Below are 258,976 nucleotides of genomic sequence, written 5' to 3' on the forward strand. Positions count from 1 at the left end.
CATAACTTTTTTAAAATTACCAAATAAGTCCCTCAACTTTTGTAAAATTACACATTTGCCTAAAAAAATTCTAAGGCTTGTAGAACCTTCAAAATATCATTTCTAACCCATAGGAATTTTCTACAAAATTTTCGAACTTATTTCCTCAAGGACGAATGCTTTAGGGTGTAAATCTCATGATTTTCACTTGATTCAAGCATGAAACCAACATCTACTTAACATTTCAAGACCTCTACAATCAAACTCCTAAATTACTTTCATCAAAATACATATTTCCTTTAAAGATAGGATTGAGCTTATATAGTCATGTACAAGTGATTTTAATCATCAATCATGCTTTTATATGATTCTACAACATCAAAAACATTTATCAATTCTATAAACCCTAATGTGAATGCAAACCCTAAAATTTGAGAACTTTCAACACAAGCAAGATTAACATGCAAAATTAGTACAAAATGATAACGTTTTTCGCGTAAAACAACATTTTATTTCACAGCATGATCCAAAAACCAAAGGAAATTACTTAAAAAATTGAAAAGAAAATTTTTCTTACCTTTGGAGGAGAGTCATTGCTAAACTTAATTTCATGTTAATTTAGTCTTAATTAAGCTTAATGAATTTAATATTTATTTAATTATGAAAACACACTTCATAATTTCTATAAAAAACAAGTCACATCAAACTTATATCTTACAAAAGTCAAAGATAACAAATTATTTCATCCTTTATCATTTTGTCCATACAATTTTTAAAAAATTTCAATCTTGTCATTTTAATCAAACGGTCCAAATTTAATATAGAATTAAATCTTTAAATCCAATGGTTCATATTATTTTTCATCATTTTAAAATGAGGAAATAATATTTTTAAACACAATTTATCATCCTTCAATTTTTCTTAAAATTTCTATTTAATCTGATTTATCAATTTTTAACATAAATTTCAGATTAAGAATCATATTTCAATAAAAACCCACTCATAGTAACTAACTATTTATGTAATAAAAATTATTTTAAAAAAAATTACCAGTAACTTTCCACTTTTATATTTTGCCCATTAAACTTTCAAAACTAACATTTTGGCCACCAACCAAAATTTGAGATATTTCATTTCTGCTAAATTAGTATGAATATAGTTATGGACTGGGTCTCTCGCCACTTTAGGTTCATGCCTATGAAGCAAAAGGGATTTGGAGTGAAACAGTCCTAGTTTAATGCAAAAAATCTCATGAAGTAAATGGTGTTTTTCCCCCCAATATATATCTCAACATTGTAGGCTTGTACCCAATTCTTTTTGCAATTTTATGTGTTTATTTTATTTGATAAAAGACGATACAACTCAAACTGTTCGACTATTATGGAAATAAGGATGATGAAATCCCGATGACCATACCGTGTCACTCTTATTGGAATAAGCAAAGACAGTATTGGTTTTAAGATGGATCTTAGTTGCAGACACCGGGGTTAGCCACGAGGTAAGCTTCAACAGCCTTGTAAACTCCATCCATTCTTTGAATTTGTTCCTTAATTTCATCCTCAGTGAAAGCGGAATCACCGATGGTGAAAAACTTCATTGAGCTCTTCACAAGGGTCCCTTCACCTGCAGCTGCAACCAACTTGTTGTCGAAAGATATTTTCTCAAGCTTGGCTCCCAAAGGCCCACCTCCGATCACACTGTAACTGTAGGACAAATTGGCTTCATCAACTGCATCAACATGGTGCTTCACGTACTGATATGGAAGGCCTGTATATGCAGGTAAAGTTTAGTTTATTCACCTCCAACACATGATTCCAAAAATGAATGAAAGTGAGAATTAAACAAGTAACCTTCTGCAAAGTTGATCTTGACGAGGGTGCCAGGGCCACCGTTACCCTGGAGTTCAACGCTCTTGACTACATGAGGGGCTGCCTTGGGGAAAAGCTTGTCGGCTTCAAAAGTGACGGCTTTGAAAAGCCTGGCTGGGGAGATTGGAGAGGTAGTCTCAAACTCGTAATTCACAATACCCATTCTTCTAAATTAATTGGGAGTTTCGAGGGGACTTTTTTCGAGCTAATAAGAAGTGAAAAGATGGACGATTGAGCTGTGGGAAGATCTGACAACTTAAGATGCTATTTATAGGCTCATCTTCAAGTTTGGGAACTTTATTTATTTCAATTTTTAATTGCATTTATTTCCAATATTGTTGCTCTTATTTTTCATTGAATTTCTCTTGGTCAAAAATGGCACCCCAGTATTTCTTAGTAAATGGGCCCATTCATGACTTATTTTATTTTAATCTCTTCTTCTTCTTCTTTGTACAAAGACAAAGCAATTAAAAAAGAACTAGTGCCTCATGGCTCCTCCATGGGCATCCTCTTTTAGCAATTTTAATATTTAATTGGATCTATATCCAATATAGTTATTAGTTTTCTTTCTCGAATTTTTATATAATTGATTATAGTTATTTGATCAAATTAGATATTTTTCAATTTTCCGTTTTATCAAGAAAATAAATGCCTTAAAAGAATTTATGATGGTTATATCTTTTTCTTCTAATGCATCTCTTTAAAATTTAAATATTTGATCTATTATTAAATAGTACGTAATTCATCCACTAGTCAAAGAACTCAACTGAGAATGCTAAACTTGAATCTAGTCATGAAAAGTGGTGTTAAACTATGTAAAGTGATATATAAATTTTGATGAATTTATATTATATTTTTAATATTTTTAGAGAACAAAACGAATACTTTGTTCAACCGACCATATATATTTTCTGTAAAGAAACACACTTTAGTTGTCATAAGTGGGAAAAGGAAAATATATTATAATATAATTATAATTACAGTCAAATTCTTTGGGAGGAATTGGACTATATCTAGAACCAAATTCTTTTCAAATTATTAAATTTTCAAATTCGTTTAAAGTTTATTTGACTTCAAATATTTTGTTTCATATGAGCATTCTAGAAAACGATATATCACGGGATTAACTATCTAATACATATTATCAAGTGCTTTATTTATATTTTTTATTCAAACAAAAAAGCTTGATCTTATGGATCCGATATCGAAATATTATCTTCAAGTTTAAAATATGTTGTCTGTCCCATAAATAAAATTAAAATTTAATTTTTATAATGAAAAGAAATAATTTCAAAATAATTTTATAATTATCATTATTTTTAAAAATAAAACATTTAAATTAATGTTAATTTTGTTTTCTATATTTTTATATAAAATTTTATAAAAAATATTTTAAAAAAGTTTGAATATCAACTAATACCATAATTTATAAGATGATTCTTGTCCATAACATCGGTCCAGGACGGACGGACTCATCGTCGAAGATAAGGTTATTTCCACAACCCTAAAGAGAAGTCCCCATTTAAATTAACATATACATCCAATATACATTTTAAGCTCACATTTTTAACATAGATGTAGACACTCGTTTTTTCCCGAGTTTTAATTGTTTATTATTATTATTTTTATTTTTATCATTTTCAGGTTACAACAAAAGGCTCAAATACAATCCAAAGATCAGGCCCAACATTACAAGATTAAAAGCCCGAATTACAAACAGACCAGGACCCAGCTAATGGCCCAAAGACTAACGCTTACAAGTCTACCAGGAAACCAACCCACTACAATGGAAAACTCGGTTCAGATGACCCAAACCCGATTAGGGTTTTATCTCAGCTCCAACCCTCTCCAATCTCCAACTGTTGGATTTGGACCCATCCAACAATCTAAATTGCCCAAAAATTTAGGGGTTTAACCTTAAATATTAATAACCTCTTCCACCACCACCCAGAAGATCTGGACCGTTCGATCACGCGCGTGTGGTCTACGCGCCCACAGTTAAGCTCCCCACCTCTTGTCTCCTTGTTGCGTGAGCTGCCGTCGTCATCAACAATCGCCAAATCCAACCCAAATCAGTCAAAGATGTACCAAATCCAAAATCCATTTAAAAAATACCTAAATCCCACCAAATTTTGGATATTCACTAAGGAAATCATTCCACTATTACAAGACCTCATAATTTTCATTAGAAAATCATCTTAAATCAAGCATGCAACCAGAAAAGATTGACAGGTTTGAAGGGAGAGAGATCTGAAAACAGTGGAGAACTGAAATGAGAGGGGTTTTCGAAAAAGAAAAGAAAAAACATAAACCGAAGAAAAAAGAAAAAGGGAACAAAAATGCTTACCCTTTTGCAAGACACGACCATCTTACCTCACCGGGAGAAGGAAACCGAAGGTAAAACCCCTCTATATTAGATCTATATGTTTACCTTAGATTTTAGATTTTTAAAAGGGGGTTTCGTTTGGGTTAAGGTGTGGAGTGACTAGGTTTGTTTTCGACTGAGGGGACAATAGTTGAGGGTTGGGGCTCTGATTCGGTATGGTCATCGTATTCGGCGTCGATTGAGGGCGGTTGGAGTTCACTTTATCTCTTCTCTCGGCGATTTGGAGAGGGGAGAGTTTATACAGTTTTCACTCTCTTTAAAATGAAAAAGGAGAAATGAAATAATGAGGAGGATGACCGATTGTTTTTGCTTGGATTTTGGCCATATATGTCATGTGTGGAACGACGTCGTTCCAGGGAGAGGTAAACACGCGTTTTGGCGTTTGGGTTAACTCCGTTCGGGGCCCTTTGTACTTTGTAACCACTCATTTTAGTCATTAAATATAATTTATGCATGTTTGATTTTGATCTTTGAATTATATTATGCTTTCGTTTTAGTCACCATGTGCTTGTTAGTTACTTTTGGGATAAACACTTATTTCGATTGATAATTTTTTATTTAATGCATTTTAGTCCCTACTGATTTTTGTCATGTGCAATGGTTTAATCTCTGATTTTAGCTGACACTTTATGTTTCAGTTCGTTTTAACCCTTTGCTTCTACCTATGTAAATGTATGTTTTTTTAGTTTTATCCTTTATTTTTTTGTAATACTCATTCTAGTCCTTTTTTTTGTTTCGAATATGAAATCTCATGGTTCATCACATAATTTAATTTTATTATTTTGTCTTCTTTATGATTTAGTACTTTGTTTATTTATTTTATTTCTAATTTAATCTTTGTTATTATTTCTAGAATAATTTAATTAATTGTTTAATTTAATTTTGTACCTTTTTTTGTAATATGAATAATAATATATGTTTTAGTACTATTATAAATTTGAATAAATTTTACATATTTATTCAATACTTCTTAACCTTGTATGTTTACATAATGTTCACCTTTATGATTTTATTCTATCTTATTTATTTTAATTTGATTTATGAGATGTTCTTTTGGTAATATTATGTGTATCTCTTATATTTGATATATTTTTAGTGGTTTATTCGAACATTTTTTTAGAACATTGGTTATAGAATGGGCATGAAAAGCATTACTATATAGAAATGGCGTGATTCATAGTGACATTCGAACGAAATGTGAACTCGAAATAAATCGAGTTTATTTTGTAAAATTGCTAATTAATTTGTTTTTATTTTAATTCAGATAATACAATGCATGTTTCTTTAAATAGTAATTTATTTTATGCAAATGTTGATATTCAATTTATATTCGATTTGCATTTTTTATAAATTGAGGAGGGAATATTCTTTTTAGTCAAGAAATAGAAGAGACAATATTCCCGTCGTAGGATGTGCAAATCTCGATATTTCTTTTCGAATTAAAGGATTTCCCCTAATAAATAATTCGAATCAAATTAATAAAACTTGAATAAATGGATTATATTCTAACTTTCTATTCAATTTATAATTTTCACCACTGCGGCAATATATAACCCACTAGGCACCAATTTTGGGCGCTGTGAGGGTGCTTATCATTCCCCTGCGTAATCGACTCTAAAACCTAAAATGAATCTTTGATAAGTGTAGACCAATTTCTTGTCTTAAAAATGTTTTTTTCTTAAAATTGTTTTAAATGATGTTTTTAGGTATTCGACCTACCTAGACCAAAGGTCGATGACAAGCAACTCCGATTCAAAATAATTCAAAATCCTAATTTTTCAAATAAAATCATAATTGTTTTTAAAATAAAAAAATAAAAAATGGTTATGACAATAGATTTGAGTTGCTAAAAATGATCGTCCTAAAACTAAAACATGTCAAAATCAATTTGTAATCTAGAACTACAAAGTCGGCGATAAAAAATAATTTTGTATCAATGGATATACTAATGTCCTATGGCTAAATTTAAAGTCAGTTTCTTAAGGTAAAAATATCATTTGTCATATTAATTATGACTAGGTCCATTAATAATCTTATATTTAAACACACTAAAGTTAGAGGGACTAAACGACAATTAAACCAAAAAATACAAAGCACAAACATAAATAGGTAAATTATGAAAACGGTACCTACACATGACCATTATGCAGAAACACGCGTAATTTAGGGGACCTAAGCGCAATTTCCCCTTAACTTGTTATATATATACAATCTTTTGTTTTTTTTTTTCATTTACAACTGGTCTCTTAAAAGAAATTTCATTTTTCTGTCGTTTTCCCATCGATCAGCCCACTGTCGGCCGCCATAATTCGCCCCTGGCTGCCGTCCAGTCGCTGCAGACGATGGCCGGAGCTCCGAAACCTACCCAGAAATAACCTAAAACACTCTCCTAAACCTAGATCTATGATTTAAACTACCTAAAATGGCCCTAAACAACCCCAAAAATCCCCCCGACTGTTCTGCTTTTCTGACCGTCGCGAAGACAAACCGACCGTACGGTTCGACTTCCCACTTCAAGTATGGATCTACTTTATCTCTTTGTTTTGTTACATGCTAGGTTTTGGTTGTGCTTGGTTACTCTTTGTCTGTTTTTCAAAAATTGTAAAAACATAAAAGGGTAAATTTTATGCTTCGGCCCTTTTTTTTACTTTTATTGCTTTTTTCTGGAAAAAAATCGAGAGAGAGACATTTTTACATTTTCGTTCGGGATTTTATAAGCCCGTTTTTACAGATTTTCTCTGATTTTTCTGATATGAAATCATTATAAAAAATGATATTTCTTGTGTTAGGGTTGCTTGTGTGTTGATTTGTGTTTCTTACATGGCAGGGGCTCAGTTGGTGGCAGTAATGGTAGCAGACGACTGGTGGAGATGGGTGGCGGTAGAGGCTCGATCTAGACCGTTGGATGGGTCCAGATCCGACGGTTCTCATGAGAGGTGACGCTAAAGGGTTATGAAACATAATGATGACTAATCTAGGCTGTTGGATCTCTCCCAGATTCAACGGCTGGGATGATGCGTCACCAAGAGAAGGGAAGAGAGCTTAGGGTGAAAACCCTAACGGGTTTGGGTCTCATCTGGGCCGGGTTGTTGGGCTCCAGGTCTGATGGGTTGGGTCAGATGACCCTTTGTAATTGGGGCCAAATTGGGTTTTGTAAAGGCCTACAATAATAAAAACAAAATTAATTAATAATAATAATAATAATAGCGGGACGAAAATGAATGACGACATTTTGAAATTCTAATATACTAAAATGTTACTGATGCTTTATAGAATATCAATACTAATTTTAATGGTAGTATTGATACCTCTTACTATAGTACTAATATTACCCTTATCTTTTTGAAATCTTAAAATTCCAATGTACCAAAATGGTAACGACACTCTTCACAATACTGATACTTCTTTTAATAGTAGTGTCTTTACTACTCAGAAAAATATTGATACTCAAGATTTCCAACGATTATATTTTTTTATTTAATGCAAGTAATGCCGACACTTCACCCTACAATATTGATACTCTAGGCATCTAGACAACATTTATTGCGGGAAAACTTTATCCAAAGGCTCTATTAACTCCCAAAACTACTAAGCCTCATATGAAGACAAGAGAACAAAAAGAAAGTCATTGCATCAAATTTGAGCCAAACCAAGTCAATTTTTATTCATATTCTCTGCTTTAAAAGAATTCTTGTGTATTCATTAGTATTCATTTTCTTCAAGTGCTCAATTTTTTGTTGAATTGTGCAAACACGGTTACAATAAGGGACTTTCAAAGTTTTTTATTTTTAATTTCTTCTTGATAAGAGTTTTACACTTAAGACTTTAACGTATAAGTCTTAAGTGGATTGTAAGGTTACACGTTGTCTTGAAAGGTTATAATAAATTAGTGATTTGTTGAAATCCTTTGTGTGAAAGTTGAGGTAGTGGATGTAGACTTTTTTAAGGAAGTTGAATCACTCTAAAATTGTTGTGTCAATTTTTCTACCACTTGCAAAAAGCTTCCATCAATTTTTTAATTTTTAATTCACCTCTCTTACTGTTTGATTTGATCGATTGACTTAACAATTGGTATCAGAGCCTTACTTATTGGAAGATTTAACCACCTCTTGAGAAGATCCTAAAAGAGTTCAATCACCATTCAATTCACTCATGGCCTTCACATCAGGTTTTAATATTGTTAGTGATTCTCAACCCATCAACAAGTCTCCATATTTTAGTGGAGTCAATTATGTCTATTAGAAGAATATGATGAAACTCTTCATTCAAGCAAGTGATTTTGGAGCATGAAGTATTATGATGAGCGGGCATTCTACTCCAACTATAGAAATCTAGGAGTAAAGTGAAAAAGAAAATATGTCCTAGCTTAATGCTTTAATTCTTCATGCCATCATGATTATTGAGTTATTAGTCGCTTAAATATTAATTATCATCTTAATCAAGGTTGATTTATGGTTTCTATTGCTACTAGAATTAAAAAAAAAACTCAAAAAAAACTTTGAATCAGTCGATTTAAATCTTCGTATTTTAGATTACAGTTGACTTCATTACTTTGTGTTATAAATCAATGCAAACCAACACCAATCTTACTGTGCTATCATACTTTCCTCCTTGTTCAGAATCATTTGTATCATCCCTACTTGGAGTTGAAGCCTTAAATTTAATGATATATTTGCATGTCCTTAACATAAATTTATCAAAAATCACCATACATTAATAAAAAATATTACCAATCGTACAACAGATCATGATATTTTATTAGTCAACTTTTGTTTCACGAATTATAAGTAACAAGACCCTTTCTAATTACCCATTTAGATCTAAATCCAAATAAAGTTTTGTTAAGATGGAGTAACAATTATTGTTTGACATAAAATTTTGCATTCTTATGTTGATAATCATCAATATAGAATAAATATGGTACAATACTTATATGATAGATCTTTCTTTAAAAAGATAAGTAGCATAAATGGATATAGAAGAAGAATAATGTGAGTGGCATTATATTCATCTATTCCATCCACATAGAGCGTTTTCTTGTGTTTGTCTTTGACATGCATGTGAGGTTTAAGATAATATTAATAATAATTTTTTTACAGTTATGGGATTTGATGATAATACATATGAAATTCAAGTCGAACTAACAATGTTCTTGTACCGTAATTACAATGTTTTCGTAAGAGAAGAAGTAAGGTTTGGATATATTTTCCCAGTCCTTATTCGATAAAAAATAAGGATAGAAAAGAGAGGAAACTTTACAAATACTACAAAATTGCTTCATTTATAATTCACATTATTCAACATCTAATCTACAAAAATATCTTACCAAATGTAAAAAATTTGTATGCAAGGATAGCTTGAAAACATAGGGAGAAGGATCCGAAGATATTGTTTATGACCAAAAGAATTTTAGAGATTTAGTGGCTATAACAATTATAAAGCACGTATATAGTTTTTGGGTTAAACAGAAAAATTCATACATATTTAAGCAATTAAGATAAAAGTATATGTAAAAAACTGTAAAAATTAATTGTTTAGAATTACATAAAACTTTGAAAAATAACTTAAATAAGACTGTTCATAATGTCTTTGGTCATGTGATATATAGATATGCTGTTAAACTGTACTATTATTAAAAAAATAACATCAATTTAAATTATTAAAATTGAAAAATGATAATAATTATACAGTTATTTTAAAGTGAAATTTATTTTTTAATATAATCGTCAAATTTTAATTTTATTTATGGGACAGACGATAGATTCTGAATTTGATGATAAAATTACGATAAAATCCGAATTTTTTGTTTGGATATAAAATATAAATTAGCTAGTCAATCTGGTGCTGTATCGTTTTCGAGAATGGAATTCTAAGCCTCATATGAAACAGAATATTTAAAGTCAAATAAAGTTTATAGAATTTGAAAATGATGTAATAACTTGATAAATAATATAAGTATGTATTAAATATTATCCATTAAAATTACGCTTGCAGCAGCCTACTTGCTTTCTAGATATAGTCCAATCCTTCCCAAAGAATTTTTCTGTATTTATACTATTATAAATTAAGTCATGAACGGGCAGCCTTCTTGACTTTCTAGATATTAAATTAAACATTATCTATTCAAATTACGTTTGCAGCAGCCTACTTGGTTTCTAGATATAGTCCAATCCTTCCCAAATAATTTTTCTGTATTTATACTATTATGTTTTTACTTTATTTTTCTTTTCCCACTTATGAGTTATGACTACTACTTTGTAAACCAAATATGTCTATAATTAAAATTAATTAAAAATATATATAAACAGAATAAATCTAGATTTAGTCCAAAATAGATGTATGTTAGTAGAACCTCTCAAATAATTTATATGATTAAAGAGTATTCTTTTCTGTAGAGGTCATGTGTTCAAACAACGTCTGTAGGTGTGTACATATTATTTAGTGATAAAAAAATTCTCAACAAATTCTAACATGTAATCATCAAAATTTATATATCACTTTACATAGTTTAACAACACTTTTCAAACATTAGACATGGCTTAATATCAAGTCATAAATGGAGGTTCATGAACTAGATTATTTAATATCTAACAACACTTTTCAAACATTACATATGGAAACTGCTCTCAATCTAACGTTAGGGGCAACCTACTATGATACCTTCCATTTACCCCATTACATATGGGAATAAGTGTCAACTAATTACTTTTCAAACATTAGACATGACTTGATATCAAATCATAAATGGAGGTTCATGAACTAGATTATTTAATATCTAAAATGGGTAACTAGTTGGTGATTCAAGTTTAGCCATTTCAGTTGAGTTCTTTGACTAGTTGGTGAATTACTTAATATTTAATAGCAGATCAAATATTTAAATTCTAAAGAGATACATTAGAAGAAAAAGAAATTAATCATCTTAAATTCTTATAAAGCATTTATTTTCTTGATAAAAAGGAAAAAATGTCTAATTTGATAAAATAACTATAATCAATTATATAAATATTCGAAGAAAACTGATTGCAATATTGGATATAAATCCAATTAAAAAATTGAAATAAATGAAGTCACGAACGGGCCCATTTACTTAGAAATAATACTGGGATGCCATTTTTGACCAATAGAAATTCAATGAAAAATAATAGAAACAGTATTGCACATAAATCCAATTAAAAATTGAAATAGATAAAGTTCCCAAGCTTGAAGATGAGCCTATAAAGAGCATCTTAAGTTGTGATATATTCCCACAACTCAATCGTCCATCTTGTCTCTTCTTATTAGCTCGAAAAAAGTACCCTCGAAACTCCCAATTAATTTAGAAGAATGGGTGTTGTGAGTTATGAGTTTGAGACTACCTCTCCAATCTCCCCAGCCAGGCTTTTCAAAGCCGTCACTGTTGAAGCCGACAAGCTTTTCCCCAAGGCTGCCCCTCATGTAGTCAAGAGCGTTGAACTCCAGGGTAACGGTGGCGCTGGCACCCTCGTCAAGATCAACTTTGCTGAAGGTTACTTGTTTCATTCTCACTTTCTTTCTACTTTCATTTTTGGAATTATTTGGAGGTGAATAAACTTAACTTTATTTGCATATACAGGCTTTCCCTTCCAATATGTGAAGCAACATGTTGATGCAGTTGATGAAGCCAATTTGTCCTACAGTTACAGTGTGATCGAAGGTGGGCCTTTGGGAGCCAAGCTTGAGAAAATCTCTTTCGACAACAAGTTGGTGGCAGCTGCAGGTGAAGGGACCCTTGTCAAGAGCTCAATGAAGTTTTTCACCATTGGTGATTCCACTTTCACTGAGGATGAAATTAAGGAACAAATTCAAAGAATGGATGGAGTTTACAAGGCTGTTGAAGCTTACCTCTTGGCTAACCCCGCTGTCTGCAACTAAGACCCTCATGTTTCCTTTTTCGTCTTAAAACAAATACTGTCTTTTGCTTATTCCAATAAGAGTGACACGGTATGGTCACCGGGATTTCATCATCCTTATTTCCATTACAGTCAAACAGTTTTGAGTTGTATCGTCTTTCATCAAATAAAATAAACACATAAAATTGCAAAAAGAATTGGGTTCTACCTGCCTACAATGTTCAGATATAAATTGAAAAAAAAAACATTTTCTTCTTGAAATCTTTTGCATTAAAATAGGACTGTTTCACTCCAAATCCCTTTTGCTTCCTAGGCATGAACCTAAAGTGGCGACAGACCCAGTCCATAACTACATTCATACTATATTAGCAGAAATATGTACAGACTCAAGTGTATGAAAATAATAGTCCATAACTATGTTCATACTATATTAGCAGAAATATGTACAGACTCAAGTGCATGAAAATAATAAGTCCATAACTATATCGATAGTACGTGGAATACTCAACACATGTTACAAAATTATATCTTTATACATACATATTTCTCTATTTTTATGGTATGTTTTCCTCTACTTTTTGACACATTTTCGATAGTTTGATCATTTTTTTTATTTATCATTTTTATTAAGGTTGAGTTCTATATCACCACAACTGATCAAGATGACACTTATTTGTTATTATGATGATCTTCTTTACTTTGAATCTTCGGATTGAATTGGATACGCGATTTACTTCAGTGAATAGTTTTCTCACGTCGCGACTCTTTGAACATTTAAGAATTAAAACCCTTAGTTTTAAATTCAACAATTTAATCTATCTATTATTATGATTTAAATTTATGAATTTAGGAAAGTAATAGGATGTTGTAGGCATCAACCCACACTCATTTCTACACTAACATAGAGATGAAGATCAAATATGCACACATTTCATCCTCTATGTGGGGGATTCACCATCACTTTAGAAGATGTTTCACTCCAATTAAGACTCTCAAGTGATGGAAGCATTATCACCGATATGAGCTCTGATAATTGGGTTGCTTTGTGCTACAATTATCTTGAAAAAGTACTAAATGGGTTTAACAATAGTTCAATCTCATTAACGTGGCGACAACATAATTTTAAAGTTTTTGAAAAGTATTTTTTTCGAAGATGAGACACAAATATTCACATGTGCTTTTATTTTACAAACCATAAAATGGACTCTGATTCTCGACAAATCTCACAACTAAGAGCATACCATAAGATTAACTAATCCAATCCCTAATTAATCAAACCTGAAACTAACTCAAACTCAAATGTTTCAAACTTGAAATTATATTTTAAAAATTTGATCCTTAAACCAAAATTAATCAAGAAACCATAATCCTAATTACTACATCAACACTCACCACCAGCATTTGGGACCACTTCCACCTCATCCGTCATTGCTAAGTTAGCCACATCATCGGGGATCACCGATCCTCCGTCTAAAGATTTTCTATCTCGCGCGCGCGCACATGCACTTCCTCCACGCCACCTTGACCATTTGTGCCATTTTGAGAAGGTAGAAACTAAAGAATTTTTTGTGGCTTTTGTGAGAGAGGCTTATATTTTATGATAAGTCTAAATCTAGGATTTAGGTTAAAAGGGGGTTAGAAATTGGGGAAATTTACGGTTGCTCTGTCACTGATCAAAGGTGGCCGCTATTGTCACATGGTGGATGGCACGACGCAGCACCCAAAAGTTTCTGGCTTTTTGACTAAAAAGTCATTGTATAAATAAAATATTATATGTCAGTCACCATTTCTCTAATATGACTCCATTTAAATTCTGAGAGGAGGCGCATTATGTGAAATGTATTTTAGGAGGAAAGCGCGGTTGGTATGAAGCATCTTAGTCGAAAATTGATGACACCCGATAAAATCGTCGATACCCCTGGAAAGTACATCCTCATGGACACGCCTTACCAAGGTTTTTCTGACAACCCTGGAAAACGCATCCAATGTGGCGCGCCTTCCCATTCATGTCCCAATTTGCCTATATAAATCCCTTTTCCCAACTCACATAAATTACACATAAATATCTCTTCTTCCTATCTATTTTCAATCTAGTAAGATATTATTGTTTCTATAATTTATTTTTTATTTATTAAAATTTGTATTATTTAAGTAATTAATTATTTTATTTTAGTATTTATTATTTGATTATTTAATTATAAACTTATTTAGTTAATATTTATTAATTACAGTTAAAAAATGGAAGGTGTATTGTTACGATTGGATGCTGATCATATTCCGAGTCATTTTGTCGATACGGTAAGAATAAAAAACTATATTCTTTTTAAATTTATGAATATTATGAAATTGATAATATATTATTTAAATTATTATAATTCATTTATTTGGATTTATTTAAATAATTTTGAAATAATAGTTCAAATTGTAATGGTTAAATTTTATTTGTTAGGAAAATGATCATATATTAAATTTTTTATCTTGATTTGTTTTTCCTCTTAATTGGTTTTTTCCTCTTATTTTGTTTTGTTATTTATTATTTATATAAAGTAAGTTTTTGTATGATGTTTAATGTCTTTTTGCGAACAAGGACAAACAAGACATAATAATTTGGATAGACTCGTTTTATAGGACCGCTTCCTAATGCCTATATATATGTGTGCGAGGTGAAAGCTAATTTTAATATATTCAGGCAAGTTGTTTAGCTAGGATGACTACTATTCAGGAAAATTTTTTTTATTGCAAATATTTAAGCATGTCTTTCAACAACAAAAAATTCACTCGAGGAGTTGAAGCTTAAAATAGAAAGAAATGTTAAACTCAGGAGGAAAAGAAGAATCATTTTTCTATATTGCAGATTACCAATATCATTTAAGATGTTTCTTCTAAGCGATGATGTCAACCTTTGTGGTATGATTGAGACATACTACTCTCATTCTGTATCTCATGTGGATTTGTTTGTAGAGTTTGAGGATGTTGATGATGATGCTTCGAGTTCGACTACCTAACAAATTAAGTAGAACGAGTTTGGGAACACAGAGATAGATTATGAACACTCGGAAGCATGGTTCAAATGCAATTGGGCATCGTAATATCATTAAGAAAAGTCTGTTTTAGGTGTATGTGTATGCTTTTATTTACTTTTTTAGGTGTATGTGTATGCTTTTATTTATTGTTTAAGGTATGTGAAAGATGTGTGATATTTCTGGTTCGTTGGTTTGGTATGATTCATGTCATGTTTAATAGTTTGTTGTTTAATGTAATATTTATGGTTTGTTGTTTTTATAGTTCACGTCTATAACAAATCTCATATTGAATTTAATTAGTCCTACTAAGAACAAAATTCATTACAGTATTGCTTTCACGATTCCAGAAACAATAAAAGCAACCTCTAAACGTGTCATCACATGGGCAATAGTTGAGATACTCATGCTTCTACAGTGGAAAAGTTCTTTTTGCTTCATCATTATATGCATTGGGTTTAGGCTGGAGAACACTTGATATCCTTCTTGCAACCTCTCTTTTATGTGAAACAATCGTATGCCTAAAGCATAAGTTGCTTCGATGACACCCATGGTAGAGAATTGCTTCAAGATATGATAATCAACTTCAATATTGGCACAATATTTGGAAAAACACTGAACTATACCTTCCCTAAACAATGCATCTAGATTTTTTGAAACATAAATCTTTCGTATGAGCAGTCATTCAGAACGATCCAAAGGTTTCAAGACATACCGATGAAGTTGAACATTTGCAAATATGAATATGTAATTTGATGCCAAGCAAAACTCCCAGCAAGTTAAACGAAGGTAGAGAAAGTCCTCAATAGAATTAGAAGTAACGCAACATAAAATATCAGCTAATATATCATTTTAGAGATAAAATAATGAATATTTAGCTGCCATTGAAAATGATGGAAAAGTCCATGAAAATGATAGATAACATAATAAAAAAAATACACGGAAGGCAAAGTACTGAGGATCCGTTTCTTCATCTCTCATATATATAGTGACTGACGCTAGATAAGATAAAATCTGAAGAAAATGAAATACACATTTCAATGGAAGCACTTTCCTCATTTTTAGAGAATCTCTGCCATAGTGTTTTCATTATTATTCAGAGAATCTCTATCATGTCATAGTATTTCATCCTATCCAAAATAAAAGGTGTATTGCAGGGGAAACATTTTTCATTATTATTCAGAGAATCTCTGCCATGTCATAGTGTTCCATCCCATTTGAAATGAAAGGCGCATTCTAGGGGAAGCGTTTTCCATTATTATTCAGAGAATATTTTCCATGTCATAGTGTTCAATCCCATCCGAAATGAAAGGTGTGTTCCAGGGGAAAAATTTTCCATTATTATTCAGAGAATCTCTATCATTTCACATAACATGAATTGTTCCCCGACCCTCAATATCTTAAACTCTTCAATCCTAAAACTTTGTATCTTTGAAATCTCAACTCTCAAATGTGTAAACTTTCAAACTTTGAAACTCTCACTCTTAAACTAAGAAAATGACTTCTATTTCAGCTGTTGTTTACTATAATAGAGAAATTTAGAAAGATGAATACGGGGTTATTTTTTGATCAGATCATTATATCCTTCTATCATTAAGGAGAAACATTACTCTTCACGATTTAATCTCAAGGAAGACTCGTATTGAAAATAGTAGAAGACTTGCTACACTTCAATACAAATTTCTGAATGAAATTTTTCTGTTAACATATAAATCGTTCAATATCTTAAACGACGATGATGTTAGTATGATGGTTGATGTTTCCAGTCAAATTTCGAAATCTATTATAGATATGTATGTCACTTTTGTTGATGTGCATCCAATTCGGGGTATATCCTTATCCATTCATTATGGCTTGCATGAACGAGTTGATCAAGTTGACAATTTAACTCAAATAATCTGTAATGATTTCACGTCAATAATGGATAACCCACCTCCTGTTAGCATACCATCAAGTTCTAGAGGAAGAAATTCATCTGCCACTTTTTCCGACCGCAATATGGAGATGTGTTCCAATTCCAAGTGTAGATATTCATTTTCCAACACCTTCGACCTCAATATGGCAATGTCTTCCACACAACACTCGATTCATAACCCATATGGTGACATCTCTTCAAGTTCCAGAGAAAGACATTTATCTGGAAACTTGTTCGAACTAAACATCAGAGTCGCAAAATAACCCTCATCGCCTCCAAAAGAACCTCTTAGTGAGCCAGGAGCAGATGGTGCTAAAACTGGATTATTCCTTGAACCCGAGTCACCGCAATTCAACATGGACTCTGATGATGATGCGGATGAAGTTCCTACAAATATAGTACAATACGAGCCTCCAGGACACATATATGAATATGATTATGATGTGATGTACGGGCCAAAATTTCTTGATATGCCTTATATTGGAGACTATGAGATGCATTCATCAATTAATGATGGTGATTTACATCGTGAAATAGAGTTCAAATCTAAAGAATAAGCAATGATGAGACTTAAGAATTACAATATTCATAATTCAGTTCAGTCGACCGATTTACCCCTGAAAAGTATGTCTGTTATTGTGTCCAACCTGATAACGGCTACAATTGGATGGTTCGTGTTTCAAAGAGGAAAAAGACCGGCAGATAGGAACTAACAAATTACAGCAATCCCCATACATATTATGCACAGGGGATCAACCAATACCATCCAAACTTAGACTCCAACTTGAGTTGCCAAGCCATTATGCCCTTGGTCAGAGCAAGCTCCCATATACCTATTGCAGTGTTGATTTCTGCAATACAATCTCAATATGGGTACACCGTCTCCTACAAAAAAGCATGGAAGGCAAAACAGAATGCCATTATAAAACTACACAGTGAATGAGATTTATCTTACAACGAACTACCCAGTTGGTTTAATTTGGTTTAACGACTGAATATTGGGGCAACAATTGAGGTTGAAACTCGTTATACCTACCATAATAATCGAGTTCTTCGATATCGATTCCAATTCCATCGTTTTTTTTGGACTTACCCACAATGCATTAACGTAGTAAAATGTTGTAAAAATTAATGGTACATTCTTGTATGGAAAATACAAACACACTTTATTATTGGCAGTTGTCCAAGATGGTAATCGTAACATTTTTCCTGTTACCTTTGCCCTTGTTGAAGGAGAATATACAAAGTCTTGGGTTTTTTTCCTGAGAAATCTAGGGATACATGTTATCACGAGGGAACATATTTGTATCATTTCACACCGAGGAGTTGGGATCAAAACATCAATTAACTCTTTGGATCCAATATGGAAATGCCCACACATCCAACATCGACTCTGTATCTGACATATTATTGCAAACTAGCATGACATATATAAGAAGAATGATGAACAACAATTAATTATACGCACGGGTATGTTACATTTTTCCCAATTTCATTTCTCATTCATTTTCATTTTTGTATACTAACTACTTCATTTCACTTAGGTTATGAACTCTCACCTCAAACGTTTGAGGTTATGCTTCAAGAATTGTGAGAAAAAAATGAACATGGATACAATTACATCAGTGAAATCAACAAAGAAAAGTGGACAAACGCATACGATAGTGGATATCGATATGGACATATGACAACCAACTTAGCTGAGGCAATCAATTCAACCTTAAAGGGGCCCGTCATTTAACAGTAACTGCTTTGACTAAAATGACATATTTTTGTTTGGGTCAACTTTTTGCCAAGCTCGGGGGACAAGCTCTTACTAGGACACAAAATGATCATGTTTATCACCCACGATTAGTAGCATATATGCAGCAAAAGGTTGCATAATCAAACATCATGTTCGTAATAAGCTTTTCTCGCACCTAAGAATTATTTTGGGTCACAAAAATGCCACGAACTCTGCAAGGGATTGAATCTAACTCTTTCAAAATTAATCTACGAGATAGATGCTGTGACTATGGGTTTTTCAAGCTTTGAGGTATCTATGCTCTCATGTCATAGCAGCTTGCTCATTTTTTCGTCGAGACTATAAGAATTATGTGGATCTCATATACCAACTTTTAGAAGTATTCAAGGTATATGAATATGAGTTTCCCCCATATGTAATGACAAATAACTAAATGTGATTCAGACTTGGCTTCCAATTATACCATATTCAGACTTATTAAAGGATCCAGGTCATCCAAAATCCACTTGAATTCATTGTGATATGAATATTCGAGAGACATCAAGATAAAACTTAAGATGTGGCCATTGCAAAATCCTGACCACAATAGGAGAAACTGTACATCTATTTCATCACCACTTAACCGTTGACGACCACTCATGTAATCATATTTTCTAACATTTCAACCTATGTTATTTCATTTTCTTTTAGTTTCAATTAATGTGATTTCAGCTTGTTTGTTTTACAAGATGACCATTTCGTATATCTATATAATTTTCCAATTAAATTTTTAACGTTTATTTCTTACGATCTAACATACAATCAACTTTAACCCTACCCTACTTTAAAAACACAAACATTCTAACATACAATCAATTTTAACCCTAAACTTCTTTAAAACCCCTAAATCATACAAATATAACACCCTAAACCACAAAAAAACCTAAAACCAAATACAAACCCCTAAAATCACTTTAACATAAAATCCTAAACCTAAAAATGTCAGACATGGGAGGCGCATTTCCTACGAGGTGCATTCAAGAGAGGCACGTTCCATAGGACTTGCCATTCATAAAATCCATGGAAGGCGCGTTTCATGCGACACACCTTCCCTCCCCCGACTAAGGTGTATCTTCTACCGTGTGCCTTCTTCTCCCTCCTGAAAAAAGGTGTTAGATCGGGAAATAGTTAGGAAATGGTGTTTGATATGTAGTATTTTTTTAATAGGTTGATTATTTGGTCAAATATCCAAAGTTTCTGACCATGCAAGAAAAAAAATAAAGGTGATTTTGTTTTTTTAAAGGAGACAATGATAAAATTAAGTGAATAATTAAGGCAAAATAATTAATTAACAAATTAAGGTAGCTTCAAATTTCTTTTGGGATCTAGATCATTTACTATAGTGCTTGTGAAATTCGTCACGTTCACTTGATGAGTTTTATAAAATATATTAAAAAAATTATAATTCGTCATATAATATGGAATAAAATTGCATGGAACTCGTCACACTCTCATGATAAGTTTTAATTTTTTAATATATTTTATGGAACTAGTCACGTCTTCGTGACGAGTTTCACATACAATGTACAAATGACCTAGATCCCAAAATAATTCTCAACCACCCCTATTTTTTTAAAATTCTTACCAGTATTGTTTCCCTAATTTTGTCAGAGACAAGACATAAATGAAAGTTAAAGGGTTAATTACTCCATTCTTACATCAATTTCATTCATAATGCTTTAAAATTCTCGATTTTATACATGGTGGTTTTTACCCTTAACGGGTTCACCCACTTCTGTCACGAAAAGTGACGTGAAGCGCCATGACCACTAATAAAATGACACGTACACTTTTAAAAAATATTTTTTTTAATTTTTTTCATTCTACCAACCTCTAGTTCCTTCAACGTTTTTACAACGCTTCCTCCTCACTTTTTCTCCCATATTTTCCTCCTTTTTCTTCAGGAACCTGAAGAATAAGAGCTCAAACTTGAAATTGACAAAAAAGATGAAGAGGATATAACATACTCGATTATTAGATTCTTCAACTCATGTCCCTCAATTCTCGACCAACCTCGTTAAGGAAAATTCTCCCTCCAAAAGAACTGTAGTTCTTCTTGCAAAAAAGCATCGGATATTCGGTCCTTACTGGATCCGAAATCCTATTCTGAATCTGAGCCTGTTGAAAAAGATACTCTACGAGACAAAACAACAAGCAAGTTTTACGCGTGAAGACTCAACGAAACTATCGGTCTGACGACATTGTGATAGAAATTATATTCATTGTGAAAACTTGTCGAAGAATTTGACACTAGTGAGTTATTGGGAGTTTATCAAGGGAAACTAAGTGAAAAATACTAGACATAGAAGCGTACCTGAATTAATTGACATGTTAAAATCTGAGTATATCTTTGGTTGTGATATTTCAATAAGATAAAATTCTTTTGAGTATAAATTTTCTAACGGAGATAAAGAGAAAATATGAGATTATCTATTTTTTGGGACCATAATCCCATTATATAATTGATCTAAGAATTAATTATTATTTGTACTTATAACTCTACCTCTCATCAAATAATAAATATAACTTTAATGATATTTACACTTTTATTTCCGTGACACTTCTAATATCTTATTGACTTTATAACATAAGTCACTTAATTTATGTAATGTTTTATGATCAATTTATTATAAATATGTGCCCTTAATTATAGATTTTACCTTAATTATGAATTTTAATCCAACAATTTGATCATCTTCCCGATGTTGGGAGTCAGAAATGGGTGATAAATTGATGGTTTTGTTTAGAAATTTGCTGCAGAGTAACGGTTTCAGAGATGTTCATGTTTAAAACAGTGTCATTTCTGGGCTTTTAAAGCTAGAAAGGGTAAAAATTTTGGGAGCTTTATATGAATTTCAATTCCATGGTGATGACAGTTCTTTGCTATATGTTCTTATATATCGTTACAACTTGTACAGGTATTATGATGCTCGGGAAGTGTATGCCGCCATGGAAGCGAACAATGTCGAACCGGATCATGTTACTTGCTCAACAATGATAACAGTTATGCAAAAAATCGGGGGTACTGCGAAGGATTCATGGCAGTTCTTGGAGAGAGTGAATCGAAAAGGAGTTAAATGGAGTGTTGAAGTTCTGGGGGAAAATTTTAAAAATTTATTTTAAAAAATAAGGAGAATTTAAAAATATTTTTTAATGTGTCACATGTCATCTTGTCACAGAGTTTCACACCATTTTTCATGATAGAAATGAGTAAATCCGTTAACGACTGTTAATATCATGTATGGAATTAAAAAATTTAAAACATTATATTTCAAACTGAAAATTTGGTATAGTTTATGCATGAATGAAATAATTAACCCAAAATCAAAAATTATTTGGCTATTATTATACTTGTAAATCAGATAACCCTAGTACCGTTAGGGGGTGTTTGGTTCAAGGATTGTGGGATTCCCATGGGATGTGAATCCCACATTTCCATATTTGGTTGGCCGGGAATTTCATTCCCGGTAATGTTTTATTACCAATAGTAGATTTTTTGGGGTATATTACCGGGAATGTCATTACCTCCCCTTAGGTATTGTAATATTACCGGCGTTTTGGAGTAAAATGCCCTTAAATTTTTATTCTTTTTCAAAAATATCATTCTTCTGTCATTGAATAATAAAAATTCTACGAAGGTTAAATTACAAATTTATCCTTAAATTATTTTAGATTTACAAAAAAAAATCTATAATTAAAATTTTATATGAAGTTCAGGGGTTAAAAAAAATTTTACCCTTTCATTAAACTTTTTTTATATTTTTAATTTTGTAAAAAAAATTATATAAATATTATGAATTTAATTTTTTTAAAGAAAATATATAAATATTTTACAATTTGTAATATTATACAAATATATAATAAGGACAATTTGATCAAATATACATTCGAATAATCTTTTATTCCATTAACCAAACACGGTAATCTTACATTCCTGCTAAACCAACCAAACACAAAGTACAACATTTCCAGTAATTCTATTCTCTGGTAATATTTTATTTCTACTGATAATCTTACATTCCGTGAACCAAACGGACCCTTAGAGGAAACCCGCGCAGTGACCCGGATCCAAAGAGAGGATCCACGCTTTTAAAGTCCCTTTGGGTAAATTGTGATGGCAGTACCTCCGTCTTTTTCTAATATTATAATTTCCCATTTTATTTACATTTTATTCATTTTCTACACTTTAATTTATTTTGTTCAGAATTTAATCTCACATTTACTTTTCACATTGATTAATTTGAACTTTTATTTCTTCATTTATTTAATTATTTCCTTTAATTTTATCTTTATATTAATTTGACCCTTTATTTACTTTATGTTGTTTAATTTATTTCCTTTTAATTTTCGTTTTCTAATTTAATCCTTATATTTCATTGGCATCCATTTTATAATATATTATTCTATATACATTTCTTGTATATATTCCTTATATGATTCCACATTTTAAATATGGTATATGTTTTCTAATTCTTATTTAATATATATTAGCTTATTTAATATAGTATATACATATGATATATAGTTTTTATACTGAATAGTATTTAACCTTATACTTTTAAAATTATTATTCTATATTATTTGGTATATAAATATATTTTTGTAAATTTCATTATATATCTTTTATAGTTTTTATTTATAATATGTATTTAGTGAATAGATAAGTATTCCTTTAATATTGTACAAATCAAATTACTTTAGTGATTAAAGAAATTGTTGTTGTTTTTAAAAGTCACGGATTCGAGCATCAACAACTATTGAAGGGTAATTGAACGTTTATTATCAAATGATTGAGAGTACTTAGAACAAATACTAATTTGTAATAACCTTAGCTTAAACAAAAAAAAAGTATTCCTTTAGTATTTTATAATATATGTGGAAATTTTATAATTTTTTATTTTATTTTAAATATTTACATAGTTTTCTACATTCTAAATATTTTTATGTAGATTAAATAATTTTAAAGGTGATCCGTGAAATAGTGTCATAAATTGTTGAAGTGCAATTCCTTAAATCATTCCAACAAAAGGATATCTTTCTTATTTTTAAACAAGTTTTTAAATAAGATTTATATTAACTTTTTAATTTGTGATTATAATTAGTTGATTTTTTTAATTTTTTCATCATTAGCATTTTTATTTTAATTTATCGCCAATTTGTGATACAGTTACAGTGTGATGGAAGGTGGGCCTTCGGGGGTGAAGCTGGAGAAAATCAGCTACGATAATGAAGTTTTATACTATCGGTGATTTTGAAATGACCATCTAGTTCAGTTGGTAGAGCATAAGGTTCTTAATCTTGGGGTCGTGAGATCGAGTCCTACGGAGGGCATTTCATAATTTGGAGGTCTTCTACGGAAACTACTCTCAATATGGTGTTGGGGGTAGTCTACTATCTTACCTCCACCTTATCCCATTACATATGAGAATAAGGGTCAACTAATTATACTATCGGTGATACACCGAAGAACTTAAGTGTTTCATCCAGTGCACCGGGGTACTTTGCAAGGGTGTTGAAGCTTATCTCTTGGCTAGAAATTTAAATCGCAGTTGGAACCGTGCTTTTGGTTACATTACGTTTATCGCGATTATAGATATAACAAACATTATTTTGATGATTACAAGTATCGTGATCATACAATAATGGTTACGAATAACATCTCTACCACTATATAAAGAGCGCTATTACAATAGCAGACCGCTATTTTAAATATATGCTTTTTGCTAACCCTAATATCTGCAATTAAGATATATGATCCCTCATGCATCTAAGAGTGGTGTGATATGTTACTCTGATCATATTTATTTTCATTACAGTGGAAAAGTTTGAGTTGTAGCTTGTATCATCTTTATACCGTCGGATTCATAGCTTCTTAAGAGTGAGTACGTGTTCACTTAAAATTTGTATTTTTTTCTAATAGTTATTTATTTTATTGATGTAGTTCACCTTGAAATTTTATTTGGCTCATATTATTAAAAAAATGTTGTATTGTTACTAATAATCCACTGTTGCATCTATAATATTAAAATAAAACAAATGTAAGAAACTTGCCTTCAAATGATTACATCTGAATTCCATTTAACAACAATAAGAACTTGATATCTAAATTTTATTTAAAATAATTTGATCTAAATGAATCATTGATGCTTCCGGTTAATAAGCCTGTGGGCACGTATTTGATTATTTACTTGTATACCGAGATTTGAGTACAATTCATATATCAACTAGACCAAGAGGAGATAAACACATTGCAAGAATGTATACAAGATGAGCTTATTACAGAAATCAACAAACCAGACTATTTTATAATAATAGAAGTAGTAGTAATTAATACAAGCCCCAATTTCATCAACTTCTCACACCAGTTTAGGAGCCTGCAACATGCAAGGAAGAATTTGAAATCAGATGTTATAGTAGAGATTAGGGTTTAGGCAGAGACAGATATAAGATTTTATGTTAGGTGAAGAACTTGAACTTATAAAATTTCAGGAGCGTGGAACTCATAAAATTCAAGGGGACAAGAACAAATTTTCAATAGAAAATACATAGATAAAATTTAGAATATATCGTAATTTCAGATTTTTAGGGGGCGACCGCCCCGTTCCCACCTAGGTCCATTGCTGGATGTAGGGTTAAAATGTTTTAATGACTCACCGTGTTATTATCTCCACCGGATGTACAAGCAGGTCTCCTCGGAGGTAACTGTTGATGTGGTGTTCTCTGATATCATTGAAAGATTAGTAATTTTGGTTAACGCAGAATAATATACATGATACCATATACCTTGAGTTTCGGTCTTAGACTCTCGATTGCCACACTTGACTTCTCATTTACTGCTGCACCTTGCTGTTCCATATTCAAACAACAACAAAATTAGTTACTGGAAATTTCGAAAAAGTAATTTTAATATCAATTTTTATGTAAATAACAATCTTTTAGTTTTATTAAATTATAGCATACAATTTTGTTATTATAAAAACTATATTGTTTATACCAATTCTATTAAATAGCTTCAATATAAAAACTATTTTGATATGCACAATTCATTTTTTTAATAATTTAAAATGATATACCATTGACAATCCACACATATTGCAACTGCTCAAATATAAAATCTTTAGAGAAAACTATATCTTCTTCACTACTGAATTCATTTCATAATTAACTACTTTCAAAATAAAACTGATTTCAAGATTTAACGCTGTGTGTATAATTGAGCCACTGGTTTCCAGTTCAGCTTGGGACCCAACCTTTTCTAAGGCCCTAACCGACAAAATATAAGAGAAATGGACTCCAACTGTCAACTTTTGGGACATTAATCAAATTTTGTCTTTGCCTCTAAATCTAATACTCAAAAAATTGACAAATGTTACCTTACATAATGCCCAATCTGCTGAATCAAAGAAAGCACGTTCATGGTCCTACATATTCATGTTTTGTTAGCTCATTACATCAAAAATATAACTCAATTTGCTTTATTCTAAAATTATTTAAACAACTTCAAAATTAATATTTTTTTCTTTTAAATTTTGATTTTGATCCTTCTACTACTATGCATAAATTTGGCCACTCTTTTTATAACGGCACTACTTAAAGTATTACTAACATGGATTTCTTTAAGTTGAAAAGGGTGTTTTTAAGAAAATTCATTGAAATGGTTTAGGGTGCTAATCCTTTAAACTAACTGATGGCATTATAAAAGTAAAGGATAAAATTATATCAAATCAAGTCATAGGGACTAAATTCTAAATTTATGTAAATTAGAGTGACCAATATCACAAATTAACCTTCTTTTTAAATATTTACCTTTGAGATTAAGGGTTTCTTCTTTGGCACCAATCCTCCGTATTTGGCCTTTGATGTTTCCTGTATAAATTTAAATCAAGTTTCTAATAATCATTTTTACATAAATTTAAGATAATTAGATTGAAAATAGATAATTAAAATTAATAGAAAAAAATGATAACATATTTATTAAAAAAAATTAATTTCAACCATTTATATACATACTAGAAGTGAGAAACAAAATGTAGCAGTGTTGTACGTACACAAACGTACACAACTTGACGTGTCATCGTCACAGCCGTTGATATAGGGGACACAACGTAGCTATTATCTTAGAGATTTAGCACCATAAATCAAGCAAAAAGAGACAATAAAAAATCTTCCCTGGAATTAATTAAATTAAATTAAATAAATAAATAACTATGGTAGCTAAAAATAAGGGAGGGTGGGGGGGGAATCTCGAAAATTAAATAACAATTATAATTTCAACAAATAAAACGAGGGTAGAGTTGGAGAAATTATGTTAGACTACAACCATTCCGATGTGAGACTCAAACGTGGGACCTAATAGAAAAAGATCAGAACCGTTTACTCTTTAACCAATCATTATCTAAGATTGATATTAACACAAGTAAATGTTTAAAATTTTCAAGTAAAAAAAGTAAAATTTGCATTGTAATTCGTACCTCATTCTGCTGGGCGTTTTTGCAGTCTGCCATTTTTGGGGTTCTCTTCTCCCTGCTAGAATCATGCAAACATCAAACATCATTAAAAAAAACCCTACAAAATCCTGAACAAATTCATGTTTTTAATTTTACAAACATGTTCGTATTTTGTATATGTCGTCGTTCATAAAGAAAATATTTTTAAAAATGAGTATATAGCAGTCATATAGAAAAAACAATACAAGTAGAAATACAGGAAGAGACAGCGGCAGCAGTGGAGGAGGAGGAGGAGTCTTTTAGCATTACCTTGAAGAAGGAAAAAGAAAGGGAGAATGCAAAGAGTGAAAGATAAAAGATACAAGGAAAGTGAACAAAGGAGTTTGAGTGAGAATGTGAGATAAGAATAAGTATATATCTTAGCACACCTAAGAAAATTATCTCGTTTCTAAACTGGTCAAATTTTTAAGCAATCCTTGTATTTTTGGTGATGTTTGGAATTTAGTCCTTGTAATTAGAATGTTACAAATTAAATCCTCCAATATTTTTCATTTAAGGAACACAGTTCAAGTGTTTTAAGTGTTTTCTCAAAATTTGTCACCATGACTTGTTTGTTATGCTACTCTCATTATTATCGAATAAACAATGTCATGTTATATGAGGTAACTCTAATCAAAATATTAATAAAAGATACAAATTGAATCAATATTATGCTAACATTGTTACGAAAAAAAAACTAAAATTTTTAATTTTTAACTTTCTTAACGAAGTTTTTATAAATTCAAGAACTCACAAATTTCAACATTCTAAATTTTACGAGTAAGATTAGTGTGGGTAAATATATATTGTTAATGTATAAAAACTAATTGTTAGTATATATATATATATATATATATATATATGATTAATCTGAGATTAATACAAGATAATTTATGTTCAAAAATAACTCTCAACCTTTTGACAGTAAATGTTCATACCCCTAGCATTCATGATGCTCGAAACCGAGTCTTCAAGAAATAATAAATAATTTATTTATCACATAAATCATTTGGTTCGTGCAGTGCATATATATATATATATATATATATATTAAGTTAAAGCAAAAAAAGGGAAAATTTAACCCAATAAAATCACCAAATCAAACCAAAGAAGGGTATGGTTGGATTCTTCATTAATTGAAAAAATATGTATTAAAATTTTCCTTTTTCTAATTGGAAGTTGAAAAAGTGAAATTTGGGAGGCTATTCCGTTAATATATCAATATCAAATGACCCGTGTTTGGAACCCGAAAAGAATATGGTCCTTACGGAACTCTCACTTCTACCGACACCTCTTTCTTTAAACATGTGATATTCACCATTTTGAAAGGAAAAAAATTTGATAAAATTTTAAAAATATAGAAAAAACATTTATTGTAACGTTTGATTATATGAGTATTAATATAAGGAAAAGTTTAATCAACATATAAACATTAAATAAATTTGTCATGATATAAAATTCGAATCCAAATTAAAAAAAATGAGTATAAACTATTGACAGCATTCTATTAGACATTAACATGTTTAGATGATAATATATAGGGACGAAGTTATGTTTCATCCTGAGGTTACTGCCTCTCAAATATTTTATAAATTGAAAAAATATATGGTAAATAGCTACTTAAACCTTTAAATTTTAATTTATTTTTATTTTATCTCTTATTTCTATTGTTAATTACACTTTATTCCTTTAAGTTAATATCATGACTTCGTCCTGATAACATGATCCGTAGATGGGATAAAGTTAACAGGGATGAGACAAGAAAATTGTCGGATGGTCTAACTACTATGTCTCGAAATGGATAATGAGGAGGTATTGTTGTTGCTAGAATAAACAACTACTATGTCTCTTGGATCGTTCATTTTACCACATATCGTTGAGTCTGGGAACTACATTTTTCATGTTTATAGGGGAAGAAACAAGTTGATTGATGGTTTGACAAAACTTGCCTTTGACTCTTCCTTTTGATTATCATTTGTTTCAACATTTTTTCACGAGGAGAGTCATGGAGATTACAGCTTGAGATTAGGCTGATTTAGTTACTAGTTTCCTTGGTTTTTTAATAAGAATATTATAAAACAAATTAATTTATTGTTTGCGCATAATTCAATTTGTATTAATTAGTAATTGCAGCTGTTGATTTTAAAGGGAAATATGTTTTTTTTGTTGCCTTCCAGTTTCAAGGCTTCGTCCTGACTAATCTGGATCGACCCGGGTCGCACACCTGGCTTTGGTGGGTGAGTCTCCTAGTGGGTATTTTCTGCATATACAAGGACTCGAACCTGAGATCTTGCTAAAGCGATATCAAGCTGCTTATTACTTGAACCAACCCCGCTGGTGGAAAGATGTTATTTAGTATTTTTCATTTTATCTATTTTTGTTATCAATTTGTATTAATTAGTATGTTTATTCTGCTCATAGTTACCTTGTCAAGTTCGGGATATAATTGGTACTTCACAGAGTTCACAACGCTTATGAGTATTGTAAGACTACGGTCTTGTTAGTAACAAAGGCATGATAAAATTTATGTCTAGGAGGTGACGGAGGGATTGATCGTTATTATTGTTGACTAAAGCACCGAAAGGTGCATACAATTAATGAACCGAGAGGTGATTTGTTTTTTTGTTGAAAATGGATGGTATATTTACACACTTTAGTCACTAAACTTTAGGATATTTATAAATTAGTCCTTAAGCTTTAACTATAAATACCCTAGCTCATTTAGCTTCAAAACCATCCCAAATCATTCTAGCTTTCTCCCAATACTAGAGAATTTAGAGAGTTTCTTGAGAGTTGTTTTCTTTTTTTATCACGAGAGAATTATCATTGTTTTCTTCTTGTTAGATCGAGAGAAGTTGTAATTCATATTTTCTCATAGTGAAATTCTTCTACCGTTGCCCGTGGTTTTTACCCTATATTATTTAGGGGTTTTTCACGTAAATTTTGTGTCTCTTATATATTCATTTTTATTTTCTCAAATTATCAGTTGAGTTTTTGCTCTATCCGATAGCCGTCTTTCGCAACAATTAGTATCCGAGCCAGATTTGAGTGTGTAATATCTGCTTATTATCTTTGTGGTTGCCACCAAAAGGTGAATCCTCCAACATAAGAAAGTAAGAAGGTATTACCCATTCTTTGAAGGTTCTAGAGAACTATTCACGATAGTGAAATAGTGGGAGCTATCTGTAATAGAAACTATGGCAACAAAATTTGATATTGAAAAGTTCAATGGGAGAAATTTCTCACTGTGGAAATTGAAGACGAATGTCATCCTGAGGAAAGACGGTTGCCTAACAGCTATCAGTGAAAGGCCAATAGATTGACAACAAATGGATCGAAATAGATGGAAATGCTATAGCAAACTTTCATCTAGCATTAGCAGATGAAGTATTTTCAAGCATCGAGGAGAAGAAGACAGCTAAGGAGATGTGAGATCATCTCACCAAATTGTACGAGGCCACATCGCTGCACAATAAAATTTTCCTTAAGAGGAAATTGTACACTCTCCGTATGCCAGAATCTACTTCAGTGACAGAGCACTTAAACACACTGAACACTTTATTTTCTCAGCTTACATCCTTAAGATGTACAATAGGAGAACAAGAACGGACTGAACTTATACTTCAAAATCTACCTGATTCGTATGATCAACCCATCATCAACTTGACAAACAGTAATGTCACCAGTCTAGTCTTCGATGACATTGCAACTGATGTTCTACAAGAAGAAAATCGGCGCAAGAACAAGGAAGACAGACAAGTAAATCTACAACAAGCAGAAGCGTTGACTACGATGAGAGGGATATCAACAGAACGTGGCCAAAGTAGTAGTAAAAAATGGTAAATCGAAGTCGAGAAGAAAAAAGAATTTAAAGTGCTACAACTGTGGAAAGAAGGGTCACTTGAAGAAGGATTGTTGGAGTCTAAATAAAAACTCCAATCCACAAGGAAATACCGCAAACACTTCAGATGATGGAGATGCTCTATGTTGTGAAGCGTCAACCACTGTGGAAGGTAGAAAAAGATTTGCAGATATATGGCTCATTGATTCAGGAGTAACATATCACATGACCTCAAGAAGAGAATGATTCAATCATTATGAATCTGTCTCAGGATGATCTGTGTATAGTTGCAATGATCATGCCTTAGAGATCATTGGCGTGGGAACCATCAAATTGAAGATGTATGATGGAACAATTAAAGTTGTTCGAGATGTGTGACACGTGAATGGCCTAAAGAAAATTTTATTATCCTACGAATTGTTGGATAATAATGCAAGCAAGATTGAAATACGAAAAGGAATCATGAAGGTGTTTCGTGGAGCGCTTGCGGTGCTGAAAGGAGAAAAGATAGCAACAAACTTGTACATACTGAAGGGAGAGACTTTTCTAGAAGCATAAGCCTATGTTGCCTTATGTAGTTCAGATTCTGCAATGTTATGGCATCAGAAACATGGACACATGTCAGAACAAGAAATGAAAGTCATTGTGGAGCAAAAGCTACTTCTAGGCTTAACAAATGTATCACTTACTTTGTGTGAGCACTGCATAACAAGTAAGCAGCACCGGTTGAAATTCAACATGTCAAATTTTAAAGGCAAAAGTGTTCTAGAATTGGTTCATTCTGACGTATGGCAAGCACCAGTTACATCCCTAGACGGAGTAAAATATCTTGTCTCATTTATTGATGACTACTCCAGGAGATATTGGGTGTACTCTATTAAGAAGAAGTCAGATGTGTTTTCCACTTTCAAAAACTTCAAAGCGCAGGTGAAACTTTATTCTGGAAATATGATCAAGTGTTTCAGAACAGATAATGGAGGAGAATACACAAGCAAAGAATTTAATGACTTTTGCACGAAAGAATGCATCAAAAGACAGTTCACAGTGGCGAACACTCCTCAACAAAATGGAGTGGCATAGCGGATGAACAGAACCTTGTTAGATCATCAGCAGGGATGTTATCTTTGAAGAAGATAAGCTACAAAGAAAAGAAAAAGATGGTAGCACTGAAAACTCGGAGACTACACATATACATGTGGAAAAGGAGTTTGATCAAGGAGATTCTTCTGAAGCAGAACCAACACATGATAAACAAGAACTAGAGAGTTCTGAAGCTCCAACAACTCGTCAATCAGATCGTGTGAGAAGACGTACCAATTGGCACTCAGATTATGTTATAGAAGGTAATATTGCATACTGCCTTTTAACAGATGACGATAAGCCATCAACATACCAGGAGACAATAAACAACTCAGATGCTTCACTATGGATGATGGCGATGCAAGAGGAAATTGAAGTCATTCATAAAAATAATACATGAGACCTTGCGCCACTACCACAAGGAAGAAAGCCAATTGGTAACAAATGGGTCTTCAAAATCAAGCGAAATAGTGAAGATCAAGTTGAGAGGTATCGTGCAAGACTGGTGATCAAGGGATATGCTCAAAAAGAAGGTATTGATTTCAATGAAATCTTTTCTCCTGTGGTTCGACTAACAATAGTTCGAGTAGTTTTGGCAATGTGTGCTACATTGAAATTACATCTAGAGCAGCTAGATGTTAAAACAACTTTTCTTCATGGAAATCTTGAAGAAGAGATTTATATGCTCCAACATGAAGGTTTTGAAGAAAAATAAAAGAAGAACTTGGTTTGCAGGTTGAACAAATCTCTGTACAATCTAAAGCAGGCGCCGAGGTGTTGGTATACAAGATTTGATTCATTCATTATGTGCCTTGGATACAACAGACCTAATGTAGACCCTTGTCTTATTTCAAGAGGTCTGGTGATAACGATTTTGTTATATTGCTGTTGCATGTGGATGACATGTTGGTTGTAGGATCCAACAAAGATCATATTAAAGAATTGAAGGTACAATTGGCTAGGGAATTTGAAATGAAGGACTTGGGATCAGCAAACAAGATTCTAGGGATGCAAATACACTGAGACAGAAGTAATAAGAAGATTTAGCTTTCACAAAAGAATTACTTGAAGAAGATCTTGTCACGATTCAACATGCAAGATTGTAAGCTAATTTCTACCCCTCTTCCTATTAACTTCAAATTATCCTCAAGAATGTGTCCTAGCAGTGAAGATGAGAGGATGGAGATGTCTCGAGTATCGTATGCATCAACAGTGGGAAGTTTAATGTTCGCTATGATATGCACAAGACCAGACATTACACAAGTAGTGGGAGTGGTTATTTGGTATATGGCGAATCCAGGCAAAGAGCATTGAAATACAGTAAAGAGGATCTTAAGATATATCAAAGGGACCTCAAATGTTGCATTATATTACGGAGGATCAAACTTATTAATCAATGGGTATGTAGATTCTGACTATGTAGGGGATTTGGATAAAAGCAAATCTACTACAGGATATGTGTTCAAAATTGCTGGTGGAGCTGTAAACTGGGTTTCAAAATTGTAGTCAGTTGTGGCTACGTCAACAACAAAAGTAGAATATGTAGCAGCTACACAAGCCAGTAAAGAAGTAATTTGGTTGAAGATGATATTAGAGGAGATTGGTAAATGATGTTCTTTAAGCTCAATTATAACTTGTTTTGTTTGTTTAATGATGTCAGAACATCAATCATCGTAGTGGATCGAAATTACATCTAGAGATTATGGGTCATCATCGATTTTGTCAATGTAAAAATCTTTGTTAAAAACTCCTAGAAGGATGACTATGTAAATCTATTGATATTTGTTGTATTTTATGTTATATGTGATGTTATGTTGCTATTTGGTATAATGTTTGATGCTATGATACATGTGATGTATTTTTAGTGATATGTATAAAAGCATGAATATGTTGGTAAGTATAAGTAAATGGTATGCAGTGATGATAAGTAATATCTACATGTTGCAAGCATGATTAAGTATATGCAAATAGGTGAAACATCGATAAAATTGATATTATGTTGCACTATTGGTATGCTATTACATAACATATATGATACATATCTGGTAAGGTGCAAATTTCGTAGACCTTCGTGGTTCTAATTTTCTTGTAACAAGTGAATTCACGATATCAGTTAATTTGTCTATCTTATTTTCTAATGAAAAAGTACTTACCCCGTGAACCCATCGGCCGGGTTCACCCAAAGAACTGAATTGTTCTGAATTCGCGACCATGGTAGAAAATAGAGTCATTGCGGCTTATGGGGTCATGTTAACAAGGACGCCACCCGTGAACCCATCGGCCGGGTTCACCCAAAGAACTGAATTGTTCTGAATTCGCGACCATGGTAGAAAATAGAGTCATTGCGGGTTATGGGGTCATGTTAACAAGGACGCCACCACTAGCGGCATCCACAATTTTTCTAGGGCCATACTTTCATAAAGATATTGTAGGAGAGTTTGCTCGAAAAGGTTATGCTGCGGACAACTAGCACGTAACTTTTTAAATCTCTCCAGTAATCGTAGAGAGTTTCGTTATTTCCTTGTCGGATTCCCAGAATGCTTCGCCTAATCTCACTTGCCTTTGCCGCAATGTAACACCCCCAACCCGTATCCGACCCGGATACGAGTCCGAAGTGTCACATTGACTTTTCAAACATTTATTCGTATAAAATAGTGAGTAATTTAAAAACTTTGATAACACTTAACTTATTCAAAACGTTTACAAAATATATCAGAGTTCATACAATTTATATCTTTAGACTACATGCCAACTACACTCTATAAACAGTACCTATATTTTCTGATCTAACATTTGGTAAGGAAAACTGACTTGTCTTGCTCCGCATTCCTCTTTACTCTTCTCGAAACCTACGTGTGAAACAATCACACGCTAAGTCGAAGACTTAGTGAGGTATAAAAACTTATAAGGCACTTTATAACATATATCAATATATGCATGTTCTGTTCTATCATGCTATACCAAATTACATGACTTCCTCATATCATGTAAAATTATATCAGATTAATTAACAATAAATTCATACATACACATAAATCATCGTTAGCAGTTTATCATGTAATCACATACTTTTATGCTTAACCTTTTCAATCAAACACTATACACACACAACATCATATCATTTGTAATACATTTATAATATCACTAACATATATTTGTTTATATCTCTTGATTAGCCCATGTACACCTGTGAGAACTGTAGATATGTGAGTCTATTGAGGTTGTGCACCACTATGCTGTCATCACAGCTCATATAAATGTCCCGAAGGACATATCCAGAGGTCATAAAGATCCTCGGTAACTATCCAGAGGTCATAAAGATCCTCGGTAACTATCCAGAGGTCATAAAGATCCTCGGTAACTATCCAGAGGTCATAAAGATCCTCGGTAAACTGTCCATATGTTCCTTAGAACATAGGTATACTGTCCATATGTCTCGAAAGACATAGGTAAAACTGTCCATATGTTTCGTAGAACATAGGTAAACCCTCGACTCTTGGCATGCCAACTATACCCCTAGCTCTCATGACACATAACATGGGCATTATCATTTATTTCATTTCAAATATTCACATAAACATGTAATTCACTTTCACATATCACGTATCACATAGCTTCTTTTCATATTATCACATAGTCACGTAGTTCACTTACACGTAGATCATTTCCATATAATTTACATGTCACATATATCATGTTTTCATATAATTCTATCACTTCTCACCCAATCACATTTATTTATGTAAACATACTTATCATATCTTGTTCACATAAGATCATATACTTCATATAATATATAGAAACACCTAGAACACTTTCACGTAGCTTATAGTCATAGGTCTTATCTCATAACATATACTTGTTTTCACATATATATTTCATATCATTTCTTATACCTTCACATAATTCATTTAACATACATAACATATCATGTAACATTATAATAGAAATAACTATAAGTCATATCACTTAGAGCATATATACTTATAGTCACATTACTTATATCTTACTCTTATGCCTTCTCTTAGATATATATATATATATATTCACATGTTCGGGTAATCCACCATTTCATCACATAATTATGTATTCCTATAACTCATTTCATTTCATATCTATCTATATATATATATATATCCTCAAGATTTATGCTAATATAAATCATATAGCACTCTTATAATTCATATTCATATTCATCTATGGCAACTTATAAACACATCTCACTTCTATTATTTCTTTATATATATATAATCTAATCTGTTTACTTAATTCAATTTCATATAACTCCTATAATCTTCTCATATAACTTCATAAATTTCTATCATACAACCCATGTGTTATAGTTTTATTTAAACATATGAATCTTTCCCATCTAGCTTATCTTATATGTTCATCTTATCATTTATGTTCAAATCTCCTAGTTAGTGTACTATTCTCACTTCATCCTATAGATCAATATTTTCCAGCTTATTTCACTTATCATATAATAATAATTATATTTTACTATGATCACATAGTTTATATCTCATATAATTCATAACATTTCTTATGTAATTACTTATACTTTATCACCTAACACATAAAAGAACAGATCAATCCATATAATCAAGCATACATACATGCATATTCCACTCATGCCTTTAATCATGAATTCATGTGTAACACTTTAGGAAATAGACTCATCGCAAGTCTTATTCCCATCGCACATCGTATACTATTGAATATGCACTCACCTGGCCTCACTAGTCAATTCCAATCTCTTATCTTTCCCCTTGATCGATCTTACTTGCCAAACGTTCCGGAATTGCTTTATGCGTAGAATCTACATAAATGTACATTTTGAGGCAATCATTAGATACCTACACCTTGTAATTGGATACTAGCAACTTAAACGAACTTATTAAACCCATATTCACAATTTCCTTTAGGGGGAATCGGTTCCCTACTATGGGGGTATCGATTCCCTAATGACATTCTGGAAATGTTGTTCGTTTGAAGGGGTATCGGTTCCCCTTGAATGGGTACCGATTCCCCTTGCCCAGAAATCATATTTTCAACCCGAAAATTACTTCATTTCCACTCAAACACTTCATATATTATCCCCTTTTCATTCTTAACTCTAGTACACATACTTAAACCAATCTATATTCATTTATTTCATCTTAAACCTCAAAATCCTATCTTCCATATGAGATTCAAAAATCATACCAAATTTTCAATGTGTTCTAATTCCAATTCTAACACTTCATACTTCTTAATTGGATTGATGACAAGTCAAATTCATCCATAAAACTTCAACAACCATACCATATCAAAATTTCATCTTAAAACTCATATTGCAAATTCCTTCATAATTCCTTTATCTTATTGTTTAAATCCCATATAAGCTTTCCTTAAGCTTATTTAATACCCAAAGAATCAAAACTAAGCTTAAAACTTAATAATTAACCAACTGAAATTAAACTTACCTTTGCCTTGCTCTCCCACGTATGAAGAAGAAGAAAGGAGCAGAGAACTCTGGATGCTTCTCAATTTCCCCACGTTTATATTACCTTAAAAAATTATAAAAATCTTTCTGGTCAAATGACCATAATACCCTTAATTTCCTTTAATAATTACCAAATAACCTTCAATATATATTCAAATAATCATTGAATTCTTTCATTCTTCTACTTTAGTCACCAAATTCTGAAACTTTACAATTTGGTCACTAACCCGGTATTGCGGATGTTACACGCAAGGAAAAACCTATCAAGGGAAACACGAGATAATTTAGCCCAAGTAGTAATTGAATTAGGTGGAAGATAAAATAACTATTCCTTAGCCGTTTCAGCTAAGGAAAAGAGAAACACTCATAATTTGATTTGATCCTCGGATACTCCCTGAGGCATCATACTACTGTAAACCATGTGAAATTCGGCGAGATGCTTATGTGTGATCTCTATGGGATAACCGTTATAGGTAGGAAGGAGATGGATCAATCCTGTCTTTAGTTGAAAAGGGGTCTCGTTGTTAGGAAATGCGATACAGAGCGGCTGTTGCACAACGGGCATTGCGACTAATTCTCTAATCGTCTGATTCACCATTGATGTTAGCTCGGGTTTAGGATTTACGTTGGGAACAGTGACCTTGGTGTCTAGAATGGATTCTTCGTAGGATTGAGTACGTTATGGCGTTTCGGAAGTGGATTCTAGATTTTATCGTTGTTTACTTTGTTCTCGATGTTGCTTCTTTCGTCGAAGTGTTTGTCTGTGGTTCCAATGAGCACCTACTTCGTTTTTTGGTTGAATTCTACTAAATTTCTTGGGTTTCTCCTGGTCATAAAATCAAAACAAAAGTTCTATCAATAATTGTCGAAAAATTTCTCAGCAACAGCGCTAATTTTGACAATCGTTTTACTCGTCAAAAATAAAAAGTCCTCTTCAAATAAATAATTAAGGAGTATAGGAAATATGGTCGATCCACAAGGAAAATTTAGAATTATGCACGAATAAGATTTGAATTTACTTCCAGGAACAAGTAAAAATAAAATGAGGGAAGTAGGCGTTAATTGAGGGAAAATGAAGTAAATAAAAGAAAAGTAAATAAGTGAAATAAAAGCAGTAAATTAAAGGAAAATACAGTTAAAACTCTATAAATTAATAATTTCAGGACCGGAGAAATTTATTAATTTAGAGAGTTATTAATTTATTAATAAAAGCAGTAAGTATACTGTACATACCAAACAAAAAGGCAAATTAGTCTATGCCTCTTAGAATTATGTTGCAAGAGATGAGTTAAATTAATAATAAGCTCCAAATAGACTTGAACTTTAAAGGAAAACAGACAACTATTGAATCATATTTCAATAGAGTGTAATATATTTTTTTCAGTTTCTATGAATTATTAATTTATGATTTTCTTGGGACCGAAAATTATAAAGGGATCTCATGAAAAATTATTATCTTATTATTTTATCGAGTTTTTCAATTTTTTACATTGGCCCAAGTCGGGACCGGACAAATTTATTATTTTAGAGAGTTTATTAATTTACCGAGTATTAATTTAAAGAGTTTCTACTGTAATATGGAAATAAGTGTAGAAATCACAAATAAGAAAATCACCTCGAGCTAGCTTATCTCAATTCCACCAATCATTGAAATGGGTTTTTGCTCCGGGATACATGTCGGTTACATTCTACAATGCCCAACCCATTGTAACTTGTCTTCCCAAGTTTATCTTCGAAAGATGATTCTTAAATGAATTAACCATAACTATTTTAAAAGAACTGGAAAGGCTCAACTCGGATGTTATCTCGTCGAGAATCGATTCCGATCTCATTTTCCCTTAACGGACCGCCGCTAAGCATGTTCACAGGAAGTCGAATTGTCACAGGCCGATCCTTCCTCCCAACGATATATTTAAACAACGTTCAGACCAACGTCAACTTTTTGACTTGAAAGCGTTTAAAAATTGTAAGTAAGGCTGATTGCTAAACTTTTTATCCAGAAAAACGAGAATGTATCCCAGAGGGATTTAAGCGATGTTCAATTCTCACGCATGGAATTGATTTGTACTAGCTCTCGGCCTAAAAGAAATTAACTAATCATGATATGATAGATCATACTTAGCATATTTTGCAAAATGAAAATGATGTGAAGATAAAGAAAGTAAGTAAAGAAAAAGAAACTTCAAAAAAATGCAAAACTAAAGTAATTGATTCCCCTCCCAAGCCTTACCCATGCTAGGATATTTATAGGCTCGTGAATTCCAAAAAAATAACAAAGATAATTCAAAATAAAAAATCCTAAATAATCCTAAGTGATAATTTCAATTCAAATGTTTTAAATTCATTTCAAAGAAATTGAAAATCCTTAAATCTCTCTCCAGAGTCGTTCTTAATGAACTTGCTTCCGTAATCTTCCAGTGCCTTCCAGACACTACCATGTCAACTCTGAGTTGTGCCTAGCATTGTGCCCATGTCTCCAGCCATGACCAGAAAATAAAAAAAGGTGCAGAATACATCATTTTTCTGTCAATTCCAATAAGTTGATCACTGCACAAAAAATAAACAAAAACATCCTAATTCAGCAGTGATAAGTTCATAAAATGAAGGAATTAATATTTTAAAGGAATCAATTCCAAGCACTAATCAACTACCAAGATAAATGAAGCTCCATATTTTGCTTTACTAAATCTAAAATTGTAATACACAGTTTATACCTCTCTGGTTGAGGTAACATGTCAAATTATTATCGGAGGGTTATAGAGATTCCAATAATGTTACACCCTATGTCTGTAATGGGTTGGGTATTACATTTATTGGTATAAGAGTCTCAGGTTGAGTCGGTCCTAAGACCAGTGTCAGTGTTGTATGTAAATACATGGATACGAGCCCTAGAGTCGGATGTACTCTTCTATGTTTGAGATTTTAATGGCGTTTTCTCCTATTTTTATCCTTGTAGAAATATTTAAGGAATGGCTAGTAAACCTGAAAGAAGTCTTTCGAATGACTCAGAAGATGAGTTCGTTCTGGATTCTGAAAAAACGAGACTAGAGGGAGACGTCGGGTAGCTGAAGCGGCGTATTTCCAAAACTTATATACAGCCTTATGAAGGATCGTGGGGGTCATCCCTAGAGCCCAACCTGTTTCTGTTGTCCCTCAACTGGTTCCGACATTCGAAACGCCAGTGGAACGCCTTAAGAGATATAAAATTGTAGAGTTCTGCGAGTCTAGTTTGGACGATCCTATAATGGCGGATCAATGGTTGTGTGAGGTCCAGAGGACAATGAGGCAATTACATCTAACTCTGGAGGTCAATCTGGAGCACTGGAGCACCTAATCGGAGATGTTACAATTTTGCATTTTGAGGTGCATGTTGAGTGATTTTTTTATAGGAGATTTTATGTGTTCATCACACCATTTGTTGATAGGAACAAATGGATTGTGGCAGCTATATGCGATTCACCCTTTATAGTTTGGGTAGAGGGACATAACCGGTAAGAGACAATTCATTGGTCGGTGTCAATGTTCTTTGTTTCTATGATGAGGAAGCAGAGAAATAAGTGAGGATAAGGTGGTTCTATTCATTTCTCGATCTTGTTCGAGAAGTTTTATAGTGACCCTTAGTATAGGTGTTAGTCATAGAGTAATCATGATTGCTCACTAACGAGCATGCTATGAAGCCACGATCATGTGATGATGAATTTAACTCTAATAGGTCATGTAAGTCTATCAAAGATAATGTCATAACGATTTCTCGATAGATGATTGATATTCAAGAACTTTCGTAGTTCTCGTATTCTTTCTTCAAAAGAACTCTTCAGGGATCCTATTTACAGAGAAATCCCTTTTCCGGAAACTATGAGGTGGGAAGAATGTCTAGCAGAAGTACAACACACATATCCCGAATGTCGGAATGATAATGATCAATTATAAATTGAAAGAGTGATGTGATTGGTTCGCTTTCGTTTACAACCGTATGTATTAAAAAATCTCGTACTACAATTCCAGTTTCTCATAAAAAAAACACTTTAGATCTTTGGTGCTAATAAATAAATGTGCCAAAAGCTTATTAAGATCCGATTTCGCATAGAAGACTCATTTGGACGTAAGAAAGCAATGCAAAGTTTTGCATCCTTAATTGGAGTCCCAAAATTGCTCTTTGGCCACATGCAAAGTCAGCAATACCTCTACCTTTTCCCATGTGAATTAACATAATTCAGAAAGCCCCCAGTCTATAATGCACTTTCTAAAACCCTGGAACCATCCAACTACATTATCTGCTCCGCCTCACCCCCCCCCCCTTTTAATTGGAAGGCTACTTCAAATCAATAAAATAAGTACGACAAATTTTACAATACGAATGTTTTTATATATCCATCGAATTAGGATTGTTCATTCGGTTAAAACCGAATCGAATCGAACCGAATTAACCATAATCGAATTAATCGATTTTTTTCTTTAACCGTTAACCGAACCGAATTTTTTTCGGACATATTAACCGAACCGAATAAATTTTGGTTAATTTTCGAATTAACCGATTTTTTTTTTAATTTCTAATTTATATAAAAATTAAATGTTTTTAATTCAAAAAAATGTTTATAATTAATTTAAATAATATATAATTATAAAATAAAAATTTCAGATAAATTTTTTAATTAATTAATATTGATTTAGGTTTAAACGTTATTAGATCTTAAATTATTAATTGGATTTTAAATGGTTTGGGTTTAGCCCATATGTATACATAATATATTTAATATTTTTTAATTAAAAAAACAGTTTACAATTAATTTAAATAATATATAATTATAAAATAAAAAATTTATATAATTTTTTAATTAATTAATATTGATTTAGGTTTAAAAGTTATTGGGTCTTAAATTATTAATTGTGTTTTAAATGGTTTGGGTTGAGCCCATATGTTATATATAAGATATTTAATATTTAAAATTTAATTTCGGTTAATTAACAGAAATTGAACCGAATTAACCGTTAACCGAATTCTAAAATTTTTCTTAACCGTTAACCGACCGAACTAATTGGGTATCCGAACCGAATTAACCGAACTAATTCAGTTCGATCGATTAACCGAATTAGTGCGGTTATTTGAACACCCCTACATCGAATAAATGATAATATAACATTTTCATTTAACTACTTAAAGTACATTTTTGTTAAAATAAGTATATAAATTTATTTTTTTGTCAAAATAAGTATTTAAAGTATTTTTTTATCAAAATAGGTATCTAAAGCATTCAATTTTTACATATGGGTACCTAAAATATTCTTTAATTAACATCACATGTCGACTTTTTAGAACTTAGATGAAAATTTTGAATACTTTAAGTATCTATTTTGACCAAAAAGATAAGTTTAGGTATTTATTTTCAACAACAAAAATACTTTAGGTTCCTAAGATGAAAATATAGTATACTTTAGGTACTTATGTATAAATTATAAGCCTTATCGCATCACGTGTCCTCAAAGTATGACTTTTAAATTGACTTCTAAACTTTTAAATGTTTTAATTTCATCCATGAACTATGATTATCATTCTAAACTAGTCCTTAAACTTTTAAACATTTCAATTTCATCCCCAAACTATGGCATGCATTCTAAATTGGTCCCCAAACTTTTTGAACATTCCAAGTTATATTATTATATGTTTCAAAAAAATAAAATTTAAGTTAAACTATGGTCAAAACTAATTGCATATTTGGATGAACTTGGGGATGAAATTAGAATACTCAAAAGTTTGGGGAATGATTTAGAAAGAGGATTATAGTTTAGGGATGAAATTAGAATGCTCAAAAGTTCAAGGACTAATTTAGAATAAGAGACATAATTTGGGGATTAAATTAGAATATTCAAAAGTTTAAGGACCAACTTGAAATGAAGGTTATAGATTGGGAGCATATGATGCAATTAACTCTTTGTTTTTACTCGGAAAAAAATATAAAATTTCAAAATTAAAATACATCAACAAGCTCGACATTGGCAAATAATATAATATCATAAATTCATGTATTTCTTCAGATCATCAGAGTTTTGAATCCAAACCCTAATTTACAAGTTCCTATTATTCATCAACCAAATCTGTTTCAAATTTTCAATCAATTTTGTTTTTACAAACAAAATAGATTGGTAACTCAATATCCCTATTTTACAATTATTAAAATCCAAACGCTATTAAAGAAAGTATAACCACTTTCTTCCCTTTTGGAAGTGCAGTGGAAATTATCTCAAGTATGGGTTTCTATATAGTTTCCTTTACTCTTTTAGAGTTTAGGCCATAATGCCCTCCAAATTTGCTCGGACAGAAATAGAATGCTTGAGATCACCAATGTGTAAACTATGTGAGCCCATCGGAATTCTTCGAATTCCGGATTCATCCACAACGCTAAGGTGATTGCAGGGATGAACATTGATCTTAACTCGTTGCTTAGACCCGGCGACAACGTGAACTCTACGAAAACCTATCAATTGCTTGTCCGGAGACCATTTTTGTCCGGCAGGGGGTGTAGAGAAGACAAGCAAGGTATGAGTTCCGTCCATATTGCCAGTGTTCTCAACGTCGATGTGAAAAAGCGACGACGGTGAGTCGCATTTGGCATGTTTCACCTTTATGGCATTACTTGAGAATGAGTAGTTTTTGGTGGCAAACAGGTTGGTGTCAAGAAGTACAGAGAGATCAGTTGGAGCTAAGGCTAAAGAGTGTTTAAAAGTTGTATAACTCAAGCCATGACCAAAGGGGAACACAACTGGACCTTTGTAGAATCTGTAGGTTCTTCCAGGGTAGCCTCTTGATGGCCTCATCCCCATGTTTGTCATTGGGACTTTAGCTACATAATCTTGTGGATACCATGTCATTGGCAACTTTCCTCCTGTTGTTCGTATCAAAATTAGCTTCGCAAGTGGGAAATTCGACATTAAAATGTCCTGAAAGTGAAAGGTTACCTGGATTGGTTGTTCCGAATAAAACATCTGCAATTGCGGTTCCTCCAGCTTGGCCTGGGTACCCTGCCCATATAATAGCACTAATTCGAGGATCATTCTTAGCGAATGTGACATCAATAGGACCACCTGACATTAAGACCAGCACGGTTGGGCCTCTAGAGGCTCGAGCCACGCGGGAAACGAGCTCTTGCTGGAGTCCAGGCAAGAGCAACCCTACCCTATCCCTGAATTCTGCTTCTATAGATTGGTCAAGCCCCATTACAAGCACGGTTGCATCCGCATGGCGAGCTGCTACCTCTGCTCTTTCAAACAGATTGCTTGAAACGCAAGCTACACCTGAACACCCTTCTTGATGAACAGTCCTTGCATACCTTGCAATACCTTGCAATGGACTCGTGTAACGGCATGCCACCCCTGCATCAAAGAAACAAAGGAGTCATCATGATTCATGAACTTGGCTTGAGGAATGTAGAATTAACTACTAGAACAATGAATTGTTGTTACCTGCATAATTTCCTATCATCGTTACTGTGGCATCAGAGTTGGGTCCAATTACTGCAACAGTGCGATGACGTGTAGTGGACAATGGCAGAGACCTAGAATTCTTTAGCAAAACTATGCCTTGTCTGGCAGCCTCAAGAGCAAGTTGTTGATGAGCCGAGGTACACACATCTCTCGGGCCGAGGTTCCCATAAGGCTGGGCTGATGGCTCACCGTCGAACATGCCGAGCCTCATTTGGACCGTAATGGTGTTGGCCAGAGCTAAGTCGACATCATTCTCAGATATCAAGCCCCTCCTCACTGCCATGTCAGTGTGGATTGCCAAAAATGGTCCGCAATCCAAATCCAAACCTGTAGAATCAAATCGCCAAGCAACAATCATTGAATCAAAATCCATTCTGAAATTTCAACATTATGCATCACCCTCAAACAATGCAAGTTTGGAACCGACCTGCTTTAATGGCATCTGCAGCAGACTCTTCTGGGGTATCCGTGTAATGCTGAGTGTCATACATGACACCAACCGAATCACAATCCGATACAATATACCCAGCAAGGCCCCATTGACCTCGGATGGTGCCCTTAAGTAGATCAGGGTCAGCACAAGCGGGCTTCCCATTGACTTGATTATAAGAACACATCACACTTGCAACTTTGCCTTCCACCACACATGCCTTGAACGGCACGTCATATGTATCCGCCAGGTCTTGCTTGCTAACCTGAAATCCATTATTACCAATTAAAACCCTTTATTTGGACTCCAAGTAACCCATCAGCCTTAAACCGGATAAGGAAAGCCGAAAGTGAAATCCTATATGAAAGCAAATATAGAAATGGCTATTCCTGCAGCAATTAATTGCCTTGGAGGGTTTGCTTACCCTAGCATTGAAATGGAACCGGTCCACACCCTTCCAATTATCAAGGTCATATGCGGTGTAGTGTTTGCAGCAGGCGGCGACTTTGAGGCGGATCCCCATTGGACTTTGGAGGCCACGGACATATCTGGTGGCGTATTTGCCGGCTAAAACAGGGTCTTCGCCAGGAGTCTCTTGGCCTCGGCCCCACCGCGGGTCTCGGAATATGTTAACATTGGGGCTCCAGTACGTCAAACCGGCCATTCCTCCGTTGTACATTGCTCTAGCTTCATCCGATACCACCTGTGATCCATTGCATCCAAAACTTGTTGATAAATTAATTCCTATTGCAGATTGGTCCCAATAAGCTAATCACCAACTGTTAAGGTTAATTTCTTATGTTCCATAAGAAACAGTGATGAGGACGGAGTTTTCAGCATCATTAATAAAGACAAACCGAGACAAAAGAACATTGAAGATCGCCCTGTCTTATATGGAAATTCCAAGTGGCAAAAGTTAAAAAGATTCGATTTTTTTAGAAAAATACATGGTATGTTGAATGAATACTATATATATTTAAATACATAATTGGAATATATTTATATTATACTTATCTAACTAATAAAGCAATTAGGCAATAATCTAAGTAAACCTGTTATTGGGGAAAAAGAAAAGATGGGGGCAATTATTTCTTCTTAAGTAGAGTTTACACGTTTGAAATACTTTGTTTTTAGATGATAAAATGAAAGTGATGCGAGGTTTATTAATAGCCTATAGTTGAGCCTTTACCCAACTCTCCAAATTTATGTGCAAATAAATTAAGATTTTAACTAAGTGGCCCATTGTAATTAGGCAATGCCTATAACAGAGACATAGGCGGTAACTAATTATATACGAGTGTAGACCTAGAAAATCCCAAAAGTGGCTCCCATGCAAGGCTTGGGTTGATTTAGGAGCTATGAAACCAGCATACAAATAATAATCACATTAACAATATGTCACCATAATTTTTTCTTTTATTCTCTCTATTTCGATGCTTATATTTAGGGTGGAGTAAAACTCGATCTGAATAAAAAATTGATCCCTTTTACTCGACTTAAAAAATTGACTTGAATTGTTTCGACTCGAAAAAAATTTAAGTTCGAATCGAATTATAAAATAGAACTTAAATAACTCAAAATTTTTAGTAATTAAATGATTGATTTTCAAGTTTGAGTCTAGTTTCATAACTTTGTATAATATATGTATATCACATGTGAAGAAATATATATGTATTGTATATGTTTATAGAAAACCATTTAAATTGAAATCAAATAGTAGCATAATATTATAAATATTTATTAAATTTAAAAAGAAACTCGAATAACTTGAATTGACTCGACTCAACTAGACTCAAAAAAAATCCAAATAAAGTATGAATTTTAAAATAAGACTTGTCAAATTGAATAATTAAAAAATTACTCGCCTCAATCAAACACTCACCCCGAATTATATTAGAGCGAATTTTTTTAGCAATTATTTTAGAATGATGAAAATGACAAATAACCAATTCAATTATCAACCATTATGGATTTAGGGAATGGTATAAGCATTTGACTATTATCTTCAAATCATCAAGTATACATATATATATATATATATATCATAAAATTTTCGTATTGATTAGTAAATTAAATATAATCTGGAGTCTTACCCGTCCAATTTGTTCCCATAGAGATTCATTGAAGGAAGCAGCGGTTGTGATGACCTGAGGGAAGCTGGTGGCGCCAGGGAAAGCGCCACCGAACTTAGTTCCGGGACCGACATTGGAGACGCCGTGAAGAGCCTCGGACCACCACTCGTAGCCCTGAATCCCCAGCCTGGGCACGGCTATAGCATTGTTAACCAACAACCTAATCTTCTCAGGCAACGTCAACCTGCCAATCAAGTCCCTCACCCTCACATGAATCGGCAGATTCAGCCTACAGAATTTCAGACTCCTGGTCAACCCGTTCTGGGGATCGCATGCAAATGGCGGACGAGATTCCACCAATGAAACAGAAACCAAAAGAAGAAGAGATACGAATAATGATGGTTTAGCCATTTTGGAGAGGGGTTTTTGATGTGGGGTTGAAGGCAGTGGATTGAAGCTGTATATATAGGGGGTTCATGATTGGAATTCCACGTCCATGGATGGATGGAGCCTAAAGCTAAACATTGAAAAAGCAACTGTGTGCACTGGATGAGAAAGCAAGTTGAAATGAACACGTTGTTTTTGGAATATTGTAGTTAACACAGTAGACTACTAAATGAGTGAAAAAAAGTTAAGGATAAATTATACGTTTAATATCTAAATTAATACTTTTATTTCATTTTAATATCTAATCTTTGTTCTTTACAAAACTATATCTAAAGTTTACTTTAGGTTTCAATTTAGTATTTATCGTTAAAAACTTAACGGTGATGTTGAGATATCACTATAATATAATGTTACGTCATTTTTGAAAAAATAAAAAAAATTATCACTTCAGTAGTTCTGTTAAATTTTTAATTATGGTACTAAATCAAAACTTAAAATAAACGTCAGTATGATTTTGAATAAAAATAAAATTTAGATATCAAAAATAGAATAAAAATAATGTACTAAACGTATCGTTTACCCAAAAATAATAACTATATGCTATCCTTTGTTAGCCATTAAAATCATAAGGTAAAGCTTTGAAAAAGAAAACGAAAAAGAAGACAAAGGGGGAAACCTATAGATTGTTAGACGTGACGTTAAAACGAAGAGTAAGTGGTCACAGACTAGAGAATATTTCTGTACTTATCAGTCACGTTAACCGTTTTTCAAATGAATCCATTGCTAAGCAACGAAATCGAGAAAATCGAAAAATCGACATAAATCGAGTAAAATAGTTTGGTTTGGTTCGGTTTGACTTTAAACGGTTTGGTTTTCGGTTCAATTTAAAGGTTTCATTTTTTTGATTCGGTTCGATTCGGGTTTTCCATATGGAACCCATTTGTTCCATATTAAACCGAAGAGACAATTTTTGTAAAAAAAATTATAGTTTCAAGTGATTTTTTTTATTGAAAAACCGATAAACCGAACCGAACCGAATCGAAAAACCCAAACCGTTTAAAAAACCGAACCGAACCAAAAAAACCGGTTTCAGTTTTTTCGATTTTTTAACTATTTAATTTCGATTTCGGTTTAAATATTGAAAACCCGTTTATTTCGGTTCGGTTTAATTTTTGGTAAAAAACCGAATCGAACCGAACCGAATACACCCCTATTGTTTTGGTTTTCTTTTTTGTTTTTAACCACTCATATCTAATTTATTATTAAAATTATTCAGATTTGGTATTACATAAATCGATAATAAAACACTTCTTTATTTAATATATTCCACTCACAACATCAAAATTTAAATTTATAACGAAATAACTTAATATCTCATTCCACTAAATTCACTTCTTATTAAATCTATTCATTTAATTTAATTTATTCCCTTTATCACTTGATTAAATTATTTAAATTAATGATAATAAAAAATTTATTATTTATCCTATAATTAATTTAAATTTCCCCATTCAGATTGGAGTTTGAGGGTTTTAGATAATTTAAAAATATGACCAATAAATGATGAAGTCAAATTAACATGAATCAGGTCTTAGTGTAAGGTCCAAATAAAATTCATGCATTTGTCTTGGTGTTAGTCTATTATAATGTCAGATACTCAAATGTGCGTATTCTTTATCTTTATTATTTTTTTTATTAATATGAGGTAAATATAAGGAGGTATATGTTCAAAAATAACTCTCAAACATTTGACATTAAACACTCACACCCCTAACATTTTATGTCCTGAATCTGAGACCTTAAAAAATAACAATTCCTTTACCACTGAGATTTATCGAATCGTGCCTTCATCTTTACTTTAAAATTAAGTTTATATAATTAAATTATTTGTTTTTATGTATATTATTTATAATGAATTTTTTAAAGTTTAGGACCACATATCAATCACGTTCTAACACAATTAAAAATTAAGTTTAAAATATCTTTATTTTTATTTATAATTGTTTTCCCAGAATTTTATATAATTTTCAATAATAAAAAATTAAAAACTCATTTTTAATGATTAAAAACGAGACTAATACCAACAACTAGTTGGTATGGTGGGCCGAGACACTAGATCCTTTAAATAAGATCAAGGGTTCGAATTATGGCGTTTGTAAATAGAGCAAACTGGGTTTGAAGGGTTGCCATCGCTTCTGTAATACCTGATATGGATTAGTAGATCAATAGATCGGATACAGTGATTAAATAAATAAAAATGAGACTAATGAATTTATATAAAATTATGGGTAATCGCTTCATCAATACTTCTTGATAAATTAAATTTTCATAATTTTTAACATAAAATATTTGCCTCCTCCCACTTTCCTTTGATTTTATCAAACATATTTGATAAGAAACTATTATAATCTTAATTTATCACTATTATATGACAGGGTTGTTGAGAGAAGAGATAATAGTTGTAGTATGAATTAAGAAATTGGGTCGGGACCCATTAGTTTGAATAATAATTATATTCCATAATTACATTTAAGAAATCATTTTATTCCTTTATCGGATTAACTACCGCTCATGAAAAGACATAATACCAATCAGCAACCTGCCCACCGTTCTTCCAATTAGTTCTAAATCAGAGTTCAAATTGGGGTCTAGTCAGGAAAATAACTTTGTCATTACACAATTTTACTATCCCCCGGTCCAACTTTGTTCCCCGTAAAAACAAGTTTCGAAAGCTTAAGGTCCAGACAACGAAGGAGGTCCCAACACAACATATTTGACAGCTGTCAATGAGACAAGTAAATAATACTCCTACAAAACAAAAGGCTTATATATAAAACATGCTCATTTATTTGTACCTAAAAATGAAGTCTTTTTTTATGGATGAAATCACTTCGGTAATTAAAGAATGATTATTATCTTAAGATATTTTAGGTTCGAACATAGTATTTACAAAGTTGTTTGATTTTCAAACAGTTAAAAATCTTTTAAACAAATCTTATATTATAATCATCTTAGACTAATAAAAATGAAATTTTTATGTTAAACCATGAATCAAATGGGTTTTTCATATAAAATCATAATTAAGTGATTTTTTTTATAAAAATTATGGATCAAGTGATTCATTTTTAAGCAATGTTTAAAATAATTTTAAGGACTTATTTCATCGTTAATTTTTAAATAATGATCAGTTTAATCAATATTCAAATTAGAAGCTTGTACAATTAGAGGGTTGTTTTATATGTAAACCAAATAAAAACTCTTCACTATATAAAGGATGAAAAACAATAAAGATGGAAAAACTATTAGTCAAATGATTAAGCTATAAAGTTTGAAAGTGGTTATTAAATTTAACAATTTGATTAATAATTTTTTAAATTTTCTATATAATTTTTTATAGTACGAGAAGATTATAATGTAATATATATTCATAAAATTTCTTAATTATTGACAACACACATTATGCAGATACATTTGTTTGAATCTGAAACCTCAAGACAAAACAACACTCCATTTAACCATTGAGGCCACTCAATAGGTCCATCCTCCGGATAAAATCTTAATCTTATTTGTTTTCTTATTACATATAACTTTTATTTTTTAAAGTGATTCAAGAGAAATCCCCAAGTTTTCTAGTTTTGTAAAATTTATATATGTTGGGATCCAAAATCTATCCATTCTAACTAAATAAAGAAAATTGCATAAATGAGCTAAATTCAATTTCCTTGCAAGTTGCATTTGCAGACAACACAAAAGGTTGTTCCGTAGTGACATTCCTTAAATAACTTTTTTCCCAAGGAAAATGTAATAAAAGCAAAACAAACTAGTTATTGTTAGTTACCAACAAATTTTCTTTACATTAATTTATTATATATATTTATATGAGCGTGGCCATGGTATGGGGAATATGCAGATCTAACCCTTAACCTAAAAAATATTTTAATTAATTAATTTGATAATAAAAAAATCAACAAAAACTCACTCTCCTTGAATCAAAAAACGAAATCTGAACCTGAAATAATTTTAATTTAAAATTATAAAATCTGAAAATATGGCCTTCAAAACTAAAGCAAACAGAAGCAGAGACGTATCAATATGTTGGAGTGGCATTAATTTGGTATCTGAAAGGCTGGGCGTTGCCGTTCAAATGAGATATGATTGGATCAGGCTTTTGATTGTGGGACCATTATGTTAGAACTGCAACAATATTAATTTGGGGAAACTCTTTATTTGGCATTCAATCTATTTCTAACCTTTTGTTTTTGTCACTTAACTTTTCCTTTTCGCAAAAGTTACGTTTTATTTCTATCTTGATATCCATTTAAGTTTGACCATTAACTTAACGGAGATATTGATATAGTATGGTATAATAATAATTTTTATAATCATTGACACAAAAAATTAATCATTTGATATATTAGAAAGATCATGCAAGGAAAATATTAAAAACCCAACCAAAAACTTGAACAAAAGATAGATACAAATAAAGATGGTTGCATTGATAAATGAATCACAAAAGGGGGCCAAACTACTGAAGACCATTGACAAATTAAAAATCAGTGCCGAAAGACGTGATAAAAATATCCACAACCGCAAACCGTGTATCCAAATTCAAATCGAGGGTCCAAAGCATGAAATATCAACAAGATAACAAATAAGCACCTCTTTATTAGTCGAGGTAATTTCTAATCCAACCCTGTGAAAAATATAAATGAAAAGAAACTATCAAACAATCAATAAAAAAGACAGAAAATGTGTCAAAAGGTAGAGAAAAATGTTTCATAAATGTAAAGAAATAAAACTGATGTTGGCGGTCTATAAAACAAAGATGAAGAAAAGGATTAATTGTAGGCTTGGCAACTAGTCGGATTTGGACCGAATCCAGCTAGACCCACATCCATATCCATTTTCACATCTTTGATCCAGACCCGCCCTAGATCTGCGGGTTTAGAAAATCGAGACCTAGATCCAGATTCAACTAATCTCACGGATTCGAGTCCAAAACAGGTCTGTTAAAAAAATCATTCGACATTTTTTAACGTAATAAAATTGTCATTGACTAATTTCACATCACATCTCCAATAGAGGAAAGATTAATTTCAATACAACTAGTAACAAATAAAAACAATAAACTAAAGTCTCAAAAAAAACTTCACACAATTACACAAATGTCTTTTGAATAACACAAGCATTAAAAATGTAAATCATAAAACATTCGATTGTACCAAACTGAGTTTAAAACCTATAAGAGCTCAACCCTATAAAAACTCATGTGTCTCCCTCTATAAAATATCTATATATTTTTTAAAACCTATTATGTCACACACACACACATATATATATATATACATTAAAATTAAAGGTGAGCTTTTCTATATATGTTAAAATCAAAGGTGAGATTTTCTATAAACGAGTTCAGACCTAGTATTTAGTGTTAGATCCAAACATGGATCTGTACTTTAATCAGAAGATCCAGATTTGGTCCGGATCCGTTGGATTTAAAATTTTAGGATCCATACCTTATAAAATGGATATGGATCTACAGATTCGAGTCGGGTCCAAGATCTATTATCATCCCTAGGATTAAGTCGCCCTTGGAGAGGGAAAAAAATACCCAAGAGGTTTGGTAAATTTCCAAATGTTTTCAAACTTGTAGATAATTGATAACATGATTCATTGTATTAAGTAAATTTGAGGTAATTTAGTCAAATCCAATAAAAAGGAGATTAATACTTTTTTTAAGTATAAAAGATTAATAATTTTTTTGGTACCTGAAGAGAGGGATTGAATGCAATCATTTAAACTAAACTTAGAGATATGAGTCTGTCATTGAATTTTTGGTATACTGAAACGTATCATTTATATTGTTTGAAAAGGTCCAGTTGTTTAAGACATTAAGTGATGTGGAAAGTTTGGGTTGGCACTTGGTTGCAACCAATGAAACGGTTGCTTGCTGAAATGTATGGCAACCAAAACATGTGAGGATGGGCATATGGATGCTGTGGGGTTCAGTGGACAGCCAATCTCATCTTCAATAACTAACAATAATCCCGTCATTATATGTTTGAGTTGTCAACGATCTTATCATTTTTTTCACAAGATTTGGATTCTATCTTGTTATCAACCGCATCTTCTCAATCTGTAGATCTTTTGGAGAATGTCCAAACTCTATCTCCATAAATGTTTTGTTTTTATAAATCTAGGTGAATACTGGGTGATATTTCTTCAATAACTCTCGACCATTTGATAATAAATGTTCATTCTCTTATATACGTAATGTTAGAACTCGGAACCTCAAAGGATTACAATAAATTTTTTAACCACTGGAGTTACTTAATTCATGTATTTCCATAAGTGTTTAAGTTTGAATTCTAATATATATAAGTGAGTTTCAATTTAATTATTTTAATTTATGTTTCATTATATGTAAATCGTATTTAAATTCTTTTGATCTGTATTTGAATATTATCGTTTTCTTGTAAAAATATTATCGTTTTATTATTATCCATCTGTACATTATAATGATCGATTTTGATTGTAGTTATATGAATATATTACTGTAATTATGGTTTTATTTTTGTATTATATTAATTATTATTATAATCATATAGATAAAAGATGATAATTTAACCCAAAATCGACAATTCTGGTTCATCCGACCTAATAGGGTCAAACTTTTTTATTAAAAAAATCGGTTCGGGTCAGGTTTTATATAGGGTGAGGTCAGGTGGGGTCGAGTTCGGTTGGAGGTGAAAAACCTCTTATCCAATCCAAGGGGTAATTTTTTCATATAGAATTATGGATAATTACTATAATACCCCTTATCTCTATATATATTTTTAAATTAAATCCTTATTTCATGTCGGGTCGGATCAAGTTTATACTCCAAAATTTTAGGTTGGCCCGAGTTTGGGTAAAGGAAACGTGCTCTTTAGTCGAGTTAGGTCAGATTCATGAGGAGAATATATATTATGAGTTGGATCAGAATAGGCAAAAACATGATATGTTGCCATCTCTACATATAGATACATGATAGTAATTAAAATGCATAATTGGAAAATGAATGCTCAAAATCTACATTTTATCGTCTTTGAGGGACTAAAGTTTTTGGGTAAAAGTAGCATCCTAATGATTTACTGTATTTAGTTCTCATTTTGAAGTTGCCCATTAAAAAGGGTTTGTTTAATGAATACGAGACATGCGACCTCAATTCATCGTCTTCCTTCCATTCATTTTTCTAGGAAAACAAACAGAAAAAGAAAGGGAAAATTACAAAAATACTTTTTCTTAAGACATAAAAAATCTGAAGTCCCAAACAATTAAATTTTAAAAACACATATTTTCTAGTGTAGTCCATCACGGAACGGGATAGTCTCCAACCACTCTACATATTTTATACAGGAAAAAATATAAATCAGTGAAAATAAACAACAACTTGCATGGAAAGAAAGGGATAGCTGATTGGCTGAGAATTGGGCATAAGTGGATCAGATTCATATCCTATGATATATGAGTTGGAAATGAGCCCCACTTTGAATTTCACCTATTAGGCTTGAAAATTGAACCAAATTGGGATGAGATTGAACAAATTCATCACAAAAAATTCAACAATGGGATTGGCAGGAATTTATCTGGATGACAAGGCGTTGCTTTGAGGCTTTAAATACAGAGTATCGTCCCGTCAAAACAAATAGGTGGCGTACACTAATTGCTTTCTTATCCTTCCTTCAAATACTTACTTCTACCCTATGCTCAACGAATTTTAGGATTTTTTTATTAAAAAACATAAAAGAGGGATAACGGGACTCCAATAAGCTTGCCTTTCCAAGAAAATGAATCATGTTATAAACCAATCAAATATTCAATCAAACATTTGATTAAGAGATATATAATGTATTTAAATAATTTGGGATGATTATAAGGTAGTAATTATGTTAAAAAAAATTAGTTCATTAACAACACATATTATGCAGATGCAACTGTTTAAATCCAAATCCTATTGGAAAAACGAATTATTTTTTACTACTTTGATGGATTTAGAAAGTATAATATTTTTAATTTTCTATTGATTTAGAATCATTGTATGAATATAGATCCATGATTTAATTAAAAGTTAAAAAAATAAAGAGATTTTTACGGGTAAAAAATAAATAATGTGAGTTGTTTAATTTTCAATCTTATTCATTGATTTCATTAATTTAATAATTTTACTGTTAATCCCATCCATTCATTTTCGTTATCCAACAATCCCAAAAGTATGTAAAATTTACATTGTGCTAACGAATCCTACCTATTTATTTACTTTTTTTTTTGAAAAAAGGGTACTTTGTATTGAATCTTCGAATTGAAGAGCTTACAAAATAACCATCTCAAGCGCCTCAATAAAAAACCACCCTAAACCTATACGGAGGAAAAAGAGTTCGACTTAGGATGGGAATACACTGACATAGCAGGAGACAAATAACAACAACAATGAATCATACTATGGTACTGTCTACACCCCAGAGCTTAGCTCCAAATGAACCAATCCGAACCACCATGGACAATAAGTATCTGGACAAGGCAAACCCAGAGAAAAAACAAAGCACACTGTAACAGGGAACCACAAAAACTAATGCATAAACAGAATCAAAACAGGTGGGCAGAAACGAACAGCAATAGGTGCAGTATCAGAGTTCAGAATTAAGGACCATGAACGAAAGCTTCAGGGTTGCTCACAAAATCATTCACTACTGGAATGAAGTTTGGCCAAAGGCTATTAGCCCAGATCCCAATCTGCACCAAAACTTTGTGAAAAATATGATCGACCGAAAGAGATACTCCTAAAAATCTGATCTTATTTCTACAAATCCAAATCACCCACTGCAACCCAAAAAAAACCAAGTTTTCATAAATCTGAACCCTCTTCCCAATTTTTTGAGAAAACCATGCCTCCAATAAATCTTTTACATTATTTGGAAACACCAGATTAATTTTCCAAACGCTACACCAACGTTGCCAAACTTCCCAAATTACTGTACAATGACATAGGACATGATTAATTGCTTCCGGATCGCTATTACAAAATACACAAAATAGCTGGTCTGAACAAATTACTCCTCTTTTATCCAATTCAAGCATGACCGACAGTCTTTGAATTACTGCTTTCCACACAAAGGCCGAAACCTTACTAGGAACAAACTGTCATGGTGGGAGGAGAAACGAGAACACGAAGAGGGTAAGAGAGAATTGGGGGAAATAAGACGAGGGTTAGGGATTGAGAATGAGGGATTAGGGATTATGGCACATGAAGGAAATAAAGATAACTTACCTCTGGAGCAGATCAGCAGGAGTAGATTGGATATGAAGCAGTTGGAGCGGCCCAAGGGAATTAAAATAGCTGAGCCCAATAGTCCATATCTGCCAAACAAATGAAGAATGAATGAATTTGTTAGATTCAGTTACAAAGGATAGCCAACTGGCATCCTTAAGATTCTGATAGATTGTAACTAAATAAAACGAGCTGTGATGATGTATTTTCCTTATGATGTGAATGAACAAGCAATTCTTCTCTGAAATCTCTAAAATTTCTCTCTATTCCTATTACCTATTTCTCAAATTCCCGTCTATCTATCCCAAACCATAACAATTGGTATCGAGAGCTTCGGTTCTGGCAAGTAAATCACGAGCATGACAAAGAAAAATCAGAGTATGGAGGCAGATTTAGCTGGGTTACAGAAACAGATGGAAGAATTGACAACATTGGTGAAAAAGAGTAACGATGATGCTAATCCACCTAAATGGTGGGAGGCCCAAGAGAACATAATTACTGCAATGGAGACTAGAATGGCTACCAACCAAGGATGTGTGGAAAAACTCTTAAAGATTTTAACTGGCAGAGATGGAGAACAAGAGCAGTCTGAAGGTGATCAGATAAACACTCCTGATAACTCTAAAAATGGGGAGAAAAATCCTGTTTTGGTGACTGTAGTAAAGGATAAATCAAGATTCACTTATAAAACGGATGAACCGGGAATATTGAAAGACAAGCCTGATGCTTGTTTAGCCCTTAAGAATGGTTCTAGGCCTGAGAATCAAGTGGGTGAAAACAGTAATAATAGACCTATTATAGGAATGGAAGTTGAAAACAGGGGACCAGGGAGTTCTTTTAACGGTGTAGGGACTATGTGGCATAGACCCAAAATTGAGTTACCATTTTTTGAAGGGATAAATCCTAGGGGATGGTTGTAGAAGTGTTTGAAGTATTTTTCCTTATGCAATGTTCCTGTAGATCAGAGGGTGGAAGTTGCTACTATGTATCTTACAGGAAAAGCTGAAATATGGTTTGATGGCTATATTATACAGAAGCATCATGTAACATGGCATGAGTTTGAAGCTGATTTATGTCATAGATTTAGTGATAGGTCTTTTTCTGACATTGTGGAGGAATTCACTAAGCTTACTCAGAAAGGATCTGTTGAAGATTATCAAGAAAGGTTTGAGAAGTTGCAACCACACATGCTGTTACAGAATCATACTTTGGGCGAGGAGTTTTTTGTGTCACTTTTTATAAGTGGACTTAGAGAAGACATCAAACATAGAGTAAAAGCTTTAGATCCTAAACATTTATCTGAGGCATGTAAACAAGCTAAGCTCTATGAGTTATCTGTGGAGTTTTAAAACAGAAAGTTGAGATATTCCTTTAAAGTCCCACCCTACCCAAACCCTATTATTACTTCCAAGACAACTTCAGTACCACTGCCTACTAAATCCACACCAAATTCCAATACTAAACAGAGTCTCATTGATTATAGAAGACAGAATAATCTTTATTTTAAATGTGGAGAAAAATTTCAGCCAGGCCATCAATGTAAAACAAGAAACTTCAATATGATGATTGAAGAGGAAAATCTTATTCCTACAGAATCTGTCCCTACTGACTCAGACCAGCAAATCATGCAAGAGGAGGAAAGCTTGGAAATTTCTATGAATGCAATTACTGGGTGTATTAGTCATAACACATTGCAGATTCAAGGGACAATTCAAGGCAGACCTTTAAACATACTCATTGACAGTGGCAGTATGCACAGTTTTTTGACACCACAATGGGCTGATGCTGGCATTCAATTCCTAACTCCATACCCTTTGGCTATAACAGTAACTAATGGTCAACAACTATATAGTTCAGCAAGATGCAATAATGTGGAGTGGCAGATGCAATGACACTCTTTCATACATGACTTTAGACTCCTTAAATTAGGGGGAAGTGATATGGTGTTAGGGGTTGATTGGATGAAGGTCTTTAGTCCAATTTTGATGGACTTCAATCATATGACAATGAGCTTTCAACATCAGGGTGAGAATATTGTTATACAAGGGTAGCAACCTTCACTGTTTTTGCAGCAGATTTCAGGTGCTACCTTACTGAAAATGACAGCCTCAGATGAAGCTATATTAGGACATGTGGTCTTATTGAGTATTATGGAGACTCCTAAACTCATTCTTACAGCTCTTCAACCTCTTTTAAAGAGGTATAGCACTATTTTTACTGAACCTAAAGGGTTACCACCTAGAAGAGCTCATGATCATGCTATTCCTCTCAAACATGGGTCTAGTCCTATCAATTTGAGACCATACAGATTTCCTCATAACCAGAAAACAAAAGTGGAACAACAAATTGCTGCTATGTTGTCTTCCTCTATTATCCAGCCAACTAAGAGTCCCTTTGCTTCTCCATGTCTTTTAATTAAAAAGAAGGATGGTACTTGGCGGTTTTGTGTTGATTATAGGCAATTAAACAATCTCACAGTAAAGGATAAGTTTCCTATTCCTGTGGTGGAGGATCTATTGGATGAGCTCTATGGGGCAGTTTATTTTTCCAAGATTGACTTAAGGTCAGGCTATTGGCAAATCAGAATTAAGGAGGGGGGATATCTACAAAACAGCATTTACGACTCATCAAGGGCATTATGAATTCAAGGTAATGCCCTTTGGTCTTACTAATGCTCCTTCCACATTTCAAGCATTAATGAATGATTTATTTAAAGCATTTCTTAGAAAGTTTGTTTTGGTGTTCTTTGATGATATCCTAGTTTATAGTAATTCTATGGCAGAACATATTACTCACTTACAACTAGTTTTGGAGGTTTTGCAAGTTAACCAGTTATTTGCAAAGCTGTCCAAATGTTTCTTTGGACAGACTCAGGTGGAATACTTGGGGCACATTATTTCAGCAGATGGAGTAGCTACAGACCCTAGTAAGATAGAAGCTATGAAGAATTGGCCTCTTCCTAGATCTTTAAAGTCTCTGGGTGGATTTTTGGGATTGACTGGTTATTACAGGAGGTTTATTAAAGATTATGGTGCCATAAGTAAGCCTTTGACTCAACTACTTACTAAGGATAATTTTCAGTGGACCACTGCAGCATTCAATGCTTTTGAGTTGTTAAAACAGGCTATGTGTGTTGCTCATGTTTTAGCCTTACCTGATTTCAGTAAAAGTTTCTGTTTGGAAACAGATGCTAGTTCAGGAGGAATTGATGCTGTGTTATCTCAAGAGGGCATACCTATTGCTTATCTAAGTAAGGCCCTAAGTCCTAGACATGCTGCCCTCTCTATTTATGAAAGGGAATATCTTGCTATTTTATTAGCAGTTTCTAAGTGGAGGCATTACTTGGAAAGTAAGCCTTTTATTATTAAAACTCATCATGAGCCACTGAAGTATCTACTATAGCAGAAACTGACCACCATAATCCAAAAGAAAGGGTTGACTAAGTTGTTGGGATTGGACTACTTTATACAGTACAGAAAAGGTAAGTCCAATACTATAGCAGATGCCTTGTCCAGGCAATGGGAAGATGCTAGTTATTGTCTTGCTATGGGAACTATTTTGCTTATTCCTAGCTGGGTACAAGATGTTGAAAACAGCTATAAAGAGGATAAATTAGTTGATGATTGGATTAATATCTTGATTGTGTCACCTAATGTTGATCCTAATTGGAAATTATTAAAAGGGATACTTAGATTTAAAGACAGAGTTTACATTGGTTCTAATGGATCCCTTAGACTCCAAATTCTTCAAGTTTTACATGATTCCCCTCATGGAGGTCATTCTAAGGACTCAAGATACTTATCAGAGGATTAGGTCCTATTTTTATTGGCCTAAGCTTAAAGCTATGGTAGTCATTTATATCAGATGCTGCACAGTTTGTCAGCAAATTAAGGTGGAGCATATATCTAAACCAGGACTGCTACAGCCCCTTCCTATTCCTCATCAAGCTTGGGAGGTGATTACTATGGATTTTATTGAGGGCTTACCTACTTCCTTAAGAAAAAATTGTATATTGGTGATAGTTGACAAGTTTACCAAATATAGCCATTTATGGCATTGTCTCATCCCCACACTGCAGCTGAGGTTGCTAAGCTATATCTAGACAATGTCTACAAGCTCCATGGTCAATCTAAGATGGCTATTTCAGATATGGATAAAACATTTACTAGTCTATTTTGGAGAGAGTTAATGAAACAGTTGGGTACTACAACTCTATTCAGTACTGCTTACCATCCTGAAATAGATGGTCAGACAGATAGGGTTAATCAATGTCTTGAGCAATATCTAAGAGGACTCTGTTTTTTACAACCTAAATAGTGGGCTAAGTGGTTGGCTCATGCTGAGTGGTGGTATAATACTACCTACCACACAACCTTAAACCTAACACCTTTTCAGGCTCTATATGGTTATAAACCTCCTACCATGGTTTGGCAACCAGAGGCTACAGTGCATTCTGTTGGTGAATTTATGAAAAGCAGGGAAGAAATCAGGCAATTGGTGAAACATCAACTAGAAGGCTGTTAATAGAATGAAGCAACAGGCAGATAAAAAATGTACAAAGAGAAATTTTACAGTTGGGGATAAGGTTTACCTGAAGTTACAACCCTATCATCAAACATCCCTTGCCCTGAGAAAAAAATTGAAGTTAGCAGCTAAGTTTTATGGGCCATACAAAATTATTGAAAGAATCGGAGAAGTCGCGTATAAATTAGAATTACCAGAGAACTCTCGTTTACACCCAATCTTTCATGTCAGTATGTTGAAGAGGCATATTGGGCCAGCAACATCATCTTCGACAGAGCCTTCTGTGGTAGATGAAGAAGGTCAGTTTCGCATAGAACCAAGTCAAGTTTTGGGCAGAAGAATTATCAATCGAAACAACAGGCCAGTTACTCAGTTACTCGTTCGATGGACTAACCTAGATGCTTCGCATGACACCTGGGAAGATTATTCGGTGCTCCGTGGTCAGTTTCCATCTTTTGATCCTTGGGGACAAGGATCCTCTCGAGGGGTGGGTATTGTCATGGTGGGAGGAGAAAGGCGAGAACACGAATAGGGTAAGAGAGAATTGGGGGAAATGAGACGAGGGTTAGGGATTGAGAATGAGGGATTGGGGATTCTGGCACGTGAAGGAAATAAAGATAGCTTACCTCTGAAGCAGATCAGCAGGAGTAGATTGGATATGAAACAGCTGGAGCGGCCCAAGGGAATTAAAATAGCTGAGCCCAATAGTCCATATCTGCCAAACAAATGAAGAAGGAATGAATTTGTTAGATTCAGTTACAAAGGACAGCCAGCTGGCATCCTTAAGATTCTGATAGATTGTAATTAAATAAAACGAGTTGTGATGATGTATTTTCCTTATGATATGAATGAACAAGCAATTCTTCTCTGAAATCTCTAAAATTTCTCTCTATTCCTATTACCTATTTCTCAAATTCCCGTCTATCTATCCCAAACCATAACACAAACTTAAGCCAAACCATTTTCCACACAGGATCTTCTAGCCTACCATCACAAGCCATATTTAAACAGAAAGATTTAGGATGGTAGATATCGTTCTGCGTACTGGTCCAGAAAACTCTATCAAGACCTTGATTAGCAGATAAAACTTTGTTCAAAACAAGGATAAAATCACACTAGATTGGCTTCTCCCATTCAAATAATTCTCTTCTCAACTCAATCCTCCATTCCCATATACCATTCACCTAGCACCTGAAATCTTTTATCTTACCGCATTTTTTAACTACTAAACCAAAAATTCCCGAAAAAGAAATTTTTAGAGAAGGTTTTTTAGTCTAGAAATCTGTCCAGAAGTCAATCTTGCTCCCATCACCCATGACAAATCTCAGTTTGGAAAAAAAATCAGAACCCAAAACCCCTACCTGATTAACAATAAAACGCCAAACCCAGGAGGAATTTTTACTATTCACAACTTTGGGAACAAACGATTCCATGTCATAATTATACCTAGCCACCACAATCTTTCTTCATAGACTATCCGTTTCCAAACTAAACCTCCAAATCCATTTATTTAGCAGGGAACGATTTCTAAGTTTTACATCAAAAATTCCCAAACCCCCATACGATTTAGGCCTACATATGCTGTCCCATTTAACCCAATGAATGCACCTGTCAAACTTGGAATTCCAAACAAAGTTTGCTATGCATCTATTAATCCTCTCAGAGATAGATTTAGGCATAGGGAATATAGACATATAAAACACATGGAAGTTGACTAGAGCATAATTAATAAGAGTTAGCCTGCCACCCAAAGATAACATCTTACATTTCCAACTTCGAAGTCGAGTATTGACTTTATCTAAAATGGGCTGCCATAATGACTTCGAATTCTTTTGATGCCCCAACGGAAGACCCAAGTAAGACGAAGGCAGCTTCACCCAACCATAAAATAACAAATCTGCCCAACTCCTAACTGTACAATCATCCACATTGATTCCAAACAACTTGGTTTTTTTCCAAATTAAGCTTCAGACCCGTAGCCACTTCAAATAATTTAAGAACCCGGTTGAAATTTAAGATCGGCGCAACTTCTAAATTAGAAAAAATAAGAACATCATCCACAAATTGAATATGTGATAAAACCAAGCCAGCATCCCCTACTACCATTCCATAACAAAGGCCCAAGTCCAAAGCCTTCTTAATCATACCGCTGAGCGCCTCGCCAACAATGGTAAAGAGCAGTGGCAACAGCGGGCAGCCTTGCCGAATACCCCTCTTGATTGAGAAACTACTTGACGGACACCCATTTACTAGGACAACAATCGACAGGGTAGAAATACAGAAATTTATCCATTTTCTCCATCTACTGCCGAAACCCATTCTCTTTAAAATCAAGTTTAAAAATAGCCAATCTACCGTATCATATGCTTTGCTAAAGTCAACCTTAAAAAGCATTGCTTCTTTCTTACTTTTGATTAACCCGTTTATAACCTCGTTCACAATCAAACTACAATCAGCTATTTGTTTCCCATCAATAAAGGCGAATTGATTCTCTCCAATTACTTCGGCAATACAACAACTCAGCCTCTTAGCCAACAAACGGGAAACTATCTTATACATGTTTTCAACTAAAGAAATTGGTCTGAAGTCTTCAGGAAGTAAAGTCTCCGCTTTCTTCGGAATAAGCGCAATGAAGGATTTATTAAAGGATAAATCTACTACTCTGCCCTAATAGAAGTCCTCAATAAACTTCATTACTTCACCTTTAATATACTTCTAAAATCTCTTAAAAAAATCCAAGCTGAAACCATCCGGGCCTGGCGCTCTAGATCCATCAGACGACTTTATTACAAACCAGACCTCATCTTCCGAAAAAGGGCTCTCAATGAATCTTCTAGAAGCAGCATTTAATCTCTTTAACGAGATATCAAATCTCTTCAAATGAATTGTTTTTACCTCATTAAAACCATCACTAAAATATTTGAAAAAAGCTTTCTGAATACCCATCTAATTCTTATAGATCATGTTCTGAAATTTCAGCTTATTAATCTGATTTTTCCGACCCCTAGAAGTTGCTGTAAGATGGAAAAATTTCTTATTTTTATCGCCCTCCTTGAACAACCTAAGCCTAGATTTTGTAGCCATTCACGTTCCTCCTTTCTCTCTACAGCCCAAAGACTTGACTTCAATGAAATAATCTCCTACTGATAATGAAAATCACTCGGATCCGCCAACCATCTTTCTTCTAGCATATCAATCTTATTACGAATGTCTATTGCATTTTCGGGATAACTCTCTTTGACTTCTCTGTTTCTGACTTTGGTTGCATTCTTTGTAATCGACAAGATTTTTTCAAGGCCCACCCTTTTGTTACGCACAAAAATCTCTCTAATTCTATCGGCCAACACACAGTCATTTGCCCAGTAATTAAACCATTTGAAAGGTCTAAAAAGCTTCCTTAACCTCTTGTCTTTCAAAACAATTGGATTATGGTCGGATAATCCTCTCGGCAAAACAGATTGAACCAAATGGGGCCACATACTGAAAATTTCTGATGACAACAAGAATCTATCAAACCTACTTGCCACTACCTCAGCACCACCCCTGAACCATGTAAACAAAGCACCTTGATTCGGCACCTCAAACAGATCACAGGCATTAATAAAACCTTCGAAAATTCTCGATGCAGACAAATTAAATTGGCTACCTGTTCTTTCGGACACCTTCCTAACAGCGTTAAAATCCCCTCCCACAATTACCGGAGCGTTCAAATTAGAAATAAAGGAAACCAACTACTGAAAGAACTCTCTTCTTTCACCCTATTATCCCCAACTAGACTGCCTTTTAACGCTACAAATCTTCTATGAGCTGATATACTGTTAACGACCAACACGTCTCTGTCCCACAGAGTCACCAGCCCTCCCGACGCCCCTTCCGCATTTATTTACCTATATACAGAGAATATGGTTATTCTCAATAAAATATGTAAAATTTAAAAAAAAATTATACGGTATAAATAAACCTACCTCACATATATTACATCATTTGGCATACGACATTGGAGACATTTTTATTATCATTAGAATATCGGCAATTTTATTTATTTATTTATAGATAAAATAATAAATGAGGGTTTGATTGTAAAATGAAAATAGATATAACTAGAGTTCATCTAATGCGAGATTATCAATTTTCTTATTTAAGATAACGAAGGTTGGTGATAAGGAAGCGGTTAAGGAATTTCCATTTTGAGATAATAGTGGAGATCTGACTAGTTTTGTTTAGTCGCAGTCGCATATAAAAGGGTTTGAGATGGAGTTGAGAACAAAGCAGTTCATTTTCATTAGTAATTGAATGCATTTTGATTATTTTTACTCTCTTTTATGTATGAATTTAGCCTTTCGGAGTAAGAGCGTGGAGTACATACAAATTGTATAATATATGGTCCGTAATTTTTAAGGTAGATCGAGTTGTAATGAGGGGGTTATAGGGAAGATATAGTGGATTCGTTTTTCTGGACAAACTTAACTGTACCAACTGAACTGCATAAATAACTTCCCACCTCTGATTTTAGTTTTATCTGCTTGATTAAATTGTTATCACCACTATTACAACTCATATGCACACAGGTAACATGCTACGTTTATTAAAAAAATGAAATGGACATGCTTCATAAACATGAAAACACTTTACTTAGCAAGGGTTAGGGCTGAGAAAATTGAGCAACCGAGTTATGCAGTTTAATGTAATTCAGGATTTTCATTTTGTTGTTCTATTTAAAAATATAATTTTATAATTCGGTTTGGTTTCATTTTTTTCATATGAAAATTGTTTGTTCCAAATTAAACTGAATTAAAAAAATAATTATACAAAACAAATTCATTTTGAATTTATTATAAGACAAACTCAAAATAAATAAAATCTTAAAAGTAATAATATTTTTGTGAATTTAAAGATGTATGTTTGTACTCGATTTAACCTTTAAGCTTGAAAAATAGGGAACAATAAAAAATCAAAAACGCAAACTGATGAATTGAACCGAAAATCGTTGTTTTTATGTCATTCACTTTCGGTTTTATTTCATTTTTTAAAAACTGTAAAGTGCGGTTCGATTTATCTTTTATTGAAAAGCTAAACTAAATCAAATCGATCGAATAAGCCCTTGTAAGGGTATCGATACCAAAATGAGGCTCGAATTTTTAAAAATAAATTATAAGGTTTGGGTATCAATATTATTATGTAGGTATCAATACTAATTTTATCTTTGAAAATTTAGGATAATAAACAAAATTGCTAGGTACCATCGCTTGTAAGTGTAATTATTTAATTTTGTCTGGGCAACTTAATTTGAGTGACAAGAAAATCAGGGTTTAATGTTAATCAGAATATTCTCTTTTGATTTCTTTATATATCTCATGTAATCTCATATATGTGGAATGTATTGACATGATTGATTTAAATTCCTTAAATAAAAGGATTGTTCATATATAATTTGATTCAATCACACTCTAAACAAAGATTGGTGACAGACTCTTTGAACTTTGTCTTTCGATTTTAAAATCAAAACGGGCCTTAAAATTATTTTTTGTTTTTCAGAACATTGTGACAGTTAAGTATCAATACCTATATACAGGTTAGGCCAATTATGCATTTTTAATGAATTTATAATGCTCCAAATCTATACAAAAGAAATCTAAATCTATGTAGAAACTTGTTTAAACCATCATTTAGTCATTTAAATTAAAATTTAGCACCCTAGTTTCTAAAATACACATCTACACAGTTTCATGAACTGGTTTTTGGCCAAAAGGGCAATTGCGCTCCCAAAAGGCACTAAACCATTCTAATATGCATTAAGAGTATATGAGAATTAAGGATTTATATGAGAAAGTTTTAATGATTATGGATATTTATTTTATGTAATTATTTATATAATATTTCAAATTAATTCAATTTCTAACATATATATAAAATTTATATTTAAAAAACTATAAAATTAAATGCAAATCTAAATTTCTACATATATTTAAATCAAAATCAACTTTTAACGAATAATAACATGAGATCAAAATTCTAACATTTTATTTGAACCAAAGTTGATGGAAATTTTGAATCAAATACTAATGTTTTAATCCGATGGTTTGATCTACTCCCATTTATCTAACCTCGTTCATTTTAGAATTTCAAGAACATTGGTGAATCCATTTGATTGTTGAATGTATTTCATGTAGGCCTACTACTTGATGAGACCGTTTTATTCATAAAATACTGCAAAAAGCCTTCACTAGTCTTGCCTAGGCAGTGCAAAATACAACACTAATCAAAGCAAAGCCTGCTTTATATTATTATTATCATTACCATTTGATGCCTAATAATTTAGTTTTCAACTTACCAAATTACAACTTGCTCAACTTGACGGGTCCCAACTCTTTTGCCTTGGCTCTCAGCACATGCTTTTGGATCTTACCAGTGGCCGTCTTTGGCAATGGGCCAAATATCACTGATTTTGGAACCCAGTACGCTGGCATCTTGGACCTGCTGAACTTCATTATGTCCTCGGCTAACCGCTTTTCATTGGATTTGTCGACTCCGGGCTTCAACGTCACAAAGCACAAGGCGACTCTCCCCACCGCTCATCAGCCCTTGCCACCACTGATACCTCCAATACTGCAGGGTGTGAATACAGGCTGTTTTCCACCTCCACGCTGCTGATGTTTCACCTCCTGATATGATTATGTCCTTTGACCTATCTTTTACTTCAATGTACCCATCTGGATGCTTCACACCTAGATCCCCGGAGTGAAACCACCCATTTGCAAATGTTTCCTCATTCGCTTTTGGGTTCTTTAAGTAGCCTTTCATCACGACATTGCCCCGAAAAACTATTTCTCCAATGGTTTTCCCATCAGCCGGAACGGGCTCACCAGTTTGAGTACTGAGGACATCTAGGCCCTCTAAACCAACATATCGGACACCTTGACGTGCATTTAGTCGAGCTTGACTTTCGGGTGGCAGAGAATTCCATTCAGGCTTCCATGCACACACTGTAGAAGGACCATAGGTTCAGAGAGACCGTAGGTGTGTGTCACCCGAAAACCTTTCTGAGACATGGCAGCAAGAACGGAAGGGGGTGGGGCTGCACCAGCTGTCATTACATTAACAATATGTGGGAGAGGCAGAATTGTGTCCTCGGGTGGGGCATTAACTATGGAATTCAGAACCACTGGTGCAGCACAGAAGTGAGTCACTCTATACTTTGCAATAGCCGAGTAGACAGCCTTTGCAGTTACCTGCAATGCATATAATCACGGATAAAGTACACAACATTCACATCCACACTGTTTATGACGGATTAAAGACATCTCGTACTCTCAGTCAATAAGATCAGATCATGGAAAAAACAAAAGCAGAGGATCCCAATAAGTAATCATTTCGACTATAAATTACCTGCCGGAGGCATATGTTAGTTCCACAAAGAGCTGCAAGTGTCCACGGAAAACACCAACCGTTGCAATGGAACATCGGCAGAGTCCATAAGTATACAGCTCCTTCATTTATACCCCATATAAGAGGATTACTCAAAGCCATTAGATATGCCCCTCGATGATGTAATACCACCCCTTTTGGGCTGGCAGTCGTGCCGGAAGTATATCCCAAAGCAATGCTTTGCCACTCATCCTGAGGAGGCTTCCACCCAAAGTCCTGGTCACCACTTTCTAAGAACTTCTCGTACTCGATGGCTCCTTGTCCCAAAGCATACCTAAGCGTTTCCGGGTCACAACTTTCATCAGCAATGACTATAACAAGTGGGGGCTCGAAATCGCCTTGGCTTTTCTCCTCCATGATTTTCAAAGCATCCTCAGCCAAATTGAAACTCTCTTGGTCCACGATGACCATGGTGGACTGTGAATGACCCAAAAGGAAAGCAATGGTTGCCGCATTTAGGCGAGTGTTGACAGGGTTTATAACAGCCCCAGACATTGGGATCCCAAAATGAGCTTCATATAAAGCAGGAACATTTGGGGCAATTATGGCGACCTGCCAATTTTAATATATAAAATGAATACAAGCAATAAAACCATTAAAGTTTCATAAAGTCATAGATTAAACAATCTAGACACAAGTGGTTAAAAGAAATGGCAATTCCCATATCAAATTAGTACCATAAATCAAGCATTAAAGCTTCCTTCTCATAGGACAAATACTACCGTAATCAAAATAATAAACACAACAACATGGGTCAAGCAAGACCAACAATGTAAATCACTATTACATGACAACATCGACATGAACAAAATGTCTCAGATGTCTATAAAATACAAATTATTAATCTATCAAAATTTATATAAATATAAATATCTTGAATGAACCCATGAGTGACCTTAATGATTAAAGGAAGTGTTGTTCTCCTTACAAGTCATGTGTTACAACAGATGCGTCTATAGATGTGTTTACGTTATCAATGGTTAAGAAATATTATAACCAGATGCTAGAATAACTCTAGACTGATATTTATATATATAAATACATGAAAACAACATCAAACAATATAATAATTGCCGATCTAGACTGATTCAGTTCACTAAACAAATCCACTATTATACTTAAAAGTTCAGAAAACTAAAATAAATTTTTAATAAAAGATATATAATATATATATATATAATAATGTTAAATTTTTAAGGGTCGACTGTGCTCCTCACCCGTCAATCTATACATATGCTAGTGCTTATTGCTTTAAAACTCTAAAAATTTAAAAGGAGAGAAGCAAAAAAATTATAATTTCGTTCTCTCTATAGTACTAAGCAAGCAAAACAGAATTTAAAGCAAAAAGATTCCACTGTTTCAGATATTTTAAAATTGTAAATAGTGATGAAAGGAGACAGAAAGTGGTTTGATTACCGAGCTACCAGCGCCGATGGAGCGTTTAGAAAGAGCTGAAGCCAAGCGACGGCAGCGCTGGTAAGTCTGCAGCCACGTGTACGTTCGAGATCCATGGGCCACCGCTTTTCTGGACGGATGAACCGTAGCGGCTCGTTCCAAGAACCATAACGGCGTCAAAGCCGTATAGTTGGCGGCGTTCCTTGGAAGGTCGTCGATGTCTCGCATCTCCATCACCGTCGATACACCCCTCCGCTTCTCTGTTTCCTCTTGTAGGACTAAAAATGAAAAGACGATGAAATGCTGAGTGTTGGTGCTTTACTTATATTCAAGTTGAAATGGGTGAAATTAGAGCAAGGGCCACGTGATATAATATTTTTGTTTTTTTTAATAATAATATGAGTTAACTACAATATAGTATTTGTGTAAAAAAATTAATTAATTGATAACATTCATTTTATAAAATTAACTATTTAAATCTAGAATCTCTAGAAATAACATTATTCCTCTTTTTAACAAAAATATTTGATTTTATAAAATTTCTGAGCTGTCACTCGCTATCGACCTTTTAGAGTTATATTAGATCAAATACTTATAAATCACATTTTAAAAGAAAAAATTTTGACTTCCTCTTTTAAAGAAAATTTTATTTTATATGTTTAATCGGGATTCAATAAAATTGAGTTAGAGAATTATGTGTAAGAAATGATGAGTACCCCACAATATGCAGTACCTACTTGATAATGTGTTATTTAAGTATTAAAATTTACAAATTTAAATGTAAATTTAAGACATGATACTTTAATTATGTACATTAATTAATTTGTAATTGAATCAACATTTTATAATTGTTTTGATTAAAAAATAACACAATTTGCTCGAATTTATTTTTAAAAAAATATTATATCTTTAAATATTAAGGAAGATTACCATCTAACTATTTATGATACCATCTCATTAATTTTTAAATTAAAACAATATTAACTCAAAGTCTGACAAAATCTAAAAATCAATATTAATTTTTAAATTTTTAGCTTGGCTAAAAATCAATATTCAATTTAAAAAACGAATGCAACATATATAAATGCTATGATTCAACAAATGGTATTATACGTATAATAACTAATTAAAATAATAAATTAATACCTCAAAATTTTGTTTAAATATGTAAAAAGGGTACCTGCTCATTCTAACAATTCTCAAGACCGTATTCCAACAATTTAGAAAGTGATTTTATAGATTTTCCTAAAATAAATATTGTCTCAATTTAACAAATTAATTAATAATATATAATCCACAGAAAAATAAAAATAATATTAATTGGTATTATACATTAAAATATTGAAACATATATATATATATATATATATTTCCATATTTTAATGTATCATATAATTATTACTGTTACTATGGCAATTAGTTTTTACTATGTATATCTTTTATTGTTTACTATATTATGATATATATATATCATAATATAATAATCAATAAAAGATATACATGGTAAAATTAATTAGCATAGTAGTAAAATTAATAAGATGTGTGTGTATATATCATAATATGGTAATAAATAAAAGATATACACAATGAAATCTATTGATTAAAATGGTAAGATATTATAAATATTAAGTATATATACATATAAAATAATTATAAAAGTATATTAACAATGTAATGTATATGTATGAATTATGAGCCAAAATGAATAACATGTAAAATTATAAGTCATTAGTAAAAATAAAATAAATTAAAAAACAAAGATTAAAATGTAAATAAAAAATAAAAACCAAGGATTTATTCGAATTGAAATAAAATTTAGACTAAATATGAACATATGCCAGAAAGAACATTTTGACAAACCTCGAAAAATACAAGAGACTGACAAATAATTCTACTACCCGAACCAAAAGAAAAGTAAGAGAAAATGTACAATAAATAGTTGCTTTTTACTACTCATAAATGAATAATCAATCCACTTTTCTCTGTCCGGCGACGGAGAATGTAAATAGGGTCCATAATAAAAATTCATGGTCTCTTCGACATTCTCCGAGTATGAGGCTAAGTTGAATGATATTAGGGTCCATAAAATTTAAACAAATTTTGATATTTATAGAATTATTCCCGAATATATATACATTTGTATTTTAATTTAGTCATTGAGATCAATTTCCTGTGTCATATTTATCAGTTATGTAAAATTTATTTTTATATTAAATAAACATTAAGTAAGATTTTCATATGCAATAAATAAAATAAATATATAAATGTCTAAACTTATTATTATTTTTATATAATACTACTAATTCTCAATCATTATACAATACATTATATAAAATTAAGAATTATTTTGATAATAGATAAAATAAAACAATTTCAAGCTTAACATAGAAATAATATAAATATAAATTAAATAAGATAAAAAAACAACCCACAAAGTCTCTTTAAGCTTATAATTCTAAGTGAAGTAACAAACAGAAGAAAAAAAAAATTAGAATAGACGTCAAACATCACTAATTTTATAAGTAAAATTCAAAAATAGATATTAAATTATATTAAAATGATCTTTTTAGACGTTAAATTTTCAAAAGTTCTATAATATACATTAAACTTTATATTTTGTCGTAAAATGGGTATAGCGTCATTATCTATCATTAAAAATTATCTATCATTAAAAATGTGATGTGATATATTAAATTAATAAAAATATCTCATTTGACCCTTTAAATATAACTAAAATTTTATTTTATTCTTGATTTTAATAAAAAAAATTATTACGTTGGTTAAATTGAAAAAAAAAATAATATAAATAAATTATTTATATTATTTTTAGTGTCATGTTATAAATATTGAATTTATACCCTATAAATTACTTGATGCATTATTAAAATTTAATGATTATTTTTATTATTTTTATTTAAGTTTGAATGTATTTTTCTTATTAATGTGATGTTATAATTTTTTGGATGCATTTTTTTAAATTGCATTTTCAATTAATTCAAGAATTAATTATTATGTAACTTAATTTATTTTTAGATTTGATAATATAAATGTTTAATTTTTTATAATTATTGGATGTCTAATTTATTAGTCAATTAATTAATTTTAATTTAGATATGATTAAAGTTTATTACGAATATGGGATGACTCTCTCAATCCAATTAACTTTATGGGTTATGATCCACTTACATCTAATATAAGACTAAAAGTTTTATACACTTTTAGGATCGTTAGATGAGGAAATATCAAATGTTGAGATTAACATATTATTTTTTTAGTGAATATATTCACATTTTCTACTATTAATCTCTGTTTTTTATTTCCCCTCGTGCAAAGATCCTAAAAAAGTGTAGCACTTTTAGTTTTACTCTATATAATTAGATCATAATCCTAACTTTATTCCCAACACTAAAATTTAAAGGAAGTTATTCAAGGATCTAGCACCTCAACATGTTAAACCAATTAACAAATTGTTATAATCGTTTAAAGTTAATAAATTTATTTCATAATAATAAGATTTTATTTTAGATTCTTAACCACTAATAAATTTGTAATTAAAAAATGATTAATTAAAATTATCGATAAAATTTAAATTAATCAAATGTCTTTTTAATATCAATATTACAATATAATAAAAATAAATATTTTGGTTTTGTTAATAATATATATTATAACTTGGAGGATTACGGAATCTTGGGCTGTACACATGCAAACATTGAATTATTGATAAATAACTAGTTTCCGAAATTTGGGTACATAGGAAAAGTAACTTGCTATTTGAAGGAAGACAAAGAACAATTGGGATTGAAAAGGTATCTCATCATAATCTGATGCATTGAATTTGGGAGATTGAAGGAAGATAACATAACATCCTCACTCGCCAATTTTGACCAAAACTTCTATTTTCAGCTCACATCACTAATAAATTAGGTTTTCGCAACCTCTTTATTATAATATGGGCCTCCACCTTCAATAATTTATCAAAGATGTTCCCATTGATAAACTTCTCTATGGATGAATCCACGGTTTTTTTTAACCCCAATAGGGCATACGGGTAGTTTATTGAGAAAATAACTTCAGTAACCAAGTTCGTATTGTGATTTATTCTAAGTTCGTTGCGATAGTCCGAAATCATAACGACTGGTGGTATTGCATTTGTTTCTTAAGAATTTTCTCTAAAAAGATAGTATTCGCGCGGACGTGTCAAAGACATGTATTACCACGACCACGACCACGACCCGAGACGAGACGGCGCGCGAGAGTCCCCCTTGTTCTCTATCACTCAACAAGGAAGTGGGAAAGCCAAGCCTTAAATACCATTCCCAATAGTATTTCCAATACTATGTGTGATTGAGCATTACCAACACTTGTTCCCAATACTATGTTTGATTGAGCCTTAAATAGTGATATTATTTGTGAATTATAGTTAATGACTTTAGTATTTGTATGAAAAGTATTTGTGGTTCGTTTAGTTTTCATGCAATTCTAATTTATTTTCAATTGATTGTAATTGCACGATAACAATTTTTTTTATTCTCGCGAGTGATGCAATTGTTTTTGAATGTTTTGCTTAAAATTACAATAATCGCGATTGATTGTAAATTGACTTTTAATTATGACATATTTAATCGTATAATACTAATGCAATTGGTTGCTGATTCAGTTGTTTTAAGGTACATGATTGTTAATTGTTTCCTGAATAATCACATAGTATTGGAAACAAGTGTTGGTAATGCTCAAGCCCACATAGTATTGGAAACACTATTGGGAATAATATTTAAGTCTTGGCTCCCACTTCCTTGTTGAGTGATAGAGAACAAGGGGGACTCTCGCGCGCCGCCGCCGCCGTCCATCTCGTCTCGTGGTCGTGGTCGTGGTCGTGGTCGTGGTAATACGTGTCTTCGGCACGTCCGCGCGAATACTATCTTTTTAGAGAAAATTCTTAAGAAATAAATACAATACCACCAGTCATTGCGATTTTGGACTATCGCAACGAATTTGGAATAAATCGCAACGCGAACTTCGACTATCGCAACGTGAACTTGGACTATCGCAACAAATTTGGAATAAATCGCAACGCGAATTTGGAAAATCACAACGAAATTGGAAAATTGCAACGCGAACTTCGACTATCACAACGAATTTGTAATAAATCGCAACGTGAACTTGGAGTATCGCAACGTGAACTTGGACTATCGCAACAAATTTGGAATAAATCGCAACGCGAATTTGGAAAATCGCAACGAACTTGGAAAATCGCAACGCGAACTTCGACTATCGCAACGCGAACTTGGACTATCGCAATACGAATATGTAAATCGCAATGCGATAGTCGAAGTTCGCGTTGCGAATCTGGAAACTGATTTGCGATACCGGAGATCGCGTTGCGAATTATCGATCGCATTGCGATTTAGTTGGTCATTTTAACAAATCCAAAAAAAATTAGTTAAAATAGTATATTATAAGGCATTTTTTATCACTGAGGTTATTTTCTTTAGTTTATTTGGCCTAACAGGAAACAATGAGTTTTATTTTGCGGTAAATGTTACAGTATAAGGGGACACAACGAGGTGATAAATTTCATTAAATATATTATTTTATTGGTCCTAGTTGAGTGGGCCCTCTGTAATCCTAGTTGAATTTAAGATATAGAATAAAAATATGAATTTAAGATTAAAATATATATATATTTTTACTTAGTTAAGATTTGAACAAAACATGTTTTTAATATTAAGATGTTAATTTAAGTTTATATATATATATATATATTTCAAAAAAAAGTTAAGATATATATAATATTAAGAATCTAAGATTACACTAAGGTTAAGATATACATTATATGCAGTCAATTTATAATTAACCAATTAGCTTGGCCTAGTGGTGACAGGGAACCATCCAATTGGAAGATTAATTTTATTTTAATTTATTAAAATTGGGACCAACTTGAGAGAATATATAAATAACAATAACTAAATATGTAACTATACTAATTTTATTAACTATCACGTCAGCACTTCCGTTAAATGTTAATGGCAGGTGGCCTGTTTGAATGCATTTAAATAATTGGGTGGCATGATTGACAAGAATCAAAAAGTGTTGGTCAAAATGAAAAGGGGCTATAGTTAGGTGGTCACTGGTATAGTTTACACATTATTTTATTGGTCTCAATTGAGTGGACCTTACGTGGCCATTATTTTAATTTATTTAATGGGACTCATCACGTCGAGGTGAAGAGTCCGGAAATTATTTTAAAAAAATAATTTGTAAAATAATTTATAAAATTTTCAAAATAAAAAAGCAATAGAACTTGTCACCTCTTCAGAATTCAAAAAAATAGTCATTTATAGTTGTCGGACAATGAGAAACAATAACGATCAGTTGTCAATGGTCATTATGAGGTGACGAGTACAGTCTATTTTTTTGGAAAAAGTAGTCGTTTATAGCTGTTGGGAATGAGGTTATAAATATGGGTTTAGGGTTTAGGAATTTTACTATTTATTGTTACAAAAAAATTGAGAAAAATTCGTAGTTTTTGAAGAATTCCCCGAAATGTCTTCCCAACATGACATGTTACGCCTTGATAATGTTCATATTTCGTCGTTCGAACTCCCTACGGAAGAAGAACCGGGCACTCGTTAACGCGAAATGACATCGAGAGATCTGTATTAGCGGATGATTATATATCTTCAGCAATCTGGTTTATATCCAACCACATTTTTGTGTGGTTTTAAGGTGAACGAGGTGTTGATTTCGGCTCTGATTGAACATTGGAGGCTCGAGACGTACACTTTCCATTTCTCGAGTGGTGAAGCAACGATTAATTTAGAAGATGTCACTGACCAAATGAGTGTTCTCGTGAATTGTACCACTGTCGTGAGGCGAAATGATTATAATCGTATTAGTATTGTTTACAAAGTTTTGGGAATGATGCCACCACCCGAGGTCTTAGGTGGGTACCGAATACGGATGATATGGTTGGAGTCTGAATTTTAAGTGACATACAACTCTACCAAAGAGGAGGTTATTATTTCATCCTGATCGTATTTTCTCTAATTGATTGGAAGGATATTATTACGGTATAAATCCGGTAATTTGGCACACAATCAATATTTGCTTGTATTAAATAATTTTACTGAGTATCGTAATACTCGTTGGGGCTTGGTGATTTGGCCTTTTTTTACCGGGAGCTTTGCAATGATATAATCGTCGAAAGGGGCCAAAAAGCCGAAATGACGGGCTGTCGATTATTTCTATAGTCTTGGGTTTGGTACATACTCTCGAGTTAGAAACCGCCATTGATAAACAACTAGTTCTTTTGAATTCATAAGGAACTTGTCACATCGATATGACGAGTTCTATTATTTTTTATTTTATAATTTTAAAATAATTTAACAAATTATTTTTGAAAAAAAGTAATTTTGAGGTGACGAGTCGTACTAAATAAATTAAATAATGATCAATGTAGGATCCACTTAACTGGTCTAATAAAATAATATATCCAATAAAATTCATCATCTCAAAGTTATAAGTTTCACGTATGTAGTAGCATTTTCTGTATTTTCCAAAATAAAACAGGTGTACTCTATTGGGTGAAATAAATTCTTGTTTTGCCCTGTTGGGCAAAAAAAAAAAACCGAGGAAAATGACCTCTGGATCTTTTCCAGGTTTGGCCCAAAAATCAAAGCTATCATCATTCTCCTCCTCAATCTTACCCTTTCCCCGTGCCAAATCTTGTAGTTAACGATATGTCTTCTCATTCATTTGCTTCTGCTCTTCGGTATCCATTTCTAATCAACCCAACATCCAATTTTCATTACATTTTGGATGAACTATACAACTGATAACCCCTTTCATTTTGACCGTCAATAATTCGATTTTATTAATCAGATCATTTAATTATTTAAATGTTTAATTAAATCACTAACCGTTTAACTTTAGGAAGAAAGTACCTTGTCAGCTAAAAAACTTGGTATCATCTAAACTCTCAGAGTCTCCGTCATCAATGTTTCAACCATAGGAACTCAAATCAGGGGACCCAAACACGCTGCAAATGAAGCTTCTGTCGTTTGGGCTTGATCTTTCGATGCTCCAAGTAGCCATCCTACCTTTGGGCTTTGTGTTTAAATTGGGTTTTAGGCTTTTTATTTATTATAGTTATTTTTATTGTAAAATAATTTTTTTTAGTTTTCCCTTTTTATAATTTCTTAATAATTTTATTTAAAATTTTTGGAAATTATTATTGAATTTTCTGTATTTATTAATTAATTTTTATTTTTTATACTATTTTAATAGTAATTGTTTTAATTTTTATATAACAAAATTTTAAAAATTTATCCAATCACGATTGTATAAGTTTTCATATGCAGATGAAAATAAAGTTAATGCAGTGATAAATCATTTTTAATTTATTCAATTTTGGAAATATATTTTTGAATCTTTTAAAATTTAGATTTTTTTTTAAAGGATCGATTTGCTCCATTTATATTTTGATAATCTTAAATTGTATTTAAATCCAATATTTCAGACTTTCAGTTCAACTAATGGTACATTTAATAATTTGGGTTGAAACATTCACATTTTCAAATGTATACAAATTAAAAAAAAAAAACGTTCTTTTTTGTAATGCATTTAAACAAGACGTATTAAAAATAATTTGAGGCATTCATTAGCAAAAGATCCCAATTACATATGCAAAGTTTTGGCAATAGATACTACTCTTATATACCATTTGATAATAAAATACGAATCTCAAAATGTATACAATCATCACAAACTGAAGTAAAACTCCATAATCGTTGCGATCAACGCATAGTGGAAATCACACGAAGAACCAAATTTTCGACATGAACCCATCTGGGTTCCCTTTCTCACGAGGATGTGGCAGATGAAGGAGAAACACTGAAGGGCTCTTGTTCTTCACAGTTGAGCACGTCATGAGGACCAGCTTCCTCCCGGCCGACTCCCATGAGGTCAAGGTAATAGAGGTAATGGGAGATGATGTTGTTCATTGAGTCGCTATCACCTTGTCCACAAACCTGATCTCCATAAAGGACATTCATGGTGGTTCCAAAGCCCGGAACCCTTTTAGCCAATGTGTCGTTCTTGGTTGGTTTCCAGTTTCCGGCGAAAACGTCGTGTGCCGAAGGCTGGTGTTTCTTCACCGGCGTCATCCACCTCCAGATTGCTGTCTGGAAAGCCAATGTTGCGTTGTCCTCCAAGTATTCTGGGTGGTTCAGCAAGTCCACTTTCAAAGCATCTCCGGTTTCTCCGTAGTTGTAGTTCCTGTAGTCGATGAAAACCCAAGTTATACATATATTTCTGGGTTTCAATGTTCGAGATTTGATATATACATGATTGAAACCCAAATTAAGGACTCGAATTTGCATACCAGTAGATAGGCAAGGCACCACGGCCATGATATGAAACTCCTGGTGTGCAAGGATAGGTATATTTGTAGTAGTCGTCACAATACACTTTGCTGGGGCTCATTTCCTTGTTGTAGCAAAGACCCCAAGCCAATGGTCCCCCGGTTGCCACTCCATACCCACCTGAAACCATTATGAACCACATCTAGCTATAATCAGTGGTACATCAAAAATTATTTTTGAGGGTGAACATATACATGTTAATAACATTATTTTTTTTACTGGTGAACAAAACTAAAATTTTAGTGTGCACAAAATCAATAAAATATGTAATTATCAGAGAAAAAAAATTTCAAGATGAACAAGTATCCACTCTCCATCCTTAATGGACCCACCAATGTCCAAAATATAATATGAATACGATAACATATGCAAAAATACGCTATGTTAATATCTTTTTATTAATAATGTGTAGACATGTCACACAAAATTAAATACTTATTTTGACTAAAATACTAATATAAGAACTTAAAGTTTAAACCAAAATGATGGACATCGTTGAAGTAATTATTTTTACTCACATGAAGTTTTGCTTCCGACATGACCAAGAAAAGCAGCAACTTCCTTCATATTCTGAAGCTTCTCCCCGGTGGTACCAAAGCCAAGGGGCTGATAGTGAGCAGCAGCAGTGATGAAAGAATGGTAATCCCAGAAGCCAATGGCGTGAGCCACGGGCGTGTTACGCTTTGCGAAAAGGTTCTCAAATTGGTAAGTCTGGAAATAGTCAGAAATGGTGTGGTTGCAACAGTACTTAGACCACCCTTTACATTCCCAGCCTTTGTCACACAATTTCTTGCCCTTAACCATCTTCACCAATGGCTTCACAGACTCCTGGCACTTTCCCACTGCCAGCATCATCGCCATCGTATAGAAAAGCAACCATTTGGAGTACTCCATTGCAAGAGGGAATAGGTTTTGGTTTTGATGGAAGAATCAACCCAGTGTTTATATTAATCAAAATGGTGTGTTGGAGTTTATAACTCGTTAGGGGAAGGGAGATTTTCAGGGTTGATGAATGATGGGTACCACTAAATACTAATGTTCCATTTTGCTTGCTTTTTATGCTTCGTAGAGTCCAAGCAATGCAAAGCTTGAAGTAAATCTTTATGTTACTTTTTTACATTTCACTCACCTACTTGGGCGGGGATTCATAATTCATTGCAAATGATTCATGTGGTTAGAGAAGAAAATCGATTACCAAAATCAGTTGCAATGCCTCAATCAAGTATTATAAGTGATCCACCATGATTCTCAACGCATTACATTGTCTAGGCTCAGTGGCGGATTGACATGTAAGAAGCAGCATCAATTGATTCCATTTGGGTTTCCAAGATCCTTATAAAATGTAGAAAAAATTGGTAGAGAAAAAAAAATAAATCTACATGAACCCACTTGATCCACCATATAACTTATTTGATAATCAACATTCAAAACTCATAACATCGTATATGTTTAAATTCGGTACCTTTAAGAATAACAATCATCCTTTTAACCATTAAGGTTTTGATTTAGGCTTAAATATATAAAGGTGCCCAACGTATGACTTTAGTTCTAGTTTAATGCCTAACGTATATTTCGTTCTAGTTGGTATCTAACGTTTCATTCCGTAACTCAAGTTGGGTCAGGCCGTGATGAACCATTAATTTTGGCCGTTAAGTGACACATGTCACAATATGGTAATTTTAAAATTTTTATTTAACATTTAAAAAATTAAAATTTTATACATACATACATACATACATACATACATACATACATACATACATACATACATACATACATACATACATACATACATACATACATACATACATACATACATACATACATACATACATACATACATACATACATACATACATACATACATACATACATACATACATACATACATACATACATACATACATACATACATACATACATACATACATACATACATACATACATACATACATACATACATACATACACATACATACATACATACATACATACATACATACATACATACATACATACATACATACATACATACATACATACATACATACATACATACATACATACATACATACATACATACATACATACATACATACATACATACATACATACATACATACATACATACATACATACATACATACATACATACATACATACATACATACATACATACATACATACATACATACATACATACATACATACATACATACATACATACATACATACATACATACATACATACATACATACATACATACATACATACATACATACATACATACATACATACATACATACATACATACATACATACATACATACATACATACATACATACATACATACATACATACATACATATACATACATACATACATACATACATACATACATATACATACATACATACATACATACATACATACATACATACATACATACATACATACATATACATACATACATACATACATACATACATACATACATACATACATACATACATACATACATACATACATACATACATACATACATACATACATACATACATACATACATACATACATACATACATACATACATACATACATACATACATACATACATACATACATACATACATACATACATACATACATACATACATACATACATACATACATACATACATACATACATACATACATACATACATACATACATACATACATACATACATACATACATACATACATACATACATATTAAAAAGAAAACACAAATTTTGAAATAAATCTAAAACTTTGAAAACCTTTATTTCAATCCCTAAACCCACGCTAATTGTCTCCATTTGCCATCGACGAAGCTCCACCCGACCTCCACTCCCCTTCAACGACCAAAACCCCCATAAACTCATGACCGATCGACGGCCAAGCGATGATGAATCACGTTTTATACCCCGCAAACCCTAGGATGAAAATCGCAATCCCATGCGATTCTGACGATCGATTGACCATAGATCGCTCACGATTCATGGGGTTTTGGTCGTCGAGGGGAGGGGAGGTCGGGTGGAGCTTCGTCGATGGCAAAAGGCGATGGTCGTGTGGGTTTAGGGGTTGAAATGAAGGTTTTCAAAGTTTTGGATTTATTTCAAAGTTTGTGTTTTCTTTTTAATATATATATATATATATATATATATATATATATATATATATATATATATATATATATATATATATGTATAAAATTTTAATTTTTAATTTTTAAATGTTAAATAAAATTTTTAAAATTACCAGATTGTGACATATGTCACTTAACGGCCAAAATTATATATATACATATATTAATTTTAAACAAATATTATATATACATATATTAATTATCTTATATGTTCAAATTCGGGACCTTTATGAATAACAATCATCCTTTTAATAACTGAAGTAGTTTGATCTAAGCTTAAATATACAAAAGGTGTCTAACGTATGACTTTGGTTCCAATTTAGTGTCAAACGTTTATTTCGTTCTAGTTTGGTGTCTAACGTTTTATTCCGTAACTCAAGTTGGGTCAAACCGTGATAGACCATTAATTTTGGCCGTTAAGTGACACATGTCACAATCTAGTAATTTTAAAAAAAATTATTTAACATCTAAAAATTAAAAATTAAAATTATATATATTAAAAAGAAAACACAAATTTTGAAATAAATCCTAAACTTTGAAATAAAAATAATAAAAAATTAATATTTAATTGTGACATGGAAGTTTAAAAATATTAAAAAATTATCACATTATGCTACATCAGTTTTGTCGTTAAATTTTTAGCGGCAAGCACTAAAATGAAATAAAAAATAAACGTTAGATATGATTTTGTAAAAATTGAAAGTTCAAATACTAAAATATACTAAAAATGAAACTTTAGATACTAAATGTGTAATTTACCTTAAAATAAATATATTTTAAATCTTTATGTTGAGAAAAAATATTTTAAATATTGAAATAAAAAATAATATATTTTAAGAACTTACTTTTAAAATAAGTCTTTTCATTTTGTAATTATTTTAAGGTAAATAAGATATTTTGTCACTTAATTATAATTGCGATTTTACTTTAGTCATAAAATTATTATTCGGTAGTTTGGTTATTATCAGTATATTTATATTTTATTTTGATCATCTATAGTTACAAAAGTTATAAAGATAATAACTTAACTTGGTATAATGACAGTTTTGGTACCCTAAACTTATATATTTTGTTAGTTATTCTTAATTCAAATATAATTTGATAAATTTTACCTTTAATATTTAAAAATTATTTCAATATAGTCCTCATTTTAATTTTAAACAATCTAATCCGTTTAGTCTTCCAACAAAATTATTACACATATCATCATCTTATTGATGAAAAATAAGGAAAACAAAGATAGTTTTGGGGGATAATTGAACCTCAGACATAATCGTAAAAAACACTTGATCGTTACATCAAGTTAAATAATTATTATATAGTTAACAAAAATAATGGGTAAGTTAAACGATAGTTGATACAAGATTTTTAAGGAGAATATGAATTGAATTTGAAGGGGTCGAACCAAAAACCTAAAATTAAATTACTGATTTATTGTATACTCTTTTAATAAATTTTAATATTTCAAAAATATAATAATTTTTAAAAATTATTTATTACTTTTAATTATTTAAATATTTGACAACATTTTAATTTAATATTTTTAATTTTTAACAATTAAATAAATTTTAAACTTCTTTAAAAAATAATCAAATTCATATACCATGTTATTATTTTTTTTGGGTACAAAAGACAAAACGACTACGTTTTGTAGTCTACCATTTTAAGAATTCTGTATCGTGGATGTCTGCTTAAGAGCGCTTGAAGTTCGTGCGGTGGTTCCTCTAATCAATACGTCCCTTCATGTCTCCTGAACGCAATATTCTTCCTGTTGCGTTTGCCCTCGTTCAAGGAGAAGAAACTGAGTCTTGGGCTTTTTTCCTTAAAAATTTACGTTTACATGTTGTCACCAGGGAACAAGTATGCATTATTTCAGACCGAGGAGCCGTGATAAAAGCAGAAATGGACTCTTTGGGTACAATGTATAGACCTCCACATGTTCAACATCGTTATTGTGTCCGTCATATTGCTGCAAACTATTACGGAAAATACAAGAAGAACGATGAACGTCAGTTAGTCGTGCAGATGGGTATGTTACTTTTTCCCAATTTTTCTATCAATTTCTTATTACTTATTTATACTTCATATTAACTATTACATATTCCTAATGGCTTAGGTTACGAACTCTTACCTCAAAGGTTTGAGTCGATGCTACAAGAGCTATTTGGCAAAAATAAGAAGGGGTACGAGTACATTATGGACATCAGCAAAGAAATGTGGACAAATGCATATGACGGGGGGTATCGCTATGGTCATATGACAACAAACTTGGCTGAAGCAATAAATTCAACCTTAAAGGGGGCGCGTCATTTACCAGTCATGGCGTTGGTTAAAACGACTTATTTTCGTTTGAGTCAACTCTTTGCAAAGCTCGGTGGACAAATGAGATGTTAGTTACAAATATTTCTCGCACCCGTGAATTGTTTTGTGTAACCGAAATGCCACGTCCGCTGCAAGGGATTGAAGCTAACTCTTTCAGAGTTAATCTACAAGAGAGGTGGTGCGATTGTGGTTTCTTTCAAGCACTCAAATATCCATGCTCTCATGTCATTGCAGCTTGCTCACATTCGCATTTGGACTACAAAAATTATGTTGATCTCGTATACCAACTTTCACAAGTATTCAATGTATATGAATTTGAGTTTCCGCCCATAGGAAACGAAAGAGACCCAAATGAGATTCAAACTTGGCTTACAATTGTACCAGATCCATTGCTATTGAGGGACTCAGGTCGACCAAAATCTATTTGAATACATTGTAATATGGATATTCGGGAGAAGTCAAGAGAACAAAAACGATGTGGGCATTGTAGAAACATCGGGCACAATAGAAAAAAATGTCCAGCTCTGTTATCATCATATAACCGTTAACTCTTATGTAATTAATATTGTATTTAAATGAATGTTTTAGTTTCTAATAATTTAATGTTATTGCATTTTATATAATTTGTCAATGTATGTACACCTAAATAATTTTTTTTAACTTTTAAATACATAAATATTTTCAATATATTTATTTAATATAATAATTAATATTATTAGTTATAAAATTTTTAAAATATAATAATAATTCCACCTTCTAAGTAGAGAAAAATATTAAATTAAACAAATTAAAAGTTATTAAAAATTTTATGTATACGATGACACATTTCATGTTCTGATTGGAGGATTAAATTTATTAAATTAAATTTTCAATAAGACTAAATTCATAAAATATGTAAGTCTTGAAGATTAAATGTGTAATTATACTAATTTATTAACTTATGCATCAATATTTTCGTTAAATATTGATAAGAGATGACTAGATTGATAACATTTAAATAATTAACTGATAAAATTAATAGATCGATAATCAAAATAAAAAATAATAATATAACCATATGTGTAATATTATAATTTCATTCATTTTTCCTATAACTACAATAAAATCAAAACTGGTTTTCATATATTGTTCTATCATATTAATGTAGATAATTCACTCCACCTTTAACATACATTAACAAAATACATTTGATAATTCTTACATTATAATCGAAACACTTTACATAATATATTACTAATTTATAAAAATAATAAAAATAAAATATTTATTATTAAACAAAATACCAGCGTGGCAGCCGAGTCATCAGAATCCCGTGAAGGCGCGTCCCTGGGGATGCGCCTTTCGCCAGCTCAGCCGAAAGGGTGCCACTTCGGGAAATATATATCAAACGGTGCTAAAAAGGTAAATATTCGGTTAAACAATGTCAGTTTGGTCAAATCGCCATTTCTTTTCGCATGTCTTCCGATCCTTCTTTTTGTAGAGCTTCGATGGCCCATTTTGCATCCTCCTCAATAATCAAATTTCTCGCTCCCAGCGATTTCACAAGAATCATTTCTACCCTGATTCCCCAAATTTCTTCCATGGCACTCGTTGTTCTACCTATGTTAACCATGAAACCGTGAATCCATTTCCTATTTTCATCCCTTGTCAGCCCACTCGCTGCTGCCATGCCTATGTTTGTTTTACATGCCCCATCGGTATTTGGAATCCTCTCGGTGGTCTTCTCCACTTAACCCATTTGGGTATGCAAGTAATTTTTCAATTAATGCCAATTTATTGCTTGATTTATGTCTGTGGCGAGTTTGTTGCTATATTGAAGAGTTTGATTTGTATTGGGATTTGAATACTGATTCATTTATTTCTTTCCAAATTCCCCATATGATTGTAGTAAACTGTGTTCCCCAATTTATTCCCTCTATTTATTTTCTCAGATTGACAATTCTACTTTAACCGATCCTCGAACTCTCTGGATGTAAAACTATCATCGTGAATTTTCGCTTCATTCTCATTCCACAACTCCCTTGCAACTCTGCAATTTCTTAAAATGTGTTCGATCGTTTCAATTTCTCCCAGACAACTCTTGCACTTATCATCCTGGGTCATCTTCTTCTTTAGACGAACCCCTTGCGTATTTAGTTTGTTCAGTATACTGAGTCATATGAAAACTCTAATTCTTTTAAGTGTGTTTACTCTCCAAATCCAATCTAGATTCTGAACCTGTTGGTTTGAGAGATTTGATCTCGTGATTGCTTTGAAAGCAGATTTCACTGAGAACCTACCATCTTTATCAAATCTCCAAAAGATTATGTCCTCTTCATGTTCAGTTTTATTTCCTAGATAGGGGTATACTCCTAATTTGGTTGATTGTGTCTTCTGAAATCATACTTTTAAGCTCTTGTAACTTCCAGTTTTGATCCCCATTGATGAACTTAGCTACTTTACTTTCAATGTATCTATATCTCCCTGGACATTTAGCACTCAAAGGAGGGTCATCCACCCACCAATCAGACCAAAACTTTGTGTTTTCTCCTTATCTAATTTGGTGTTTGCAGCCTTTTCTTATAATTTCCTTTGTACTAATAATTCCTCTCCATGTTGAAGAACTGTGTTGACTTGCTTCCATAAGCATCGTGCATTTCAAGTATTTTTTTTTCTAAAAGTTTTGTACCAGAGGGCTTCTTTCCCCTCAAGCATTTTCTAACCGCTTTTTGCCATCAGTGAAAGATTCATATCCTTTATTTTTCTTAAACCAATTCCTCCTGCATTCTTCGTTCTATACACGATATCCCATTCACTAAGTGTTGTGCTCGTAATCTACGCTCCCACTCCATAAGAAATTTCGATTTAATTTGACCAGTTTGTTGCACGTTAACGTTGGGAGGATGTTGGTTTGCATTGTATGCACAGGGATAGCAGCAGTCACGGCTTGGATAAGAGTTTTACGGCCCACCATCAATAGAACTTTACCCTTCCACCCAGCCATTTTTCTCACAATTTTTTCTACAAGAGGCGCATAAGTGCTAGTGATTCTCCTCTTATGCAGAATCGGAACTCCAAGATTCACCCCCAATTTTCCATTTCTTGTAATTCCACTGAGTTGACTCAGCTAATCAGCATTCTCGTTGTTTACGTTTGTTGATATAAACATTTTTAACTTTTGAAGATTTATTTTAAGCTCCGAAGCTTTGCTGAAAGTCTTTAAGCAATTCTTTACTTCAATGATTTGATCCCTTGTAGCTTCGAAGAATAAAAGAAAGTCATCTGCAAAAAATGGATTGTTTTCTTTCTATTTTTACTAATATTATATGTGATAAACGTTCCATAATGAGAATGGATCTCCCTGTCTAAGTCTTTGTTCCGGTTTGAAGATCTTTGTTCTCTCTCCGTTCCACAATGGTTCAATGGTACTGTTTTTTGATGCAGAACATAATTAGACCATCATCTTCTTGGGCAAATTGAAATCTATTAAAGTCCCCTTTAGGAATTGCCAGTTTAGGCTTACTGTAGGTCAATCTTCATTATCACGGCGCCTTTCCTTTCTTGTAAGTTTGAAAATGTGTAGACTGCTTCCTGCACAACGAAAATATTATCAGAGGTATTTCTTTCTGGTAAGAAATTGTTTTGATAAGGCCCAAGTAGTCTTTAAAGAAGAAGTCTAAGCCTTTGAACCAAAACTTTAGCCAAAATTTTGTAAGAAGTATTAAAAAGACTAATGGGCTGAACATATGTAAGCTGTTCGCAGCTTCTCTTTTGGAATGATAACCATATAGATGTTCAGAATAACCCTCATAATGTAGTAAGGAAATGTTGATACTTTATCTTTGATAAGGAATAACCCTCATAATGTAAATATTTATTAATGGGCTGAACAGATGTAAGTTATTCGCATCCTCTTTTGGGAATGAGAACCATATAAAAGTTCAGAATAACCCTCATAGTGGATTGTAAGGAAATCTTGATACAAAATAACCCTCATAACGTAAATATTTATTAATTATATTTTTTTTATATTAAAATATTGGCATCATACGAATCATTTGTGATGAAGTTGTAGTAAAATGCTTCAAAAATCACAAAAGTATTCTCCTTAATTTTAATAGCCATGTTTCATAAACATGGTTATGAATCTATATCCAAAATAGGTAGTCAAGATATCTAGATAATTAAACTTTACCTCGAAAAAGAGTAAGCTTCATCATATAAATAGTTACTACTGTTATTTTTACCGATAAAATATACAAGTATCATACATTTTACATTTATCTTATTAAAGAGTAACTATCATATGTAAATTGTAATCTTTTTTTTGTAGGAAAAATATAGGTATCGTAGAAAACATATGAGCTGAAGTTATAAAAGTTATTCAATTTTAAACGTCTTGTCGAGTATTAATAATAGAAAAAAAAACTCATAATGTATATTGAATTTGCTGATAAAACATATTCGGACAGTTTTCGTTTACCTCAAAACAATAACAGAGTAACCCTCATCAAATAAAAGTTACTTATCATATAGGTTTCATGGAAGGCATGCAAACAAGTTGAAAAAACTTATTTGATTTATAAACAACTTGTCAAATATTGGTAAGAGGAAATACTCATGAAGCATGGAGACAAGCTGTAACAAAATGTTTCAAAAATCACAATAACATTCTACTCAATTTCAAGAGCCCATAATGCTAATATTGGTAAGAGGAAATACTCATGAAGCATGGAGACAAGCTGTAACAAAATGTTTCAAAAATCACTAACATTCTACTCAATTTCAAGAGCCCATAATGCTAAAAACCATGTTTCAAAGACATAACATGAATCTATGTCTAAAATGGATTGTAAGGAAATTTAAGATAATTTACCTTTACTTTGATATAAAGTAACCCTTATAATGTAAATTGTTAAGTTACAAATATTAATTTATTTTTAAGCAATTTGCAAGAAGTAATAAATATTAGTAATGAAAGCAAAACTAATGAATACAGCTGTAGCAAAATGCTTCAAAAAACACAAAAATATTAACCTTAATTTCAAGAGCCCTTAATACTGAAGACTGTGTTCTAGAGACTCAACATGAATCTATATTTAGGGTAACCCTAATCATGTAAATATTTACTCATATTGCTTTTGCCGATAAATGTATAGGTATCATACAATTACCTTTTCCTCGATAAACAATAACCATCATCATGTAAACAATTACTCATATTGTTTCGGGACAAAAATGTATAGGTATCATAGAAAGCATGAAAGATTAAGTTATAATTTTTTTAAGCAACTTACCTAGTATTAGTAATAGAAGAAAAGGCTCATGATGCATGGAGACAGGATGCAGAAAAATGTTTTAAAAATCAGAAGTATGTTTCACAGACTCCGCATCAATCTATATCTAAAATAGGTAGTCAAGTTGTCCAGATAATTTACCAGTATCATTGCAAAAGAACATGAAAAAAGATGGCCGTAAATAAGGAAATTAAGGATCCAAGAAACAACTCACTATATTTTGATATTGTCCAAATGTCGAATCACTATTGACGTGATAACATCAAAATGCAACTCGATGACTGATATCATTTTAACGAATCATTTCCTGGCTAAATAAAGAAATAAAGTTATGTATAATATTATAGAAATATAATTTAAAACCAGATATCAGCAAATGAAAGGAATCTAAATTGACTACTCTGAGGGAATGTTTGCTGCCACCATAAGAGGTCGCTCCATGGGGCTTTTGTTTCTGTTAGGTTGGTTCCTAAACTGAGTTGGTAGCAAAATTCTGTAGCTCTTTCACATAGATGATTAGAATACGAATGGTGATAAACATAATACACACAAAAAGTGAAAGAAAGAGATCTATATGAAGGAAAAGTTTTACCAGCAAGTTGAGCTGTTAGATAAGAAATGAAAGATTTACCACCGTCATATCGAGTAAGCAACATCAGAAGCTCCTATTTCTTCACTTCGGCAAAGTTTTTAAAAATCATAATGTTAAAAACCATGTTCTAAAAATTGAATCTATGTCTAAAATAGACTGTGAAATATAGACAATTTACCTTTACTTTGATAACGAGTAACTTTCATCATCTAAATAATTGCAAATCATATTATTTTGTAGAGGTTCTATATGTTTACTTTTAGTTGAAATTGTAATTTTTAAGCAACATGCAAGAAATAACGAATAATAGTAACATAAGCAAAAGATAATGAGCACATAGACAAGCTATAGCAAAATGCTTCAAAAATAGCACAAATATTCTCCTTAATTTCATGAGTCCCTAATAGTAGAAATTATATTTCTAGGGCTCAACATTATTCTATATCTAAAATGAGAGAAAAAAGATATCTAGATAATTTATCTTTACATCGAAAAAGAGTAACCCTCGTCATTTAAATAGTTACTACTTTTATTAATCAAATGTATAGGTATCGTATACCTTTTCAACGAAAAATAATAAAGTTATCATGTAAATAGTTACTCAATGTTTTAGGGGGAAATGCATAGGTATCGTAGAAAGTATGCAAGCAAAAGTTACAAAATTTATTTAGTTTTAAGCAACTTGTCGGGTATTAATAATAGAAGAAAAAAACTCACGATGAATAGAGACAAGATGTAGTAAAATTATTTAAAAATCATAATAATACTCTCCTCAATTTCCCCTAACGTTTAAAACAATATTTTACAGACTCAGTAAAAATCTATATTTAAAATAGAAAGTAATAGTATAGAGATAATTTACCTTTAGTTTGATAAAGAGTAATTCTCATCATGTAAATAGTTACATTAACATATTATTTTTGCAGATAAAACATATATTATATCATACAAGTTATGTCACTTGAATTTCTAAAAGTTTTCTAATTTTAAGCAACTTACAATAAGTAACAAATATTAGTAATAAAAGCAAAAGTCCTCAAGCACAAACACAAGTTGTAGAAAAGTATTTCAAAAATCAAAAAAAATATTCTTCTTAAATACAAGAATCCATAATATAGAAAACCATTTTCTAAAGACTCGACATTTTATTTCTAAAATGGGTAGCCAAGGTTTCAAGATAATTTTATTTTACCTCGATAGAGAGTAACCCTCATCATGTAAATAATTACTCATACTGCTTCTAGAGATAAAATGTATAGGTATTATACAGTGTACCTTTTCATCGATAAAAGTAATATCATCATGTAAATAGTTACTCATTGTTTTTAGAGAGAAAAAGTATAGGTATCATAGAAACATGCAAACTGAAGTTACAAAAGTTATTTGATTTTAAGCAACTCGTCAAGATTTAGTAATAGAATAAAAAAACTCATGATGAATGGAGATGAATGGGGACAAGATGTAACAAAATACTTCAAAAATCAAAATAATATACTTCTCAACTTTAAAAGCCCCTAAAGTTCAAAACCATATTCTAAAGAGTCATTATGTATCTATATCTAAAATAGAAAATAACATTATATAAATAATTTACCTTAACTTTGAAAAAGTGTAACCCTCGTCATGTAAATAATTACACATCATATTATGTTTGCAAATAAAACATAAATCATATCATACAAATCATGTGCCCAGAATTTATAAAAGTTTTTTATTTTTAACTTACAGTAACAAATATTAGTACTAGAAGCAAAAGTCCTCAAGCACAAAGACAAGCTATAGCAAAGTGCTTCAAAAATAAGAAAAATCTTCTTCTTAAATTCAGGAGACCCTAATATTGAAAATCATTTTCTAAGAACTCAACATTTTATATGTACAATAGGTAGTCAATATTAAAATAATTTTATTTTACCTAGTTAGAGAGTAAGCCTCAATCATATAAATAGTTACTTATATTGCTTCTATAGATAAAATATATGGATATCATATAATTTACCTTTATATCGATAGAGAGTAACGTCATCAAGTAAATAGTTACTCATTGTTTTTAGAGAGAAAATATATAGGTATCATAGAAAGCATGCAAGCTGAAGTTGCATAAATTATTTGATTTTAAGCAACTTGCCAGGATATAGTAATAGAAGAAAAAACTCATCATAAATGGGGACAAGATGTAGCAAATATTTCAAAAATCATAATAATCTACTCCTCAACTTTAGGAGCCCCTAATGTTCAAAACCATATTCCAAAGACTCAACAAGAATTTATATCTAAATTAAAAAAAAAAGAATATTATATAGATAATTTACCTTAACTTTGATAAGGAGCAACACTCATTATCTAAATAATTACACATCATATTATGTTTACAGATAAAACATAAATCATATCATACAAATCATGCGCATTGAATTTGTAAACGTTTTTTTTTGTTTTTAACTTACAATAAATAATAAATATTAATAATGGAAGCAAAAGTCCTCGAGCAAAAAGACAAGCTATAGCAAAGTTCATAAAAAATCAGAAAAATATTCTATTTAAATTCAGGAGGTCCTAATATTAAAAACCATTTTCTAAAGACTCAACATTCTATATTTAAAATGGATAGCCAATGTATCAAAATAATTTTATTTTACCTCGATAGAGAGTAACCCTCATCATGTAAATAGTTACTCATATTGCTTTTATGAATAAAATGTATATATATCATACAATTTACCTTTTCATCGATAAAGAGTGATGTCATCATGTAAATAATTACTCATTATTTTTAAAGAGAATGTATAGGTATCATAGAAAGTATGCAAGCTGAAGTTACAAATGTTATTTGAAATTAAGCAACTTATGGAGATTTAGTAATAGAAGAAAAAGCTTATGATGAATTGAGACAAGATGTAGCAAAATACTTCAAAAGTCATAATAATATACTTCTTGACTTCAGGAGCCCCTAATGATCAAAATCATATTCCAAAGGCTCAACATGAATCTATATATAAATAAAGTAACATTATATAGATAATTTACCAGTAACCCTCATCATGTAAATAATTACACATCATATGTTTGCATATAAAACATAAGTCATATCATGCAAATCATGTGCACTGAATTTGTAAAAGTTTTTTTTACTTTGAACTTACAGTAAGAAACAAATATTAATAATAGAAACAAAAGTCCTCGACCACAAAGACAAGACATAGCAAAATGTTTCAAAAATCAGAAAAATATTCTTCTTAAATTCAAGTGTCCCTAATATTGAAAATCATTTTCTAAAAACTAAACATTCAATATCTAAAATGTGTAGCCAAGGTATCAAGATAATTTTATTTTACCTCAATAGAGAGTAACACTCATCATGTAAATAGTTACTCATATTGTTTCTATAGATAAAATGCAGAGGTATCAAACAGTTGACCTTTTCATCGATAAAGAGTAACTTCATCATGTAAATAGTTATTCAATGTTTTTAGAGAGAAAGTGTATAAGTATCATAGAAACCATGCAAGCTGAAGTTACAAAAGTTATTTGATTCTTAGCTACTTGTCAGGATTTAGTAATAGAAATAACGCGCCATAGAAAAATGTTTCAAAACTCAGAAAAATATTCTTCTTAAATTCAGGAGTCCATAATACTGAAAACCATTTTCTAAAAACTAAACATTCAATATCTAAAATGTGTAGCAAAGGTATCAAGATAATTTTATTTTACCTCGATAAAGAGTAACCCTCATCATGTTAATAATTACTCATATTGTTTCTATGGATAAAATGCAGAGGTATCAACAGTTGACCTTTCATCGATAAAGAGTAACGCCATCATGTAAATAGTTACTCAATGTTTTTAGAGAGAAAGTGTATAAGTATCATAGAAACCATGCAAGTTGAAGTTACAAAAGTTATTTGATTCTTAGCAACTTGTCAGGATTTAGTAATAGAAATAACGCGCCATAGAAAAATGTTTCAAAACTCATAAAAATATTCTTCTTAAATTCAGGAGTCCATAATACTGAAAACCATTTTCTAAAAACTAAACATTCAATATCTAAAATGTGTAGCAAAGGTATCAAGATAATTTTATTTTACCTCGATAAAGAGTAACCCTCATCATGTTAATAATTACTCATATTGTTTTTATGGATAAAATGCAGAGGTATCAAACAGTTGACCTTTTCATCGATAAAGAGTAACGCCATCATGTAAATAGTTACTCAATGTTTTTAGAGAGAAAGTGTATAAGTATCATAGAAATCATGCAAGTTGAAGTTACAAAAGTTATTTGATTCTTAGCAACTTGTCAGGATTTAGTAATAGAAAAAAAATGCCATAGCAAAATGTTTCAAAACTCAGAAAAATATTCTTCTTCTTAAATTCAGGAGTCCCTAATACTGAAAACCATTTTCTAAAAACTAAACATTCAATGTCTAAAATGTGTAGCCAAGGTATCAAGATAATTTTATTTTACCTCGATACAGAGTAACCTTCATCTTGTAAATAGTTACTCATATTGTTTTTATGGATAAAATGCAGAGGTATCAAACAGTTGACCTTTTCATCGATAAAAATTAATGTCATCATGCAAATAGTTACTCAATGTTTTTAGAGAGAAAGTGTATAAGTATCATAGAAACCATGCAAGCTGAAGTTACAAAAGTTATTTGATTCTTAGCAACTTGTCAGGATTTAGTAATAGAAAAAAACGCTCATTATGAATGGAGACAAGATGTAGTAAAATACTTCAAAAATCATAATAGCATACTCCTCAACTTCGAGAGCCTTTGATGTTCAAAACCGTATTCCAAAGACTAGACACGAATCTATGTCTAAAATATAAAGTAAAATTATATATATAATTTACCTTAACTTTGAGTAACCCTCATCATGTAAATAAAACATACTCAACTTATGTTTGCAGATAAAACATAAGTCATTTCATGCAAAAAAAATGTGCACTAAATTTGTAAAAGCTTTTTATTTTTAAGTTACATTAAGTAATAAATATTAGTAATAAAAGCATAAATCCTCGAGCACAAAGACAAATTATAGCAAAGTACTTCAAAACTTAAAAAAATATTCTTCTTAAATTCAGGAGCCCTTAATACTGAAAACCATCTTCTAAAGACTCAACTTCCTACATCTAAAATGTGTAGCCAAGGAATCAAGATAATTTTATTTTACCTCGATAGAAAGTAACCCTCATCATGTAAATAGTTACTCATATTACTTCTATGGATAAAATATATAGGTATCACACAGTTTTTACTCATTGTAAATAGTTACTCATTGTTTTTACAGAGAAAATGTATAAATATCATAGAAATCATGCAAGCTGAAGTTACAAAAGTTATTTGATTCTAAGCAACTTGTTAGGATTTAGTAATAAAAGAAAAATCTTATTATGAATGGAGACAAGATATAGAAAAATACTTCAAAAATCATAATAACATACTCAACTTCAAGAGCCCTTAATGTTCAAAACCATATTCCAAAGACTCGACATGAATCTATAACTAAAATAGAATGTAACATTATATAGATAATTTACCTTAACTTTGAGTAACCCTCGTCACGTAAATAATTACACATCATATTATGTTTGTAGATAAAACATAAGTCATATCATACAAATCATGTGCACTAAATTTGTAAATGTTTTTTTTATTTTTAACTTACAATAAGTAACAAATATTAGTAATATAAGCAAAAGTCCTCAGGCGCAGAGACAAGCTATAGTAAAGTGCTTCAAAAATTGGATAAATATTCTTCTTAAATTAAGGAGCCTATAATACTGAAAAACCATCTTCTAAAAACTCAACATTCTATATCTAAAATGGGTAGATAATGTATCAAGATAATTTTATTTTACCTCGATATAGAGTAACCCTCATCATGTAAATAGTTACCCAAATTGTTTATATAAATAAAATGTATAGGTATCGTACAATTTACATTTTCATCGAGTAACGTCATCATATAAATTTTTACTCATTGTTTTTAGAGAGAATGTATAGGTATCATAGAAAGCATGCAAGCTGAAATTACAAATGTTATTTGAATTTAAGCAACTTGTCGAGATTTAGTAATAGGAGAAAAAAACTCATTATGAATAGAGATAAGATGTAGCAAAATACTTCAAAGTTATAATAATGCACTCCTCAACTTCAAGAGCCTCGAATATTCAAAATTATATTCCAAAGACTCGATATGAATTTATATCTAAAATAAAGTAACATTATATAGATAATTTACCTTAACTTTGAGTAACCCACATTATATTATCCTTGCAAAAAAAACATAACTCGTATCATCCAAATCATGGGCACTGAATTTGTAAAAGTTTTTTACTTTTAACTTACAGTAAGTAACAAATATTAATAATAGAAGAAAAAGTCATCGAGCACACAAGCCACAACAAAGTACTTCAAAACTAGAAAATATTATTTTTAAATTCAGGAGTCCCAAATACCGAAAACCATTTTCTAAAGACTAAACATTCATTATCTAAAATGTGTAGCCAAGTTATCAAGATAATTTTATTTTACCTCGACATAGAGTAACCCTCATCATGTAAATAGTTACTCGTACTGCTTCTATGGATAAAATGTATAGGTATCATATAATTTACTTTTTCATCGATAAAGAGTAAGGTCATCATGTAAATAGTTACTCGTTTTTAGAGAAAAATATATATAAGTATCATAGAAAGCATGTAAGTTGAAGTTACAAGAATTATTTGATTCAAAGCAACTTATCAGGATTTAGTAATAGAAGAAAAAGCTCATTATGAATGGAGACGAGATGTAGCAAAAAACTTCAAAAATCATAATAACATACCCCTCAACTTCAAAAGCCCCTAATATTCAAAATCATATTCCAAAGACTCGACATGAATCTATTTATAAAATAGAAAGTTACATTATATAAATAATTTACCTTAACTTTGAGTAACCCTCATCATGTAAATAATTACACATCATATTGTGTTTTCAGGTAAAACATAAGTCATATCATCCAAATAATGTGCATTGAATTTGTAAAAGTTTTTTATTTTTAACTTACATTAACTAACAAATATTAGTAATAGAAGCAAAAGTCCTCGGGCGCAAAGACAAGTTATAGTAAAGTGCTTCAATAATCGAAAATATTCTTCTTAAATTCAGGAGCCTTTAATACTAAAAACCTTCTTCTAAAGACTCACCTTCTATATCTAAAATGGGTAGCCAAGGAATCAAGATAATTTTATTTTGCCTCGATAGAGAGTAACCCTCATCATGTAAATAGTTACTTATATTGCTTCCATGGATAAAATGTGTATTTATCACACAATTTACCTTTCTATCGATAAGAGTAACGTCATCATGTAAATAGTTACTCATTATTTTTAGAGAGAAAATGTATAAGTATCATAGAAAACATGTCAGCTGAAGTTACAAAAATATTTGATTCTAAGCACTTGTCATCATGTAAATAGTTACTCATTGTTTTTAGGGAGAAAATGTATAAAAGAAAAAGCTCATTTTGAATGGAGACAAGATGTAGCAGAATACTTCAAAAATCATAATAACATACTCTTCAACTTCATGAGCCCCTAATGTTCAAAACCATATTCCAAAGAGTCGACATGAATCTATATCTAAAATAGAAAGTAACATTATATAGATAATTTACCTTAACTTTGAGTAACCTAATCATGTAAACAATTCACATCATATTATGTTTACATATAAAACATATGTCATATCATGCAAATCATGTGCACTGAATTTGTAAAAGTTTTTATTTTTAACTAACAGTAAGTAACAAATATTGGTAATAGAAGCAAAAGTTCACGAGCGCAAACACAAACTATTCTGAAGTGCTTCAAAAATCAGAAAAATATTCTTCTTAAATTAAGGAGCCTATAATATTGAAACCCATCTTCTAAGGACTCAACCTTCTATATTTAAAATGGGTAGTCAAGGAATTAAGATAATTTTATTTTACCTCGATAGAGAGTAACCCTCATCATGTAAATAGTTACTCATACTGCTTCTATGGATAAAATGTGTAGGTATCACACAGATTACCTTTCTATCGATAAAGAGTAACGTCATCATGTAAATAGTTACTCATTATTTTATAGAGAAAATGTATAAGTATCATAGAAAACATGTCAGCTGAAGTTACAAAAGTTATTTGATTCTAAGCAACTTGTCATCATGTAAATAATTACTCATTATTTTTAGAGAGAAATGTATAAAAAAAAGCTCATTTTGAATGAAGACAAGATATAGTAGAATACTTCAAAATTCATAATAACATACTCCTCACTTCAAGAGCCCCTAATGTTCAAAACTATATTCCAAAGAGTCGACATGAATCTATATCTAAAATAGAAAGTGCTTAAAATTTGAAAAATATTCTTCTTAATTAAGGAGCCTATAATACTGAAAACCATCTTCTAAGGATTCAACATTCTATATATAAAATGGGTAGCCAATGTATCAAGATAATTTTATTTTACCTTGATAAACAATAATCCTCATCATGTAAATAGTTACTCATATTGTTTCTATGGATAAATTCATTGATAAAGAGTAATGTCATCATGTAAATAGTTACTCGTTGTTTTTAGAGAGAAAACATATATGTATCATAGAAAGCATACAAGTTGAACTTACACAAGTTATTTGATTCTAAGCAACTTATCAGGATTTAGTAATTGAAGAAAAAACTCTTTATGAATAGAGACAAGATGTGGCAAAATAGTTAAAAAATCATAATAACATACTCCTCACTTCAGGAGCCCCTAATGTTCAAATCATATTCCAAAGACTCGACACAAATCTATACTTAAAATAAAAAACAACATTATATAGATAATTTACCTTAACTTTGATAAGGAGTAACCCTCATTATGTAAATAATTACACATCATATTATGTTTGCAAATAAAACATAACTCATATCATATAAATCATGTGCACTAAATTTGTAAAAAAATATTATTTTTAACTTACAGTAAGTAACAAATATTAGTAATAGAAGCAAAAGTCCTCAAGCACAAAGACAACTTCAAAAATCGAAAAAATATTCTTTTTAAATTCAGGAGATCATAATACTGAAAACCATCTTCTAAAGACTCAACATTCTATGTCAAGATAATTTTATTTTACTTCGATAGAGAGTAACCCTCATTATGTAAATTGTTACTCATATTGCTTCTATGGATAAAATATATAAGTATAATATAGTTTACTTTTTCATCGATAAAGAGTAACGTCATCATGTAAATAGTTACTCATTGTTTTTAGAGAGAAAATGTATAAGTATCATAGAAAGCAAGCAAGTTGAAGTTACAAAAGCTCTTTGATTTTAAGCAACTTGTCGAGTTTAGTAATAGAAGAAAAAACTTATGATGAATGGAGACAAGATGTAACAAAATACTTCAAAAATCATAATAATATACTCCTCAATTTTAGGGAGCCCTTAATATTCAAAATCACATTCCAATAACTCGACATAAATCTATATCTAAAACAGAAAGTAACATTATTTGAATAACCTTCATCTTGTAAATAATTACACATCATATTATGTTTGCAGATAAAAAAAAATCATATCATACAAATCATGTGCATTAAATTTGTAAAAGTTTTTCAAACTTACTCTAAGTAAAATATATTAGTAATAGAAACAAAAGTCCTCGAGTACAAAGACAAGCTATTGTTAAGTGCTTCAAAAATCAGAAAAAATATTCTTCTTAAATTCAATAGCTCCTAATGCTGAAAACCATTTTTTAAAACTCAACATTCTATATCTAAAATGTGTAGCCAAGGTACCAAGATAATTTTATTTTAGCTCGATTGAGTGTAACCCTCATCATGTAAATAGTTACTCATATTGCTTCTATAGATAAAATATATGGGTATCATATAATTTATCTTTTTATCGATAAAGAGTAATGTCATCATACAAATAGTTACTCATTGTTTTTAGAGAGAAAATATATAGGTATAATAGAAAACATGCAAGCTGAAGTTACAAAATTATTTGATTATAAGTAACTTGTCGAGATTTAGTAGTAGAAGAAAAAGTTAATGATGGATGGAGACAAAATGTAGCAAAATACTTCAAATCTCATGATAATATATCCCTCAACTTCAAGAGCCCCTAATGTTCAAAATCATATTCCAAAGACTCGTCATGAATCTATATCTAAAATAGTAAGTAATATTATAGATAATTTACCTTGAGTAACGCTGTATAGAAGGAAAACCCGTGAAGAAAATAGTAAACCTCATCACACAAATAGTTACACTCCATAAGAGGAAAAACCCGTGAAGAAAAGAGTCAAATTAGCAAACTACTTCAAAATAAAAAACAACACTCTCAATTTTAGGAGCCCATAATACTCTTTTTGCCGATAAACATATTGGTATTATTCAAAAATAACTATAAAGTTGTTAACTTTATTTGAATTTTAATCAATTTGCAAGAAGTAACATATATTAGTAATAGAAGGTAAAACTCATGAAGAAAAGAGACAAGTTATAGCAAACTGCTTCAAAAATAAATAAAAAAAAATTCTCAAATTTAGGAGCCCATAATATTGCTTTTGCAGATAAAATATATTGGTATCATACAAAATAATGAATTGCCCGTCCAGTTCAATTGGTAGAGCGCAAGGCTCTTAAACTTATGGTCGTGGGATTGAGTCCCACGGTGAGCAATTCATAATTCTGACTGCCAGAGGTCTCCCACGGAAGCTGCTCTCAACCTGGCGTTGGGGGCAGCCTACTATCTTACCTCCTCCTTATCCCGTTACACATGGGAATAGGGTCAGCTAATTTTTTTTTATACAAAATAATGTAACCTCAAATTGTAAAGATTATTTGAATTTTAATCAACTTACAAGATGTAATGTATAATAGTAAAAGAAGGAAAACCCATGAAAAAAAAAGAGACGAGTTATAGCAAACTGCATCAAAAATAAAAAAATATTCTCAATTTTAGGAGCCCATAATACTATTTTGCAAATAAAATATATTGGTATCATACAAAATAATGTAACCTCAAATTGTAAATATTATTTGAATTTTAATCAACTTGCAAGAAGTAAGATATATTCGTAATAGAAGGAAAAGCTCATGAAGAAGCTATAGCAAACTGTTTCAAAAATCACAAAAATATTCTCAATTTTAGAAGCCTTAATACTCAAAACTATGTTCCACAGACTCAAGATGAATCTATATAAAAAATAGACAGTCAAGTTGTCCATATAATTTATTTGTATCATAAATTATTATTTTATAGTGTCCAGACACCGAATCACCACTGACATGAATGATTGTTTTATAGAAAAGCTTCACTTGATATAGATTCAACTTTGTGGAAGTTATGATAACATCAAAATGCAACTCAATGACTGATATCATAATCATTTCCTAGTTATATAATGAAATCAAATTATGTATAGTATTATGGACACATGATTTAAAACCAAATGTCAGCAAATGAAAGGAATTTATATTGACTACTCTGAGGGAATATTTGCTGCCACAATAAGAGGCGGTATCATAAGGCTTCCGTTTTTGCTAGGTTGGTTCCTAAACAAAGATGGTAACAAAATTGTGTAGTTCTTTCACATAGATATTTAGAATACGAAGGGGGATAGACATATACACACAAAGAGAGAAAGATCGATAAAAAGGAAAAGATTTACCAGAAAGTTGAGTTGTTTGATTGGAACTGAAAGATTAACACCTTCATCTTGAGTAAGCAACATTGGAAGCTCATATTTCTTCATTTCCGCAAAATCTTCTTCTAGATAAACTCCTCGATTGTACAAAATGCTAATCAAAACCGATTTGTTAGTAATCCCTCTATTTATTCTAAAAGTAATAGATTTAGAAAATTCAATGAGAAAAGAGACCCAAAATAAACAAGAAAGAAACTGCTACTGAGATTTACCTATTTGCTACATATACTGAAACGGAAAAAGAATAAAGTTATCCCAAAAATACTCAGAAACCCCATTAAAATAAACAAGAAATGGTAAAAATTAAGAAAGCTATATTTGAAAAATCACATACCAAAAAAAATTGCTCACCGTTGTCGCTGTGAACTTCTTCAACAATTCTTCGGCAACAATTCTTAACGTCTATAAACTTCTTCTACGATTCAGATAAAAGAGGGGGAAATGTAAAATTTTAAATGAAAGGGCAAAAGGTAAAATCAAGACAAGAAGACAACTGGAATCAGGAATTCAAGAAGTAGAAATTATTGTTTGAGTTGGAAAACTAAAATCAGGATAAGAAGGCAACTGGAATTCATCGTCTTCCTAACTATTATTTTTTGGGTTCTTTTTATTTTGATTCTTCAAATGAGCATACCGACGTCCCCTTCTCTCTCTTCTGATCCATTTTCAAATTTCAAATTTCAAATTCCTAAGAAACCTTCTCTCACACGGTATGTATTTATTTTTTTTCTCTCTCCAAAACTGCTTCCACCCAACCTTTTATTGTAAATTATGATAACAGCGGGATGTAACGGCTAGTTTATAGCGCGCCTTTTTTCACCCTTTTCTTTAGATATGTTTTCTAGTTTAAGTTGATGAATGATGCCAAGTTCAGGGTCAAATTATTAGTCCGACTTCAAAATTCAACCAAGCTAGATAAAATTCGTTTGACTTTTTATGGATTTAGCGCACTTAGGCAGAATGCGTTGTAAGACACGCTTTTCCTATCGTGTTTTTATCTTACATGATAAAAATAGTATTAGATTAAAAAAATATGTAATGGGTGTAAATTTTTTTATTTTTAAATAAAATATATTTAGATAAAAGAAAAAAAATAAACTATACAGGTGGTCAATAAAGTTTGAGAAAATTTTTGTTTTTCTGCTTAAAGTTTCAAAAAAAATAACAAGTTAATTACTAACATTATCGATTTTATAATAAATTAATCGTTCTTTATTAATAGTTGTTAACATGGGATGCTGACGTTAGAACAAGCTTTATTGAGTTTAGAAATAAGAAAATTCAATGGCTTGTGCCTTTCAAATTGAAGTTAGTTAAGTACTTGTTTTCTTAAAATTGTTTTATCCAAAAAAAATTATCGGATAAAATGATTAGAAAAACTTCTCTTAAAATAAAATTTAAAATCATTAGTAACAAAGTGAGGAATTTAATTTGAGTATATTTCTTTTTATGCAAAGTTTATTTTGTAAATGAGAAATATATCTTTATAAATAAATATTACAGATTAAGATTTAGAAGTAAGTTGATTTAATCCTAAATCACATTTAAATATAAATAATTTTGTACTTTTTTGACTTAATGAATTTTTTTTCTTTTACATGTGATTTTTCGTAAAAAATGATTCTTCGAATTAAATTTTGATATATTCTATTTTATGATTATTTTGTATTCTTTATTATCGTGTTTATATTATTATAAAGTGTATTTTTATGATTAAAAGAAAGATGACAAGCAAGTTAAAGGCCATATCCTGAATAAATAAATTTACAAAGATAACACTGATTCTTCTCCAGAACTATGACCAACAAACATTAGTTCTGCAAAATGTACGCTTTATTTTGTTTCCTTTTTTCATACAAGGTGTTCGATTATACTATGTTCACTCCCCGGAGGAGCGATAAATTTCATCCGCGTGTACTTTCATCACGTAGAGCGCATTTAGTAGCAAACTGTGTCTACGACCGTAGAATACGTAAATCAGAACCCCTACCATTGTTCTAAAATGAACCCTGAAACCATGCTACAACCCTGAGTTTCAAACAACATAATAAGAGAAGAATGCCAATGTGAAAATAAGAGAAAAATAAGAGAAAAATAATAGTATGGGTTAATGCTTACCACAAATTAAAGAGCAGGTAGATATTGATTAGAATGTCGATAATTGGTAGGAGTGGAACAAAAGGGCATATGAAACCTGAAATACATTCATACATACTTATACATATACATATTATTGATATCAGGTCAAATTCAAGCATGCATAAATAGATGAAATCATAAAAGATAAGTCGAAATAGGATGGCGAGAAACAACAAACTGAAATATGAGTGCTGTAGCATACCTCCTGAATGCCCAAACGTATGCCTTTCATTGTCTTGATCAATACAGGTGAGAATAATCATGCCACCGAGAAGAAGAATGTCGCCGGCACCAAACATCGTGAACCGAAGAAGGCTAAAGGAAGATGCCAGCGACCTCGAATCAAATGAGAAAATAAATTATCATATTCATTTAAAAAAAAACAAGATAAAGATATTCAACCAAATGAAGTATCAAGAATTTTTCCCTCCCCTTTGCCTGATTTATGATGATGGTGAAAATCATAATGATTGGTAAGATTGATAAATTACTTGAGCCCCCCATTTATCATTGATTTTTTTGTTTATTTTTTTAATAAATGTAATTTAATAATGCTTTCTTGATCGGCCTACCTCGAAAGCCACAGTTTTTAAGCTACAAATGTAAGTATAAATGCCGCTCCAGCCAGCGATTTTCCTTCGGTTCTCTTCATTGAGGGTACCTGCAATAACAATTACAAGATGAGAACCAATATTCAGGAACTAACAATCTACATTGCTCCTACTCTTGGTTTTTCAGGTACTCCCATCCGACACATATTCAGGCACGAGCATAAAGATATGGCTCTCCACGACCTTCGAATTACACAGAAAAGACAGGGAACTTACTACAGGATAGAGCTTCTTGTTTTTCAACAATGGGAACATCAATTGCAACATTCTTGTCTCCGCGTAAAGGCCAACAAGTATCTCCGGGTCTTCTCGACTAATCACATGAGCATCCTTATCATGTTCTAGCATGTTCGAATCCTGAAGCGATGATGGAATTGTCACCTCGTAAGGTGGGATATATCTAAGTATCAGTAAAGAAACTGCTACATCATAAATGCAACAAGTGTACCCAAACTAACCTGCAAAAGAAAGGCAAGTCTTAGGTCATTCAAATGCATTCAAGGAACTTTTAATAAATGTGAAGCTCGAGCCAGAGGTGTCTGGTTCATTTATACAATATAGCATCAAATTTTGTGATGAACTTACCATCCCTGCCAATTGTGAAACATCCATGAAGAATGCCAAGATAGCAGCAACTATACCAGTTACCAGTATGCTATTGACAGGAATTTGGGTTTTTTTGTTAACATCCGAAAAAAAGGGTGACAGCAATCCATCTCTAGCCATTGCCATTAGAATTTAAGGATGAAAACACACAATTAAGTAAATCAACATATATAAATAAAATATCAATATCTATGGCCAATCATGTAGATTAAGTTGCTATTCTACAAGTTAAGATGACGAGTAGGTTGAAGTTCTAACAACATACTAGTGAATCCTCAAAAGAAATAATAAGAATATGATAAATGTCACTATGTTAACATATATACACAAGCGCATAATTAACGAGTTTATATCAGCACTAAGAAGTCATAATTGAATGAAAATGCTATCAGATCCCATGAGTTTGTACCTGAGGGAAAATTGAGTCCATCAACGTAGAGATGAGGGAAGTAACAGCTACAATGGTTATGATATAACTGAAATAGTAGGGTCCCTTTAGTATAAAAGTTTATAAAAAGTACAAACACTTCGGATGTACTGAGAAAACTCGCGTTGCCCATTGCAACCCATTGTTAGCAAATGCAGAAGAGATGGGGGTATCAGAATCCATTTCATATAGGGGACCAAATCGACAATCACCACAGAAACCAGCATGTTCAACCCACAACAAATGGCTAGGGATAATGAGATACCCAATGGCAAATCTCGTTTGGGATTCTTCGTCTGTCGTGCATGGTTTCAAGTTCCTTAGATCACCAGAAAATATTGATTTAAATAAAGGGCAGACAGGCAGAAGGAAAGAAACTATATACCTCGTCGGCAGTGCTAGCAAGTATGTCAAAGCCAATATAAGCAAAGAAGACTGTTGTAGACCCAGCAAGCATTCCATCCACCCCAAAGGGAAAATAACCATTAGGAAGTTTATATCCGACCCATCCAATCTAGAAATCCAAGTAACCACCAGCTATTATGACAAAAAGCATGGCAAATACATTTACAACCGTTGCAATGCCTTGTACCAATGCACTCTGCACAAGATATGTCGACACATTTTAGTTTGAAGGCGCAAAGCATGAGGAGTATCAGCCATAAGGAGTATCAGCCATACGGAGTATCAGCCATACACATGGAAAATGAACTGAAAATGGAAGGAGATAGAATACACCTCCTTGATTCCACAGCACAAGAGCAAAGTCACAATGAGAGTTAGAACTGCAGCACATGGATCCACCATAAAATCAAGTCCGAGAAAATATTGACGAGCTAGAAAAGATGGTAGACAATTTTCACCTCCAAAAAATAGCCTTGATGCAAAAAAGGGTAATGTAAATAGAAAAAAAAAGAAGACAGCTCCCTGCTCCTCTGATCCAAACAAATCCAACCAAAGAAAAGGAAAAGAATTATAAGGAAGATTGCTAAACCAGATTAGGCGCACGACCAACAGCAGATCCACCAATTGTATACTCCAGTATCAGAGCCCAACCAACCAACTAGACAACACTACAAAATGAATCAGTGGCTAAGCAACATAAAAATCTTAGATAAAGAGAAAGGGTTCTACATTCTAAGCCCATGATCATTCTATTACCAAATGAAACAATTTACTAATAATTATCAACTTCTTTTAATGAGGCCCTTAATAATGTGTATATCTTCATACACTAATAAAACTTTTACTTTTCAAGAAAAAAACTATTAACTTCTCGAGTTCCGAGAACAAAGAACATCAACTATAAGAAATGTACAAGATAAATCAAGAAAACATGAAAATTACCCTTCACCGACAAAAATGTATGGATAATGGTAGGCACATCCAGCAGAAGGGTAACGACTCGCAAGCTCGGTAAAAAAATGGAGAGTGCGGCAGCAATTCCATCAATTAGAAAGGAAAAGGTGAGAGTTGGCCCTGTATGCTCTCTAGCAACTGTTCCAATAAGAATGTCAACTCCAGCTCCAATTGTTGATCCAACACCTAATCACATTCCACCAAAATTCAGAATAAGTTATCAATTTAGCTACCCAAAAAACGACCATAAACACGAAACAACATATGTCACCCTCCATAAAATCAAACTAAATATAACTAAAAAAGAATAATAACGCAATGCATAAAAAATATCCATAAGGGGAAATAAGTAACAAAGATAAGTAATTTACAACCATTCAACTCCAATTCTCAAAAACAACGACAAAATCAATATATAACACTAAAATAGATAAAAAAAAATATTCCTCAAAAATTGCTAAAATTTATAGAAATAATCATATATATATTGGTATAATATCAAAAAAGAGGGAACACACAACGAAGATCAAAATTTCCCTCTAAGCAGCAAAACAAAATTTAAACCAAGCGTTAAAAACAGAAGAAAAAGAACACAAATCCAGGATCGAATCCCCAAAAAATGCTAAAACATGAAACCAAACAAAAATCCAATATTAAATTTCCCTCGAGGAGAAAAATACAAACCGAGGACTTTTTTAATTGATTTTTTAAATACTTGGAGGGCTTTTTTAACCCTAAACCCAGTTTAATTATATGTATATTTTAATTTTTTAATTATAAATCTATGAAAAAATTTTTTAAAAGTATATAATGTTCTAATAAATATATTAAATATAAAAAATTATCTTAGCGTGTATGAACTGAGTCGAGTCGAATTTATGTACATCTTAATATGGCAAAACTCACATAATAATGCATTGAAAATAAAAAAATTCAGCAAATATTGCTCTCGAAGAATTAATTGTTGAAATGGGATGATTGTTACAGTGATCTTGTAGGTCGCCAGGTGGTCCAAACGACCTATTCAGGTCGCCATCCGTGCGACCTTGTAGGTCGTCATGCAGGCCGTGCGAGCCCCTCCTCTTTCGGTTTTGCTAACACATTAATTTATTATATTATTATGGAGGAGTTAGAATTAGGTAATGCGTGAATAGGCCGCACGACCTATGTTAAAATCAAAACTGAAAACAACAGTATGTTAAAAAAAATACAAAACGTCATGCCCACTACATCACACATTACCTAATTCTAACCCCCACCATAATAATATAATAAATTAACATGTTAGCAAAACCAAAAGAGGAGGAGCTTGCACGACCTGCATTGCGACCTGAATAGGTCGTTTGGACCACCTGGCGACCTACAAGATCACTGTAGCAATCACCCCATTTCAACAATTAATTCTTCGAGAGCAATATTTGATGAATTTTTTATTTTAAATGCATTATTACATGAGTTTTGCCTCTTAATATACTTTTTATGGGTGCTCTATAGGGGACCATTCAATCAAGTTGTAGCATGATAATCGAATTCGTCTCAAATGCATATGAACTTTTTGTAGGCCTTTTAATGTTGGAGAAATTAGAGAAAAAATGTGAATTTTAAATATTTTACTATAATAAATAGCAAATATATTTGACAATTATATCAAATTAATCTTTATTTTTTTTCATATTCTATTAGATCATGATTCTAGATTTATTAGGAGTATTGTCTTTCTTTTCTTAAAATCTCGCTTTCGTCCTTTTAGTTCATATTAAGATCATAATTATGATTTTTCAAAAATAAAAAATACTGTTACATAATATTTGTTAAAAAATATTTTTACATAATACAAAATATACTTGGTTAATTAAGACAATAAGAAAACCCAAAATTTACTGAGACCACAGCTTTCTGCGCACCCAAAATCAAGCCCGATATGTGAGTTTAAGGCTTTAAGCCCGAAAAGTACATTTCAACAACCATCAAAGATAATTAGGGTTGCAAACTTTATACAAATAAAAAGGGCCAAACTCTTCTCTACCCGAAGACCCTACTCAGAGCCGCAGCTTCTTATTACCCTCAGGTTTTTGCTACTCACTTGGATCAACTTTCTGTATAGACATCGATAATTTATTTAGAAATCAAATTAACATTGTTTGTGTTCGTTGGTTTTTTGGATTTGGGTGAGCAGAAATGGCGAAGTCAAAAAATCACACAGCTCACAACCAATCTTACAAGGCTCACAAGAATGGCATCAAGAAACCCAAGAGGCACCGCCACACTTCCTCCAAAGGGGTATCCATCATCTAATCGGTTTTTTTTTGGTAAATTTGAATTTATGATTTATTGATTTTAAATAAAAAATTATGTTTTCCTCTTTGATGTGTAGATGGATCCAAAGTTAAGGAACCAGAGGTATGCGAGGAAGCACAACAAGAAGAGCGGAGAGTCTACCACTGAAGAATAGTAAAATTTTAATGGCAAATGGTGTAGCTTTGTCTTGTGTTTTCTAATTTTGGTTTTTGCTATGGAATTGGGTGTTTTTTTCCCTTTAATCATATTATCAGTTTTTAGTTGTATTGTTATTCTGGTATTACTGATTCTCTTTGTTAGAAGAGATTTGAAGCTGTGATCTTATCAATATCAAGAGCATGTTGAGTTTTGGCTGCTCTTCATCCCCCTCTCTCAATATGTAGTATTAGTCAATTAATTTGGTTTCTCTTTGTATAAGTTTCATGACTTTCATTTTTATGAAAATTGTTCTGGAATGGTTGATGATGCCCATAGGGCAAGTTTATTTCTATTCCCATTTTTAAATTAGAGAGATTCATGGTCGGGTGCTTTTTAAGCATTCTTATTTAGTAGAGTATTAAGGAATATAGCCTATAATTGTTGCTGGATATTGCCTTGTTTTTAGTGGTAGGCGACCGTGAATCACAGTATCTATTGAAGCTGGTTTTAGGTACTGTTGAATACTTCGTTGGTGTCGGAGAAGGAATTGTGTTGGCTTGTTTTATGCTTCTACTATATCAAATGATAACCTGTGCAGAATGTGGATTTAGGTACTTGTTCTACTGTAGAATGTGGATTTAGGTACTTGTTCTACTGTAGAATTTGGATTTAGGAACTTGTTCTACTTGGGGATGGCAAAAAAAAACTCGAAAGTGATGGATTCTTACGGATGACGGATCGATAAATATTTGCAAGTATTAGCACATTTACATAAATTTTTCTTACGGGTGGATACAAATAAAATTTCAAGTTGGACACTCTCAATAAAATGAATTACTAACATAAATAAATTTATATTTTAGGGTGGATGCATGTCCGTATTGTAAAAAGTTTAGATCCATTATTGATTTTGATCTAATCTGATTTGATAAGGTTGAATTTAAAAAAAAAATCTATGTTTGGATTGAGTTTAGATTAGATTTTATATAGTGTGAGGTCTTGTTCGAGTAGAAGGGAAATCTTTGACTCATATAATGTAATTTTTTCACATAAATTTATGGATAATTGTAATGATAAGTCTTTATTTATGTATGGTTGAGTTGGGTTGGATTGGGTTTATACTCTCAAAATTTATATTGGATTGGGGTTGGATAGAGGAAATATTTTCTTTAAGTTGAGTTAAAAATATATATTTTTTAAGTAAGTTCAAGTGAAGGGTATATATTTTTTAGGTTGGATTTGGTTAACTAAAATTAACTCAATCTCAGTATGACCCAGTGTCATCGTTTGTTCTTCTTATTTAACTAGGAGAGTGGTCGAATCAAATATTTACCACAAACCATTATGTTTCACAGCTTGCATTTGGGGGGTAAATTATTGATTTAGAGTATAAAATATTTAAGGAAGGATGAAAAGAAAAAATTTGCAGAAAGAAAAAAATATAATAAAAAATTAAATTAAATTAAATATAAAATAAGAGAATAAATTATAAGAAGGTAAATTTGTTGTTAAAAATGGGATTCACGTTTTATAGATATTCTATACTTATTGAAATTGTATAGACATTCTTGAAGTTACATAGATATTTTATAATGTTAGAGGAGCATGTGATTCAAATTTAATTAAAATTTGATTTAAAATGATGGAGGAATTAAAGGTAGCAAAAAACAAGGATGAATATTTAATTTAACTGAGTTATCAAGTTAAATTATTTTGAATTAATTGAGTTAATTAAGTTAAATAATTTTGAATTAGTTGAGTTGATGAGTCATTTTATTATTCAAATTTTGTTATACAAAATTACAATGAGTTACAATATAAGCATATTATGATATTTTCTTATAACATTGGCACAAAAATTAGCCTCTTAAGATCATAAAAAGATACAAGGAAAAAGTTAAAAATCTAACAAAAATTCGAATAAAAGATAGATGTAAACATATTTGACACCATCAAACAAATCACAAAAAGGAGTTCAAATTACTAAAAGATCATCAAAAAATCGTAAATTAGAATCGAGCGAAGTGATAAAACTGTCCACGAACGTATATCTGTATCTAAATCTAATCTAATGATTCAAAGCAAGAAATTCAACATAATAACAAATGAGCGATATCTTGATCAATCGTAACGATGACAAATCTAACAAGAGAAAAAAGATAAACGAAAACAACGATCAGACGATCAAAAATAAATTAAAAGGAAAATATAAACGTGTTATAAAGCAAAGTTATTAAAAAAAAAGAAAAAACAAAGATGTGATATAAAAAAATAAGAAAAATAAAATAAAAAATATCGATGATAACGATCGACATTAAGATTGATATCCCGTCTATCGACCAATAATAAAGAGAAAAAAAAAGACAATTGATTACAAATATTAAAAAAGGGCTTTCCTACACTTAAGGTATAATATCTTGAATTAAGAAAAATTGCACCACTCCATTAATTAATCAAAACAGGTGGTGTAAGACGACCATCAAATAATTAATTTAAAGAAGCATTGTTGAAATAAATTAAGGGAAAGTTTATGCTATAAAAAATTGTTGACAACTATGGTTGGATCAAGTCTACTTGCAAGATTCTCATGTCCGACAATAATATAGTATATTTTTTTTATAAAATAAGAGCATTTCAACGAAAAGAATAAACAATAATTTGGACCAAATATTTGTAGGAGGCTTTAGTTTTATTAATAACATAATTAGATATATGTTGCCGGAGCTTAAATTCAATTATTAATATAATAATTTAAACAGTAATATTGATATTTGAGATATACATATTTTAAATTTGATTAATTAATTAAAATTTTAATAATATGAAAAGTCTGACAATAAGAGTCACATCACTATAGTTAAAAATGATAAAAGATTATTTATTATTTTGTTGAATTATTCAACTATTAAAAATTATAAAATGATCTCTTAATTATAAGACATTAATTTATTGAGTCTACGATTATTAAATGTTACAAAATATTTACCGGACTATTTATATGTTTTAAATTTATAATTTTTTGTTTAAAAATTAGATGTTGTCTGAACTGGACGCAGTCTGTCCTGAAGATGTGGAGGCTAGGGGTGTTAAAATCCGGGTATCGGGTTTTTAGGTACCCGAAGTTTCGGGTACTCGGGTCCTCGGGTACTTGATTCGCCAACCTGTGTTCCGGATTTTGCAGGTACCTTAATCCGAGTAATCAAGTACCTAATTTTTTTTATCATTTTCAAATTATTAATTAAAAAAATATACACAAATTTAAATGTTCGAATTACATACTCCAACATCTAAACATATCATTTAAAAGTTCGAAATACAAAATCTAATAATCTATAATATAAATAGAACATGAAATTTCATAGCTAACTAGATAAGTAGATATAATCAACTTAATAAAACATAAATGTAATCGGGGTACTCGGGTAACCATGTAAACGAAAAATTTAATTTTGTGACCCATGCCCTATCTCAGAAATGTCGGGCCCGATACCCGACCCATAACTTGATTTTTATAAAAAAAAAATACCTGATTTTTTTTTATCGGGTCGACAAGTCGAGTATTTTTTAACACCTCTAGTGAAAGTCGTGTTTTCTTTTAAAATGAGGCCTTAAAATATTTTATGATAATGTAAAATTGTAAAATATCAAAATTTATCATATTATGATTGTTTCTTAAAAAAAAAAATTCAAACATATGAAATTAAGTTTTCTTCATGGTGTATAGTAGATTTTTTTTTAGTGTGGAGCCCTCAAAATTTGAGACACTATGACATATCATATACAATACTTATTAAGGGACAAACTTGACTAGACGTAAATATATTGATTAAGATATGATAAATGTTGATTCTAAAATCGTTCGAGCTGTATTTTATCAACTCTTCTTGTAAATTAAGTTGTTAAGTTAATGCTTTAAACATTATACCGTTGAGTCAGTGATCGAAAGCAACTACAATTTCAATAGATAATAAAGTAAGTTAATGTTTAGATCTTACTACCATCAAATTTTAACGAAAAATAATAAGATTAGAACATATAAATAATCAAACGATCATTTTATAGTTTTTAATAATAAAGAGACTCAATAAAATAACATCTTATAATTAAATTTTTTTTAATAATTTTTAATAATCAAATAACTTAATAAAATAATATTTTATAATCGATACTATTCTTATGCTTTGCCCTAATTAAAATCCTGTATAATTTAAAAAAGAAAACAAATCAGATGAGTAATAAATAAAACAAAAACAGCCTATAAAATAATCTCTTGTTATTCTTTCGACCTCTGAAAATTTGTGTATTTTCCTTTGTTTTCTGAAGTTTTTGTTTACTTCAAAGTCGCCCTTCTCTCAATCCAATAAGGCGGCAATAGAGGAAAGAAAATCCTTCTCCTCATCTCTTTTCTCTTCAAAATTACTTTATAATTTCAATGGCGGCCTTTCACTTTACCATCTCCCCTTCCTTTGTTCCCACTCTCCTTCACTTTTATCTGTTTTTGCTCCCTCATCCCTCAATTACCCTTTCTTTCTAAGTCCCTTCCCCCTCCTCGAATTTGGGTCATTTTTTCTTTCCAGTTTGATAGCCTAAACCTAGAGAGCAGGAGGATTTTTTTTTTTTGTTTTTAATTCTAAAATAAAAGTTTATCTGTTGCAATGGAAGATCCAAGGCAGTTGAGAAGGGCATTGCTTGATGCCACAGCAGGCGCTATTTCCGGTGGCATTTCCCGGACGGTTACTTCTCCTCTTGATGTTATTAAGATCAGATTTCAGGTAAAACGGTTTTTTTATTTCAATTCGAGAATATTATGAATTACTGTTATTAGTATTTGCATTTATGAAATTATTTATGTTTTTTTGTTTTTTTTTTTTTATCAATATGAATGGAAATGGTAGGTGAAAAGTGGAAGGATGGATACGGTGGGTAGAAAAGTTGTATGTGTAAAAATGATTTTTAAAATTGTGATTGATAAGAGGGAAGTAAGAGGTGAAAACGAAATAGGGAGAGAGAAGAGATGGTATTTCTGACCAATATGCTCAAATTATTAATTTTTATGCTGGAATGATAACAAAAGTGAGAAACAAAATGAAAGGAAAATAGAAAAAATTAGAGAAATTTGAGTCTATTGTGCATATTTGATTGTTCATTTTTTTTAAATTATGATATTGATCTTAATTTGTTAGATGTATAGTTATAAAGTAATATATAGTTATTTTTTTTGAACTTCACCAACCAGTGAGTAGAATGAAAATCTTCCTATCATGGCAGAAAGAAACATATGCTTTTCTATTTTCTCTTTCATTTTTCTCATTCTATTGTTATCCACTCAACGGAGCAAAACCTTGGTGAGAAAGTTGTTAGGCCTAGCACAATATTAATTTAACCAAATTTAGTGTATTTTGTAATGTTGCATCTCAAAAATATATACTTGCTGTCAAGTGATCATAATATTTAGTTAAATCATCCTTGAAATATTTGACTGTAATTTAAGCTGGAATACAAATTCATGCCATTAAGTGTCAAACAACAAAAATATAGTAATTGGAAACATATCCTCATTAAAATTTGTATGGTTCTTATAATTTCAAATCACATCCTATTCGGTTGTCCGTTTCATAATCCTTCATTCATTCACATGTTCTTACGAGAGCATGTACTTGTCTCCTTTCAATGTTTATATCGCTGTAAATGTGCTTTCATCAATTTATCCACACTGCATATTATCTGCATCTTGTCCCATATGCACTCATTTATCATTTTATTCTTGCACATTAGTGAAGAATTTCATCTCTGCCACACTCATTTTATTTTGGTATGTTAATGCCTTGTTCCCGACATGAAAGCTTTTATTTTCCCATGCGTATAGGTTCAGTTAGAGCCCACAACTTCATTGGCTTTGCTTCGCAGAGATCTTTCAGGATCAGCAAAGTATACTGGAATGTCTCAAGCAACAAAGGAGATACTGAGGGAAGAAGGTTTACCGGTATGAAGGCCATTTTCTTCTAGACTGTATGTTTATGTTCTTTTTCATTTTATTGATTATGATTAACCGTATTATATAAAGAGCTTATTCATTTATATAGTTTGCTGCATTGTTAGTTAACCTTCTCTTTTCTGTACTGTGTATGCAGACTTGCCTGAAACCCTGTAGATTTGCCTTCTTTTTTATTTTTATTTTATTCATTTTACTGGTGCTTATGACAGGGTTTTTGGCGTGGTAATGTCCCGGCTTTACTTATGGTTATGCCATATACGGCTATACAATTTGCTGTGTTACACAAATTGAAAACAATTGTTTCCGGTTCTTCCAAGACAGGTACTTTAGAGCAGATGGTGCCTTTTTCGTGAATTATCAAAAGTGAGAAGAAATAAATGATATATTGAGACTTCAGAATAATCCAGGACATACAGTTAATCAATATTGAATAATAAAAAAAAATTTATAGCTTTATGTTCTCTGTTGTATTTGTAGATTGGAGTATTTGGCTTTATTGTTTCATATGAGATTTTTGCATTGTTTCTTACGTTATGCTTTGTTATGGTCTTGTTTTATGATGCTGCAGTGGAACACCTTAATTTAAGTCCCTACCTATCTTATATCAGCGGGGGTTTAGCAGGTTGTGCAGCTACTGTTGGATCTTATCCTTTTGATCTCCTTCGTACTATATTAGCTTCGCAAGGTGAACCTAAGGTATTCAACTTGACCAATGCTATAATGTAATTTTCTGCTTTGACAGCAACACCTTGAATTGTGTGAAGGAAATTTACGAGATTGTAACCTCTTATGCACCCTAATGAGTGTCATCTGCAAAAGCTTTGATATTTTCAAGTTAGTTAATTATTTGATACCTCCTGATTACATATAGGTATATCCCAACATGAGATCAGCACTCTTTGATATAATTAGTACTCGTGGCTTTAGAGGATTGTATGCTGGGTTGTCGCCAACATTGGTTGAGATCATTCCCTATGCTGGCTTGCAGTTCGGCACATACGATACATTTAAGCGTTGGAATATGGTGAGATTTTGTTCATTATATGTTGAAAGGATCTTTTCCCTGTAAATGCTTGGTATCTGTCATATGTGCATCCTTTTCATCTTGTTTCTTGTTTGAGTGTTTTACTTTCAAGACAAGGAAACATGGGGAGTAGATGTTATTAAAATCCTTTATCCGATTGTCTGAACATTCTATTGTGAAATTTCAATAGAATAATACACAGAATAGATAATAAATTTCCAATATGTTATTGTTTTACAAAGTACAACCTGCATCAGAATTCATTATGTTCAGTTAAGCATTCACTTGGTACAAAATTTAGTGAATGTTAGATAAATCGAAATTTCGCGGATATTTTTACATTTTATTTGCTCTCCTTGTATGTTTAGTCTTGTTCTGGAAGTTTGAATATATATTTTGAAAATAAATAAATAAATCCTTTTTATTGTATGGTTTTGGTTTTTACCTTGTTATTGTCTTAGGCGTGGAATCAGTCGCTCGATACAAGCTCAACCACAGATCATAGCCTTTCAAGTTTTCAACTTTTCATTTGCGGGCTAGCAGCTGGTACTTGTGCAAAACTCGTCTGTCATCCTCTCGATGTAGTCAAGAAAAGGTTCCAGGTAAGATCTGCACGCTTCTTGAACCTATATTGCCGGAAGACAGCATCTCCTAATTTTTAGATAAACTTCTATTTGTTATATCTAGCACTCAAAGTATTACATATCATTTAATTAGGCCTCCAGACTGTTTTGCCGTGATTATCCAGTATTCACTTAACTTTGTTGCCATTGGCTGTTGCAGGTTGAAGGACTACAAAGACATCCGAAATACGGTGCTCGAGTAGACCAACATGCTTATAAGAATATGTGTGATGCCATACGACGAATCTTGCAGTCAGAGGGTTGGCATGGTCTCTATAAGGGAATTATTCCGTCAACAATCAAAGCCGCACCAGCAGGTGCCGTAACATTTGTGGCGTACGAGTTTACATCAGACTGGTTAGAGTCCATTTCAAGTTGAAATCTACGTAACTGGCCTTTTTCATTTTTGTTTTCTTGATCATCTATTAGATAATTCATTAATTTTCCTGGATTTTTCAAAAGCTCTCGTAGGATAGAAAGGGGGATATGAATATGAATATGAAATTATAACATAAAAGTGTCATTGTTTAGAGACAGTAAGTTCATGTATTTAGAATACAAAATCTGGGGGTGAAATCAAGACGTAGAGCAGAGTAACATTTTGTGACACTTGTTTGAAATCAATGAAGTGTTATTTCTTTTTGACAGTTTTACTGCAACCATTAAATTCCCAGGATATTACAGTTGTATTTGACAAGGACATATCATATTACTGTCACCTATCTGTTTTTTTCCGTTAAGAGTGTAAAGTAATAATGATGTAACAAGGACATCTAATTTGACTAAAACAAATAAATATGTAATGTGCTTACAAAATATGTATAAAGTAAGTTGTTAAAATATATAAAATGTATTATAGTTGTAGAAATAATATGTTTAGGTTTTAATTTTGTTTAATTTATGAAAAAGTGATTCTAAAGAGATCTCTAAAATTAGTTTTCAATTAGAAGTTCAGTTTTTTTTTAAATGGTCAATTTAATTTTATAAAATTTGGTCACAAAATCGATCCTTTCTCGCCTCCTTTTTATTAAAAAAAAAAGCTAAAGAAGAAAGAAACCGATTAGTCAAAAAAATGTACACGTAAATCATACCATGCAATAAGAAGTAACAAAATAAACAAAAAGTTCAAAAGAAAAAGAAAATATCATTAAGGTTCAAACAGTCATTACAACACATCAAAAGCATCTTAAAATCCAAATGACTTGAAAAATAAAGTAAATATCCAAAGCAAACACAAGGTGTAAGGCCAAAGTACCCAAAGCATAACGTACGAAAATGAGAAACGTGGAACATGATGCCTAATCCCCTTAAGGAGGGACATCAAACATGCCACATTCTCTCCATCTTCTATGGGTGGTTCGGGTTACTCGACCTTTGATATAACCCATTCACAATTCTTTTCATACTCGAAATGATAAAGAGGACCATAACCAAGTGCGCACTAAATGTCCATAGGTGGGTAGACTCAAGTATTGATCTTAAGACGACGAAAAATTTACGAAACGTAGGTATCAAAGAAAGTGTGCTTTCGCTATGAAGGTCATTTCCTATGGCATTGATTATCAAAGAAAGTGTGCTTTCGCTATTAAGGTCATTTCCTATGGCATTGATTATATTATCGACCATGATAAGAATAAGGTCGGGACGAGTTTTGAATCAGAAGCAACCTACTCTTCAATAGTCAACGGATCAAACTGTGACATATTACGAAATAAACATAAGGATATATAAGGTGGAGGAAGAAGGGTTCAAGTCTCATGCATTGCCACTGGAAATGCGCAATGTGAGATTAGAATTAGGAGCTTTTTCATTGCCAATCAACTCTTCGTTGGTCCAAAGGAACATCGTTTCCTTTACACGTTTTATTCCAGCTAATACAATGGATTCCGCTTCGTATAGTTTCCCCACTAGGATTAACTTATTAAGGAATTGATGTCATCACACAGGATGAAATAGCTGTTGCAACCCATTTGACGAGGACCTCTCTATCGGCTTGGGATAACATCTTACTCTTCCATCCATTTTGCTTCCCCCTAACTTGATCAAAAATAAAGCCAAGTGCTTCCTTTTTCACTTTACCCCTGATTGATGGAAGACCCAAATATTTACTATCTTCCACCTAACGCCAGGTATATTGATCGTGTTGTTTTAAGCTCAAACTAGTATTTAGAGAGAAGAAGATTGGAGATTTTTTAGGATTAGCAATTTCCAATAATAAAATTATGGAATTGTAATAAGGATAATCTATCATTTTCAATACAATTTGTAGTAGTAACGTAATAAAAATACATCGAAATAAAATTAGAAATGTAAATCTAGAACAAAATCTATAATTGGACATAATTAGATAAACTAAAGAATAAATTTTTTAGGTAGGTATAAATAGTTTTTTTAAGACAAATTTGTCATCTCCTTGATTCTTTGAGTAGCGTTGGACGTCAGTCTCTCAAGATACAACGACAAATGATCACAATAGTAAGCACAATAGCAATGACCAGTCAAACACAATTGTACCTTTCTCTATCACCAAAAAGAACAAATTTGGAAAGAATTTTTCTTAGTCTTTTTCTTTTCAAAGTTGTGTCTAAATTGTGTCTCAACTAGCTTTTATATAGTGGAGAGGAAATGAATTGAAATGTTAAGACCATTTGATGAAGAGAATTGTTAAAAAAAACTAATAGATATGATTGAATGAATACAACTTTAAACTAAAAATTAACAAGTCTATTCACCAAGTGACATGACTTATTATTAGCATCAATATCATTCAATTAATCTAATTTTTTTCCAACAATCTCTCACATGGATGAAATTATCGGTTTAAAAAAATTAACTCAATAGATGATAGATTTTTTGTTCTATAGTTATATAGGTTAGATAGACATCCCTTGAACATTCCCTTGTAAAAATATGTTTACTTTGATGGTTGTCAGTGGACGTGATGTCCTTTAAATGTCCTATCGTTTGTGTAAGTGATGACATACCCCACACAAATACCTATTTGACAAGAATTTGATTCTCATGGTTATGTCCATATAACAGCGGACATACCTTGGTTCCATAAGATCTTAGAGAATTATGTCCCAATAGTTTCCTTGAAGCGGGTCCACTTCACTTTCATATAGGCGACTCATGTTGTTTGATTCACTAAAATACATGATGGTCATTAAAAGAATTGTTTAACTTTTTTTTCTCATAATTTAATCATTGTTTTCATCATATAAATGACTTGGGATACCCCATAGTAACTCACAAGGTCTATGCAAGTTGGTTTTCCCATTGAACTTAGATCTTGAGATCTCCAGTCAATTAGGTTAGATTTTTCTTCACATAGTACCTCAACAATTCATAGGCTTTAGTCTCATTCCTCTTGATATTTTATCAACTTGATCTCGATTCAACGTTTTAGTTAGTTGATTCGCAATTCTATCTTTTAATCTTCCAATTGATATTAATAGAAATAACTCTAATTGATATCAACCATCCAATGATATTATGTTGATGATGCATGTGTATTGACTTACTATTATACATAACATTATGTGGTGTACCGATTATTGTTTGGTTATAAAAATATATGCATATTCTAAGCACATGCTTTGACCATTCAAGAATATCCTCTAAAAATTTTGTTGTCATTCTGTATATTCTCTAGATTTATCTAAAGCTACAAATTCAGATTAAATTGTGGATCTGATTATAATTGTTTGCCTTGAAAATTTTCATGACATAACTTCTCATTCCAATGTGAAAATATAATCATTTGTACCTTTGATTTATTGAATACAAGATATCCAAATGCATTAGAGAATCATTTTAACACAACAGGAACTCTAGAATAATATAATTCGTAGTTTCAAGTATATCTAGGATATTTCATTACCATTGCAATCGGGTTTCAGTGGTTCTCCTCTAGATTGTTTGTGAATATGCTTAAACTGCTTACAGTGAAAGCAATATCATGTCTAATGTAACTCATAAGGTACATTAGACAATTTATGAACCTTTTATAGTTAACACTTTCACCTTTATTTTTGGATAAACATTAACTTGTATCTATTAGAGTTCTGGCTATACCAAAATTATCTGTCAATTTTTTTTAAGAATTTTATCTACATAGTATGATTGTTTTAATATAAGACCTTCAGATGACCTTTTAATTTGGATACCTAAAATCATGTAAGCAAGTCTCATATATTTCATGTTAAATCTTAAAGTTAACATTTTTTTTGTACGTTTTATCATTTTATCGTTACTTCTAATAATGAGTATGTCATCAACATATAAATATATGATTAAATATTCATCAACAGTGGTTTTGAGATACACAAATTTATTACACTCATTAATTTTAAATTCATTTGATATCATGACATTGTTAAATTTTTATGCCATTACTTTGGTGCTTAGTTAAGTTCATACAATCACTTCACTGACCTACAAACATTATTTTCTTGTCCTGAAGCTATATGACCTTCAGGTTGTTTTATGTAAATCTCCTCATTAAGGTGTTTATCTAGGAAAATAGTCTTAACATCCATTTGATGCATTACTAAGTTTCATAAAGCTAAGATTGTAAGTATCATTCTTATAAAAGTTATTCTTGATACATACAAATACATATCAAAGTACTCAAGATTTTTCTTTTATCGGTAACCTCTTATAACCAATATAATCCTGAATTCATCAATTGTTTGATCTACTTTTATTTTTTATTTAAAAATTTCTTTATAATTTAATGTTTAATTCTATAAGAAAGATCCACTGATTCACACGTGTTTACATGATGGAATGAGTTTCACTCTTAATAGCATCTTTCCACGAAGTGCTCTTAGATGAGCATATAATTTCACTATAAGTTTATGGTTTAATCTTTAGCTTATAGGTTAGAAATCCAATCTAAATGACTTCTCCACCCTCGCCCCTTCATTTATTCTTAGCTTTGTGTAACACCCCAAATCCTGAGTTAGGAGTTTTGGGCTACACAGAGAGATCCTTGGATAAACTCATTAGCTTATAAGAAGCCTTAATCCAAGTTTGAGTGGATATGAGCTTGATTTGGGATCAATTTGGAGTTAAAAAGGGTAGTTTTGATTTAAGCCTACAAATTGAATGACCAATGGAGCAATTATACCAATTTTATTTTAAAATGATGAATATCATTAATTGGGATGATATCGCGTTTGAAGTCTCCATCTTTTTCCCCATTTTCCTTTGTCTTCTTCATCTTCTCCAAGAATTGATCAAAGGTTGAAACTTCATAGTCTTGCAAGCTTAATATGGGAACACCAAGGTAAGGGTTGTTGTTGGGATTTACGGAAGCTCGAATCGATAACTGAAACGGTTTGCAAAGAGGAATCGAAACGGTTTTTGTGTTTAGGGAGTAAGGAGATTGAAAAATAGAAAATTGCACAGCAATTTATAGTAGTTCGACTTCTCAACCAAGTATACATCCACTACCTTAGCTCTTCACCAAGGATTTTCCAACAAATTCACTAATTTGTTCTTTCGTTTTCAAGGACAAAGAGATAACCTTTACAACTCCCTAGTTTTCAATGGATAAACTAGAACCTTTCTGTGACTTTTACATGAGCTTAGCTAGAACCTTTCCCTTTACAAGAAGATAAGAAGTAAAAAAATAAACCTCTCTAAGATAGGTGTTTACAAGAATTAAGCTCACAAGAACAAAAATATTTACAAGAGAAAGATGAAATAAGAATGAAAAACTCTTGACTTGTGTTTGATTACTTGGATAGTTGTTCTCTTACTTCTTCAAGTGTCCTCAGCTTGTATTTATAGCTTGGAATGTGTTTGAAGTCGTATCTAGCCGTTGGGGATGTTTTGGAGCCGTTTGGGGATGATTTTTCTGCAAAAATAGGATGCCCATAACATGGGGTATCGGTACCCCTTCGTAGGGCATCAATACACCTTCATTAAATTCAAATTAAACTAGCTATTACAGCCAGGGTGTATGGATACACTGCAGAGTGTATCGGTACACCAGTGTATGGATATACTGCAGGGTGTATCCATACACTGCAGGGTGTATCGATACACTAATTACATTCGGTGTTTGAGCAGTCATAGGGGTATGGATACACTTTAGGGTGTATCGGTACACTAGTGTATGGATACACTGCAAGTGTATCAGTATACTTTAGCATTTTTACTCAAATATGAATTTAATGGACTTTGAAACCATTTTGAAACTTTGAATAAATTCAATTAAAGTCCAAAAACATTTTGTCTTAAATTTGTTATATCGAAACATAATTCAACAATCTCCCCCTTTTTGATATAACAAAACATTTGAAAATTGTTTTTTGCAAAACTCTCCCTTAATAAAATGTTTAATGAAAAAGATACCAATTGTTGGAAAATATATGAAAATGTTAAGCTCCCCCTTTTTCATTAAAAAATTGAATTTTTCAAACCAAACTTCTCCCCTTTTTTGTTATATAAAAAATAATTCAATCTTTGAAGTTGAAAATAACTTCGAAGAGTAAGTAGTAAATTTGATATTTAAAAATCATTTGAAAAAAAGCAAAAGCTCCCCCTTAATAAATGTATTCCAAACAAAATTTAGCTTTAAAAACTTGACACTTAAACAAAATTGAATTTCAACAAAGAATAACAAACATGTTAGTAGTACATGAAATTCAATGTATCCAATTCTAACATACTGTTTGCAATATCAATTATTGAAATTAAGTGCATATGCATAAAGTCTTCCAAAAATGTTATGCATTTGAAATTTTTGATATCAATTGTTATAGAGATATCATTTTCATTTAAACCATATGCATAAACATTCAAATTTAGGTCAAAAATTTAAATTTTGTAAAATCAAAGTATTTGAAAGATTGATATAAATTGTTAGAGAGATATCATTTGCATTAAAACCAATTTTGGCCAAAATTTTATTATGATGAACTAAAAATTTTGAAAAATCATTAAAATTTTAAAATGTTCATCATAAAACCCTTTTAACATACATGAGATTAAAACAATAATGCATAATCATTTAAATCCAAAAACTCATGCATGCTTAAAATCAAATGAGCAACCAAATAACCAAAATTAAAAGCATTAAGCTTAGAGGTTACCCATTCCTTTTTCATGTGTGGCTAGAGCATCTTGAATATCATCACTTTCATCACCGTTGCTCCCACACACCTACAAGAGACATTTATATTGATTTTGGCATCAAAATTGCTTTGGATCCTTGAACATTAGTTTCAATGCCCCTTGTTCCTTTCGGAACCCATACTTGCCTAATTTTAAAACGTTTTCCTTTCTTCAAAGGACAAGTGTGTTCCTTATGACCATGAAAATGACAATGTGAGCATTTTGGTGTTTCTAAACATAATAAGTTGTTTTTAGAAATTAATTTTTTTTCTTTTGTTAAGCTTTCAAGCTTAACTTTTCACTCAAAAATTTTCTTTTCTAAATCATTTATTTTGATTTTTGAAAGCTCTAAATCATTTTTTAAAATTTCATTTTGATTTTCAAAATCAACTCTAGCTTTAAAAATCGATTTATTTTCAATTTTGAGTTTTGAAATTAATTTCGTATATTTGGAATTCATGGTCTCAAATCCCAAATACAACTTATTATAAGCATCTTGTAACTCATTAAAAGTAAATAAATTAAATTCATTTTAGTTAGAAGATACCTCGAATTATTCTTGCGTGGCCATGAGGCATAGGTTGACTACTTCATCTTCATCATTGGAATCATCTTCATCACTCCAAGATGCAACAAATGCCTTCTTCTTACTTGACCCATTTTTCTTTAGAAGAGGACATTCATACTTGACATGCCCCTTTCTTTGACAATTGAAGCACACCGAGGGACTCTTCTTCTTGGTTGATTCATGTTTCACTTCCTTGGAAATCATGAATCTCTTGAGTTCCTTCAAGAGCTTGATCATCTCTTCTTCTTGTTCATCATCGTCTTCATTCACCTCATAACTTGAATCTTGATAGTTTTCATTGGTAGATTTGAAGGCAATGCCTACCTCCTTCTTCTCTTCATATTTCTCCTCTTCCTTCAACATCATCTCATGAGTGAGAAGGGAACCAATTAGCTCGTCGAGAGTGAGATACTTTAGATCTCTAGCTTCGATAATGGTGGTCTTTTTCGATTGCCACGAACTTGGAAGAGAGTAGATCATCTTCCTTACAAGCTTTTCATTAGGGATTACTTCTCTAAATCCCCTGACACCGTTGATAATCACGAAAAATCTATCCGTCATAGCTTTGATGTCTTCATCGGGCTTCATCTTGAAGTTCTCATAGCTATGGTTGAGAAGACTTTTCTTTGATTCCCTCACTTCGTCGGTTCCTTTATGAGTGACTTGGAGCTTATCCCAAATCTCTTTGGCACTAGAACAAGATAAGATTCTTCCATATTTATTTGGGCTTAAAGCACATAAGAGAATATGTATAGCCTTAGAATTAAGCTGGAACTTTTTCTTCTCTTCATTACTCCAATCGTCGTATTCACCGGGTTGAGTGAAGTAACCATTCATGATTGATTTCCAAGCTCCTAGATCGTAGGCTTGAATAAAGTACATCATCTTGTTCTTCCAATGTGCATAATTTTTTTCATTGAATAATGGTGGCTTGTTGACCGGTTGCGAATCCATAATAGGTGAATCTTCAATGTAATAGGCATCGAAGGTTGAAGCCATCTTTTTGTCGGTTGTGTCGAGAATTGGTAGACCGTCTTCTAGGATCGTCTCAAGGATTTTAAGTCTTCTAATGAGTTAAGCTCTGATACCAATTGTTGGGATTTGCGGAAGCTTGAATCGACAACCGAAACGGTTTACAAAAGGAGTCGAAACGATTTTTATGTTTATGGAGTAAGGAGATTGAAAGATAGAAAATTGCACAGTAATTTATAGTGGTTCGACTTCTCAACCAAGTCTACATCCACTACCTTATCTCCTCACCAAGGATTTTTCAACAAAATCACTAATTTGTTTTTTCTTTTTCAAGGACAAAGAGATAACCTTTACAACTCCCTAGTTTTTCAATTGATAAACTAGAACCTTTCCGTAGCTTTTACACGGGCTTAGCTAGAACCTTTCCCCTTTACAAGAGGATAAAAGAAGTAAAAAAATAAACCTCTCTAAGGTAGGTGTTTACAAGAATTAAGCTCACAAGAACAGAAATATTTACAATAGAAAGATGAAATAAGAATGAAAAACTCTTCTCTTGTGTTTGATTGCTTGGATAGTTGTTCTTTTACTTCTTCAAGTGTCCTCAGCTTGTATTTATGGCTTAGAATGTGTTTGAAGTTGTTTGGGGATGATGTTTCTGCAAAAATAGGATGCCCATAACATGGGGTATCGATACCTCATCATAGGGTATATGTACCCCATCATAGGGTATCAGTACACCTTCATTAAATTCAAATTAAACTAGCCGTTGCAGCCAGGGTGTATGGATACACTGCAGAGTGTATCGGTACACCAGTGTATGGATACATTGTAGGGTGTATCGGTATACTAATTACATTCGGTGTTTGAGCAGTCATAGGGGTATGGATACACTGCAGGGTGTATCGGTATGGACTTTGAATTATTTTTGAAACCTTTTTAAAACTTTGAATAAATTCAATTCAACTCCAAAAACATTTTGCCTTAAATTTGTTATATCGAAACATAATTCAACAGTTGTAATCTACTCATATAACACCTCGGATCCCGTGTTAGGAGTTTTGGGCTAGTTCAAGTTGGACCTTGAATTAATTTCTTAGTTTAAGAGAAGTTTTGACCCAAATTGAGATGGATTTGGGCTTGAGTCAAGCCCAATGAAGAGTAAAAAGGGTGTTTTAGTTGCAGCCTAAAAGAAGAGGGACCAAGAAGTTAATTAGACTAAATTTTGAAGAAAAAGCTCTAGAGCCCTTAATTGTGGTGATTTCACGTTGTCTCCCTCTCGTTTTTCTCAACTCTTCCTTGTCTTCTTGTCTCAAACTCTCTCCTTTATCTTTTTCATTTTCTTTTGAGCAACCATGCTAAAAGAAGAAACTTTAGTTTACTCCCAACACTTCTTAATAAGCCAAGGCAAGCAGCAAATTACCCTCATCTTAAGTTTCAATTCTAGCTCCCAAACACAAGGTTTGGCCATAGTTTTTGAAAATGAGTTTAAGGAGGGTTTAGGAAACCTTTGGGTTTCAATCCGAGTTTTAAGAAGATTAGACCTTTAGAAGTGTTTTTAAACCTTTTTAAATTCTTAAATTCAGTTTGTAACAATTGCATTTTCCTTGTTTAGAAAAAGAGGTTGTAGAAAGCTCCAAAGCTATGGGAAAGAGAAATTCACCTTGGGTTGAGCCCTTGACATCTTCAGCAGCTTAGGCACATATGTAACTCATCTCCAACTCACTTATACCATGCGTAGCTCATTTAGATGGGATTTGGTAGGTTACATAAACTTAAAGCATGTTAATCGCAGTTTGCATCACTTGTGTGTTTTCAGTATGTTAAGAATTTTAGAAGTATCATTTCAAAAAGTAACATACTTGTCTTGGGCTATATATTTAGCACATTTCGTCACTGATCTTTTTGTTAACTCTTTCGATAGTTTGTACCTTTCCTGACAAGTACAATTGTACCCCCTAAGAAATGATTTAGCAACAAATATCAAATTCCTATTTGCTCTTGTATAAATTTTTGTCCCTTTTGGGTGTTATATGATTTGTTTGGTAGAAAAATGAAAAGATGTTTGATTTATTGAAAAAGATTATTATTAAGGGAATAATTTTTTGAAATTATATTTTTATATTTGTTTCTTATTATTTCCCTTATATGATAATAATTTATAATAGTGGTGTTTTTTGGGTTAAAATTGAGATAATGTCATTTTTTTTTAAATTTTTAGGTATTTGATAATTCATAACATTTTGGATTAGATTGTCTTTAAAATAATGGGTTCTTTTCATTTGAATCATTCTTAATTCTTTTTATTTTTGCTTTACTTAAAATTATATATATATAATAATAGTATATAAAGAGTTTTATTTAGTAAATTATTAATAAATCTAGTTAATTAAAATTATTTATATTTTAATATTTAATATTAATCGTTTATAATTTTTTGAGGTGAAAAAATGATAATGTTGTATTTGAATAAAGTTAATAAATTTTAATTTTAATTTTTTAAAGATTATTGTTATCATAATATTTATTAATAGATTATATAATTATACATTACATACAATAAAGTTAATAATAGTTAAAAAAATATTATTATTATTATAATAAAATTTATTAATAGAGTATAAAATTTAATAATAGAATATAAAATATTTTAATGAATTTTAATGCAAATATTTGTAATTCAATATTAAAATTTTAACTTATTGAAAAGAACCTATATCACAAGGATAATTTAGTAAAATATGTATTCTAATTTTAAATAATCTTATATTCCTCTAATCAACTTTATAATCTTACAATCTTGTTAAATAAACTAAACAAGATAATACAACATTTTTAGAGTTATGTCACATTTCCATAATCTTATTCTCATAGGTAATTTTAAATTCCTCTCAACCAAACACCTTTTAGTATTACATGTTTTTTTAGGAATATAAAAATTTAGTTGGCTCATGAAAATTTTAAATAAGTCTATTTATTTTAATGACATGTATCTTTTAAATTTAAAAATTCATTATATTATATCAAAGAAGACAACTTTTCTTATTAATTTTTATTATTAATAGGTTTAATGGAATTTGAGTCCTTCAAGTTTTTCAGAAAAAAAATAAAATCAATGTGGTACTTAAACTATATTTGCACTCAATGTAGCTGTTGAATTAAAATAAAAATTCAATGTGACATTTTGATCAATAATTTTCGCTGTTGACCATTACAACAATGATGTAATGGTTAAAGATGCTAATGTGGTGGCGGTCTACGATGACTAATGACATGATACATATAGATTGAATTGATTTTTTTGATCAAGTTCGATGGTTGAATTGGATCTTTTTAAGGTTAGAGATTTATTTAATTTTTTGGAAAAATAAAAATTATTTTAAATTTAAAACATATAAATATTCAAATATTTAAAAAATTAAATATTAGAAATAAAAAATAATTACTAATATATATATATATATATATATGAGCTAGGATCCAATTACAGTGTAAAATTTAAAAGTTTAAAATTATTTTAGGATCGTTGTATGAGGAGAAATTAAATATTGATATTAACATTAGAAAATAAGAAGATATTCACTGAAAAAACAATGAGTTAATCTCAACTTTTAATCTCTCTCGATTCAATGATCAATGATCCTAAAAAGGTGTAAAACTAAAAAAGATTTATAGAGTGTAAATAGATATATAGCATGTGTGGTTGTCTACCAACTGAAATATGTACTAAAATTGTATATTATGCATACTCACGTAGCATGAATCTACTAGCCATGGAAAAGATAATAAACCATATAAATTGAATGGTTAGGGTGAGGAATTTGAAAATTACAAATGGTACAGAGATGATTATTAAATTTAGAGTAATTTAATTTAAATAGTTGATAGAACATATAACTTCATTTAAAAATATTATTATATATTTTCAATTAATATCATAGGAGTATTATTTTATTTTTAATATATATTTTTAATATTTAAATATTTTTTATTTTTATATTTCAAATTTAAAATAAATTTTATTTTTTATATATATATATATACCATAAAATTAAAAAAAAATCAATTTAACCCTCAAATTCAATAAAAAAATTAATTTCTTTCAATATACACCACATTATTAGCTATTATAGACTACCATGTCAACATCATTAATTGTAATGTTAATATTATAAACTATCATGTCAACATGATAACAATTAACGATAGAAACCATTAATCAAAAGGTTCATCAATTTTTTTTCAAAGTTTGAGGACACGTTAGTTTCACAGAAAAAGTTGAATAAAGCCTAGTAGTATGATGACAACAAAAGCACATGGTGCTTTAACGAGAAAACAAAGTTTCAGATTGACGTTGCACACATGAAAAAACAGATTGGTTGATTAAGCTGAAGTAACTTCCAAAAAGAATATATCATTTTACCATTCCAAAATTGTAAAGAGAACATTGATGCATCAACACAAAATCAGTATGCAACTTCCTCAAAATGGTTGCCTAATCATCTCCACCCCTAAATCAATGGAGCAAAAAGTACTACTCTATGGAATAGACATCTTACATATCCAACTCCCAATCTCATACCAAATAAAACTAGAATTTCTATCCTCTTTTGCCAACCCACTAAACTTAAGGGTGAGCGTGTTTGAAAATGTCAAGGTGGTAAAAAAAATTGAAATATACATTACCAAAATTTGCAGATTAGACTCACTTTGTACACATGTACAGAGAGGCAACATGCTACCAGTGACCAGGTCTTTGCTTGTTTCGAAATGCACATCTAAGCAAGGCACCTTTTTCCCCTTCCTCCTCCATCGAACATTGGGGGTTAGAAACCGAAAAGACGGTATATACATGGGTAACTTACTCTCTACCACCACCTAAACCGGAACGACTAATGGCCTCCATAGCCTGCTGAACCAAGCATACAAATCCATCCACATCCTGGAAGCTCAAATCGATTGCCTTTCTAACAGAAATAATACACTCAGTATTTTGTGTTTTTTCCAGGGATGCAGTTGCAGTTGTAAAAGCATTTTGGGATTTTCTTGTAGCCTCCATAGCAAAACCTACGTCCTGTGTCTGCAGAACAGGAATATATTAATGCATTTACCCACTTCTCAAACTACCTTATTAGGTTAACATGACATTCAGAGAAATACAATTTCCCTAGTAAGTCGGAACGTGACAATTAAGAAGGGAAACAGATAATAAGACTATGAGGACAAGTAGGTTCAGACTGCAGACATCAACCTACTGGACAGTCGAGACTCGAGAAAAACAAACTTATTAACTCCCTCCCTTTACCATCTAATACCCTTCAAGCAATCAAAAGTGTAGTTTCCAACAGCTGGTTTGGGAAGAACTTATATCTACCAAGAACCCAAGTAGGATAATGCAAATTGTACTGCTGGGGGGCAGTGATTAGACTTATACAAATTAGCCTTTTTTACACTTCTTCATTCAAATATCATCGTATTTCCACCACAATCACATATATCCAAGTCCAACTACCTCATAACAACTTAGGAGTTGTCCACAATAGCTGGTGTTCATCTACCTAGGAACATTCTTCAAGCAAAGAATAGCTTATAGGCAGTTTCTAGTAGTTACTGATGTAAAAACTCAGTGTAAATCACCGCCTACTAAACATATAAATCAAATGATTTAAATAGAAAAGCGAGAGAGAAGGAAAAAACTGAAGAGTCTGAATCAACTTACAAAATCAAGCAGCCGAACAAAACTTGGGCAGTTTCTAGCAAGAATTACATGGGTCCCACCAACATGTGAAACTAAACCCTTGGCTAATGGAGGCTTTTCCATTGTATGTTGATTATTTAAGCTATTATCAACATCTGATGCAGAAGATGATGGAGATTCACCTGAAAGAAGCCATCCGAAAAAACTAAGGTTGCATCTTAACCCAAAAAAGCATCTGTTACAGTGTAGTTTATGTTAGACCCATTAAAGCATGATATGAAAGACGAATTAGAGCTGTAGCCCCATCAGGAAATATCCACATGCTGCTACAGATTCAGTGGGACCTAAACAAGAAACAAGCACTGCTGACTGCACTTAAATATAAATCAAAGCCCTGGAGGTCCTCTACCCAGGGGGCGATAGAACCACCTTTGTGCTGTAGTATGCTGTGTCAAGTTATACAGTTAGGTGAATCTTCTAGCCAAGGAATAAGAAATGGTACTCTCTGGAACATGAGGCAAAAACAATTACTGCATATGATTCAAACTTTAAAAGTAGATAGTATCAAATAGAACCTATGTGCAATCAATCATGCAGAGGAAAACAAGCCTGCTTGCCTTGGGGAACCATCTGTAGAGTTGCTTGCAACTCATTACAGTCACGGAAGCTAGTAGAATGTTTGCAGTAAACAACCCTCATGTATGCTACCTCCATGCATTTATAGGCCAAAGCAGCAGCAGCCATTTCTCCACTTTTTTCAAATTCTTGGGCAGTGTCTGTGAACTTGAGAAGTCAGCATTGAGCAAAGATAATAGGTATCTGTAAACACTCCTAATGTAAATATAAACAAACAAATCTAATGAAGTTCACAAAACAACAGTTTACTATTACTTCTGAAGCATTTACATACTCGCAAAGTTTAGTGGCAGTACTATAAACTTGCATTTGGTTTGTGTTGCCATGTCTACCTATCTCACCATTGCTAGTCTCTAGCCAGGCAGCAAGGCCAAGAAGCTTAAGAGCAGCTTTGAAGTAAATCTCATTGCTTTCAAAAACAAAACCCGAACTCTGAAAGAAGACAATCAAATGGTAGTAAACAGTTAGAATAGTTAAAACATTTTAACTGACATTTAGAAAGTGGCATAACTATGTCAGAAAAAAATCTGAAAACAAACCTTAAGCTTCTCAGCATCATTCAGGGCATTATTTTCTGTCTGGTCGGAGGAATTTACTCTTACCAGACTGTGAGCCTTGCACAAATCAGGTATGTGCTTCCCCGAACTGTTGTCAGATCCATTCCTGCTGCCAGCTTTTCCAGGCAATTTTATAGCCTTAGACAAATCAATTGGAAGCCCGTCAGAAACAACTCTCTGTTCGGCTTCCGGTGTTTTTAGATGGCCCTTTATTTCTTGCTGGCTCTCGACCTCAGAATGCAAGGAGAATTTTGAGATTCCGCTTCTTGTCTCCACTGGCATTAATTTAGTGTGACCACCAATATCCTGGATCAGGTTTTTCTCAGGGGCAGTCTTCCCCTTTGTGCTGCATGCAGCAACAGATTTTGCATCAGCATCATGCTTTTTATTTGATCGGGCTTCCTTTCTACTGTCACTTGACCAATGTCCTGAAGGGTCCCTCCTTTCAACATTGTTCTTCTCACCCTTGCTAGGTTCTGGAAAATTTAGTTTGCAATCAGCAATTGTTTCTTGAAGACATCCATGACCCTTGTGGCTGATATCTGACTGATACTTCATGTTCTTTCTATAACACAAATCTTCCTGTTGATCTGCTGGATCATTAACCTTCATCTTATCTGCAACAGAACTTGTTTCACTGTTCTTTGTCTGTGACTGAGAAAACGCATTGACATGGAACTCCTTGTTCACTCTATCCTCACCATGGGACCGTTCTAGAGCATGATGCCCATTTTCTGCAGAACGAGTATCACCATTACACAAATGGCTATTCCCCATTCTAGAAGAAGGTTTAGTTTTAATGCTGATTTTGCAAATAGAACCTCTATCCAGGGTAGAAGATTTATGTGATTTAGGATTAAAATCACCTGAAACTTTATCTTTCTTTTCTAGAACAGACTGAATAAGCTCAACAGTACCTTCTCCATCCCAACATCTTCCAGAATGCCACTAGGGGGAATGGCAGTATTTGCAGTAGCATCCTTCCCTAAAGGCTCCCCTTTGCTTGATGCAAACTTTTCTGGATATGAGGTCCTCATGGGAGATGAAGAAACCGACTCGACTGGTGAACCCCTTGCTTCTTTGAAGTTTACTCTTGTTTTATGAGAACCAGAAACCTTTGGAAGAGCTAGACATTGCTTCCTTCAAAATTTGTCCAGTGTCAGAATCCCTTCTCAAATAATCAAGGCCATCCAAAAGTTTGTGAGAAGAGGACTTTTTCTTGTGTTTTCTAAGTTGCTGGTTCCTATTAATGCTTCTGACTTCTTCAGTGCTGCCAACCAAATGATCCATGCTTTTCTTGTTTGATGTGCCATCACCATCATTTCTAAGGGAATGTTTCTCCTCAATCTTTGAAACTCGTGGTTTCTTTTCATTCCTAAATCCACTCTCACTACTTTCTTCCTTCATATATAACTTGTGGCCGTTTTGACTGTCCTCTCGGTCCTCCCATTTCCTTTTCTTCACAAAAACCATTTTATCACTTCTTTTCATATCTAATGGCATACCATCTGATGATGAGGCCTCAATTTGACCCACAACTTTCTTAACAGAAACTACTGATCTTTCTTTCAAATCATGCTTTACATCCCCAGAATCAGAGCACTTGTTATAGTTCTGCAGACTTTTTCCATTTACTTGAGTTGGTAAGCCAGTGCTTGTATTAAGGCCCACCATTCTGTTATCCACATTACAGCTCTGATGTTTATCAGTGGTGCATACAACTTCTGTTTTGGGTTTCTTTGAACCCTCATTCACATACAGATCAGAGTATCTCTTGTTTTTCATCTTTGCTTGCTTGGTCCCTCCTACAATCAAACAGATTCCCAAAAAGTAAACAAATACTCTCTCAATATAAATGTTTGACTGATAGTATAATTTCGGCTCTCAAGTGGACTAAATACCTGCAACTGGATTCTTTTCATTTTGCTGACAGATGGGTTTCTTTGCAAGATTTGATTCAGCAGGAACCTGGGTCATGTTCTTTAAGCTCCTAATTTTCATAGATTCCTGCTTCTGGTTCTTTTTAGAGTTTGACATCAGACTCAGGCCACTGTTACCTGCTTTGCGCACTTCCTTCGGGTCATGTTTCTTCTTGCCTTGAATTGATGATACATGAGAAATGAAACTAGAGTTTTTCTGATCAAGATGTTGAAGATGGGCTGACATGGTTCCACTTGCATGATTCTGTGGGTTGTTTTGATTCTCAGCAATTGGAATCTGGTACAATGCATTGAGAGCTTTTGTCGTGTCATCCTCACTAATATCACACCGGTTCATTCCAGGCCTATACAACAGTTTCAATAACAAAAATCAGCAAAAGCAAAATTACAAGCATATGTTCACAGATACACAACACATCTATGAATGCACCCATCATTCACCAGGTGTTTCTACTTATTTGCATGTCAAGGAGCATCAGGTGTACTAGTTGATAAATGCACATAGGTTGTACTCAAACAAAGGGAAAAGCATATGCAACAAAAACAATATTTTATTCTCATCTAAAGAACTTACAGCCAGTTAAGCATGCTACACAACCACTTCTCAGGGAGTTGTTCAGGTCTACTATCAAAAGGCAAAAGTCGCCACTTGTGACAACGATCACACTGAACCCAGTTTTCTTCTATGACTACAGGAGCAGCTGCTGCCGATGCTGTCATCTGCGAGGCAACTGTCTTATCAGTGAGGTGAACCACACCTGGAGCATCCACTCCCAACAGCTGGTTGTCAACTGTTCTATCATTAAATATTTCTTTTGACTTGTCCAAAGAGCCATTCTTCTCCCTCTCAAAATCCATTGAACCAGAACCTTTTGGCCTATTGTGAACAAGACTCATTGACGAATCCATTTTCTCACGTTTTTCTTTGAAATTGGCGTCCAACGCATCTGTATGATTACCTCGGGCCCTATCCTTCTGCAACTTCAACTTATGCATCTTACTTTTACCTGAAGAAAAACTCTGACTAGAACTGGTAGTATCTTTAGGTGTTGTACCCGCAACAAGTCTCAAACTTTCCTTCATTGAATCAGCAATTGGTCCAGTATTTTTGCTACCTTTTGACTTCTTCTTGCCCACAAACAATGTGTTTTCCAATTCGGAGGGAATATTTATTTCATTCTGAACATGAAATGTAGCTTCCTGGCCAACCTTTGTTTTTGAATCTTCCTTACACTTTAAATGGGCAGTATCTTGGTAGCATTTACTGCCACCATAATCCCCAAGGTCAAGTGAAGTGTTCTTATCAGAACTTACTACACTCTGTTCCCAAACCTTTTCAACCAAACTGTGCTGACTAACCCTTTTTTTCTTTCTGCCACTAGATCTGCTCCCACCAGACATTGACTCCAAAGAATCCTTCTTTGATGAGTCAGAGGAAAATAATCCACCTCTTGATCCATCCTGATTAGCCTCCGCAGAAAGATTACATACCCTAGGTGTGGCCTCCACAGAGTCGGAAACATCCACTGAATTAGATAGAGCTGTGTGTTTCAAGTCATCGGCTAACAACTCCTCCCCTCCTGTAATCTTGCTTTCTGACATCTTTCTTGTGAGCAACTTCTTATCATTTCCAACCTTCACACGATTCCCATGCTTTGATTCCAGCACCTTCTTGCTTTTTCCAATTAAAAATTCTGTTTTCTTCTCACTGAGTTCTTTTCCATTACCCAAAATGGACTCATCTATTAACCCAGAAGAATTTTCTCGACATGCCTTAAGCAAGGGGATAGTTGTACTATCTCTACAAGACCGTCCCTTCTCGTTTCTTAATAAGCATAGCAGACTATCATTAAGAGGAGATATGAGTACACCACCAGGGACATGGTAGGAAGTCATAACCTGTATGAAGGCATAAAAACATTAACACGTCCTTCTTAGTTCACAAGCAGACATTGTAAACAACCAAGAGAACCTCTACCTGTAGAATTTTAGTAGGTGATTCATTTGTATTTCCTGGAGAAGCCGTCATTGTTCCTCCACTTTCGTCAGGACTGTTACCCCATGAAGAAGTTGGAGAATCATCAAGCCCAAGACCACTATAGATTGCAGAGTTCATTTGAATTTTGGTATCAGATCCCACCTTAATTCGGACCTTTAGTGTCCTTCGGTCAGTCAGGATATCTGCTCTTTTAAAACTCGCATCCTTTAAGGCGGGCTTCTCAGCAACATGATTAAAGGACAAAAGAGAATCATGTTTGGCTGCAATAATGCCACTTGGGCAAGAAGCATTCCCATGTCTCGCAGCTAGGGGTGCACTTGGAGGAGCTTTCAAATTCTGGAATGCACCCTGTATCATACCAGAATCCACAGCAACCAGGTAAACAAGAATTTCAGAAGCTGTCTAGGCAACGGCTAAGTACATCATTTTCCAAAGAAATGATCAAAATATCGAACAAATATTGATCATATACCTCCATGGATAAATTCTTTGTAGACCTTGGTGTGCTGGAGTTCCTCTGTGGTGTCTTTGGATGTGATAAACTTGATGGAAAGCATTCATAGGTAGGTAAAAAAGAGCCATACCCACCAAATTTTTCCCCTGTTAAGAAATTTTAGTCTTCATCATAAACTTCAAACATCAAGCTTGCAATAGTATTTAAGTTTATAACATCGTGATCAAACACTTACCCAAGTTTTCTGCTGAAACACCACCTTCAAAATCTTTTTGAAAATGGCCCAAAACGTTTTTGATCTTCTCATCCTTTAAGAAATGAAATCCCACATTACTAATGGAATAGCACAGAGAATGTTGAAAACTGTATGTTAAAGCTGATATATTGAATTACAACGGGTACAAGTATTAGTATCATCTCCAAGTCCAATCTTTTCAGGAAAGATTACATTAATATTGCAAATATGAATTAGATTGAAATGAAGAGAACTGACAAAGTTAACCATATTTTGCATTCAAATAAACACTATCATCAACAAGAAAAAAAAACTCTGAATGGGTCGGAAGTTTCAATGATCATCAGGGCAACAAATTTTTTATCATGCATCAAATTGTTGCTAAGAAGCAGGACGACATTCTAACACTATTTCTATTAAATTCCTAGTGATGAAAAAATATCTTGCTAAACCAAGCATTTATCTAAAAAAGCATGTAAAAAAACACTTGTCTACTAAGTTCGCAAAGAACATTATAATCCCCTCCTCAGAAGTTAACTTCAACACTTCGGTGAACCAACGGACACACACCATAAAACTTAAAGCCTAGTAGGACTCTAATTCATATAAAGCGGCACAGCTTATTCTAGTTAGTAGTTTTATTACCCTTTATGTCTAATAAACTCAAAATTAATCATAATTTCAAATTAACCATCCCTTCCAACAACGCTTAAGAGAACTGAGCTGTCTACAGAGAGACTTATTTAGTGACCAGCTTCAATTAAATGGGCACAAGAGCCAACTCTAAATAGCATCTGAAAGTTCATTCTTTAGAGGAGCTCAATAATAACATATGAAAGTGTCTACCAATAGGTAAGATACCAGTGGTTATACAAAAAGTAATATCATATGAAATTAATTATAGCTTTATGTTGCAAATATAAAGTAGATCAAATGAATTAAGAGAACTGACAAAGCTAATCGCATCACATATTCAAACAAACACTATCATCAACATAAAAAATTCCAAATGTTGAGGAAGTTTCAAAGATCATCCACATCCACGCAAAGGACTTTTATCATTTATCAAATTATTTCTGAGAAACAGGACAACATTTTAATACTATCACATAGCAAAACAAAATACAATACTGAACAAAGACACAGAATGGGGCTTTAAAGCTTATTCTTCTAGTTGTTCATTTACATTCCTAGTGGTGATTGGTGAAAAATGAACCTATCTTAACCAATTATTTATCTACATAAGCATGTCAAAGTAACATGTTTGTCCACTAAGTTTGCGAGCTGAATTATCTCATCCTCTAAAGTCCACTTCAACACTTGATGAATCCATGGTCAAACACCACAAACTTAAAGCCTCGTGGGATTCTAATTAATAACAAGAGTCCGAAGTTATTCTAGATAGTAATTAGTTCATTCTCCCTTTATGTCTAATAAACCCAAAATTAAGCATAATTTCAAATTAACCATTCCTGACAATAAAGCTTGATAGAACTGCATTACCTACAAAGTTGGATAAATGCTTAATCAAACTTAATATTCAGCATAATTCCGATCAAAAGGCCCAAATTGCATCAACTAAAGCATAATCCCAAGTTTTAAACATAAAACGGATGTAAAATCCATAGAATTTTCCTTAAGAAAACAAAAAATTGAACCCTTACAAGGTAAGAGAGAGCGGTATCGGGGTTAATAGTGTCATCGTCATCATCCCTGTAATAGCAAGCTTCTCCTTCTTCAGGCTCAGAATTTTCATTCATCTCCAAATCCACCCCCAAAAACCCTAATCCTAACCCACCAAAACCTTAGCCCCTCACCCTTCCTTCCCGAAAATCCAACATCAATAATTATTTAGAGAAAAAATATATAATTATAAAAACTAAAATAAAACACAACGACAATCTCCGAAAACCGCCTTGGATCCTATCAAATTAAGGGGAAAAAAGTAAATAAACAAAGACTTTTGGAATCAATCAAATTGATAAAATTTGTCAATTATTAGTTCATTTTTTCTTATTTTAACTCACTATCAGGGATATAGATGATCAGATGATGAAGATTGAAATCGATTGACGACTACTCGTTCCGCCGAATTGACACGTTCCGCGTCGCGGTGCCGAGTTCTCTTTTTTGGTACTCTCTTGTTGGGATTCCAGAAATTTGTTTGCACTTTCCTTCTGCACAAAACTGCAGAGACAAAGAGCTGTTGTGGTTCTTGTGGGTCTCCTTTTTGGGTTTTTATTTTTATACGTGTATTAATTAATTTTTTTTTCCACATTTTTATGGTTTCTTTTATTAAAAAATACACTATTAAAAAAATACTACCTATCAAACATCATTTCTCAATTATTTTTCGATCTAACACCTTTTTCTAAGAGAGAGAAGGAGACGCAAGATAGGAGACAGCCTTAGCTGAGGGGAAGAAGGTGCGTTTGGGTTTTTATGAATGGTGCGTCCTCGCACCACATAGAATACGCCTCCCTTGAATGACATGTTGTAGGGAACGCGCCTCCCATGGTCGGTGGTTTTAGGTTTAAGGTTTTACGTTAAAGTAGTTTTAAGGGTTTTTTAGTGGTTTAGGGTGTTATATTTGTATGGTTTAGGATTTTTAAAATACGTTAGGGTTAAAATTGATTGTATGTTAGAATGTTTGTGTTTTTAAAGTAGTGTAGGGTTAAAGTTGATTGTATGTTAGATTGTAAGAAATAAACGTTAAACATTTAATTAGAAAAAATATATAGATATGCAAAAGGGTCATCTTGTAAAATAAACAAGCTAAAATCATGTTAATTGAAAATAAAAGAAAATGAAATAACATAAGGTGAAACATTAGAAAATATTATTACATGAGTGGTGGTTAACAATTACGTGATGATGAAAGAGATGGACAATTTTTCCTATTGTGGTAGGGGTTTCTGCAATGGTCACATATTAAGTTTTGTCTTGACGTCTTTAGAATATCCATATAACAATGAATTCGAGTAAATTTTGGACGACCTGACTCCTTTACTAAGTCTGAATCTGGTATAATTGGAAACCAAGTCTGAACCTTATTTGGATCTTTGTCATTACCTATGAGAAGAAATTCATATTCATATACCTTGAATACTTGTGAAAGTTGGTATACGGGATCCACATAATGTTTATAGTCTTAACGAGAAAATGAGCAAGTTGTTATGACATGGGAGGATGGATACTTCAAAGCTTAAAAAACCCACAATCACAGAATCTGTCTCGTAGATTAACTATGAAAGAGTTAGATTCAATCCATTGAAGAGTTCATAGTATTTCTGTGACCCGAAATAATTCTTGAGTGTGAGAAAAGCTTATTACGGATATGTTGTTTGATACTGCAACATTTTTTGTTGATCTGCTACTAATCATATGTGATAAACATGATCGTTTTGCATCCAAGTAAGAGCTTGTCCCCGAGTTTGGCAAAAAGTTAACCCAAACGAAAATATGTCGTTTTAGCCAAAGCAATTACTAGTAAATGACGGGCCCTTTAAGGTTGAATTGATTGCTTCAACCAAGTTGGTTGTCATATGTCCATATCGATGTCCACCATCGTATGTGTTTGTCCACTTTTCTTTGTTGATTTTACTGATGTAATTGTATCTATGTTCATTTTTTCCTCACAATTCTTAAAGCATAACCTCAAATATTTGATATGGGAGTTCATAACCTAAGTGAAATGAAGTTAGTATAAAAAAATGAAAATGAGTGAGAAATGAAATTGGGAAAATGTAACATACTCATGCATATAATTAATTGTCGTTCATCATTCTTCTTATATATGTCATGATAGTTTGCAACAATATGTCAGATACAGAGACGATGTTGGACGTGTGGGGTTTTCCACATTGGACCCAAAGAGTCTATTGCTGCTTTGATCCCAGCTCCTCGGTCTGAAATGATACAAATATGTTCCCTTGTGATAACATGTAACCATCGATTTTTCAGTAAAAAAGCTCAAGACTTTGTATATTCTCCTTCAACAAGGGCAAAGGCAATATGAAGAATGTTACGATTACCATATTGGACAACTTTCAATAATAAAATTTGCTAGTATTTTTCATACAAGAATATACTATCAATTTGGACAATGAGTTTAGAGTATTTCACTACATTAATACATTGTGGGTAAGTAAAAAAAACACGGTGGAATTGACATCAATCTCGAAGAACTAGATCATTCTGGTAGGCATGGGGAGTTTCAAACTCAACTACTATCCCAGGATTTAGTCGTTGAACCAGGTTAAATCAAGTGGATAGTTCGTTGTAAGATGAATCTCATTCACTGTGTAGTTTTATAATGGCATTTTGTTTTGCCTTCCATGCTTTCTTGTAGGAGACGGTGTACCCATATTGAGATTGTATTACAGAAATCAACACTGCAATAGGTATGTGGGAGCTTGCTTTGACCAAGGGCAGGATGACTAGGCAAATCACGTTGGAGTCCAAGTTTGGATGGTCCTGGTTGATCCCCTGTGCACAACATGTATGAGGACCGTTGTATTTTGTTAATTCTCATCTACCGATCTTCTTCCTCTTTGAAACAAGAATCATCTAGTTGAAGTCGTTATCACGCTGGATATAATAACAACATACTTTTCAGTGGTAGATCGGTCGACTCTGGACTGAAATGAATTACGAATATTGTAATTCTTAATTGTCATCATTGCTTCTTCTTTAGATTTGAACTCCATTCCATAATATAAATCATCATCATTAATTGATGAATGCCTCTCATAGTCTTCAAGATGAGGCAAATCAGGAAATTTTGCCCGTACATTGCATCATAATCAGCTATGTTGGAGTTCGTATTGTACCATATTTGTAGGAACTTTATCCGTATCATCATCAGAGTCCATGTTGAATTGCGGTGACTTGAGTTCAAGGAATAATCTAGTTTCAGTATTATCTACCTTGGCTCACGAAGAGGTTCTTCTGGAGGACATGATGACTTTGATGTTTAGTTTGAACAAGTTAGCATATGAATGTCTTCCTCTGAAACTTGAAGATATATCACCATATTGGTTATGAATTGAGTGTTGTGTGGAAGGCATTACCATATCGAGGTCGAAGGTGCTGGCAGATGAATGTCTTTCCCTGGAACTAGAAGACATCTCTATATTGAGGTCGAAAAAATGAAAGATGAATGCCTTCCCATGGAACTTGATGGTGTGCTAACATGAGGTATGTTTGCCATTAATAACGTGAAATCATTGCAGATTATTTGAGTTGGACTGACAACTTGATCAACTAGTTCAGGCAAGCCATAGTGGAAGGATAAAGACATACCCTGAACTGCATATACGTCAACAAAAATGGCATACATTTTTGTAATAGAGTTTGAATTTTGATTGGAAGCATCAATCATCATAGTAACATCGTCATCGTTTAAGAGATTGAACGATGTATATGTTAATGAAAAAATTTCAGTAGGAAATCTGTACTGAAGTGTAGCCAATATTCTATTATTTCTAACACAAGACTTCATTGAGATTTTTTTGATTAAATCGTGAAGAATGATGTTTCTCATGAAGGATATAATGGTATAATGATCTAATCGGAAAACAACCTCGCATTCATCTTCCCCAATTTCTCCATCATAGTAAACAACAGCTGAAATATGAGCCATTTTCTTAGTTTGAGAGTTTTAAAGTTTGAACCTTTGAGAGTTTGAGATTTCAAAGATGTAGAGTTTTAGAATTGAAGAATTTAAGATATTGAGGGTAACAATTCATGTTAATTATGTGAAATGACAGAGATTCTCTGAATAATAATGGAAAACGCTTCCCTTAGAATGCGTCTTTCATTTCAGATGGGATGGAACACTATGACATGGCAGAAATTCTCTTAATAATAATGGAAAACACTTCCCCTAGAACGTGTCTTTCATTTCAGATTGGATGGAACACTGCGACATGGTAGATATTCTCTAAATAATAATGGAAAATATTTCCCCTGGAAAGCGCCTTTCATTTGGATGGGATGAAACACTATGACATGGCAGAGATTCTCTGAATAATAATGGAAACGCTTCTTCTAGAATGTGTCTTTCATTTCAGATGGGATGAAACACTATAACATGGCAGAGATTCTCTAAAAATGGGAAAAGCGCTTCCATTGAGACGCCTTTCTTTTTCTTTAGATTTTATCTTATCCAGCGTCAGACATTATATATATGAGAGATGAAGCAAGTGGTCCTCAGTACTTCGTCTTCTGTGTATCTTTTTAATTATATTATCTATCATTTTCATAGACTTTTCCATCGTTTTTATTGGCAGTTAAATATTCATTATCTTATCTTCAAAATGATATATTAGTTGAGATTTTACGTTGTGTTGTTTTCTAATTCTATTAAGGACTTTCTCCACCTTCATTTAACTTGTTGGGACTTTTGCTTGGCATCAAATTACAGATTCATATTTGTAAATGTTTGACTTCATCGATATGCCTTGAAACCTTTGGATCATTTTGAATGGATGCTAGTACGAAAGACTTGTGTTTCCAGAAATCTAGATGCATTGCTTAGAGAAGGTGTATTTGAGTGTTTTTCCAAATATTGTGTCAATGTTGAAGTTAGTTGTCATATCTTGAAGCAAGCCTCTACTATGGGTGTCATCGAAACAACTTACGATTTAGGTATATATTGCTTCACATAAAAGAGATACTACTAGAAGGATATCAAGTGTTATCCAGCCTAAACCCAATGCATATAAATATGAAGCAAAAAGAGCTTTTCCACTGTAGAAGCATGACTATCTCAACTATTGCCAAAATTTTCTCACTTTCGTACATCAAAAAGATTCCACAAATATATTGCTCATGTGATAACACGTTTAGAGGTTGTTTTTATTATTTCTGGAATTGTGAAAACAATATTGTAATGGATTTTGTTCTTAGTAGGACTAATTAAATTCCATATGAGATTTGTTATAGATGTGAAATATAAAAACAACAAAGCATAAACATTACATTAAACAACAAACTATTAAACATGACATGAAACATACAAAACCAACGAATTAGAAATACCACACATCTTTCACAGATCTTAAACATCATACAAAAACTTACTTTATATAAATACAGAATAACAAAACAAAATAAGAGGCAAAAACTAATTAAGAGTAAAAATCTTACTTTATATAAATACATAATAAAAAAAACAAAATAATAGGCAAATACATAATAAACAAGTAATAAAGAAAAAGATTATCGTGGTTGTCAGATTCATCGATGTCTCCTAGAATATATTCCACAGGGTGGTGATCATCTACTTCTATGAGGGTTCCTTCTTATATGATGCTCCTCCTCGTCCTTATCGTCATCCTCCTCCTTGTCATCATCCTCCCCATCCTCGCGTCCTCATCGCCATCATCATTCTCAACAATATTATCTCGATAAGGGTTGAATACTGATGTATGACCTTTGTAGAATAAGAACCCTAGAGGTGTATGACTGACGATCTCACCACTTGTTGAGAACTGCAAAATTGTGAAAAACCGAACATCGATGTCTATGACGCATACTGTGGTTGAGGTGTTTGTGGTGGAGACCACCCGCAAGATAATTCGCGTAGGAACTAAATGTTGGATCTGTAAGCTTAGTCGAAAAATATTCGCTAGTGGGTGTCACAAAATCCTGTAGGCTCTATGCGTAACCATATGGTGGTGGCATCTGAACTTACGGATATGGCATTTGAACCAACTACGGTGGCGTCTGAAAGTTAAGTGGTGTCGTGAATTGGAGGGTTTGGGATATAAATCGGTATCACTGGTTGCTGATGTGATGGTTCTGGTGGCATGGATGAGGATGACCCATAAGCACCTGTTCTTCGTCCAGTAGTGAGGGGACGATGATGTTGTGACGTCAGACGTTTTTGTCGGTGACGATAAATTGTCACCCCTTGTGCTTCCACTGAAAGTAATAATGGCTTTCCGTTTGCGGTGAAACATTCAATATAGCTATCTGAAACCATTGAACCAGATTCTTTTATATATTGTCGATGAGGCAAGAGTTGATGTCGGTTCTCCCACATCGCCAACCAATCTTTATACTTCATCAACTAATTCACATCTTTCTTTCCTTATCTATAGATGTTATGCATATTGTCGAGGTTTCTTGGTGCTTCTGGAATATATAGTGTAAACCCAAACTGATGAAGCACGCGATCAATCAGATGCCACTCAACAATAGCATAATAAATAAGGGGCACAACTGCCACCTATACATCCAATAGCCCACTCAAGTTAGGTCGGATGTAAACCCTCAATTCGTCGTCCAAATATGACAATCATTTGAACTAAAATAAAAATATATATTTCTTATCAAAATTAAAAAGAGATTCAAATTATATAAATACAATTAACAAAAAAATTAAAATTAAAAATGTACCTCTATACCAGCTTTCTAGTAAATGACTAATCGGATGTCTTGCAATTCTTTTGGAATATCACGATGATTTTTCTATAACTTAATCACATATTTAATATAAAATATATATATGTCATTCTATAATAATCAAACGCATTATTTAAAAATAAATTTAGTATTGATATCTTGATAGTAATGGAAAGGAAATTGACACATTCACGAGCGGCACAAAAAAGGCATGCAATATCATGCCCACGATTGGAGCAACATGAGACACCCGCCAATAGCAATCTTCTTATAATTCATAGCCCGAAACATTTCTCTAAACAAAAATGCCAACATTGCATACCCCCAACTCAATATATCAACTACTTCAAAATCGATCAGGTGCCTCAACCACATACAATGGATCTAGTTCAAAGATTTTTCAGGCATCAATATACCTCCAATGAGTTGTAATATATATGCTCGGGCAAATGCTTTTGCCTCGTCCTCCGAACAATTTTTGCGCAACTCTTTAAATTCACTTTTCAGCCACCCTAATGATATTCGGCCACCGTTGAAACTGGGCAGGCAACTTCCAAGAAACTCCCTGCATAAACCCCCCAATCATCATCTGTCACACCACAAATGGCAGTTCCATTAACTGGGAGCCCCAATTGCATTGAAACATCCTCTAGCGTAATGGTGCATTCCCTACATGGTGGATAGAATGTGTGCGTCTCTGGCCGCCATCTCTCAATTAGTACAGAAATAAGGGTGGGTTCAAGTTTACAACCTCCTTCAATTTTCGCTAAGTAACCAAATCCAACCATAGATAAATAATGTCAGATACGTCTCGGTGTTTTCATCTTCTTGTTGTGAATAAAAAATACTAATATCAGATCAATTTCCTAATAAATGAATTCTAACCATTAATATTTTAACTAATACTTTAAAACTATTTAATTAAACTCTAATAAATAAATTCTAACAATTTAATTAATATATACTCGATTTCATAATATTCATAAATTTAAAAAAAATATAGTTTTGTATTCTTACTGTATCGGCAAAATGAGTCGAAATATGATCAGCATCTAATCATAACATCGTGCCTTCCATTTTTTAACTACAATTAATAAATATTAACTACATAAATTTACAATTAAATAATTAAATTTTAAATAAAAATAATAAAAAATACAAAATTATTAAAAAAATAATTAATTACTAAAATAATAAAAAATTTAACAAATGAAAAAAGTATAAAAATACTTATACCTTAGTTTATATAAGAAATATATAGGAATAATGGAAATTTTGGTGTGATTTATGTGAGGTGGGGAAGAGGTTTATATAGGCATCTAGTTGGGGTTATGGGCAGGAAATACTAGTAGGAATTTGGGACATGAAGGGGGGAAGGCGCGCCCTAGGGGATGCGCCTTTCAGGGGTGTCAATAAACCCCAGTAAGACGCGCTCCAGGGAATAGACCTTCTAGGGGTGTCGGTATTCGTTAGTGCGTTTAATTGACCGCGTCTTAGCCCTAAGACGCGTTTTGTCAGGTGCATTTTATTCTCTTTCGTGTTAGATTGGGAATTATTTTTTAATCGGTGACTGACAAGTAATTTTTTTAGGGTGAGTTTTTGGTAAAAACCCATTTTTATAGGATAACTATTTATTTAATCACTTATTTATTCTAGTGTTTTTATTTTGGTCACTCAATTATTATTAGGGATGACATGGGACCCAAACCCGCGTTATCCAACCTGACCCAACCCGATCAGGTCTGATTTTATATGAAACAAATCGGGTTTGAGTCTGATTTTTTTGAGGTTATGTTTGGGTCAGGTCGGATTCGAGTTTAGGGTGAAAATATCCAACCTGACACGACCCGAAATTTTTTGTAATTTTACCTTATATATTCAGGAATAATTATAATAATATCCCTCTATATATATATATTTTCAATTAAATCCCTATTTTTATTGAATAAAAGTAATATTTTTAATAAATATATTATTTTCAATTGATTCGAGTTGGGTTCGAATTTCATCTCAAAAAGACGAGTCAGGTTCAGATCGGGTAGAAACTGTATATTTTTCGAGTCAGGTGGATAAAAAATTCGACCCGACCCGAACCATGTCTAACCCTACCCGACCCATGCACATCCCTAATTATTATTAATAAGATGTGTCTCTATTTTGTTCACTCATCTATTATTACTAATAAGATGGTGATATTTGTCACTACTCACTACATTTAGAAATAAAATCATGAAAACTCTTGTACGAACAAAGCGACCTCAGTGATTAAGGATTTGTTGTTATCCCTTGAGGTCATTGGTTTGAGCACCATGTATGTATAAATATAAGCGTACATTGTCAAATGGTTGAGAGCCTATAAATAAATACCACCTTGTATTCACCCCAAATTTACTTAAAAAAATCAAAAAAACTTTCAAAAGATATGTAAGGAAAGGTGTTTGGCCATTAAACTAGGCATGATATATAGTGTAATTTATCCAAAACAAATTTTTTAATTGTCTAAAGTGATTATAAAATAGTATATGTTCATAATTTTTTAACATATTGACAACAAATATTTAAAGGGTAAAATACACAAATGGTCACTAATATTTGAGTAAGTTTTTGATTTCTTCACGTCAAGTGGTCAATTATTATAAATCAATAACGTTAGTGACCAAATCATTAGTTTTAAAATTGTAGTAGATAAAACAAAAAGTTACTCAAATATTAGTGATTATTTGTGTAGTTTATCCATATTTAAAGTAAATTTTACTTAAAATAATTGAATTTGAATTTGAACCCATGACCTTGATAAAAATGATCAACTATTAAGTCACCAAGTAAAGCTAAGAATTTATAGTAATTCCACCAACATCCATATTTAATTAATACAATTGTTAAAATAATTTTTAACTTTATGTAAAATAGAAAATAATTAAATAATTAAAATGTATTTTTCAAAGCTTCCAAATAAATTTTTATTTTCCAATTCATCTCTCTAGACTATTATCATGATCGATTGACTTAACATTAACGATAACTATCTCAACTGAGAAATTTAAAAATTTTGATATTAAACTAATTGTTTAAGCAAACAGTTTCACAAAGTGAAAAATTACGGGGTGATAAAATATATGATAATCTTGAAGATGCATCTACCAAAACTATATAACATCAAAATATTTCACATGGTGGATAAATAAACCAATTTTCGTTCTAGATATTAAGAAATTCAATTTCAACTTATAAACATCACATGATAATTAAGGAGACTACTATGGCATAGTTCTCTAAAACTCTTAAAAAATCATGAGATGTTCATGGATATATGAGCTCACGAGAATAAAAAAAATAAAAGAGGTATTTGTGTCGTTCACACAAATGACAAAATAGTTCAAGGTCATCACATCTACTAGTCAACTAGTAAAGTAAATATACTTTCACAAGGAAATGTTCAAGAGTTAATGCATATCTATCGTATGCAAATATCAATTATAGATTCTATCATCATATTGAGTTATTGAATTTCATTGATCTATAAATTTTATTCATGCAGGGAAATATTGTTAAAAAGATTGTTATTTTAGAACTTTGAGACGTATTATCTACTGGTAAAATGAGAGATTTTAATAATAAATTTATGATTTCCTATTTTTCATGTTACCTTTAAAATAATGTATAATATGCTTAAAATGATTAAGTGGTGAATGAAAAATTGATGCTCAAAATAAGTCGTTGAGAAAAAATTGGTGCTTAAAATACTTCCATCCCACATGAGATAAGTATAGAGTTTGGAATGAGTGTATATATAAGCTAAAACCATTTTGTTGGTTAGTGAATATGCAAGCTAAAAAGGCTCTCTCTCTTTTTTCTTTGCACGGACAGGGGTACAAATCAATCTCATTTAGAGTTGGGGTCGTACTCACACGACGTGGACAACACGAAATGTTTGGACCGATTAGACCTAAATAAGATCTGTCAAAATTTTAGCCCATTTTATATATTTTTTTACAATATATTTTTTACTATTAACGTTCCAGATGTAGATTAAATATTTACTTATATGGCAAAAAGGAACCCAAGGTACATGTACTTAAAAAACAATTTGGCCCTTGCCCTTTTTTGATCAATGTGACCCTTCAACAACACAAAAAATCCCAATGTGGTCCTTTAACCAATAGAAACCGTCATTGGCCAATAGAACCATTATTTTCGGTTGACGTGGCATGTTAACTTTCCTAGCTCACTCGTTTAATGCTAACTGAGCACTGATTGTGTTCAAAGTGAGCTGAGTTGGAAAGAAAACCTTTAAAAAAATTACACATTTTGTTTGTTTAAAAACCCTAAATTTATATCTTCCTCTCTACTTTCCTAAAATTCTCCTTCCCCCATCGTGGTGTTGAAAAGCAACAACTGCTTTGGTCACCTCCATCCGTTAGGCATCATAATGTAAGTTGTCCATCTCAAATCTATTGGACCTTCAATGTTAAAACACTCTTTCATCTCAAAATCTCGAATCAGTTCTCTTCTCATCTTTTTCATTTTTTTCTTATTTTCTTGAATGAAACTTTTGTTTGAATGAAATATTTGAAAACCCTAAATATGTGTTTTTTATTTTCTCAAAATATTTAAAATATTTTTTAGTAGTGTTATAAACGATCTGGCTAAGTCACAAGCTCTTCAACTGAAAGCAGTCGTGGAAGCAATGTTCAATCGTCTTTCTCGTGGGAATATGATAGAAATATTGTGTATTGTAAATGTGGATTGAAGTGCCCTATTTGGACAACTTGGAAAAGAAACAATGCATGTAGAAGATTTTTTAGCAGCCCTAATTTCAAGAGTGTAGATTGTAGGTTCTTCAAATGGTATGATGAATAAATATCTGAAAGATTGAAATTCGTAATTTATGAGCTATGAAAAGAGAATGAGGAGTTAAAAAATGGTTGCAATCTAATGATCATTTCTCATTCAAGAACTAAATTTTCAGATGAATTTGATCCAAAAATAATTGTATGTTGAAGTATAACATGGTCATAAACTTAAGAGGAAGAGAAATTTGTATCGTAATGGGATGATATTTTCTTGGATAATTTGTGTAGTAGTTGTATGAGTGTTTATGGGTTAAATGTTTAAGAGTTTAGGTTTATGGGTTAATGTTTAACCATGAGGTTTATTACTTTTTGTTTAGTGGTTTTTAGTTTATTGATTGATGTTAGAATAGATTAAGAATTATGGTAACCTGTATTTGCAGTTTAGTATTATTCAAATATGTTGGATTAATCTAATATAAGTTGCATTTAATTTCAAAGTGAAAGGGGAAAATGCTACAATTACAATTACAAAAAATTGGCATTGTCAATATATATATCTGGACAAGTATTATTTTATACAACACAACTTAAAGTCAATTTCAACAAACATTGTTTGTTTGGACAAGCATATGAGTTTCATCAACCAGCTTGTTACATGCAAAATAAAAGACTAGCTTGTTTTATACAAAACAAAAGACAGACCAAAAGACAAAAATTGACATCAAGAATTCATTGTGTATTTCGAATTCCAAGATGCTTGTGAAAGGCATTCAAATGTTCTTGCTCAAGTTGCCTAGTAGTGACAGCCTTCTTCCCTTTATAATTCAATCTAGAACCCTTCTATGTATGTTAAAACTGGGAATTTAGAGCTCCAATCTTCTTTGGGGCACTAGTTGAGACAGGGGCAGTCAGAACCCTTTCACTCGATAAGCCAGACAACAAATAAATTTCACATATACATTGACAGATTTCAACAATTGAATTTACACTATTTCTCCCAAATAAGTTTGACAAGCTATTGTCACAATTCCAGGTAAGATATGTTCATAGATATATTTACAGATTTCAACAAACTTATTACTCCTATAACACTTATGTATTGGATGATATGTCTTCACAACACAACAATCAATTCGACTGTCATAACTAGCAAATATTTGCTAAGTACAATCACCCTTACAACACATCATTGTCTTTTGCTTTATTTTTCACGAACCTCAAATTAACACCTTTTCCATAGAATACTTCTTTACAACCTATTTAAATTGATGACAATCTTCAAATCTCATGCCAAGTTCTCATTTTAGGATGTCACAATTCGGATCATATCTAAGTCATGTTGTTCGAGTCCCAAATATGCCCTACATATATCTGAAGAGTCATCACTATCACTATATTCCCCTGGGTCAGAAGAGTACATACTCATCATCATTACCCTTAAGTTTCTAAGTTGTTTGGTTGACTACATCTTCATCAAAAAAATCATCTCCACTATCTTCATTAACTTCAACTTGTTTTTTCTCCTTTTTCTGTCCCCTTTTTAATTGATTTTAATGGTTATAACTTCATCATCCACATCAGATGTTAACTCCATGTTATGTACCAAACAATCTTCATCCTCTTAATTATTTTCAACCCCTAATTCAGCAGCCTCGATAGTACGCTCACCATCATAATCTTCAAAAATAGTAACAATAATAACCCTAATTTCAGCAGCCTGAACAACAACTTTAACTTCTTCAACAACTGCAGCCTCAATCTCGTCATCAACAACAGCCTCACATGCTGTTTTATCAACCACAAAAGGCCCAAACACTCTTTCTGTCTCTAATCCAAATATAGCAGTCTCGTTCTCAACAACCTTATTAACATCCTCAATAACCACATCGTCATAAATTTTGACGTATATATCAATACTACCATTCTTCAGCAATAAATCCATAATCTGCCTAAATGTATCATCATTATGAATCAACACCAAATTATCACAATCAAACTTAACATTAGGTACGCAATAGTACACAAATTTGTACGGTCCATAACCTAAAAGGTCCACATTCCCTAATATATCCCACAAGCATAACACATCTGGATCAACTTGAAAATTTTCAATGGCTTCATTTACATATTCAAACTTTGGACTTGTCTTAAATCTACCACCATGGAAATATTATAGTACATAAATAACACCAGCCATAGTACTACATCAACAGAAAACAAAAACAAATATTAAATCATAAACCAAAAACTTTAAAACAATAACACATGCTAGCAAACAAAACTATAAACAAAAATAAACCACATGCTAAATATACATACTAACAGACAAAACTATAAAGAATCCCAAAAGTGAACCGCATGCACCATAAATCATATTATATCCTCACGTGTTATCATATAGAATTGCAAAGCACAACACAAAAATAACTAAGTCAACTCAACTAACCCTAAATTACAAAAAAACAAAATTGTTACATAAAAATCAACTAAGTAAAATCAACGTAATCCATAATGTATATACACACACACACAAAATAGAAGAAAAACCAACCAAGTCAACCAATAAAACCAAATAAATATTACATAAAAATCAACTAAGTCAACCACAGAAAACAAAACTGTTGCAAGGAAACTATAATCAACCAAAACCCTTGCAACAACATGTTAGACCAAAAAAGGCCAAATAAAGATCTCAACCCTTCGTTGTTCTTTTCCTTCCAACAATGTTCTCCTGTGAGAACAAAAATAAAAGACGAAAGTTAAACAAAACAGTTCAAAAAGGTAAAAAAAAATGATTTTTCGACACAAACAAACAAAATAAATAAATATTCTTACCGATTTCTTCTTCAATGTGTATTTTTATTTTGCACAAGCGGTCCCCAAAATGTGTCTTGCTTTGGATTTTTCATCCAACCAAACATTCATGCATGGTTCGAATATGAGTTTTCTCGACTGAAGAATGAAGCAATGTTGGTTTTCACTATGGGTTTCAATCAGGGTTTTTTGGGTTTAAGATTCGATGCAAGGGATGTTAATTTTTTGGGCTTGAAAATCTTTTACAGATTGACTATTCGATTTTTCAAGAACAAAAACCAATAATCGGTTTTTGCAAAAGAAGATAATTTTCTTCTGTTTGATTCAAAAACAAATTGAAAGATTCAGTTTTGATTTGGAGACGAAGAGTTTTTTTTATTCTCAATTTCCTTCAATGTACGAGGAATAACGTGCCCGAGAAGCTTAATGTATTTAGTTTAGGTTTTCAATATTTTTTAATTGTTTTCCACCTTGACTTAAACACAATCAGCGCCCATTTGACATCAAACAGGTGAGCTGGGTAAGTTAACATGTCATGTCAGTCGAAAATAACGACTCTGTTGGTCAACAACGATTTTCGTTGGTTAGAGAACCACATTGAGATTTTTTTTGGAGTTGAAGGGTCACATTGATCGAAAAAATGAAAAGGTCAAATTGTTTTTTTTTAAGTACAGGGACCTTGGGTGCCTTTTTACCTACTTATATTTCAATTTTTGCACTTACTTCTTGTGATCGTTCACTTCATCTTCATGTCCAATAATATTCATTAATTTCATTTAATCTCTAAGATGACTATCTTTCATTTTCTCTCATCTCTTTAAATAAATAAATTGGTAGTAATTTTTTATAAGCTTAAAAAAATTCTTTCCAAAAATTTAGATTTTGTTTTGACGATATAAAAATATAAGGTTGAGTTTGATTTGTTCATTGAAGTAATGTTACTATTAGTGAATGGTTATTATTGTATCTTGAAAAATAGATGTTCAACACTCTCAATTATTAAAGAGAGAACGGATTTATTTTAAGAGGACTATTTATATGTGCTTTAACAAATTTGAAGTGAATTATTATATCTTTGAAATTAACACCTGCTTATCTTATTCTCCACATAAATTCCCTTGAAGCTTCTGAAAGATCCTCCTCATAAATAAACTCTCATCCCTCTGAAACACCTATCCTCTAGAAGATTTTTTATTTCAAATTAATATTTTATGTATGATAATATTATTTACACTTAATTGAATTATTATTGCATTTATAACAACAATTGTGAGTCAAATTGACCCTTGTGATGATGTTACTTATACGAAAACTAAATTAATTCATACATCCAAACATGGGCATGGCTTGAATATGGTTGGCACTAATTGTGGATCAATACCCTTAAAAAAGTTCTATGGAAGAAGTAGAGAATTTGTCCACTAATATAGAAAATATGTTCTCAAGATGATGTACTTATTAAAAAATGGTTGATTTTGAACTTTTTATTGAATTTAAAATTTTTGGTTTTAACTTTTTGCACTTTCAAATTGTTAGAGTTTTATCAAAGCTTGATGACCCGAATTTTGTTTAACCCGTATAAGATTATACTTTTTCAATCAAACGTTGATCAAATTGATTTAGTGAGATGAGATACTAGATTTCTTAAGCAAGATTAGAAGTTTGAATCTTAGTGTTTGTGAATGGAGTAAATTGAGTTGGGAGGGTGATTCTTGCCTATGCATTATCCGATCCGGATTACTCAATTAATAAATCGGATACCGATTGTTATACCAAAAAAGTTGATCAAAAGTAAAAAAAAAATATAATTTGGATATATTTATTTTTATGCTAATTTCTTTTATAATTAAATAATTATTTATATAAATATATATTAAGATTAGAGTTGAAATTTAAGTTAGATAAATTGCGGATAGCCGCAATCCTCTTGTATTTTTTTTACATCTATGAAATTTCTCATGTTTGTGAATTTTTTTATTAAAACTTTTTTACTTAAAATCCATATTTTATTATACGATCATTGTATTTATCATTATCGTATAACACGTATTATACTCAAACCATTTAATTCAATCTAAATCTAAAATAGGACACCAATGATACCATTAAGATCATATTACCAACGGATTGCTATAAAAATTATTTGTAATAACAATATTTTATTTAACAAGTGAAATTAAATTAATATAAAAAGATTGAATAACAAAAATCCAAACATAAAGGACGAAGTTGTTAGGAAGACTCGAAAAATCAAATCTTACCGTAATCAAATGAATCAGCTTAATTATTATCTCTTTCATAAATTATCGTTTTGGTTATAAAACAATTGATTAATTGTTACAATTAGATCAATTCAACCACTTAATTTAAAACAGAATAAATTTAAATTCAAAAGAAGTTAATTTGAATTACTATTTAACTGAGAGAGAAAACGTAGGCATGCAGTCAAATTGAACCTAGCCGACATTAGGGTGATAAGAAAGGTTACCCGATCAACCGCACCGAATCTTATAAAGTGTCTATATGTGGCTTAAACTTGTCCAAGTCAGACCCATTTTTTTACTTTCACCTGACCACCGCTTCCTCCGGTCACGTCCTCCTCCCCAATATGGTAATATTCCCCTCTTCCACCGCCTCCTCCCGGTCACTGTCCAACTCTAGTTTAAAGTAATTTGAATTCATTGACGAAGATATGACATAATTAAGCACTTTAATGTCATGCTAAATATCATTTTTGTTCTGTTTGAGTCACTCGATTATTATCTTTTTAAAATTATATTTAACATTACATTTTATTTTATTTTTGTCACCTTCCTTTAAAAGTTTAACATTTTTAAAAAAAATTCAACGATGATGTGAATTATCTTATAGAGACACGTTAGTATCACCATTAATTTTTTAATATTGAGTGATCAAAATGAAATAAAATATTACTTTAGATATGGTTTTAAGACAAAAAAATAGTGTGTGACCAAAAACGAAACAAACGTGATAATTGAGGTACTAAACGTGTAGTTTACCCTGACATTCAATATATTTTTATAAACCCTAATGTTTACAATATTAGTAAGCCATTAATTGGATTCATCGTCTATTAATTAAAGGTCGATTTAATTAAAAATTATTAAAATGTTTTCCATTTAAACAATTATTAATAATATTATTGTATTTTCATATTTATAATTAAAATATAACTACATTGAAATATTATGCTTATAACTTCAAAAACATATACATAATTAATATTATTTTAATTTTAAAATATATTTTTTATAACGTATTTAATATTGGTTGAATTCTTACCTACCACTTCATTCATTTCCCGGTTCGGTTCTCCCCGAGGATGACATGAAAGCGATTATAGCCGTGGATCTTTAGAGGGAAGGAAAGTTGAACCGTTGGTTTATAGATTTTTCAATTGAAATGATTCTTCAATGTAGTTTATTAGCTTCGATTCTTAACAGACTCGGAAATTATTTTCACGCACCGGTATTGGCGATTGGCAACACTCGACATAGCTATTTTCTCTTCTTTTTTTTTTTTTTTTGCATAAATAAATGAGGCCGAAGTCAATACATCAATTTTCATGTATGTTCATATTATCTGTTTGTACTATAATACTTTTAAAGTCATTGATTAGGAGAATTTCAAACCTCATATGTTCTCTAATATTCTGCACGATTAACTGAAGATATATTAAGATGTTTGTTAAAAGTCAAAATAAAGTTACTTATATAATATTTAAATATATCATTCTCAGTATCAATACGTGAGACTCGAAAAATGGCTCCATCATTGTTTAATCATATACAATCAGAAGAAAAGGGTTGCCATTGAATAAATTCATCATACACTGTCGTAGGAACATCCATAGTTACCCGTGGAGCATAGTATTGCTGGCCTAGGAGATACTCAATCGCAATTCTTTTTATGGTAGAGGGACTAAAATGCACTTTCAGGTATAGTACATGTATTTGTAGTAGAGTTTAACCTTCGATTTTATAATCATTATTATTATTATTTTAATTTTAGTTTTCCACATATTCACGCTCTGTGACATAGCGCGTATGTAAAGGAAGTGCGAAGTTAAACTGCTTATGCAAGAAAGGCCTTCCTTTTAAGAACACGTGCTGGATTATGGTTGGTGCATCCAGAAAGTGTTACCTTCGAAGGTGTCATTATCAAGCCCCCATTTTCCTAACCCTTCCAAGTTAAAGAGCTCACACTTTACTTGAAATACGTTCCACCTTTTCTTTTTTATTAATTAGCTTTATTAATTAAATTCCTAATAACAAATAGGGTACACTTTGCATTTAGTACCTAAACTATTATTTTTATCCGTTTTAATACTTAAACTTTCAATTTTATCAAAATCATACCCAATATTTAGTTTTCATTTCATTTTAGTACTTGTCGTTAAAAGCTTAATGCGTTTAGTACCTAAACTATTAGTTATGGTCAATTTTAATACCTAAACTTTTAATCTTTTCAAAACTTAACGTTAAATTTTGAACGGGATACTAAAATAAAATAAAAATTAATTTTTTAACGGCGTGATAATAAAATGAAACGAAAACTGAAATTTAAGTATAAAATGGTTGTCCCTTGTTTCCATATGTAATGGGGTAAGGGGATGTAAGATAGTAGGCTGCCCCCAACACTAGGTTGAGAGCAGCTTCCGTAGGAGACCTCCAAATTATGAAATGCCCTCCATGGGACTCGATCTCACGACCTCAAGGATAAAAATTTGAAATGACTAATAATTTAGGTACTATATGTGTAATCTACCCTAATAAATAAACTCAGTGCCAACGACAAAACTGCCAAAATCAAGTTGGTTTTTTTTTTTTACTTTAGTGAATTTTAAAAAGGAATTAGACGTCTTTTATTAATAAATAAAGTAAACTATAAATTTCATCATTTAACTTTCTTCTCATTTTTATTTTGGCCACTTAACAAATAAATATTTATTGAGGCCATGAATATATATTTTTCTTTTAAAAATCATGAAATGACTCTAAAACTTTTTTTTAAAATCCTTTGATTTCATGTTCTATTTGATTTTTCAATGACGAAACATCTTCTTTCAAATCTCAATATTAGAAAGATAGAGAAGGAGGAAGCGACCTATATTTTGATTTCACGCTAATGATGGTGGATATAGTATATCATAATGGATTAAGATTTTATGGGCTTTGGTTTTTTGGTTGAATTTCATGGATTTTAAAGTGATTTTGAAAAAAAAAATATAGATACAATTATATGACATAATGAGACGAGTTTGTCGGTAATTTAAATGGTCGAAGAAGATGTTGTAGAATGGCGATTTCAATTTCATATGGAAATATGAAAAAGATAAATTTGACATGGGGCATGTGAATTTTATATAAAAAAACCACTCTACATCAACACATGCAGTGTCATGTCATTCTACCATTTACGATTCAAAGTCCGAGTGATCAAAATATGAGCAAATTGAAAGTTTAGCGTGTAAATTAAAAAAACTTTAACAACCAAAATAGAATTGAAAAGAAAATTAAGTGATGAATTATATAATTTACCCTAGTAAATATTAATTTTCGTATTACTTACAAGAGAAACAAATAACATAAATTTAAGATGTATGCTTTCTAGATAACCAAAAAAATCCGGAAAGAAAAAATTCATTATAATATTAAGAAAGCTTTTATGGTAACATTTTTTTCGACAAAGATTTTCACTTAATAGTTAATACGAAAAATATTTCGTCATTTTAAGTTTAAATATGAACAACACCATAAATCTATAGTAATTTATTATGATATATTTTAATTTTAGTTTATCTGTTATGTTACAATTTGAGTTCTACTCCTGTTATTTCAATTGAACATAATTAAATATATTATTTTGATAATATTATTAAAAAAACAAATTTATAACCCTTATTTTCATTAAGGTGATTATATAGAATTTTTTTATCAATATTCACATCACACAATCAAAGACATGTAAAAATTAAATTGATCATATTCAATCAATGATAAATTTATTTATCAATAGGATGTTTAAAGTTGTTTATGAAAAAGAACAATTCTATCCCTTTAACAATAACAATTAGCTGTGTTATTAATTCGAATATACTTATAATATTACAAAAGTAAATTGATATACCTCAAATGCTAGCATTATGGAGGGACTAAAGCCATAGTTGGACCATGGATTTAATTAACAACAAAATTTAATAGGGTAAAGTATACAAATGGTCTCCCGATTATAGGTATTGATTTGTTGAATCCTCAGACTATCAAAAGTTATAAAATGGTCCCCGAATATAGGATGTTGCTTTGTTGAGTTCATCGACTATTAAAAGTTACAAAATGGTGTCCTGACTATTCATTATGTTTTAAATTTATCATTTTTCGTTAAAAATTGACGATAACCTAAACTGGATGTTAATATGCTTTCCGAGATATGATAAAATCTGATCTCATAATCTCAAACGATTATAATAGACAACAAATTAACATTAACCTCATACTATCGTTAATTTTTGACAGAAAATGGTGAGTTTGGAACATAAAGAATAGTCACGTGACCATTTTATAACTTTTAATAGTCAATGGACTTAATAAAACAACATCTTATAATTGAGAGATCATTTTATAACTTTTAATAATTAAAATACTTAATAAAATAATATCTTATAGTCGGGAGATCATTTGTGTATTTAACCCAATTTAATAATAGATTTATTATTTTGCCCTTTATTTGGCGCGTATATAAACAAACCCATAAAGAAGAAAGGGGAGAGAGAAGATCAACCAAACGGCAAATGACTTTGAGAAACTGAAGCAGAAAGAGAGAGAGAAAGTAAAGAAAAGAGACAGAGAGAGAAAAACCAAACAAAACCCAAAAAAACCAACAGACAGAACAGCGTGTTTTCTCGGTTGAGTGTAAGAAACAAGAGAGTTTTTTTTTTCTCACTGGTTATTTGTTGTGGTTTTTTTTTCTTCCTTTTCTCTCTGGAAGAAGAAGAAGACGTAAACACCCATTTGATCGGATTGCAACTTAGGCTATTTGGGGAGGTTGTTTGTACGACGTTGAATGGAGCGGGACCTAGAGTCCGATCCGCAACCGGAATGGACAGCTCCGGGACCCGAAACGGGGCTCGAAGGTAAATAGACAACTCTTTTTAACCTTTTTTTGTTTTCGTTTTGGGATTTCTTTTTTGTGTAATGTCGGATGTGATACGAGGTTTTTGTTTGAAATGCAGAACCGGCTTGGCGTCTGGGATTAGGGGATGAGCCGGAATCTTACCCGGAGAGACCCAATGAAGCTGATTGTATATACTATTTGAGGACTGGTTTTTGTGGATACGGCTCCAGGTGTCGGTTCAATCATCCACGTGACCGTACACCGGTAAATAATTCATAAATTTGATTGAATTGTTCATTTGTTTTGATCTGGTTCGAAGTTTTATTGAATGGTTTTTGGTTGTTTTTGTTTGACTATGGTCTGTGGAGTGATGGGGTATCGAATCAATGGGTGAAAATGGGAAGTTTTTGGTTAATGCATTAAGATCTAGTGTAAACTGGTAATGTTAGAAACATTTGATTCTCATTTGTTTTGATTGATGACGATGATTGGTTTAGGTTGTGGGAGCTGGAAGAGGTAATGCAGGGGAGTATCCGGAGAGAGTGGGCCAGCCGGTTTGTCAGGTACTTTTGATTTAGATTGTCTTAAATATTTGATAAATTCGAGGTATATATGCTGATGTGCTACAATTTCAATAATGTGCATTGGTAAATTCTCTGTAGGTAAGGATGACTTTATGTCATTTCATTTTAAGTTTAAAGAATAGAGTTACATCTTGCTTTTTAGTGAATAGATTGCATTTGGTTTGACAATTTAGCAAAATGCTAAATAGTATGTTACTTATTTACGATGATTACTGTTTCGCTTTTATTGATTTGCAGTATTATATGAGGAAGGGGACCTGCAAATTTGGTTCTTCCTGTAAATACCATCATCCTAAGCAGGGAGGTGGTTCTATTAGCCCTGTGCCACTAAATTATTTTGGATATCCATTACGCCCGGTTTGTACCACTTGACATAAGATCTTTTGCATACGTGTATTTTTAAATGCGCTTAATAACTGAACTGCACTTTGAAACAGGGTGAAAAGGAGTGTTCGTACTTTGTGAAAACGGGGCAGTGTAAATTCGGCACAACATGTAAATTCCATCATCCCGCACCACCTGCTGTAGAGGTTCCTGCAGCATCTCCAGCTCCTCAAGTTGCACCTTTGCCTACTCCAGTTCCTGCACCTACATTATATCCCCAGGTGCAGTCACCATCAGGTCCTTCCTCACAACAATATGGAGTTGTAATGGCGAGGCCTCCCCTGATGCCGGGCTCGTATGTGCAAGGCCCCTATGGTCCTTTGCTTCTTTCCCCGGGCATGTTTTCTGTTGCGAGTTGGAATCCCTATGCGGTAGGTAAATTAAAATTTTATTCAGTCTCCTCAGCTGTGAGTAATCTTCATTAGTTTTTATTCATGAGGTTGTTAATGCACCTGATGCAGCCACCTGTTAGTCCCAGTACTCAATCCATTGCTGGATCGAGCTCAGTTTTTGGAGTAACACCGTTATCTCCTTCAGCACCTGCCTATACTCGATCTTATCAACATGTACCTCCTGGTTCTGTGTCTTCGAGTAGCATTCATCAGGAGCAGTCATTTCCCGAGAGACCTGGCCAACCAGAATGTCAGTATTATATGAAAACAGGTGATTGTAAATACGGATCCTCCTGTAGATATCATCATCCAAAAGAAGTGCTTGCACCAAAAGCTGATGTCATCCTCAGCCCTCTTGGTCTTCCTCTTCGTCCAGTAAGAATTTGTAAAATGCCATATAAATTTGATGCTGTTTACAAGGTTGGGTTTTACAATTTTAATCATGTTTAATGCTTAGTAGTGGTTAGCATGAATAACTATTATCGTTGCTCTGTTTCTTGATGAAACTCAGCTTGCAATAAACCACAAAAGTTAAATGAAGGAAACCATCATGAAATTGTTATGATTGAGTTGTTTTATTTATTTATTCGTGCTCCATATCCCTGTATACTTTTTTTTTGTGGTCGGGTGTTCAGGTCGAGGTGTATCAGTATCACCTGTCTTTCTTGATGTCATTCTGCCTAAGTTTCTAACAACCAGTTAATTTCTAAGGTTTTGATGTATTTGATGAGAGTCTTTGAAGGATTATATCCTTGTGCCCATTTCCGGCATATCAGACATGAGTACCTAATTGGAGCAACATAGGTTTAATATTTAGGCTTGCTATCTCCTTTGTTACATGAATGACTGACATTGTTTTATTCTCTGGCTTTTGGTACATTAGCCATGCAACATATATTTATGATACGACCTATTGTGTAATATGCACTCTTTTATATTCTCCACAAACAATTTTCAAGAGCATGAAGGAGCAAGGTAAGTTGAGTAATCGTTGAGCAGTTGGACTTTAGTTTTATACCTGTGGAAACGCATAGTCTTTTAGGACAATTGGAGAATTTTCACCTGGACTCTTGTTTCTCTTTAAGCTGTTAATATATTTACTTGTGTTTTTGGTAATGTCATCAGGGTGCACCTCTTTGCATTCATTATTCACAACATGGAGCATGCAAGTTCGGAGCTGCTTGCAAATTTGATCATCCTATGGGAACGCTAAATTACAGTCCGTCTGCCTCTTCCCTTACCGATATGCCTGTTGCACCCTATCCTGTTGGATCTACTATTGGCACTCTAGCTCCATCATCCTCATCTTCGGACTTACGACGAGAACTTCAGTCCGGGTCCAGCAAGGACCCTGCTCCAGCCATAATGTCATCATCAGTGAGTTCATCGAGTGAATCAGTCGGTTCTGTTTTTTCTAAAGGTGGGCCAGCTCCTCAGTCAAGCACACATCAATCAAGTCAGAATTCTGCCCCTTCTACCAGCACCACCACCACCACCAAGGCACACACTTCCATCTAAGAAAATGGAAGCAACTGCCTTTATCCCCCTTTTTTTGATGAAGGTCATGAACGGAAACATAAATTTTTTGTGTGTGCAAGCCTTCAAAAGTAGGAGGCTTCATTTCTTGGTTATCATGGTTCCACGATTAAGGTCTAGTGCATAGCATCTGTATTCATATAATCATCATAGGGCCATCTCTTCCATCTCGAATAAAACCGATGGCCTAAACCTAAAACTTTTAGCATACCCCCATACACCTAGCTTTTGAATAACCACGAAAGAACCTGCAGTTGTGTTAGGGAGAACCGTGTCATCCCCGTCCAATTTTTGGAGTCCAAATCATGCATCTGATCTTTTTCTTGAAAACGAAAAGATCGACCTCGCAACATTCTTCCCTTTAAATCAACTGTGTTTTCATGTCCATGATTTTATTTTGAATTGGGGAACAAATTTCCAATTCAACCTAGAAGAGGAACTTGAAGGTGTTCTTGATCCCCCACATTTTTTTAATGAGGGGTTGTTGTGAAGGATATAAGTAATTTAAGGAAAACTCTGCTGGATGCATCAAAATGTGACATATATATATATGGGGATCAGATTATACATATAATTATGTTGTGACAATGGAAATGCTTGACTGTGTTGGATAAATTTATTGTGATATTGGAATGCATGAGAATTACTCTCCACTGTATTAAATGTTCATCATCGTGCCTGAAGCACCCCAAAGTTACAGGGTTATTTTATTAGACAGCGATGTCTAATGCTCCTAGGTATTCTCCATCTACCTATGTGGGTTGGGTTGAGTATTTTGTTGAAGATGGTTCGGGCTTTGATAGTGCCTTGTATTCGAGCCCTATTCTGGGCACTTTTCTATTTTTTTAATGAGGGGTCCAATCGAAAATATTATATTAGGATAGTTTTGGGATTCACAATTGAAAGAGCAATACAATTTACAATAATTTTGATTGCAACAAAAAAATATTATGGAGAAGACAACATTTTTTATTCAACCTAAAATATTATCCGTCTAACCTAAAAAGTTATGCCATTAATAACATTTTTGGTTGTAATAGATTTTTATCGTATTTTGACTTTATATTAACATGTATTTTAGACTATCTCTTGTTATGAAGAATAGAAATGCTGAAACATTTCAGACAAGACGCCTGATATTCAAACATTAAGGCACAGTACCTAATGTAACAAATTAAGGTAACATCTCCAAACATATTAATGGTGAATGAACCCCGTACATGCATTTTAGTGCAAGATCTGGGTTCAAAAAGTAGACAATATAATATCATGGCCATATAATACGACAAGACCCGTTATAAAAATGCAGCAGAGAGAACTCTTTATCATGTTTGTCTGAAAATGAAAGAAAGCTGCATTTTTCAAATCTAAACTTCCATTCAATTTGGCAAAGGCAAAGCAGGAGAAAGCATATTAATTCCCCGTACCTTAAAACGAGGAAACCTAAAAACCAAAACATAGATTAGCCATTTCCCTTGCTGATAATACTACATCAGACAAGTGAATACCCCGAGTCGAAAACATCACAGAAACTCGGCATCATGGTGTAGGTGCTTGGATCGTCATTGGGAGTATAAAAAGCTCCCGTGCACTCATCTTGAACCATCAATGGAGGATGATTGAAAATAGGCGGGAGTTGATTGGAACTCGTAAAACCAGGGAACTCAATCTCATTGGACTTGGGCAGGGGCAAGTCCTCAAAGCTACCACAATGAGATTGGTTGGAGTTTTGATCCATGGAGGGAGGATTCAAGCAGTTATAAGGAACAATGCAGGCCAAGTAACCCGAGTTATCATCAGCACTGCTGCTAGTGAGAAACAAGGCATTGTTTTCTGGTTCAGTGGGGGTTTCAGAAATGCGAGGCCGAGGTTGTTCAAAGTTATTATTTGTTGGTAGCAAAACGGATTGGAGATGGGAAGGGGACATGTACACAAAGTTGGTCGTGGCTTGAGTCCCTTTGATGGAGATGGCAGCTCGATCATAAGCAATAGCGGCTTCTTCAGCCGTGTCGAAAGTGCCGAGCCAATGCCTTTCCTTGGTGGTGGGGTCCCTGATTTCAGCAGCGTATCGACCCCATGGCCGGCGTCTGACGCCCAGAAACCTCCCCGGCTCATTTGATTTCCTCCGGCCTCGCCTTTCGTTACACTTTTTCCTTTGAAGCATCATGACAGGTTGATGATGAGTTTGAACACCATAAGCATTATCCATGGTTTACATATGGAAATTTGTGAGAGAAGAGATGGAATTTGTTGTGAGCAAGTGTTTGTTAAGAGGTGAGGGTAAGTGTATATATAGGAGAGTGATTGAACAAGATGGAAAGGGACACTGTGCCTGTGCCTCATTCCCTAGAAAAACCAACCTACCCTCTTCTATGTCATATCCCACCCCAAAATAATATAATTCAATTATGATAAAAAAAAGCACAATATAAATAAAAACTTGTTACAGTACAATATAGATGTAAATAATATATATTTATAAAATTATTTAGTAAATTTATTATAAAATGATTATTATATTATTTATTATTATATGAGATTATAAATTTTTTAATTTTTATTGAATTAAATTTTAATTAATTTCTATAATCAATTCATTTTTAAATTTAATTAATAATAAAAATATTAAAAAATCGTACTGATAAATATTGGGTTTAGTGACCAAATTTGTTGTGAAGTTTTAAATTTTCTTGTGAGACATATGTTCAATTTTTATTCGTATAAAATCCTCTCTCTCGTCCAATTGAATTGAAGTAATGATAATTTTTTTAAATATTTGATTAAATAATATTTTATTTTTGAATATTTTAACCATTAATATTTTTGTAAAGATCCTTCATAAAAAATATTATTCAACTAATGGTTAATGCTCTACAATAGAGGTTTTTGTCCTAAAATAAAATGTTGAGACTAAAATGCTCCATAAAAAAATAAAAGTTAAAATAATTTATTAGTCAGACAATAGAGACATTTTTGCCTTAAAATAAAATGTTAAGAGGCCAAAATACTCTACAAAAATCAACCAGAATGATCATTCAAATATTTATTTGAGACATTTCTTTGAAATTATACCAAAATTAAGAGTGTATTTAGTTAATATATATCATTCAATTATAAAATCAGTTAACAAGTAAAATAAAAAAAGAGTTTTATGAAAGGATATGCATAGTTATTAAGCTATTATTTAAGATAGATAGATATATATATATATGGTACCATTTTTTTTATTTAGTGGTTTTGTTTATACGTTTTGATGGTTTTAGAAAAAAAAATGTTTGATTGATGTGATTATTTTAGTTTAATCTTTATAGATTTTTCCTTTTATGATGGTGATTTTTCTATATTTTCAATTTATTAATAAAATTAGCATCTTTTATTAGTTCAAAAAATAGTTATATATTAATAGGTTGGTATAAGTGGTAAACTAATATTTATCAAAATTAGGTGTGCGACATGAATCTATCTCAATTAATTAATATGAAACCTTAAAACTGGGAGGATAAAAAATTGTTTTGTTTTTCAGCTCTAATTATTTTATGGTTTAACTACATCCAATGCCCTTATATTATTTTTTACAATTTAATATTTAATCCTTTATTTTATTTTTTACACAATTGAATTTCTATATATTATTGAGACTTTCAAATTCTTCATACTCAAATAAATAATTCACGACAATAAAAAAAAATTCTTTCAAAATCTTTTAATTATTGTCTTAAAGTCTCGTTTGAATCAAAATCATAGAAAATAGATCGTGTGTATCATTTATAATGATGCAAATATGATAAAGTCACGTGTAACCGCGTATTTAGCTGCCTAATCTTCCCCCATAAACAAATCTTAATATGCCACCACCGCCCTCCATTCATCATTAACTTGAATCCAAATAATCCTCGTCCCTTTATTTTGTATAAAAAATATTCGATACAAGTTGGGTTAAATTTAGTCTATATAATTTTATTTTAATATAATTTGTTTTAGTTAAAATTTAACATTAAAATAGACGGGGTTGTATAAATTAAATTTAGGAGGTAATGTCCTCTTTTGGCATTACATCAAGATAAACATAGTTGCTTATAAGACAATAGATTGTACCACGACATAATAACAATATCATTTTTTTATATTTTTATTATTATTAATTGTGATCGTTAATACTAACTATGTCGTTTTGCAATAATATCCTTTTTAACAATTTAAAAACAAGTTCTTTACCATTATAAAATAAAATTGGATGATCGAATTAATTTAAACCATGTTTTTTAAAAGAAAAAATCAAGATGACTTCGTATATGTAAATAACTGTCAACAACTGCAAGCTTGAAGAGGTTGCTAATGATTTAAAATTATTCTTTTGGGGGGGGGGGGGTGTTGCTTTTAACTTTCAAAGTATGATCCTAATATTTTCTTTTGAGTTTGAATAAACTAATGAGTGATACTAACTTAAATTTGTATGTGGGTCATGGGACATGGACCCATGATAATATATAATTGATGAAATTTGAATTAGTTGATGAGATTTATGATATGAAACTTTATTTTCTTTAATTATTACTTGTTTTTTTTAATTTAATTAATTAATTAATTTTATATATTTATAATTGTAAATTAATCATGTGAATAAAAGATATATCTAGAGATATATGTTACCATAAATAGAATGATATCACATATATATTTATATATATATATTTTTTGGTTGCCCTCCAGTTCCCAGGTTTTGTCCTGATTAATCTAGATTGATCTGGGTCACACATCTGAGAAATTTTCTGCATATACAAGGACTCGAACATGAGATATTGCTTAAACGATATTAAATTGCTTATCACTTAAACCAATTTCGTTGGTAATAATATCATGTATCTAAATGTTTAGAGATTAATTTCAAATATAATATAAGAATTTTATGTGAAATGCATATGTATTTTATACATTTTCTAATATTATACGTATGTGTATGCATATTAATATATTTTTTAAAATTCACTATAAAAAGTAAATGAAACTGAGATTTGAAAATATTATGCCACGTGACCCGGTGAGGCAAACCAAACCCTGAATCTGCAAGAGTGAGATGGGAGTTTACAGACGTCAGCACTGTTACCACACCATCCCGTTCACAACTCCTCAGAACACCGTGCGATGACGTGTCGATCGCAAAGTGGCGTCCTTTACATAAGATGAGGTGTCGAACGGGGACACGACCCGTTTCTGAAACAGTAGAGACGTAACGTGATGGATACGAGGTTAATGGAGGGTGGAGATTTGTTCAAAAGTGTCGTTGAGATTTTATGCAGAAACTGATTTTGACAACCTCGATTTAGGGCAAGTTTTGCTATATACAACTGTAACGACACAAAATCAACGTATAAAAAAAGGTGATAAAAAAACGTAATATTTTTAATTGGATGTAACATAAAATATTATTTTTTAATAATTTTAGTTATAAAAATATAATAATTTTTTTGTTAATTAAAAATGTTATGAAAAAAATATTAAGAAAATTAACATTTTAAGTTAATCTAAAAATTATGAATTTTCTCATATTTTGGGTTACATTTATTTGTCGTCATTTCTTTGATGTTATTCTTTCTTTCCTTTGACTTAGGCTCACACCTTATCTTCTTTCTTCCATATTCAGGGATGTTTAATTAACATTATCTATAGGGATGGTAAAAAAATCCGAATCCGACAGAGAAAATAAAAAATCGAATTAAACGGGGACGGAGAAAAATCATTTATATTAAATGGGGACGGGGACAGGGACGGGTTTAGTAATCCCCGCCCCGATAAATATTAAAAATAATTATATATATATATATATAATATTAAAAAATTTAATTTAAATAAAAAATATATATAATATTTATATATTTAATTTAAATATATATACCCGGCTCGATACCCGTTTATGCTAAACGGGGATACTCGTTTCCCCGCGATTTTTCCCGATTACCAGATGGGGATCCCCATTTAAATCCCATCATTTTTTTAAACAAGTATGAGTTTTTTAAACGGGGACGGAGAGGGGGGACCAATACCCGGCCCGAACCCGGCCCGTTGCCATCCCTAATTATCTCATAATAAAATCCTTTTTGTATGTTTATTTAATTCTAATATATCATTAAATGATAGTTTAACATCTTATAAAATCATTTACACAAAAATAAAATAGAAATAAAGGATAATTCAGACGAATGTAATAAAGGATAAATGGATAATGATAAAATTATTATAAAAGAAATATTTCGGAATGTTATCTGAATAATATATTAAAGAGTCGAAATGTATTGATTTCATTAGTTTTTATTTATTAGGTAAAATACACAAATGGTCTCTCGACTATAAAATATTATTTTATTAAGTCTCTTGACTGTTAAAAGTTACAAAATGATCATTCAATTATAGAATATTGCTTTGTTAAGTCCATCTACTATTAAAAGTTACAAAATAGTCACTCGACTATTCATTATGTTCCGAAATCATCCTTTTCCGTTAAAAAAATTGGTGGTTGTATAAGCTGAACATTAACATGATGACTGGATATGATAGTCATTTGAGATTTTGTGATCATGTTTTATCATATCACATTCAGTAGGTTAACATATAACTCAAAATATTATTAATTTTTTTAATGAAAAATGATGAGTTTGGAACGTAATAAATAGTTGGGTAACCATTTTGTAACTTTTAATAGTTGAGACTCAATAAAGCAACACTCTATACTCGAAGGACTATTTTGTAACTTTTAGTAGCCAAGGGACTTAATAAAATAATATCCTATAGTCGGGGGACTATTTGTGTATTTTACCCTTATTTATTATTATTTTGTTTTGATGTAAGCAAAATGAATCGAAGATTATTTACTACATAACGAGATCTTAACACTTTTGATTATCTCATATTACCAACTCAAGATAATATTCTTTAATTAAATATATAAATATGATTTCGAAATATAAGGTTATTACTAATCGTGATTAAATAATTTGATGCGGGGAAGATAGTCCAGTGTAGCTATACTATTATGCCTCGTGGCCACCTATACAATGGATCAAAACACTGATGCTGCATGAAGGAAGGAAGATGACTGTGCTCGATGTAGTGGATTAGCTCGGGATAGCTTTGGTACGTGGAATTCGGGTCCTTCAAGTTTATTGGAATTTGTCCGGTCATTGATGCAGTGTTTTGGGGTGCGTATGTTGCCCTTTAGTTACTGTGAGATGCAAGTTATCGTCAAGTTACTCTTGAACTTGATAGCTTAGATTTAAGGATCCTTAGCGCTGATTATAGTGGAACATATAATGCGATTTAAGAGGACGCAATTGACATCTAAACTTTAAGAGGACGTAATTGGAGTGTGAAAATCCCACATGTAATGCGGAGCGGAAATAAAGTAGATGATGCTTTGGCAAAAAAAAAAAAAATGCTTCCTTAGTTAATTTGGAACCTGTCGATGGCTAACACTTGATTGGTTGGCTTAGCTCTGTTTGTTTTGGCTTTTTCTAATATATTTTTATTAACACATGTAATATTTTTCTCCATTTAAAATTAGAGAGGTTTTTAACGAGGAATGTGTTAATAATTTTTTTTATGATTTTGACTTTTGACATTAATGAAATCATACCTTTCAAAAAAAAATTATGTGATGTTTTTTTTAGAATTGGTCATCGTTCTTTTATTTAGTTGTAGATAGCATCCTCAAGTACAAGATTAGATAAAGGATCTGGATGTTCATAATCAAAACACATTGGAGAATTGCAATTATACACTCATTGATCAAGGCTATGAGCAGCTGTATTTCCACTTCGATGTACATATTGACACCTCAAGTTATTAATTTGCTTCAGTAAGCTATGAGCCTCCTGAAGATAATGCCTTGCAATGGATAAATCTTGTTGTGGATTCGTTAAGGGATTTACTATGTTGATGGCATCGCCCTCTAAGATGCGGTCAGCGAGAGTTAACTGTCGTTATATCTTTAGCTGATTACGTACTGATGTAATACAAAGAATATAAAAATTTATAAAGAATAAAGTACATAAATGATCAATAGTGTTGGAATAATATTTTTATTTTAAACTAATATACAAGTTTTGATGAGAAAACAAGCACCATGGATAGTTGTCCCACTTGCCTCCGAAGTTCAAGCTTCGAGTTTCAAGGGCTCTGTGAAGCGTAAAAGTGCTGCTAGAGCATTTTCAAGTAGAGATTTGTCCTGGTTATTGGACGCTCGGATCCCACCGAATTCTTCATCTCAACTGAAAATCACTTCGTGAAGGGCTTTCAGAGTTTCCGACCTAAAGAGTATTTCATCGATATCAATATCATCTTTCGCAAGTTGGCTAATAATCTCCTCAGAAATGGATCTCTCTTTGAAATCCGGTGCGCAAGTGATGATCGATGCCAAGATGTCGATGGCAGTTTCTTTAGTGAGAGATGGTGGGAGTGGAACCCCATCGATATGACCTTCAGAGGCACAGTATATTAGCTTCATCGCCCATCTTCTAACGAAAGGTTGGTTGCCATTGAATCAAGAGAAAATGTGGTTGATTGCATCTGTGTTAGCTCGTATCAGACTTAGAGTCGTCCCCAACTTATTGCTAAGCTCAATTAGCAGGTGTAAGAATTGAATCATAAACTGAGGATCGGATTTTTCCACAAGCTGCAAAAAAAGAGACCAACGTTATGCTCGGACTGCAACTCCTGTAGCCCCTGATACATCTGAAATTCTAGTGGCTGACAAGCTTTTACCAGCAGAGCCACAATCTCAGCAGCTTCTTGTTTAAGAGTAGGATCCGACCTGAACGAGATGACGTTAAGCACAAGCGGTATAGTCGCTGGGTCCAATGCAGCAGCCATCAATGCTCGAGTCTCTTGGTGTCTGCATTGCTTGGTTAAATCGAGCAACAAATGACTAATAGTATCCATCTACAGCCATCTTCACAACAAAGTGTGTGTTGGATGAAAGATTCCGTAATACAATCCTTGGTATTCCCTATCTTCTCTACGAGAGCTTCGGTTATAGAAAGTTCCAACAAGATGCCATATTTGTTGCGGAAGACGGCTATCGGATAGAGCAAAATCGCAACTGATAATTTGAGAAAATAAAAATGAAGATAAAAGAGACACAAAATTTACGTGAAAAACCCTGAATAATATAGGGTAAAAACCACGGGCAACGGTAGAAGAATTTCACTATGAGAAAATAGGAATTACAACTTCTCTCGATCGATCAAGGAGAAAACAATGATAATTCTCTCTTGATAAAAAGGAGAAAACAACTCTCAAGAAACTCTCTAAATTCTCTCTAGTATTGGAAGAAAGCTAGAATGCTTTGGGATGGTTTTGAAGCTAAATGAGCTAGGGTATTTATAGTTGAAGCTTTAAGGACTAATTTGTAAATACCCTAAATTACAATGACTAATTGCATAGTTTTACCATCCAAAATTTTTAACAATTTGGTGGCCAAATTTGACCAATTTTGCCACCCCATTAATGCCACCAAATTGCCACCCATAATGTTGACAATTGGTGCAATTTGGTGTGCCAATTTTCAACAATCTCCCACTTGAAGATTTGATTGGAACAATCATATCTTCACACCATTCTTTCTACCTTGTTCATTTCATGTTGCTTACGTTTCTGACAGGCTACAGGAGGATCGACACCAGGTAAATTTATCAGCATTGATTGCCTTCGTCATGAAATCTGCTATGTTGTCTTTGGTATGGATCTTCTGCATATCTACCGTTATTTCTTCCACCTTTTCACGAATGAAATGGTACTGAACTCGTATGTGCTTAGTCCTTGAATGAAATGCTGGATTCCTTACTAGATGCAAGGCGCTTTGACTGTCATAAAACAGAGAGACATACTTTTGATTGTGCCCAAGCTCCTCCAATAGCATCTTCAACCAAATTGCTTCTTTACTGGCTTGTGTAGCTGCTACATATTCTGCCTCTGTTGTGGACGTAGCCATAACTGACTGCAATTTTGAAACCCAGCTTACAGCTCCACCAGCAACTTTGAACACATATCCTGTAGTAGATTTGCTTTTATCCAAATCCCCTGCATAGTCAGAATCTACATACCCATTGATTAGTAAGTTTGATCCTCCGTAACATAATGCAACATTTGAGGTCCCTTTGATGTATCTTAGGATCCTCTTTACAATATTCCAATGCTCTTTGCCTGGATTCGCCATGTACCGACTAACCACTCTCACTGCTTGTGCAATGTCTGGTCTTGTGCATATCATAGCGAACATTAAACTTCCCACTGCTGATGCATACGGTACTCGAGACATCTTCATCCTCTCTTCTTCACTGCTAGGACTCATACTGGAGGATAAATTGAAGTTAATAGGAAGAGGGGTAGAAATTGGCTTACAATCTTGCATGCTAAATCGTGACAAGATTTTCTTCAAGTAATTCTTTTGTGAAAGCCAAATCTTCCTATTACTTATGTCTCGGTGAATTTGCATCCCTAGAATCTTGTTTGCTGATCCCAAGTCCTTCATTTCAAATTCCCTAGCCAGTTGTGCCTTCAATTCTTCAATATGATCTTTGTTGGGTCCTGCAACCAACATGTCATCCACATACAACAGCAATATAACAAAATCGTTATCACCATACCTCTTGAAATAAGCACAAGGGTCTGCATTAAGTCTGTTGTATCCAAGGCACATAATGAAGGAATCAAATCTCTTATACCAACACCTCGGCGCCTGCTTTAGACCGTACAGATATTTGTTCAACATGCAAACCAAGTTCTTCTTTTCGTCTTCTTCAAAACCTTCAGGCTAGAGCATATAAATCTCTTCTTCAAGATTTCCATGAAGAAAAGTTGTTTTAACATCTAGTTGCTCTAGATGTAAGTTCAATGTAGCACACATTGCTAAAACTACTCGAACTGTTGTTAGTCGAACCACAGGAGAAAATATTTCATTGAAATCAATACCTTCCTTTTAAGCATATCCTTTGACCACCAGTCTTGCACGATACCTCTCAACTTGATGGTCACCATTTCGCTTGATTTTGAAGACCCATTTGTTACCAATTGGCTTCCTTCCTTGTGGTAGTGGCACAAGGTCTCATGTATTATTTTTATGAAGGGCTTCAATTTCTTCTTTCATCGCCATCATCCACAGTGAAGCATCTGAGCTGTTTATTGCCTCCTGGTATGTTGATGGCTCACCGTCCTCTGTTAAAAGGCAGTATGCAATATTACCTTCTATAACATAATCTGAGTGCCAATTGGGACGTCTTCTCACACGATCTGATTGACGAGTTGTTGGAGCTTCAGAACTCTCTGGTTCTTGTTCATCATATGCTGGTTCTGCTTCAGAAGAATCTCCTTCTTCAAACTCTTTTTCCACATGTATCTGAGTAGTCTCTGACTTTTCAGCGCTATCATCGTCTTCTTTTCTTTGTAGTTTATCTTCTACAAAGATAACATTCCTGCTAATGATCACTTTGCGGGCAGTGGGATCCCACAAGCGATACCTCTTTACTCCATCAACATACCCCAAGAATTTGCATTTCCTGGATTTTGGATCCAGCTTTGAAATTTCTTGGGAGTTGTACATCACATACACAATACTTCCAAATACATGGATGTTTGAATAATCAGCTGGTTTACCAGTCCACATCTCCATTGGTGTCTTCAGCTCTATTGCAGTTGATGGAGCTCGATTCACCAAATAACAGGCGGTATTGACTGCTTCTACCCAGAATGATTTTTCTAGGCCTGCATCCCTCAACATTGCTCTTGTTCTTTCTAACAAGGTTCTGTTCATCCGCTCTGCCACTCCATTTTGTTGAGGAGTGTTCGCCACTGTGAACTGTCTTTTGATGCCTTCTTTCCTGCAGAAGTCATCAAATTCTTCACTTGTGTATTCTCCTCCATTATCTATTCTGAAACACTTGATTTTATTTCCAGAATCAAGTTCCACCCGCGCTTTGAAGTTTTTGAAAGTTGAAAACACATCAGACTTCTTCTTAATAGGGTACACCCAACATCTCCTGGAGTAGTCATCAATAAATGAGACAAAATATTTTGCTCCTCCTAGGGATGTAACTGGTGCTTGCCATACGTCAGAGTGAACCAGTTCTAGAACACTTTTGCCTCTAGAATTTGATGTGTTTAATTTCAACCGGTGCTACTTACTTGTTATGCAATGCTCACATAAAGTAAGTGATACCTTTGTTAAGCCTGGAAGTAGCTTTTGCTCCACAAGGACTTTCATTCCTTGTTCTGACATGTGTCCAAGTTTCTTATGCCATAGCATTGCAGAATCTGAACTACATGAGGCAACAGAGGCTTCTGCTTCTAGCAATGTCTCTCCCTTCAGCATGTACAAGTTTGTAACTATCTTTTCACCTTTCAGCACCACAAGCGCTCCACGAAACACCTTCATGATTCCTTTCCGTGTTTCAATCTTGCTAGCATTATTATCCAACAATCCGTAGGATAATAAATTTTTCTTCAGACCTTTCACGTGCCGCACATCTCGAACAACTTTAATTGTTCCATCATACATCTTCAATTTGATGGTTCCCACACCAACGATCTCCAAGGCATGATCATTGCAACTATACACAGATCCTCCTGAGACAGGTTCATAATGATGGAACCATTCTCTTCTTGAGGTCATGTGATATGTCGCTCCCGAATCAATGAGCCATATATCTGCAAATCTTTTTCTGCCTTCCATGGTGGTTGACGCTTCACAGCATAGAACATCTCCATCATCTGAAGTGTTTGCGGTATTGCCTTGTGGATTGGAGTTTTTATTTAGACTCCAACAATCCTTCTTCAAGTGACCATTCTTTCCACAGTGGTAGCACTTTAAATTCTTCTTGCTCCTCGACTTCGATCTACCATGTTTATGACTGTTGCTTTGGCCACGTTCTGTTGATCTCCCTCTCATCGTTGTCAACGCTTCTGCTTGTTGCAGATTTACTTGTCTGTCTTCCTTGTTCTTGCGCCGATTTTCTTCTTGGAGAACAGCAGCTGCAACGTCATCGAAGACTAGACTGGTGATATTACTGTTTGTCAAGTTGATGATGAGTTGATCATACGAATCAGGTAGACTTTGAAGTAGAAGTTCAGCACGTTTTTGTTCTCCTATTGTACATCTTAAGGATGTAAACTGAGAAAATAACGTGTTCAGTGTGTTTAAGTGCTCCGTCACTGAAGTAGATTCTGGCATACGGAGAGTGTACAATTTCCTCTTAAGGAAAATTTTATTGTGCAACGATGTAGCCTCGTACAATTTGGTGAGATGATCTCATATCTCCTTAGCTGTCTTCTTTTCCTCGATGCTTGACAATACTTCATCTGCTAATGCTAGATGAAAGTTTTCCATAGCATTCCCGCCCATATCGATCCATTTGTTGTCATCTGTAAAATCTATCGACCTTTCACTGATAACTGCTAGACATCCGTCTTTCCTCAGGATGGCCTTCATCTTCAATTTTCACAATGAGAAATTTCTCCCATTAAATTTTTCAATATCAAATTTCGTTGCCATAGCTTCTATTACGGATAGCTCCCACTATTTCACTATCGTGAATAGTTCTCTGGAACCTTCAAAGAATGGGTAATACATTCTTACTTCTTATGTTGGAGGATCCACCTTTTGGTGGCAACCACAAAGACAATAAGCAGATATTACACACTCTAATCTAGCTCTGATACCAATTGTTGCGGAAGACGGCTATCGGATAGAGCAAAATCGCAACTGATAATTTGAGAAAATAAAAATGAAGATAAAAGAGACACAAAATTTACGTGGAAAACCCTGATTAATATAGGGTAAAAACCACGGACAACGGTAGAAGAATTTCACTATGAGAAAATAGGAATTACAACTTCTCTCGATCAACCAAGGAGAAAACAATGATAATTCTCTCTTGATAAAAAGGAGAAAATAACACTCAAGAAACTCTCTAAATTCTCTCTAGTATTGGAAGAAAGCTAGAATGTTTTGGGATGGTTTTGAAGCTAAATGAGCTAGGGTATTTATAGTTGAAGCTTTAAGGACTAATTTGTAAATACCCTAAATTACAATGACTAATTGCATAGTTTTACCATCCAATATTTTCAACAATTTGGTGGCCAAATTTGACCAATTTTCCACCCCATTAATGTCACCAAATTGCCACCCATAATGTTGACAATTGATGCAATTTGGTGTGCCAATTTTCAACAATATTTGGTTTTGTTTCATCGTTATAGATCCGCTTTACAGTTTGACATACAGCTCTTGCTGCAACAATTTCTTGTTGCAGTTCCAAATAGGAACTCTTCATACATTTGATGTGCAACATGTTCAAGTAAAAACACAAATCTGACTCTTACTTTCTGAATATTGCAGTATTTAGCTAAACAATAAAGGTATTTCACAGCTCCCACAGCATATTGATGGGTTTCCACGAGAACCTACATATCGTCCAAGGCTTCGTTTTCTCAGCTGATGGTCATCGGAAATGATTCGTGCTGCTTGAAAATCCATATCATTTTTCTTCCTTATCGTTTTTACGCCGAGATCGAACGCATTGAATTCTCCTCGAGGATAGAAGCTTGTTTCCTGGTCAGAACTTGTATAGTTACTCAAATATTAATAATCATTTGTATAATATATTCTTTTTTATTTTTTTTATGTTCAATGTGTCATGTCTGTTAAAGGTCTAACGATTGTTAACCCTTATGACTACATCTTAATTAAATAAAATCGAAAATGATTAAATATTATTATTTTTAATTCAATAAAAAAATATTATAAAATTTAAACAAAAATGATCAATCATATAGTTTACTTTTATTTGTTTTATAAGTTCATTGTATAAAGAGTCCGGCGTAACTTAGGTTTAATAGATAAATTAAATACATAATCAATAACTAGTTAAATTAATAGATAAATTAAATCAACGGGTGATAAGTCGTTTGATATCGCTTAAGTAAGACTCGAGTTTGATTTTTTGTGTATGCAGAAAATTTGATTACAAAAATTGTCTTTATGATAAAATTTTAAAATATTTAATTCAAAATAATTTACTTATTATTATATTAAAACAGTTAAACGTTCAACCTACCTTAGTGATTAAAAAAATCGTTATTGTTCTTAGAGGTCACGGGTTCGACCACCAGCGGCTGCAGCAGGGTGATTGAACGTTTATTGTCAAATGTTAAAAGTATTTAGAACATATACCACTTTGTAATCATCTTATCATAATAAGAAAAAGTTAAACTCTAGAAACTGAACGGATGGATATGCTTCGTGTGGAGAAGTTCTCAGAGATAACGGTGGAGAATGGATACTAGGATTCTCTAAAGCAATTGGGATATGCACCACAGTAGAAGCGGAGCTCTAGGGAATGTTTGTAGGTCTGAATCATGCATGGAACACAGCAGGAAGAAGGATCATCCTGGAAGTAGACAGTGGCGACACACTTCGACTGATACAGAGGAACAATAAAAAGGGACAACACCGACCATACTGCAACACATACAAGAACTAATGGGAAGGCCATGGACAGTAACAACTATGCTCTAGTAAACCGCAAATCAAACAGATTGGCCGACTCCATGGGCAAACTGGTCGACAAAAACGAATTTGAAGGAAGGACATGATCAATGCCTCCGACTGCTAGTAGCATGTTTTTTTGATGAATATAAATTAAGATTAGATAATTGATGCACGTTAACTTAGTTTAAGTTCTTCTTGTTACCAAATAAAAAAAAAATTAAGACTTCTATTTGGTATTCTCGTCATTTGAGCGGCATGGTGTTTCGTATCTTTCTAGATTTTTAATTTAACATTCTTTTGATATTTTCTACTTATTTTCATGATTTTAGGGTAAATTATACCATATCATCCAATTATTTAAACGTTGTCAGGTCACTTGTCATTAATATTTGAAGGAATAATTGAAGTATCACTTAATTTTATGTGGGTGAAAACATTACTTGATAGAAAATATCTAAAATATATAATAATTGAAAATTTTAAAGGGGAAGACTTTCCCCACCCGCTCTTCCTCAATCCATCCCTAAAACTAAGGTATGAATAATTTTTTTTGAGGTTTTGCTTATGTTTCACTTACTTTTAATTTTAATCGATTTCGGTATAGTATTAGATATCATGTTAAATTTAATTCAGTGCTCTTTTTTTTTCTTACGGTGATTGAAATTGTTACAAACATGAAAAGAGGGTTTTCCAAGAAATTAAGCTTTAATTCACAGTCTTGAATCCAAAATGTACCCAGTTATTTAAATAAATGGCAGGAAAACAAAATTAGCAAAATAGGGACTCAAACCCAAAACTTAGAAGAGGATCGAACATGCTTTGAGTAGGTTTGATTCCTTGTTTTTCAGCATTCATTACAATAGAATATATAAAAAAATGTCAATATGACCAAATGTGTAAATATATTAATATTTTTAATTATCACATCAATTACTCCTTCAAATCTTACTAAACGATTTGACGAAAACCTTAAAAATAATTAAATGATCTGACTGATAAAATTAAAAAATCATTGGTCAAAATAAAAAAAATAAAAATTAAATGACCATAGGTATAATTTAATTTTTTGAATCATAAAAGGACAAAATTTATGAGTTACGATAATATTTAAGATAATTTACTTATTTATATTTTGATCATTAAACTATTGTTTCAAAATAAAATCTAAAATCACTTTTTGTTTCTATTTTAGTCAATTATCATTAAATGTGATTATTGACTTAACGGAAATAACTATGTGAATTGATATAATAATAGTTTTAGTCCCAAAATTTTAAATAAATTTTATCATTTTAATTCATAATATTTCAATAGATTCTTAATATTCAAAAATTATATCAATTTGATCCAATGTAAGATTCCAAATACTTCTTCCAAATCCCTATCTCGCCGACACTCATTCCCCAAAATCATCGCCGTTGCAGCCACCTCTCCATGCCGGACATATTTTTAAAATAATATTGGTTCCCTTAAACATAAATTGACTTCCGTTAACCATTTTCCTCCACTTAGAAAATTTCTTTATATAACTTCTAAATTTGATACCGTAAAATAATTTTTCTAGCTCCGCCCTGACGTGGCTGGGTAAAGTTGCTTGGAAAGATTTTTTAGAGTTTTAGATTCTTTAGAATTAAAAAAATTTGAGTTTATTATAAATAAATTATAATTTTTATTTTAAAATAAAAATTTAAATTTTTATAACCTTGATATGTGTTTGATAACAACAGTAACAGATCAAATACCTAAAAGTATAATATTACAAATATTAAAGATATATTTTGATTTTTTTTAAAATTCTAAAATTAGTTTAAGATGTAATTGAGCACTTATTTTCATATTAAGACCAAAAAGAATATAAAGAGACGTGCAAGTTGAGGCTTGGACATGCATATATCAAAACTGATTCCAAGATCCAATTCACCTTCCCCGGCTTCCTAATCCTATGCACCTAACTCTACACCTTACCCCTTTTTCCCCCCTAAATAGTCTTATTTTAATTTAATTTAAAAAAATTATAAAGTTGAGAACAAAGTAAATGAATAGTTTCATAACTCCAGATCCGATCTACTGACATCACCATTCTTTATTTTTTTTCTCTCTTATATTCTATTATATTAATTTTAATTAAACTTAAACACAAATAATATTTTATTAATATATACCATTCCAAATTAAATCAATCGAAATTTAGAAAAAACAATTATTCGAAATCTAATGTGTGCAAGCCAAATCTAAGTAGCGTAATACATGAAGTTTTTCAAAGTAAAAAACAGATCAACTTGGAAAACAAAACAAGCTATCCAAAGCCTTTGTCCACTTTATCTTTTCTAAACGAACACATTTGCCTTTAATTATTGGGTACAGGCACACTACCCCACCTACACAAATGATCTCCAATTATAAGGTAATGTTTTATTAAGTCATCAGACTATTAAAAGTTATAAAATGATCCTTAAGTACAAGGTGATACTTTGTTGAGTCGCATACTATTAAAAGTTATAAAATGATATCTCGACTATAATACAATGTTTTATTGATTATCTCAACTAGTAAAAAATACAAAATTGTCGATCAACTATTAATATATTCAAAACACATCTTTTCCATTAAAAATGAAAATAATTTGAGTTGAACGTTAAATTGCTGATTATGATATGATAAAATATAGTCTTATAATCTCAAATGACTATCATATCTCAATCATAATGTTAACATCTAACCCATACGATCGCCAATTTTTTTAACGAAAATGACAAATTTTCAATATATGATAGTCAGATAATCATTTTGTAACTTTTAATAGTTGAGTGACTCAACAAAATAACACTCCATAATCAAATAACCATTTTGAAACTTTTAATTATCGATGGACTTAATAAAACAATACCCTATAATATATGGACTATTTGTATACTTTACCCATTAATAATTTAAATTCTAAAGAATTGATTCTAAATCATTTTCAAATTTAAAATTTTATAGCTTAATTTAATATAATTCAATCTTCAACGAAATGAAAGGTTTAAGAAGATGAAAAAAATGTATACAAAATTTAAAATATGTGGCAAATTAAAATTTTCAGAGATCGTCTCTAGATTAATATTGTTTAAGACCTCTCCCTGCCATATTGATCATCTTAGTATTGATCCAAACTATTAAATCATTTTCAAAATTTTATAAGTTGATTTAGTCTTTTAAAATGAAGTACTTTGAAATGAATTTTGTAAAAAAATAATAATAAATTTATTTATTTATTTATATTTTTAAATAATTCAATCTCATAATTTAGATTTAGTTTTTTAAAATGGAAAATAACATTAAATGATCAAATTAATTTGCATTAAAATAGAGAGTGTACTTCAATAAAATATAAACGAATACCATAACTGAACATGTAAAGTGAATTATTATGGAAGAACAAGTTTTTAGATTCAGGCTCAAGTTACAGTCAGAGGTGAGGCTAAATGAGAAATAATGCGTCTTGCACATGTTTGATAAAATGCCCCACCGAAAGTCATCACTGCCACTCCACCCCACCCCACCCCACCTTATCCCCTCCCCTCCCACCAGAATCTCATTTATTTCTATTTATAAACTATAAATGGACACATTGCCTTTAATGTAAGATAGCGTCTTGTCACGCAAATACTAAAATATTTTATAAAACGAGTGGCCTTTGAAGGCGGCGGGTTCCGGTTCCTTTATCTTCCCTCTGATCTCCATTTAAAGAATCACGACAATTCAATTCAATTAAATCTCTACGACAATTCAATTCAATTAAATCCCGTCTTCCCAAATCAACGAACCCCCTCCCCTTTCTGGGTTTCATCCGGAAATTTTGTTTTCCAATACTCATGGAGACGGGATCCTCTTCGACCAATGAACGCCTTCATTTTGGGAAGATGGGATATGGGTATCTCTTGTTTTTTCATTTCCTTGTCATTTTTGGCGTCTTTTCCCTCTACGATTCATTCGTTTGTTTTTTTTTTCTTTTGGGTTTATTTAGATGCCAACATTATAGGAGGAGATGCAAGATTCGAGCTTCATGTTGCAACGAGGTTTTCTGGTGTCGTCATTGCCATAACGAGGCATCGGTATTTGTTTTTGAACATTTCTTTTGCATTCCCCTGTTTTCCCCCCTCTGTTTTAAGATAAAACTTTCCGGTTTTGTGACTGTTCATGCAACTCTTGATCTGGGTATTTATTGTATTGGATTCACTTGTTGGTTTTATTCAGAGCACGTTAAAGTACCCTTCAGACAGGCACGAGATCATTCGTCAAGACGTTAAACAAGTACGTAATTTTTATGTTTTAAGTTAATCATGTTAATGGTGTCGCCTTTCCACCCTAATTTGTTTCTTTTTAGGTTATTTGTTCGGTTTGTGACACAGAGCAGCAGGTTTGTGTTTCAGATTTGCATCTTTTAAGGCAAAAATGAACAGTTTTTTAAATAAAAAAAAATATTATTGATGTTTTTTCTTATGCTCTTAGTTTTGGTGTTGCTTTTTCATGTTTGTCTAGGTTGCTCAACTTTGTTCAAATTGTGGCGTCAATATGGGAGAATATTTTTGTGATATTTGCAAGTTCTTTGATGATGATGTAAGTATATAGTTTTCCCAATATTTTATCAATGAAATGGTTTATAAACTTGCTTCATTTCCGCTGTTGATTCCTCGGTTTAGCTTAAGATACAAGGAATCAATAGGTTTTTGATCCTTGAATTCTTTCTTCTATGCCTTTTCTTGCTTTCCTTTGAAGATTACCTCTCGTTTTCATCCGATGCAGACCGAGAAAGAGCACTTTCATTGCCATGAGTGTGGGATCTGCAGGTTAGTTGACAAATTTTAAGCATGTATGACTGTTATTTTCCTCTTGGTTACTCGGACTCAAGGCATGGGAGACTCAATCGAATGGTTTTTGATACAGAGTTGGCGGTCAGGCTAACTTTTTTCATTGCAAAAAATGTGGTATGTACTTGATCTGTTTTCTTACCTTATCAACCTTCGTTCCAAGTTCTTAGATTCGATTTCATTTCTTACTTTATAATTGTATGATAACTGATTGCCCAATTTAAATTTATTCATATTCAATAATCCGTGTTTCTCATTTCCCGATATGGGTTGTTATCGAACCATTCCCAGTTTCCCTGTTTTGTGCTTTCACCGTTCTTGTATTTGATATGCTATGCTTATGGGCTCCATTTCATGTTTAGATTCTTCTACTGTGATTTAAAACTATGCTGTTTTGATGCAAATTGCCGAAAACATCAATCGAGTTAGGAGAAGTCATTTAAACATTCAAATTTCATCCCTATAGTCAGGGACGGACGCAGTGTTTTATTTCACGGGGCGAACTTGAACCTATAAAATTTCAGAGGGCAAAAACATAATTTCAATAGAAAATACATAGAAAAATATCTAAAATATATGGTCATTTTAAATTTTCAGGGGTGCCCCCCGCCCCCGCCCTTCCCCGCCTATACTTACAGAATCTGTTTAGTTCTATGCTGCATCTATTTGTACAGCATAACAGTACGTACTTTAACTACTGTGCAGGGTCTTGCTATTCCATTGCTTTGCAAGGTAATCATTTCTGTGTGGAGAACTCGATGCGGCATCACTGCCCCATATGTTACGAGGTTAATCTTTTCTACCTTCTGCAATTGTATTTATATGTATTTGCGTATTGCTGATAGTCCATCCTTTTGTTTCCACAGTACCTATTCGATTCATTGAAAGATACCACTGTGATGAAATGTGGTCACACGATGCACTGCGAATGTTACTATGAGATGATAAAGCGCGACAGGTGAGTGACTACGAGTTCTTTCTTGTATAAGCTTAATTGTTCTTGTTATTCCAAACTTAATTTCTCATGTTGTTTGCTCAGATATTGTTGTCCGATATGCTCAAAGTCAGTAATGGATATGTCTAGAACCTGGAAGAGGATAGACGAAGAGGTAGTGCATCTTCAATTTTAAGTTCTGATTTAGTTGATTGATTTGGGTTTTGTCCAAGCTTGATTCACAAGAAAATTATCTTGTTTGTTGTCTGATCGAAGCAACTGTAATGCAGGACTACAGGTACAAGAAGGTGCATACCGCGGTTCTTGTTCACGTCGAACAACCTGTTGCCTATATATTCAGATCAGGTTTATTGCAACTGATTTAACAATCAAATGCAGGTTTGGATCCTATGCAACGATTGCAACGACACTACGGAAGTTCTCTTCCACATAATAGGGCAGAAATGCAGTCATTGTAAATCATACAATACCCGCATGATCACCCCACCGGTACTCCCTCGTTGAAAAGATCACGACCGAGGAACCAACGAATCGAGCTCGAGGCATCTAAGGTGTGTGCGTGTATCATAAAATCCGAGGAAGAATTATTGATGACATGTTTGATCATTTACTTGTATTTCATCATTGGATTGATAATGTATGAGTATAGTATATGATTCAAATTACTCTGGCACTTTTTATCTAATGGAATTTCTCAGGCTATTTCTTCTCCGTTTCGGAGTAAAGGAAAAAATGCAATGGTTCTACTCGAGTAGAATAGAGTACTCGATTTTGCCGGAAGAAGGGATTGTTTTTAATCTCATTGTTGGTTCCAAATGCACCATTGAAAAAGATTATCAAAGTAGGGTAATGCTTTATTTGATAAAAATGGAAATGGAGAACAAATATGGAAGGGATACTACAACATTTTTATTGGGGCTAAACCTGAAACCGACTTTAATTTCTAATAATAATCGTTCAGGTGCAAGTTTCAAATTTTTTCTGGGCCACCCAAACCCATTTATCCCTTAATTAGACCCCAATTAGCCACCTCAACTAAGGCTCAAATCCAACAAAACCCCAGCAACCCCCATCGATCCAAATCCAGTCGCCGCTCACCCTATGCCTAACCATCCGTCGGTTAAACCTCCCCCCAGGTATCTCGGCTCGGCCTCACCGAACACCCCTTCAATCCCGTAAAAATCGATCGGCCAAAATCCCGTAAAATTCAATCGGTCATCCTTGATAACGGTCAAATATGACCCTCCATAAAGACTACAATCATCAACAACAAGGTGGGGGAAGGCTTTTTCCCCCTATCACGAACTACATATCAAAAAGCTAGATACAGCTGCTTTCGTGGTGAGAACACTTTATAGATATAATTGTTTAAACTCAAAACTTTTAAGAATAACCTACTTTTTTTTTACTACCATAATCACTTGATGAATTCATCTAAATTCAATTATTCACATTTTAAAGAAGAATAAAACTAAAATCCAATTTGATGGTCCAAAGCAGAAAATATCAACAAGATATTAAATAAGTGTCACATTGATCAGTTGTGACGATGTCAAATCAACCCTTAAAAAAAATAAATGAAAAAATAGCCAAATAACTGAAAACATATTAAAAAACATATGAAAACGTGACATAAAAGCAGGTGAAATTGTGTAACACAAGTAAACTTATTGAAAATAAAAAAAGAAAAAAAATAAATATATAATATGATATAGAAAAGAAAAAGAAAATAAAGAATACCGACGGTCAGCAACCAACAATAAAGTTGGTGCCGTTGTAGATTAAAAAAAAGACGAAAATGAAAAGAGATAAACGGTACACCAACGAAAGAAAACTAGGGTTTTTTTTTCATGATCCGGTATGAAAGTTTAAAATCTTTATATCAAACCTAATTATTGATATTTATTCATGTTCGTGATTGGTAATTTTAGTTTTGCTAAGTGTAAACCATCTATCATTTGTCACTACGAGGCCCCGTTTAGTTCAAGGAATGTTATATTATCGGGGAATGAAATCTTCATTCTCCCGTTTGGTTGGTTGGTAATCTCATTCCCGGTAATCTTTTATTACCAATAGTGAATTTTTTGAGGTATATTACCGGGAATGTCATTACATCCCTTCCCTTAGGTATTGTTGGATTACCGGCGTTTTGGACTAAAATGCCCTTAAAAAAATTTCTTCAAAAATATCCTTCTTCTGTCGTTGAATAATAAAAATTCTACAAAAGGTTAAATTATAAATTTATCCTTAAACTATTTTAGATTTACAAAAAAAAGTCTATAATTAAAATTTTATATGAAGTTCAGGGGTTAAAATAAAATTTTAGCATTTCATTAAACTTATTTATCTTTTCAATTTTATAAAAAAAATTATATAAATTTCATGAATTAATTTTTTTAAAGAAAATATATAAATTAATTATAGTAATATTATAGTAGAATTCAATTTGTTAAAAAATAAATATATAATAAGGACAATTTGATCAAATATACATTTCAATAATCTTTTATTCTTTTAACCAAACACGATAATTTTACATTCCTGCTAAACCAACCAAACACAAAATACAATATTCTCAGTAATCTTATTCCTTGGTAATATTTTATTCCATTGATAATCTTACATTCCGTGAACCAAACGCACCCTAAAATTGAATGAAGCTCCTAGAAAGCCTACAACTCATCAATAAATCATGTGTCGTCCCACTAATTTCGATTTCTTTAAAAAGATCATATTATGTATATATAAGGTAAAAGATGTTTAAAAAAAAGAATATAAACGAGATATCTCACTCGTATGTAAAACTTATGACCCATGTAACAAATTTGGCATTACAATACGATTTAACATTAAATTTATAACTTATGACCCACAAAATACGATTTAACATTAATGGTTTAGATATTTATTGTTATCTTTCGAGGTTTTGAGTTTGAGTAATGCAAATGTCTGGAGTATAAGTGTTCATTGTCAAATGAGTAAGAGTATTCGAACATCTAATATCTTATATTTACCCTACTTTTCACTTATAATTTGACATTACAATATGATTCATGAGCGAAATGATTTTAATGGTTAAAACATTTATTGTTATATCTCAAGGTCTCAGGGTTGAGCACTGTAAATGCAAATGTAAGGAGTATGAGCGTTAATTGGCGAATGATTAAGAATATTTGAACAAATATTATCTTGTATTTACCCTAAATTTGTAAAAAAATATTAAATTTATAATTATATATATTTTGATTTTGATTTATTTAATAAATTTATTTATGCCAAATTAGATAATAATCAAGTAAATTTACATGTGAAATATTATCTCATTTGAATCATTCTATAAAAATTATGAACAAATAAGTCTTCAAAACTTGAAACACATCAACTGAACTATTATATATAAATCTTTCAACATAGATTATCTTATATTTACTCTAGATTTATAAAAAAAAAATTAAATTTTAAATTATATATTTTACTTTTGATTTATTTAATAAATTAATTCATGCAAAATTAGATAATAATCAAATAAATTCACAACTGAAATATCATGTCACTTGAATTATTCAATAAAAATCAGGAATAAATAACCCTTCAAAACTTAAAAGACATCAACTGAATTATTATATAAAATTTTATTTGGTCACAATTTTTTTAAATAAAAATTTCATCAAAATAATATTTCACTAAAAAAAATTACTTAATTATCACATATAATTAATTTATGTAAACCTTTAATGTTTTCATTGTACCCCTTTTTTTATGATTGAATTGGAGTTAACAATGCAATCTTTCTTTAGTGTAAAGAAAAAGTATAGTCATGTAAATGAACTGAACGTTCAGCGAACCGTTCATGAACCGTGCGGCGGGAAGTTTGTTTATGTTCGTTTATTTATTAAATGAACGAACATGAACAAGATTTTGTGTTCGATTAATTAAATGAATGAACATGAACAAAGGGATCGTTCATTCATTTACGTTCGATTATATTTTCGTTTATTTATGTCTATTTATGTTCATTTATGTTCTTTCATTTATGTTCGAACAGAAGGCAAGTTGAATATGTTACGAAGATTATTGAAGTTGTTTGGATTTCAAGAAGATTGTTTTGTTGAACAAATTAACTTTAAGACTTTATTATGTTCATATAGCTTATTCATGATTTATGTATGTTTTCGTTGTATTCGAACAAATTAACTTTAAAGTTGCTGGTTATATTAATGAATTTTAAGTTGTTATTCTTGTTGTTCACTTTTTTTTACATTCATTTGTTGTGTTTGAATAAGTTTGTTTTTTGTGTTTGTGTTGTTCGTTTACATTCATTTAATAATGTGGTATGATTATAAAATAATATATGTTTAAAATCTTTTGTAATCATTGACAATACACACATTCTGTAAACATAATTGTTTGAACTTTTAATCTTTAAGAAAAATAATATTTCTTTTTAAATATTGAGTTCAATCAATAAATTTAAATATTTTTTTTTTTTTTGTAAAACACAATAAAATTAAAATATAATGATAAAATTTACTATAAACTTATCGGATGAATTTGAGAGTCATTCCAAAATAATTCAAATAAATATCATGAACTAAAGATCATATCAAGGCTTTCAATATTTTTGTTGGCATTATTATTTTCTTTGACAAATGTAAAAATGTAAAAGGTCGAAACACAGACAGTTAGTGGATGTCCACAAAGTGATTGGCACACTTAAATTACAAGTAAACCCCCTCATGTTAAAGCAAAGTGGCAAAATCGCAAATAAATCCAAACCCCAATGGCTTTCTCCTAACGACAATCACTAATAATCCTAAACCGTCCCCGCTTTCCACTCCCTGCCCCAACAGAAGCCGAAAATGGGAAGCTCTAGGTTGCCCTTCTGTTTCCTCGCGATTTGTGCAATCCTTTCCGTCCACGCGGCGCATTCAGCTTCGTCTCCCACCCTCTATTTCGGCGGCGACAATTTCCTACCGATCAAATCAGAGTGCAGCGGATCCATCGCGGAGTGCCTGATGGTGGGCAGCGAGGAATCATCGGACTTCGACGCCGAGTTTGCCATGGGATCCGAGATCAGCAGGCGCATTTTAGCTAGGACCCGTTACATTAGCTACGGTGCGCTAAGGAGGAACACGGTTCCATGCTCACGACGTGGAGCGTCGTATTATAACTGCCGGCCCGGAGCTCAGGCGAATCCTTACTCACGCGGGTGTAGTAGAATTACGCGTTGTCGGCGTTAGATTTATTTATTTAATTTTATGTCCTTTTTTACTAAAATAAATAAATTTGTTGCCTGTCTAATTTTAAAGATGTAATATTTTCTTCTATTTCTTCCTACAATTGATCTATAAATAATTTTGTATTGCTGATGGATTGTTGGATTCTTTATATATATATATATATCAACCATAGGTATATCTTTTCGAGTGAAACAATAAAGATAATAGGATGAATGTAATAGGGATTATATTTATGTTGCTAATATAATAATGTAATTAAATATACTCTCTTTAATTATATTGTATATTTATATTGCTTTTGAATTTTAGCCTATTTTTGTGGCACCAAAATTTTCTTTTTTTTCTCATGAATATTTAGCTATCATATTTGAAAGGGTAGGATTCGGTTTATATGGACATACATATTTAATTTTATAAAATTTTATGATATATTTAACGAGTTAATATATTTCAATAGAAAAAAAAAGATGTGACAATAGAAGAAACGGGTCGCTGCAAGAGTGTTGATGTTTCAGATTGAAGTTATTAAGCTTATGATTAGTCGTTTTTTAATTAAGTAGAAAATTAGGAATAAAAGGAATATGGAATTGGGTGTATAATACTCCATACTGACCCAGCAATTGCGGCTTGTGATGAGGGCGGTTCATGTGCGAAATGCAAAGCGACGCTTTTAAATGGAATCTAATTCTTTTTCCCAAGTGATAGGCCGACCGAAAGAAGATACACAAATGCAATCCAACTGTAATTGGCATCTCACACCTGTATTTTGCTATACATTAGATTCACACCTCAAACTCCAAACTAATCTTTAAAACATGAAATATATCCCTATTAAATATATACTCTCCTATTTTTAGGTTTAACTATCGGTATCCGATCTATATAGATCGACCTAGTATCTCATCCCACTCAACTAACTTGTTGATAACATATACTCGTATTTAACACTTGTCTAAATAAGTTTAACATCTCAGATGTCTATGAGAAAAACAAATAACTATCTACAGAAGTTAACATCAAGACCTTTGCACTATTTTTCTCTTTTTTATGCTTAGATATTATAACAAAAATTGGATACTTTATTAATCTAATTACTTAGTGGATGACCTGAAACATAATGAGATTCCTCAAGCATGAACTCATCCACCAAACTAGTATTTTCTATATATAAACCAATTCCACTTTTCAGGTATTTGTTAATAAAACAGCTCATCACAATCTTAAAATATACATTGAAAACAAGTACAACCATAGACTTAAAACCAATGTTAAGAATGTTTAGATAGGCTTAGCGATTTTATATTGAAATAGAAATTAGAGGAGACTTTAGGCAGAAATATAACGTATATGTGTATGTTTGTAACTGATTTGCCATGTGAGAAAGATAGTGACCGAAAGAAACACAGGGTCTAGAAATACCGTGCTGCAAAGTCGGATTTACACCACTAGGGATCTTTGGGAGACTTGGAATCCTCCTTTGGCCCAGAAGGAGACTTATCTGCATCCATCTCTGTTCAGAAATCATTGATGCTATGCTCTAGATCATCTATCTTGCTGCCCATCTCATCAAGTGCGTTAAAATCAAGGAAATCAAGAAATGCTTGCAATTTAGAGCATGAATATATGCACCCCATTAAGATTTATTGCTTCATTTTGGCTTTAGAAGCACCTAAAGAACAAGGGTAACTGAAATGGAATGAAATGAAATTTGGCAACTACCCATGGCTACTTTCCCCAACATAAACAGGTTTCCATTTTGCTTGTTGCAAAGCGAAATCCTTAACAAATTCCTCCAAGCGACCACCATTCTTTTTGATGAAGAAACTCATCCCCTCAGGTTGAAGCAAAATTTTTTTTTGAATAACAGGTTGAAGTGTAAGAAAAAGGATATTCTTGGTAATGATGGAGTCGGACATTGTTTGGAACCTTGATTGCTGTAATATGTAATAACAGAGCCAACTTAGCCACATCTGCTTAAAGTTCATTAATTCCATATATAATCTCAAACCAGTTCAAAAAATACCTCACCATCTGTTCAAGTAGATTCTGGACCTGAAAAATGATATTTCAGTATAATCTGGATGACAATAAATTAAACCATAGAACCGTAACGTTGAAAAACTTATGAAACATAACATAATGAAATCCCCATGAAGCAACACATTCTATTTGAGTGCAATGTTCGGAATACACCATAATTTGTGTGCTCTAAATAACCATGAAGAGAAGCAAACAATCATAAGTCTATCTGCAATATATGAACTTGAAAAGTAACTTACAAAAGCAGCCATATCCGCATTGTCTAGTTTCTTATCTCCAGAATCACTCCCATCCTGCAAACTAAAAGATAAAATGAAAACTAAACAACACAAAATGCTATCAAGAGTGTCAATATCTGACACCATATAAAATCAAAACACATGATATTTGCTGAAGAAAGCAAAATTTTCTTCCATGAATAAGTTCAATCCTACACTTGATGATGGGATGTCAACCTATGTTACTTGGACTCGAGTCTAAAGAGTGAAGACAAATATGGTTATGTTCAATCTTTTTTCAAGTTTCTTCATGCATTTGGGGAGTAACATAGAATCATCAACTTGATTAGACCCCAAAAGTAATCACACTAGTTAAACTTAAAATTGAATGCCGCAGCAACACAAAAATAATTAAAACCAGGACTATATTTAACAATTTTTTCGATCTTTAAAATCAATAACAAGCCGAAGAACGAGACATTATGTTATGAACTGGTCAGTTTCCACATAGTTTTAGCATTTGAATCTAATACCCGGATTCACTATCCCAAGAATTCGGCAGCATTCATTGATCATAAACACTTAACACTCCTCCATTTCACATTTCTTGTTTTGAGAAATAGATTACAATAGAACAGATCAGATTCAATGACGGGAAACTCAAAACCCTAATCTAATAGTGTACGTTGGATGAATAGAAAATTAATGAAAACAAGGATTAGATTAATTTTGAGTAAAAAATAGAGAAAGTAATTCAATTGTGGAAAATGAAATATACCATTCTCAGAAATTTTAATGGCCGAGAGATCGCTTGTTGGAAGAAAGGCAACGGGTAAACTGTTTTGGGGAGAGTGACAGAGTCAGTGAAGCGCCACGATGCTATAAGATTTGTGGAACTGGAATTACGATTTTCTCCATCTTTTGGCGCCGATTACATCAATGAGATATGATGGTCCAAGGATTTTTTTTTTGTACACCTGAATAAATTAAATGTATTTTCTTTTACTTAATTATAGTTTAAAGATTTAATTGAAAAATAATATTTTTTCGTTTTTATCTTGGGAATGCTTATGGCAATGAAAATTTGATTTTTAGTCTAATCTCAAAATTTTAAATTTTAGATTTTTATTGTGAAAAATCATTTTTGAGATGAAATTATATTTTTATTTTCAATTATTTAATTTTAATTAATTTTTAAATTAATAAACATACATGTATAATTATTTATTTATTTTTATTAATTTTGAAATTGATTGTTTGATATAGAGAGATCTAATTTAGAGATCTTTTTTACTTTAAGTTCATGTTATTTTTTTTAAAATAAATATTTAAATTATTATTTTGTAATAATTTTAAGCTATGTTAAAAAATATTGATAGCATGTTTTTCTTAATAAAAATATTTCATATATATAAAGTATTATCAATGTGTTATCAAAAAATATTTTTTATGACAATTTAAGTTGATATATTTTAAGTATTATAATATTAATAAGTATAAATATAATTTAAATATTATATTTTTTAATTTACAATATAATGTCTAAAATATATATTTTATCTTTTTAAAATAATTTTAGTAGTAATCTCAAATAGTTAAATTTTAAATTGTATTTTTCAAACATACTTTTTAAAGTGTTTTTTATACCACATTTTAAATCATTTTTCAAAAGTAATATCAAACAATGTTTGAATTGCAAGTATGTGAACCCATCAAGTGACTTTATTAAATTATAAAAGGAAATGTTATTCTTCCTAAATATTTTGGATTCGAGCAGTTGAGTTTATAGGGTATGTATGTTTTCGATCAATTAAGAAAGCTTTGAATAAATATTATTTTACATTCATCCTAAATTATTAAAAAATATATATGATGCTTTGGTCTTGAATGTAAATATCTCGATTATAAGACAATCGGTGTTAGACCTATGATGACGATAACTATCTATAGGATGATTTACACAAGATAGATACAAGTGTTGCATGCTTATTTCTAGTAAATTATGTGAGATTGTTAGAGGTCTCATCGTGGGGTTATTGTCATCTAGGGAGTAGAGGGATTTAGATGGATCTTGAGTAAAGATGATATTTTCAGAGGATGTTTATGGAGAATGTCCATGAAAGTGTAACATTTGTCCCCTTGATCGAGGAAGTGTATAAAGTGATATGATTCAAGACTTGTAGAAAATATATCGTCTCTCTATTGATTTTATCCAATAACAGAGTTATTTCCATGCTCTTGTTTTCAAGACGGAAGCAGTTCATTTCTATTTTTAGAAGAGGTCGTTAATAAACGGGATAATCTTTGCATTGGCAAAGACATCTCAATGCTTATGCTCGAAGAGAGGATAATAATCCCGAGTAGGTCGATAAAAGATATGGTGTGAGGCAGCTTAATGCTATTTATTGGTGATTAATATTTTTTTACTGCGGAAGAATGGCATCTCAACTCTCTTGTTCAGATAATAGGCAATTCATCAAATCCAAGAGAAGTCCAAGTGGGCGGCCTTACGCTAATAAAGTAGGAAAGAGTATCTCTACACTATTTTTTTTAAATCATATTTAATGTTATATTTTGTTTCGTTTTAGTCACATATCATTAAAAAATAAATAAAACTACTGGTGTGATGGTTTTTTTTAATGATTACATGACATTACCTTATGGTGATAATCATCATTACTATTAATTTCTTAACGGCAGTTGACCGAAACATAACGTTGGAAATGATTTTGAAAACAATTAATGATTAAAATAAAATTTAAAAATATGTGAGTGACTAAATATGTAATTTACGCTTTTTAATTTTTTTTATATATCTGCTAAGGCATAGGTTTCCAAAACATGAACCTCGAAAAGCGGCGTTCTAAAGTTGATTCCTTTTTTTGTCCCGCGAAAGCAATTGCGAAATTTCAAAAAATCCTTCTTCAAATTCAAATCTGTAATTTTTTTTCTGGTATCTGGATCCGAATTACAGCGCCGCCACCAGTAACGGTTATTGCCTTTGCAAATTCCTCAAAATTTCCATATATTTTCTTCCGCATTCTCCCCTTTATTTTCTGAAAATATATCGGCTTGTTTTAGTTTTAAGAAGAAAAATCTGATCATTTATTGTGTTTTGAAGTATTTCGGCTTTTAAATTCTGGGTTTCAATGTTTTCACTTTAATAGCACTTGTCCTGAGTTACAACATCTCTCAAATATAGTTTCATGGTTTTGCTAAACGGGTATTCTGATTTTAGGGTTTAAATTTTGTGAATTTCGTCAATGGGTGCTTTAGCAACCAATCGTAAACGCGGTGGAGATGAATGCTTCAATTCCAATTTCAACCACAAAAAGAAACCCCCGTATTCAAATTCCCTGGGTTACCAGTTTTTCAAAAAACCTAGATTGTCTTTGATAAATCAAAGCCTGGAAGAAGAAAATTTCCCTTCCAACAACACTGTCTCGAGAATCTCTCGTTACCCAGAACCTGAGGCACCTTTCCCTAGAGCAGCAGTCCACGCCCCTGTCAGACATCTAAAATTTGGGGCACCCGCTTCACAACACAAACTGGATTTGACTAAATGCGATTTGGGGAATTTCTTTAGTAGTAGATTCTGTAATGTGAAAAGGCAAGCTTGGGATACTTCGAGCCATTTTAAGAAGGAAAAAGAAGTGGTTTTTGTGGAGGATAATAAGAAGGAAGAAAAGGGGGCGGTTGCAGATGATCTTATTGTTGAAGAAGTGGAGGGTATTGAGAAAGGGAAGTATAACGTGGAAGAAGTTGAGCATTTTCAGCCTTCGTCTTCATCGGCTGTTACTGAGTTGAATAATGGGAATTTGAGAGTGGAGAGTCCGTTGGATATGTCTTCATTACGGGAGATTTCCAATGTCCAGGATTTAGAAGCTTATAAGAAGTTATTGGAGATTGCAGAGAGGAGAAACTCCAAGTTGAAATTATTGGATTTTCAAATTGAGTTGAACGAGAAGCGTAAAGCTGGACTTCAGGCATTGCGACCCGTAAAGAAACCAGAGGAGGAGCTAGTAGAGGTGGGATTCTTCTGCTTGCATTGTTTTAATTGCGCTGCATTGTCTTGGTAGTGTATTTTGAACAATCGTGTTGCTTCTAGAATATGATATTATGTCATTCTTTTAAAGAATGTTTGGCATTAATGGGTTGTTGTTATTGCTCAATCATTTATCGAATTCCAGTTGGTACCTTCCGAGCCTTTTATTCCTCTTACTGAGGAGGAGACAACTTTGGTGTCTAATGCTCTTTCTGCAAAAAACTGGTATGTAGTGATGCTTGTGTTAGCAGTTGATTATTTGATAGGATGTTTATTGTACCTTAACATCATTGTTTATGCTTGCTTTTGTAGGAGAAAGATATTAGTCTCTCACCAACTCTCAAACATTGTTATTAGAGGAGAAGTTTTGCAATGTCTGAAACCAAGCGCATGGTTGAATGATGAGGTTGTTTTTGTTTTGTTCATGTTTATATCTTGTGTTGTATATCTGCATACTGTAGCCTCTGGAAGGATTTCTTAATTTGTCCACATTCAATTAGGTCATGGACCTCATGGTGGAATTAAGTGCAACGGACACCTGGTTTTAACACTTGTGTTTCACTTTTATAGGTCATTAATCTATATCTTGAATTACTGAAAGAACGGGAAATGAGAGAGCCGGAGAAGTTTCTAAAATGCCATTTCTTCAACACCTTCTTCTATAAAAAGGTATTTTCTTGGTTTTAAGTTTGTTCAGTGTTCCCATACATTACTTTTCAATGTAAGTCCTTGTAACTACCATTTTCTTAACTACTTTTGTCCTTCTGATTTATGATGCTTAGTTAGTGAATCCGGAGAGTGGATATAACTATAAAGCTGTCAAAAGATGGACTTCACAAAGGAAGTTAGGGTACTGCTTGTTGGACTGTGACAAAGTAAGTATTGATATTTTCACACTCAATCTTCTTTTTCATGATTCATTGTATTTATCCTTAGGTATTCATTTTGCTTAGATGTTTGTCCCCATACACAAAGACATACATTGGTGCTTGGCAGTTATCAATAAGAAAGATCAGAAATTCCAATATCTGGATTCCCTAAGAGGAAAAGATCCGTACGTGCTGAGAGCACTGGTATGATCTTGCAGGTTTTCTCTTTAGATGTCATATTATTCGGATGCATTCAAGTAATTGATCCAAAGTGCATTATATAGTTTAAGTGTTTGGAGGATTCGGAGTATACATTCCTGTTAGCTGCTAGACTCATTTTCCCTCTTCTTTATGCTGTAAATCTTACCTCCTATAAAAAAGTCATCTTAAACAAAGTTCTTCCAGCACTTCTTTCGAACTTGTTTAATATCTAGTTTATAATGTGCCAGGCAAAATACTTTGTTGAAGAAGTGAAGGACAAAAGTGGGAAGAACATTGATATAAGTTCTTGGGAACTAGAATATGTTGAAGACCTTCCTGCACAGGAGAATGGGTGTGTATTCGAATATCTATTACTTTCGTATTAGTGCTTGGGATACTTATTCTTCATAAACTTATTGGATAAACAAATACCTTATACTCTCAAGTTTTTGATTATACGGTAGCTTTTACTAACACCATGGATGGCAATTGGTTCTAAATATTTGGCGAACTGTATTTATTACTTTTTTACTGCTAGTTTTGTGGTGTCAGACGCCTTTTTCTGTCAGAATTTGAATTGGTTCCCCTAACTAACTTTCTTTATGCACAGGTTTGATTGTGGCATGTTTATGTTGAAATATATCGACTTTTATAGCAGAGGTTTAAGTCTTTGTTTTGACCAGGTATGGCCATGGAAAATGATTTACTATCCTTGAAATCCACGTTTTATATCGGTAAACTCTAGTATTTGGTGCAATAATTATTTGGATGTATTCTATTGTTTACCTGCCACAATATACGAAAAAGGGCGGTAGATATTGATGTTCTTACATATACATATATTCTTTTGAAAGACAATGTCTTGTTATTTGCTTTTGAGCCGAGTTGTGGTTTTCCTTGCTTGTGTAGGAACACATGCCATATTTTCGTACGAGGACTGCCAAAGAAATTCTAAACTTGAGAGCTGATTGATCGAAAGTGTGAACGTAAGTACACTGTACAACGTTATGCTTGCTTTTCTAAACTACTTTGGAAGGCATTTACTAGGAACTTGAAAGGCGTACAAAAAGTTTGGTTCTGATCTGTTTTTTCAATATAATTACTAGACAAGGCATGGATGTTCTCGTACAAAAGGCGAAAAACAGATAAATACAGATTAAAGCCATGAGATTGTAGAGCTGCATAACTTTCCCAAAAAGGGCTGTCTGTGACCGGAAGTAATAGGTGTTTTTTGTTTATATATTTTCCAAAGTATTATCCGTAAGAACGTCTCTTCTTTCTTCTAACATCATTTGTTTTTTGTATATCATTACTGCCTTGTTTTGCTGTGGATTTTAATATTTTCTCAATCAGCCCCCCTTTTTGTCTGTTAGAGTTATGTCTGTCCCTGTTATGGATAAATTTCAGTTTCTCAAAATTTAGACTTTTGAGTCAAAATTTCAGTTGCATGATTTTGTCATTAATAAGCTTCATGACTTGTAAATTGCAGAATAGCTGTATGAATCGATTACAAAGATCGAAATATTTCAAGTATATTCATGTACTTAAAACTAGAACATTACATGCGGTGGTGTTCATCGTTCGGCTGTAACCAAATTAACTTATTGAACCGAAATTTAACTTGGTTAATTGATCGGGTGGTTAGAATACAAAAGATTTTGGTTAATCTGAAAACTGATAGAATTAATCAAATATTGTTCAGTTAATAATTTTAAAAAAATGGTTTGATTAATGGTTAAAGAAAAAGGAAGTTTGATTAATTTAGTTGGAAGGAGCCAAATTGGTTTTGGTAAGAGTTTAGTGCTGATAAGATTATCCTCCATCGGAGATTAGTTGGAATGATTCCAGTTACGTTACATTACATGCTGGTTTGAGAGTGAGTGCACAACCAGTCAACCGGTTGGGTGAAACTTAGCACGGATGGTGGGCGCAAACCGACAACAGGTCCATCAACATGTGGTGGCGTCATTCGAAATCACAAAGAAGAGGAGCTCGGGTTATGGGATGGTGGATGCTGAACTGTTGGGTGTTTTTGAGGGCCTGAATAATAATATGATGGATTTTCGGAAATTATTGTAGAATCTGATTCCAGAGAAGCCTCGTCTTTGATTGCAAAAAAAAAAAAAAACTGGTTAACTGATTGAACACTTTTAATTGCATGAAGAAAGCAAAGATATACTTTCAATAGGACAAATACGCCAGTGTAAAAGAAAATATTATTTCCATGGGACAAATAAACCGCTTATTTTAAAAAAAAACACTATTTTCAGTTTTCTCCCTTCCTAGAAATGACTACCGAGACATTCCGTCAGCATTGAACAGACGGCATGTCGGTCCCAACATCATTATTAGGATGGCATTGGTTGCCATTGTAAACATGCATGTAAAGAGCAGCATGAACGACCCAGTTTTCTGCAATGCTCAACTTTCCTCTCAGACATCGACTGTCAGTTTATAGCTGTATTTAAAGTGCATAACAGGGCGAAACAATTTCGGAATGAAAACTGCTGCCTTAACGAGGAACTCTCTTCCGACTCAGTACCTCCTGCTCTTTTAGTCGATGCTGGAACCTGGCAAGCCGAGCTTGAAGGCTCACCAGGCCTGCAGCTTTGTGTGAAAGCACAACTAAACTGGCTCACGCAATTGTCTATCAGGCTGCCCGGTCGCTCCCCCTCTGCCAAGATCTTCATTTCCTATGATGTAGTTTTAAAACAGTTGGTCAATGAATATTTGAAGAAAGAATAAGTGCAAGTTCACTTACTTCACGGACAATCTCCATTGTGTCCTCAATTTCTTTTCGGCGTGGCGCAATTAGAGCCTCTTCTTCCCGCAACAAACAAAAAGAATGAAGAAACTCCTTTGAGCCCTTAATGCAATCAAACAAAATGAACCTTACTGATTACCTACCTCAAGAATTGCATTCATATTTACATCAGTGGGAGGCTCGGGATCATATTGTCGATTTCCAACATTATTTGTGTTGTTTTGATTGTCAGAATTCACCTGCCTTGTGTTTTGAATTAACAAATCAGATCCTCCTCCATCTTTCTCGGTCCAGTTCCCCATCTCTGATTTTTCTTCTCTAATCACTTTTCGACGAGGCGGTGACACCTTCTGCACTTTCTCTTCCGTACCAGCCAAGTTTTGAGAATTTGATGAGTAAACTCTTTGGCTTGTAGAACCACCATAAGAATTATTCACTTCTACTCCATCCCTGTCTGTTGGGCCAGAAGCTATTCCACTTTCCTCCCTCCCATTGAAAGGGTAACTTGACGGAAATGTATGTCGAAGTCAACAGTATAAACATCTTTTTCTACAACCCTCCGACCTGTATCAACGAATTTTACTTCCGCTTGTCGATCATGGACGTCTTCTATATCTGCAGTAACTGACAGAGACTAAGCTTGCTTCATGAGATAAATTATATTTTAAAAATACAACAGTGATAAATAACCAAAACATGGTTTTACCATATTCTAGTCAAATAAATGATGACGAAGAAGAAGAAAATAATAATACACCGATAAGTATGAAAACAGTTCATATTCATATCTTCCCAACCGAACCAAATATAAGTTTTAGAAATACTAGAATGGAAGAAATAAATACATCAGCTATAATACAACAAAAGAAACTTGGAAAAGAAATAATTACTTTTTTAATATTTCAATCTAAAAAATATTATACATTTATTGAAATAACATTTCAGTTTAGAGAATATAATACATATTCTTTACATGTCTTATTAGACACAGGAGCTACAACCAGTAGTTACCGGAAAAATACAATTCCTGTTGAAAAATGGAAACAAATGAAAAATTCAATTAGAGATGTAAGAATAGATGGTAATGAAACCATTATTCAATATAAAGCTAGGAATATTCCAATCTACATAAACAATGTAAGATTTGTAATTCCTAAAATATTATGCTTTCCAGAAATGCATTGAGACATATTATTAGGAAATAATTTTATATATCAACACTTATCATTTTCTTTTGATAAAAATATGGTAATTTTATATGCAGAAAAAACTTCTGTAAAAATACTATTAATAGAAAATCATAAATTTATGTGTGAGAAAAATTTTAATCCACACAGAAAAGAAAATATTAAGCAACTAGAAACAAATCATTGGATGTTTAAAATATTATAAAACAATTTTAGTGAAGAACCACTAAAATTATAGAAAAATAGTCCTAGATATTGTAATATAAAATTGGAAAATCTCAATAAAATTATACGAGTAAAACCAATGATCTATACTAAACAAGATATAGATGAATTTGATATTCAAATGAAAGAATTATTAGAAAAAGGATTAATAGAAGAAACTAATAGTCCACATTCTATTCCATCATTTATGGTAAGAAACCATGCTGAGATTAAAAGAGAAAAAACTAGAATGATCATTAATTATATAAGATAAAATCAAAATTTTATATTTGACGACTATTTTATTCCAAGAAAAGATGTGTTAACTAATCAAACTAAACAAGTTAGATATTTTAGTAAATTTGATTGTAAGTTAAGATTTTGGCAAATAATGCTAAATGACGAGTCAAAACCATTGACAACCTTTAGTTCACCCAATTGACATCATCAATGGAAGGTAATGCCTTTTGGATTATATAATGCACCACAAGTATTTCAAAGATGGATGGATTCAATTTTTAATAAGTATAAATTTTTTTGTGTAATTTATATAGATGATATTTTAGTATTTTTAAAAAAAATCATTTTTTTGAGTTGGGAGGCCACATTGAGTGAAAAATAATTTGAGGACCACATTGATTTTTTTTTTCAAAGTATAAAATTCTCAAATGTATTTTGGTCTTAATTTTTAAAAATATTAATAAAATTATAAGTACAATATCTAATTTTTAAAACTTATAATTAAATAACTCAATTAAGAGAGAGAGATCCGTTTCTTATTTAAGTTGAATTTGTAATAGGTGAAATTAGGTGAATTGTAAGAAATTTTTTTAGTTTAATCATATTATTTGATTTATTGTTTAAAAGATGTAATGACTCATCTTATTAGACAAATTAATTGTTAATAAATTGTAAAAATATTATTAGTTAATGGAAGCATTAATATGATTAATGTGATGAAGGTTGTAAAGGAAAAGTTTAAATTTTGTAATGAATATGAAAAAGTCTGGGATGCATTTTGTGCTAAGTAATAATTCTGGTGTTAATTATTTATGCAATTGGCTTAAGGGGAAAAGAAATGAACAACATATACAAAAAAGTGACCTCCATTCAATATAAACTTGAATTACACACACACCTATATGAACCTTGGAATAAATATCGGCATCCCTAGTGGCTGCGTTTCTCTTTCTCTGCGTTTTCTTTCTGCAAACTCAGCTTTTACTTAAGCTAACTCTTTCCATCAATCCATCAGGTTTGTGAAAGCAATATCTGGCGTGCATGTGACCTGGCTTATTTTTAATGTACCCAAATAAGATATGATATTGTTAAGTCACCTTCGGAGAGTCTGTTTTGTAATTTTGTGCCTTTTGTATGGTGGGTACTGGGTAGTGCTAGTGCTGCTGTTGAATTTTGGAATCTAATAAATGTAACATGTTATGCATTGTGCACTTTATGCACCTCTGTGCACTGTTCGTTCTAAGAATGAGTTGGCGCGTAATATTACTATCAAGCTTGGATATGCAAATGCAAAGATATATAGATGTGAAGATGAACGATGTCCTCGTCCTCAGTGCTACAAGTTGGTTGATATCTAGTAACTTTTTTTTTCTAATGAATTTCCTGAGTATTAATAACAGCTGCAGCTGTGATCGACATTTTGTTGTTGTAGGGCTTATGGAAGTGGAAAGGAAGATGGTCCTCTTTGCGATGTGTCTGGCTTTGAAAATTCCAGGATGAAGTTGCTGAGGCATGTGTCCTTCGTAGATTGCCCGGTAAGGTCCTAAGTGGTACCCTATGGAAATGAGGTGATTATGTTTTAACTTTGCTGATTCATGCTTGCTCAGCCACTAACACAATTGTCATCCGATCATTTGATGCCAATAAGCAAGGGTACGAGGTTTTAGTCTTTATTGGAGATGAATAGTGAATGTTGGGTGCTTATTTACGGTATGCAGAACAAAATGCGCAACAATTCGTTGTTCCAGGAGGTTTAATTGGTGTTGGAACATTGGGTCGATGTCAATTGGGGCACGAGTCGTACCTGTAAAGAATGATTCTGTTTGCACCAGCAAGGGAGAGAAGATTGCTCTGAGCAGGCGTGTCGAGAAGCATTGGCGTCTGATACGATGGGGTCAAATTCAAGCTGGAACAGCCCTTGAGGTTCCACCTTGCCCTCTCTGAGCACCGGTTTAGGAGATATACACATATAACAAGGCAGGGAAATATGATTATTTTAGTTGAAACGTGGGAGTCAAGCAATACCTTGGTTACTATTTTTTGTAATGTAGAGAGAAACATAGTTTGGTTCAATACCATTTGACAATAAACGTTCATATATCTATATATACGGTGTTCGAATCTGAAACCTCGAGAGAGAACAACAAATCTTTTGATTACTGAGGTTGCTTAATTTGTGCAATTAGTTTTATTTTTAGCTCATCTTACGCAAATGGTTTGAATTTAAAGTTAGCTTGAAAATTTCATGAGAATTAATTCATTCCAAAATCAATTATCAATGGACCTATAAGAAGATGAATTATAATAAAAGTTCAAGGAAACATAAATAAAATAAGTTTTTTAAACAAGAAAGCAGGGATATTTTGATAGAATATTAGGTTTTTTTAAGGAAAATATTAGTTGAATGGAGGAAACTATAGGGATGGGGGAAGAACCTAACCTTAACTTACTTGAGCTGCCCATGGGTGTTTGGGGATTGGTTATTTTTTTTTGTCATTTCTTGGCAAACAATGGAAGGGATAGTGTGCACGCTTGGCAGGGTATCTGTTATAAATGTTTGGGTAAGGTATAGTAATGTCCCCCGATTATAGAGTGTTACTTTGTTAAGTATCTCGATTATTAAAAGTTACAAAATGGTCCTTTAACTATAAGACATTATTTTATTGAGTATTCCGACTATTAAAATTTACAAAATCGTCCACCTGATTATTCATATGTTCCAAACGTTTAATTTTACATTAAAAAATGATGATGTCTAAGCTTAACGTTAATATGCTGACTGAGATGTTATAAAATATGATCCTAGAATCTCAAACAACTGTGAACTCAAACGATTCAGAAACAAGATTTTATTATATCTCAGTTAGCATGTTAACATTCAACTCATACGATCGTTAATTTTTTAACGAAAAACGATGAGCTTGGAACATATGAATAGTAGGAGGATCATTTCGTAAATTTTAATACTCGGGGACTCAACAAAGCAACGCCCTGTAATCGGGATGATTTTGTAACTTTTAATAATCGAGGGACTCAACAAAGTAATGCTCTATAAATAGGGTCCATTTTATACTTTACCCTAAATGTTTTTGGTTGAAACTTTCAAACTCTGCTAAGCCTGCACGCTATATTGGTGACTGCTAATTATCTCTTGCTTTTAACTTTCAACTTGAAAATTATATAACTTTTTTTTTTGGATAATTCAAATATTATTACCCAATGAATCAGAGTTCAACAAACCAATCACCAACAAAAGCCTATATACATCTATACAAAAAGAAATGATCGGTTAGATAATACCCCAAGAATTACATAGGGTGAAGTTAACACTTTCAATTCTATTAATATTTTTTCCTCTTAATTGTATTCCTACGACTTCCTTTATGACTTTAAGAAGATCTTCTGGTGATCGAGTACGACCTTGGAACATTCTTCGATTCCTTTCCTCCCAAAAAGTGTAGATAAGAGCACACCTTGCTAGCTTCAATATTGTGGCGAGAAGAGATTTTCCTTTCCATACCTCGCAAGCCCACGTTTCCATGTCACCCCATGATGCTACAGAATTACTCAACCCATTCAGGTTCAATATCGCGTCCCATAAGAAAGCATAAGTCGAACACTGGAAGAACAAATGGTCCCTTGTTTCTAAAGCATTGTTGCATATAACACAATTTCCTTCAGTGGTGATGCCCATTCGTTAAAGTCTTACTCTTGTTGGAAGTCTATCCAAGTGAGCCATCCACGCTATCAAGCTGTGTTTCAGAATGTGTTGTGGAAACCAGGCTAGTTTCTGCCAAGAAACCTTTTCCCTATTTTCTTCAAGAAAGCATGGCCTTTACTTGGTGATGAAGTAGTGGCTGCTGTCCAGTATTTCTTTTTGCATTCTCAACTTCTGCCTGTTTTTAATTCTACAATCTTAGCTTTAGTTCCTGAAGTTCCTAACCCTAAATCTATTAAGGACTTTCGCCCCATCTCTTGTTGCTCAGTGATTTACAAAGCTATCACCAAGATTCTGGTTAAGAGACTGACAAACCATCTTCCAGACATGATAACTTTGAACCAGACATCGTTTATCAAAGGAAGAAGCATAGTTGAAAATACACTTCTCGCCCAAGAAATAGTTAAAGGCTATGGAAGGAAAACCATTTCCCCAAGATGCTCATTGAAAATTGATATCCATAAAACCTTTGATTCGCTTCATTGGGGGGTCATTTCTAACATTCTCCGAGCTCTCGATCTTCCGAGGATGTTTATTGCATGGATTGAAGCTTGCTTTATCCAAGCTAGTTTCTCCATTTCGTTCAACGGGAGCTTAATTGGTTATTTCAAGGGAGCTAGAGGAATAAGATAGGGTGACCCTCTTTCACCCTTATTATTTGTTCTCTCTATGAACGTGCTTTCCAGATTGCTTAATTTGGCAGCAACACAAGGTATTTTTGGCTTCCATCCTAAATGCAAGAAGATCGGTCTTACTCACTTATCCTTTGCTGATGATTTGTTGATTTTTTGCAAAGGAAATGTTGAATCTATTGTTGGTATCATTAGTGTCCTTGATACATTTCATGAAATGTCTGGGCTAAAGCTTAATGCTTCTAAAACGAAATTTTTTGCTGCTGGAATTTCTACTCGAACTTTAGATACTATCAAGCAGATTTCTGGATTCAACCTAGGTACCTTGCCTGTGAGATACTTGGGAGTTCCACTTGTTACTCGAAAGCTAACCGAAAAAGACTGTTATTCTTATTGAGAAAATCAAAGCTAGACTTCATCATTGGGCAGGAAAGAAATTAAGCTATGCTGGCAGACTGGAACTCATCCGACCAGTTCTGTTTTTAGTGTTACGAATTACTAGTGAAGACAACTTGTACTACCCCAATCCATATTAAACAAAATTGATCAGCTTTGTTCCCGTTTCTTCTGGAAAGGTGACGATAAAGCCGCTTCGGGAGCAAGGATAAGCTGGGATAAAATATGTCTTTCAAAATCAGAAGGAGGTCTTGGATTGAAGAATATAAAATCATGGAACAAAGCTTGTCTCATCCAACTCATTAGAAAAATTCTCTTGGGCGAAGGTTCTCTTTGGGTTGCATGGCTTAAAGAATATGTTACGAAGGGAACTAATTTTTGGCATCTACAGACACGCTCAAATGCAAGTTGGTGCTTCAATAGACTGCTGAAATTATATAACTTTGGTGACTGCTAATTATCACTAATTAATTTCTTTAGACCTCATGGGCAGCGTGATTCTTGGGTTTTAACCTATTACGAGTTGGTACAACAATCTTAGTCCATTCAATTAATAGCTCTGGTTGAACCTTGTCTAATTATGAAATTACACTAACCGACTGAATCAACTAACGTTGATATGCTTATTGATTTCTCACTACTAGAAATCTATTAGTAGCGTTGCAAGTAAGGGGTTGACCGTCTAAGACGAAGAGTCGTTTGATAATGAATCTTTGCAAAATTTAATTTAAAATAATCGATCAATAGATAGGTGGTTAAATTAAAAAGAATTATAACCCACTTAGCATGGATAAGCCACTCACCACCATCGAGAATAGGGAGAAACAGTAGAATTTTGCCTAATGAATCCAAATTGATGATGAGTGCTGTAATGGACCACTGGACTGGAGGCAAGGAAACGGTGTTGGATGGTCTTTAGTCTAATGGTTGAAAATTGAAACCAAATTAAGCAACTCATTCCAAGCTTGTTCCCATCTCAATATTCTGCCCTAACCCACAAGGAAAACGCTTGTGGTAAGAAAAGATGAACTCATTCCAAATCAAAGAAAGAATGATATAAAGGGACCAAGCTATAAACTTTTGTGAATCCAGTAGGTACTGCAGCTTCAACTTATATATAGAGAGTAGAGATCCCCCACACTGATTTTGAGTCAAACGAAGAATAGTCCTATCTCTGATTTTGCGACAAACGAAGAATAATCCTATCACGAGGGAGGGAAGGAGAGACTCTAAGGGAAGAAAGAGGTGTACTTCTAGTGGATTTAGAATTCATGACTTAAGAGAGAATAAAGATGACTAACTTGACCAACCGGCCAAATATACTTGCCCCAAATTTATATTATATTATATTATATTATATTATATTATATTATATTATATTATATATTATATTATATTATATTATATTATATTATATTTTAACTTAGTTAATACTATTATTAGAATATGAAGATGTATTTGGATTTATGCATTTTGATGGGTATGTGTGTATTGTCAATAATTAATAAAGAATTTAAAAATATATTATATTATATGCTATTAAAAAAACAAAATAAAATTCTCAAGACACTTTCACGTTGCTTTGTAAATTCAGTTTTGTAAATTCAGTTTTCCAAAACTAAACTTTTTCCAGAATGTATAACCTAAACCCTAAACAAAGGCCGGAGTGTAGGGGGCAAGCTTTGGCCCCAACTTAGGTGAAGCCTACAGTGGTGGCGTGCGTGGCGCTGATAGTGAAGCCCTCAACTTGTGTGAAAATTGTTTGCACCAACTTGGCCTCTAAGTTTCCTATAAATACCACTAGGGTTTCCAACAAAATAACAGCAAGTGAATCATCATCTTCATTGATTTAAGAGAGTCAATTAACCCAAAGCAATGGCAATGAAAACCCTCATGTTTGTTTGTGTCTTGGTTGCTGCAATGGCATTGGCAGCTCCAATGGCTGAAGCTCAACTCGGTGGACTCGTTAGCGGCCTCCTTGGCTTGATTAAGATCCAAGGGACTCTCTTTTGCTCTCTCGATGGCAACATGGGTGCAAACGGCACCGCAACCCCAGTTTTCCCTAGTAACTTTCTACTTTTCTATGGTCATATTTTGAATTAATTGCATCATATGCTCTTAACATATGACACTTATTTTAAATTGGTCTCTAACATTTTAAATGTTTCAATTTAATCCTTAAACTATGATTATCATTCTAAATTAGTCCTTTAACTTTTGAATATTTCAATTTCATCCTCAAACTATGACCTTCCTTCTAAATTAGTCCCTAAACTTTTTGAATATTCCAATTTCATCCCAAACTATACGCATATCACACTCATTGTTAATAAAATCATTAGACCAAGTTATATTATTATATGCTTGAAAAAATAACAAATTTTAGATTAAGCTATGGTTGAAACTAATTACATAGTTGGATGAATTTGGGGATGAAATTAGAATATTCAAAAGTTTGGGACAAATTTAGAAAAAGGGACATAGTTAAAGGATGAAATTAGAATATTCAAAAGTTTAAAGACTAATTTAGAATGAAAGTCGTCGTTAGGGATGAAATTGGAATATTCAAAAGTGAAAAGACCAATTTAAAATAAGGATTATATGATGCAATTAACTCTCGTATTTTCCCATTGGTCCGTCTACTATGTTCAAATCTGAGAATAAATCCCTCTACTTTGATTTGAAATAACTTTATTCCTTGACTTCCATTACTAACGTTATTTGTTACTCAGGATAGATAACGATATTAACTATGTGAACTAAGTGATGAAATCATAAAGTAAATTATAACTACTAAATTCCAAATGTGAGCATAATGAAAAGTCTAAAGTCATAATTTTGACCTGTTTCCCTGGAAAATGATTACAAATGATAAGATTCAAAAGCTGAAGTTAGTATCATCTAATGTATTTGTTTCAGGTGCATTGGTGCAACTTCAGTGCGGTGGAATCGTGGTGTCGAGTTCAACAACAAATGGAAATGGCATATTTTCCATCTTATTGGATCCATTGCAGTTTCTTGTCCCTTCACTGCTCAACAATTGCAACTTAGCCGTCAAGACTCCACTCTCCAACTGCAATGCCTCGCTCCCATCGGTCGGGGGATTGTTTTCGAACTTACAACTCGTCGGAAACACCCTTATAGGACTCTTGAACATCACCAACATCGTTCCAGTCGGATTTGGGCTTTTACGACCATAACCGAACTTGAAAACAAGAAGGAGAACATCAATTGAACTAGTGATAAATAAGATGATGGTTTCTCAAATGTTAATGCCCCCCGTAAGGTCGCTCTTTATCATATGATTATTGTTGGCATATAATTGGTTTATGATATAGTATTGTAGTTGTAAAATGTATGGTTGTAACGATATTTGTGATTCCTAATAAAATTTACCTGTGTCACGTATATAAAGTTCCAGTGTAATTCTATTATGTTTCAAGTAATAAATATTTGTTTTAATTGCGTTGTAATACATAAACTTCTCATATAGTGGATGACTAGGTATATTAGTATGTTTATTGAGATTCATGTACTCATTTCTACTCTTATTCATGTCATTCATGTATGCATAATCAAACATTGAATTGCGAAATGTACGTAGAGTCCTACATAAGGACATGCTTTATCCGATAAACGAAATGAGAAAAATTATGAGAAAAACATATATTCTTGGAAAGGCGTTCGTTAAAGTACTATCGCCAATCCAATGATAATAAAGAGGAATGCTGTTGATAAATCGGGCAAAGTAAACGAAAGAACACAAGAATTTTAACGAGGTTCGGTAATGTGCTTACGTCCTCGGTGCCTAGGCGGCGCTAGAAAATTTTTATTCAATAATAATAGGTTTAGGTTACATCTCTATTTATAATAGAAAACCCTGGTACATAATTACAAAATTAACCCTGTAACGTACCGCGGGGGCGCAGCCCCCGCACCCCCAACCCGCATAATCGTAACCCCCTCTACAAGACTTTCTTTGTAAGGACAGTTGATGTTCGCTTCGCTCACTCCGCTCCATCCCCTATCCTCTTTACCGGTATATTTATGAGCCATACCTTACAAATCTCCACCTTGGCGAATATCCTACCCCTTAGAAAACATTCAATGTGGGTTGGGTTACCTTACTTCTTTAACAACTTGAAACATTCAACAAGTCCAAGCAATGCTTGAACTTGTCTGTTGTAACTAGCTTGGTGAACATATCAGCGGCATTCTCATCACTGTGTACCTTCTGAAACAAAATCTCTCCAGATGCAACCAACTCTCTGATCTTGTGAAAACGTACATCAATGTGCTTAGTTCTAACACGATATACTTGATTCTTAGCTAAGTGAATAGCACTTTGATGTCGCACCTTGCTGAACACCCAACTCTTTCACTAAACCAGTGAGCCATAAAGCTTCTTTTGCAGCTTCAGCCGCTGCCATGTACTCAGCTTCAATTGTAGATAGTGCCACAACAGATTGAACAGTAGACTTCCAACAAATATGTCCTCTACCAAGAGTAAAAACATACCCTGTCGTATATCTTCTATTATCCAAGTCACCTGCATAATCTGAATCCACATATCCTACAACCAAAGGATTATCTCGTTGACTACCAAAAACAATTCCATGTCCCACAGTACCCTTTAAGTACCGAAAGATCCACTTGACTGCTTCCCAATGTTGCTTACCAGGTTTAGACATGTACTTACAAACTTGACTAACAACATGAGCTAAATCAAGACGAGTACATACCATTGCATACATCAAGCAGCCAACAACATTAGAATACGGAACCTTTGCCATATCTTTAGCTTCCTTATCTGTCTTAGGGCACTGTTCTGATGAGAGCTTAAAGTGGTTCGCCAATGGAGTGCTAACTGGTTTTGCGCTACTCATCGCAAACCTTTCTAGCATTTTTTTAACATAACCCCGTTGAGATAGCCACAGTTTCCTTGAGTCTCTGTCCCTGCAAATTTCCATTTCAAGAATTTTCTTTGCAGCACCTAAATCTTTCATATCAAATTCCTGACTCAATAAAGTTTTCAAACCGATAACATCATCCATGTTCTTCGTAGCAATCAACATATCATCAACATACAGTAATAGAAAAATAAAAGAACCATCATCAAGGCTCTTAACATAGACACAACAATCATACTCACATCGGTTGTAGCCAATCTTGATCATATAGGAGTCAAACCGTTTATACCACTGTCTCGGAGACTGTTTCAACCCGTACAAAGATTTCTTCAATCTGCAAACTAAATGCTCGTTTCCAGGTTGAGTGAAACCTTCAGGTTGCCGCATGTAGATCTGCTCCTCTAAATCACCATGCAAAAAAGCAATTTTAACATCCATCTACTCTAAATGCAAATCCCAACTGGCCACCAATGCAAGTACTGCTCGGATTGAAGTGTGTCTGACCACAGGAGAAAAGATTTCATCATAATCAACTCCTTTCTGCTGTGAAAAACCCTTTGCTACCAAACGAGCCTTGAACTTCTCCCCCTCTTTTTCTGTTAGTGCTGGTTTCTTCTTATACACCCATTTGCAACCAATCGGCTTTTTATCCTCAGGAAGGGGAACCAACTCCCATGTACGATTGTGATTCAAAGACTCCATCTCCTCAACCATGGCTGCCATCCACTTGTCGTTTTCCTGACTAGTAACAGCATCATGAAAAGTAACTGGATCATCACTGCTAACAATAAGTGCAAAAGAGACCAAGTCTTCAAAACCCAATCTACTCGGAGGCTTTATATTCGTCCGTCTCACCCTGTCTATGGCGAGACTATAATCCTGCAAATCATCCGTAGTGGAACCACCAGAAGTCGGTTGATACGTTTCTGGTTTCTCAACTGGAAAGTGCTCGAAATCCACCACTGTCGTGTCTTTCTTCTGTTGCAACATGGATTGTTCATCAAAAACAACATCTCTACTGATCACAATTTTCTTTGTAACTGGATCCCAAAACTTGAATCCTTTGACACCTTTCTTGTAACCCAGAAAAATGCACTCCTTCGATTTTGCATCAAGTTTGGATCTCTCATCAGCAGGTACATGCACATAAGCATGACAACCAAAAATCCGTAAGTTATCAAAAATAACATCATGACCAGTCCATACCTCTTCTGTAACTTTCCCAGCCAATGATGCCCTTGGCGATTTGTTGATAAGATAATACGCCATGTTAACAGCCTCGGCCCAGAAGTGTTTGGAAGCCCCGCATTCAATCGCAAACATCTGGCTCTTTCATTCAACGACCTGTTCATCCGTTCTGCAACACCATTCTGTTGTGGTGTCTTGCGCACTGTAAAATGTCTCTTAATCCCGTGCTCCTTACATAAGTGTAAGAACTGTGAATCTGTGTACTCCGTACCATTGTCAGACCACAAACACTTGATTTTTCATCATGTTTGGTTTTCCACCTCTCCTCTCCACAGCTTGAACTTCTCAAAAACTTCAGATTTCTGTTTCAAAAAATACACCCAAAATTTCCATGAAAAATCATCAATAAAAGTAACATAATACCTAGATCCACCCAAAGACGATGTCGTGGAAGGCCCCCATACATCAGAATGCACATAATCAAGAATCCCTTGAGTTGTGTGCTTCGCAGTCTTGAAACGGACTTTAGTCTGTTTACCAAGAACACAATACTTGCAAAAATCGAGCTTACAACTTTTGACACCATGCAACAGATTTCTTTTGTGTATTTCTTTCATACCACGTTCACTAAGATGAGCAAGACGCATATGCCACAGTTTTGTAGTATCATCACAGGATTCAGCAGAATGAACTCTACCTGCAACGGTAATCCCTAACAATCTATAAATATTTCCTGCAGTCATCTTTCCTTTCATAACAGTCAAAGCACCTTTAACAATCCGAATAGTTTCCCTATCCTCATCAGCCTTAGGGATAAAACCATTCTTGTGCAAAGTGCCCAAAGAAATCAAATTCTTCTTCAAATCTAGGATATATCGAACACCACTCAACGTCCGAACAGAGCCATCATACATCTTAATTCTGACATCACCAATACCAACAATATTGAAACATCGTTCATCACCCAAATAAACAGAACCAGAATTAACCGACCTGTATGTCGAAAACCATTCCCTATTTGGCGTGATGTGATAAGAACATCCAGAATCAAGAATCCACGTATCCGTCAATTGAGTCGTTGAAATAGAAAGCATATCACCCTCACTGCAATCAGAATTGTCATCCTCGACCACGTTCACAGACTTGGATGAAACATCACGCTTCTCATCAGTCTGCTTTTTCAACTTTGGACAGTCTCGCTTCATATGTCCCGCCTCCTTTCACTTGTAACAGTGAATTGTCTTCTTATCCCTAGATTTGGATCTGGAATTCCGCTTGCCTGACCCTGCCTTCTCTGGCTTCCGTCTACGGTCTCGATTACCCTTGACATATAAGTTATCAGCTTGAGAGTTTTCCCCTGCATTCTGCTTCTGCTGGTTGTGAGCCAACAAGGCTGTAGTAATCTCCTCAACGTTGATAGTCTCTTTCCCATAAGTAAGAGTAGTCACCATGTGTTCGTAAGAGGGAGGCAACGAACACAACAAAATCATCGCTCTGTCTTCATCCTCAATTTTTACATCAAGCCGAGCCAAATCAGAAACGATTTGATTGAAGACATTCACGTATTGCGCCAAATCATGATCTTCCTGCATCTTCAGCCCATACAGCCGCTGCTTTAGATACAATTTTGTCATTAAGGATTTGGACATAAACTGACTTTCCAACTTCCTCCAAATTTTGTCTGGAGACGATAGATGCATGACGTGATACATAACCTCGTCCGCCAAGCATAATCGTATGGTTCCTGCCGCTCGTTGTTGCAATTCTTCCCAATCTTCCTCCTCCATCGACGCCGGCTTTGTAGGTCGCAAAGCCTTCAGGATCCCCTGCTACGCCAACAGATCCTTCACCCTCGTTTGCTATAATCCGAAGTTACCCAAACCATCGAATTTCGCAACTTCGAATTTTGCTCCTGACATCTGATACCAATTGTTGATAAATCGGGCAAAGTGAACGAAAGAACACAAGAATTTTAACGAGGTTCGGTAATATGCTTACGTCCTCGGTGCCTAGGTGGTGCTAGAAAATTTTTATTCAATGATAATAGATTTAGTTTACATCTCTATTTATAATAGAAAACCCTGGTACATAATTACAAAATTAACCATGTACCGTACCGCGCCCCTTTACCGATATATTTATGAGTCATACCTTACAAATGCCCTAAGATTTAGCGATATTTTTCCACGCCCAAGATTTATTGGAAGAGCCAATATTCACTAATAATAACGAGGAATACAAGTTCTCGTACTTTGCACTAAGAATCTTGACCCAAAGACTACTCTTTTCCATACTAGATCTCCATATCCGTCTATGAAGGAATGCCCTGTTCTTTAATCTTATATCTACCAGCCCAAGGCCACCCGAGGATTTCAGCTAAAACACGTTCTCGCAGCTGACCCAATGAATGCGTCGGTTGGAGCATTGAAGAATACGTTAGATATTCATTAAAATTTTAATTAATAATTAGATTTTATTGTTAGTTTAATAGTTGAAGAATACTTGGTAATTAAGTTTATTTAATAAGTAAATACTCATTTCAGACAAAAAAAAATCATATGACCTCTAGACCCAACTCATATGTTACTTTAAATAAATTACATAGTAGGTAAAATCCACTCAATAAAGTCCATAATGATATACACGTAAGTATATTGATAGTAGAAACTATATAAAAAGTACTAAATATAAGATTTCAGTAATACAAATATGCATAATTGTGAAATACTAGATCCTATGTATGAAAGATCATACTTTCAGATAATAATATATTGTTGGATCCTATTGTGAACTTATGTAAGATCATACTTTCAGAATAATAATATATTGATGGATCTACCTATCACAGTCCACAATAGTACTTAAACCTATGTATGAAAGAAAACTAGATTATTATCTTGATAAAATTAAATATAAGTCTTACTCTATTAATTTACAGAAAGATACGAGTAACCCTTTTAGTGTGAGAATCGTGTGAATATATTGGGCAAGAAGCACCACATCTAGTGGACAACCGATTAGGAGAAATACAAGTACTTTCACAAAACTATGATTTGACATCAATTCTATATTAAAAATATATTAATCATATTGAAATATTGAAATTACAAATGTATGCTCAAGTTGATGGGCTTATTTCAGGGCTTCTCAAGTTTCTTTTTTTAAAAAAAAAAGTTTGAGAGTCTCGTATAATGGTGAACAAAAAATCCGAATATCTGATTTTGCGTAAAAAAATATCCGAAACTGAATTTGGGAAAAACTGGTTTTTTAAACCGGATCAGATATTTAAAAACCGTATAGTATAACCGATTTGGGAAAAAATTGGACGACCGGTCCCCCTCCCCTTATAAAATACCCCTTCATACAACCCTCAAACCACTCAAAAATACTCTCATTCTTCGTTTTATCAATCATTCTATCAAGCTTTAAGTAGGTTTTGTTATCGTTTTTAGAAGATATTTTTTTTATTATATTATAATCATTTAAGTTTGTTATTTTATTATAATTTACTATACTAATTTTTTATTACTTTTTACAGTTATAAAATGGAAGGTAGATTGTTGAGTTTATATGGGAATCATATCTAGTCATTTTATCGATACGATACTAATTTTAAATTATGTTATTTTAACTATTGTGAATATTTAATTTATTTATATATTTAGCATTAGTTTATATTTTAATTTTTATACTATTTATTTAATTAGGGTATTGATTGTATATTATATATATATTTATTCGTAACACTAAGTTAGATATACTGAGTCTTGTTTGACTGTATTTAGCCGAGGTTGTATTCGGTTACATAGTGAAATATGAAAGGCACTGTAACCTTGAAACCAATCTTATTTCTGCACTGATTGAGAGATGGAGACTAGTCCCACACATATTTCATCTTCCATGTAGGGAGTGCACTATTATGCTGGAGGATGTTTCCATACATTTTGGGGCATCCGGTAGACGGGGATGTTTTTTCTGGTGTGGCGGATGGTGATTGGCATTCCTTGTGCAATGTGTATCTTGGAGATATCCCACATAAATTCAACGGTAGTAGAATACCATTAACATGGTTGGTTACAAATTTTTAACATTTGAGTGAAGATTGTTATGAGGAAGAGGCTAAAATATTTGTCTGGGCTTGCATATTACAACTCATAGGAGGGATCTTGATGCCCGACAAATCTCGCAACCAAGTTCATTGTATATGGTTGTGTCACCTCGATGATTTTCACATTGCCGACTCACTCAGTTAGGGCTCCGTAGTTTTGACATTTCTTCTCCAGTCATGGGTGTGGTATCACATAATCTATCGGTCTTCCCGTTATTGTTGAGGAAATATCAATACTGAGTTTGTATATAAATAATTTTTTTGAGTATATAATGAAATATTTTTTTACATTGAATAGGTGGTCATGTACTAGGAAAAATCATTGTGATATACCAGACGAATTGGAAGAAATTCGGCTACTCATTGATCAGAAGGCTAGTACAGAGGTATGTATTTAAATTTTATTATTTACCTTTAATTGTCATTATATAATTAAAATATTATTTTGATAAGAATTATATATATATTTAGTTTTAATTGTCATTATATAATTAGAATATTATTTTGATAAGAATTATATATATATTTTTAGTTTCAATGGACTTCTTATTGTACTCAAGAAATGAGGCTTTGCATCCCACCTCACTTGAGTGACTCATTAGATGTATGGATGGTGGTGGTCCTTCTGATATGTTATGCTATTATCAAATGGCATCCTACTGATAGCGTGCTCCGCCAATTTGGTTCCGTACAATATATTCCTGAAGCACTTAGGAATCTCGACAATATGCATAACGTCGATATATGGGGAAAAAAGGATGTCAATGAGCTGGTGAAGCATTCCCCCTAGGGAGCCGATTTATGTGGATCATTATTCGGTTGTGGCTGACTACTATCAGTGGTTCAACACGAACGAGAAATCATTCTTACTTTTCGAGGAAGCACGATGAGGGAGCATTCATTGGCGCCGAGGAAAGCGTCAATCGTCACAGCATCATCGTCCCCTCGACTTGTGGATGGAGAGCAGATGCTTCCGCTCATCCTCATTTGTAGCACCAAAACCATCATAGCAGCCATCATCTACACTGGTTTACATTCTCAACCCGCCACTATACATGGGTACACCGACGGTTCAGATGGCACCGCAACCATTTCAGATGGCACCACAATCGTTTCTAATGCCATCACATCCAGTTCAGATGCCACCGCAAGGTTTTATGACATCTCATGGTGGATATTATACTATCATGCCTATGGATCCAACGTGGAGAGTATGAATGTTGTATAAGTTAACGAAATTAGTGCGGTTGGAAATTTGTACTGAAGTGAGGACAATATTCTAGTACTCTCAACATGAACCTTCCTTGAAACTTTAGTAATCAACTCCTCAAGAGTGATGTTTCTCTTGAAGGATAAGGTGACATAATGATTTGATGCGAAGACAACGTCAATTTCATCTTCTCGAATTTCTCCATTATAGTAAACAATAGTTGAAATACGCTTCATTTTGAGAGTTTGATAGTTTGAAAGATTGAGAGTCTTATATCTGTAAAAACAAATAATTGTTTCTAATAAATGATCATTCTCAATTAAATAAATAATATACGAATTAAAATATAAACTAATACTAAAAAATTAAAAAATATATTCTTAATAATTTAAATAACACAATTTAATATTGTTAACTTATCGACAATATCTTGAGATATGATCCCGTCTTCCATTTTATAATTATAAAAATTAATAAAAAATAAGTAGTACAATAAAATTTGATCAAATAATTAAATATGAAATAAATATAATATAATAAAAATAATAATTTTACCTTCTAAAAACTGTAACAAAATCTACTTAGCTTGATAGAAGGAATTGATAGAAGGAATAATGTGAAGTAATTTTGGTGTGATTTGATATTTGAATTCATAGAGGTATTTATATGGGGGAGGGGGAGGAGTATTGGTCAGGATAGTTAGGGTAATAATGGTGGAGGCAATAATTGAAGGGGAATAATGGAAAGTGCACCTCATGACTCTCGCCTTCCCCTCGTGTCAGAAAACCTAGTGAAGACGCGCTTCATCATTCGCGCTTCATCATTCGCGCTTTTCTATTGTGGCGTCAGCTCGAACAGAACCCTAAGAATGCTCACTTTCTGTAACACGTCTTTTGTCCACTTCTGCATGGTTCGTCTCCTGAAACGTGCTTTATTATCACATTGTCAGAAAGGGTGCTAGATCGGTAATATTTAGAAAAATGATGTCTAACAAGTAATTATTTATTGTTAGCATAATTTTTGAGTGAAAACGTCGTTGAAATAAAGAAATTATATTTTAAAATTTAATAATAATAAAGAATTAAATAAAGGGTAAAGTATAGTAATGGTCACTGAACTTTTCTAAAGCTTTCATTTAGGTCCCTCAACTTTTAAAACTTGCAATATAATCCCCCCAACATTTAGTTCGTTTGCAATAGGGTCCCTCAACATTTAGTCCATTTGTAATATGGTCCCCGACGTAACTGTTGTGGACCATATCGCAAACGGAATAAATGTTGGGGGACTGTATTGCAAGTTTTAAAAGTTGGGAGACCTAAATGAAAGCTTTAGAAAAGTTCAGTAATCATTACTATACTTTACCCTATTTTTAAATTAATGCGTTGAAAATTAAATTGGAATAGCGGAGTTGACCCAGCCAGACCGTTTAAAATGTATTATTCAAATATAAAAAGTATTATATTAATAAAAAAATATAAAAAGTACGGAGTAATGCATTCAATGCGTACCAATAGTGGAGTTGGTTGACGCAGTTTGTGTATTGTTCTTTACATGCTGATTATGAAGGTATATATATTACTAAATTGTTATTGTGGTGATAGTTGTGGTTGTCATTATAGTTAATGGTTGTTATAGTATGATTTAATTGTTAAAAACAATTATGTTTTTAGATTGGTCGATAAGTTCGGCCTATACTCGTTTGAAACAAGACTTTCCAGAGTCACCCGTGGCTTTCACTTACTCCCTGAGGCACCGAGCGAATTGCATGAAATTTTGGAGCTGGATGGTCCACGCAATGTGCGTGGAAGCCAACGTGTGGCTTAGTGACTGTTGTCATTAATTTCGCATTCGATTGTAACCAAAAAAGATGGAGAACACACACCAGTAAACTCTTAAAAATATTCGGATGCACAACATTCTAATCCTTAATTCATTTGTGGACACTGTATACATCATATATTCACTACAACTCTCATCTTCTTTCAGCTTTTCAAGAAGACCGAAGAAGGGATTTGTCATTGCAGAATTTAACAAAAGAACCAGCATAGTTAAGCAGCCGTATATCAACTTTATCACGAGGGGAAACCAAGAACTTGTTCCCTTCACTTCTCTCGAATCCGCAAAGCTCGAGGAACTCAATCCCTCCTTTCAAGTTCCCAACCCTTTCCTGAATTGAATTAAAGTTCATCGTCACGAAATAAATAAGAAAAGCACAGAGAAGGTCTCGATGTGGTTCCATCGGATTAAGTCACCTTACCTGGAACTTCGGGTTACCAAGTCGGATCTTCCTGAACTTTTCCTCATCGGGACTCTTTGCGACGTTTCTGATATAAATCAACAGGGTTTGGAATGCCCTTTTAACTCTGTCATTGCCATCCTGGACTCAAAATAATCAGGGAGTCATGTTGCTTAAAGTAACATACACTCGATCCAGTACATGAAAGGGAAATGCACTTTAGGCCTGCAAATTTAGTGTCGTAATCTGGTTTCTGGAGTTACATTTCAATTCACATGGTCACTCATGGAGCAAATTACAACACATATAGCCAATCGTTCTTTAGTTCGATTAGGTACGAAAACAACGAGTTAAGAAATTGGTTACCTTTTAAGCTAGCTTCAGAGATCTTAGACATTCTCTCAAGCGGTCATCCTTTTTAAAAGATTAACAGGCAAGGAGTTCTGCAATTTTTAACAGGATCAAGCTCAATATGATTTCTTAGTCTTCCTTGGGTGTAGAGATAACTTTTGAAAGAAATATAAACCTTTTCTTCTTCTCGTGCAACAAGTCTAGTTAGTTTCACTGCTTGGTTTTCAAGTGGCAATCTGAGTGCTCGCTTTTGTTCTAACTTTGAAGTTGCAAGAGAATCAATCAGATGGTCTAAAATAAATTTAGGTTAACGAGATAACTAAATAAACGTTAATTGAAGAGATAATATCAAATACAATCTAAAAATTATATATGTTATAAGAGAATAAAATAATAATCTAATTTGAAAAATATGAAAAAATTTGGACTATTATTTCTCTCCCTAAGTGGAATCATTCCAAACCAAACTTCAAAACAAGAGGTGTTATATTCCTCTAAAATAATCATCCTTTTGTAAATATAGAGATTAAGACACACTGCGTGTTTATAGAGAAAATAAATTTGGTCGTCAATATTAAATTCTTATCTCACAATAATTTTTTTATAGATAAATTTAATCATCAATTAATCTTCTACCATTATAATCAAAATAAAATTTAAATTATCAATTATAAATTGAATTAATGTGTAACAATTTACCTATAATTTTTTATTTCTAAAAAATAAAATAAAATATTTTTAAAATTACCACACGTTTAACAACAATAAATCACTAAAATAATATTTTTTTCAACAATTATCAAACATGGCATAAATATTAAATTTCATCCGGCCGAATTATTTTTAGGGTAAAGTATAGTAATGGTCATTGAACTTTTCTAAAGCTTTCATTTAGGTCCCCAATTTTTAAAACTTGTAATATAATCCCCCCAACATTTGGTTCGTTTGCAATATGATCCCTCAACATTTAGTCCGTTTGCAATATGGTCCATGATGTAACTGTTGGGGGACCATATTGTAAACAGATTAAATGTTGAGGGACTGTATTGCAAGTTTTAAAAGTTAGGAGAACCTAAATAAAAGCTTTAGAAAAGTTCAGTGACCATTACTATACCTTACCCTTAAATAAATGATTATGTTGAATCTAATCAATTATGAAAATCATGAGATGTATATTCCACCTTAGCGACAAGGGAGCCAACCCTGTTAAAATTTATATATTCAATATAATTTTAGTTTAATAGTATTTTGGTTTATATAAATTTAAATTTAAAAGGTATAAAATTTTATTAAATATTTAATCAATAAGGGTCGAACTAAATAATAATAAGTTTGTGTTCTCAAATTTTTGGTATAATTACAATTTAAGTCATTGTAAGTTTAAATATTAGACAAATTAGAAGTTGTCTTTTGAGGTTTTTTTTTTAATTTAGGGTGAATACAATGTAATATATATACAAAGATTTTTAGCTATTTGACAATGAACGCTCATACCCCTACATACGTGCTTGAACTCGGGACCTCAAGGATAACAACAATACCTTAATCATTAAGGTCGCTTGGTTCATGCTGAATTTCGAGTTTAAATACCTAATAACTCTTTATATTTTTCTTAAATAGTCTAATATTTCGGCCCTTGCCAATATTTAATTATGGCTCAGTCCCTGCATAGTAGGGTGTTGGTTGGGGATGGTCGGTTATGATTTACTCAATAAAAACAATTTTTTAGGTAAACAACGCAGTTAGTACCTAAAGTTTTACTTTTTGTACATTTTAGTACCTAAACTTTAAATTTTTACAAAATCATACCTAAAGTTTAATTTTTATTTCATTTTAGTATCATGTTGTTAAAAACTTAACAGAGCTGACGTAGTATTTTTTTTAAAATTATTTTCTTAAATTTTAAATTATTATTTATATTATTTTTTAATTAATTTTATTCAACTAATAAGGCGGTAACATTAGAAATAGAAGAAAGGGAAAATCTCCTAAAAGAAGGCTAGCAGCAATTGAACTTGGGTTCCCTTGGGGGTAAAATGGGCACCCAACCATCTAGGCTAGGCATGTCATTGCTAATTTGGTGAAGTTTGTATGTAACTTATATAAACTGTAACTATAAAATAAAAGAAATTTATTATATCTATTATTTGAACTTAAAACATCTCACAAAAATATTCAAACATTTAACTAATATAAGAATTGATATAATACATACTAAAATTATTGTTTAACTTTTATAAATATTAAATTAAAATTAAATAATTTATCATTTTCAATTTAAAATAAAATAATAAAATAAATATTTATATATTTTATAATATTAATATTAATTTATTTTAAAAATTAAATTTATGATATTTATTATAATAGAATATATGTTTTAAATTATTTTGAAAATAAATAAATATTAAAAATTATATTCTAACATAAGTAGTTTAAAATTATATGTATGTATTTATTTAATATTTAAATTAATTTTTTAAAAAAATTAAAAATTAGTAAATAAATATTAATTAAGTTAAATAATAATTTGGTGTGTATTATATCAATTTTTATATTGGTTAAATGTTTGAATATTTTTGTGAGACGTTTTAAGTTCGAATAATAGATCTAATAAATTTCTTTTATTTTATAGTTACAATTTATATAAGTTAAATACAAACTTTAGCAAATTAATGGCAATGGCATTCTTAGCCTAGATGGTTGGGCACCCGTTTTACCCCAGGGTAACCTAGGTTTGATTCTTGGTAGGCCTCTTTTTAGGAGATTTTCCCTTTGTTCTATTTCACTTCCTTATTAATGGAATAAAATTAATTATAAATAATTTAAATAATAATTTAAATTTTAAGAAAATAATTGAAAAAATGCCACATCAGCTTTACTGTTAAGGTACTAAAATGAAACAAAAATTAAATTTTATGTATAATTTTATAAAAATTGAAAGTTCCTGTACTAAAACATACCAAAAGTAAAATTTTAAGTACTAAATACGTAATTTATTCTTTTTTGGAAGATATATTTTCAAGAAAAAACTTAGGCTTAATATAAAAATAAGTGTCCAAATTATATCTCGAAAAATATTTTAGTGCTTAAGAATTTTTTTCGGTAAAAAAATATATATAACATTTTCTCAATTATACTTTTTAAGCATCCACGGTTTTTTTTAATTTTTTAATAATAATAAATAATTCATTTTTAATAAAAAAGAAAAGAAAAAATTATTTATAAAAAACCCAATTTTTTTAATGAATTTAATCCTAAATTTCTTTAAAACCCCTAAACCATATAAATATATCACCATAAACTACTACAAAACTCAAAAATCAATTACAAAACCCTAAAATCACTTTAACATAAAATCTTAAACCTAAAACCGCCATGCATGGGAGGCGAGGCGTATTCCTTACTATGTGCCACTCAATATAGAAGCGTTCCCTAAGACCACCATTCATAAAACCTATGGAAGGTACCTTTCATTGGACGCGCCTTCCCTCCCCTCCCCTCGGTTAAGACGCTACTCATGCTACGCACCTCATTATCTCTACTGAAAAAATATGTTAGATCGAAAAATAATTAGGAAATGATGTTTGATAGGTAGTAATTTTTTAATAGGATGATTTGTTTTTTTGTCAAAAAGCCTTATATAAGGGGCATGCATATGTCTTAAGACCAAATAACCATGTAGATCCATGTGATGAAGGGAAAAAAACAAATCATCAAGTATATCTTCTGCATTTAAACCACTTGAACAATTCTTCTTCTATAGTATTTCCAGTCCCACTGTGTTTGTAGTAATTAAGAATATAACAAATATCATCAGGGAAAAACGAAATCACGGATTAACAGTTCAAAATAAAATTATTTGCAGATGTATGTGAAAACCAGTAGGAACAATTAAGCAAGAACAAGGGTGTAAAGGAATAGTCTCTCTAAGAAAAGATCATAAACAGGGAAAATAAAACCGGAACCAATGGCCGGCAAGTTTCACTTTTTAGCTTCTAACGGCTAACAAATAACAATGATGGAATGCCGGAGAGATTTGGGGTTGTGTTTTTGTTGTCGGATTCTCTAATGACGGTGCTGTTATCTTTCTTACCGGAGGAAGGCTTGGCTAAAGCTCTCATGGGACTAGCAAACGCCCATCCACGGCTCTTAGTACTCCTCCCATTGATGTTGCGATCATCCGCTGAAGAAGATACCCAATACGATGACGACGACGAGGACGATGAAGTGATGATGAAACCGCTGAAAATGCCACCGCATTTGACCCTTACTTTCATTGCGGACGGTGCGCCGACGACGGTGGGAGCTTTTGGTTTGCCTTCTCTTTGGGACTCGACTCTTCTCAGAGTGCAGTCTCCGAGCCCGGTCGAGATCCTCTCAAGGAAATCGCCTGAGAAGCTCCGGCTTCCGCAGCCGACGGACCTGGATCTCGAAACCTTCCGCTCGAACGACAAATCAGCTGAGGGAGTTGCTTCGTTATGGGGGATATCGCCGTCTTCTATTACAACAATGCCTCCTTTCCTAGATGAACTTATGCTTTTCTCCTTCGGCTTCACGATAGAACCAGATGAAGAAGCTCCTCCAGTTGCGGCTGCCGCCAGCGTTGAGACGGCGGCAGGTGGTGGTGCTACGGAGGCAACTTTATCTAGCTTTTTCGTAACATGCGTCTTGGAAGAAAGGTAGAGAAATGACCAAAAACCGGTTCTTTTTCTAGGGCTGAAGTCCCCACCATGGTCACCATCCAAGAACCGGCCTCTAATGGAAGCTGAATTTGACTTGCTTCTCTTGAAAGCAATATTATCACCGTGATGATAAGGATGATCTGATGACGCAACCACCGTCTTCTTCTTCTTCTTCGGCAACAGGAAAGGAATCACTGCCTTCCTTGTATAACATTCTTCATAATGACTACTATTATTGTTACCATTATCATTCCTGGTTGACGTGGGACGAACAATAGACAGAGAAGAAGTAGAAGTAATAACACCGACGCCGCCAACGGTGGAAATGGGAGCAGTGCCAGATCTAAAAGGAGGATGGGAAGAATAAGAAGGTGGGGCACGAATGGGTAGAGAGGATGAGACCAACTTGCCAAGCTTTTCTTGAAGGCAAAAAGCACAGATACCACCTGGGTTATTTCTATAAGGATGATTGCTGCATTGCATTCCATCTCCCATATCGTCATCCCAAACACCAACTCCTCCTTTGATTCCTTCCATCATATCTTCAACTTCAAAACCAAAAAGAAGAAGAATATCTCTAAAAATCTTCGCTCCTCACTGGTATTGCTCTCTTTTCATATCAAAGATATGAACTTTTTTTCTTCTGCAAAAGAAAGAGATAGGGAGAAAGTGGAAGAAGAATACAAACAAAAGAGGGGAAAAAGAGAGCCAGAGAGTGTAATTGAAAAAATGGCATTGAAAAGGGAAAGGACTGAAAGGGAGACAGTACCCAGGGGCACGTGGAAGACTGACCTGCCTACACACTAAACAAAGTGAAATCATATAGTAATTCACAAACGCAAGCTTAACCCATTTTTCATCAAAGCACCTGCCACTTATCCCACCGCCAATATGCTAACAGAGAGGCTCTTCTGACTTGCTGAGCTGGCGCTCTTGTCAGGGTCTTTCATTAAATCTATTTGCTTTGACTAGGGTCTGTTGATGTTTTCAACATATTTCTTGGATTTAGAATTACAACAACAACAAAACTCTGATTTTCATATGCAATAAGGTAAGGAAAGGTAGAGTAGTAGGCTGATCCTAACGCCAAGTTGAGAGTAGCTTCCGTGGAAGACTTCCAGCAGTCAGAAAATTAAAAATAAAGATAAGATACAAATGCATGTATAAATAAATAAATAAATACATAGATGAACAGTCTTCATATGCATTCTTGATATGTGCGTCTGTAATGGGGAGTAATCCATGTAAATAATTCCCTGCAAATAATTTCCTACATAGAAATCTCTGCATATAGACTGAAAATGTAAGACCCAGCTAAATTTAAAAAGAGGAAACATGAATAGAAATGATATACAGAAGTCAATAATAGCAAGCTACGAGGATGAATAAATTCAAATGAGTTAATTTTTAAACTAAGACAACACTACTCTGATACCCTAGTTCTAAGCCTTCATACATTTCAATGACAGAAACATGTATAAAGTAGAAGTCATGGAAAGTACTACAAAGACATTAAAAAGAAGACAGAGATGTTACACCCTATGACTGTGAACCGCACTACTTAACTACCCTGGTCTTAAGTCTCCATACTTTCCTATCGGAGGTCATGTCCTCGGTAAGGGTTAATTCCTTCAAATCAGATCTCAAGCAGTCTTCCCACTTCCGTCTTGGTCGTCCTCTCCTTCTGACACCGTCGACTGTAATCGACTCTACCCTCCTGACCGCATCCGACGGTTGTCGCCTAAGGACATGCCCAAACCACCGTAGTCTTCCCTCCCTCAATTTTTCGGATACATGAACCACCCCCAAGTACATCCTAGTAGCAGAGTTAGGTGTCATGTCCCATAGAGTCCTACCACATGTCCATCGAAGCATTCTCATTTATGCGGCCTCCATCCTCCTTACGTGATCCTTCTTGATTGCCCAACATTCTGATCCATACAGCAGCGCTGGTCTTATTGCCATTCTATAAAATTTTTCCTTTAGTTTTAGAGGCACCTTCTTGTCACACAAAACTCCAGTAGCAGCCCTCCACTTTAGCCATCCCGCCTTTATACGGTGTGTAACGTCTTCATCTACACCCCCATCTTTATGTATCATAGACCCTATGTACTTGAAACAATCATTTGAGGGGATAATGTGTCCTTCTATGCATACTTCTACATCTTCATCGTTTTGGTTTCCATTGAAGTTTGAACATACATAATTTGTCTTTTCAATATTGATCCTTAAACATTTTTCTTCCAAAGCAGTCTTCCAGGTAGCAAGTCTACTATTCAACTCAGTTTTTATTTCAGCAATTAGGACAATGTCGTCAGCGAAAAACATACACCATGGAACACCGTCTGGTGTCGCACAATAGATGTAAGGGCTAAGAGCCGACCCCTGGTGGAGTCCGATTTCCACCGGGAATACCTTGGTGTCGCCAACTGTAGTCCTGACGGTAGTAGTAGATCTACAGTACATATCACGAATCACCCGGATATAAGCAGTTGGGATCCGTCTCGTTTCCAAGGTCTTCCAGATCGTATCGCGGGGAACGATGTCATACGTCTTCTCAAGGTCAATGAACGCCATGTGAAGATCACTATTTTTTTCCCTATATTTCTCCATAAGTCGTCGAAGTAGATGAATCGCCTCCGTAGTAGACCTGTCTGGCATAAAGCCAAATTGGTTTTCTGAAACCCTAGTAACCTGTCTCAACCTAGCCTCTATTACCCTTTCCATAGCTTCATGGTATGGCTGAGTAGTTTAATACCTCTGTAGTTGCCACAACGTTGGGGATCTCCTTTATTCTTATAGATTGGTATCACCGTAGACTCTCTCCACTCCTCTGGCATCTTGGCAATCTCTAAAATAATATTAAAGATGTTGGTCAACCACTTAATTCCCTCTTCTCCTAGGGTCAACCACACAGTGATAGGAATTTGATCTTGACCGATAACTTTGTCCCTCCCCATCTTTCTAAGAGCCATTTTGACTTCCTCAAACTCAATCCTACTTGTAGGGCAGTCATTGGCCGTAGTATGATGGTCGGCTGACCCATCAACGATATTATCTCTACAGGGAGAGACACCATTATTAAACAAGCCAAAGAAGTAACTACCCCAAACCCTCTTAATATCATGATCTTTAACTAAAAGAACATCATTGTTGTCCTTAATAAACCTAATGCTACCTAGATCCTTTTTCCTATTTTCCCTGGATTTTGCAAGCCTGAATATGTCGTTTTGTCCTTCATTGGTGTCTAATCTCTTGTACATTTCCTCGTATGCTTTATTCTTTGCTTTAGCCACTGTTTTCTTGGCTTCCCGATTTGGGTCCTTGTATCTTTGTTTAGCTCTCGATCTTTCTTCGTCGTCATTGCATTGTAGAAACTCCTTGAAGCAAGTTTGTTTTCTCTTCACCTTAGTTTGGACTTCTTCGTTCCACCACCACGATTCTTTATGTTCCTTGACCTTCCCTGTCGACAACCCAAGAGTGTTTTTGCCCACATCTCTAATAGAATTTTCCATATTTTTCCATAACATATCTGCATTATTTAATTTTGTAGTTCCAAAACTTGTATTAGACAAAACCTTACTCCTAAAGTCATCAGCTGTCGCTCTATGTAAGTGCTTCCAAAGGATCATAGGTTTATCAAGTTTATCCCTCCTATGAGTGCTCCGCCCGCGGCGTACGTGGAATACCAAAACCAACAATTTGTGTTGTGATGCACATGCCTATTCAGGGAACACCTTACAGTCAATGCAAGACCATCGATCCCGATTTCGAACCAGAATGTAGTCGATTTGTGTACAATATCCCCTGCTATGGAACGTAATCAAGTTCACATCTCTCTTTTTAAAGAAGGATTAGTGACCACCATATCATGTGCAGTAGCAAATTCAAGCAACGTACGCCCCTCCTCATTCCTACTACCAAAACCGAAACCCCCATGAACACCGTCGTACCCGTCAGTTGCACTACCTATATGGCCATTGAAGTCTCCCCCTATGAAAACTCTTTGGTCCTCTGGAATGCTCCTAAGTACATCATCTAACTGATTCCAGAAACAACGTTTTTCCCTATCCCCTAGGCCAACGTGTGGGGCGTACACTGAAAGGACATTCACCACTTCTGCTTCTATAATAACCTTAATCATCATGATCCTATCCCGATATCTACAAACTTCAACTACATTTTCCTTGAGTCTAGAGGATACCAAGATACCCACCTCATTTCTAGCGTTATCTACGCTGAATACCACAACTTGTACCCATTACACTCTCTGGCGCGAGCCCCTTTCCACCTAGTCTCCTGAATACATGCAAAATCAATTTTCCTATTACTAAGTACGTCGGTCAACTCCAGCAGCCTAGCATTTAATGTGCCTACATTCAACGAACAAACTCTAAGTCTAGTCTTCTTGGCACCACTCTGTCGAGCCCTCCCCCTATACGCCCTATGGGATCTAAAAGAAGGACATGACCTCAAGTAATCATCTATAGCCGAAGCTATGAGGAACTATGAAAACGCTAGAGAATTGAGGGGTACTAAGAAGCATAGTTAGTTACTTAATAGGATTTTAAGACAAATTAACACTATCTTACTTAAATATGTAAAAGTCAAGAAAACCCCCAAATTTTTTTCAACGATCGAATTACAGTTTTCAATCCAATGTTGAAACAATTACCACGAAGATTCAGAAAAATAATTTTATAATAGCACTAATAACAAACATTTAATCAATAAAACGTTGAAACCCCAAAAAATCCTTGTTAGAAAAGAAAAGTATGAAGCAGATTAAAGTACCAAAATGAAGTGGAAGTTGGGAACCTAAGGTAGATAGACATCTCAAGCATATATAAACAATCAAACAGAGATCAAATGCAATTAAAAGCAATGGAAAAAGTAAGATCAGAAACACCAGATTCGTAGGGTGATATGAGAAATCAAAGCGGTCGAACCAAGAAAAAGACAGATAGATTTGATCCTCCCTTCAGTTATTTTTCCTTTCGCTTGAAATGGGGGAAAGCTCAGCTAAAACGCAGAAAAATGAGAGGCCAAAAAAGGTTGGGTTTAGAATTAGAAGTAGAAAATATGCTTAGCTGCGTAAGGCTGTAAGCTAAGAATAGTGTAGTTTCCTTCTTTTCTATCATTAATTAGGGATGGTAACAGGCGAGAATACGTCTGGTAGTCTTAATATACAGATGAAAAATATTATTGATTTTGTTATTATTTAAATAATAAAATTATTAAAAAATTATTACTTCTATCGATTTTATTATTATTAGGCATTTTATCGGGTTTGGTAATATATTCGGTAGAAAATTAATATTTTAAATAGTATTTTACTGGATATAATATCAAATTAGGTAAAACGTTCAATAATAACAAAATCGGTAAAAAAATAATAATATTTTAGTTAAATTTTTTACAGATTTTATTATTTAAATAATAATAAAATCACTAACATATTTTTTAACTATATATTAAAGATGTTGTACTATAAAACTTCCTGCATAATAGAAGAGTGGTCGGTTTTTACTTGATATTTTTACTTCTAAATTTGGTCACGAATTGATTAGGGTTATTTAAGATGGTTTATATCACAAATAAATATTTAAAGTATATTTTTATTTAAATATTTAATGTCTTTTTTAATTGAAATAAATATCTAAAGCTATTTTATAGTTAAAACAATATCTAAAATATTTTATGTTAGAATATGTACTTAAACTATTCAATTTTTTTATCTAAATTTTAAAAAGTTTGATATATGACATTAATTAATTAATAATTTAAATAATAAGATGAAAAAATTAATACTTTATGTACTTATTTTGATAATTTTTTTTTAAATAGTTGATAAGAAGAAGATAACTTTAGTATTTATTTTGACCAAAATGCTTTAAATACTTACCTAAAAAAATAATATACTTTAGATATTTATTATATAAACCTTTTAATAGTTTTGAATGCTTATAATGTAGTAATTGTTGAATTTATTAAGTGAATTTGATTATAAAAAAAATATTCATCTCCTTAAAATCTTAGGTTCGATAGCAACATTTATATAATGTGTATGTATTATTAACAAATTACGAAAATTTTCAGTATAAATATTATACTATAATTACCTCAAAATATTAAAAATAATGTAATAATTATTCATTTTCTTAACATTTTGATAACATCATGCAACAGATATAGGCCATTCTGTCTTTGACTGTCCGTCTATATATATAGCTTACCAACTCAAATAGTGAATAGTCACCATCTCTGGATTTTACTTCACCTTCCATCTATGTTGAAATTAATTATATATCATTAGTTGCCCCCACTTCATCGGATGGATAGTGATATTCAATGAAATATATCATTGGTGATTGGTATATTTATCGATTTAATACTGATTAGATTATATTTTTTGATTTAACACCTGTAGCAGTAAAGCGTGCTCTTTGTCCCGCGTTATAAGTTGATTTGGCGTCACGTGGGGTATAGCGCGCCCCCTGTATCGCGCTACACACTGACATGGCTTACACGTGGGTATAACGTTGCCTCTGATCCGCACTATATCTATTTATCTAACATGTGGGGTATAGCGCGGTGCAGGGGGCGCGCTATACCTTTAATTACCCCAATCATCCCTATAAATACATCGATCCTCTATTACTCTCATCACACCATATTATCTCAAATTCTCTCAAATATTATCTCTATTTAAGATATATTTTATAATATTTTTAATATTATGTATTTAATTTATTTAAGCATTTTACTTTATTTAATATTTTACTAATATAATTTTTTTACAGATATATAATAGAAGGCAGTCTACTTCGCTTAGATGGAAATCATATATCTCAACACTTTGCTGATACGGTAACATTTTAACATTTTAATTTAATTTAAATTATTTGTAATAATTTGTTGATTTATTTAATGCATGATTATTAGATTAAGAATTAATTTGTGTAATTATTTAATTTTAGGAGAAGGACCGTGTATTAGATCCTTTTATTAGGAATCTTAAGTTAGTGAGATCTAGTTGTGTCTTGTCGTATTTAGTAAATGTTGGATTTGGTTACATAGGTAGATATCAGGGTCACTGTAAGATATAACCAGACCTTATTTCTACCTTAGTAGAGTAGTGGAGGCCGGAGACCCACACATTTCATCTTCCTTGCGGAGAGTGCACGATTACACTTGAGGATTTTGTTATGCACCTAGGGCTTCCGGTGAATGGAGATGTGGTATCAGGGATCTCGCAGGGTTCCTGGACTACTTTGTGTCGGGATAATCTAGGACGTGTCCCGGAAAGTTTTAACGGAGGTAGGATATCGTTAAATTGGTTATATGTCAATTTTCGGGAGTTGAGCGCAGACGCCTCTGAGGATGAAGTTAAGATGTATGCACGAGCATGCATACTTTAGTTGATAGGAGGGTTGCTGATGCCAGACAAAACGCGCAACCTAGTTCACTGCATGTGGTTGCGACTTTCGTCTAGCCGGATCATTTAGTTGGGGCTCGACAGTTTTGGCTTTGTTGTATAGGGAGATGTGTGGAGCCACTAACTACAGACGTAATGCTACCGGCGGATGTCTCAGCTACTGCAGTCTTGGGCATAGTATCGATTGCCCCTTTTATGTCCCGTTGTGAAGAACCCATTCATATTTCCACTACTTCTAAGGTAATTATAAAATTGATTTTGTATATTAATAATTTTATACAGCGTATAATGATTTTTTTTCCTTGAATAGGTGGTCTACTGATAGGAAAAATCATCAGGAGCTACATGATGATTTAGAAAAAATTAGGGTGTTAATCGATCAGAAGGCTGGCACACAGGTATGAATTTTAATGTTTAAAAATCGATTTTAGATTATAGTTATATAATTAGATTATTATTTTGATAAAAAATTATATAATATTTGTTTTAGTTTGAATGGGTGTCATATTGTACTGATGATGTGAGGGCGGTGATCCCACCTGAGTTGAGGGGCCCATCAGATGTTTGGATGGCGATGGTTCATCTGATCTGTTATGCGACCGTCGAGTGGCACTCTACTGATCATGTGCTCCGGCAGTTTGGTTGTTTTCAACCAATTCCAGAAGCACCTCGCAATATGGACGAGTTGCATAGCTTAGATAGATGCGGCAAGACATATACAGATTGACTGGTGAGACATCATGAGTGGGTCGTATTGTGGGAGGATCGACATCGGCGCCTTCCCCGTAGAGAGCCCATTTTACTTGACATCTTGAGTGTTGCTGACGGTTATTATGAGTGGTTCAACAGTAACGAGAAATCGTTTCTGCTTCCCGAGGATGCACGAGGGCAGACCTTTCCGCAACGTCGACAGAGACGTTCACCGACACAGCACCATCGTCCCCCGACTCGTGGACGGAGCAGGTGCTTCCGGTTTATCCTCAGCTGCACCAGCATGACCTTTACAGCAGCCACCGCAACCATTTGTGATGTCGCCGCCTTTTCATTACCAGATGTCGCCGCCGCCGCCTTCACCTGGTTTTATGACCCCGTCGCCATCACAGATGACCCCTCTTGGAGGCTATTATGAGTCTATGTTTGCATATCTGACTTGGGGTTCATATGCTAGATATCTGGCGGGTTCAACCACATCACCCATGGCAGCAACACAGACACCTCCTATATAGTTTTCACACACAGCGATGCCTGGGTTTTATGAGTTTTCCTAGTTTTTGCAGGCCGGTGGGATAGTCAGTCATACACCTCCAGGGTCCTTATTCTATGAAGGTGCTTCATCGTCATCAGCTCCTCATCAACCTAATGTACATGCTCAGGACGACGTCGACGACGACGATGGTGATGATGATGACAGCGAGTAGTCAGAACCAGTGATACAAAGAAATCCTCCTCGAGACCGACAGCCACCGCCCTGCGAAACACATTTGCGTCGCAGGCATCGATAGATTTTTTATTATATTTGTATTTACTTTATTTTGTTAAATTTGTTGGACTTTTTTTAATGTATTTCAGTTAATTTTGTTTATTACCATTTAATATCAGTTATTGTCATTTGGTTATCATTTACCATTTAATTCTTATTGTAAGTTTGTTGTATTTAAAATTATATTCAAATACCAAATTGTTATTAGTTTGATAAAATTTAATGATTGTGTTCGTTTTTTTAATCTTCATCAGCGATTATCGAATGATATTAACTTGAAGTAAATGCAAATCAAAGTACAAGAATTATTATTTGATAAACAAATACATCATTTCCTCATCAATTGGTACTTGATGGCAACAGAAGTGGACATGTTTTTCTAGTGTGTCCTGTGTTTCTACAATGCCCACATCTTCTGTCTTGTCTAGATCTTTCTTGAATATCCATATCGCAATGAATTCGATTGAATTTTGGACGACCACGCTCCCTCAATAAACTCGGATTTGGTACAATCGGAAGCCAATCTTGAACCTCATCAGGGTCTTTGTCATTACCTATGGGGGAACTCAAATTCGTATACCTTAAAAACTTCAGATAGTAGGTATATGGGATCCACAAAATGGTTATAGTCTTGATGTGTATGCGAGCAAGCTGCTATCACATGAGAGCATGGATACTTCAGAGCTTGAAAAAACCCGCAGTCGCACGTTCTGTCCCTTAGATTTACTCTTAACGACACAGCTTCAATCCCTTGAAGAGGTCGCGGTAACTCTGTGACACGAAACATTTCATGCCTTCCAGAAAAGCTTGTTACAGACATTCCATTTGATGCAGCAATTTTTTTCTGTAGATCTACAACTAATCTATGGTGATAGACATGACCGCCTTGCATCCAGGTTTGAGCTTATCCCCCAAGCTTCGCAAAAAGCGCCCCCAAACAAAAATATGTAGTTTTTACCAAAGCAGCTACTGGTAAGTGACGTGCACCCTTTAAAGTTGAATTGGTTGCCTTTGCCAAGTTGGTCGTCATGTATCCATATCGATATCCACCATCATATGCGTTCGTCCACATTTCTTTATCGATGAGGCTGATGTAATCGTATCATTCCTCGTTCTTCGCCCGTAAATCTTGAAGCATTGATTCAAATATTCGAGGAAGTAGTTCGTAACCTGATCAAAAAATGTATAACTTACTAACTTGCTTTCTTTGTAAAATTAAAATGATTGAAAGAAAACAAACTACATCAGTTTCACTTACCCATGCGCACAATTAATTGAAGCTCATCATTCTTCTTGTACCTTCCATGATAGTTCGCAACAATTTGTCGGAGACAATACCTATGTTGGACAAAGGGTGGTTGCCACATTGGACCCAAAGACTCCATTGCTGCTTTGATCCCAGCTCCGCGATCTGAAATGACACATATATTTTCCCTCGTGATAACATGTGCACGTAAATTTCGGAGGAAAAAAGCCCAAGAATTTGTATCTTCTCCTTCGACAAGAGCAAAAGCAACTGGAAAAATGTTGCGATTGCCATCTTGGAGAACTTCCAATAATAAAACTTGCTTGTATTTTCCATACAAGAAAGTCCTGTCGATCTGGACCACAGGCTTGCAGTATTTGGCAGCATTAACGCACTGTGGGTAACTCCAAAAAACCCGGTAGAATTGGCTTCGATCGTGAAGAACTCGATCATTATGGTATGCATAGGAGGTTTCGAAGTCCACAATTATCCCAGGATTCAACATCCGCACCAGCTTAAACCAACATGGAAGTTCGTTGTAAGATGCATCACATTCGCCATGAAGTTTGACAATGGCATTTTGTTTTGCCAACCAAGCTTTTTTATAGGAGACAATATATCCATACTGCGATTGTATAGCTGAAATCAACACTGCAACAGCTATATGAGAGCTTGTTTTTACCATGGGCATGATGGCTTGGCATATCATTTCAGAGTCCAAGTTGGGATGATCTTGGTTGACCCCTACAGCACAACATGTGTGATGACCGTTGTATACTGTTAGTTCCCATATATTGTTTTTTCTCTTCATTTTCGATACGCGAACCATCCAATTGCATCCGTTTTCGCGTCGGGCACAATAGTATACATATTTTTTGGTCGTCGATCGATTGACTCTGGACTGAACAGAATTACGGATATTGTAATTTTTTATAGCCATCACCGCTTCTTCTTTGCTTGAAAACTCCATGCTCAAATATAACTCACCATTATTTATTGATGAGTAATATCCATAGTCACCGAGATGAGGCATATCCGTAAATTCTGGCCCGTACATTGCACCATAATCAGCTTCATACATGTGTGCAGGAGGGTTAGTTTGTGCCACATTTCCTGGAACTTCATCATCATCAGAGTTGAATTGCGGTGATTTTAGGTGAACGAATAGTCCAGTCTCAGCACCATCCGCACCAGGCTCACGAAGCGATTTTTCTGGTAGAGATGATAGTTCCTCCATGCTCTCCACATTTAGGTCAAAGAACCTACTACTTACACGCCTTCCCCTTTTACTAGAAGGCATATCGACATTGAGATCGAAAAAGCTCACAGTCGAATGTCTCCCCTGGAGCTTGAAATCATCGTGTCAAATGGAAACTGCAGAGATGGTTGCGTCGATGGCATCTCCATATGGTCAAAGAAATTTGCAGATGAATGCCTTCCCCTTGAATTGGACGCAGTGTTGCCATATGGATTGTTCGTGGACCCACCTCAGTATATATCGTAAGGAGTTGCGGATGAATGTCTCCCCATTATGGCATTAAAAACATTATACATTACTGTAGTCGGGCTGTCAACTTGATCAACTTGTTCAGCCAGCCCATAGTGGGAGCTTAAAGATTGGCCCCGAATAGCACGCACTTAAACAAAATGTGCATACATTTCAATAGCGGCGTCTGAATAATTACTTTGAGCTTCAACCATCATTTGAACATCATCATTGTTCGAAAGTTCAAACGTTGTATAAGTTAATGACAACAATGATGTTGGAAATCTATACTGCAACGACAACATTCTTCTACTACTTCCAACATGAATCTTCATCGAAATATTCGTTATCCGCTCCTCAAGAGTTATGTTTCTCTTGAATGATATTTTAACACGCTCATTTGATACGAAAACAACGCCGATTTCATATTCTCGAATTTCACCATCATAATAAACAATAGCTGAAAGTCGCGCCATTCTTTAAGTTTAAAAGTGCGACAATATTATATCTGCAAAAAAAAAATTAAAACAAACCTGATTAAATAAATTATATATGAACAAAAATATAACACAATAAATTTTTACACATCAACGTAAATAATTTAAATAATATAATTTTATATTATTACATGTACCGTAAAACTATTTTAACGTATGCTCATGCTTTTCAATTTTACAAACACAAAAATTAATTGAAAATAATTAGTATAATATTTTTTCAAATAATAATAATAAACAATAAGTATAATAAAAAAAATTTATAACAAAATTTATAACGAAAAATCGCACGAACTTCTAAATCAAATATGAGAAAATTACCAGAATTATTATTCGTTTACGGAATTGTTGTATTAATTTATAAGTTAGAGGAGAGAGATGTGAGGAGATGTGAGAAACTTAACGGGGAGCGAAGGGTATTTATAACCATATAAGGCGCGGTACCTGCACCGCGCTATATGTAACTATTCAGATAAAGGTATAGCGCGGAATTCATACCCATGTATGACGCTGAGCAGGGGAGGTACTATACCCCTACATGGCATATAGCGCGGATCAGGGGCCACGCTATATCCACGTGTAAGCTATGTCAGCGTATAGCGCGGTACATGGGGCGCTATACCCCACGTGGTGCCAAATCATCATATAGCGCGGGGCAGGGAGCGCGCTTTACTGCTACGGGTGTTAGATCAAGAAATATAATATGACCGGTGTTAGATCGGTAAATATACTGATCACTGGTGATATTTCGGAAAAAACACCTTAATACACAACTAATATAAAATGATGTAAAAATCATAAATAGTTACAAAAGTTTTTAAATTGATTTTATTTATCATTAAATTTTTAAAAATTACAAAATATATATTAAACTTTGAACTTAGTTAAAAAAGTTAAATATTATTGATGTAAATTAATGAAAAATATCTTATTTAGCCCCTTAATTATAACTAAAATTTTACTTTGATATTTTTTTAACATTTTTAAGTAGTAATTCTAAAAAATAGGATTTTTAAAATATATTAAAATAATTTTTTAAATTAAAAAATATTTTCATAAAATTCATTTATCAAACAATGAAATTAATTTCTTTATTAAGCAAAAATATTTTATAACTAAGTATTTATTTAATTGTTGTTGTATTTTAAAATAAAAAATTTATAATTTATGACGTCCAACAATTTATATTATCAAATAATAAAATTATTTTTTTTATTAATGATGTGATTTAAGCATTTAACTTTTATTTTACAATTTAAATGTAATTTAAAAATCATACATCCATAATTTTATAATATCATATAAAATAAATTTTAATTTATGTGGTACAAATTTAATATTAATAATATAAAATTAAAAGATTATATTTATTTTATTTATATCTATTTTATTTTCAATTCAACGAATCTAATAAGAATTATTTCAATTAAAATGAAATTTTAGTAATAATTTAAGGGTCAAATGAGATCTTTCTTAATGGTTTTGTGCCCATTTTGTAACAAAATTAAAACTTAATATTCGTTATGTAACTTTTGAAAGTTAAATGTTCAAAAGGATAATTTTCACATAATTTAATAACCATTTGTAAATTTTACTTTATAAAATTAATGGTGAATTACAATGAATCACATGCATTCTAGAATTTTCCCCGCTTTCTCACCAGCCTAACACTTTCATCCCTTTTTCTTATCTCCTTTGAGTTCATGTATCTCTCCTCCCTTCGCTACTTGTATTTATCATTTCATGAATAACAACTCGACTTACACAGTACCACTCTCCGCTTAAATCACACGAAGCCTTAAAGAATAAACCAACCAAAAAGCATCAAACGCCAGCAATTTGGATTGAGTTCATTTAAAATTTTTAAACAATTAAGCTGTTATAAATTTAATTGTTTTGAGTTTAGTATTTAAGTTTAAAGTTTAATTTTATTGAATTAAATCATTTTAAGCATGAATCTTTTTCAAATTAGGAATCACTTTAATATTAAATTATTTCAAATATTTGTTTGGATCACATCGATCTCACGCCATATGTATTTAGGCCGATTTCAATATAGGCAGGGATGAAGCCACTAAGGGGGTGGAGATAAACTATGCCCAAATTTTTTAATATAATAACCTTTTAAGTTTAGTTTAATTTAAATATTAGCCAAATAAATTTTTTGTTTTTTTCCTAACTTTTACATTTAACTTCTTAATTTTTTTTATTTTTCTGGTATAATTAATTTAATTTCTTATAATATTTGATTATAATTTGATTATTTTTAATTTATTGTGTGTACTCTATAAAAAAATTATATTAAAATTAAGGATGATCAAGAGCTACACAAATGTAGTTTACCTCTTTTTACTGTAATTGCGTTCAATCTGATCATATAAGAATAATGTGGGTTCTAAATTGTTAAAAGATGGTGTTATTTTTCTTTGAGGTATTGAGTTCGACCGTTGTGTTTGTGGGATGTGTATTGTCAATAATTAAGAAATATTCTGAGTAAATACTAGATACTTTTATGATTACTTCAAATTATTTAAAAAATAAAAAAATTAAAACATATATATGGGGTTGTGAGAAAGGAATAGAAACTATTTCATATATCTGTTTGATTTAGAATATTAGATTTGTGCTTTTGTGCCAGGTTTGCTTAGGGTTTAAGACAGGTGCCCTACTAATTAATATTATCATACCATCTCATATTCATATAAGGACAACAATTAATTTAGTTTTCATATATAAGAAGTGAAAAGAGGGGGGACCATTCATTCTTTTAGGCCACAAATTTAAGGCACGTCCTTGTTAAATGCAAACTCAATTTTCTTTTCCTTTAAAAAACTATATTGAAATTGTTTCTTTATTTGCATGGACAGGCGAGCAACGACTTTACCATCAAATTGTCCATTTTTATTGAAAAATATTATAGATATTTAATGAAAATATTGTTACCTAACTAATTTGTAGGTTTGAACCGACACTACTCATTGTAGATAAGTCGGTGACCCGTTTCATAGGCCTACTTTGCATAAGCCCAACGAAATGTTATTGGATTTGACCCGTAAACTTTTCGAGTCCCATGGAGGGCATTTCATAATTCGGAGGTCTCCTACGGAAGCTGCTCTTAACCTAGAGTTGGGGGTAGCCTACTATCTTACCTCCCCCTTACCCCATTACATATGGGAACAAGGGGCAACCTTTATAGGATGAGGTACATAAATGGTCTCCCGACTATAGGACTATACGACATTTCTTTGTTGAGTTTCTTAACTATTAAAAGTTACAAAATGATCACTCGACTATTCATATGTTAACATGTTGGTTGAGATATGATAACCGTTTGAGATTATGATATCATATTTTATCATATCTTAATTAGCATGTTAACCATCTTAGACTGTCATCAGTTTTTTTTAATGGAAAATGATGATTTTGGAACATATGAATAATCGTCTGACAATTTTATAACTTTTAATAGTCGTTGACTCAATAAAGCAATATCATATACTCAGGAGACTATTTTACAACTTTTAATAATCGAGAGATTATTTTATAATTTTTAATAATCGAAAGACTCAACAAAGTAATATCCTGTAGTCGAAGTTCATTTGTATACTTTACCCTTATATATATATATATATATATATATGCTACCTTGTTAATTCGTTTGGTTAAAGTCTACTAGAAACTTTTCTATATATCATACTAAAAAAATATTTTAGTCGTTTTATTATTAAAAGAGATATTTATAATTATTCTCAATTTGTTATTTTTATTCAAGTTGTTATTTTTATTGGTATATGTTACTTTTATTATTTATGTGATACATTTATAATTATTCTCAAATTGTTATTTTTAATTGGTATATGTGCTGTTCCTAGTGGAAAACATATTCCATTTGGTACCTATAACCAACCAAACACCCAAAGTAAATAACAATTAAATTAATTTTAGGCATTCTATGTTCTTTACCTAAATAAAAATAAAATTGAGAATAATGGTGTTTTAAAAAAACTATGAATTGGGATAAATATTTAAGGGTAAAGTACACAAATGGCTATAAGACATTGCTTTATTTAATCCATTAAAAGTTATAAAACGGTCCTCCAACTGTAGGTTGTTGCTTTGTTAAATCCTTTGACTATTACAAGTTATAAAATGATCATCTGATTATTTATATATTTCAAACTCATCATTTTTCATTACAAAATTGATGGTCATCTGACATTGCTCCAGGAATGCATAGAAAGCCCAAACTCCTCCATTCAAGAACAAAAAAAAAAACGACAGGAAAAATGGCATGTACTCTACACTCTTGCTTGTGACCACTGTTTTCTGGAACGATATATATTAGATTTTGTAACATTTTATAATATTGATTAAAAAATTATATGAACAAAAATTTTATATGATTATAAATAAAATTTATAAAGATAATATTCATTCAATAAAATAATACTTCTTGCATAAGGAACTTCTCAAATTTAAAAATTCAAGAGAAAATAATATTCTCTGCACTTCTCAAATTCAAGACTTCAAGGGAAGATAACACTCTCTACCGACGTAACTATTCAAACCTAAGACATTATCTTATCTTATTGTGAGGGCTAAAATACAATTTAAAAAACTTTTAAGGGGGTCGGGGCCATTACCAAATCCCTTATCCTCTCTCTTTGAGGGTTATCTTTTCCTTTGTTTTGAAATATTTTTTTTCATAATTTAAGGTAAAATAAGAGAAATTGAATATTAATTTATTTCCCTCAAATATTCAATTTTGCATTTGCCCTATATTGGGGGGAGTTAGGGAAAAGAAACAAAACAAAATTTAGTACGTAAAATATGTTTTTATTATTCACACTTTCTTTTATAAGTAGTTTTTATTTAATTATTATAATTATAAAAATTAATTGAAATTATTTTTTACTAATTTTAAATTTTATTTATCCGAATCAGATAACATGTACGAACTAAACGATCTTAATGCTTATGAGATTGTTGTTATCCGTAAAGATTCCGCGTTCAAACACCGCATATCCTGGAGAATGATCATTCATTGTTAAATGATTGAGAATATTTAAACATATACTATCTTATATACACTTCATATTAAAAAAAAGTGATAACATATAGTCATTTATTTTTCTTAATTTTTTTCCTTTAGTATTTATAGCGTCGCTCCTATTTATGTTACGCCCATAGATAAAAATCCATTAAATAATATATTTTAAGAAAGTATTTTTTTAAAAATATATATATAATTTTTAAGAGATAGTAATTTTCGAAGTGGGGTAGGTTTTCAAAAGAATGGAACTTTTCCCCCACCAAGAAAGTGGGTTTTTTTTTTTATAAAATAAAAGTTTAGGTCATTACATTCTTAAGATCAAATTAAAATTTACATAAGAGTTTATAGATTATTTATCAAGAGTGATGATGGTAGGATTTGAACTTAGCCTTATAAGCTCAAGTTCTTAAATCCTAACCACTTGTACCAACACTAGTTAGCCCCAAGAATATGGTTTTATTTATTATAAAAGTACAATATACATATATTCAAATGATATAATAATTTTATTTTTTATAAATTTATAAAATAATATTTTTAAAATTTATTTGATGTTTTATAAATATTTTTTTCAATATCCAATTTTAAGATAAAAAATGAAATCATAAGCATGATCAGATCTTTTACCATTTTTAATTAAAAGTTAAAACTAAATTTATTTTAAAAATATTCATATATTTTTCTAATCATTAATTTTTTAATCATCAATATAACTTTTTACTTCTTATATTTTTATGATACTTTTTAATTATTTTTCGTTATTTTCATATTCTTAAAAAGTTCACCCACAAAGTAAGAGATTACTAGAAATTATTTTATGGTCCTGATTTATCATGTTATTCATAATTTAAGTGAATCACATTCATCAATTTAAAATAAATTCTAAGTAAATATTTTCATTTTATTTATACGTAATAAAGATGTGAATATTCACCTTAAAAAAATAAAATAAAAAAATATTATTATTTGATATTACGAATGACTTGATGAACCAAGTTGATCTAATAATTTTTGAGAAAGTACCTATAAACCGACACTATAATTGCAAATGGTCCCCGTGACCCAAAGCATGAGGAGCAAATGCAAGCAACGTCGCACATACTTATTCATCAATTCATTTAATTTTGTACTGCTATTTATTTATTATAAAAGGATACAACAATTTAATATTTTAAAAAACCGGTATATAAGATTGTTAAAAGTTTAACCCGATAGCTTGAATTTATTTACCAAAAGAGAAAAAACAAACAAATAATTAATATTTCTGGATGCCATATTTTATTTTTGGTTAAATAGATAGATTCAAAGATGAGAAATAAGAAATGGGATGAACAAAAGAAAATGGATAGAATAAATAAGAAATAAAAGGTGTTACCATGGCAGCTAAAGGGGAGCCATACATGATGATGTTAAGGGCATCGCACATGAGCCCTATTGCATCGATTCGAGTTTTTCCTTCCAATGCTAAACGAGTAACCAAAACAGCTGCTGCAAGAAATCCCACATCTAATATCCCTACCGAAATCCCTGTCTTCACCTACAAATTCATTCATAATAAAACCTTTTATTCATCTGATTTTCAGTTTATATATTCTCCATGAAATATACGTACCCTCATCTTTCTTGGTGGATATACGAGGAACAAAACGACATAGACAGTTTCAGCCAGGATGCCAAAGCCATTAACAGAGGCCGAATCTTTTTAACAACTTTAAGTTATATATATACTTTTACCTTTGTTATTTGTTTAGTTCAAAAAATATAAATGATAACATCAAAGATGCTTAGTTCTATATTTATATGAAATAACAAAGAAAAAATTAAAAATTAAATTATAGTAAATAATAAAAAATACGATTTTAAAAAATTGCAAAAATCATAACTATCGCATAATCGCAGTAAAACGTGTCGTTCCTTCAAATCTCGAAATACATCCACGAGCGATGTTGTACTAAAGCTCTTTGCAATATCTCTTTCAATGTTGATAAGCATGCAACTCTCAAAAAATTCATCCTCCATTTTGTTGTCAATTGTTGTCTTGATGATATTCATTGTAGAAAAAGCTCTTTCAACACTTCATGTAGAAACTGGAAGAGTCAATAGAAGTTTTATCGTTCAGAATATATATGGATAAGTGTTCACTTTCCTAGGATCCACTAATTTAGGTAAGAGATTGTCAACAATTTTCTTAGACATGAATTCCAAGATAACTCCACCTCATAATGACGCAATTATATTCGTAAGTCATTCTTTTCAACTTCCGTGAAATCCTCCGGATAAAATGTATTCACAATATTGAAAACATCTTCAACCTTGAAAAATTTGTCACCATCTCTTGTCTCTAAAGCACAACCAAGAGTTAATAACTCTATCGACTTCGCATTAAATCTACTGTTTAACTCTTGTAGTTGAACATCAACTTTAGCATAAAATTTTTTTACTCGATAATGATGTTCAACTGTAAAATGATATTGAATATCAATCATCACTAAAGATGTCATACGCTTTTATCGTACATGTACACATGCTAAACGCATGATTTGATTACCATATAGTCATATTATCAACACTTATACAAAATATTCGTACTAGATTAATCAAGACTAATGGATTTTGCATATGAATATACTTAGGAAATATCATAAGATTTTAACATCAATAAACACATCTAATCATATTTCAGACAATTTTTAAGGGTCACATTATTTACTATCTTGTTATATAATGTGCAAGGGCTTGTTAATAGTCTTTAAAGTTGTTTGAAATATGATTATATGTACGTAGTGATATGAATAAGTTACTATGTTTCTTAATTATATTTACATACAAAATTCATAAGCATTGACTAATCCAATAATAATATTTGAGCAAAATGGTATCTCAGGCCCTTGTAATTTTCCAAAAAAAACAATGTGGCCCTCGACTTTTTTTGCACTCAATGTGCCATCGAACTTATAAAAAGAACCCAATGTGACACTTTGACCAACATTTTCTGTCATTGATCGTTACAATACTGATGTGGTGCTTCATGATGCTGATGTGGTGATCCATAATGCTAACATGGTTGGTGACGTGGCTGATGGGTTAAATTGGTTTCTTTAAAGTTCAAGGGCCAAATTGATTTTTTTTAAAAGTTTAAGGGATTATTTGATTTTCTAAAAAGATAAAAATATTTTAAATTCAAAATTCAAAATAATAATACAAAAATTAAATTAAATTATTCAAAAATTAAAAATATATATTATTATTATTTTACCTCAAATTTAACTTGACTTATATATATATAAATATAAATTCATTCATCATGCACAAATTTTATATTATATATTTATATCCAATATCTTAAATTTTAAATGTCTTTTAAATTCTATTTCACTATTTTTTTTGTAAAAATGAATTAAATAAGTATTATAAAGTTTTATAAAAAAAGAAATTTTAAAAATTATGAAATTAAAATTTATTTATAAATTATCATGAAACTATATAATTAAAATTTTTTAAAAACACTTATTCAATTAAGAGAAGTATTTTTAGTGAATATAACATGATAAAGAGAAGTAAACCTCACCTAAATTTGATCTTATGAAAAAGTAGAAATATCGACTTACCCCGTCAATTTCTATTAGACATAACTGTATAAAGTAAAGGTAGATATGAACTCCACGTGTTCGAGATTTTTTATATCACCCCAATATTTAAAAAAAAAATCAAGGAATAGCAAATACGTCTTATAAAATAAAAATATAATAAAATTCACATTAGAATTTAGAGGTGAATTCTAATATGAGTTTTATTTTATTTTTATTGTTAAAACAAAATAATATATATTGATTTGTTAGTAATTTAGATTTTATTTTTGGTATTTTTATATTTAATATTTTAATATTTTAAATTTAAAATACTTTTTATTTTTAAAAAATTAAATAAGCCATTAAACTTTAAAAAATAAATTTGGCCCTCGAACATGAATTTTTTTAGCCTATTTGTCATTTCACTAGCCACTGTGGATTATCATGTCAGCACTGTGGATCGCCACATCAGCACCGTGAAGTATCATGTCAGTATCATAACGGTCAACGACAAAAATTATTGGTCAAAATGCCACATTGGGTTCTTTTTATAAGTTTGAGGGTCATATTGAGTACAAAAAAAATATAGAGGGTCACTTTATTTTTTTTTTTGGAAATGTTCATGAGCGTCAAGTACCCTTTTACTTAATATTTTTTATAACTGTTGAAGATATGATTATATGGTAATGAACTCATGTTTAATATATATATATATATATAATTATTGAATAAAAGTATATGACATCTATAGTAATAGTTGATAAGTATATGAAATTAAAAACATACATGATTTGTTAATTCAATTATATGAATATTATTAATTTATCTTGGTGTCCATATTATTACATGTATATATTATGTATACTACTATATGTTTTTGGAATAATTTTGAACTTTTAGTTTTTAAGTAATTTATAATCTATCATTTTATAACTTGTAATATATATTTTAATTATGTTTTTAATTCTTTTTTAATAATTTAATTTTTTATTTTTAATAATTTTGTATTTATATTTTTTTGAATTTTTAAATATTTTTCTATTTTAAATTTAAAATAATTTTATTTTTTAAAATAATCTCTGAAACTTTTTAAAAATTCAATTTAACCTTCAAACTCGAATAAAAAAAATAATTTTAGCTCTTCTACCACGTCATCATTCACTGAGGATCATAATGTCAGCACCATGAACTAGTAGTGTTCATGGTCGGTTAATCGTACCGTTTAACCTAGATGATCAGTTAACCGTTATACCGCTTACTAAATTTTGCTAATCATAACTTAACTATTAAGAAACAATTAACAATTAGTAGTTAACCGTTATTAACGGTTCAATTATAGGTTAACCTATGATTACTCTGTTACAATTTTTTCAAAGACACCAAAACATTAATATTTCATAAAATTTTCGATGATAGAAACATATACATTTTTAGTTGCATTTTATTTTTATAAATCATTTATATTAAGATGTATATTATTTTTTAGTTTAAAATCTTAATCTCATAAAATTTATATTTCTATTTTAATTCTATCCATAAAAAAACTATAATTTATTATTATAATTCATTAACGATTAACCAATGGTCATTTAATAAAATGCATAATCGTAATTGTAATCCTACCGTGACAATTAATTAATAACTTTTGTGATTCGATCAATAGAAACCGTTTAACCTCAACAATTCAATTAATTAACATATAAAATATAACGATTAACAGTTACAATTAATGGTTAATTTAAACACGCTTATTGTGAATAGTTACGTTAGCATCGTAATGATTAATGTTCGCTTTTGTTAATAAAAGCCAAATTATTTTTTATTAAATTTTAATGTCACATTAAATTTAAATACTGCTTTCAGAAATTACATATTTTAAAAAAATTGAGTTCCTTAAATACCATTAAATTTTTTATGTATAGTTTCTTTAATGTTTACAATTATGGGGTATGGGTCGTTTTCACTATTCAAATCTTAAGAAAGACGTTAGCAGCATCCCCATAATGGATCCAAGATTCAATACTGGTCCACACGTAGAATCTAAAATGAATCAGAGCCACCGATAGCCGATCAAGCCTGACATTCAATTCATTTACTACCGTTGACATTTTCTGAATAACCCAATTTAAAGAACAGAAGGTGGCATTAATAGACCTTCTAACTACCCCTCAAAAACTGCCACCTGTCCCCCTTGCCTTCCGCTTTCGTGGACGTCAAAGTAGCCTTACAAAACAAAATCTTCTTATCTTTTTTTTTTGATACACCAAAATCTCCTTATCTTATGTCTTAAGCCTAAAGGATAGGACACGTGAATGTTCATTTTTTAGGCACGTTCACCTTATCATTCGCTACCCTCTTTTTAATTTATACCGTCCATTCTCACATGAGTCCAGCAATCGTAGCCGTTGCCTTCTAGATCGACTTTGCTTTCGCCACGTATCATAATAGACACGTGTCGCGAAAATTTTAGGATTAGTCAAAATTTTAATTTCGCCTTCTATAAATACTCCATCTCACCTCTCTTACCGATCTCCGCTCTCATCTTTATTTCAAAGAGTAAAATTCAAATCTTTATTTATTCTCACTTCTATCTGTTAATTTGGGGAAAATATGGCGCTGAATTTGGCACACCAGATTGGGACTCTTGCCGGGACCCAAATTGTGGCGGAAGTCCCCACCGGAGCACAGCCGTCAACGGCGCCAGCGAATGTGTCCGGAGTTCGGAAAGTTCCATTGGCGAGCCTCCGGTGCAACGCTCCCGCAGAAACTGTATCCCCTCCCATGTTAACTCCGCCGCTGACACCGCGGAGCGCGGCAAACAGGTCGGGTATGACGAGTCCGAAGCTGCGTGGAGATCTCTCCGCCGCTTGTCAGGCGTATGGGACGTTAGCGCCGGTGGAGTCGACGGAGGAGGTGGCGTGGAAGGAGGGAGGGAAGAAGGAGGAGAAGGGAGGGGTTCCGGTGTACGTTATGATGCCGTTAGATAGCGTGAGGTACGGGAACACGGTGAATAGGAAGAAGGCGATGAACGCGAGTCTGCAAGCGCTGAAGAGCGCAGGGGTGGAGGGGATAATGATCGACGTTTGGTGGGGGCTGGTGGAGAGAGAAGCGCCGGGTGCTTACAATTGGGGCGGCTACGCCGAGCTTCTCGAGATGGCCAAGAAACACGGGCTTAAAGTCCAGGCTGTCATGTCCTTTCATCAGTGTGGCGGCAACGTCGGTGACTCTTGCACGTAAGCTATCATTTGCATTCATATCCTTCATTTATTCATTTTTAGTAAGATGATCACATAAGGTCCTCAAATCAAGATTTGAAGAATGATATAATTTTAGGATCCATCGATCGAATATAGTGTGTTGATCTTTTAAGTCCATATATTTTAAATTTTATCTTTTTTTATTAAAAAATTAATTATCGTTTAAGTTAGACATTAATTTATTTATTGGGATTCAATAAAATTTGATTATAAAATTATTAAAATTGTATAGTTATTTGAGATTTAGGATATGGATCTGGAAAGTCAAGGGAGAAATGGTTGTTTTTGTACAGGATTCCACTGCCCAAATGGGTTACAGAGGAGATGGACAAGAACCCAGACCTAGCATATACTGATCAATGGGGAAGAAGGAATTATGAATACGTTTCACTTGGCTGCGATACCCTTCCTGTATTAAAAGGCCGCACCCCTGTTCAATGTTATGCTGATTTCATGCGTGCTTTTAGGGACAATTTCAAACATCTCCTTGGCGACACCATTGTGGTAAATCATGTTCCTTCTGTTGCCTTTTTCACTTTTGTTTAATTCAACTGCTAAGGAAATTCCATTGTTTTTCGTTGCAGGAAATCCAAGTCGGAATGGGTCCGGCCGGTGAGCTTCGCTATCCTTCGTATCCGGAGGCAAATGGGACATGGAAATTCCCTGGAATTGGAGCCTTCCAATGTTATGATAAGGTAATTAACATTAGTTCTAGTTTTAGGCCAAGTGTTGTATGATTTTTTTGTGTTCTTGCCAACTAATGTGGATGTTATTCGATGCAGTACATGCTTAGCAGCCTAAAAGCGGCAGCCGAAGTGGCCGGCAAGCCAGAATGGGGTAGCACAGGGCCAACTGATGCTGGTCAGTACAACAATTGGCCAGAAGATACTCCATTCTTCAAGAAAGAAGGTGGTGGTTGGAATAGTCCGTATGGTGAATTCTTCCTCTCCTGGTATTCTCAGATGCTGTTAGATCACGGTGAGAGAATTCTATCGTCCGCGACATCAATTTTCGACGGTGCAGGTGTGAAGATCTCTGTGAAAATTGCGGGAATCCACTGGCATTATGGAACCCGATCCCATGCTCCTGAACTCACAGCAGGGTACTACAACACAAGGCACCGAGATGGTTACCTCCCTATTGCTCAAATGCTAGCAAGACATGGTGCCGTTTTCAACTTCACTTGCATAGAGATGCGTGATCATGAGCAGCCTCAAGATGCTCTATGTGCACCTGAAAAGCTGGTCAAGCAAGTGGCTTTGGCTACCGCTGCAGCACAAGTTCCGCTTGCCGGGGAGAATGCACTTCCCCGTTACGATGAATACGCGCACGAGCAGATCTTACAAGCATCGTCGTTGGATGTCGATGGCTTTCCGGCCGATAGAGAGATGTGTGCATTTACGTACTTGAGGATGAACCCGTCGCTCTTTCATCCCGAGAACTGGAGTCGGTTTGTTGCATTTGTGAAGAAGATGAACAACGGAAAAGGTTCTCGTCGGTGTCTGGAGGAGGTGGAGCGGGAAGCCGAACAATTCGTGCATGTCACACAGCCATTCATTCAAGAGGCTGCAGTCGCCCTTATGCAGTAGCACTGATCTTTTAGATAAGGGCAGTGGTAGCTTAGGACACAGTTTGGAGCAATAACAATGCCTCAAGGAGTCTGATATGATATAGCGTTTCCTTTTAGAATAATGCATGTTGTATAATTTGGTATGCGATTTTACTTTGTACCAAATAGTTGAAGCTCTTCCATTTTTCACGACTGGCTAGTTTTAGATTACATTCTCAACTTAAAATATGTAAAAAATCTTATATTATATTTAAAAAAAATAAATATAAATATTATTAATAATTTAATTTAAAATTCTAATATATTATTTTTATAAATTAATCGTAAAATTTTGGAATTGGATATCTAATAATTTGTTTTAACTCATTAAAAATATAAGTTGAATTCATTCAAATTTAATATTAATCAAGTTTTAAACATATCAAATTTAAATAGCTTGCGATATATTCATTTACAATCATAAAACCACCAACAGAACTCTCAAAGTTAAACCTTTTTTTTATCATGTTTATGTCCTCCAAAATGTCCTAGTTAAAACGTTACTATTATGATAAGAAAAAAACCATTGTTTGAAGAATAATTTTAACCTTAACTAGAAATTAAATAAATAAAATCACAAAAATAATATCTATGTTAATTATAATGCATAAAAATATAATACTATGATTTTAAATGGTTGAATTTAAAGTTAAAATTGAATCATCAAATCTATAATAAATTATAAAAACATTACATAAATTGAGACATAATACAAGTATAACATGAGTGAATAATTAAAAATATAATTTTATTAAAAGATTTTTTGTTAAATATTAATAAAATCTTTTGAATTGAGAAAATAATTTCACAAAAATATTTATGTAACATAATTGTACTTAGAGTCAATTTGAATGGATTCGAGCCCCAGTGGTTACAGTAGGGTGATTGAGTGTTCATTGTCAAATGATTGAGAGTATTTAAAACAAATATTATTTTATAATTACCTTAGCTTATTCAAAAAAATATTCACAAACAAAATAAATTAATATATATAATGACCCCTTTTTCAAATTTTCCTGAATTTTTTAATCATATTAATACTTGAATTTATTTATTTTCCATATTAATACTATTGTTAACCTGACATTTCAATAATTAATTAATTTTTAACATGGTATTAATCAATTAAGATATTAACAGAATTATAGATCACATATCATAATTTGTCTAATTGTTAAGTGAATCATATCAATATTATATATCGTTTTAAAAAATATAAGTCAAGATATTAAAATGATAAAAGAATTCATACAACAAATTAAAAAAGTATCAAATTTAAAAGCAAAATAATTATTAAAAAAATCTAACCATAGGGTAAACTACGCATTTAGTCCCTAAACTATTAGTTTTTAATCCGTTATAGTACCTAAACTTTTAATGTTTTTTAAATCATACATAATATTTAGTTTTTGTTTCATTTAGTACTCAGTCATTAAAAGCTTAATGTGTTTAGTACCTAAACTATCAATTTTGGTCCATTTTAGTACATAAACTTTTATATTTTTTTTCAAAATTTAAAGTTAAATTTTGAACATGAGTACTGAAATGAAACAATAATTAAACTTTGGGTATGATTTTGAAAAATTGAAAATTTAAGTACTAAATCAGACTAAAATTAATAGTTTAAGTATTAAATATGTAATTTACCTCTAACCAACTAAGTCCATATTAACACATTATTAATGTTTTAAATGACATACTCACCCTTAAAATTATTTTGTTTATCCTTTGCTTAATTGTATCATCCATAAGTATTACAATGTTGAATTGCAACATTAAGTTATTGCTAAAGATGTGGTTTATACCTAATTGGCGGAGAAAATTTATCCCGCAGATGTGACCTTTCTGGTTTTCCTTAGCACGGGCAAGGTTCTAGAGTGGTCTAAATTTTGGACTCAGCTGGCCATTTTTCTTGACTTCAAAAAAGGGAAAATATATATTTTTAGCCACAAGAAAAGTTCCACGTGATTATCCTTTTTCTTTATTTTTCCCTCACTCTTGACAATAATGTGATAAAATCACCTAATCAAATGTTCTGGAGTTTATTAGTTTCATTTCTTTTAATGTGTATTAAATTCATTTTATTATTTAAATATATTATTTTTATTTATGATTATAATATCCATTCAACATTATTTATAAAAATAATATTATTTGTACTACATAGAGCGAAAAAAATGTGGGGAAGTTCTGTTGTGAGACGCTTATTTGTTAATAAACGAAGTGACTGGTTATAAGGGTGACAAAGTTAAAAGCGGAACATAAAATGTTTTAATACGGAACTGAAAAAGTTATCTATCGTAGTAATATAACATGTTGCACATAAAATGTTATGAATAGTAAGAAAATAAGTTATAAACAATAAATGTTATGAATATTATTAACATTTTAGGTTGTGTCTATAATGATATAAACGGTAAGAAAATAAGTTATAAACGGTGAATGTTATGAATATGATTAAAATTTTAAGTTGCGCTTAAAATATTATTAACTTACTAGAGTTTAAGCTTATGAAACTTTAAATTTTCTCATAATAAAAAAATAAGTTAAAAGCTGAAAATATTATGAATATTTATAATAAATACGGTTGCATCCAAGAATGTCATGGTTCACTAAGAAAGTAGGTTGTAATATAGAATATTAATTTTTTAACAAAATGGGTTGCGTCTAAAATATTATTAAGGTTTAAGCTGATAGAGTCTTAGATTTTCCCAAGATAACAAAATAAGTTCAAAGCGAAAATGTTATGAATATCTATAATAAAAACGATTGCACCCAATAATATCATGGTTCACTAAGAAAAAATGTTGCGATTTAGAATATTAATATTTTTTTTAAAATTGGAAAGTATCAATATTTTTTCACAAAATATCGATACTTTCAAATTAAAAAAATGGAAAATTAGAAGGCTACAAAGTATCAATATTTTCCACAAGTACCACTACTTTCAAATTTTAAAAAAACATGGAAAATGAGAAGGCTACAAAGTATCGATAGTTTTCCACAAATATTGATACTTTCAAATTTTTTTATAGATATTCATAACATTTTCATCTTTTAACTTAACTTGTTAAGGGTAAAAAAGGCTGAACCTATTACTTTATAGGCAAAATTTGTAATATCACAAACATCGGGTCAGTGACTAAAGTGTAAGAATTGAAAATATAGTCGTTTGGTTTTGAAAAATTGAAATATTCAAGGATTGATTTGAGAATTTTGAAGGATGGAAGGGCAAAATGGTCTTTTGTCATGAAATGAATTTAAAATTAATTTTTAAGGATATTTAAGCATGTGGGGAAAAAGGAAAATAAATCCCTAGAAGCTTTCTTCCTCTTCTCTTCTTCATTTCTATCGTATAATTCCATTACTAAGGTGAATTAATTAAAGTTGGTTGTTTCTTGAATTTTTGAATTGATTTTGAGTTTTTGGGTGGTATAGAAGCTTAAGGAAGCTTAAAGATGTCTAAAAACTATGAGATTGACGAGTTAATGATAATTTGGTAAAATGAGTTTTTAAGGGAGTTGATGAAATATGGTTAGTAATTGGATTTTAAAGGTATATTTGACTTGTCAAATGTATGAATAAGATGTTTGAAGTATTAGAAAAGATTGGAAACAAGTTTGAAGAATGGGGTTGGTTTTTAATTTTAAGTGTGGGGTTAATTTTTAATTTTAAGTGTTCTAGTGGGAAATTTGGATGTTAAAAGGGATTTAATTGATGTAAGTTGGTTCTGATAAGTGTTATTGAGTTTAAGGACATGAAAGGAGTCAAAACTATGAGATTTAGGTGAATTTTGGGTAAAATTCGAAATGAAATAAGTGAAATATAGGTAAGGGTATCAGTACAAGAAGAACATTACCGATACTATAAGGTTAAATGGAAGAAAACTATATGAATGAGATGAACAATATCAATACTTCATGGGTGGTATTGATACTGGGGGTATCGATACCGATAGTGAGGTATCGATGCTGTAATTGAAGAGGAAATTTCATAATGCAAATAGAGTATCGATATTGAAGTAGGTATCGGTACCATAGAAGGGAAGTATCGGTACTGGGTGTAGAGTACTAATATTGTTCAGCATGAAATTGTGAATTAAGTGTTTTATTTAGTTATGTAAATGTTGATTGATTAACAATTAATTGAGCTCCGATATTCATATTGGTCAAGTTAATGTGTAGATTCGATCGAAAGCAAGTGCTGAACGAATTGACGTATAAAGATAGTGAGCGAAAGTGAAAAGGATGTTTGTTTAAGGCTTAAGTGAGGTAAATGTGAGTGCAACTTAATTTATACAATATTGGGTAATGACTTACGATAAGCCAACCTCAAATGTTTTTTTAATAAAATGATTTGTATTATGTTATGAAACATAATTTTTTATATTGATTTATTAAATGTTATTTTTTTATTATGATCTTGGGTATGAATTACCCAAACTATTTTATACGATAAATTATTTTTATAGCATGTGAATAATTTGGGTATGAGCTGCCCAATACTGGTTGTTATGAGATTTTTATTTATAATTGATTATATGAATTATTTATATGGAGAACAATATATGATTTTGAATTTCACCTATTATAGGAGTATATGTTATATGTGAATATGTTCTACGTGAAAATGTTTTATGTGAAAATGTTCAATATGAATGTGTTCTATGTGAATAAATGATACTTTGAATAATATAATGTGAAATAATTATATGGTTAAAGCCCAAAGTATATGTTATGAGAATTAGAGATATAGTTGGCATACCAAGAGTAAAAGGTTCTATGCGGTCCTTCGGGACAATCCTATGCGGTCATTCGGGATAATTCTACGCGGTACTTCGGGACAAATTTATGTGGTACTTCGGTGCATATTCTACGTGGCACTTCGGTGCAAATTCTACGAGGCAGTTTCGACTGCAATTATAGTGTACAACCTCAAAGTACTCACATACCTTGAGTTCTCAATGATATGTGTTTGGCTATTTAAATATGTTAATATGAATTGAAAAGTGCTTAAAAGTATATATTATTTATATGAAATGTATCATGTTTTATGTATTCAATGTTTTCTTTAAAATGTTTAAACAAGCGTTTTAAATATTTTATTATGCTCAATTATGTCTCACTAAGTCATGTACTTAGCGTGTGAGTGTTTTCACACATAGGTTCAGAGAAGGCAGCAGAGTAAGCTAGACAGGACATCATACCTTTAAAGAATACCAGATCAGACTGATTTGAAGAGTATGTGATTTTGTTATTTGAAATTTGGTTGGCATGTATTATAAATGTTTAAATCGTAAATGTTCTGATATGTCTTGTAACTATGTTTTCATTGTCCAATAAAAGTAAAAAGTCAAATTTTTCAAAGAGTCAAAGCATTGAAAAGTCAATGTGACACCTCAGATTCGTATCCAGGTCGGGTACGGATCAAGGGTGTTACAAAATCGAATTTTTATTAATATTTAATAATATAAACTGTTTCATACTTAAACAGTTGACATAAAAAAAGACTGATGACTGTCGTTTTGGTGTCGAAATAAATTCATTTTTCTCAATTAATAAATAAGGAAATATGTAGTAAAAAGAAATAAGTGTTGATTCCACAGGGACTTAGAAAATTCTAAATTTTTGTCTGAATTGTTTAAATCAGGCGTGAAATAGTAAAATTGGGGGATTTTGGTAAAAATATATTTAAAGAATAATAAAAGAGATTTAAAGTAAAATGAAGAAAATATTTAAAGTTGAAAATGGATATGGTAAAAATAGCCTCCAGCCTCGCTTTGACTCAATTTCCTTTATATCATCGAATTAGATTTTCCCTTCGGGATTCACGTCAGTTACTTTGTCTACAAGGGCAATCCCCGTTACACTATTTTGTATACCGAATATTCTCCAAAAATTTAGTGGTGGAATTCGAAAGGTCTTGATATTATAGGGACTTGTTTGTGAATTTGAAAATGTGTTGGTATTATTTTGAACAAGAAATTACAATGCTGGAAATTTATTTAGTATACTGATTTTTTAGTTTAAATATTGAGTTTGGATTTAATTAGATGGATGGTTGAATTCGAAAAGTCTAAGAAACTTTGGGATGAAATTTCAAGTTTGTGAATGTTAAAGTCTTGATTTGAGGATCTTATTAAGATGCTGGAAATTTTAGTAATTAAGGTGAAATGATCATAATGGTGAAGGGTTATTATGAAGTTAATGGAAAACTTAAGGTGAATTCTAGAAAGAATTCATAATTTGTGGCTTGATTGTGGAATTTGAAAAAAAAATTGAAGGGTTTAAGATGACAATAAATATTTTTGGAATTGAATGAATATTTTGTGAAATTTGAAATTATGATGGAAATACAATTTAGTTTCATACCGATTTAAGTATCGATTTTATTTCTATCGAATCCGATATTTAAGCTTAGATTATGTTAGTTCGATACTAACATATAATTTGAATATTTTATGTTATTATATGACATCACCATATCACGATAAATCTAGTGATCCAAGTAACTCGAAAGGGAAGGAAATAGTATGGGATTGAGAAGACTATCGTAGAGAAGGTTTAATAGTGTGCCAAAGGTGAGTGCATATTTAATTTGTAATTATATTATTGAACGAACATTGGCTTGCGATGAGCTAGTGATGGAGTTACTATAGTAAAAAGTGACTCCTAAATATTATGTAATTTGTGATTCATGTATATAAGTTCATTTGATAAGCTAATAGAATTATGGAATAAGCTAAAGACGCTAATTAAGGAAAGCTGCCTATAAATTTTGATTGAACAATAAATTTAGAAAATCACCATAACTTATAAAGAAGTGATTAGAGGTTGAACTCTATACTGTTG

General features: G+C 32.4%; 17 protein-coding genes, 4 long non-coding RNA genes and 5 pseudogenes across 25 annotated transcripts; 10 read left to right on the forward strand and 16 right to left on the reverse strand.

The window, feature by feature from the left end:
• Nucleotides 1–1,280: 1,280 nt before the first annotated feature.
• Nucleotides 1,281–2,075, reverse strand: LOC120201844 (pathogenesis-related protein 1-like). Its single transcript, XM_039202379.1, has 2 exons — nucleotides 1,830–2,075; nucleotides 1,281–1,746 (listed from the first exon to the last, which is right to left on the reverse strand). Exons 1-2 carry the CDS (start codon nucleotides 2,008–2,010, stop codon nucleotides 1,448–1,450), a joined length of 480 nt encoding a protein of 159 aa, XP_039058310.1. The 5' UTR covers nucleotides 2,011–2,075; the 3' UTR covers nucleotides 1,281–1,447.
• A 9,411-nt stretch (nucleotides 2,076–11,486) lies between these two features.
• LOC120201845 (major pollen allergen Bet v 1-A-like) lies at nucleotides 11,487–12,284 on the forward strand. Its single transcript, XM_039202380.1, has 2 exons — nucleotides 11,487–11,737; nucleotides 11,825–12,284. The coding sequence occupies exons 1-2, from the start codon at nucleotides 11,557–11,559 to the stop codon at nucleotides 12,121–12,123; spliced, it is 480 nt and encodes a 159-aa protein (XP_039058311.1). The 5' UTR covers nucleotides 11,487–11,556; the 3' UTR covers nucleotides 12,124–12,284.
• A 5,108-nt stretch (nucleotides 12,285–17,392) lies between these two features.
• On the forward strand, nucleotides 17,393–21,942 carry LOC120201934 (annotated as a pseudogene).
• A 3,112-nt stretch (nucleotides 21,943–25,054) lies between these two features.
• On the reverse strand, nucleotides 25,055–27,632 carry LOC120201846. The gene is made up of 7 exons (XM_039202381.1): nucleotides 27,576–27,632; nucleotides 27,291–27,342; nucleotides 26,626–26,685; nucleotides 26,193–26,240; nucleotides 25,603–25,665; nucleotides 25,474–25,539; nucleotides 25,055–25,193 (listed from the first exon to the last, which is right to left on the reverse strand). Exons 2-7 carry the CDS (start codon nucleotides 27,321–27,323, stop codon nucleotides 25,176–25,178), a joined length of 288 nt encoding a protein of 95 aa, XP_039058312.1. The 5' UTR covers nucleotides 27,324–27,342; nucleotides 27,576–27,632; the 3' UTR covers nucleotides 25,055–25,175.
• A 16,208-nt stretch (nucleotides 27,633–43,840) lies between these two features.
• LOC120201847 (beta-D-xylosidase 1-like) lies at nucleotides 43,841–48,132 on the reverse strand. Its single transcript, XM_039202382.1, has 6 exons — nucleotides 47,717–48,132; nucleotides 46,048–46,326; nucleotides 45,621–45,888; nucleotides 45,173–45,520; nucleotides 44,669–45,082; nucleotides 43,841–44,595 (listed from the first exon to the last, which is right to left on the reverse strand). Exons 1-6 carry the CDS (start codon nucleotides 48,104–48,106, stop codon nucleotides 43,997–43,999), a joined length of 2,298 nt encoding a protein of 765 aa, XP_039058313.1. The 5' UTR covers nucleotides 48,107–48,132; the 3' UTR covers nucleotides 43,841–43,996.
• A 12,032-nt stretch (nucleotides 48,133–60,164) lies between these two features.
• Nucleotides 60,165–62,445, forward strand: LOC120201936. The gene is made up of 7 exons (XM_039202449.1): nucleotides 60,165–60,738; nucleotides 60,861–60,870; nucleotides 60,962–61,164; nucleotides 61,265–61,344; nucleotides 61,434–61,649; nucleotides 61,707–61,879; nucleotides 62,145–62,445. The coding sequence occupies exons 1-7, from the start codon at nucleotides 60,165–60,167 to the stop codon at nucleotides 62,443–62,445; spliced, it is 1,557 nt and encodes a 518-aa protein (XP_039058380.1).
• Nucleotides 62,446–68,118: 5,673 nt separating this feature from the next.
• Nucleotides 68,119–71,041, reverse strand: LOC120201848 (annotated as a pseudogene).
• Nucleotides 71,042–79,372: 8,331 nt separating this feature from the next.
• Nucleotides 79,373–81,071, reverse strand: LOC120201849 (chitinase-like protein 2). The gene is made up of 3 exons (XM_039202383.1): nucleotides 80,677–81,071; nucleotides 80,119–80,278; nucleotides 79,373–80,012 (listed from the first exon to the last, which is right to left on the reverse strand). The coding sequence occupies exons 1-3, from the start codon at nucleotides 81,050–81,052 to the stop codon at nucleotides 79,598–79,600; spliced, it is 951 nt and encodes a 316-aa protein (XP_039058314.1). The 5' UTR covers nucleotides 81,053–81,071; the 3' UTR covers nucleotides 79,373–79,597.
• Nucleotides 81,072–99,046: 17,975 nt separating this feature from the next.
• LOC120201806 lies at nucleotides 99,047–100,921 on the reverse strand. Its single transcript, XR_005523678.1, has 3 exons — nucleotides 100,776–100,921; nucleotides 100,383–100,405; nucleotides 99,047–99,183 (listed from the first exon to the last, which is right to left on the reverse strand). It is a non-coding gene; the product is annotated as an uncharacterized LOC120201806 (long non-coding RNA).
• A 4,104-nt stretch (nucleotides 100,922–105,025) lies between these two features.
• On the reverse strand, nucleotides 105,026–108,593 carry LOC120201771 (annotated as a pseudogene).
• Nucleotides 108,594–115,143: 6,550 nt separating this feature from the next.
• On the forward strand, nucleotides 115,144–118,955 carry LOC120201852 (mitochondrial thiamine diphosphate carrier 2-like). 2 transcript variants are annotated; one of them, XM_039202385.1, is made up of 7 exons: nucleotides 115,144–115,605; nucleotides 116,700–116,816; nucleotides 117,038–117,149; nucleotides 117,397–117,524; nucleotides 117,700–117,852; nucleotides 118,314–118,454; nucleotides 118,636–118,955. In XM_039202385.1, exons 1-7 carry the CDS (start codon nucleotides 115,489–115,491, stop codon nucleotides 118,852–118,854), a joined length of 987 nt encoding a protein of 328 aa, XP_039058316.1. In that variant the 5' UTR covers nucleotides 115,144–115,488; the 3' UTR covers nucleotides 118,855–118,955. The 2 variants fall into 2 exon arrangements, with proteins under 2 accessions (XP_039058316.1, XP_039058317.1); XM_039202386.1 differs by having other exon boundaries at nucleotides 115,484–115,605; nucleotides 116,677–116,816.
• A 14,506-nt stretch (nucleotides 118,956–133,461) lies between these two features.
• On the reverse strand, nucleotides 133,462–134,845 carry LOC120201853. Its single transcript, XM_039202387.1, has 3 exons — nucleotides 134,014–134,845; nucleotides 133,749–133,906; nucleotides 133,462–133,614 (listed from the first exon to the last, which is right to left on the reverse strand). Exons 1-3 carry the CDS (start codon nucleotides 134,806–134,808, stop codon nucleotides 133,596–133,598), a joined length of 972 nt encoding a protein of 323 aa, XP_039058318.1. The 5' UTR covers nucleotides 134,809–134,845; the 3' UTR covers nucleotides 133,462–133,595.
• Nucleotides 134,846–135,108: 263 nt separating this feature from the next.
• Nucleotides 135,109–140,884, reverse strand: LOC120201851 (cysteine-tryptophan domain-containing zinc finger protein 7-like). Its single transcript, XM_039202384.1, has 8 exons — nucleotides 140,687–140,884; nucleotides 140,324–140,582; nucleotides 138,660–138,732; nucleotides 138,443–138,570; nucleotides 137,950–138,318; nucleotides 136,546–137,870; nucleotides 135,933–136,315; nucleotides 135,109–135,836 (listed from the first exon to the last, which is right to left on the reverse strand). Exons 2-8 carry the CDS (start codon nucleotides 140,417–140,419, stop codon nucleotides 135,130–135,132), a joined length of 3,081 nt encoding a protein of 1,026 aa, XP_039058315.1. The 5' UTR covers nucleotides 140,420–140,582; nucleotides 140,687–140,884; the 3' UTR covers nucleotides 135,109–135,129.
• Nucleotides 140,885–161,452: 20,568 nt separating this feature from the next.
• Nucleotides 161,453–165,363, forward strand: LOC120201854 (zinc finger CCCH domain-containing protein 58-like). Its single transcript, XM_039202389.1, has 7 exons — nucleotides 161,453–161,831; nucleotides 161,931–162,076; nucleotides 162,310–162,375; nucleotides 162,634–162,753; nucleotides 162,834–163,151; nucleotides 163,242–163,547; nucleotides 164,298–165,363. Exons 1-7 carry the CDS (start codon nucleotides 161,762–161,764, stop codon nucleotides 164,688–164,690), a joined length of 1,419 nt encoding a protein of 472 aa, XP_039058320.1. The 5' UTR covers nucleotides 161,453–161,761; the 3' UTR covers nucleotides 164,691–165,363.
• Nucleotides 165,364–166,200: 837 nt separating this feature from the next.
• Nucleotides 166,201–166,917, reverse strand: LOC120201937 (ethylene-responsive transcription factor ERF086-like). The gene has a single exon (XM_039202450.1). It carries the CDS (start codon nucleotides 166,915–166,917, stop codon nucleotides 166,201–166,203), a length of 717 nt encoding a protein of 238 aa, XP_039058381.1.
• Nucleotides 166,918–172,790: 5,873 nt separating this feature from the next.
• LOC120201938 lies at nucleotides 172,791–180,373 on the reverse strand (annotated as a pseudogene).
• A 3,538-nt stretch (nucleotides 180,374–183,911) lies between these two features.
• Nucleotides 183,912–186,713, forward strand: LOC120201772 (E3 ubiquitin-protein ligase MIEL1-like). 3 transcript variants are annotated; one of them, XM_039202311.1, is made up of 12 exons: nucleotides 183,912–184,156; nucleotides 184,250–184,337; nucleotides 184,480–184,536; nucleotides 184,610–184,642; nucleotides 184,765–184,842; nucleotides 185,029–185,072; nucleotides 185,170–185,210; nucleotides 185,799–185,881; nucleotides 185,960–186,051; nucleotides 186,133–186,202; nucleotides 186,318–186,335; nucleotides 186,427–186,713. In XM_039202311.1, the coding sequence occupies exons 1-12, from the start codon at nucleotides 184,098–184,100 to the stop codon at nucleotides 186,550–186,552; spliced, it is 789 nt and encodes a 262-aa protein (XP_039058242.1). In that variant the 5' UTR covers nucleotides 183,912–184,097; the 3' UTR covers nucleotides 186,553–186,713. The 3 variants fall into 3 exon arrangements, with proteins under 3 accessions (XP_039058242.1, XP_039058241.1, XP_039058243.1); XM_039202310.1 differs by having other exon boundaries at nucleotides 183,913–184,156; nucleotides 186,297–186,335; XM_039202312.1 differs by having other exon boundaries at nucleotides 183,919–184,156; nucleotides 186,318–186,325.
• Nucleotides 186,714–190,864: 4,151 nt separating this feature from the next.
• Nucleotides 190,865–191,367, forward strand: LOC120201773 (protein RALF-like 33). The gene has a single exon (XM_039202313.1). It carries the CDS (start codon nucleotides 190,908–190,910, stop codon nucleotides 191,286–191,288), a length of 381 nt encoding a protein of 126 aa, XP_039058244.1. The 5' UTR covers nucleotides 190,865–190,907; the 3' UTR covers nucleotides 191,289–191,367.
• A 1,776-nt stretch (nucleotides 191,368–193,143) lies between these two features.
• Nucleotides 193,144–194,461, reverse strand: LOC120201800. The gene is made up of 4 exons (XR_005523675.1): nucleotides 194,325–194,461; nucleotides 193,568–193,621; nucleotides 193,317–193,340; nucleotides 193,144–193,222 (listed from the first exon to the last, which is right to left on the reverse strand). It is a non-coding gene; the product is annotated as an uncharacterized LOC120201800 (long non-coding RNA).
• Nucleotides 194,462–196,396: 1,935 nt separating this feature from the next.
• Nucleotides 196,397–206,499, reverse strand: LOC120201857. Its single transcript, XR_005523683.1, has 3 exons — nucleotides 206,485–206,499; nucleotides 206,433–206,443; nucleotides 196,397–196,482 (listed from the first exon to the last, which is right to left on the reverse strand). It is a non-coding gene; the product is annotated as an uncharacterized LOC120201857 (long non-coding RNA).
• Nucleotides 196,402–200,010, forward strand: LOC120201855 (ubiquitin-like-specific protease ESD4). Its single transcript, XM_039202390.1, has 10 exons — nucleotides 196,402–197,574; nucleotides 197,737–197,816; nucleotides 197,904–197,997; nucleotides 198,162–198,260; nucleotides 198,374–198,466; nucleotides 198,545–198,664; nucleotides 198,910–199,013; nucleotides 199,272–199,344; nucleotides 199,571–199,647; nucleotides 199,768–200,010. The coding sequence occupies exons 1-9, from the start codon at nucleotides 196,810–196,812 to the stop codon at nucleotides 199,631–199,633; spliced, it is 1,491 nt and encodes a 496-aa protein (XP_039058321.1). The 5' UTR covers nucleotides 196,402–196,809; the 3' UTR covers nucleotides 199,634–199,647; nucleotides 199,768–200,010.
• LOC120201856 lies at nucleotides 201,164–202,015 on the reverse strand (annotated as a pseudogene).
• A 2,985-nt stretch (nucleotides 206,500–209,484) lies between the features above and the next one.
• Nucleotides 209,485–211,159, forward strand: LOC120201774 (phylloplanin-like). Of its 2 annotated transcripts, XM_039202316.1 has the most exons (3): nucleotides 209,485–209,521; nucleotides 209,687–209,867; nucleotides 210,722–211,159. In XM_039202316.1, exons 2-3 carry the CDS (start codon nucleotides 209,696–209,698, stop codon nucleotides 211,000–211,002), a joined length of 453 nt encoding a protein of 150 aa, XP_039058247.1. In that variant the 5' UTR covers nucleotides 209,485–209,521; nucleotides 209,687–209,695; the 3' UTR covers nucleotides 211,003–211,159. The 2 variants fall into 2 exon arrangements, with proteins under 2 accessions (XP_039058247.1, XP_039058246.1); XM_039202315.1 differs by lacking the exon at nucleotides 209,485–209,521 and having other exon boundaries at nucleotides 209,678–209,867.
• Nucleotides 211,160–221,207: 10,048 nt separating this feature from the next.
• On the reverse strand, nucleotides 221,208–221,896 carry LOC120201802. The gene is made up of 3 exons (XR_005523677.1): nucleotides 221,821–221,896; nucleotides 221,476–221,595; nucleotides 221,208–221,385 (listed from the first exon to the last, which is right to left on the reverse strand). It is a non-coding gene; the product is annotated as an uncharacterized LOC120201802 (long non-coding RNA).
• A 3,907-nt stretch (nucleotides 221,897–225,803) lies between these two features.
• LOC120201939 lies at nucleotides 225,804–227,027 on the reverse strand. Its single transcript, XM_039202452.1, has one exon. The coding sequence runs from the start codon at nucleotides 227,025–227,027 to the stop codon at nucleotides 225,804–225,806; it is 1,224 nt and encodes a 407-aa protein (XP_039058383.1).
• Nucleotides 227,028–249,788: 22,761 nt separating this feature from the next.
• On the forward strand, nucleotides 249,789–252,285 carry LOC120201858 (beta-amylase 1, chloroplastic-like). Its single transcript, XM_039202391.1, has 4 exons — nucleotides 249,789–250,492; nucleotides 250,810–251,020; nucleotides 251,101–251,211; nucleotides 251,299–252,285. The coding sequence occupies exons 1-4, from the start codon at nucleotides 249,870–249,872 to the stop codon at nucleotides 252,103–252,105; spliced, it is 1,752 nt and encodes a 583-aa protein (XP_039058322.1). The 5' UTR covers nucleotides 249,789–249,869; the 3' UTR covers nucleotides 252,106–252,285.
• The last annotated feature ends 6,691 nt before the right edge of the window (nucleotides 252,286–258,976 follow it).

Source organism: Hibiscus syriacus, unplaced genomic scaffold (assembly GCF_006381635.1).
Source record: "Hibiscus syriacus cultivar Baekdansim isolate YM2019G1 unplaced genomic scaffold, ASM638163v2 tig00008013_pilon, whole genome shotgun sequence".
NCBI classification, from domain to species: Eukaryota; Viridiplantae; Streptophyta; class Magnoliopsida; order Malvales; family Malvaceae; genus Hibiscus; species Hibiscus syriacus.

What these genes read in the sequence shown, in the direction of transcription:
- LOC120201845 (XM_039202380.1), top strand. Translation starts at nt 11,557, where the DNA reads ATGGGTGTTGTGAGTTATGAGTTTGAGACTACCTCTCCAATCTCCCCA. An exon ending in CAAGATCAACTTTGCTGAAG is followed by an intron (nt 11,738 to 11,824) that starts GTTACTTGTTTC and finishes TTGCATATACAG; the next exon opens with GCTTTCCCTTCCAATATGTG.
- LOC120201772 (XM_039202310.1), top strand. Translation starts at nt 184,098, where the DNA reads ATGGAGACGGGATCCTCTTCGACCAATGAACGCCTTCATTTTGGGAAG. An exon ending in ATTGCCATAACGAGGCATCG is followed by an intron (nt 184,338 to 184,479) that starts GTATTTGTTTTT and finishes GGTTTTATTCAG; the next exon opens with AGCACGTTAAAGTACCCTTC. An exon ending in AGGACTACAGGTACAAGAAG is followed by an intron (nt 186,336 to 186,426) that starts GTGCATACCGCG and finishes AATCAAATGCAG; the next exon opens with GTTTGGATCCTATGCAACGA.
- LOC120201846 (XM_039202381.1), bottom strand. Translation starts at nt 27,323, where the DNA reads ATGGCAGACTGCAAAAACGCCCAGCAGAATGAG. An exon ending in AGAAACCCTTAATCTCAAAG is followed by an intron (nt 26,241 to 26,625) that starts GTAAATATTTAA and finishes ATGAATATGTAG; the next exon opens with GACCATGAACGTGCTTTCTT. An exon ending in GTCTAAGACCGAAACTCAAG is followed by an intron (nt 25,540 to 25,602) that starts GTATATGGTATC and finishes CAATGATATCAG; the next exon opens with AGAACACCACATCAACAGTT.
- LOC120201849 (XM_039202383.1), bottom strand. Translation starts at nt 81,052, where the DNA reads ATGGAGTACTCCAAATGGTTGCTTTTCTATACGATGGCGATGATGCTG. An exon ending in TGTCGGAAGCAAAACTTCAT is followed by an intron (nt 80,279 to 80,676) that starts GTGAGTAAAAAT and finishes TAATGGTTTCAG; the next exon opens with GTGGGTATGGAGTGGCAACC. An exon ending in GGTGCCTTGCCTATCTACTG is followed by an intron (nt 80,013 to 80,118) that starts GTATGCAAATTC and finishes CATCGACTACAG; the next exon opens with GAACTACAACTACGGAGAAA.
- LOC120201855 (XM_039202390.1), top strand. Translation starts at nt 196,810, where the DNA reads ATGGGTGCTTTAGCAACCAATCGTAAACGCGGTGGAGATGAATGCTTC. An exon ending in GCGCATGGTTGAATGATGAG is followed by an intron (nt 197,998 to 198,161) that starts GTTGTTTTTGTT and finishes TCACTTTTATAG; the next exon opens with GTCATTAATCTATATCTTGA. An exon ending in ACACCTTCTTCTATAAAAAG is followed by an intron (nt 198,261 to 198,373) that starts GTATTTTCTTGG and finishes TATGATGCTTAG; the next exon opens with TTAGTGAATCCGGAGAGTGG.
- LOC120201844 (XM_039202379.1), bottom strand. Translation starts at nt 2,010, where the DNA reads ATGGGTATTGTGAATTACGAGTTTGAGACTACCTCTCCAATCTCCCCA. An exon ending in CAAGATCAACTTTGCAGAAG is followed by an intron (nt 1,747 to 1,829) that starts GTTACTTGTTTA and finishes CTGCATATACAG; the next exon opens with GCCTTCCATATCAGTACGTG.
- LOC120201851 (XM_039202384.1), bottom strand. Translation starts at nt 140,419, where the DNA reads ATGAATGAAAATTCTGAGCCTGAAGAAGGAGAAGCTTGCTATTACAGG. An exon ending in CACCTACTAAAATTCTACAG is followed by an intron (nt 137,871 to 137,949) that starts GTAGAGGTTCTC and finishes GCCTTCATACAG; the next exon opens with GTTATGACTTCCTACCATGT. An exon ending in TGAAAAGAATCCAGTTGCAG is followed by an intron (nt 135,837 to 135,932) that starts GTATTTAGTCCA and finishes GTTTGATTGTAG; the next exon opens with GAGGGACCAAGCAAGCAAAG.
- LOC120201847 (XM_039202382.1), bottom strand. Translation starts at nt 48,106, where the DNA reads ATGGCTAAACCATCATTATTCGTATCTCTTCTTCTTTTGGTTTCTGTT. An exon ending in TGCAGATGCCATTAAAGCAG is followed by an intron (nt 45,521 to 45,620) that starts GTCGGTTCCAAA and finishes TTGATTCTACAG; the next exon opens with GTTTGGATTTGGATTGCGGA. An exon ending in ATTCGGAACAACCAATCCAG is followed by an intron (nt 44,596 to 44,668) that starts GTAACCTTTCAC and finishes TACGAACAACAG; the next exon opens with GAGGAAAGTTGCCAATGACA.
- LOC120201853 (XM_039202387.1), bottom strand. Translation starts at nt 134,808, where the DNA reads ATGGGGAATAGCCATTTGTGTAATGGTGATACTCGTTCTGCAGAAAAT. An exon ending in ATGATGCTGAGAAGCTTAAG is followed by an intron (nt 133,907 to 134,013) that starts GTTTGTTTTCAG and finishes GTCTTCTTTCAG; the next exon opens with AGTTCGGGTTTTGTTTTTGA.
- LOC120201854 (XM_039202389.1), top strand. Translation starts at nt 161,762, where the DNA reads ATGGAGCGGGACCTAGAGTCCGATCCGCAACCGGAATGGACAGCTCCG. An exon ending in ACCCGAAACGGGGCTCGAAG is followed by an intron (nt 161,832 to 161,930) that starts GTAAATAGACAA and finishes TTTGAAATGCAG; the next exon opens with AACCGGCTTGGCGTCTGGGA. An exon ending in ATCCACGTGACCGTACACCG is followed by an intron (nt 162,077 to 162,309) that starts GTAAATAATTCA and finishes TGATTGGTTTAG; the next exon opens with GTTGTGGGAGCTGGAAGAGG.
- LOC120201773 (XM_039202313.1), top strand. Translation starts at nt 190,908, where the DNA reads ATGGGAAGCTCTAGGTTGCCCTTCTGTTTCCTCGCGATTTGTGCAATC.
- LOC120201936 (XM_039202449.1), top strand. Translation starts at nt 60,165, where the DNA reads ATGGCAGAACATATTACTCACTTACAACTAGTTTTGGAGGTTTTGCAA. An exon ending in TAGATGGTCAGACAGATAGG is followed by an intron (nt 61,650 to 61,706) that starts GTTAATCAATGT and finishes CAACCTAAATAG; the next exon opens with TGGGCTAAGTGGTTGGCTCA. An exon ending in AAAAGCAGGGAAGAAATCAG is followed by an intron (nt 61,880 to 62,144) that starts GCAATTGGTGAA and finishes CTTTCATGTCAG; the next exon opens with TATGTTGAAGAGGCATATTG.
- LOC120201937 (XM_039202450.1), bottom strand. Translation starts at nt 166,917, where the DNA reads ATGGATAATGCTTATGGTGTTCAAACTCATCATCAACCTGTCATGATG.
- LOC120201852 (XM_039202385.1), top strand. Translation starts at nt 115,489, where the DNA reads ATGGAAGATCCAAGGCAGTTGAGAAGGGCATTGCTTGATGCCACAGCA. An exon ending in TTATTAAGATCAGATTTCAG is followed by an intron (nt 115,606 to 116,699) that starts GTAAAACGGTTT and finishes CCATGCGTATAG; the next exon opens with GTTCAGTTAGAGCCCACAAC. An exon ending in TTCCGGTTCTTCCAAGACAG is followed by an intron (nt 117,150 to 117,396) that starts GTACTTTAGAGC and finishes ATGATGCTGCAG; the next exon opens with TGGAACACCTTAATTTAAGT.
- LOC120201858 (XM_039202391.1), top strand. Translation starts at nt 249,870, where the DNA reads ATGGCGCTGAATTTGGCACACCAGATTGGGACTCTTGCCGGGACCCAA. An exon ending in TCCTTGGCGACACCATTGTG is followed by an intron (nt 251,021 to 251,100) that starts GTAAATCATGTT and finishes TTTTCGTTGCAG; the next exon opens with GAAATCCAAGTCGGAATGGG. An exon ending in CCTTCCAATGTTATGATAAG is followed by an intron (nt 251,212 to 251,298) that starts GTAATTAACATT and finishes TATTCGATGCAG; the next exon opens with TACATGCTTAGCAGCCTAAA.
- LOC120201774 (XM_039202315.1), top strand. Translation starts at nt 209,678, where the DNA reads ATGGCAATGAAAACCCTCATGTTTGTTTGTGTCTTGGTTGCTGCAATG. An exon ending in CGCAACCCCAGTTTTCCCTA is followed by an intron (nt 209,868 to 210,721) that starts GTAACTTTCTAC and finishes TATTTGTTTCAG; the next exon opens with GTGCATTGGTGCAACTTCAG.
- LOC120201939 (XM_039202452.1), bottom strand. Translation starts at nt 227,027, where the DNA reads ATGGAAGGAATCAAAGGAGGAGTTGGTGTTTGGGATGACGATATGGGA.